General features: G+C 40.8%; 4 protein-coding genes across 11 annotated transcripts in view; 2 read left to right on the top strand and 2 right to left on the bottom strand.

Moving 5' to 3' along the window:
* LOC140453192 (protein NDRG4) overlaps positions 1 to 42,113 on the top strand; it is a 231,680-nt gene extending 189,567 nt beyond the window's left edge. For 6 of the 7 annotated variants that reach the window (XM_072547693.1, XM_072547696.1, XM_072547697.1 and 3 more), the window contains 8 exons: positions 8,073 to 8,176; positions 9,017 to 9,073; positions 11,987 to 12,038; positions 13,040 to 13,087; positions 20,227 to 20,262; positions 22,089 to 22,140; positions 36,905 to 36,943; positions 41,191 to 42,113. In XM_072547693.1, the coding sequence (XP_072403794.1) occupies positions 8,073 to 8,176; positions 9,017 to 9,073; positions 11,987 to 12,038; positions 13,040 to 13,087; positions 20,227 to 20,262; positions 22,089 to 22,140; positions 36,905 to 36,943; positions 41,191 to 41,357 (555 nt within the window). In that variant the 3' untranslated portion in view covers positions 41,358 to 42,113. The remainder of the gene's footprint in view (positions 1 to 8,072; positions 8,177 to 9,016; positions 9,074 to 11,986; positions 12,039 to 13,039; positions 13,088 to 20,226; positions 20,263 to 22,088; positions 22,141 to 36,904; positions 36,944 to 41,190) is intronic. The other variant, XM_072547692.1, reaches the window with a different exon arrangement.
* Positions 42,114 to 50,515: 8,402 nt separating this feature from the next.
* Positions 50,516 to 126,435, bottom strand: bbs2 (Bardet-Biedl syndrome 2). The gene is made up of 18 exons (XM_072547690.1): positions 126,084 to 126,435; positions 123,394 to 123,519; positions 95,829 to 96,056; positions 93,057 to 93,182; positions 89,855 to 89,917; positions 89,118 to 89,195; positions 86,907 to 87,011; positions 86,509 to 86,595; positions 82,099 to 82,234; positions 75,877 to 76,016; positions 75,304 to 75,448; positions 74,483 to 74,654; positions 72,790 to 72,919; positions 68,186 to 68,317; positions 59,790 to 59,924; positions 55,836 to 55,951; positions 53,332 to 53,480; positions 50,516 to 52,608 (listed from the first exon to the last, which is right to left on the bottom strand). Exons 2-18 carry the CDS (start codon positions 123,508 to 123,510, stop codon positions 52,502 to 52,504), a joined length of 2,166 nt encoding a protein of 721 aa, XP_072403791.1. The 5' UTR covers positions 123,511 to 123,519; positions 126,084 to 126,435; the 3' UTR covers positions 50,516 to 52,501.
* A 1,546-nt stretch (positions 126,436 to 127,981) lies between these two features.
* amfra (autocrine motility factor receptor a) lies at positions 127,982 to 197,904 on the bottom strand. 2 transcript variants are annotated; one of them, XM_072547688.1, is made up of 14 exons: positions 197,407 to 197,904; positions 174,927 to 175,019; positions 170,463 to 170,627; positions 169,038 to 169,190; positions 168,756 to 168,796; positions 165,425 to 165,557; positions 162,973 to 163,106; positions 161,520 to 161,630; positions 154,128 to 154,315; positions 151,240 to 151,343; positions 150,075 to 150,209; positions 149,900 to 149,983; positions 140,013 to 140,200; positions 127,982 to 130,261 (listed from the first exon to the last, which is right to left on the bottom strand). In XM_072547688.1, the coding sequence occupies exons 1-14, from the start codon at positions 197,743 to 197,745 to the stop codon at positions 130,108 to 130,110; spliced, it is 2,022 nt and encodes a 673-aa protein (XP_072403789.1). In that variant the 5' UTR covers positions 197,746 to 197,904; the 3' UTR covers positions 127,982 to 130,107. The 2 variants fall into 2 exon arrangements, with proteins under 2 accessions (XP_072403789.1, XP_072403790.1); XM_072547689.1 differs by lacking the exon at positions 149,900 to 149,983.
* Positions 197,905 to 201,322: 3,418 nt separating this feature from the next.
* nudt21 (nudix hydrolase 21) lies at positions 201,323 to 216,792 on the top strand. Its single transcript, XM_072547687.1, has 7 exons — positions 201,323 to 201,559; positions 208,719 to 208,919; positions 210,556 to 210,619; positions 211,209 to 211,298; positions 213,420 to 213,495; positions 215,614 to 215,728; positions 216,460 to 216,792. The coding sequence occupies exons 1-7, from the start codon at positions 201,447 to 201,449 to the stop codon at positions 216,479 to 216,481; spliced, it is 681 nt and encodes a 226-aa protein (XP_072403788.1). The 5' UTR covers positions 201,323 to 201,446; the 3' UTR covers positions 216,482 to 216,792.
* Positions 216,793 to 288,358: the final 71,566 nt, after the last annotated feature.

The raw sequence follows: 288,358 nt of genomic DNA, 5'->3' as shown, positions 1-288,358 counted from the left end.
CTCACTTGTCCACCATGTAAGATGAACATCAATGTTTTGACATCTAAATAAATCTGCAACCTGTTTTTGTTCTGTATGTCATCTGCCTGACTCTAACATGTCCCTGATGGCTTCACCTTGTTTTAACTTGAGAAACCGAACTAAAAGGCTTTTAGTGCAAAGTTGAAAAAAATTAAAAATTAGGTAAATCAAAGTCATGTTACACTGATTTTAAGCTCATATATTTTAAAATTCTGTACATTGTAAGGAAAAGACATTGAAGAAACAAGGGAAATTCAAAATTCAAGAAACCTTAGACACAGTTAACATCTGATGAAACTTGGTTTAATTCAGTTAGGTTGTGGGATGAGGCAGACCATGTCACATTGCATATTTGGAAGTTAGCAAGTACAAGAGAAAATTCACTGAAGCATTGACTGTTGAAAAAAAGTGTGAAAAAGAAAGACAAAATAGGTTGGAAAAAGTTGAATGTTTGGATGGCAGAAATATCAGAAGAGTTCCTGATCAAAACAGGAAGACTCAAAATTCTGAGGGACTACCATCAATAATTCCCTGTGGTATTGTCTACCCTCAACAGGCTAGCTCTATCTTTGCAGGGGATGAGAGAGAGAGATCGAACAAGATCCTCTAAGCATGGAACTAAAACAGAAATTGCTGAAAATATTAAGCAGGTCTGGCAGTATATGTAGAGAGAAAGCAGAGTTAACATTTTGGGTCCAGTGGCTCCTCTTCAGAACTGTTTGTAACTAGGCAAACCCTGGCCAACATCCCTGTCTCAGGTTTGCTACAGTGCTCCAACGAAGCTCAGTACAAGCTGGAAGAATAGCATCTTAGTTTCTGCTTGAACAGCCTGCCGCCTTCAGGACTCAATACAGAGTTCAATAATTTTAAGGCATGAGTATATTACCCCAAATCCCACATTCCAGGCCCCGTCATCAGACAGGCTACTACCACAACCAATCCATTTTCAGCCATTAATGGTCTCCCTTAGCAGCTATTGATTCTCCCAGGCTGACTTTTACATATTCCGTTATGTGCCCAATTGTTATTACCTCTCTGGTCTCCCATCTCCACCTATCGTTTACTTCTCCCTCCCACTCTCCATCTTCAGCATAAATACCAACTTTTGTTTAGTTACAATAGGTTCTGAAAAAGAGTCATTGGACCTAAGATGTTAACTCTGCTTTCTCTTTATAAATGCTGCCAGTCCTACTAAAAGTTTCCAGAAATTTCTGATTTCTAGCATCAGCAGTTCTTTGACCTTTCTCCAGATACAGAAGTTAGATTTAATTCCTGGACAGAATTTGACTTCACAGGAGGTTGAAATGTTTAGCATGAATGAGGACCTCAAGTTTGGAGTCCACTTTATAGATGAGCAAGATCAGAGTATTCAGTTTAAATTCAAGGGGATTAATAAAACACATTTAGAAATAATACAGTTGGGGGCCATCAAAGGCACAGTGTCAAAGATCAAAAAATGCTTAGGCATTGAAAACTGATGTTAAAAGAAGTATTTTCGTTACAATATCCAGATGTACATGGGCTTGAATGAAGAAAAGTGGGATAAAGGCTAGAATGAACTGAATCTGTCAGCAATAATCCTGAGTGATTGAGACAGAATTAGATCGTCATGAACATAGTTTTGCGAGGAGACTATATAATGAAACATGGGGAGACGATGACCTAGTGGTATTGTACTGTTAAACCAGAGACGAAGAGTGTGGTGCTGGTAAATCACAGCCGGTCAGGCAGCATCCAAGGAGCAGAAGACTCGACGATTCGAGCATAAGCTCTTCATCCTCCTGCTCCTTGGTTGCTGCCTGACTGGCTGTGCTTTTCTAGCGCCACATTCTTTGACTCTGAACTCCAGCATCTGCTGTCCTATCCTGTCCTATTAAACCAGAGACCCAGGTTATGTTCTGTTGACCCTGGTTTGAATGGCAGATAGTGGAATTTGAATTCAGTTTAAAAACCCGGAATTAAGAATCTAATGATGACAATAAAACCATTGCTGATTATCATAAAAACTCATATGGTTCATTAATATCCTTTAGGGAAGGAACTGCTATTCTTACCTGGTCTCACCTACAAGTGACTCCTAACTGCCCTCTGAGAAATTAGGGATGGATAGTAAATGCTGGCCAAGCTAATGATGCCCTCATCTCCTGAAAGAATAAAAGTAAATTGTTTAAAATAACATGGAATCATGTTCTGTCAGAGGCTTTGGAACTGGCAAAATGCTAATGGTTTGTCACTAAAGTGCTCTAGCAGAATTCACACAGAGAACAGCTGTATCAAAGATTGCATTGGAAATGATGGATTAACATTTTGATTTTCTAACTGATGGATAATTAGAAAGTTAACATTTCCCATCACTTTTAAACACAAGAACATTAGGACAGTTGGTAAAAGTGGAAAAGGACAAGACTGTTCAATTTTGTTGGGAATATGTTGAGCATAAGTCAATTTCAAAGGAAACGGGAAAACTGAATTTGGAGTAGGAGATTGTGAAATGAGGGCAATGTAAATTAACAGTTGCACATATCAAGATCAATAAAATCAAAGCTTTTGTAGAGGTGCAGGATTCTGCCTGAGCAGGTAGAGATAAACCTTTTTAATCAGAAGATCAAAAGAATGTAGCAATGAAAGTTCTTTATCAAGACCACTGACAGAAAAGTTACATGAATTTCAAAGATTAGCTTTCAGGGGTACAGCTTTTAACTGGGCCATTGTTTTGAAGAGGAAAGTATTTACAGTTGGTTGAAAAGACAGGTTTAGAAGCAGTGACTGCAGGAGATGGGATGACAGCACTTGAAACTAACATTTGGTAAATTTATATTTATCACTTCTCACAGCACATTCTACAGAGTTGGAATTCAAGATAAAATTGAACCGGAGACTAAGGTAGAAGGTAGATACAAACACAATGTTGTTTACAAGATATTATATCTTACCAGATGGGAAAAGCTAGGATACAATGTAATAATTCAGATGCAGAATAAGTGTTTTGTATAAGGGTTAGAGTATAGTGAGATAGCCAGAATATAGTGTAGTAACAATGATATTACATTTAACAAACATTGTGAAAATTAGAATACAGTATATCTTGGACAACAACACAACTCAGGGACATCACCATGTCTGCGCCAACTATGATGCCATTATAAACTAATCCCATCTGCTGCAAAGGGTCTGTATTCCTCTATTCCCTGCCTGTTCATGTGTCTGCCTAAATGCCTGTTAAATGTTGCTGCCTTATCTGCTTCTATCACCTCTACTGGTAGCACTTCCAGGCAGTGTTGCATTGTACATCTCCTTTAAATTTTCTCCCTCCTACATTAAAGCTATGCCCCTTCGTATTTGATATTTACAACCTGGAAAAAAGACTCCAACTGTGCACCTGTCCATACCTCTCATAATTTTATATTCTTCTATCAGGTCCCCCCTCAGCCTCCAACACTATGAAAACCATCCAAGTTTGTCCAACCTCTCCTTGCAGCCAATATACTCTAATCCAGGCAATATCCTGGCAAAACCTCCACATCCTTTCCCTAGTATGATGATCAGAACTGCATACAATACTCCAAAGATTTACATAGCTGCAACATGACTTGCCAACTTTATTTTCAGTGCCCCAATTGATGAAGGCAAGCATGCTGTATGCCTTGTTTATACCATATCTATTTCTGTTTCCACTTCAGAGAGCTATGAACACATAAGGTTCCTTTACTGTATATTTGACTTCCCAAAATGCAAGTTCTTACACTTGTCTGGATTGAAATCCCATCTGCCATTTCGCCACTCAACTTTTGAACTGATCCAAATTCTGCTGTATTCTTTGACAACTTTAATCACTATCTAAACTCCACCAATTTTATTATCATCTGCAAACTTACGAATCAAACTTTCTATATTTTCATCCAAATCATTTCTATACATTTACAAGCAACTGAGGTCCCATCACGGATCCTTACAGAACACCACTGGTCACTGACCTCCAGTCAGAAAAACAACTGCCCTCTGTCTTCCATGATGAAATTAATTTTGTATCAAACTTATCAACTCACCATGAATCCCATGTGACCTAATTTTCTGGACCAGCCTATCAAGTGGGATGCTGTCAAATGCTTTAGTAAAATGAATTTAGACAACATCCACTGCACTATCCTCATCAATTATATTAGTCACTTAGAGTCATAGAGATGTACAGCATGGAAACACCCTTTGGTCCAACCCATCCAAGCCGACCAGATATCCCAACCCAATCTAGTCACACCTGCCAGCACCTGGCCCATATCCCTCCAAACCCTTCCTATTCATATACCACTTAAATGCCTCTTAAATGTTGCAATTGTACCAGCCTCCACCACTTCCTCTGGCAGCTCATTACATACACGTACCACCCTCTGTGTGAAAACGTTGCCTCTTAGGTCTCTTTTATATCTTTCCCCTCTCACCCTAAACCTATGCCCCGTAGTTCTGGACTCCCCGACCCCAGGGCAAAGACTTTGCCTATTTACCCTATCCATGCCCCTCATAATTTTGTAAACCTCTATAAGGTCACCCCTCAGCCTCCAACACTCCAGGGAAAACAGCCCTAGCCTGTTCAGCCTCTCCCTTTAGCTCAAATCCTCCAACCCTGGCAACATCCTTGTAAATCTTTTCTGAACTCTTTCAAGTTTCACAACATCCTTCCCATAGGAAGGAGACCAGAATCGCACGCAATATTCCAACAGTGGCCTAACCAATGTCCTGTACAGCCGCAACATGACCTCCCAACTCCTGTACTCAGTACTCTGACCAATAAAAGAAAGCATGCCAAACGCCTTCTTCACTATCCTATCTACCTGCAACTCCACTTTCAAGGAGTTATGAACTTGCACTCCAAGGTGTCTTTGTTCAGCAACAGTCCCTAGGACCTTACCATTAAGTGTATAAGTCCTGCTAAGATTTGCTTTCCCAAAACGCATTTATCTGAATTAAACTCCATCTGCCACTTCTCAGCCCATTTGGCCCAACTGGTCAAGATCCTGTTGTAATCTGAGGTAACGCTCTTCGCTGTCCACTACACCTCCAATTTTGATGTCATCTGCAAACTTACTAACTGTACCTCTTATGTGCGCATCCAAATCATTTATGTAAATGACAAAAAGTAGAGGACCCAGCACTGCTCCTTGTGGCACTCCACTGGTCACAGGCCTCCAGTCTGAAAACCAATCCTCCCCCACCATCCTCTGTCTTCTACCTTTGAGCCAGTTCTGTATCCAAATGGCTAGTTCTCCCTGTATTCCATGAGATCTAACCTTGCTAATCAGTCTCCCATGGGGAACCTTGTCGAATGCCTTACTGAAGTCCACAAAACTCAACCACATTTGTGAGACAAGACCTCTCCTGCATGATGCCATGCAGATGATCCCTAATAAGCCCATTCCTTTCCAAAGACTCGCATAAGTACTCTCTCCAATAATTTCCCCATCTAGATGTAAGGTTCACTGGCCTATAATTCCTTAGATTATCCCTGTTGTTCTGCTTAAATAAAGGAACAAAATTGGCTTTTCACCAGTCTTCTGGGATCTCGCCTGTAGCTGAAGAGGATTCAATGGGCGGCACGGTGGCACAGTGGTTAGCACTGCTGCCTCACAGCGCCAGAGACCCGGGTTCAATTCCCGCCTCAGGCGACTCTCTGTGTGGTGTTTGCACATTCTCCCCGTGTCTGCGTGGGTTTCCTCCGGGTGCTCCGGTTTCCTCCCACACTCCAAAGATGTGCAGGTCAGGTGAATTGGACATGCTAAATTGCCCGTAGTGTTAGGTAAGGGGTAGATGTAAGGGTATGGGTGGGTTGCGCTTCGGCGGGGCTGTGTGGACTTGTTGGGCTGAAGGGCCTGTTTCCACACTGTAAGTAATCTAATCTAATCAATGATCTCTGTCAAGGCCCCAGCAGTCTCCTCCATTGCTTCCTTCAGTATCCTGGGATAGATCCCCTCAGAACCTGGGGACTAAATTACCTTAATGTTTTTGAAAACACTCAGCACCACTTCCTCCTTAATATCAATATGCCCTCGAATATCAGCATACCTCTCTCTAAACATACAATCATTCATGACCTTCACCTTGGTCAATGCCAATGCAAAGTACTCATTCAGGACCTTACCAACCTCTTCTGGCACCACATTCTCTCCTTTGTCATTGAGTGGATTTATCTTTGCCCAATCTATCCTCTATATTTTAATATGTCTCCTTTAATCTTACTTGCTAAGGACATTGCCCCTTTTAGCCCTCCTAATTCCTTGTTTAATTTATTTCCTGCTTTGTTTATGTTGTTCGAGGGACTTGTCTGATTTGGTTTAGGATTTGAGATGAATGAAACAGTCCAAGATATTGGCTTATTTGCTGTATCATCTTAAATAAAAAATAATTGTTTCCAAATCGTTTTTGTTCAAAATAATGTGTTGTTCATTAATAGGAAGCAAGCAAACAAGATATAAGCTTGCATTTAATGTAGCTTTTACAGAATTTCATAATTTGTAATATATGCGAAAGTGCTCCACAGCCAATGAATTGCTTTGAAGTTTGAGTGTAAGCAATAATAATATAAACAACCAAATATAATGTTTTAATGATTTTTGTTAAAGGATGTAAGGTATTGGCCAGGACACTGGGATATGATTTCGCTGCTCGTTGGATGCTGCCTGAACTGCTGTGCTCTTCCAGCACCACTAATCCAGTATTTAGTTTTCAGCATCTGCAGTCATTGTTTTTACCACTGGGATAATAACCCTCCCCTTGTTGAAATTGTGCAATTATTCTTCTATACCACCAGAGAGGACAGACACCCTTCGATTTAATGTCACATTTACCAGTACTGCTGTCAGCAGTCCCGTCGTTTGGGTGAGACTCTAAACTGAGGCCCTCAGTACTGCATCGGGTTATCTCCCTAGATGAGTTGCTCAATTCTCTGGATTGACACCTGAAACCACAATGTTCTGACTGTGTTGCTGGAGTGCTAAGCTGGCTGTTTAGTCTTTAACTGAGCAGAATTCAAGGGTTACACAAAAACAAAAATTGCTGGAAAAGCTCACAAGGTCTCTGGTTCTGAAGAAGGGTCACTCAACCCAAAACGTCAACCCTGATTTCTCTCCATGGATGCTGCCAGACCTGCTGAGCTTCTCCAGCAGTTTCTGAATTTGCTTTTGATTTACAGCAAGCGCAGTTCTTTTGGTTTTTATTCAGAATTCAAGACTTAAATGCTTTAGGCAGGACATTATTTAATTGGATTAAATATTCCTGATGTGGACACATACTCCAGTATTACACTCCGATTGTACCCCTGCTCCTTGACCCACTGCCACCACCTCAACTACCCACCCCAACTCTATAAAGCCTCAACAAGATTCTCCTATTCTTTCTACCACTAGAATATGTAACATTGGCTATGCATGTTTGAGTTCATCTAACTTCAGGTTTTACACAGTCTGCTTTAACAGATAAAAATTCAGAAAATGCCCACTTGAAGCCTTAGATGATAACTCTGCAAACAGTGAGCAACCTGTTTTTACAGGTGTGGCTCCTGATATGTGCTGCCTCCCTGCTCAAGATCACTAAAATCAGATGAAAGACATTTGCTTTGTGTAGTGCCATACTGTCTGCTAAATGGCTGCTATATTGTCTTATTAAGAAACAAACTCTGCACTTCAGAGTAACTCATTGTGAAGCACTTGAGGTATAATGAATTGCTGTAGAAATTTAAGTGCTTCTTTTTATTGAATTGGCTGATATGAGCTGCAGGGGCCAAATAAGGACTACAACAAGCCTGGAGGACCCAAGTCTGGGAGGGAGTTGAGGGAAGAAATATATGGTTAGGACACCTGATTGTAATTGCTGACAGGTTCTGTACTTTAGGAGGGCCCTCTTGTGGGAGATACCATGGTGGCTTGTGCTCATGCAGTCATATCCAGCATGGAATTGATGCCTTTGAGAGTAGAGGGAAGGAGATCTTTTTTCTGGAAAAAGCAGGAGATGGAAACGGTAGTCAGCAAAGTGGTGTGTAACAGTGTTTCTACCTCCTGTCTCAGGAGGAACTGATGAACAATACGGAGCTGGTGCAGAGCCTCCGACAGCAAATAGGAGCTAACGTCAACCAGAGTAATCTGCAGCTCTTCTGGAACATGTACAACAGGTAACACAATCACAGGCACTCGTCAGTGCAGGGAATCTTGTCTGTACAACTAATACTGTCATAAGCTTTTCACAATACAAGTAACAGTAAGTAACAGTAAAAGTAACAACTCCTCAGTACAGATAGACCTCAATAAGGACAACATTGTCATAGGTATCATTTGGTACAGACACCACTTCAACAGACAGAGTTAATTTAGGCAATGTTGGTATAAAGTTAGGGCTGAGTAATGAGAGCTGACACCACTTTGCCTTAAGCACTTCGGTGAAAGTGATAGTAAAAATCTAGTAGCTTTGGTCTCACTTTGGAAAAGCTGTTGGTTTGCGGGCATTTAGAGCCATTATGTTTCATCGTAAAAACAAGCTGCTCGGTTTTCAAAATTGCACTCTTTTGTCCAAATGTGAATCTTCTGAAATGACAATGTACGCAGAGGCCATTCAGCCCATTGTGCCAGGCCTTTGATTGAACCAGTTCACTCCAGTTCCCTATTTTGTTCTGATTTAACGTTGGAAATCGTTGTATGATGTGTAGACAAATACAACACTTGACTGCTTGGGTCGAGACTAACACTTCAAAGGTTTATGTGTTTAGTAGTTCCTGACACTGTTGAGCTTCACTCTCTGTTAGCTGAGATTATATGTAGAGGACAAGGTATCACCCAGATCCTGTGTCCTCAGAGAGAAGAATGCACAGGAAAAGTGAATGCAGTCCCCTCCACATCAGTCTGAGCCCTGATAAAATTCTGTGGTTCAAGGGCATCTATGTTCACTTGTTTCGTGAAATGAAAATGGAATCAAACTTGACTCCTGCTTAAAAACAATAAGTATTTCTTCTTGACAGTCGCAGGGATCTGGAAATGAATAGACCTGGAACTGTGGCCAATGCTAAGACTCTGCAGTAAGTATTCACCCTCAGTTTATCATCCTCTTCAATTCCCGAGCCTGTCTGCAGCCATTCCATCTATTGTCTGAAATTACAGAGCACCGAATCCATCCTTATCGTTCAACCCTGATTTATTTTAGCCCTGGTATGAATATCCCTATCACCGACTCCAGAATGAGGGAAAATAACCTTGTCACTGACTCTTCTAATGCAAAGGTAAAAATTGCTGTCATTGAACCTAATGTGACATCAAGAATTCCTGTCACTTAGCCCACTGTGAGGATTATTCTCATCATCGTGAGTTCAAATGTGAGTGGGAATATCTTGACACTAGCCCCAGTGTAAGGATGAGAAGTCCATCACTGACCTGAATGTGGGTGTGAATAACCCTGAGACTGGCTCCAGTGTGAGATGTGTTCCACTCTCAGCTCCCAATGTCAGTGGGAATATCACTGTCAGTGGCCCCAGTGTGAATACGAGAATTCTGGTCACTGGCCTCAGTGTGAGGATGGTTATTCCTGTCTTTGGCCTCAGTTTGAGGTGAGTAGTCCAGTCACTGAGTTGTGAGAGGAGTATTACTGTTACTGATATCAAGTTCTCTGAAGGGAAACATTGCTTTAATTTTAGGCTTTAATTTTGTTTTCTCCTCCCTGTTCTGTTAACACCTTTGCTTGGGTGAACTGAAATTTCTCGACACTGAACATGTGCACATTCTTTCCAAACTTGATCCCATTACCCCCAAGTCCCTACGTTTATCTGTTTTATTCTAGTCGCATCACCTTTTTTTTCCCTTTTTGGATACATTGCTCCATTACCACTGTTGTTGACCCAGACTTGAAACTTCCTTGGAAGTCCCTTTCCCAGCATTCTACATTGCCATCAGGGCACCATTACTGCCTACTGACCAGCAGCAATGAACTGTCCAATCCTCCTTGCTCACCAGTTTCTTCTGACATTCAGCACCCACTGGTGGCTAAGCTTGCCAGTCTCTTCTCTGTCCCCATACACTCCATCTACCTCTGTCCTTTTGTCCCTGCCAGGGAATAACAATCACTACCCGCTCCACATATTTCTCTAGAATCTTGATTTACTGGTAAATGTAGCTCATGCTCTCCCTGACTTGACAGTGAATCGTCCCCCTTAATGAGGCCTCCATGTTTGGTCATGTTTGACCTTTCTCACATGGTCTACACAAGCCAGCGACACTGCACTTATCATCAAGTCACATCTTGGTCTTTTTAGCTACTTGTCCAGTGTCTGTCTTTCTTTGATCACCACCTTGCTCCAACCTCATTGACTTTCTCTTAAAATCCACATCTTTAACAGCCCCACACAACACTCCACAGAACATCTCTTCCTCAGTGAGTTCAATTTATGGACTACTTTGTTACTGAAATTGAGAATATTCATTCCTATACTGTTTTCTCCTTTTCCCTTGCATTAGCCGTGTATCTATATTTTCTTTTAGAATTTCTCTTCCCTTCCCTGGTTTCCTCTCTTGAGTTTACTTCCGCATGAGATCCATCTTCTGGTTCATTTAGACCCTCCAGCACCCAATTCCTGCTGATCATCCAGCCTTTCTTAGCTGGTTGCCATTGTAAATGGTTTCCACTCCAAAGGTTTTCACTCCTTTCCCTTCAAAACTGTTGCCATTACTCCACATCAAAGAAAATCCCAATCTCTCCATTCTTGCTCCAAACCTGAACTCCTCCAGCACCTCTCTTTTATAGATTGACTTAGAGATTTCCCTCGCAAGGTTCCTTGTCTATTTTCAATCATGAACATAAGAAATAAGGGTGGCGGGGTGGCTCAATGGTTGGCTCACTGCTGTCTCACAACGCCAGGGACCCGGGTTCAATTTCAGCCTCGGGGTGACTGTGTGGAGTTCGCACATTCTCCCTGTGTCTGTGTGGGTTTCCCTCAGGTGCTCCAGTTTCCTCTTGCAATCCAAAGATGTGCAGGTTAAGGCGAAGTGGCCATGGGAATGGGTCTGGGTGGGTTACTCTTTAGGAGGTTGGTGCGGACTTGTTGGGCCAAAGGGCCTGTTTCCACACTCTAAGGGTTCTATAATTCCATAAGGCTTCTATAGATTCTATGCAATCAAATAGTCCAAAATTGAGTGTAAAATTGAAGATTTGGTGAGCTGTAACATGGCTGATTATTGGTACAACACTGAGCAGACTGATGGTGCAAAACTCAGCTTTAAGAAAGCAAGTAAATTCCTTCTGAAGCATTGTGGAACTCTTCTTACAAGGAGATCAGAGTTGGTAAGCTCTCAAAAACACATTTGTTCATAATGATATATGATCAGCCAATCACAGTGCATTGGTTATGGGCTGGGAATAGTGAGCCTTGTCAATGAATTATATATGGACTGCACGAAAGCTTTTAGGGAGTGAGTCTCTTATTTTTGTTTATCTTTATTTTTCATTTGGTGCAATTATTCTACACTAAAAGCCTGGATGCGAGTGTTTCCTTACATATCCAACTCTGTGTTGAAGAGTGTGGTGCTGGAAAAGTGCAGCTGGTCAGGCAGCATCCCAGGAGCAGAAAAATCGACGTTTCAAGCATAAGCCCTTCATCAGGATTCTCCTGTTCCTCGGTTGCTGCCTGACCGGCTGTGCTTTTCCAGCACCACACTCTTTGATTCTGATCTCCTAGTTGAAAATGTCCAACTCTGTAACAGTGTATATGACCCTCTTCTTTGTTCCCTCTGTCTGAGCTAGTTCACAGTCTCACTTTGTTTGCAATTTGCAGTAGGGAAAGCGTGCTGTGTGAGTGGGAGCCCTTACTTCATTACTGTGATTCCATTGAAATGTTCCCCTTTACCTTTCGATGAACAATGCCCTCAGACATGAGGTATTAAATGATGCCATGCTTTGAATTTGCAGGCACAAGAATGCAGGCTGATGGTCTGTTTCATTTTAGGTGTCCAGTGATGCTGGTTGTGGGGGACAATTCCCCAGCAGAGGAAGGTGTGGTGAGTATAAGCAGTGAATCTGCATCACATCCAGTGGCTGGGCAGGGTATTTTCTATACATTCATCTCCTTGAAGCAAGAGAAAGCATTGCTATTTGTAAGAAGCTTGCAACATTCAGAAACACTGCAATAACAAGGGAGTAGTCCTCATTTTTCTGCCATGGGTTAAATTTTCCCTCTAATTTTGTTTTCACTGTGCAAATCTTTGAGATCTGTATGCTGCATCAGCTTCTGAAACTAGAAGTCACGCATTGGCATGCTGAGTTGGTATGCGTGGCCACAGATCTTAGAAGGAATGTTGTTTGGATTCTATCTCTCTTTGTCTGCCCAGTAAAAATCTGATCAATGCTACTTATGTGCCTTTTTCGTAGCTTCATATATTGTGGGTTTTGCATGACATTGTTTTGCTAGGTTGATATGTCTTACTCTGATTGTCAATGCATTAGGTTATCCACTAGTGCCTTTAGATTTCCTACAAGTATTACCAAATTGGATTGAAGCTAGTATCTAGTATTCTAAATACCCTTAGTCCAACATGGATCAATAGCTGAGATCTCTCTGAGATGAAATAATAAGCATTTTATCAGCAAAGGAATGGCAAAATTTAGAGAAGGAAAGTGTCATAAGATGTTAGTCTAATACTTGCAACAACTGCATGCCACTTACACGTATTTAATTGACCCATAATCCAGAGAGCAATTGTAACACAATTGACAGTGAAGGAAGGAGTGTCCTGGTTGATGTGAATAGTGGCATGGTACATACACGATGACAGGCGTGGTACTTGTACAGTCGAAGTTCCTCCAAGAAACATTTCTGACAAAGCTGCAAATATGTCTTCGTTTGGAAACTGAAATACTGAGCAGAGGAAATCTTCATGAATATATGCACAATATTGGAGCACACATTCCCTCTTTTGGGAAATGGAATTAGTGCTCATAATCTGTTAGATATTTTATCATTCATCATGGTTTCATACTAATGCTGCTCTTTCAATCCCAGGTGGAATGTAACTCCAAGCTGGACCCAACTCAGACAACTTTCCTTAAGGTATAGAATGCCTGGACTAGCTGTAATCTTAAACAGTTAATTGCATATAAATGTTCCAGTTACCCTGGAGCTATTATAATGTGTCAGAGCAAGTTAATTAAAATAAACAAAATAATTGAGCAATTTCTTAACAATTAACTTATATTAGCCCAGATTGGTAGACATTTTTTTTAGAATTTAGAATTGGCTTTATTGTCACATGCACTGGAGTGCAGTGAGACGTTTGCAATGTTGCCACTCATGGCGTCATCTTAAGGCACAAGATACCTAGGTACAGATATTTAGGTATTTGATACAAAATTGAAAGAATAATAAATAAAAGTCCAGCATGAGAATAAAATGGGAAAAAAGGTACTCAAATTATAGTCCTTTGCACCTAAGTCCATGCCAGCACTTAGTCTCCAGATGACGCCAGGCCAAGTCTCCAGATCACGCTGGGCTTCAAAGCTCGAGGACTGGCCTTGCCTCTAGTCTGCAAGGGCCTCGCCTATCCATGGCAGCCTCCAGACTAGGACCCACCTCCCCATAGCAGCACCCTCTGGTCTGGGACCCACCTCCCTGCAGCGGCACCCTTCAGTCTGAGACCCACCTCCCCACAGCGGCGCCTTTGGTCCAGGACCCACCTCCCTGTAGCAACGCCCTCCGGTCCAGGATCCACCTCCCCACAGTGGCGCCCTTCAGTCTCAGCCTCACCTCCTTGCAGTGGCGCCCTCTAGTCCGGGACCTGCCTCCCCACAGCAGTGCCCTTTGGTCCCGGAGCTGCCTCCTCCATTCCCCTCTGAGTAAGTTTTAAATTAGAAGTTTGCAAAGAAAGGAGAGAAAGAAAAAAGATCGGGTAGAGCAGAGGAGCTCTGGCTAAAGCATAGGTGTTATTACTTGCTGATGTAAAGGTGCAGGACAATTTGGAAGGTGGGGCATGAATCTAATCTCACCTCATGACCTTTTTATTTCTTGGAGTCCATATTGATTTTTGGGTTGAATGTGGATATTAGTAAGGTAGCATTTACTGACTAATCTTTGATGTACCAAGCAATTGGACAAGGCAGGAAGAGGTGACCTGTGGCCTTTTCTTTTAGATATTTGTTACAACACAGCGGTAAACTCTTCTGTCAATTAAACCAAACACACAGAAAAGCTCACGTTACCTCGTAATCTGTTAAATATGAGTATCAGAGAACTACTCAAATTCCATTATTTAACAAAAAATATCAATTTTATTCTTTAACTCTAATGTGAACATTAAACAACAACTACTTACAACTCTAAGCCTCCTTTATCTTAAAGCTTTGTTATCTACCTCCCACTCTGTAACAATATACTGATCCAATAAAGCCCTTATTAAATTTACAGCGACTCAGTTTTCAAAACCAGACAGCAGCTGTCGTCTCCAGAGTCGATCTTGCTCTGTTTGTAGATCTCCCTGGGTCATCTTTGGTCTTCTGCTACAGATTTTTCATATGAAAAAAGTACCTTTGACAGCGAGTGTTTTCGGGGAATCTGTCTGACAATGGCAGGTGGTGCTCTTTCTGGCTAACTGTCCAAAATGCCTGCTTTTTATACCCGAAACTTTGGATCATCTCATTGGTTTGACGTTGTCAAGACAGTAACATTCAAATTCGATTGGGTTTTGGTATCTTGGGGCATAATTTAAATTGATTGATTGGCTAAGTTCGAACTGCTGTGAAAACAATTGCAGTATCTAGGTTACAGCCAAAGGTTACATCTTAAGGTTACATCATCAGTTCTCTAGTACACTCTGTGCCTGTTAGTCAGTCACATGACAGGTGCTTGTCAGCTTTCACTCTCCCTTAAAGGTATAGTACACACCTTTAACATCATTACACCCCCCCCCTTAGGAAAAAATGAACTATCACAATGAAAAGATAGCTTCATATTTTTTCTGTTTCTTAACCCCATTACCAAGAAAGACATAGAATAATAATCTCAGTCCATATTAACTTCTGCACTCATACATACATAGAAACATTGGTATCTGTTCAATATTAGCTATACTTTATCCATTAAATCCGCGATAATGCACCTGCTATCACATTCTTCCGACCCTCAAGATGTACGATTTGTAAATTAAAAGTCTGTACATAAAACTCCAATGAAATAGTCTCATATTCTTGTCTTTAAATCTTTCCAAGAATGTAAGAGGATTGTGATCTGTGTACACAACCATCTCTGACCTATTGTTCATGACATAAACACTAAAATATTGTAAGGCCAGTAACAAACTCAATAATTCCTTTTTGATCATATTTTCTCTGGTAGGTGTTGAGTTTCTTTGAAAAGTAACCAACTGGCAGTTCAATTCCATTACCTTCCTGTAGCAGTACAGCTCCAACTCATGTCGCTAGCATTGATTGCAAACTTGAAGGTTTCAAAACATTTGGTGTAGCTAAAATTAGTGAAATGGTTAATATTGCTTTTAAATGGTCGAATGACTCCTGGCATTGTTCAGTCCACTAAAATTTTGTGGTGTTCTTCAACAAATCTTTTAACGGTGCCACAACGCTGCTGAAGTTTGGAATAAACTTCCTTTAGAATCTGCTTAGACCCAAAAATCGGAGCCCCTTTTCCATCGAGGTTGGTTGTGGAAATTTCTCGATGGCCTTCATCTTTGCGTTCCTTGGAGTCAACCTTCTATGCCCCAAAGAACGCCATTTCTGCTTTCACAAATGCTGTTTTCTTTAAGTTTATTACTAGTTTTGCTTCTCTTAATCGTTCAAAGAGCTCTGCCAACTGTACTATGTGATCTTTCCAGGACTCACTAAAGTTCACTACATCATCCAGATACACTGCATGGTTTGTTAACCCAGCCACAACTCTGTTCATGAGTCTTTGAAATGTGGCGGGTGTGTTCTTTATTTCAAAGGCCATCACTCTGAATTGGTATAGCCCATTTGGGGTTACAAACACAAACATTTATTTTGCTTTCTCTGATAAAGTTACCTGCCAATAACCACACAGTAAGTCCAACTTTATGATTTAACTGGCTTGTCCAACTTTCTCTGTACAGTCCTCCAATCTGGATATTCGGTATGAGTCCAATTTTGTTAGGTGTTGACCACACAACATTGAGTCCCGTCAGGTTTGGGAATTAACACGATCGGCAATCTCCACTAGCTCTGACTCGGTTCAATGATATCTTCATTGAGGATCGCATCCACTTCCTTCTGGACCTGTCTGGCTTTGAAAGGATTAAGCCTGTCGATGTGTTATTTTATTGGAACAGCATTCCCTACGTCTACCTCACGCACAATAGCGTTAGTCCTTCGCATCTTACTCCTGCAGATGTCCTCATACTGTTGTAACAAATCTTTCAGCTGCATTCTTTGCTCCTGACTGGTCCTCATCCTCAATAACATTTCCTTCAACTCCTCCCATTTTATCCAAATCAAGGGAGTGGCCATTGGTACCTAGTGGGCCCCAGCTACGCACTGTGCCCCACCTTTTCTGCCGTTATATTGATGATTACATTGGTACAGTCTCCTGCACCCAGGCTGAACTGGAGCAGTTCATTGACTTCGCCCACAACTTCCACCCCACCGTCAAATTCACTTGGTCCATCTCGGATACCTCCCTCCCCTTTCTTGACTCACAATTTCCATCTCCTGACAGACATTTTTTACGAACCTACAGGCTCCCATAACTACCTGGACTATATCTCCCATCCAGTATCCTGCAAGAACTCCATCCTATTCTCCCAATTCCTCCGCCTCCACTGCATCTGCTCGGATAAGGAGATGGGCGGCACAGTGGTTCGCACTGCTGTCTCATAGCGCCAGAGTCTCGGGTTCAATTCCCGTCTCAGGCAACTATCTGTGTGGAGTTTGCACATTCTCCCTGTGTCTGCGTGGGTTTCCTCCGGGTGCTCCAGTTTCCTCCCATAGTTTTAAAATGTGCAAGTCAGGTGAATTGGCCATGCTAAATTGTCCATAGTGTTAGTTGAAGGAGTAAATGTAGGGGAATGGGTCTGGGTGGGTTGCTCTTTGGAGGGTCGGTGTGGACTTGTTGGGCCGAAGGGCCTGTTTCCACACTAAGTAATTAAAAAAAAATTCCACTCCCAAACTTCCCAACTTATTTTGAACAACGTGCTTTTCCTCCCCCTGTCATCCAGGCAGCCCTCCACTGCACTGACTCCATTCCCCACATTCCCTGCTCCACTGCTCTAACCACTTTCCCCCCCGCCCCCCCAACAACTCAATAAAAACAGAATCCCCAGTCCTCACCTACTAACCCACCAGTCTCCGCATCTAACGCATCATCCTTAAACACTTCCGCCAACTCCAACTAGACCCCACCACTAAGAACATCCTCCCCCAACCTACCCCCTCTGCCTTCCGCAAGGACCATTCCCTTCGACAGTCCCTTGTTTAGGCCACTCTCCCCATCAACGACCCTCCCTGCCCAAGTACCTTCCCCTGCAACCAGAAAAATGTAAAACCTGCCAGAACACCATCCCCTTCACCTCCATCCAGGGCCCCAAAGAGTCCTTCCAGGTGAGACAGAGGTTCACCTGCCTCTCTTCCAACCTAGTTTACTGCTACTGCATCAGGTGCTCCTAGTGTGGTCTTCTCTACATCGGGGAGACCGAACATAAACTTAGAGAACAGTTCACCGAGCACCGAACCACAGTGCAAATTGGAGGAACAGCACCTCATCTTGTGCCTAGGTAGCCTACAGCCTGGGGGACTCAACATTGCATTCACCAATTTCAAATAACGTCCCTTTCCAGCCCCTCCCCTTCCCTTCCCTTCCACTCCTGCAGGCCACCAACAAGGTGGTACCCTCCACCTGTCTTCACCTATCCCCACTTCACCATCCTGTCCCCACCACCTGCTTTATCTGCAGTTCCCCCTACATCCATCCCCAGTCCTGTAGAAAGGTTACACACGAAACATTGACTTCTCCACCTCCTGATGCTGCCTGGCCTGCTGTGTTCTTCCAACCTCCTGCCTGTCTTCTTGGCACCTGAGGCAGGTAATTTACTAACCTATCCCACTCCTCAAGGACGTCCTCATTGTTTAACGTATTTTGAGGCACATCAAATTCCATAACATCTGGATTTGATTCCTCACTCTGCGGGGCAGTAACTAACACCTGTTTCTCCAGTTCCCTGTCTTTATTATAATAAGGTTTCACCATATTCACATGATATACCTAATACAGTTTTTTTTCTATCCAACATCTTTTTACCAGCTAGTTTACCTGACTCAACTTTTTCCCAATTTGATAGGGACCACTAAACCTGGTTTTGAAGGGATCTTCTACTACTGGTCACAATACTAATATGTCATCCCCATGGGAAAATGCCCAAATTTCAGAGTTTTTATCTGCCACCTGCTTCATTCTATACTGTGCCCTTTTTAGATGCTGTTTAGCTAACTCACTCTCTGATTTAATTTCTGCCCAAGTGTGAGATCTCCGACTTCGGTGCTGTCAATTTCTCTTTAATTAATTTCAAAGGCCCTCTCATTTCTTGTCCAAATATTATTTCAAAGAGAGTAAACTGAGGAGGTTCGTTTGGGGCATCTCTAATGGCAAACAATACGAATGGGATACCTTTATCCCAATCCTTCGGGTAATCCTAACAGTGTGCTGTTAACAGAGTCTTCAGGGTCTGAGGCCAACTTTCTAAAGCTCCCTGGGATTCAGGATGATACGCATTTGATTTAAATTGCTGTATACCTAAGCTATCCATGACTTCCTTAAACAGCCTAGCAGTAAAAATAGACCCTTGGTCTCTGGGTAGCCCATAAAGCATGAAGAAAGCTACTAACTCCTCTACCACACTTTTTGCCTTAATACACCGTAATGGAATTGCCTCCAGAAATCCGGTAGACACAGCCATTATGGTTAGCAAGTATGGGTTCCCACTTTTAGTTTTCGAGAGGGGACCTACACAATCAATCATAACCTGTATGAAAAGTTCTTTGAAAGCAGGAATTGGCAACTAAGGTGTTGGTTTTATTACTGCCTGTGGCTTACCTACCATTTAGCATGTATGACACATATGGCAAAATATAATCATTTCCATATGCATTCCAGGCCAATTGAAATACTCTTGTACCTTAGCCTGAGTCTTTCGTACTCCTAGGTGACCTCCTACAGGTAGTTCATGTGTTACCTATAACACTTCCTGTGTATGCTACTGGCAACACAATTTGGCGCACATCGCCCATTTCTCCCCTGCACTAACCTGCCGTGGTCTTCATTTTCGTCTTGGGATTCTATCTTTAAGATAACCCTCGGGAATATTCTCTGACTCCTTTTCTGAGTATGCATTAACATATATATCTTTTCTTTTCTTTCTGTGGTAAGTCCATTAGTCTTTCAGGACTAAACCCTTCAGTCTGACCCTCATTAATTCCACTGAATCACACAATCATGAGTATTATTCATTTGACAGATCCAGGAAATGTATGCTTTGTTCACCCCAAGAGCTACACAATGATGAGCTTTCATTGCTTCAGCAGATCTAGGCAATTCTCGGCATCACTCATTAAACATGGCTAAATAATCATGTACATTCTCATGCTGAACATGGGATATTCATTTAATACGTTCACAGGCACAAGTTGACAGTTGACAAAGCTCAGTGCTGGGTCCCTTGCCCAATAAATTACCATTGGATAATTACCCAACAGATCTAAACTGCAATTATTCATTAACCCCATTATTCTCACAATCAACCCAGGCTGCCTAGGAAAACTCATTTAACCTTGAAATGGACCATTGATGCAATGGAGCTAAAGTGCCATGGGGCATATTGCTAAAGACCAACATATTCATGAAAGATCCATGCAAATCAGTCGAGATCCAGTGTTAGACTTACCCAACAAACCCAGGTAAATAAGATCAATAGATGAGCAACCTTGTTATGTGACAGAAAATGATGGATTATTTTTCTGGGTCTTGGTTACTCAAATGAAATAGGTGGAATATGTTGAAAGAATTCCTAGAGCATTAAATCATAGAGGTTTTGCCTAGAAGGTCAAGTCCATACCTGGAAGTTTGTGAGAGCTGTGGGCAATAATCAATAATGATCATTCAGCTATTAAAGAAATGTTACTGAAAAAAGCTGTAACTTCTCCCTCTTGTTGTGATGACTCATTTGTTTTATTTTTCAGATGGCTGATTCTGGTGGTCTGCCACAGATTACACAGGTGAGTAATAGACAAACTGTCTGGATTCTCATAAAGACAGGGCTGTCTTTATTCAACTATCCAGCTTGAGCAAGGTGGAAGCTTTTTACTCAGTCCAAAATACTATGGTCCAAGCTCCTAGAATTAAGAATTCCAGAAGCAAACCAAATTTCCACTGGAATTACAGTGGTGTAGGAGAAGTTAGGAGGAAATGTTTGGCCATAACTCAGAGCAGTTTGAATTTGCCTTTTTGCACAATTAAATCAAAGTCTGTTTGAACCTTTATTTCAATGATTCAGACAGGTAACAAATTTTGACAAATAGCATAATTTGTAAAATATCAGGGAATCTTTCCAAAATTCTGGCTAATATTCCTCATTCATCTGTAAGAAGCAGACCAATTGGTCATTCAGTTCATTGCTGATTATGCTGCTACGAATGTCAGTTGTGTTTTTCTGTAACAACACTCCCTGTTCTCCAATAGATTCATAGAGATGTACAGCACAGGAATAGACTGTTCGGTCCAACTTGTCCATGCCAACGATATATCCCAACTCAATCTAGTCCCACCTGCCACCACTTGGCCTATATCCCTTCTATTCATATAACCATCCAGATGCCTTTTAAATGCTGTAATTGTACTAGCCTCCACCACTTCCTCTGGCAGTCTCATTACATACACCCACCACCCACTGTGTGAAAAAGTTGCCTCTTAGGTCCCTTTTTATATTTTTCCCCTCTCACCCTCAGCCTATACCCTCTAGTTCTGGATTCTCCCACCTCAGGGAAAAGACCTTGACTGTTTATCTTATCTATGCCCCTCATGATTCTATAAACTGTATAAGGTCACCCCTCTGCCTCTAATGCTCCAGTGAAAACAGCCCAGCCTATTCAGCCTCTCCTTATGGCTCAAATTATGCAACCCTGGCAATATTCTTGTAAATTTTTACTGGACCCTTTCAAGTTTTACAGCATCCTTCCGTTAAGGAAGAAGACCAGAATTGTGCTCAACATTCCAAAACTGGCCTAACCAATGTTCTGTACAGCTGCAACATGACCTTCCAACTCCCATACTCAATGCTCTGACCAATAAAGGAAAGCATACCAAAAGCCACCTTCACTATCCTATCTACCTGTGACACTACTTTCAAGGAACTGTGAACCTGCATTCCTAGGCCTCTTTGTTCAGCAATATTTACCATTAAGTGTATAAGTCCTGCTCTGATTTGCTTTTCCAAAATGTAGTATCTCACATTTATCTAAATTAAACTTCATCTGCCACATCTCAGCCCATTGGCCTATCTGATCAAGATCCCATTGTACTCTGAGGTAACCTTCTTCGCTGTCTACTACACCTCCAATTTTGGTGTCACCTGCAAACTTAATAACTATGCCTCCTATGTTCACATCTAAATCATTTATACAAATGACAAAAAGCAGTGGACCCAGCAATAATTCTTGCGGCACACCACTGGTCACAGGCCTCCGGTCTGAAAAGCAAACCTCCACCCCCACCCTCTGTCTTCTAGCTTTGAACCAGTTCTGTATCCAAATGGCTAGTTCCCCCTCTGCTCCATGAGATCTAACCTTGTTAACCAGTCAACCATGAGGAACTTTGTCGAATGTCTTACTGAAGTCCATATAGATCGCATCCACCACTCTGCCCTCATCAGTCCTCTTCGTTATTTCTTCAAAAAACTCAACCAAGTTCATGAGACATGATTTCCCATGCACAATGTGTGAAACATTTTTAAGATGCCTTTGTGCAATTGAGTTTGTACTTTATTTATAATCTTGTGTAGAATGTCTGCAGTCTTAGTTTCAGTTTGTATCTTTTGTTCCAACAGCCTGGGAAACTGACAGAGGCATTCAAGTACTTTCTGCAGGGCATGGGCTACAGTAAGTATATTAAAAAAAAGGCACATAGCTAGGCTTTTTACCTGTGACTGGGTGTGAACTGTTATTCATCCTTTCTTCGGCTTTATTTAAAAAGAAAATATCTAAATTTAGACAGAGTACACAAGTCATACTGCATGAAATTTTTATATCTTGATGTTAACTCAAGTCAAACGGTGCTCACCAAGGGGGGTTACTCTCAGCCAGACTGTATTCAGCCAGGGGATTATTCTTAGCTAGACTATGTATACCTGGGGGTTATTCTCACAGCCAGACTGCATTCACTCAGGGATTACTGTCAGTGAGATTTTTGAGATTTACTAAAACCCCATGTTTTCATCATTGAGATCTTATGTGTTAAATTTTATTGGTGTGAAGGATGATTTGCAGGAATGAAAACAGTGGGAGAAAATGTAAGGGTGATAAATGGGGAGCAGGTGAACAGAATATCTCATCTACTAGTTTGTGATTATTCAAACCAGTTCATCACACAAAATGCAGACTCTGTGTTAACATGGTGTGCATTAGTATGCCTTTGGCTCTTTATTTTCTTTTGTGTCTATGGACTATTATGCTCACCTAAATGTAAACTTATCATAACTATCTGGTTATGTCAAATATCTGTATCTGAAAGGTGTGTTTCTACAGCTGAAGGATCAACCTTCTGACCAGCCTTCACACCTATCAATGGAATGTGTCTTAATCTCATAGTGACTGAGTAGAATTTTGTGTTGAAATACTTGAAACTTGTGATTTTCAAATTAACAGCAGAAGTCAAATTTAAGATGAAATGCTACATTTTAAAAGTATTATTTTGTCACATAAATTGTCCATGAGTATAAATTCATTCATGAGTCTGCACTAATAGCTCTTTAATATGTTAGCTTAAAAATCTGGTAAAGTATCATGACCATGGGTCAAGACAGGACATACTATGAACGCTCTTAACTATTAATTCCAAAATGTCATTTTTAAGATGCCTAATATATTAAAATGTAGTTGTGGATGTAAATTAAGTGTAAATCCAGAAAACGATTGATGTAATTAACACCTAAAATGTCAAAGAAGCTTCATACTGGACTGTGAGCTTTTGTGACTACAAAAATAATGAGGGACTGACAACCTTGTGCTCATCCGCAAACCAAATCCCTGCACATTACATATCAAACTGCGGACAGTTTGTGTTTTTCACTTTGAAAAATACGTAAGGACTATATATTTAAAAAGCCAGCGTCACCTCTAATGGAGTGGACTAGTTGAACTGAACAGTCTCATATGCACCAGCCTGGGTTGAGTGTTAGTCTTCTGTGAAGGTTATAGTAGAAGAACTATCTCATAGTTAGCCCTGTGTTGCAGATAAAGAACCTCTGCCACTCTTGACTTCTAGAAATCAGCTAGCTAGCAGCCAGATGAATAGAAAACCCTCTCTTATTGAGACAAACAGAAAGTCCCCTCTGTTGCAAATTAATTTAAAAGGAAATCAAATCCTGCCATTAGAACCTCAACTGGCCAAAAAGAAATCTCAATTTTGACTGTTTAGCTATCACTGTCAAAGCCACCAGTAACCTCCATTGCTACAGCTATAATGTTCAGTTATCAACTCTATACAAACAATTCAGACTGATCTGTATATTTGCTTTTTAAACTTTTACCTCTCTTTACACTTTTATTTATAATCTATGTATATGTTGCATTATTAATTTTTGTGTTTAGAAGTAATTCATTATTTGATAACTTGAGAAAGCCTGATTCAAATTTTAAAGCATTTGGTTTAGGAGAAACACAAAGGATTCTTTCCAAATTAATGTTGTGGCAACTGTCTGAGGGGTAGGTGAATAAGGAAGGGGAGCTAGTTCATCCATCCTCCACTGATAGTTTAATGGTTTGGGGTAACATATCTGGAACACATTGGAAAATCTTGGAGCCTGTTGCTGTGAATTGAATCCACAGACAAAACTAAAGAACTGGAGTGGGTGAACTGTCATTTTGAAACCAATTTTAAAGGAAAATTTGCATAAGGTTTTCTTGAGATTGTACTGCTCCAGCATAGAAATATCCACATTTGATGTTGACACCTTTCTAGCAGAATTAGGAGAAGTTATTTCTGAAGATAGTTAAAAACATTTAGAAAGGCACTTGAGATTAGAATTTTGCCCAAAAGGCAGAAAGCCTAAAATTTTAAAAGGGGTGACCGGTGGTTAACAGGTGCAAATTGATGACAATAATATGGATTTAGTTGTGAGATTGAGGCAGCAGAAATTAGATTTTCAAGAAAAAGAGAAGGCAAGAGAAGAAGACAGAGAGGAAAGAGCAAGGAGGGAAGATGTAGAGTGTCAGGAAATACTGCAGGAGTTTGAGCTAAGACAGCCCATGCTGAGGACCAGGACCTAACTGTGTCCCATGAAGGTACTATTGAGTTAGACTTAAGGTTTGCTCATTTAATTCCTAAGTTTGAGGAACAGAAGTAAATACTGTCTTGAAATGGGTGGCGCAACAGTTTAAGCGACCTGTCTAACATTGATCCTTGTAATTGCAGAATAAGCTTTTGGGAAAGAACACAAAGTTTATTCTTGCCTGTGGAAAGTACCATTAGTTACAGGGCACATTTTTTTTTAAAAAAGCTACCTTAATTGTGTATCGGTTAATGCTGGAGATGTGCTATCAAAAATTCTGGGGGATCCAAGATGGCGGCGACCCAGCAAGTCTGACTCTACAGTGCTCCTCCCAAGACTTGGGCAAAATGGGTCACCCACCCCCACCACACTCACCAAATCTTTTAAAATAGCTGTTTAATTTAATTAGTTGCTCAGTGTTGAATTTAAACAATTTAATCTTCAGCAAAAATGACTAAAGGGAAGGGAGCCCACAGCTCTCAGCAAGCCGGAACCCCTCCCCCACCCTCTCCAGCTGCAGCAGAGGCGTCCGCAGCTGCCCCGGGGGACTTACCTACAGTGGCAAGCCTCGTGGAAATGATCTCTAAACTCGATGCGAAGATCGATGCTTTCATTGAAGAATCCCGAAGTCGATGGGAATCACTCTCGGCCGCGCTGCAAAAGCACAACCGAGACGTTAAAGAAATCGAGCGCCGAGTCGGAGGGGCAGAGCTAAAGGCTGCGACCTCCGAAACTACAGCTCAATCAGCTGTGGATCGGGTCCGGACTCTCGAACAGCGAGTCCGGGGACCTTAGAGAATCTTATTGATGACCTCGATAATCGAGGTTGTCGAAAAAATATTCGTTTGCTGGGCCTTCCCGAACGGGAAGAGGAAGGCCAGCTTACAGCGTTTCTCGAGCAGTGGCTGCCACAGCTTTTAAATCTGGAGGCTGGATCAGGCCAGGTAAGGGTGGAATGGGCCTACCGGGTTGCAATACGCGGGCCCGGCTCGAACCAGCGCCCTCGCCCAGTCCTGTTCCAGCTGCAGAGCTATAGGGAGAGGCACATACTCCTAGAAGCCTCTAGAAATCTTGGAAAAGATTCCCAAGCCATGATCTATAAAGGATCCAAGGTCATGTTATTCCAGGACTTTTCCCTAGCTCTGGTCCGAAACAGGAAGGCATTCGATGAGGTAAAGAAGTGTTTAAGGGACTTAAATATTCAGTACTCCTTACGCTACCCAGCGACGCGACGCTATGCTACGCTTTAACCATGAAGGATCCGTGTATAACTTCGGATCGCCAGAAAAGGCTAAGGAATTTTTGGACACTCTTAGATAAATTGTAAGAGATAATGGATGTTGGTTTGCCTTCCCCCACTCCGGTTTATATCCCCCCCCCCCTTTTCTTTTTTCTTACCTTACTGTTTAATATTACCTTGGGGGGTAGGGAGAGGGATTTATTTATTTGTTCTCTATTTAACTATGTATGTATGTGTGTATGTGTATATATATATATAAGCCGGGGGGTTTAGTTAATGTTGGTGGGGGGAGGTGGTTACCTTATTTTATTTTACCTCTGTCTCTAGGAGCGGGGTTGTTTTTCCCTTGCTATTTTGTATTATTATATTTAATTATTATTTGCTGAGGTTGTAACTTTATAGTTATATATGTTTATACATGGTATTAACATAAGCAAATATATCCAGGTGTGGGGGGGGGGGGAAAGGGGTGGGGCTAGGGTGCTCACTGTTAACTCTAGCTTTGTATTATATCTGAATTCTCCTCATCCTATTGAGGAGCGCCTGGGTTAAGGGTTGGGAGAGGATACGATGGACCTTTTGGAAAGGAAGTGACACCCCCTGGGAACAAGGGGGAAAATCTCCATTTAATATTTTTTTTTATTATTTAGAAATAGTTTTTTTGTTGTACTGTTGTGAGTGTATTGGAGGGCCTTTATTTTTGTGAATTTTATATGCTCTATGCTCGGGATGTTTTGGATAGGGTTTCCCCTCCCAAGAGGTCTCAGATTTGCCCGGATGATTATGGTTGATCAGTCGGTTAAATGGTGCACCTGGAATGTCAGGGGGAGTAATTCACCAGTCAAAAGGAAGAAAATATTCTCAAATCTTAAGAAAGAAAGAGTTGATATAGCTCTCCTACAGGAGACACATCTGTTGGATAAAGAACACTTGAAATTACGACAGGGTGGATTTGATCAGGCCTTTTTTTCTTCTTTTAGCTCAAAAAGTAGGGGAGTTGTTATTCTTATTCGGAAGAATTTCCCTTTCAAAATCCTAAATCAGATAAAAGACGAATCTGGACGATATATTCTGATTAAAGCCCTTATAAATGGAGAAGAATATGGGATTTTAAATTTGTACTGCCCCCCTGGCACACCCCTTTAAATTTATAATGGAAGCCTTCTCAAAATTGATGGCTCTTGGTGCCCGTCATACAATTATAGGGGGAGACTTTAATTGTATTATGGATCTAGAAATAGATAGGATTCCCAAGAGTACTGCAGGAGTATCTCCCAGATCTAGACAATTGGTGGATCTGAACAAAGAATTAGGATTAGTAGATCTATGGAGATGCCTTCATCCACAGGGCAGAGATTTTTCTTTTTACGCCAATCCACATAAATGCCATACCAGAATTGATATGTTTTTTGCCCCCTCGATTTTTTAAAAATTAAATTCCATATCATCCTGTAAAATAGGTAGTATAGCAATTTCCGACCACGCTGCTGTATATATGGAAACTAAGGCGAGGAATAATGGGACATTCCCTCGGCATTGGCGTATGGACCCCTTCCTAATGAAAGACAGTAAATTTGTAAAGTACTTTTCTCAAGAATTTAAAACTTTTTTAGAAATTAATTCAGGTACGGCTAGCAACCCATCAATGATGTGGGACACCATCAAAGCTTACACGCGAGGTTTAATCATCTCCTACTCAGCGACCCAGAAAAAATTAAAGGGAGAACAACAGCGTCTGCTCGAAGCTTGCTTAAAAGCAGCTGAAACTGCATACACTGATAGACCTTCTATTATCAAATTGCAAAGGATTACGGCTTTTAGGACAGCTTTAAACACTACGCTTACTCAAACAGCTAAGAGGGAAATATTATTTGCAAAACAAAGGTTATATGAATTTGGCGACAAACCAGGTAGATACTTAACATTTCTTGCAAAGAAAAAAAAGGTCCCTCAAACTATCACGTCTATCAAGGAAAGTACGGGTATTTTGACTCATGATCATAAAAGGATTAATGCAATCTTTAGAAAATTTTATTCTGATTTATATAAATCGCAGGATTGTGAAGACAGGACTAGGAGGATGCAATCATTTTTTAAAAATTTGACCTTTCCGGGCTTAACTCCGCAACAGGTATCGGTCTTAAATGCTCCCCTAACAGTCCAAGAAATACTTGACGCAATCAAGCAACTTCAGTGTGGTAAGGCACCTGGCCCAGATGGTTTTCGAGCTGAATTCTATAAAGAATTTACAGAAATATTGGCTGGTCCACTTATGGACATGTAGAACGATGCATATAGTCAGGGCTGTCTCCCGCCTTCGCTGAAAGAGGCAAATACCTCCCTTATCCTTAAAAAAGGAAATGATTCAGAAGATTGTACATCATACAGACCAATATCCTTGCTAAATGTAGATTTTTAAATCCTTTCTAAAACGTTAGCATTGAGACTAGAAAGGGTACTGCCACATATCATAAAGGAGGATCAGACGGGGTTTATTAAGGGCCGTAGATCATCCAATAATATTAGAAGGGTTTTGAATATGATTCAAGCCTGCCATCAGGGAAAGATACCAGGAGTAGTAGTTTCATTAGATGCGGAAAAGGCATTTGATAGGGTTGAATGGTCATATTTGTTTTACACATTGGAAAGGTTTGGCGTTAGAAAGGTGTTTACCAAATGGGTCTCAACATTGTATAGTGATCCCAAAGCCGTTGTGGTTACCAATGGATTAGGTTTGGATAGTTTCAGTGTGGGTAGGGGCTGCCGTCAGGGATGTCCTCTCTCACCGTTGTTATTTACGCTAATAATTGAACCACTAGCAGAAGCTATACGGGCTGATCCTAATATAACGGCCCAGAGGATTGGTACAGGTAAACATAAAATTACCCTGTATGCAGATGGTGTTCTTCTATTCCTCAGTAATCCTCTGAAGTCTGTACCTCTCTTAACCAAAGTTATTAATACATTTAGCGCATTCTCAGGCTATAAAATTAATTTCTCAAAATCGGAGGCTATGCCAATGGGTGGCCTTGCTATGATACCCCACTTAGTGGACGGATCCCATTTTCCCTTTCGTTGGTCCCTGGAGGGTTTCTTATATTTAGGCATTTTTATTACCCCAGTATTTGGTCAGTTATACAAGGCTAACTTTGTGCATTTACTGGAAAGGATAAGGCAGGACCTCCAGTGATGGGGGAGACCTTCCAATTTCCTGGCTGGGTAGAATAGCACTAATTAAAATGAATGTCCTTCCCCGTCTCCTATGCCCTATGAGAATGCTTCCGGTGATGCTGCCGAGGCTGGCACTATGTAAATTATATGGCTGGCTGGGTTCCTTTATCTGGAATCATAGACGGCCCCTCATTAAGCTGAAGAAGCTACAGCTTCCACAGGCAAGGGGAGGATTGGACTTCCCAGATTTTAGGAAATATCAGTTAAGTTCCTTATTAAGTTACATAGCTAATTGATTGTGGATCAAACCAGACCCAACCTGGTTGGACGTCGAGGCTTCTCAAGTAAAATGCCCACTTATTAACCTTTTATTTTCAGACAAGAGGAAAATCATTACAGATTACTGTAAAAATACTATAATACTAAATACAAATAAAGCTTGGAATATAATGCGGCAAAATGAGGGCAACTCACATAAAACATCCCCCTATGCGCCGATAGTGGGAGCAAGGGGATTCCAACCGGGGTTTACAGACACCGCTTTTAAACTCTGGAGATCCAGGGGTATCTCATGTCTAGGGGACCTATTTAAAGATGGGGTCTTGATGTCTTTTGAACAGCTGTGTCAGAAATTCGGATTACCTCATGCAGACCTCTTTCGATACTTCCAAATTCAAGATTATATACAGAAGAAGACTACATTATTAGATAGTCTTTATAAATCAGATAGAGAATGTAATGTACTACGACCAATGGGGGTATCCTCCATCAGTACCATTTATCATTTACTACATGATGTAGTATTGGGAGATATGGACAATCTGCTTAAAACATGGGATCAGGAATTGGGATTAGAAATCTCTATAGAAACATGGAATGACATTTGGGAAAAAGCCAGAAGAATCACCATCTGTAACAGAACTCAGGCTATCCAGCTGAAGGTACTTCATAGGGCCCATATAGCACCGGATCGATTGGCAAAATTTAAGGCAGGAGCATCTCCAATGTGTCCCAAATGTAAAATAGAGGTGGGCACTCTTGTACATTGTCTATGGACCTGTCATAAGATCCGTAGATACTGGACTAAAGTAGCAAGTGCCCTGACAGAAATTTTAGGAATGGAAATTAAAGTGGACCCAGTATCTCTCCTTTTGGGCTTTTCGAATTTATCCTCCCTGGACATGTACGGGAAGAGACTATTTTCTATTCTCTCTTTCTGTGCAAGGAAAAATATTTTGGTAAACTGGGTGGCTGAGGGCCCCCCTGGACTTTCAAATTGGCACAGATTAATTATGGAATGTATTCCCCTTGACTTCCTTACAAATATGATGCACCAAAAGACCGAATTATTTTATAAAATATGGCAGCCCTTCTTGAATTATATGAATACAGATATTTCGGCTATCCTAACAAGGGCTTTTATTTAATTGAGATCACGAACCTGGCTGGTCCGGGGCCCCTTGGGAGAGGAATCCCGCATGAATACGGGTTTTGTTACATTTGATGTTAACACATTCCGAGCATGTATCTCACTATCCAATTTCTATGTTATCCGCTGTTTTCTTTTCTCTTTCTCTTATTTGAATAATGTAAAAGACTTAAATATACACTCTGGTTAGTTGTAGGTTAGATTATTAGTTAGTTGAGTTTTGTTTATTTTTCTCGGTATTTTTCTTTTGTTAAATTTTGGTTATTATATATTTAAGATTTAATTGTATATCAATGTTTGTACTTGAGAGTTTTGTTTATTTTTGTAAACTTGTAAAAATGTTAAATTTCTAATAAAAATATCTATATAAAAAAAATTCTGAATCCTTGGGAAATTACCAGACTAGACTGAAAGTACCTGAAAAGACCTGAGTGGCTTGCTTTTGACCAGTGGGTACAGGCACTTGAGTTGGAAGCCATTTACAAAATCTCCATGAAGTAATTCGCCTGAAAGGAGTTTAAAAACTTCATCTCTCTCCCAGTAAAATTACATCTTGAGAAACAAAAAGTGGTTGTGTTAAGGGTGACAGCCATGCTGGCGAATTATATTGATCTGATTCACAAATGTCTGTTCCGGAAGAAACTCTGTCCCTAGTCACATCCAACCAACTGGAAAGATAGACTTGGAGAGAGTGATAGGAAACCCATGGAAGAGAGGGAAATACTGGGAGATCTTCTCGGGACAGAAAGGGTGATGCTGAGATGAAAGGCGAGGCTAAGAAACCTGCATGTTTTAACAGCTGAATGGTAAGGTATGAGTGGGCTAATTGCTAGTGTCTCTGGGAAAACCAGTGACATTTATTGGGTCACTGTGCGGAGACTGATATTCAGCCAGAGCATAGCAGACCAGATTTTGGCTCTAATTGCAGTTGTGGATTCCGGTAAATACACTCCTGAGAATACTGATGAGGACAAACGAATTCCTGAAAGTTACCAGAATTTTGTATCCAAAGAAAGGGTTGCCACCTTTCCCCAGGGTGAAGTGAATAAGCCTATATTCATATTGAGGGAATAGAGGGTGAGCAAAACCCTACTGCTGGGAGAAGGAGTTCCCCACCAGAAGGCACAGTAAGTGAAAGGGATTGAAGGAGGGTGCATGCCCATCCCCTTTTACTGGGTACATCTGGAGTGTGACATTTTGTCAGAACCAATGACCATAGAAGTCATACCTAGTTTGTCTGTGGACTGGTTCGATCTGCTCCTTGGCAATGACCTGTTGGGATCAAATAGCATTCCCAGGGTCTCTGAGAAGCCTGTTGAAGTCATTGAGGTTGAACAGTTTCAGGAGAAAGTGCCTGGCATTTTCCCTGACTCTGACCACCTGGTTTATGGCTGAATCAGCTCAGCCTGTGGGCGCTGAGGTGGCACTGCAAACAAGAGTCTCTGATCTTGTTCTCTGAAATCTTTCTTAATTCTAGGCTAGTCTAGAAAATGCAACAAATAGAGTCATAGAGATGTACAGTACAGAAACAGACACTTCAGTCCAACTCGTCTATGCCGACCAGATATCCTAATCCCATTTGCCAGCACTTGGCCCATTTCCTTCTAAACCCTTCATATATACTCATCCAGATGCCCTTTAAATGTTGTAATTGTACCAGCATCTACCACTTCCTCTGGCAACTCATTCCATACACTCACCACCCGCGATGTGAAAACATTGCCCCTTAGGTCCCTTTTAAATTTTTCCCCTTTTACCCTAAACCTATGCCCTCTTGTTCTTGATTCCCCCACCCCAGGCTCTTTTCTATTTACTCTTTCCATGCCCCTGATTTTATAAACTGAGCTGAAAATGTGTTGTTGGAAAAGCGCAGCAGGTCAGGCAGCGTCCAAGGAACAGGAGAATCGACATTTCGGGCATCAGCCCTTCTTCAGGGCTGATGCCCAAAACGCCGATTCTCCTGTTCCTTGGATGCTGCCTGACCTGCTGCGCTTTTCCAGCAACACATTTTCAGCTCTGATCTCCAGCATCTGCAGTCCTGATTTTATAAGCCTCTATAAGGTCACCTTTGATGCTCCAAAGGAAACAGCCCAAGTCTATTCAACCTCTCCCTGTAACTCAAATCCTCCAACCCTGGCAACATGCTTGTAAATCTTTTCTTAAACCTTTTCAAGTTTCACAATATCCTTCCGATAGGAGGGAGACCAGGACTGCACACAATATTCTAAAAGTGGCCTAACCCAATATCCTGTCCAGCCACAACATGGCCTCCAAGCTCCTATACTCAGTACTCTGTCCAATAAAGGAAAGTATCACAAAAAGCTTCTTCACTATTCTATCTACCTGCGCTTCCACTTTCAAGGAACTATGAACCATCTCTCCAAGGTCTCTTCGTTCAGCAATACTCCCCAGGACCTTAATATTAAGTCTTGCTCTGATCTACCTTTCCAAAATGCAGCATCTCACATTTATTTAAATTAAACTCTATCTGCCACTCCTCAGCCCATTGGAAAAAATAATAATAAATAGAAGAAAAAATAATAAGTAGAACTTCCTTGCTGACCCAGCAAACTAACTCACTCTTAAAAGTACTCACTCGGACTGCTCACTCTGAAACACTCCCTAAATTCTATTGTATTAAAAATGAGGTTCTGGTGAAGAAATGGAGATTCTCCTTACTGCCCAGCAAATGAGGACCAGACACTGATGCACCAGATGGTGGTGCTGCAACAGGATCAGAGGGAATTATTGTAGTTAACTCATGAAAGTCTTAATGCTGGGCATGTTGGTATTTACAAAATACATGCCCATATCAGCCAGCATTTATACTGACCACAACTCCACCAGGTAATAGGTAGGGCTTTGCAGAATTTGCTCCACCTGTCTGGTTCCAGAGAGGGGGTGGGGTGGACTTGACATATGATCAAACCTGCACACAGGATTCCCATGCCTGCTTTTGGGGAACCATTCAGCAAGGTATTAGTAGTCTGCATGTTTGATAATGTAGCAGAATTTGAAAACCATTCTCATGAGCCTGGCGTGGCTCAAGATCATTTGAAAATTTCCCTGGGATTAAATGAAAACCAATATAAAGTCAGGGTCTTGGCTTTTCAGCAAGGGGGTGTTTTAGTGCTCCCACACAAGTTGAGCCCTTAAAGGCCTGGTTTAGTGGCTGTATAGTGTAGCAAAGAAGCTTGGATAAGTGAATTACTTGAGTGAGTCTCCAAAGATCAGGGGGAGAAAAGTAAAGGCTGTGTCACGTTACATGATAAAGCAATATACAGCCAAGAAGGGGAGAAGCAGTTACGGGTCCATCCAGTTGCTACCTACCTAGAGGATGTGCAGAGCAGTGGGGATGAATTGGAGGAAGTTCTTAACCATGAATCACAAAAAGCTAGAATTCAAGTACAGTGGGTAATTGGGGAAGGCAAATAGAATATTTGTCTTTATTTCAAAGAGAATGGAGCGTAGAACTAGAGAGCTTTTGCCAAAACAATACAAAACAGTATTCAGACCACAGCTGTAATACTGACGTTTTGAGCCATTTATTTAAAACAAAGACATACTGGCATGGGTGGCAGTCCAGAGAAGGTTCATTATGCTGATACCACATATGGTGGGGACTGTTATACATGGGGAACTTGAATAAGTTGGGGCTGTGCTCACTGAAGTTTAAAAGAATGAGAGGTGACCTTATCCAAATAGACAAGGTTCCTAAATGACTTGACAGGGTCAATATGGAAAGGTTATTTCCCCTTGTGGGAGTCAAGGGGCCATAATCTCAGAATAAGGGATGTAATTTATGAGAAGTAATTTCTTCTGAGGGTAGTGAATCTATGAAATTCTTTACTATAGAAGATGTAAAGGCTGGGGGTCATTAAGTTTTTTTTTCAAGGCTGAGATCGTTTTTTAATCATAAGAGAATTAAGGGTTATGGCGAAAAGGCAGGATTATCAGATCTCATCGAATACCAGAGCGGACTCAGTGGGGTGAATGGCCTCTTTCTGTGACAACTAGTGGTCTTGTTTGTGAGACAGATTACAAAATTTCAATTTATTTGAAATTTCTTCATTCGGTAAATTGTTGTTTTGGCTTATGGATCCCAAATTGATGTCATAAGAGCTTGCCATACTCCATAGAGGTTACTGATCTTTTAAGTAATTATGGTAAATCATAGAAGGTCATTCGGCTCACCATGCCTGTTTAGACCCACTTCCCTGCTAGGAATCTTAAAAGCAAATTTAAGATTCTTTCAAGTAATATGTTCTTAATAATTTGTTCAAAGCATCTTTTTTTGTAAAACTGGTTAATTTTTCAATTGTCTTTTTATTGTTCCATACAATGTGGGTATCACTGACAATGCCAACATTGACTGCCCATCCCTAATTGACCTTAAGAAGAAATTGTTGGTGAGCTGTCTTTGAGAACTACTATAATCCATGAGGTGTAGATACATCCACATTAGGAAGGGAATGCCAGGATTCTGACCCTATAATAAGGATGGAACAGTGCTGTAATTCCAAATCCGTGTATTGTCTGGCTTGGAAGGGAACTTGTAGCTGTTATGTTCCTGTGCATCTGATACCTTTGTTCATCAAGATGGTAGAGGCTTAGGTTTGGAAGGCGCTGTTGGAGAAATCTTGGGGAATGGCAGCAAATCTTTATAGATGGTACACACTGCTGCCACTGTGTTGCTAGTGGAGTGGGTGAATGTTTTAAGCTGGTGGATAGGGTGCCAATTGTGCAAACTATTTTGTCTTGGATGGGGTTGAGCTTCTCAACTATTGTTGGAACTATACTGTACTCATCCAGGGAAGTAGAAAATATCTCATCACACTTCTGAATTGTGCCTTGCAGTTGGTCTTTTGTGGAGTCAAGAAATTGGTTACTTGCTGCCAAATCGTAACTTTTGACATATTGTCGGTACATGTAGTATTTATATGGCAGGTCCAGTTATGTTTGTGGTCAATGATATTTCTAAGGTAATAGAGTTGATAGTAAGCGATTTTGGGAATGGTAATACCATTGAATGTCAAGGGGGAGATGGTTATATTCTCTTTTGTTTGTGATATTCATTGTAAGGCAGCATAATGTTACTTGCCACCTACAAGTTCAAACCTGGATGTTAAGAATGGTTTTGAACATTGTGCAATCATCAGCAAACTAATGATGAATGGAATGCCATTAATGCAGCTGAAGACTGTAGAGCATAGTGATGCCCTGGAATTATAATTGACTTCTCAACAATGATAATCATCTGCCTTTGTACAATCCAAACCAGGAAAAAGTTTTCTTCCTAATTCCCACTGACACCTGTATGTGTTCCTCCTTGCCATATATTGTGTTGTGCTCTGCCCGAAGAATATTAAATATCCATGTCATAAAGAGTGAAATTTAGCTCAATGATTTAAAGTAACTTGTCTTTTCAAACATTACACATATGTACCTTGAGCCATAAGAGAACTGTATCACATTTATTGTGAAAATGTAAATAAAGTGCATCAAAAATAACTTTTCACTGCATAGCTGGTAAGTCTGACTGGGTTGTGTATATGCGTGAACTCAAGATGTATATTCAACTCCTATTTCCTGGCACTAATGATACAAAATCCATAGGAGTCCTGTAATTAACTTTACATGTTGCCAGTAATACAGAATGCATACCCCTGGACACTTTTAAGCAAGCAGCAAAAAAAAGGTAAATTTTAGGAGGGAGTGACTGAAGGTTTAATTTTAATTTAAAAAAGCTAAGACTTTAAAGATAACAAATGAACAGCCTGCAGGATTAAAGAAAGGAGCATGGTTTAGGTAGCCAATGTAGGGAATGTGCAGGAAGCCAAAGGTCAGGAAATGTGCCGTGTTGAATCCTATACAAGTGATGGGCAATTCTAATTTACTGATACAGTTGTTTGTAAGATTTAAATAAAAGAGAAAATGGGACGATAAGGGTAAAAAGTCAAAATAATAGTCATGTTTAGTCAAGGAAAATAATTCTATATACTGACAAGTTTCTGTAAAACTGGGTGTGTTGTCCTGGAATTAGTGTCTGATTTGTTAAAAGTGTGAATGTTGCAGTGATATTGTAATTTCAGACTAATATAAGAAACCAGCCCTGATTTCAAAGACCTAGTACTTGAGATCCATGGGAATGTTGGCTGGGCATTTAAAAGTTCGTCAGGCCTGGTGGATCCTGCTACTTCAATAAATGCTGGTATTAATTGCCATATTGTCCTGAGTTTGTACAGGTAATTTGAATAGGCCAGCTTGGGTTATCCCCAGAGTAACTTGAGTGAAATGCAGAATACAATGAAGCACTGGTTAAGACTGATCACTGCAGTTTGCTACATTCTCTGGTTCAACTCAAAGCACCAGATGACTTGCAAAGCTTCAGTAAGACCAGGCATGCGATTTAGATGTCCCACTTGTATAATGCCTTATGTACTTGTACGTGTTCCTGAATGGATGTAAGTCTATGTTTATTCTTTGTGTAGATTGTAATGATCTGTGCTTCCTACCTCCTTATTTCATGCGCAGTTGCATATTTAGTGGATAGACGGATGAGTAGTGGAGCAGGTACCTGTTTCCTGTTTCTTCATGAACTACATTGCTTGCGCTAGAGCCTATCGTTCCCTTTCTCTTGTCACTGCATGAGCTGTGCTTCTCCATTTGTTATCTTCACTTATTGTCTCGCTGCTGCTTGTAATAGCTAGCGTACATCTTACTCAACATGTGTATCACTTTTTATTGGGCCCGAACTCAAACTAACTCATAGCTGTGTATTGTGAGTCATGAATACCTAAGCTTTTTAAGTTCCAAAGAACCTTTTCTTTAAATAGAATGAAGTGTTAGGCCTAGCTATGCATTCCATGCCTAATTGATCTTGCGGAAATAAGGAATAAATGAAATGGTCGTGCAGTGATTATATTGTGTAATTGTTATTAGATAGAAAGCATCATAAACACATTTAATAAGTAGTCTGTCTAATCGTAATGATGTAGCTGAGGCATCAGGGAACAAAATATTATCACCATTATAATTATTCTTTCCTCTTGTTTTGTTCAGTGCAACAGGATTATTTCCTCTGCAGTTTTCAGGTGGTGTTTGAATTTTTCTAAAATGACAGACACCAAATGTTATTTTTAAAACAATTTTTCCCTCTTTTTCCTGTGACAGTGTTGAGGTCTGAAAATCTCAAAGTCATGATGATTGTGGCATGAGCCAAATGGCAATTTCATCTCCTGTGTTATTCCTTTTAATAGGCAAAAAGTGACTATCGCTTCAACAATGTTAACTTTCTAATCATTCACCTTGCTGTTCTATTTACAAAAGGGAGACAAATCTGTAAGGGCAATAATACTGTTACTTAAGGATAGGTTAACATATCAGACAGAGACTCCAGGGCAAATCTGGTGTACCAACGTTTCAAACTGAAACTCTGATTTGTTGGAAAATTCCACTCTATTTTGCCATTTTTACTCCCAAGAGTTTATCATTTTGGCAAGAAGAAAAAGGGTATGAGAGAAGGCTAATTTAAAAAAATAAAATAGCAAGAGATTGTATAGATATTTTGAAGAGTGCTGAATGATGGTATTATAGAAATCGGATTTAGTGAATTATTAATAAAACAAAGATGAACTGACCTGAAATTTTGATTTGATTTGTTGTAGTCACATGTGCCTAAGTACAGTGAAAAGCTTTGTTTTGCATGCAGTGCAGGAAGATCATTGCAAACAAGGGCATATGGATCACAGAGGAGGTGCACAAAACCAGATCAACATTATTTGAAGTTAGAGAGGTCCATTTGGCAGTCTTATAACAACAATCTTCACTGTAGTGAAACACCCCAGACTTGGCTGTAAATCAGGAAATGGAGGGGAGGAACTTAATAAAATTACGATCACTAGGTAAGTGGTACTGAGCAAATTGTTAGTGCTGTAAACTGATAAGTCCACAAAGTACTGCAGACTTCACCCTAAGGACTTAGCAAGTTAGTTCGTATGTTAGTTTGAATGTTTAAAAATTCCTTGAGATTGGAAAATAGGGGGGAGATGGAAAGGAGGAAACTACAGGCCAGTTAGCTTGACATATGTTAGAAGTTATTAATAAAGACATTACAAACATGATACTTGGAAACTTTCAAAGTAATCAGGCAGAATCAACACTTTTGAAAACGAAAATATATTTGGTCAATTTATTGAAGTTCTTTGAGAGGAGTAACATTCTACAGATAATTAGAATCTGGTAAATCTTTTGTACTTAAAATTTCCACAAGATATTTGATAAGGTTACTGGAGAAAATAAGAGCATGTGGTGTAGGAGTATGGATAGAAGACTGGCTAGGAAACAATGTAGGTATAAACTGGTCATTTTAAGGTTAGAATGAGTGGCTTGCCACAGAGATATGAAGGATTGGTTGGTGTAGACAGAAAAGCAAGTTGTGAAGAGTAAGCGAGGCTACAAAGAGATATAGATATGCACAACTAATGGGAAAGATCTGGCAAATTAAGTATAATGTGAGAAAATGCAATATTTGGCATTTTGGCAAGAGTTTCAAAAAAAGCGTTATGTAAATTGCAAGAAACTGCAGAGCTTTAAGGTACAGTTGGATCTGGGTTTCCTCATGCATGAAACACAGAAAGTTTGTATACAGATACAGCAAGCAGGGAATAAAGCTAATAGAATGTTACTGTTTTATTTCAAGGAGAATGAAATGCAAAAGTAGAGTGGATATGCTTCAGTTATGAAGGGCATAGGTGAGGCCTCATCTGGAGTAATGTACATGGTATTGGTCTCCTTATTGAGGGAATAATGTAACTGTTTTAGAAGTAGTCCAGAGAAGGTTTGCTAGATTAATGATCTGAGTAGGCATGTTGTCTTTTGAGTAAAGGTTGGACAAGCTAGGTTTGCATTTGCTCCAGTTTAGAACAAGAAATCTTGACAGAGTGTGCAGAATAAATATTCCTTTTCATAGAAGATTGTAGAACTAGTGGTAATTGTTTAAAAATAAGGGGTCACCCATTTAAGACAAAGATGAGTTTTTTAAATTTGCAAGTATTCGTGGATCTTTGCTCCTGCCACTGAAGGGATCGAGAAGGTAAAGATCGATTCTTGACAAGCAAAGGGGTGCAGGGTTGTCATGAATGTCTTGGAATGTGAATGTTGGAGCAGGGTTGAGAGGCTGAATGGCACATTCCTACTCCTATGTTATAGGATCTCGATTAGTCTTACAATGACAGGAGGCGCTGCTGAAATTGGTTTTACAATGAGTATCTGACTGCATTGTTTAATGATGTAGTTATTCACGACATTTACAATTAAATTGTTATGCATAGTTATAGTTATATATTTAGTTATCTATTTTGTTAAACTGCAGGGTAATAACCTGTTAGATTGGCCCTGAGACATTAAGTATCTATGAAGCATAAATTAATGAGCACTGAGATAACATGATTCTACCATATATAGGCATGCCTATCACTACAAGCTATAGTTTGAACCATCTAGTTTGGGTTGTCCTCAGCTACTACAGTAAATGTGTACTTTAGCAACATGCCAGGATGATTCAAAAGCTTGTCAGACACCTTACAATATTCATTACATTAACAAACATTTTAAGATAAACATTATTACATTATCTCCAAGTTAAGTTGCAACAACTAGACAGAGACAGTCTTAACAGAATCATTGAAATTATATCTTTTCTGTTTCTACCAGTCTTCTGAGAATCGATCAACACGATCAGGCACAAGAATATCCTGAGACTAATCAGTGAACTCTACAGCTATTTTCTAAACAACAGAGAAGAGCGTTTTGCATTAAAAGTTCTAGTGCTGACATAGTACCCTGATAGCACAGTGGTAGAAGCATCACAGGTTCTATCACTGCAGTTCCTAATTGGTCAATGGAAAGTGCCAAGAAGTATAGCACATCCCCAGAGGCAAGGATCCAGGATGTTATAAAGTCATAGAGATATACAGCACGGAAACAGACCTTTGAGTCCAACTCAACCATGCTAAATTAATCTAGCCTCATTTCCCAGCCTCAGCCTATTCAGCCTCCCCCTATAGCTCAAACTCTCCAAACCTGGCAACTAAGAATTATGATCACTTGATCCAGTGTTCCCCTACTAGCCCTTCAGGCACTTGCTCTCACTTATTGCCCAAGAAAAGATCAAGTTTTGCTCTTTCTTTGTACTTCATGGTGACTTGATAACAAGAGGCAAAAACATGGCAGTAGGTTACCTCCTGTACACTCGCCATATGAAATGACAAAGAAACAAATTTTGGAGGTAGGGTAGGAAGGAAAGAGATTGTACTGCTTACAGGTAAGGTTTTCAGAGGTGCAGCAACAGTAACTCTGATTAGAAAATGAATGTTTTATGCAAATGTCAATGTGCTTGCTTAAAAAATGCACATTGCAATCCTGGAGTCTTGCTCTGCAAAGGTATGTGAGATACTGCTATGGTCCTGGGCTTGAGTCTGCACGTGAAGACTGTGAAACAGTATCATTATTCACTCGCATGACAGACCTGTGAAGCTCCATCAAAAACTGAATGCATGACATTTTCAAGTACTGCTGCAATGGCATGCCACAATTGTGTTTTGCCCTATACAAAGAGTAAAATGTGGTATGGGTGCCTGTAGAAAACATGACAATGGGTGCCTCCTAAGGCCCATTGAACAAACTCCTTCTGGCTGCCTTCATTGCCTGATGTTCAGCATAAGATTCCTGTGTACAATGTAGATGACTTGTTAACAATAAAATGAGTTTACATAACGTACTGGATTTACCAACTTACATGAATTGTCCCTCTCTTTCAGTGGCATCAGCCAGTATGACTCGGTTGGCTCGTTCTCGTACAGCCTCACTGACCAGTGCCAGCTCAGTAGACGGACACCGTCCAAGAATCTGTACTCAAACCAATAGTAGTGACAGTGTGGGCCAGGTAACTCAGAACATCTCACACACTATGGAGGTGTCTTGCTAAAAGGTGATGGAATATACAATGTGGCTGTACTCCCCCACATAGTTCTTGATATTACTCTTGGTATGGAAGCAGTTAAGATATAAAAGAGTAGAGATTGCTTCACTCCTTTGCAGTGTAGCAGTCTGTGATTTTCTAGTCTAACAATTAAAAGGCTGTCTACAGCATTTTTTCCTGCATGATTGCAATCATTGTGAGTTTTATTTTGATAGTTGCCTGAGCCTCTCCAACCTGTTAGCAGGTCTTCATGAGTCCTGCATTACTCCAGCCAATCATTGCCATGGTACATATTAGGGACTGTGCCAATGTAATAGTATTCAGTTATTTGTTTAACTTGTGCAATGGGAAAGCATCATAGTTTGAGCTGTTTAAATGTGGAGACATTTCCTAGTTAATTAACTATTCTAGATGTTCTTTACGCTTTCTGTACTACAGGGTGCAATAAGCTGCTCTATTCACTGCAGATGTAGTGAATCAGACTCCATTATTAAATGTTTTGTAGATACTTTTATTCTCTCTTTCCTTCAACTTCAGTTTGTAAAATTATAAAATGAAGAGGTCAAGGTTTGCTGTGAGTTTCGTGTTCTGATCTTTGTGATAATCGTAGTGCTGTTGAGGTACTTTTTTGCATACAATTTATCCTTTATTGTGGTTGCTGTTGATCTAATACTTAACCACGGCTGTAAAACCACTATCACTAATAATGTACTTAATTACAATGTTTAAGAAAGTAATAAAATCAACATGGAACAAAAATAATTTCTTTCTTGGCCTTCCTTTTGATGGCAAGGGGAAGAATTCAAAGGTGGCAAAGTAGAGTGTGAAGAAGGTTTTCTAAGATAACAAAGGGATCTTGATGAAATGATTCAATGGGCTGAAAAATGGCAGATGGAGTTCAATTTGGGTAAATGCAAGATACTGCATTTTGGTAGAACAAACAAGAATATAGCTTATGCAATTTATGGTAGGGCCTTGGGTAGATTAGATTACTTATAGTGTGGAAACAGGCCCTTCGGCCCAACAAGTCCACACCGCCCCGCCGAAGCGCAACCCACCCATACCCTTACATCTACCCCTTACCTAACACTACGGGTAATTTAGCATGGCCAATTCACCTGACCTGCACATCTTTGGACTGTGGGAGGAAACCGGAGCACCTGGAGGAAACCCACGCAGACACGGGGAGAACGTGCAAACTCCACACAGTCAGTCGCCTGAGGCGGGAATTGAACCCAGGTCTCTGGCGCTGTGAGGCAGCAGTGCTAACCACTGTGCCACCCTGCTGCCGTAAGTGTTGTAGAGCAGAAGGATCTAGGGGTGCAGGTACAAAATATTTTTATGTTTGTATCACACATAGATAGGGTGGTTAAAAAGGCATTTGGCACTCTTACCTTCATTCCTCAGTCCTTTTGAGCATAGGAATTGGTAAGTCATGTTCATGAGGCCTGTTCTGGTCGCCCAGTTATAGGAAGGATATTATTAAGCTGGAGAGGGTTGAGAAGAGATTTACCGGGATGTTGCCGGGTATGGAAAGTTTGAGTTATAGAGAGAGGCTGGATAGGCTGGGACTTTTTTCACTGGAGCGCAGGAGGTTGCGAGGTGATCTGATAGAAGTTTATAAAGTAATGAGGTATAGATAGAGTTAATAGTAGTTGTTTTTTCCCTAGGATGGGGGAATTTTTTAAAAAATAATATATTTTTATTTAGAAAAAATAGATTTTTAAATATTACAACAAATACAAAACAATGCAATTCAAAACAGTACAAAAAAGTACAAAACAAAACCCAAATAATAAAAAAAACCCCAACCCACCCTCCTATATGAATGTATAAAAATATATAGAGAAGTAGAAAATTAAAAAAACCTAAACTAACTATTTAACTAAATAAATAAATACCTAACGACAAACAAATAAATAGTAATAACTCAGCCCAGCCAAACAAAACACTCATACATTCACAGTTCCTCCTCCCTGGATAGTGGGACTCAAGAAACACAATCGTTATGGCTATATAAAAGCCCTTGTTAGTGTGGCAGATAAATCTGTGACCAGATATTTCAAAAACGGTTGCCATGTTTTGTAAAAATTCTCAGTTTTGTTGTGTACCATATTTGTGAGAAAATCCAGGAGAATATCCTCCATAACAATCTTCCGCCAACCCGACAGGCCTGGGGGGTTTTCGGATATCCAACCTAGCAAGATATTCTTCCTTGCACAGAACGTAAGAATATTTAAAAGCTTTTTCTTATGCGCGTCTGCAGAAAATACAATGAGTAAGCCCAAAAGGAGAGAAATAGGGTCCTTCTTCACCCCTACACCTAAAATCCTCTCCATTGTACCCACCAAAGCGCTCCAATAAGTTTGAAGCCTGTCACAAGACCAAAGACCATGGGTAAGAGTGCCTGTGCAGACCTTGCACTTGGGACATGCTGAAGATACCCCTGGTTTAAATTTTGACAAACGGTCTGGGGCTAAGTGGACCCTGTGGAGAAGCTTCAACTGTAAAGCATGGGTCCTATTGTAAATTGATGACTTTCTTGCATTCTCCCAAATATCCTCCCATGCCTCTGAAGAAACTTCAACTCCTAGCTCTCTTTCCCAAATCTTGCAGTCAATCAGACTCATCTGAGGTGGCACCCCCAGATTTATAGGGATCAGTCAAAAGTGTGGCCTTTTTTTGAATAAAATCCCTAACTTGAAAAAAAAACGAAAGAGGTCTCTATTAGGTAACTCTTACTTCCGTACTAACTGATCGAAGGACATCATTACATCTCCCTCAAATAAATCACCCCGGCAAGATATACCCCTAGATGCCCAATGTTTAAATCCTGAACCTATCATACCTGATTGAAAAACAGGATACCCACTAAAGGTGTAAACAAAGATGTTTTGCCAATATTACCTTCCCTCTGCCGAATTGCCCTCCATGCTTTAACAGTATTGATGACTATTGGGTTATGGCAATATTCCCTAACTGTCCTCAGTTTGTCCAAAAACAGCAAACTGGTAAGGGGGCACCTTGCCTGGGAGACTTCGATATCTACCCATATTGAAAGAGGGTCCCCACAAACCCAATCACTTACGTGGGTCAAAAGTGAGCTTAATTGGTAATTTTTAATGTCCGGAAGGTCTACTCCCCCCAATCTGTGAGGCATCTGCAGTTTGGCTAATTTAATGAGGGACCGTTTACGGTGCCAGATAAAGGAGCTGAACCAACTGTATGGTCTCCTGAGTGTTTGTTTATTGAAAATCAGGGGGAGCATCCGTATAGGGTATAGCAAACAAGGGAGAATATTCAGCTTAATAAGCGCTATCCAACCCAACCATGAGACTGGAAGTGCCTCCCATCTTTGGAGATCTTGTTTAATTTTTTTCAAATAATTGAGTAAAATTGGCTTTGAACAGACAATCCAGAACTTGGAATAATGAATATGCCCAAATACACAAAACCCCAGTGTGAGCACCTAAATGGAAATCTATAGTCACTCTCAAGAGCCAACTCTTTCGTAGGCATAGCCTCTGATTTAGCAAAATTAATCTTATACCCTGCAAAAGTGCCAGACGAGTGAATGCATTGTATCAGGCAAGGCACTAAAACTGCTGGATTTGTCAAGAAAATTAGAACATAATCTGCATACAGCGAGATCTTATGTAATTTTGACCCCACTTCTGGAGCTGATATATTGAGATCCCCACGAATAGCCTCTGCCAACAGTTCAATCACCAACGTAAAATGTAATGGTGAAAGGGGACAGCCCTGCCAGCTGCCCCTAGAAATATTAAAATTGCTTGATCGTACCCCGTTGGTAATGACCGCCGCGAGAGGTACACTGTAGAGAACCTTTACCCATCTTATGAAAACTTCGCCCAGACCCAAACCGGTCTAGAGTATAGAAAAAGTACGGCCACTCAACTCGGTCAAATGCCTTCTTTGCATCGAAAGAAATCACCTGTATTGACTGCTGTTGGCATGCCTCCTAACGTTATTGGAGGATTTGCGACCCTTTATGAATACAGGTTACCACAATTTCCAGCCTTAACGCGAGAGCCTTCGAGAGGATCTTAAAGTCCACATTTAAGAGCGAGACGGGCCTGTATGAAGCACAGTCTTCTGAATACTTCCCTTTTTTAAGGATAAGTGAAATATTGGCCTCTCTGAGATGGTGGGAGACAATCATGACTGTATGAATCATTAAGCATATTCAGCATTGGGCCTGACAGTATACTTATAAATTCCTTACAGCATTCACTGGGAAGTCCATCAGGACCGGGCACCTTTCCACTCTGAAGCTGCCTCACAGCTTCCTGCACTTGCTTTGATAGTGGGGCATTGAGAAAGGACTGTTTGGGAGTCACACCCAGGAGCTTCAGATCTCTAAAAAAGGATTCCATTTTGGCCTGCCCCTCCTCACAATTCTCAGACTGATATAACTTGGAGTAGAATCTCTGGAACGCCACATTAATCTTTTTAGAATCACATGTTGGGTTCCTAAACCTTTCCCTAATCGCTGTAATGGTTTGTGAGGCACTTCTCTTTCTGGCAAGGTATGCTGAGTATTTGCCTGGCTTGTCACCATGCTCGTATAAGCTTTGCTTTGTAAAAGCCAGCTCCTTCTTTGCCGTCTGCGTGAGCATGGAATTTAGTGCAAACCGAAGTGCCGTAATCCTCTGTAGTTTGACCAAGGGTCTGTCAAAATAGGCCTTCTCGGTTGCCTTCAACCGTGCTTCAAGGAGATGTTGCTGCTCACCCTTCTGCCGCTTCCTACTGGTGGGATATGAAATAACTAACCCCCTGGCATAAGCTTTGGCCGTTTCCCAGAGAACAGATGAGCTATCAACCAAGCCTATGTTGATGTCTAGGAATGCCCAAAATTCCCTACAGAAATACTCCACAACTTACTGTCCATGAGAATAAAGGGGTCCATTCGCCAGTACCTTGAATCCATTGTAACATCCTTAATCTTATCATGCTCCAGTGTACCTCATGGTTCAGAGATGGCAATATTACCAATCGTACAGGATGCCACCAGATCCAGGGTTACCACAGGGGTCAGAAAAACATCAATCCTCGTGTGACATCTATGCAGATTGGAGAAAAACGTGAAATCCTTACTTCCAGATGTCCACCAACCCTAATTCCCCACACAAACCCAATAACTGTTTAGTTTGTGCAGAGGGTATCGAAGGATCTTTAGGCAACCTGTCTACTGTAGGGTCCATGAGGCAGTTAAAATCTCCCCCTATAATGATGTGCCGAGACTTGAGACTTATCAGTTTAGAAAAAGCATCTACCAAGAATTTAAGAGGATGAGCTGGGGGACAATAAACATTTAAAATACCATATTCTTACCCATTTATCAAGGCTTTAAGAATTACAAACCTCCAGTATGTGTCTTTAACACATTCCAACAATTTAAAAAAGATTTTTCCTAACCAATATAGCCACTCCCCTACTTCTGGTATTAAATGATGAAAAATAAACTCGGTCAAAGCCATTCTGCTGTAATTTCAGACGCTCCTTGTCATCCAAATTGGTCTCCTGTAACAAAGCAATATCCAGCTTCTCCTTTCTAAGACTCAAGAGTACCTTCTTCCTCTTAATTGGTGAGTGACTTCCCTTGATATTCCAGGTATATCATTTAATCAAATCATTAGCCATAATCTTCTGCAATTACATTTAAATTCCAGAGAGGAGGAACCTGAACCACAAATTGCTGAGCCTTAGTATCGCATGGTCCACCAAATATTAAAACTACATAAACTAAAACCACTACATTTAACAAACATACAAAATTATTAAGAATAAAAAACACCAAAAACCAGAAAACAAACCAACAATAGCGTTGAGTAGGGGAACTCACCCCCTGCCCGGACGGGGCAACTACCTGTCCCAAACTGCCCATAAATAGGCATCTAACCATCTCAACCACCTTCACTTCTCCCAGTTAGAGCCGCATCGCAAGCACAAGCTAAAAAGAATAAACACCCCATAGAATATCAATATGAATAAAAAAAATTCTTTTATATAAAAAATGGGAATAAATACCCCACCCATCCTTTGGTATGTCCTAACTTAGAAATTTAAAATGTACATCTTAACCACCGCCAGACATAGTTTGAACCAAATTATTATCAATAGAGGGAAAAAAAGGGGAAAAAACAAAGCTCCAACCGGATTTCCTCCATTTCTTTTACAGAATGATAAACGCATACCCAAGCAACAATATTTATACATACTACAATTGTTTAAATTAGGTTAGTTTGTCCACAAAGTCTCTTGCCTTCTCCGATGTGTCAAAGAGATGCATGGATTCATCTAAGGTGATCTAAAGCACTGCCGGATATCTCAGGGAGTACTGAATCCCAAGCTCCCTCAGTCTTCTCTTGACACCATCATATGATTTTCGTTTCTGGATCACCACCACTGAAAAGTCCTGAAAAAACATGATCTTAGACCCCTCGTAAATTAGGGCCTTTGGATCCTTCCCCTGGAGTCTGGAAGCCTCCATGACTCTCTCCTTATCCTGGTAATGATGGAACCACACCAGGAAAGGACGAGGGTGTTGACCCAGACCCGACCTCCGTGCTGCGACCCGGTGAGCCCTCCTCTATCTTCAATCCTCTCATGCCAGTCTCCAAGTCAAGGAATGTCGGAAGCCAATCTTCAACAAATTCCGCAGGCCGCTCACCTTCCTTACCCTCAGGCAGACCGATGATCTGAATGTTTTTTCTCCTGCCCCTGTTTTCAAGATCATCCACTTGGTCACGCAAATTACGAACCTGCGTCTTCAGGGCTTGGATCTCTTCCTTGAATGAACTGGCATTAGCTTCCACCATTGTGACCCTGTGCTCTACCTCATCGTCCTTTTCTCCAGGTCTCCCAGCTGCTGCTCATGCTTCTGCAGCATGAGAGAGACTGGAGCCAGTTTCTCTTCAATCTGTTTTCCCAGCATCTCGCGAGATTTTGAGAGCTGGTTCACCAGGTCCTGGAGAGTAATCGGCTCCGAGGCTGCTGCAGGCTGAGCTGCAGACCCGGCCTCGGATGCTCCTCCTCCCTTTTTAGGCATTTCTGGACAGGTAAGTCAATTTTTAAATGTTTCTTGGGGCTCCACAATCTTTCCAATGCCCCAAGAAATCCTGATGACCTGGATAGGGTGGGTTAAAGGACCATCCTGCTCCTGCTGCAATGTGAAGCTCTGCAGTGTGATCTTCTCAGATCGCCGCCATCTTAGATTCCCCCCCGGATGAGGGATTTTAAGATTGGGGGCACATTTTTAAGGCGAGAGGACCGAGATTTCAAAAAAGACATGAGGCAAATTTTTACACAGAAGGTGGTTCACATGTGGAATGAACTTCTGAGGAAGTGGTGGATGTGAGTACAATTACAATGTTTAAAAGACAGTTGCCTAGATACATGAGTAAGCAGGTGGGAATAGTTTCGTTTATGATTATGTTCAGACAGAAGGGTCTGTTTCCATGCTGTATGACTAAGTTACTGGTTCAGGGTTCGTCACCATTTTTCTGCTGAAAGTTTTATATAATACCCTCCTCTAATGGTTTCACTCTCTCCTCCATACACACACAGTATTGACTACCCTAGGAACAATTCTGTAGAAAGACTACTTCCATGAAGTATCAGAAAGTGACCTACTAACATTGGCTAGAATTTGTGCTGAAGGCTAACACAAACTTTCCACTGTTTTGGGTGCTTGGATTCAACACTCTGCCTTACTGTTTTCCTAGCTCATATTAATGAATTGGGGATCGAATGGGAAATTTTCCTAGTTTATGCAAGTCACTTGATGGATCAAACTATAATACATTGCCATGCATGTCCTGTGTTCAATCAGAATGACTACTTATACTATCCTTCTTTGCAGTCTAATTTTCTGCAGAGTTACATATGCTATTTCCAAATCTATAGCTGGCACTCTGGTCTATCACTTCATCATTTCCTCAGCTAGGATAACAGTCATGGATAGGCTAAAATTTCTCAGTTGAACATTAATACGGAAGAAATCGTATTTACATTCATTAAAAAGTTTGTGCTTTATAACTGCCAGTCTCCTCACCTACAGTTTGCAAAGGCTGCATGTGCCCGTACAGAGAACACTTCCACTAGTCTGACCAAGACAACGTATTGCAGGTATGAAACCGTTACTTGCCCACCTTCAGCTAAACTTTATGGCTACTGCACTCATACTGCTGCTGCCAAAATCCTTTCTCCAAACTGTACCTTTACTCTAGATCATATTTTTCATATACCTTCTTCAATAATTTCTCAAGTTCATCCTCTGTAAGTCTGAAATTCTGTGCTGTTCCACACTAAGTTCCATTTCTGCGTGATTTAGTGATTTACATTGGTCCTAATCACTAAAACATTTCAAAATATTGCTCCCATTTACCTACTTGTTACATCCTGCTTTTTTGTGTCCCTTGCTAAGCTCTTTGATCATCACATTCTCTCTTCTCTGTTCTAATATTGATTGTAGAATTTACAGCACAAACCCTTATTTAAAATCCCTGTGCCTCTCTCTCTATGCAGTTAACTTTCGTCACAATACCTGTATATGCTTCTGATTGGTCATCCTCCTATTAATGTAATTTATACTTAGTCACTTCCCCAAAGCAGAAAACGAAGTGCAAAGTTGACTATCCAAATAACTTAATGTAGCATCCTCCCAACAAGCAGAGAAAGCTCTCAACTCACCTTGGCAGGATTTAAGAGTTCTGATGCAGTAAGTGTGCAACCCAGTCGAAGCTCAATTCTTCTTTAAGTTCATTAAAACTGGGCATTAGTCAATTTACTGAATATTAAATTTCTTTCTTCTCAACCCTCAGTACTTGACAGCCCCACCCCTCCTCTTATTCATCTCTCATCTCCCTTCCTCAATCCCCTCCAGGATTTTGGGCATAAGTCCTCCCCTGAAGGACTTATGCCCAAAACGTCAACTCTCCTACTCCTCGGATGCTCCCTGACCTGCTGTGCTTTTCCAGCGCCACACATTTTGGTTCTGACCTCTAGCAGCTACAATCCTCACTTTCTCCTCCTCAGTACTTGATTTTCTATTTACTCAGTTGATGAAAGACAGAACAATAGAAGGTCCAATTAATACACACAAATTTCAATTCAAATCACAGATGACAGCAAAGAGCCTATTACTTAAACATCATATAGTTTATTGCAATTTACTAAAAGGTAATATTTACAAATGTCAACAAAATTAAATACAAATTGCCTTACTTCAGGAATAAAAGAAAGATTTTCAATTATGACATCTTTCATAACCTCAGGTGGCAGTTTACACTTTACAGCCAAGGAATTACTTTGCTGAACTTCATAATGCAGAAAATATAAAAGCCAAATTTTGCTTAAAATGATTCAATAAAGTGCTATGAACAGATTACTTTTTTTGTAATGTTAGTGGAATGTCAGTCAGGACACCAGAGAGAACTTTTCAATTCACTGACATAATGTAAGAGATCGTTTATGTCCATGTCCTCTCACAGTACTACACTACCTGCCCTGAAATGTTTGCCTAGATTTTATGCTCTGGAATCAAGCCTCACTCCAAAGAACCACAGCTTTTTTGCCTCAGAAACAAGAATGCCATCAGCTGAACAATGACTGACAATATCTTGGAAAGAATTTAGTTGTAATTCTGACACAACTGATTAGATATTCAGAATGGCAGGTAGCAAGAATGGCTAAGGCCATTGTTTGGAGGTTAGAGTGTCTGGAATTGGACAGGGAATGGTGAGGATGTTGCAATATTTTGAGGTTGGTTAAAATGGTTGTATAGAATAAGTCTAGTTACAGAATATGATTGGATAGCAGATAATTAATATTGCAGTTAGGTGCAAGATACGAAGGATAGTTTGGAGTGGAATAGGGATAATAAAATAGGAAATAGGTGTGAAGAAGTGATTGCTATTGCAATATGGCAGTTTAGTTGGGATTACAGGATTGCAGATATGTGGGTAGTTATTGAATAATATAAAATATTTGATATAGATAAAATATATCGAAAACAAATCAAGCATATATAGGGTGAGAACAAAGGACACAAAAACGAGAGGTGCATATTGGGCAAGCAGAAGAGATTGCTAGTCGTACTGTATTATCAGTTTATTGTAGATGTTAATAACTTAGATGTGGTTTAGTTTCAGTCATTGGAATTCTCCACGCTAGAGCCACGCAAGCAGATGTGATGCTGCTTCAGTTACATTAGTGTTTACTTAAAAAAAATTATAGCCAGTTTGGGAACCTGTTCCCTGCTTATTATTTTGGAATAGCATGGTGTCATAACTATTCAAAGTTATGTTTACGAATTTAAAAACACACATCAAGTAAGAAGGTATATGATCAAACATTGCCATATATTGGTCTAGTTGCATTTGGATCACATGGCAATATTATCAGAATTGAAGACCTTTGCATGTTCTTTTGACATTGCATATACAAATGCACCATGTTCTGTAGCTGTTTGATTTCCAAACTGACAATTCAGTAGGATTGATTAGTAGTCTGTATACTGATTTTATTATTAATTTTAATACAAAATGTCAAAATAATTTATCTCTAGTGTCTGAACTTCTTTGTATTCACTTGTAGGCATTGGGGAATAGCCAGCATTTATTACCTCTGCCCAGATGCCCTTGAGAAGGTGATGGTCAGCTGATTTGTTGAACTGCTACAGTCCACGTACTGTAGTTTGAAAATTTATACAAAAATTAATTTAGTAGGTTAAGGGTGAAGGGAAGATAATGAGTATGAACTGAAGAGGCTACTTGGAGGGGTAGGAGGGATGCATGGAGGTAGTAGATGGGGGAACTGAGAGTGTGAACAGATGTTCGAAGTAAACCACATCTGTTTAATTTCTTAACATTTTGTGGCACATTTCAAATCCTATATGACCTTCTCTATAGCTTTAGTTTTCTGGTACTTTACTCATTTATACCATGATATCTAGAACATAAGATAGTTAAACTCGAGATAGACCAGCTTACCCAGCTGGATTTGGGTGCGATGGTTTGGAGTTGATACAGTCAACTTTGCATATATTTGCACTGCTTGTGTGCCTTGTTACTGTTTATGAACCAACTCTAGTTCTACTATTGCCTTGGTCACTACCTCTGAACTTCTCAAGACAAAGTGCTGCCAGCACGAATAATTTTGAAAAGAGCACTGACATTATTATTTTTGATTGCATCTCGACACGCAGAGATCACTTGGGTCTTGGGCTTCCCAACTGGAAGATAATAAAACAAAACATATTGGACAATGAAAGGTTTCAATGCACCAAGAACACTTTCTAATTAAATAGTAACTAGGTTCACTCTCCACAACCACTTTAACCAACTTCAAAATATTTTACCATTCTAACCATTCCCTGCCCAATTCTAGACATTCTAATTTCCAAACAAAGTACTAGTCAGCCAATAGCAAAAGCTTATACTCTATAATGTGCAAAAATATTCAATCTTATAAATCGGGTCTCTTGGTATTCTGAAGATGGTTCTGACAAACTGTTCCCTGCTAGCAACACATTTAGTAGTTGACCGAATCAGCTGTAGACTCAAAAAGACCAGAAATTCTTTGCGTTTTTCACCTTGAAATGAATAGTACTTTGTATTATACATTAAATAAAATTCGACAACAGGAAAAGGAATTTGGTCCATTCAAATTTTTTATTCTAACAGGTCTCAATTTATCAGGTTTTCAGAGTTTTCCTAACCCAAAACTCTGTTGAATCAGATTTACCCAGCTCCCATTGGAAACTTAAGATGGGGTCAGTGAGATGGATTTTTTTTGTTTTAATTTTCTGTGCACAACAGTCACAGAGAGTTAGATAAAGCAAAAAAAAGAGATAACAGTTCATACCACCAGGTATTTGCACCTTTTGATTCGTATTAGTTATTTTTCTAGTCATTCATGCTTACTATAAAAGTCACTTTATTACTCTTTAACTCACCTCGTAAGCGTCCTGCCCTCTGTATTGCCTGATTCACTGCTCGCAGACAAGTCAAAAGTTCAGTATGATTATTACAGCGAATCTTGTAACCATTTATCAAATCTCGATTTAAGTCAAAAAGTTCCATGTATCCTTTCTTCATACTTTTCCTAAACAAAGCAAGAGAAGAGTTCAGAAATGATAGAGAGCTTTAATTTGAATTCTTTAAAAGATGTGGGTCCTCAGCATAACATTTGTCTTGATATATCCAAAAGATATTAAACTACATATGGTATATGCATCCTTCAGATAAATAATGCTTCATAGCATTAAAAAAAGTTGCAATGGGCAGTGTCCTCCCCTTGTATCCTTGCCTTGTTGAATTGACGATTCATTGCACATCTTTAATTCATTCCCTCTCAGTCCTTCAAATCTGTGAACCCTCAGGACTTCCTCAAATGTTAGTCTTTTAAATCTCAGCCTAGTCACTTAAACATTGCTTCATGACTAATGCTGATATTTTTCTAAACTTTTCACCATCGATACTGCCTTGCGGTATGAGCCTTGCTCATTATTAAAAATAATAACCTCTTTTCTTGAAGGATAGAGCCAACAAGCAGGCAGGTCACACTGGATTTGCTAAATGAGTCAGATTTAACTAATAACCTGACAGTAATATAAAAATATCCAAAGATCATTACATAACCAAATTCTATGATAAATGGAAAGTAACACTATTATTAAAATCCTAGATTTTGGGGAGACTAATAATAGTAAGCTAGTCAAAACTGCTATTAGGTAAATCAACAGAGGAACACTGGGAAGTACAGGTGCGTCGTCCCCCCCCAAGTGGGTGAAACGTTCCAAGATCTACCGCAGATGCCCGAAACCACGGATAGTAGCGACCTTATCATTTAAGTGGAAAACTTAGCTCCCCAGCAGCCCCAGGGAATTATTTCTGGAATGTTCCGTGTAATATTTGGGGCCATGGTAAACCAAGGATAACTGAAACCATAGAAAGCGAATATGTGGATACAGGGGTTCTACAGTAATTCCAAAATAACAACTTAATACAGGATCAGTATATAACACTAAGTAATAATAGTTCAGTTTTCCAAATTAAACAACCATGGTCAAATTTAGAGAAATTTGAGCAGATTAAAGAGCCAACATGGATTTATAATAGGAAAATTATAGTGCACAAACCTAATCAATTTTTGAGGAAATAATTAAAGCAGTAAACATGGCAATATTTATGGGTGTAACTTCTAAGAACTAACAGATGGCATTCTGGAAGGTTATGTATAAGCGAAAGTTCAGCCCTAATTAAATTGATGGTAAAGATTTGATCTGGCTAGGGATAATGGACATCATCTTGAACAGGAAGAATGAGATTAGTAGTGACTCTACATGCAGTGGCTTGAACTATTCAATATTTATCAGTTAGATAACACAACAAAACAACCATATACAAAGTTGACCATGACACAAGGACTAACTGATCCAGATAAAATATAAAGATACAGAAGAATGAATTGAAAGAGTACACAAAGCTATGCCAGATGAATTTCAATAAAGTTACCTTGTGATCATCAATTTTGGATCAAGAAAAAATAGATTTGAGAATGTTTTAAAATGGTAAAATGTTAGGAACAATGGAGCTTCAAAAAGATTTAAAGACTCCACATACACACATCACTAAAAGGTTAAGTACTAAAAATAATTCAAGAATACTAATGGTTATTTTGACATTTGTGTTCACAAGGCCAGACTTTATAAAGAGAGACAAAAAGCAATGGATACTGTCTCAATTAATAATGCTAAAGCTGAGATCAATGAGTACAAGCTGACTGAGATTTATCACAGCAAGGGGAACTACGCCAGTAGGACAAGAGAAGGTTGGTCAGTCAGGCAACAGGAACTTGTGTGGACAAGTTAGCCCAATAGCAACATCTTTAACTTAGAAAATCACTGAAGCTTGATGGGCCAAATTAAACTTTCCTTTCTTGCAGGAGCTGTTTGTATGTTTCTTTTCATGCGCTCTTTTCAGGGTTACTGTACAGTAATCAGCAACATCAAACATGTTTGAATTTTCCCTTTGTCACAAGCCTAATGATATTGCAACCAAATGTAATATGCCCAATGTTGCCATCGTGGACACCAGATAATTTAAAACAGACGAGATTTGGACCAGGACCATGTGGCCAAGCACTAAAATGACTGGTATATTTACCCATTGAACTAAGGATGCTTCAGTAAAGTTATTTCAGACAGTAAATCTATAACTTACTTTCTCACCTCCAATCATTCACCTGCAGTTGGTGATACAGAGAATTTCAAACTAGCTCATATTTCTAGGCAAGAGACAGAATTACTTCAAGGTTTGAATACCATGATTTGCACCTAAAGATGTATCAGCATGTGGTCTTGTAATCTAGAGAAAAACTGTTCAGCTACGTTTGTTTATTTTTAACCCCCTGTATCTTATTAAATAATCATTTAGCACCATCATATCAGTTACTCACATGTCTCCCATTAGTCGTGCATCCTCTGCCCGGACCATCAAACTACGGACTAGGTTGGAATGATCGGCCATCTCAGCTGTGAGCTTTTGATGTACAGAATGGTAGTCATCCACCTGCCAGGATGGAATCGTACAAATCAGTACATTGTGCAAGCCAATTCTCCCACTGGTTGGTCAAAACAGTTGTATTTCAGAGACTAAAAGGTATTGAAGATTGAATCAAAATAATATTAATAATTGAGTCATTATTGTCTCTCCTAATCTGGCTTTTCCAACTCCCAGATGGGTAATAAAGAATACAAGGCAAACCCACATCATAGTCTTGAATATGGGAGTTTCTTTGTGCTTTGTATATATAAAAGGAAAATATATTCACAAGCAATTTCTGAACTGACAGCACCAGGGAGCCAGGTTCAATTCCACCCTTGGTGACTGTGTGGGATTTGGACAGTTTACCCCTGTCTTCATGGGTTTCTCCTCACAGTGGAAACCTGGGGTGCTCTGGTTTCCTCCCACAGTCCAAAGATATGCAAGTTAGGTGGAGTGGCCAAGCTAAATTGCCCATAGTATCCAGAGATGTGTAGGTTAAGTGGGTAAGCCATGGGAAGTGTTGAGCTACAGGGATAGGTTAAGTCTGGGTGGGATACTCTTCAGAGGGTCAATGTGAACTCATTGGGCTGAATGGCTTGCTTCCACACTGTAGGAATCATATTAACACCTCGGTTCTTACTACAGGTCAGGCATTAGGTGAGGATTAGCTGGGTTGAAGATATTTAGACTTTGTTCAATAAATAATATACTTTCATATGTAGCTTTCAGAGTGGGAGTAATTCATTATTAGGGAAACAAATCCTGGAAGCAAGTTCTGTTGCAAGGTCACATTGAAACTTTGAACCATATTTCCCTTATGAAGAGGAAGGACAGAACCTGTGAGAAATACTATTTCTGAAGAACATTTCAGCATTTACAGCTTCATTTCAACTTCTGTTTCCTTTTCCTTTCTGTTTCCACCCTGCAGGCACTCTGCCTCTATTCCTGATGAAGGGCTTTTGCCCGAAACGTCGATTTTCCTGCTCCTCGGATGCTGCCTGAACCGCTGTGCTTTTCCAGCACCACTCTAATCTAGAATCTGGTTTCCAGCATCTGCAGCCCTTGTTTTTATCTATGTAGCTGAGGTGGACTGGACAGGACTACTAACTAGTGGGAGGCTAGTGAGATCTCAATGGCACAAAGCAGACATGTTCCCTCCAAAAACAAGAATGGTACTACCAAATCTAGATCCCCATGGTTGCCTATGACAATGCAAGGAAAGACTAAACACAAAAAAAAAACTTATGACAGTCACAAAACCTCAACACTGCAGATGCCTAAAGGAGGTGTAAAAAGTATAGGGATCAAGTAAATAAAGGAATTAGGAAATCAAAGAAAGGCTATGAAAAAATATCAGAAAGGAAGATAAAGGAAAACCTAAAGATGTTTTACCAATATATAAAGAGTAAAAGAATAGTTAAGTAAAATAGTGGGACCTATCATGATGAAAAAGGGAACTCAATTGAAGATGCAGAGCATATTTTTGTCTCTGTATTGACAAAGGGAAAGGATGATTGTAGATATATTAATCCTAGAGGAACCATTTGAAACGTTGGACAAAATATCATAAAAAGCAAAGAAATGTTAGAGGACTAGGAATCCCTGAAAGTGGATAAGTCACCAGGCTGGATGGATTGTTCCCTAGGATGTTCCCTAGTTCATGCTCTTCTCTAGACACATGCAAGGTGGTGGAGGGCTGGAGGAATATAATTGTGTTTCTGTCGTTTAAAATGGTATAAAGGAAACACAAAACAATCATACGTTAGTTAGTCTTTCTTTGGTGGTGGGAAAATTGTGACAGTCAATCTTGAGAGCGCGGGTAAAATGTTACATAGGAAGGCATGGACTAGTCAGGGATACCATGCTTTGTTAAGGGAAGGTCATGCCTTACAAATTTGAATTCTTTGAGGAAATGACAAGGAGGATCAATGAGGATAGTGCAGTGGATGTTGTCTACATGGGTTTTAATAAGGTATTTGACAAGGTCCCAGATGGGAGATTGGTCTGAAAAAAAACACGTGGGATATAGGGTAATGTGTCGAATTGGATCCAAAGTTAGTTTAATAACTTAAGCTGCCTTTGCCGAATGGAAAGCTGTTTCAAGTGGCATTCCACAGGGATTGATGTTGGGACCTTGCTGACTGTTTTATACATTAATGATTTGGACTGGAATGTTGGAGGTGGGAACAATAAAGAAATTTGCAGATGACACAATTGGACATGTTGTGGATAGTATAGAGGATATAGATGAAATGGATGTGAATATATTGAGATGTGTAGATGAAGTGAGAGATCTTGACATGCAAGTCTACAAGTCCTAAAAGGTGACAGTACAGACAGATAAGGTTGTAAAGAAGTCATATGGAATGTTCTCTATCACTGGCAGAAGTACAGAATACAAAAGTAAGGAAATAATGATGAAACTGTGTAAGTCACTGGTGAGGCCACAACTGGAGTAGTGTGTGCAGTTCTAGTCATCACATTACAGGAAGGATGTATTTGCTCTGGGGAGAGCACAGCAAAGATTTACTAGAATGTGGCCAGGGCTGGAGAATTATAACTACGAGAAGAGATTAGAGGGGTTGGGATTCTTTCCCTTGGATTGGCAAAGGCTGAGGGGTGACATGATTGAAGTATACAAAATTGTGACGGGTAGACATAAAGTAGAAGGAGGAAACCACTTCCCTTAGCTTGAATCTAGATATTAGTATTTGAACTCTGAGCCAAGTTCCAAAAGGATTAGAGGGCAAGTCAGGAAAAGCATTTATTACACAAGAGGATGGTGAGTGTTTGAATTCACTACCTGAACTGGTAGAGGTGGCAGAGATCCTAAATTCTTTTAAAAAGTACCTGGATCTCCAACTTAACTGCTGTAAGATGCAGGGTTATGGGTAGTGTGCAGGAAGGTTGGATTGAAAAGGGCATCTGGGTGTCTTTGGGTCAGCATGGACAAAAAAGGCTGAAAGGCCTGCTTCTGTATTTATCATTTCTATAGTTCTAAAGTAGATGTAGAAATACATTTACAGCATTCTAGCCTGACACATATAATCTGTTTGTACTTGTTATTGAAACCAATAGGCTTTCACACAGACAAGTACAAGTGAGGAATGGAGAGCTATTTGTTCCAAAATTCAATCAATTACTCAATCTTTCAAATTTTTGTAGTGTGTTGATGAATGCAAGTTACATGCTTTAGTTCCGCCACAGTAACTAAACAACCTTCATTACAACAACATAAACAACTGGAATTATAGGCAGAGCTACCTATCAACTGCCAATCATAAACGGGCCATACTTCATAGTTGAAACAACATAATGTGGTTTAAAGCTAAGTATGAGTATTTCAATAAAGCTTTATCATATTAAATTTTACCTTATTTATATTTTAGCCTCAATTCAAATTATGGCCATTCCATCGACATGGATCATACATTTTATTTTAGAAAGGCCTCGAAGTAGCTTCAAAGGAAATCAATATTCATATAAGCAACAAGTGGTATGCCTCTGAAAGTTCCTCTTAAAAATAGTTTTGACCACCTATTTATTACATTTAACTTTTCTTTCTGGATAAATAAACAAGTGCTACTGTAACTGTAATTTTCAGAAACTGCCAGTTCATGTTTAGAAAAATCTGTCTCAAGTAACTGTTGTGAAAAGTGGAGGAATGTAACAACTGAATTAGGGGATTGACAGAGAAATAATTCAGCTGATCTGTTTGGTGCACTCTTAAAAACACTTCAGTTTAAATGAAAAAAAATTTCCTAGTGAAATATTAACAAAGTGATCCATGATGTCAAACGCTCCTGATGATGTTGGTTGGCATGTCTGTATGTGGAAGTTAGTGGATAAACATTGCACCTCCCTGAACAAATATTTGACGCAGCTCTTCAAAATAAGCTGGGAAGTCTGCTTCTGCCTGGAGATCTTCAATGGCCAAGAAAGATGCCATGGATTGGATAAGTTCACCAGCAAGGTCAATGTCCTCTGTTCTGATGGTGACCTGTTCATTGGAAACAAATGTCAAATCATCAAAAGCAGGCACCTTCCAAAATCAGGTAGGAAGGAATAAAGTCATGTTATTTCATGTAATCCCCCTTGCAATGACAGCACTCTCCAGTCCTCTGCTGGGAAGATCTGAAGCTTTGTCTCAGCAGCAGTAACAAAAAATTAACAAGAATTAATTCCAAATGTTCACTAAAAAGTTAAAGTGCAACAATAAGAAAGTTCACTCCTCCAAAAGAAAGTTGCACCCTCAACCTAACTATTATAATCTCCCTGGTGAGATGAACAACTACAAATGAATTCTACAAGAGGACAAATCCCACTACAAGAGGCCAAAGATACAAGGAGGATCTCGTGTTAATAATAAAAATTATAATGTTCAGCCTTGACTAAATGTATCAATCCCATCTTGAGGAGCGACCAGTATGAAACTGAACACTTTCATACAATATTCCTTCTTCACAATGTAGTTATTCTGTTTGCCTTCAAACTTGGTCTTATCTAAACATTGACCAGATTCTTACAAGTTAATTCATAAGACACTAATTAACCTTCAGAGGAGTTTATTTTACACAGAATACTATAGCATAGAAGGAGGCCATTTAGCTTATTGTGCTTGCTTTGTGAAAGAGCAATGCACTCAGTTTCATTACCTGGCTCTCTCCCTGGACTCCTGCAATTTACTTCCTTTAATTATTTGTCTTATTTCCTTTTGAAAGTTGTTATTGAATCTGTTTTCACATTATTTGTATTACAATTATCCCAGCTTTACTGCAAGAGAATTGACAATCCTCTTGTATGCTTTCTTTAATCCTCTCTGCTTCAATATGTACAAATTTACTCCTCTGTACAGCTAAATAAATCTCCAGGTCTGCGAGGGAGAGGAGAAAGTGTGGCAATGCAACAATTGTAGGAGGAATAGATAGTCACTTCTATGGTTGCAAACGAGACTCTAGGATGCTATGTTCCTTCCCTTGGGCTACAGTCAAGGATGTCTCAGAGCTGCAAAAGAACATTCTGGAAAGGAAGTGTGAACAATCAGGGGTTGCAGTACCAATGACTTAAATTTTAAAAAAGAGATGAGGTCCTAAAAGTAGAATGAGGAGTTAAGAAGTAGTTTGAAAGATAGGTCATCAAAGGTAATGATCAGATTCCTGAGACATTGGAAACAAAAACAAAGTTGCTGCAAAACCTCAGCAGGGCTGGCAGCATTTGAGAAGAGAAATCAAATGTTTCAAGTTCTTCCTCAGATCACCAGGCCTGAAACATTAATTTTGATTTCTCTTCACAGATGCCGCCAGACCTGCTTAGCTTTTCCAACAACTTCTGTTTTGTTTCTGACTTACAGCATCTGCAGTTCTTTTGGTTTTTATCTTGGGACATTGCAACTGGTTCTGGGCAAGGTACAGTACAAACCAGAAGCCAGTACAAACTGGACTGTCACACGTTTGTAGGACGGGAACTGAAATCCTAGGGCAAGTATTTGTTAATGTGGGTGCGGCAGGTTTAAGCTAAATTAGTGAAGGGATGTGGGAACCTAAGCAGGGTGACAATGCAAAGTGAAACAAGGACAACAATAAAATGGAAAATGGTAGACAGGTTAATCAAGAGTGTGAGGAAAATAGGGCCACAATACCAAAAGTTAGGATGATTAAAAATGCAAAAAGACAATTCTGCATCTTAACACAGAGAGCATTCAGAATAAGCAGATGAATTGACAGGGTAAATCCATGTAAATGGAGTGATCTTGTAGCCATTATAGAAGCATAGATACAAGATCAGATTTGGAAACTCATCATGCAGGAATATTTGACCTTTTCGAAAGAGAGGAGGGAAGGAAAAGGTGATGGGGTAACACTGTTGAGATGAAATTAGGATAACTGATAGAGATGATCTAGGCTTGGATGATGTTGGGTGGAGGTAAATTACAGCAAGGGAAGAAACCACTGATAGGTGTAATATATAGACCTTCAAACAGTAGCTACACTGTAGGAAAGGGTGTAAATCAACAGCTAATCAGGGCATGTAAGAAGAATACAACAATAGTTATAGGGAATTTTAATCTTCATGTTGATTGGAAGGGTAGATAGGACAACAAATTCACAGTGCATTAAGGATAGTTTCCTCGGGCAATAGGTCATGGAGTCAATCAGGGAAGATGCTATCTTGAATCTGGTAATGGGTAATGATGCAGTTTAATAAATGACCTGACAATAAAAGATATCCTAAGAAGTAGTGATCATAACATGGGGTGGCACGGTGGCTCAGTGGCTAGCACTGCTGCCTCACAGCGCCAGGGACTCTGGTTCGATTCCTGCCTCGGGCAACTGTGTGGATTTTGCACATTCTCCCCTTGTTTGTGTGGGTTTCTTCCGGGTGCTCCAGTTTCCTCCCACAATCCAAAGATGTGCAGATCAGGTGTACTGGCCATGTTAAATTAACCATAGTGTTAGGCGCATTAGTTAGGGGTAAATATAGGAAAGGGAGTGGGTCATGGGTGGGTTACTCTTCGGAGGGCCAGTGTGGACTTGTTGGGCCGAAAAGCCTGTTTCCACATTGTATGGAATCTAATCTAATCAATAATATGATAGAGTATAAAATGAGTAACTGAGTTTGAAACAAATATTAAATAAAGGGAATTACAATGAAATGAGGATAAGAGTTAGCTAAAGTGGACTGGACACATATCGGAATGACAGTAAGCAATCAGTGGCAGATAAGGAGGTAATTCCTGACTTTCAGCAAAAATATATCCCTCTCACAGAGGGATAAACCAACTATGGCTAACCAAGGAAGTTAAGAAGAGTATAAAGTTGAATGAAAAAACATCAGGAGGTAAAAGTCAGTGACAGCCCTAAAAATTGGGATAAATTCAGAAGCTACCAAAGGAAGACTAAAAGGATAGTAAAGTCATAAAATAAATTATGAAGGCAAATTAATGAGTAGTAACAATAAGAGTTTCTTTAAATACATAAAAATATATTTTTAAGAGGAAGAGAATAAAGTGAACATTAGCCCCTTAGAAAAGGAATCTGGAGAGATCGTTTTGGGGAACAGGGAAATAGCAGAGGAGTTTAAAAGTTATTTCGCACCAGTTTTTACAGTTGAAGATACTTCAAACATCCCATTAATTCTAAAGAACACGGGAGAAATTACATACCACCACCAGAGAAGTCGTATTCAAACAAACTAATGGATCTAAAGACAGAAAAGCTCCCTGGCCCTTATAACATGCATCCTAGGATCCTAAATTAAGCAGCTACAGATCTAGTAGATGCATTGATTGTAATTTTCTAAAAATACTTGGATTCTGGTAAGTACTAGAAAATTGGAAAACTGCCAACGTGATACCACGTTTCAAAAGGGAGGCACAGACTGGTTAGCCTAACATCTACTATTGATAAAAGTGTTGGAATCAATTATTAAGGAAGTACTGGCAACATATTTGGAAAAAATATAATCTAATCAAGCAGTGTCGGGAAAGGGAAATCATGTCTAATATTCAAGTTTTTTGAGGAAGTCTCATTCAGAATAGATAGAAGGGAACCAGCAAGTGTGGTGTATTTCGATTTCCAGAAGGCACTTGACAATGTCTTTAACGAAAGGTTAAGTCATAGGATAACACTCAATGGTATTGGGGGTAGTATATTAATGTGGATAGAGAATTAGCTAATGGACATAAAACAGTCAGAGGAGATATGGAGTCCTCTTCTAGGTTGGCAACATTAAACTGTTGGGGGGGTGGAAGAGGTACACAGGGGTCAGTGCTGGGACCACAACTATTTGCAATATATATCAATAACTTAGTGGAAAGAAGCAAATGTAACCATAGTCAAATTTGCAGACAACACAAAAAGGCAGGTTGTGGGTGAGATCCAACAGTTAAAAGATACTGGGAGGTTAAAAAAGTGAGTAAAAGTTGGCAGTGGAGTATAATGTGGGAAAATGTGATGTTCAGTTTGGAAGGGAGAACAAAAAAACAGAATACTATTTAAATGGAGAAAAACTGCAAAAAGCTGCAACACAAAGGGATTTGGATGTATTTGTGCTTGAATACAGAGAGCTAGTATACCTATGCAGCAGGTAATCAAAAAGGCTAATGGAATGTTGGCCCTTATTTCAAGGGGATTGGAGTACTGTAGGGAGGTCTTATCACAACTTTACCAGATGCTGGTGAGACTACATCTGGAGCAGTCTGAGCAATTTTTATCTTTTTCAGGAAAAATGTTATTTCATTGGAGGCTGTTCAGAGAAGATTTACAAGGATGATCCCCATATTGAGGGATTATCTTATGAGCAAAGGCTAAACAGGTTGGGATTCTACTCATTGGAGTTTCGAGTAAAGGGAGGTGGTCTCATTGAAACATAAGATTCATAAGGGGTTTGACAGAGTGAATGCTGTTAGGATATTCCCCTTCCAATGAGAGTCTAGGACTAGTGGGCATAGTCTTAGAATAACAAATCAAAAATTTAAACTGGATGGTCACCAGATTAAGCTCAGCAAAATTTGGTGAATTAACCTGCCACAGGGACTCAAAAGTAGTGCTAAAACTGAGCTTCAACATAGACAAGATAAATTTAGTTAAGTTCCTCAATCCTGACCTTTATTTTGAGGTGTTCATTTGCATGGACAGGGTCAGATGCATGTTCATTGTGATGCCCTATGAAGAAGCACAGCCGTCAAAACTAACAACCTGGTTCACACTTCGGCAAAGTCTCAGAAAGCATCAGACAATTGAAAATGTCTTCTAGAGAAGAAGGTGGGAGAAAAATGAGAGAGACCAGGAAAAGTTTTTTTTAAAAAGGCTTATGGTCCCTCTCAATCTGTCTTTCTTAAGCAAGTCGGTAAATTATGTAAACTTATCCTTGTAACTGAGCATGCTAAATGCTGGGATCATTCCTGCTGATTTTCCTAATGTAGCAATCTACATTTAATGGTGCATAAATTCACATGCAATGGTTCAAGTGTAGCTTCATTATTGGGTTTTACAATGTTAAGATAAGTTAATTCCTTTTGTTATCAAATAACATTACCTGTAGTCCATAACAACTAGGTTGCTGGTAGGCACAGTGATAAAAAAAATCTGACTTACAAAATGAATCTTGATTGTTTCTTGAAGAATATGAATATTTGAACTGCCAGTGCAAGAGAGTAAAATTGACAAATTACAGATATTTCAAAACCTAATGAATGCAGCAAATGCAGACAAATGGTGTCGCATTTGCCTTTGAAATTGATACCAATTCTTGACTGACTGTTGGACAGCATAGACTGGACAGCTTCAATCAATGTTCAATAATTACAGCTGGTTCACAGTGTAAAGATTGAGAAAAATCATTCAAGAGCTTCACAAGTGTCATAAAGAGAAAGGTTCCACATTATGGCATATAAATTCTCAACAGGATAATGGATTTTGTCTGTATCATGGTGTAAATGCTAGTTTTCTTACTGTCGATGATTATCCTTTTTCTCCCATTCTCATCCCACTAGTCATGTTGGAATAAACAGCTCCTTAATAACAGAAAATGTTTGCAAGCAGAATAAATTGACAGCCCACAATGGACCGATAAGCATATTATGAAGTATCAATGTGCTGAAAAACCCTTGGAAATAAAAATATTGCAAGAATAATTGGTAAAAGATTGCTTAGAGTTTGATTTGAAGTAAATCATTATCCTGAACATAATGTTGATAAGTGTGAGGCCGTTCACTTTGGGAGCAAAAACAGAAAGGTGTATTATTTTATGAATGACTATAAATTGAGAGGGGGGGCACAGGCAATGAGATCTGGATGTCTTTGTACACCAGTCACTGAAGGGAGGCATGCAGTTGCAGCAGGCAGTCAAAAACGCAAATGACGTTGACTTTCATATCAAGAGGATTTGGGTACAGCAGCAGTGATGTCTTGCTGCAATCATATTGTAATACCATGTGTACTTTTGGTCTCCCTTTTATGTCAGTGAATGTTCTTGCTGTAGACGGACTGAAGCAAAAGTTTACCAGTTTGAATCTGGGAATGCAGGATGGATGCACAAAGAGAGGTTGAATTGGTTAGGAGTACATTCACTAGCATTCAGAAGAACAAGGAGGAATCTCACAAAAAAGTATAAAATTCTAATAAGACTAGACAGGCTAGATTCAGGAAGAATGTTCCTGATGACAGGGAAGTCCAGGATCAGGGTGTCACGGTCTAAGGATATGGGTAAACCATTTAGAACTGCAATAAGGAGAAATTTCTTTTCAGAGAACAGTGAGGCTGTAAAATTCGCTACCACAGAAAGCAGCAAGGCCAAGACATTGGATGGTTTCAAGAAGTAGTTGGAAAAAGCACTTGGGGCTAAAGGGATCAAAGGATACGGAGAAAAAGCAAGAACAGGCTATCGAGTTGGATGATGAACCATGATCATAATAAATGGTGGAGTAGGCTTGAATGACCAAATGGTCTAACCCTGCTCCAGTTTTCAATGTTTCGATGAAACACTTATGATTTATAAGAGAATACTGACATTGATATTTACAGTTGAAACTCAACTACTCCTTTAAGCACATTTGATGATTTCTGCAAAAAAAAAGCTTTGAATTTAAATAACACTGATAGGATAAGAAAGATAGAGAACTTTTCCTATGGAGAGATTTTCTCTAAATCCTTTGAGGTCATGAGTAAATTCACAAGGGTTAACTTTTCCAAATAAAGAAAATTAAAAACTTGCATTAATGTGGTATCTTTCATAACCTTATGACATCTAATGGCACTTTACAATAAAGATTTTTTTTCTAATGTATACTTTCAAAATATAGTCCCTCTTGTAATGTAAAGAAATATGGCATGCAATCAGCAATAAAAAAATTAGCAGAGCACATGCTTTATGTCTTAATGACTACTAAGTGTTAACCATGCAAAGTCCCATGCATTTATTCAAACGCTCTGCAGAATGTTTTACATACTCACTGATACATCAGTCTAGATTATATGTTTAATACTTTAAGAGTAAACTATAAACCCACAAACTTCTAGTTACATGCTCCCCACAAACTGAGGGCTCCTCACATTTTGGAATAAACACACTTCTACTACACTCCGTCCTGAGTAACTGAAATAGCAGGTAGGTTTTGCCATTCCAAAACTCTTTGAATTGGGTAGTATTGAACTCCAGGCAGAAAACTGACACAGGATCATAGCATTGCCCACCCTCCTTATCTAATCAAAAGAATGCCATATTGGACAACACTAATGAAGAAAGCTGGACAACCTACAAAAATCTAGACCTCGAGAGTGTGGTGCTGGAAAAGCATAGCAGGTCAGGCAACATCCGAAGAGCAGGAGAATTCTCGGATGCTGCATTACCTACTGTGCTTTTCTAGCACCACACTCTCGACTCTGATCTCTAACATCTTCAGTCCTCACTTTCACCTAATAAGTTTAGACCTGTTGTGAGGAGTTATTTAAACATTTCATAGGATTTTGTTAATACATGCAGCAAAGAAATAGGTCATTTAACCCAATCAGTCCATGCTGGTGTGAAACCACAGTTCTAGGCTCCTCCATCCATTCTCACCTAAACATCACTGACAATCATAGCAAACAACAATCATGGGGAGGTTTTCCTGTATAAGGCCTATTTAGCAGTGAAGAAGAGTAGCATGTTATATTGATCAGAGAATCAAGGCTGGCTGAAAAGGGACCCTGAAAAGAGATTTCTTTTCCTGTCAATAGGAAATCTAATAACATCTCGGCAACAGTCGAGCTATGTGTACAGTTCTGGGGAATCAAAAGAGATAAATGCTATAAGCTGTTGAGACTCATCAAAACAGCACCAGAGGTGATAAATTACAATTAATTGAAGACAATTCAGATACTTGGGTGATCTTCAAATGGTGCAATGATTAGATAAAATAACATTCAATAATGGTTCTTATAATTCTTTAAAAACGTAACGGTATAAATAAGAGAAGATTACCTTCTCTGATAGATAAGCCAGTTAGGAAGATTGTTACTATAAAAAACTACACCAAGGAAATTAAGTCAGCATAATGTTTTGTCACAAGATACAAGTGAAGCAAACACCATTGCACCTTTTAAGAGACAAACAGACATTTGAAGTCGAGGAAGACATGAAACTGTGGAGGCAAAACAAAGCTGTGACACTAGTTTGGTTTACTCTAGCATGACAGTCCATAAACATGGTCACAGTGGCATTCTTCTCTGTTGTGAATTTCTACAGGTCTGTGGTATTGTTTGTCAAATAAATTTATCTTACCTCTCCACTTGCATTCATTTTAATCCTCAGCTGTCCACCATCTCTTAGAGATGTGAAACAGATATCCAATGGCATGCTGGGACATTCAATATCTTCAGGTACGAGAAAGTTCTGATTCATCCACATCACAACCTGTAAAGAGCATAGTAAATGAGACAGAGGGGTAAACATAACCAGACAGCTCTCAACATATTACAGAAGAAATACATGCTCAGTTCCTATAATCAGGTTCATTCAGATTAAAGAGGAAGTGTTAACTCAGCATCAACCAGCTCTCAACACACATCTAAAACCACTATAACAGACACCTATGTCTCATCATTCAGCCATCTGCTTAATTTTAATTCTGTCTCGAAGATTTGTTTTATTCATTCATAGGATATGGGTGTTGGTGGCTGGGCAAGCATTTATTGTCCACCCCTAGTTGCCCAGATTGCAATTTAAGGCCAACAACATTGCTGTGGATCTGGAATCACATGTCGACCAGACTGGATAAGGATGGCAAATTTTCTTTCCTAAAGTGATCTAGATAGGTTTATACAACAATTGACAGTGATTCCCACTGGGCTAGATTTTTTTTAAATCAAATTCAAACTTCATCAGCTACCATACTGAAATTCAAACTCATTCCATCAGAATTTTATTTTACATTAGATTACTTAGTGTGGAAACAGGCCCTTCGGCCCAACAGTCCACACTGACCCTCCGAAGAGCAACCCACCCAGATCCATTCCCCTACATTTACCCCTTCACCTAACACTACGGGCAATTTAGCGTGGCCAATTCACCTAGCCTGCACATTTTTGGACTGTGGGAGAAAACCAGAGCACCCGGAGGAAAGCCACGCAGACACGGGGAGAATGTGCAAACTCCACACAGAGGCGGGAATTGATCCCGGGTCTCTGGCAGTGTGAGGCAATAGTGATAAACACTGTGGGCTTTAGATTACTATTCCAGTGGCATTACCACTAAGCCACTGTCTCCCCAAATAAAACTAAAGTACCAGACAGATGCACTGGACTGAATTTAACAGGCACCCCAATAGCTGGTTTGCTGGCGACAGTGGGCATTAAATTCAGAGTGATAGTCCTGTTGCTTACCCAAATGCCACAAGGCGTCAGTATTTTAATTAAGTGGGCATGAAGGTGATACCAAGGTGCCAATGGAATTGTTTAAAGATACCCTGAAAGCTGACTTGAAGAACATTGGTTTTGAGTTCAGTGGCCAGGAAGAGTGTTGACCATGCTATACAAGATGGTGAGCCCATATGACCAAAGTACAGTTAGCTTTAAAGTAGGCAGATGATGAAAGCCAAAGATGGAAGAGTGAGAAGAAAGCTAAAAAAGTCATGCAACTACTCATCAACCACAAATTGATCAAAGGACTGATCAATAACTGACTTTTGATATAATTTTGGAATTTTTTAAAGAGCTGTTTCTCACTTAGTGTCTTATTTTCCCTTTTCCACTTCCTTGATTTTTCACTGCCTTCACTATTATTTTTGCAGCCTTTCTATCTTTCTGCTCTTGTTTCATGCTCTGACTCTGTAGCAAACATCCTTCTTCTTCCAAGATTGACTGTCATTGAGAGTAACGTGTTTCAAAGGATAAGGTTACATGAAATGGTGGCTACTACAGAGAGGTGACTATAATTAGCTAATTATTTCAGTACATTCTACCCATTAGATGTTATCTTTTCCTATTATTTAATAGCTATCTTATATTTAAATTTATTAACTAACATGGAAACATTTCTCCTAATAAACCTCAAAGATCTCTATCAGGTAATCCCTCTTCTTTAGTTAGCAAAAGCATTACAGTGTGTTCAGCCTTTCCTGATAAGTATATGCATTCAGCTTTGGCATTGTCTTCATGAATTTGTTTTCTATGTTCTCTTGGTCCTTTATATACATTTAAAAATATAGAAATAAGAATTGTGCACAATACTCATAGAATCCCTACAGTATGGAAGCAGACTATTTGGCCCATCAAGTCTACACCGACCCTCTGAAGAGCATCACACCCCTCCTACCCTATCCCTATAACCCTGCATTTCCCATGGCTAACCCAGCTATCCTGCACATCCCTGGACACTATGGGCAATTTAGCATGGCCAATCCACCTAACCCGCACATCTTTGGACTGTGGGAAGAAACTAGAGCACGCAGAGGAAACCCGCGTAGACACAGGAAGAATGTGCAAACTCCACAGATAGTTGTCCAAGGGTGGCATTGACTACTGTAAGAGTAGTACCACTAAAGTTAATTCTAACTTTCACATAACTTCTTGGCTTTTAAATTTTATCCTCAAGAAATGATTCTGAGTTTATTTTATAGCTCCAATAATCTGCACTGTCATCCCTAGATCCTTTAACTTCAAAACCTCATTTAGAAACCCATGAGGCAAAACCTTTTTTTTAAATTCACTCATGGGATGTAGGCACTATGCCCATCCCTAATTGCCCTTCAGAAGGAGTTTCCTTCTTGAACTGTTAAAGTCTATTTGCTGTAAGCAGATCCACAATGCTAGGAGGGAATGATTTCCAGGATTTTGACTCCCTGATGCTAAATGAATGGTGATATATTTCTAAGTCAGATTGATAAGTGCTTTGGAGAGGAAGTTGCAGATGGTGATTTTCCAGAGGATTTTCTGTCCTTGCCCTTCTAGATGCAAGCTGATGCAGATTTCGAAGGTGCTGTCTAAAGAAGCCTTGATGAATCTTTTGCATTTTGTAGATGGTATACACTACTGCTGGTGTTTGTTAATGGTGGAAGGAGTAAATATTTGTCGGTGATGGCATGAAGCAGGCTGCTCTACCTTGAAAGATGTCAAGTTTCTTGGGTGATGTTGAAATTACATTCATCCAGGCAAGTGGGAGTCATTCCATTACACTCCTAACTTGAGCCTTATAGAGGGCGGACAGGCTTTTGGAAGTCAGGAGTTAAGTTACTCACTGCAAGGTTCCTAGCATTTAACCTGCTCTTGTACCACAGTATTTATATGGCTAGTCTGGTCAGTTTTATGGTCAATGGTAGCCCCCAGGATGTTGATAGTGGGATTTTCAGAGACTATAATACCAATAAGGACAATGGTTAGATTTCTCTTGTTGGAGATTGTCATTGCGAAGCACTTGCTTGGTGTGAATGGTATTTGCCACTTTTCAACCCTAACCTGGATATTTTTCACATCTCGGAGGTGGACTGCTTCAATATCTGAGGAATCATTAATTCTTCTGAACATTACGTTATCAGTGAACATGTCATTTCTGACATTATGATAGAGGGAAGGTCATTGATAAAGCAGTTAAAGATGATTGGGCCTAGGACATTACCCTGAGGAACCCCTGCAGAGATGCCCTGGGTACGTCCGAGTGTGGCATGTGAAATTTGGAATGGCTGTGCTAGAGCTTAGACAGAACACTGGTTACTATTTTATTCTTACCAAAAGTCCCCAACTCTCATTTATCTACATTGAAGGTCATTTGCCAATTATGCACCCATTCATCCATTAAGTTTAATGTCTTCATGAATTTCAACATTTCTCAGTTTTGTGTCAGCCAGCTACTTTTAAATCTTACTTTCAGTTTTCATTTTATAGTCAGCTTGATATCCATTTTGTCATCTCTCCCTGACTCCACTTATCCTGATGGTAATCATTTGTCTACTTTGTGGTACTGCATTAAAGGTATTTTGAAAATCACAATTTCTTACATGTATCATACTCCCTACCTTCTTCACTGAAACAAAATAAAGCATGGCCTTTTCTAGAAATCACTTAGGATACCCTAAGGGTAGCAGCAGAAATGTGGGTAATATTAAGGTCTGCTGAATTTAACAGTGGGGCTGCATTTGCATTTTCTTCCTCGGTTTCTTGCCTGCCAACAGGCATCATCGAACATCTGGTTCACTGTAATGTGGGCAGGCCTACAATGGAAAACTGCAACCAAAGATGAGAAGATGAGGATGGGAGCAATCCATGAAGGTGAATGCAGTGGGCGGGTATGTGTGTGTGTGTGTGGGAGGGGATGTATGCATGGGAGGGGAATGTGTGTGTGGGGGGGGATGTGTGTGTTGGGTGAATGTGTATGTGGGGGTATGGGAGGAACGTGTGTGTGGAGACAGGTGTATGTGTGGGGTTAGGTGTGCATGGGTGTGTGTGTGTGTGTGTCAGGGGGGAGGTGTGTATGAGGTGTGCGCACGTGAAGTGTGCATGCATGCATGTGTTCATTACACTGTTTTAAAGTGAGGGCATGTCCTAATCACACTTTCAGCCTCTTCAGAGTCCCGACCAACTCGATCTTTGAATTGTGCTCTTCAACTTGAGTTTTCATTCATCACAAACCACTTGTCCATTCTGATGGATCCACAATTTATTTTTTGCAAGGATTTTAAATCTTGGCAATATTCAGTTGTTTTACTTGCTCCTATAGCATCCAAAATTATATGCTTGGCAAAACTTAATCATTATGCCCTAGGTTATTTTAATGCCTTTGAGCTTTACTTCTACCTTGTACTATACTCTGTGGCCTTTCATGTTGGTTTATTATTTTTGATTTAGAAACCAATTATGAGATGTAGCTAGTGATAAAGAAGCGCTCAAACTCACCCTCTGCACACGATCACTGACTGTGAAGGTGACATAACTCTGAGGTTCAGAAGCAGGCCCTGGAGTCTGTCGGGCATACATTGAGAATCGAGGTAGTTGCCTTGTCAGCTCGAACACGTGGAACTGCATGCTGAGTAAAAATATCACAATACATCCAATTTCATTTACAGAACTCCACATTTCTTCTGCTTCTATAGTTCAACAACATAATTTTACAGCCACACTTTCTTATTTGATTGACTAGGCTCTCTCAGAGCTGATTTTTACAGTACAAGTTCTCACAGGTTACTAACTAATGTCCTGTACTTTACAGACTTACAGAAAAATTGAAACTGTTACTACTTAAACATTACTGGCTGCCTTCCTTTAGGTGAGACAGTAATGCATCTACCTGCAGTGTCGGGTAGGTCTATAATAACAATTAAGGAAATTTGTTATAATTAAAGTAAACCCCTTTATATACATCTTAGAAACATACAATATTCATAATAAATGTGTGAATTACAATAACAGTCATGCTAATAAACATTATTGATATTCCACACAAAAACTCTCCAACAGCACAAATAAATATGTACTATAGGAGCAGGATTAGGTCGTTACCATGGTGATCCATCCTTTTGCTCTCAAATCATTACCCTCTCTCCTTTCCAGTTAATGACCTTACTCCAAGCCAAATAGCAAACTCCCTTTTAATAGGAACATAGAAGTTAAAAGTTCATTTGTTTTGATACAATTTTGAGCAGTGCCACAGACTAAAAAGGTAGACAGGCCTTGGTTTAATATTTTGTCCAAAAGACAGAATTTCTAACAATACAAAACTTCTTCAGTGTGTACTGAAATATCAATGTGGTACAGCTTTAAATTTATCCTTTCAACTCAGATTGAACTGAACCAAACTGACATATTTCCTCAATAAATATCTGCATATGTACGGTCCCAAGTTACAACAGATTTGTGTAGCCTCCCTCTCCAATAGTGGACAGTTATATTTGTGTCTTATGCCTCGCATTTTCCCTTGAAAACAGATTGGAGGAAAAGAATATACATATTATCGCTTTATAGTACAATGGAGAGTAAATATTTGCCTCCACAACGCACAACAACAAAGACTTGACAAACTACATTAGACAGGCTCATTGCATCCCATGCCATTCCATTGCTCTGTAATTTTCACATCTACGAATAGAGTTATACAGAGTTATAGAGATGTATAGCACGGAAACAGACCCTTCTGTCCAACTCATCCATGCCGACCAGATATCCTAGCCTAACCTAGTCCCATTCACCTGCCCTTGGTCCATATCCCTCTAAACCCTTCCTAATGGTGGCATCTATTGAAACAAAATCAGAAATTTCTGGAAAAACTCTGCAAATCTAGCAGCATCTGTGGAGACAAAGCAGAGTTGAAATTTCAGATCCAGTGACCCTTCTTCAGAACTGGGTTCCTGAAGAAGGGTCACTGGACCCGATACACAAACTCTGTTCTCTCTCCAAAGATGCTGCCAGTCTTGCTGAATTTTTCCAGCAATTTCTGATTTTATTTTTGATTTCTAGCATCCGCAGTTCTTTGGTTTTCGATCTCTAATAAGTTGGCTCTAAGCTGTATTGAAGTAAAAACATTTGTAATTTACAGATTATGCCATTTATGAAGGGCACAACCAGACCTAAATCCTACTGCCCCACTGCTCACCTGTTTCTGTAGCCCACATAAGCCTTGATGTGAAGATCCACTGGAATATCTTTGGGTGGAGTGATGGGGACAAAGATTTGTCCTGAGAGATTGTGTGCACTGGGATGAACCACATGAGACTCTCCATCAAATATACCCTCAGCAAAGATAAGCACAGCCCGAATGATGGTATCTATATAAAAACACATACTTTTATAATATGAGGGAGCAATTAGATCGAAAAAGGTCACTGTATTTAACTGGAAGGAGGTGAGAAAAATAGCCTGGTGGATATAAGGGCAGAAGTCAGGTTTTCTAAGTACAGGAGATGCTTCAGCACACCACCGCATGTTGTCCAAGGAGTTCATTAACTTTTGAATAAGTTACAGGAGTTCCGTTTGAAAAAATCACAAATATGCTTCAATAAACAGTGCAAAAAGGTAAAATCACACTGGCACTTTGCAATAATCAGTTTTTTTTCTAGTGTTGGAGTTGAGGAAAAGCTGTTTGCTAAGATACTGGCAAAACACCAATCCTCTTCCTTAAAATAGTGATATCAGAAATAATGCTTTCATTAGAATACAATTAACGTTCTCTGATTGCCACTGATCTTGCAAGTCAAAACTTTCAGATTCAACCAAACAGCAGATTCAAAAGTTATGATCATGTAAATATACAAAATGATGGATTAATGCAATATTAAATAGTCACAATTTAACTTTTAAAATTTAATAGAAGCCAAAAACGCATATACATTCAATGCAATGTCAAATAGGCACCCTCTTCATTGATATTTTCCTGCTGTCTGCAGCTTCAAGTGTCTCAAAGCAAGGCAGACTCACCATTGGATGTAGAAATGCTCAGCTCTACATGAGGACTTTGGTTGGCAGTGTCTACATTGACAGAAAGGCTTGTTTGCAGTTGTGTATTGGCTGGAATAATACCTATCTGTCCATCTCCTTCACCACCAAGGGCATTCAAGGCAACCTGACACAAATACAACATGTACACATTTGGTTAGCTATGTAACACATCCCTTGTTCATCAGCCACCTACTTAATGCTTTCTGTTTTGTCAGACATTTTGCCATGCCAAAGTATTGCTTCTTGTATGTGACCCTCAGAAGTAGTCCCTAGCAAAGCACAGGAGGACCTAAATTTCACTTTACACTGTTTCATCTAGCACATCTAATCAAAGTAAAGCATGAGTTAGACACATTGTACTTGGTAGAACAGGGATAAAAGGCAAGAAAGTCAGAGAAAGAAAACTTATTTGAGCAAACCAGTTGATTGACCATATTAAAAAAATGTGGTCAGTGTGTTGATTCTTATATTTCATAACAGTTTTGAGAATGTTTTCAGCTAATGATAACTGGTATCAGTATCAATAACTACATGGTTTAACATCCCAGCTACCTTTGAATTTTCCTCATAGTTACGCAGTTCGAGCAGCAAGTTCTGTTTCCGCTGGCTCAGCTCACGGATTAAGTCTTGTTCTGCATTTGTGTCCATCAAATTCCCTCTCATCTCCCGATCGGCAGGCAGATAACCTCGAACTATGGAGTGAAAGACAAGAAATTTAGACCAGCAATTTCTCATTTTCTTATGAACACCCAGATGAAGATTTCAGCCAAGTGGGTATTTCTTATAATTGACAGTGGACAATATAGGCTGAATTTTGACTGGGGGTGGCAACTAATAGTCCAGTAATTTTCTTGAACAGGGAAATCCATTATAATCTAAGAGGTGCCTGGCCACTCACCAGTGGGAGAAGAGGCCACTACTGGGACTATAGGTCCTCCCCAACACAAGCATATTGTAATGGGGTCCTGACAACATTAAATCCAGACTGGCATGACTTGAAAGGCTGAATAACCCATGCCAACTCCTATTTTCCATGCTTCTATGACACAAGAAGTGTGTGCAGATTGGGGTGCTGGGTGAACAGGGCAGGAAAGTGACAATTGCAGTAGAGAGCAGGAAGAATGCCTTTTTTGTATCAATTAGCTTCTCATGGTCAGGAAGGAGAGATCATATCCAGAATGAGGCACAACCCATGTTAGTGTGTAGTTTGGGACTTTGGAGGCAGCTCAAGAATTCAGTGCAGAGGGGAAGGGGTGCTTTTCACTTGATTTTTTGGCTCAGAGTTTGTTAGGTTTGTTTTAAAACAGGATAAATTGAAGTCCAGGATCAGGGGCCCAGCACAAAACAAAGTGACATAATTGGAAAACTGTATGTTCATTGATTGGTAATTTGCTAATTTAGCTGCTAATCTGATCATCTATAAATTACTTCAGATTGAAGGCAAATAGGAGAAATGTCTACAGATTACAAACTAAAAAACCAGTAGGAATTTTCTAAAAAACAAGTTAAGAATTAAGTACAAAGGAACCTCGATTATCCGAATGAGATAGGGGCACTATTTAATTCAGATAATTGATTATTCGGTTAATTGATTCAAAGCCTCTCTTCTGAGGCTCGGAGTTTTTGGAAGTTTCCCTTATCCTCGCTCCGCCTGCCTTGATCCCTTTCGCTGTCTCAGGGTTTGTTTCTGAGCAGACACACACTTGTGTGTAAGGGACCTGCAGCATTGCTGAAGCTTCCCACCACTTCCCCCCACCCCCCATCAGTTCAATTGGGTTGACACAGCGAGTGCTTCCTCAGACTGCTCCCCATTCAGAACATTAGGCAGGACCACACCGCGCGGGAGTCCCTGGCATCCGCTTCCCCCCACCCCCCATCTACCCACCTAACCCTGCCCAACCCCGCCCCCATCTGACCTCGCCAACCCCGCTCTCGTCTGCACCCCCAAACCCCACTCCCGTCTGACATCCCCAACCCTGTCCAACTCATCCATCCCTGCCCCCTGTCCGAACCCCCAACCCTGTTCACCATGACCCGTCTGCCCCCCAACCCTGTCCAACTTTGCCCCCACCCCTAAACACAGCTTCATCCCCATCTACCCCGACCCCTGTCTGACCATGTCCAAATCCCCAACTCTGTCCACCCTGCCCCCCTGTCCAACTCCACCCCGCCCCCCTGTCCAACTCCACCCAGCCTGCCTCCGCCCTCACCCACATTCCCCCTCCAAGCAGCAAGACTGCTGCTGCCTTTGAAGGGTGAGTCTCCAAATAGCGCACACACACACAACTTTTTACTCCACGTTTTGTCAAGTTCCACCTTGTCCTGTACAGGACAATGTCAGAGAGATTATCTGGGGAAGGGGCGGGGTCAGGGTAATACCTCTGTGTAGAACTCCAGGGAAAGTGTGGGGAGAGAGAGGGAGAGGGGACGGGCGGTCAGTCATTTGGAGATGGTCCCTGGACTCCCATCAATGTCCAGGGCTGTCTTCCGCAGCATTTCAGTAAGCAGAGTTCGTTTTTAATCATTGTAAACAAAAGGCGCGATCAGTGTTGGAAACACCTCTTTGATGTAATGTTTCTATAGGAGCCTCGAGATCTCACTCTGATAATCCGATATTCAGGTAATTGGTATTCCAATAATCGAGGTTCCTCTGTACATAAAATAGGGATGCAGGTCTAGGGTGATGTATCGTATCTATATGATTTGAGAGCTGGTGGAACCTATTGTGCTTCATAGTGATTACATCTGTGGCAAGTAGTGTTCACTTGAGGAACTCCAGCTCAGAGTGGAAGAGCTGGAGTCTGAGCTTCAAAAACTGCAACACATCAGGGCAAGGAAGAGTAACCTGGATGCTGTGAGTCAGGAGGCAGTTATACTGTCTGATTAATTACTTCAAATTCGGTCAGTGTTCAGGGACAGGAGGGTGTCATTATGAGCGAGGCTAGTAGAGGGATACAGGACACAGTACCGAACAAACCTCAACCCCTGAGCTTGTCTAATAGGTTTCAGATTGTTGCTCATTGTGTGGATGAGGGTGGGAGCTGTTAGTAGGATGTGCAAACTGACCATCGCACTCTGGTATAGAAAGCCATTCAAGAGCTGGGAGAAAAGAGAAATGTAGTTGTAATTAGGGGTTGTATAAACAGAGGAAAAGACACTGTTCTCTGTGGCCAGGATCAAGAGTCTCAAAAGCTGTGCCGAACGAATGGTGCCCAGGTTCAGGATATCTCACCTGGGCTACAGAGGAACTTGGAGCGGGAAGACAAAGATCCAGTTGTTGTAATCTACATAGGTACCAATGATATATGTAGAAAGTGATTCTGGTGAGAAAATATGAGCAGCTAGAGGCTAAATTAAAAAGAAATACCGAAAAGGTAATAATCGCCACATTACTGCATCAGCCACGAGCTAATTGGCACAGGATGAACAAGATTAAATATGTTGTTCAAAGATTTAGGAGAAATGGGTTTAAATTCAGAGGACATTGGAACCTATACTGAGGAAGGAGGGAGCTGTTCCGATAAAGGTGGTTTGCAGGGCGGGGGTGAGTGGAATCAGTTGCCTGCAAAGTTTTAAAATGGTTACTGATGTGGTAGATTGTTAGCAGAGAATAAAAAGAGACAAAATGTGTGCAGCTCATATCGCACCAAAAAAACCATAAGTCTTGGGAAATTCAATAATAGAACAAATCTAAAAGCTTTGTATCTGAGTGGCCAGAACACAAAGGGTAAGGTAGACAAACCAACTGTGCAAATTGAGTTAAATCAAAGCTCTTTAAAATTCATTTTTGGGATGCGGGCATTGCTGGCTGGCCTTGAAAAGGTGGCGATGAGCTACCTTCTTCAACTGCTGTAGTCCATCTCCTGTGAGTTGACCTACAATGCTGTTAGGGAGGGAATTCCAGGATTTTGACCCAGCGATAGTGAAGGAACATTAATATATTTCCAAGTTCAGAATGGCGTGTGGCTTGAAGAGGAACATGAAGTTGGTGGTGATCCAATGTATCTGCTCCGTTGTACTTCTAGGTGGAAGTGGTCATGGGTTTGGAAGGTGCTGTTTGTGGATCTTTGGTGGATTTCTGCAATGTATCTTGTAGATAGTGCACACTACTGCTACTGGGTGATGGTGGTGGATGGAGTGGATGTAGTGTCAATCAACTGGGCTACTTTGTCCTGGATGTGGCCAACCATCTTGAGTACTGTTGGAGCTACACCCATCTAAGTAAGTGGGGAGTATTCTATCACACTCCCAACTTGTGCCTTGTAGACAATCAACAGAGTATGGGGAGTCAGGAGGTGACTGCTCACTGCTGTATTCCTAGCCCCTAATATGTTCTTGGAGCCACTGTGCTTATGTGGTGAGTCCAGCGGAGTTTCTGGTCAATGGTAACTTTCAGGATGTTGATTGTAGAGGATTCAGTGATGGTGACATGACTGTGGCGGTGATTAGATTGTCACTTGTTGGAGAGAGTGATAGCCTGCATTTGTGTGGCATGAATGTTACTTGTTATTTATCGGCCCAAACCTGGATACTGTCCAGATCTTGTTGTATTTGAACATGGACTACTTCAATATCTGAGTCGTCGTGAATGATACTGAACATTGCGCAATCATTAGCGAATGTCCCTACTTCTGACTTTATAATGGAGAGAAGGTTACTGTTTAAACAGCCGAAGATGGTTGGGCCCAAGGCACTATTCTGAAGAACTCCAGTCACAAGGACTTTAAACTAATTGTGTAGGGAGTTGATACAATTCTTCAAGGAGAAAATGAGCAAGTTAGATTTAGCAGAGCTAGGAGATGTGATCTATCTAGATTGCTCAGAGGCGTTTGACAAGGTGCCACAATAGGAGGCTGCTCAATAAGGTAAAATCCCGTTAGGGGCAAGGTACTGGCATGAATAGAGGATTGGCAGAAGGCAGAGTGGGGATAAACAGTCCTTTTTCAGGATGGCAGCTAGTGACTGTGGTGGACTTCCACAGCAGTCAGTTTTGAGACCACATCCATTCATGTTGCATATTAACAATCTGGATATTGCAGTTAACACAAAGGTAGATGGAGGAACAGGCTGTGTTGAGGAGGCTCGAGAAGGACTTTGACAGGCTAGGAAAGTAGGTAAAGAAGTGGCAGAAAAAATACAATGTGGGAAAGTGTGGGGTTATACACTTTAGTAGAAAGTGTAAAGGCATAGACTATTTTTTAAACTGGGAAAGGTTTTGGAAATCTGAAGCACAAAGGGACCAGCAGTCCTAGTTCAAGATTCTCTTAAGATTAATAAGCAGGTTCAGTTGGCAGTTAGGAAGGCAAATGCAACGTAAGCATTCAATTGGAGAGGGCTAGAATACGAGAGCAAAGCCGTACTGCTGAGGCTGTACAAGGCTCAGGTCAGACAGTATTTAGAATACTGTGAGCAACTTTGGGCCCCATATCTAGGGAAAGATATGCTAGCCTTGGAGGCAGTCCAGAGAAGATTTACAAGAATGATCCTGTGGATCGACAGAGTATGGGGAGTCAGGAGGTGACTGCTCGCTGCTATATTCCTAGCCCCTGATATGCTCTTGGAGCCACTGTGTTTATGTGGTGAGTCCAGTTGAGTTTCTGGTCAATAATAACCCTCAGGATGTTGATTGTAAAGGATTCAGTGATGGTAACATGATTGAATTACAAGTGACAATGGTAACACGATTGAATTACAAGTGGCGGTGATTAGATTGTCACTTGTCGGAGACAGTGGGGTCTCTGGATCTGTATACAATGGAGTTTAAAAGGACATGTGGTGTATCACTTTGAAACTTACATAATATTGAGAGGCCTGGAGAGAGTGGATGTGAGGAACATGTTTCCACTAATAGGAGAGTAGGACTCAAGTGTACAGCCTCAGAGTGAAGGGGCAATCCTTTAGAACTGAGATGACAAGGAGTTTCTTCAATCAGAGGATGGCAAATCTGGAACTCTGCCAGAGAAGGCTGTGATGGCCAAATCATTGAGTCTACTTAAGACGGAGATAGATAAGTTCTTGATTAGTAAGGGAATTAAAGGTTATGGGGAGAACATAGGTAAATGGGGCTGAGAAACATATCAGCCATATTTGCGTGGTGGAGCAGATTCGCTAGATCAAATGGCCTAACTCTGCTCCTATATCTTGTGGTCTTGTCTTTTATGTAGGGCTTCGGAATAGGGGACAGAATCCTGCCAGACCATGAGGCCCAAAAAGTAATCTTCCCCTTCACACTGCCAACCTTTGCCCATCCAACAGACTGCCAGGCAGAACATTTAACGCCAAGTAAAATTTCACAGGAGGTGAAAGGCAGCTTTGCTTACAGAAGGATTAGGTTGGGATAGAAGTAACATTTTGGACATGGGGGTACCCAATTTTACTCCCACACCTTCAATCCTCTGCCATCCTATTCTTAAGAGCTGTAAGATTCTTACACGTCTATCAACAGGTTATTTGACCATACATTGCAGTGCATGTGGGGAGGTGGGGGAAGATGGGGTCATTACCATTATATGCTGATAATTCATACCATCAAAAGAACAACAGAAAGGAGGAATGCTACTTTCATCCTTTTCAACCTTAGTGCACTGTCTTACAGATACCATAATCAGTTGCGATGAACCAGTTCAATGCAGAGCACAGATCTCGTTCGTACTACTTGATCTGTATATCTTCTCAGGAACCTCATCAATTTCCCAACACACAATATAGTACAATGGGTTAATGGCGAATTTCTGATCAGAATTCACTCCAGTTAGCGAAAGATGCATAGTTTACCTTCCCCTTCAACTGAGCAGCAGATGAGCTGCGATTGTCCATCCATCCTGTAGTCTTCTTCCACAATTCCAGCAACAGAGGAGGTGAAGTTGTCCTTGAAGATGACCTCACCAGTACGATCACTGCGTGCATCAATCTGCCAGGTAATTCAAAGACAGTACATCAATCATGAACATCAATCTTAATGCCAACAATACAGATGATAAGAAGTATATTTTGCATTTCCGACTAAGTTCCCTCCTCTTTTCCAAGGTCTGATGTCAAAGAGAGAGCTATTGCTAATCCTCTGCCTTTTTATAGAAGACTGTTAACGAGTGCATGAGGGAACTTTAATCGCCCTGTCTAATTTTACCTCCCTGGAAGAAAGTGCATTCCTGAAAGGCAGAGATGTAATAAATGCAGAATGAGATCGAGTAGCTATTAATTATATTTATCTGATAAATTATCGCCAAGATTTATATTACACATGACCATCCAGTACACTGCCACTACAATACATGAGGTATGGAATTACTGATAACATTACTGGGGGAATGGGAAATTGTACAAAGTTAAAAGATGGTCTGACACTAAATACAGCTAATTGAAGAAAAGTCGATGGCAAATCAGTGGGACGTGAGATTCTGTCCCCACCCAGAGTGTGGTGGATGCCAGGAATTCAGTATCTATAATTTTTTTGGTGCCAGTGTGCTGTGCATATTTTTCATTTGGTTTCAGCATGTCAAAGCTTCAAGAGAATCAGAGGGCAGAGATGGCTGTATAAGCAGCCATTACTGAGGAGAAGATGCTTGGAAAGCTGTAAGTTCTGAAGGTGGATAAATGAGCCGGACCAGATGTACTGCACCCCAGAGTTCTGTAGGAGATAGCTGAGGAGATTGTAGAGGCATTGGTAGTGAGCTTTCAGGAATTACTGGAGTCAAGGATGATCCCAGAGGACTGGAAAATGGCTAACTGAACATCTATGTTTAAGAAAGGAGAAAGAGAGAGGAAAATTATAGGCTGGTTACTTTGACATCAATCATTGCTAGGATTTTACAGTCCATTATTAAGGATGAGGTTGTGGAGTGCTTGGAAGTGCACGGTAAGATAGGGATTCAGCATGGCTTTAACAAAGGGATGTCACACCTGACAAATATGTTAGAATTCTTTGAGGAGGTAATGAGCAAGTTAGACAAATAAGAACATAGTGGGTGTGATCTATTTGGATTTTCAGAAGGCCTTTGACAAGGTGCTGCACAAGATGCTGCTAAATATGATAAGAACCCATGGCGTTAGGGGCAAGGTACTGGCATGGATAGAGAACTGGCTGACTGGCAGAAGGTAGATAATGGGATAAAGGGGTCTCTTTCAGCAGCCAGTGACTAGTGGAGTTTCACAGGCATTTACAATCTGGATGGGGGATTTGAAGGTATTGTTACCAAGTCTGCAGATGACAAAAAGATAGGTGGAGGGACAAATAGTTTTGGGGAGAGATTAGGAGAGTGGGCAAAGAAGTGACAGATGGAATATAATGTGGGAAAGTGTGCAGTTACAGATTTTGGTAGAAGCACATGAATACAGGTGTAGACTATTTTCTAAATTGCGAAAGGCTTTGGAAATCTGAAGTAAATTGGACTTAGCAGGCCTAGTTCAAGATTCTCTTCAGGTTAACATGCAGTTAGGAAGGTAAATACAATGTAAGCATTCATTTCAAAAGGGCTAGAATACAACAGCAGGAGTGTGCTGCTGAGGCTATACGGACGGCAATTGGAATATTGTGAGCAGTATTGGGCCCCATATTCAAAGGATGGATATGCTGGCCTTGGAGGGGATCCAGAGGAGGTTTACAGGAACAATCCCAGAAATGAAAGGCTTGTCATATGAGAAGCAGGTGATGACTCTGGGATTGAAATCAATGCATATTTAGAAGGATGAAGCAGATGTCTCTTTGACACTTACCAAATATTGAGACGTCTGTATAGAGTGGATGCGGAAATGATGTTTCCACTAGTAGGAGATTTGCAAGGATGTTGCCAGAGTTGGAGGATTTGAGCTATAGGGAGAGGCTGAACAGGCTGGAGCTGTTTTCCCTGGAGCGTCAGAGGCTGAGGGGTGACCTCACAGAGGTTTACAAAATTATAAGGGGCATGAATAGGGTAAATAGACAAAGTCTTTTCCTTGGGGTTGGGGAGTCCAGAACTAGAGAGCATAGGTTTAGGGTGAGAGGGAAAAGATATAAAAGAGACCTAAGGAGCAAGCATTTCACACAGAGATTGGTACATGTATGGAATGAGCTGCAGAGGAAGTGGTGGAGGCTGGTGCAATTGCAACATTTAACAGGCATTTGAATGGGTATATGAATAGAAGGGGTTTGGAGGGATATGGGCTGGGTGCTGGCAGGTGGGACTAGATTAGGTTGGGATATCTGGTCGGCATGGATGGGTTGGACTGAAGGGTCTGTTTCCATGCTGTACATCTCTATGACTCTAGGGGAGACGAGGATCTGAGGGCCAAGGGACAACCCTTTAGAACTGAGACCCTCCAAATCAGAGTGGTGAATCTGTGAAACTTATTGCCACAGAAGGCAAATGAGGCTATGTCACTGAGTCCATGCAAGGCAGTGAAAGATTGGCTTTTGATTGGGAAGGAGATCACAGGCTAAGGGAAGACGGCAGGAGAATGGGACTGACAAGCATATCAGCCATGGTCGAATTGCAGAACAGATTCAATGGGCTGAAGGGTCTAATTCTGCTCCTATGTGTTATTTTATTATAATTTCTGGCCGCATCTCCAAGACCAGTTTCCTGCATTGGTGAACTCAATGTTCTCTTATGCCACAGACTGTGAAAAGCCTTGGAGCAGAAGACAGCTAAACAGTGGGTGCAGGATACCATATTTCTCACATTGCTTGTTTGGTTTCTGCATCTTAGCTACTCCGCCAATACTAGTAGCTTCAACTGACTTCATATTTTCTGCCAATTTTTAGTCGTCTGTCAATATTTTGACCGTTCGTTTTCAAGAAAGGTTTTTCTTGAAAGCTCTGATAGGCATTGAAGTTATGATTAGCTCCATTATCCATTCAGACAGCTTGGTTTCCAAAATAAATCGTAGCACCTGCTAATGAACTGATTGATTGATGTCTGTTGTCTGTTAAAGCCACTATCTCCAAATGGCAAACTCTGTAGTTTACCTGTGCACAAAGCTAATCCTCCTGCACATCCCACAGTATATCGGGATCATTCTGATCATCCTCAGACAGGTCCAAAATAGTGACTTTATGCAGTCTCTCATTTCCAATGGTTATCTTAGGTTTGACTTGTTTATTCAGTTCTGTGGCTGATAAAATTTGAAAGGCACAATTTTATCCTTTGTTTATAAAGCCTTAATTTGGATATGACATCAGTGATCTTTCCATTTATGCTGGACAGTTTGATAGTCATCTTCCTGATGTTCCCTTCCTTTTACATCATCCTTGACTTAGAGGGTTTGTAAGCTCTTCGAAGAGATATTTGGCAATGTTACTGCATTTTTTTTTAGTTCTCTTCATTATTTTTATATTGGTTGCAGTTCATGTTTTTGTCATACTCCCAGTGGCAGCATTTTCCCATTTCATGCTCTTTTTGTCTTACTGCGTAATGGCCCCCAAGAACTCTTTAAAAGATCTTTCCTGCCTAACTCAAAGCCAAAGCAACTCACTGTTCACCAATCTGGCAATCCCATATTTAGGTATACCCTGTTCTCCAAAATGGTCTGCAGTGTTCGGAGACTTTGTCTCCTAGATTTTCAAAGGACATAGAGATTGTGCTTTTGCTGTAGGCAACCTGGGTTGCAACAAAACTCATCTGTGTGTTCTCTTATCATTAAATACAGACCACAACGTGTCACATAAAGAGGGTAAAATATTCTGTAATTCAAGTAAGTCAGCAGTAACAATTATATTATAGTCAGACCAGGTTAGTGCCCTCAATCAATAGACCTTATGGCCCAGCGTCTGCCCAATTATATTAAACCAGACTGCATGTTACAGTCCAGCTGTGTCACATATGACCCTATACTATATCAGGCCATATGCTACTGTTTAATAATACCAAGACAATTTGAACCATAGGTCACATATTTTATCACATAGCCATTAATCATTATTCTGTTCTTCCAGAAAATGCGAGTCAATGCCAACAAATCCCATGTCACATAGCACTAAAGTTGGATGGGGATAAATAGCCAGAGTTAAAACTGTACATAATAAATGTCAAGTACCTGGTATTCAAGCATGGCATCAAGTTACACAGGTTATTCCAGGTTGTCTCTTGTAGTATTAAAACACAATATTATCTGAACATAACTTGACAAATTAAAATCACTTGCTAGCCATTCAACATTTACCACTATTTCTCACCCATTAATTGCGCCAGCTAAACATCAATGACTTACCTTTCCATTTGACCAGCCAGTGATTAACTCACAAACACCATCTGAGTTCAAGTCAAAAGCATGAATACTCATGGCATGATTTTTAGACTGTAAGAAATGAAATATGCAAAACAGGTCAGTTACAACTGCAATAGGCTGATGCATTTAAAAATCAAAATATCAAGATTGTAGGTATAACCAATAGTCACTTAAAGTTACTTTTCCATCCTCTATCATGAACAACAAATGATTATTAATTTTTGCACTGTTTCTGACACCTCTCTACATATGTCAAGGTGGAGGTTTCTGTTACAAGCTGTCATAAGACCACTAAGAAACAGGAACAGGAATATGTATGGCCAGTGCACTTGTTCACTTAGCAGAGGTCTGTGGGCAAACCTGCATTAATTTACATATACCTTAATTCTCCAGTAGCGAGTAGCCCGGTCATAAACTCCAACAGTGCCATTTGCCAGGGCATACCCAAACCGACTCCCATGCATATGGCAAAGTGCTGTGATAGTCTGAAAAAAGAAAACCCAAAAGATTTGTTGTACTTCAAAACAAAGTTGAAAATACTCATCGTTTAACGGGGTATTTGGGAGAGTTAAAAATTGAGCCACTTTAGATGATCAAGCCAAGGTTGCCGAATCAAGGCTTGATGGGAGATTAAAAACAGAATCATGAGAAAGTTAGTGTCAAATGCTCTGTTACTATTGATTTTCATTATCTAGCAGCACATTGCTTGCACTCTGGCTTTGCAACTTCTTACAGCAAAAACATTGTTCTTAATTCATTGTCAGGATTTGAACATAGCTGACAAGGCAGCATTAATTCCCCATTCCAACTGCTTTTGGTAAAGAAGTGATGAGCCACTACCTTGTCCAAGTGTTGTATATACACCCACAATATCAACAGAAAGGCAGTTCCAGGGGTTCGATAAACAAAGTTAAAGGAACAGTGAGATATTTCCAAGTTACAGTGATATGTAACTGGGAGGGACACTTGCCAATGGTGGCGCTCCTTTGGAGTTGCTGTTCTTGTCCTTCTGGGAGGTAGTATCAGCAGATTCAGAGGATGCTGACAAAGATGATGCCGTAGACAGCTGCCACATGTGTCAGAGACAATGAAAATTAATGCTTAAGGTGAGAAATAAGATGGTGATTAAGCAGATCCCTTTGCCTTGGATGGTTCAAACTTCTCGAGCATGGTTAAAGATATATGCCAGTGGACAGTATTTCATCATACTCCTAAACGGTGCTTAATAGATGATGGAGAGGTTACAGGGAGTCAGGTGGTGAGATACTCACCTTGGAATTCCCAGATTCTGTGCCACCCTTCAGGTGGGTCTTGCTTCCTGATAAGGTGGGACATAACAAGGATAATTATGGAGGAAATATGACTCTGAGTATGACTATGTCAGATTGAGCTGGAATCCTCTATCAGACAGGAGAATGTTAGTGAGGAGGATGTTGCTGAGTAAACTGGGCAGTGCCCTTATTCTTTCTACTAACTAGTCAATGCAAGGAGGTCATTCCTGTTTTATTCTCATTTGATTTTTCTGTAGCAGTTTGATAATAGTCAGTAGTGTCTTAGCCCATTTCAGAGGGCATTTAAGAGTTAACCACAATGCTGAAAGTGCATTATCAAACACTGGTCAGATTGGGTAAGGGCAGCACATTTCCACACCAAAGGACATTAGTGTCGAGGTGGGTTTTTATGACAATTTTCTAATCCCATGATCACCATACTGAGACTAGCCTTTTATTCCAATTTAATTAATTAGTTGAATTCAAATTTTTGCAACTGCCATAGTCAGATTTAAACTTGAGTATCCAGAGTCTCAGTGTGGGCCCATGGATCACTAATCCAGTAATCTGAGCAATACTACTGGGTGAAAACTGCAACTGATTTTTATATGAAAATAACAATAACCAATTTGTTGACAATGAATATGTTTAACACAACCAAGACTGGTATCTCAGGTGCACTCTTTAATGATGTAATAAGCAATACTGGACAACATTCACTGAGATCATCAAACTGTAATTGCTATTATTACTGCATCTGTGAATATCCTTCTGACGATTAGAACTACTGTTTTAAGGAGATGATGCACTGGTCTCTGTTTGGTCTCTGCTGTGCCTCTTAATAGTTATAACAATTTATGGAAGGGACATTTTAAATGAAGGAGTTCTTGACCTTCATAGAGTTTGTGACTGTGTAGCAGCAATCATGTATATCCAAGCAACAGTTGAATCATAAATTACCCTTGGCAGCTGTAGCAGCTTTTCAAAAACAATATTGACAGAAACTAACAATATTTCAATTGCCTGTCTTCTCACTACAGTTCATGGTACTGAAGGCTGACATTTCTCTTTTGCTTTTCAAGGTTCTTCCCTCCTCCAGACATAGGTCCAATACTTTGTTGGGCAAAACTGAGGACTGCAGATGCTGGAAATCAGAGTGCAGATTAGAGTGGTGCTGGAAAAGCACAGCATTCCTAATGAAGGGCTTTGGCCCGGAACGCCGATTTTCCTGCTCCTCGGATGCTGCCTGACCTGCTGTGCTTTTGTAGCACCACTCTAACCAATACTTTGTTGACACACCTCAAGTAGAATTCTCCTTACCTCTGTCTCTGATATTTCTGCCATTATTTCATCTTCTTTGAAGACCCTGATGTCAAAGTCCTCTGAACCAGCCAGAAGCTGTGAAAAGCATTAAGATGTATCAGTAGTAAAGCATCATATTCCTTCTAATGTACTGATTAGATTCCCTACAGTGTGGAAACAGGCCTGTCAGCCCAACAAGTCCACACCGACCCTCCGTAGAGTAACCCAACCAGACCCATTCTCCTACCCTATATTTACCCCTGACTAATGCATCTAACACTATGGGCAATTTAGCATGGCCAATTCACCTGGCCTACACATTTTTGGATTGGAAACCGGAGCACCCGGAGGAAACCCACACAGACACGGGGAGAATGTGCAAAGTCCACACAGACAGTCGCCCGAGGCAGGAATCGAATCCAGGTCCCTGGCGCTGTGAGGCAGCAGTGCTAACCACTGAATCATTGTGCTGCCCAATGTGTTGAGAAGTCTTTTCATTGGCCTGGAAAATTAGTTGACTGTCCTGGTTTCAGTTTATATGCCCTTACTGCTTTTATCACAAATGCTACTTAGCACTGAGGTAGTTAAAAGGTATGAATGAATAGACATGCATATCAATATAGCAAATATTATAATATCCAAACATCTCTACCACACAATGTCTAATCCACCAATAAGGTATCAAACGTCTGTAACTGATAAACTGCCTTTCCTATTATTCAGAATGGTTTTTTAATTAAATAGTTCAAACTTACCTCCTTCTTCCCATCCCCATCAAAATCACAGAGTGCCAGTGATCGGACATTGTCCCCAGTGACCTAAGTGAAAAACACAAGCATTTCCAACTTGAATTGTTTCAAGCATTTTTGATTTATAATGGAATTGATACTGAAGATATGTAGACACATTTTAAATTACTGTCTTCTCTATAGAAGGCTCAATTTTGATTTAAAAAGTATTATTCTTTTAGAGGAGTCTTCTTCAGTTGTTGCATCCCATGTAGTGCAGATACAACCAATGCTGTTAGTGATGGAATACCTGAACCCAGTGAAGGAATGGCATTATAGCTCTACATCAGGATGATAGTCGCAAATCAGGAAAATATTTTGCATATTTGGACATTAGGTTTGCATGAGCATTTGTGCATTAGCATCCTAGCACATCTGTATTCGTAGAACAACTTGGCTTTAACATAAGTTAGATGTCCCAACCCACTTCAGAGCAATGATCAGAAAAAATGAAAAAATAATAAAAACAAAAAGAGTTGTTAGTAAGGGTGAATAAGAACTTGGTCAATTAAGTGAATTTTAAAGTGGGTGTTAGAAATGTTGACGAAGACAGAAGGATACAGAATGTGGAGTTTAGATGGTTGATGACACGATTGTCAGTGGTGGGATGAAGTGAGAAAACTGCAAAAAAAGTCACCTTCGGTACAGATTGTACGTCTGGAGGAAGTTATGGGGCAGGGAGGATCTACACCTGAAAAGCTTATAAAAATAAAGAATGGGAATTTTTAATTCAAGGATTTTAATATTAGGAGACAATGGAGACCAATGATGCCATGGGACACATGAAGAGGGGCTACTGTATGATAGGATAATAGCACTGTAAGTGATGTCATCAACCAGCCATTGATTCTGGAGCGGTTGAAGAGGATGAGGAAAGGGAGTGTATCACTGTCACAATAATGTACTTTTTAATCTTGATTGGGATGGTTTTGATTGTGGCATTGATTAGAATGATTTAAACATAGAGCTGTATGAAATAGTGGCACAGACACTGGAGGTAAAATATATTGACAAATGTTGGAGAGGAAAGGGAGTTTGAGGATAAGGTAGCAGACAGAAGAACGGGTGAATAGTGGCTTTTGTGAGGAACTGGGACATTACGTATGTTTCAAAGAGATGGACTATACCTGACAGGTGACTGTTTACAATTTCAGCTTGTATGGGGAATGGAATGGGAGAGTGGTTACCAGTTAATGGGACTGGGTTGGAAAGAGCACAGATGGGAATCTAAACACTATTAATTCAGAGAGGGGATGAGGACAAATAATAGAAGATAATAATAACATAAAAATAATAATAAGAGATATGGGTCAATACAAGGGCAGAAGGTGGGAAAGAGATGGTTTGGTGTACAATGAAAAGGGTGTGGCGAGGACTGAGAAGCAGCGGTATCTAAATGGATGATCTCAATATTTGTGTCAAAGAAGTCTATACATGGGTAATTGCTGTTAGAGTCAAGAGTGCAAAGGGTATGGGTAGAAATTGTGTAGTCCAATAAAGCAGTAGTGGGGTTTTCTATGCTTTACAGAAGGACCATGGCAGTTTCAACTGAAGACAGTGAGATCTGACCTCGCTGCGTGACATGGTCCCATCAAGGTCTGCGGTTGGTCAGACAATATTTCTGCAATAGACCAGTAAAGAATCAACTTTATAAAAACATCCCTATGACAAGGGATTTCAAAGTATTCTAATTTGAAACAAATATCAGAGCTTCTGTAATGATTTCACTTCACAGTCATAAACATTGAAGGTTCTCAAACTGATCACTAGGGCAAATAGTTTACTGGTTTTCAGTCACTGGCACTTAAGTGAGATTTATTTCATTGAAGCCTATTCTACTCATGCAGAAAGTAAGATTGCATATCTTATGCGCAGAATGGTTCAGAATTTGTCATTACTCCATTTGTCACATTGTGCAAGATCACTTGCTCAACCGTTCTTCAATAGTGGGCAGTCAACTGACAGACACCATTAAAAAGACTCACTTGTGACTTTTTAAAGCAGATTGTACACAACATATTCACACCAAATTGAGACAAATTTCAACTGCCCCCATGAAAGAATGCTTAGAATCAGACATGAGATTGGGATAGCATTGTCAATCAAATTACAGTTATTGCCTTTATTTAAAAAGTACGTCTATCTGTCAGATAATTTACAGATTAAGTTGTTGAACTAAACACAATGACAGGAATTTTGTTGTGAAGGCATGTTATCTTCTTAAAGTGAAATAAGTTATAAATGCTTTGGGAGCTGGTCTCCCACATTCCCAGTAAATATGGACAAATAACATAAAGGGGCCAATCACTTCTCACTGTTTTTACCTTGGTAACTCCAGCTACAAGGAATGGCAGTGCATCTCTGGTGCCTAGTATTATTATGGGCAGTGGAGAGGGAAATATTACACTTTACATTAGCAACCTTTCCTACCTTCCAAATCCATCAAAGGTTCACCTGCACTTCCACAAATATCATTTATTGCAGCTGTAGCTCCTGATGTGGTCTCCTTTACATTGGGGAGACTGGACGCCTTCTCGTAGAGTGCTTCAGGGAACATCTCCGTGATACCCGCACCAATCAACCCCACCGCCCCGTGGCCGAATATTTCAACTCCCCCTCCCACTCTGCCGAGGACATGTAGGTCCTGGGCCTCCTCCATCACCACTCCCTCACCACCCGACGCCTAGAGGAAGAATGCCTCATCTTCTGCCTCAGAACCCTTCAACCCCAGGGCATTAATTAAGGACTTCACAAGTTTCCTCATTTCCCCTCCCCCCACTTTGCCCCAGTTCCAAACTTCCAGCTCAGCACCATTCTCATGACCTGTTCCACCTGTCAGTCTTCCTTCCCACCTATCCGCTCCACCCTCCTCTCTGACCCATCACCTTTACCCCTTCCTCCATCCACCTATTGCACTCCCAGCTACCTTCTCACCAGTTCCACCCCCTCCCATTTATCTCTCCATCCCCGAGGCTTCCAGCCTCATTCCTGATGAATGATTCCTGCCCGAAACATTGATTTTCCTGCTTCTTGGATGCTGCCTGACCTGCTGTGCATTTCCAGCACCACTCTAATCTCCAGCATCTGCAGTCTCACTTTCGCCGAACCTTTCCTACCTGCCTCCTAACAAAATTCTAGAATTTGATCATGGCACAGTTGTGTTCCATACCGTCCAGAAAAGGTCATTTCCATCCTGATCAAAACCCTGCAGTGTGCAATTCCCTCCGATAATTGCCAGTGGAGTGGGAATCTCTCCAAGCTGTCCCAGCACTATGGCATTAGCTCCATCTGCCACCTTCAAAAGAGAGACGGTGAGTCAGAGTTTCTGAACATGTTGCTTTAATAAGTTAGTTAACTGAATGCAGGTTATTAAAATTCTCTATCAGGGAATCCTTCACAACTTTACATCAGGAAAAAAAAATTAAAAACATATTTTGAAGTAGTATCTCGAACTGGCAGTTCCTAAATCATATAAATAATAACAGCCACTTACAGACATCAGTGTAGAGCTATCTCATTCCCTCTAAAGTACTGAGCACCGATTAGCCATCAAAACTAATTTTTAATTCAACAATTGCACCTCAGCTGTAAAAACTTGAAAATATTTCAGAGAAAGTCTTTTTTTTATTAAGTTGTCTCCAATCAGCTATCTATATTTAGAGCACATAGCACAATAGTTGAAGGGCATTTTAAATTTAATATAAAAGCAAAAGTCTGAATATATTTATGTAAGAATACACAGGATGCACAGAACTGAAACAAGTCATTGGCTCAACCAATCTATGCTAGTGACACACTCCATCTGAGCCTCTTTCCAGCTTTCCTTGTCTAAATGTATCATTGTTACCCTCCATTCCCTTCACTTTTATATGCTAGTCTAGCTTCCCCTTAAATGTATTTACATAATTCACTCCAACCACTTCCTGTGGTAGCAAGTTCCAGATTCTCAACATAATAAGTGGCATCTTTTGGGCTTCCCTTTGAATTTCTTGGTGACTATTCTATACTAATGTCTCTAGTTATGTTCACTCCCATTTACGTAAAACAGTCTCTCTCTATTTACTCTATCTAATCATTTCAAATTATAAATAGCTTTATTAGGTCATCCCTTGGCCTTCTTTTCTCAAGAAACCAGAACTTATTAGACCAATGGACCATAGCTCTACATTGTGAAAATTCAAAGTGGTTTAATGGGTTAGCACACTTGTTTCACACAGTTCAGTGGAAATAGCAAGGCTGTGAATGGAGATTGTCAGCAGGCTATAGGATGACAGTTAATTTGGAAATGCATGGTGCAAAGTTCAGCCAAATGATTTAAACATAATATACTGACAATAATAGAACAAGAAACAGTTTTTAAAAAAATGCAGAGCTAAATAACAAACACAAGATCGTGACTGGTAGAGTCATAATGGCAAAAATCATAGTGGTTATCATAGTTTATGTAAGAACTTGCAATCTGATTGATCATTTTGAGTTAGGACTAACATTCACTTGTTTGTACAAAAACAAGAAATGGATCTGTGTCGGGGTTATCATTTCCTTAGAGGCATGGTAAATTTCTAACCTGAAGGAGATCTAAACTGGGAATAAAACAGGTTATGTAATATGTAGAGATAAATACCTTAAGAATGCTAGCAGATATACAAACGGTCTAGAAATTGAGGACCCAACAAACATGTTTCCTTGAGTTGCCAAATGGGCAGACAGACCAGAGCAAAGATGCAAATTTGCAAATAGTGAAGACTGGAGGACATGCAGCTAATGTTGCAGATGTATAGGTTAAAGTGAAAAGACATATAGATACAGTGGGTTCAGCATAGTTCTCAGAATTCCGATTAAAATGATGAATATTCGAGTTTTGCCCTCAAAATTTTTGTAATGGCAATGGAGAAACGGTAATGGTAAAGTCCATGACTAACCTTACAGTTAACTTTGTTGTGTGCTTTACCCACAGTTGAATGTTCGAACCAACCATATAATTACAAAATACTAGTGCATTCATGGTGAGATCTATGCTGGAAATTGGATGGCTTGCCAAAGTGCTAAAACGAATTCAGACCCTTGTGGTCATGTGGTCACACCTTAGAGTTGCATTCCGCTTTATACCTCAAGCAGTGATGAAACAGAGGCAGATAAAGAACTCAGTTCTTCATCAGATTTCTTCCTAAATGATCAAAGAACAATAGAGAGATTGGAGAAGTTGAATTCAAAAAGGTGGTCACTGGGGCCAAGGAAAAAGAGATCTGAAAAGAAAAAGTATCAGGTATCCAGCACACAACATGGTAGCATTCTTACAAATGGCTCTGCTACTTTAAACAAATTCAAGAAAACATTAAATTATGGGGGGAAAATAGCACAACAAAATTGCCGATTGAGAAAGAAATTAATGATTTTCATGGTAAGGCTTCAATCTGTCTCAAATGATCAGGAACAGTGGCTGGATTAGGCAAAAGGAATCGAAACATTCACTTTTGACCAAACAATAACACAGCACCGTAGGTAAAAACAATGACTGCAGATGCTGAAAATCAAATACTGGATTAGTGGTGCTGGAAGAGCACAGCAGTTCAGGCAGCATCCAACGAGCAGCGAAATCAACGTTTCGGGCAAAAGCCCTTCATCAGGAATAAAGGCAATGAGCCTGAAGCATGGAGAGAGCTTATCTCTCCATGCTTCAGGCTCATTGCCTTTATTCCTGATGAAGGGCTTTTGCCCGAAACGTCGATTTCGCTGCTCGTTGGATGCTGCCTGAATTGCTGTGCTCTTCCAGCACCACTAATCCAATAACACAGCACCATCTAGTGGCAAAATTGTGTTCAATATAATCAAACCAAATTTCTCACCAAAGAAAAAGGAACTTTAAATCAGATTTGTGCTTTATTTCTTAAATCTGTAGAATACATTCCCTGAGGGATAACATGATTAGTTAGAACCTTACCTCCTTGTAGAAGACATCAGAGTTGTTATATACATCATAAGCCAGCAGGTTAGTCTGTGTGCCAACAAGCAGCATGTCATGGCCAAGTCCAGGATTTAGTACTCCCGCAGTCAGACAGCTAACACTCTGGTTTATGTTCAGAAGGGATGTATCGGAATCCAAACCACCTTGCAATAAGTTGTTGGAGACAAAGCGCTGGGTGCGTGTATGGGGGTTGTGGATAAAAACCTAAATCAAGCATATTAATAGTTACCATTCTCAGTGAACCAGTAACTATACTACTATTTAGAATAAAGAAATTAAGCTCTCCTAAAATTTAAGATATTTCTAAGATTTTTCCAATGTTACAGAAGAAAGCAGCTGAATCATCTTAAATGTCAAAAATATTTGGATCACTATATGCTGTTTCAAGTTAGATTAAATATGAAAAGTGTCAAATATTATTCATACTTATTCTTTAAACCAACTCCACAATTGATCGTAGGCAATCTACATCGCAAACATCTTAGATGTGATCAAAGCCAGTTACCATTAGGATCAAAGTCATAATTCAATTATGACTAATTTTCAATATTTGCAATAAAAACTGATAAAGGGTTTTACATGAAATGTCATGGTCAACAACGTGAAAATAAATATATCACCAAAGGCAACTGTGTCAAGGACTGCTGATTTATTGTTGCTAAAAGCAAAATCATGAAACAGTTTTTGGGGAAGCCGGAGCAATCGATTTGAAAAAGAAAAATGAAAGTTTCCAATAAATATTGAAACAATGATTTCATAAGGAATATTGGGCAAAGGCAGGTTCATGGAATCGAGTCACAGATTAGTCATGATCTCAGCAAATAGCTTAAGAGGATTAAAATAATTTTATAATTAAATAATTTTTAAAATCACTGGCTGTGATATTTTTATTTATTCATACCTCGTAACTAACCCAGTGAAAGATACCACATGTTGTTGAGTATATTTGCATAACAGGCTCAGTAAGATGCAATCTTAAAAGCATAAATGTATGCCAACATCGTATGAGATGACTTAAAATGTCATTGAAAAGTTAAGATCTAGTATTAGTTTTGTGTCTTCATCCCGCCTTTTCTTCATTCACATGGGTATCTACAAAACACTTTAATGCTAGACAGCAGGAACTCTTGCTTAACTAGCATAATTAGTTATTCATTACGGCTAAGCATCTCAACCAGCAACATAATCCAATTGGACGGGAAGCTGTTCCTACATCAGCAGCAAGAGGATGCCCTTGCATTATATGTGAATTCAGCTTATTAAAATATGCTAATGGCTAATTCTTAGCACTTAGATCATGATCTGCCAGGAATGCATGGAATTAGGTACAGAGGAGTTATCATGCTGCCTGTCAGGTTGATGTATTTCATTATACGGGTGGAGAATAACTGGGACCAGACAAGCCTCATTTGGCAGTCAGAATTTTGAATTCCAACTGCATGTCCTTTTTTGAGAAGAGGGCTGTAATGGAATAAAGCATTCGACATAAGTGCCACAAATATAGTTTAACCTGGCCTATAAATACAGTCTGTGTGGGATGTAACCATGTGGTTAACATAAAACAGAATCAAAAAACTACGATTACCATAGAAAAGGTTAATGAATACACCAAACATGGATCGGGTTAATTAGGGGCAAAAGAATTACAGACTTTTGTGGAGGCAGTGTATATTGCAGAGATAATGAACAAATATTTTGCATGTGCCAATACTGATGTTGCTGTAAACGAGAAGGCACATTCAAAAGGATTAAGAGGAACTATGGCAGCACAGATACAAAATTGGATAAGTGAAAGGAAGCAGTAGTGATATATAGCTGATTTTCAGATTGGAGAGAGATATTTACAGTAGCATTTAGAGTCATTGAGTCATAGAGATGTACAGCATGGAAACAGACCCTTCGGTCCAACCTGTCCACGCCGACCAGATATCCCAACCCAATCTAGTCCCACCTGCCAGCACCTGGCCCATATCCCTCCAAACCCTTCCTATTCATATACCCATCCAAATGCCTCTTAAATGTTGCAATTGTACCAGCCTCCACCACATCCTCTGGCAGCTCATTCCATACACGTACCACCCTCTGCATGAAAAACTTGCCCCTTAGGTCTCTTTTATATCTTTCCCCTCTCGTCCTAAACTTATGCCTTCTAGTTCTGGACTCCCCAGTCCCAGGGAAAAGACTTTGCCTATTTATCCTATTCATGCCCCTCATAATTTTGTAAACCTCTCTAAGGGCACCCCTCAGCCGCTGTTGTTAACATAAAGACAGCTGGATTTGGATTAACAGGGCATAATCATAAAATGTGTGGACAATATAAAGTTCAGAAATACAGCAAACAGTGAAGAAGCTAGTAATGGCTTTCAGGAGAAAATAGTAAGATTGATATGTCAATAGTCCGACGAGGGGAGCGGCCATATTGGACCTGTTACTGGGGAATGAGCCAGGACTGGTGGCAGAAATTGTGGTAGGGGATTTCTTTGGGAACAGTAATCACAATTTTGTAAGTTTTAGAATACTTGTAGATAAAGAAGAGAGTGGTCCTAAGGGAAGAGTACTAGGCCAAGGCCAATTATATCAAAATTAGGAAGGAGCTGGGAAATGTGGATTGGACACAGCTATTTGAAGGGAAGTCCACATTTGAGATGTGGGAGGCTTTCAAAGACAAATTAAATATAGTGTAGGACAGGCATGTCCTGTTGAAGGCAAAGGATAGGAAGGGCAAGATTTGTGAACCGTGGATGACAAGAGAAATTGTACGACTAGCCAAGAGGAAAAGGGAAGCATACATAAGGTCTAGGCAGCTAAGAACAGAACAGGCCCTGGAAGAATATCAGAAGAGTAGGACAAGTCTTAAATGAGGAATTGAGCGGGCTAAAAGGGGTCATGAAATAGCTTTAGTGAGTAGAATTAAGGAGAATCCTAAAGCATTGTATTCTTATATAAGAAGCAAGTGGGTAACTAGAGAAAGGATTGGTCCACTAAAGGATAATGAAGGAAGGCTGTGTGTCAAACCTGACGGAATGGGTGAGATCTGAATGATTACTTTGCATCGGTGTTCACTGAGGAGAGGAACATGATGAATGTTGAGATTACAGATAGAAGTTTGCTTAGTCTGGATCACGTTGACAGAAGTAAGGAAGATGTGTTGGGCAGGCTAGAGGTTAAGGTGGACAAATTCCCAGGACCGGATGGGATCTATCCCAGGTTGCTGAGGGAGGCGAGAAAGGAAATAGGTGAGGCCCTGACAGATCTCTTTGTGGCATCCTTAAATACAGGTGAGGTGCCGGAGGACTGGAAGGTGGCTCATGTTGTCCCCCTGTACAAGAAGGGTAGTAGGGATATTCTGGGTAACGACAGACCAGTGAGCCTGACATCGGTGGTGGGAAAGTTGCTGCAGAAGGTACTGAGGGATAGGATCTATTTATATTTAGAAATGAATGGGCTTATCAGTAATAGCAGCATGGTTTTGTGCAGGGGAGATCATGCCTTATCAACTTAATAGAGTTCTTCAAGGAAGTGACCAAGTTGATAGATGAAGGAAGGGCTGTTGATATCTTATACATGGACTTTAGTAAGGAATTTGATAAGATTCCCCATGGTAGACTAATGGATAAAGTGAAGTCATATGGTGTGCAAAGTGTTTTAGCTAGGTGGAAAAAGAACTGGTTGAGCTACAAGAAAGAGAGAGTAGTAGTTGAAGGGAGTTTCTCGAAATTCTGAAAGGTGACCAGTGGTGTTCCACAGGGGTCAGTGTTGGGGCCACTGTTGTTTGTACTATGCATAAATGATCTGGAAGAGGGCACTGTTGGTATGATCGGCAAGTTTGCAGATGACACGGAGATTGGTGGAGTAGCAGAAAGCATAAGGGGCTGTCAGAGAATACAGGAGGATATAGATAGACTGGAGAGTTGGGCGGAAAAGTGGCAGATGGATTTCAATCCAGACAAATGTGAGGTGATGCATTTAGGCAAGACTAATTCTAAAGCGAATTACACAATGAACGGAAGAGCCTTGGGAAAAGTTGATGGGCAGAGAGATCTGGGAGTGCAGGTCCATTGTACCCTGAAGGTTGCTACACAGATGGATAGTGGTCAAGAAGGCATATAGTATGCTTGCCTTCATTGGACGGGATATTGAGTATAAGAGCTGGCAAATCATGTTAAAATTGTACAAGACATTGATTCGGCCATTTAGAATACAGTGTACAGTTCTGGTTGCCACATTACCAAAAGGATGTGGACACTTTGGAGAGGGTGCAGAGAAGGCTTACGAGGATGTTGCCTGGTAGGGAAGGTGCTAGCTATGAAGAAAGGTCAAGTAGGTTAGGATTATTTTCATTAGAAAAAAGGAGATTGAGGGGGGACCTGATTGAGATTTATAAAATCATGAAGGATATAGACAGGGTGGATTAGAGACAAGCTTTTTCCCAGGGTGAAGTATTCAATAACAAGAGGTCACACTTTCAAGGTGAGAAGTAGAAAATTTAAGGGGGATACACATGTCAAGTACTTCACACAGAGGGTGGTGGGCATTTGGAATACATTGCCAGCAGAGATGACTGAAGTAGGCATGGTAGATTCATTTAAGATGCGTCTGGATAAATGCATGAGTAGGTGGGAGGTAGAGGGATACAGATGCTTAGGAATTGACCGACAGGTTTAGACAGTACATTTGGATTGGCTCAGGCTTGAAGGGCCGAAGGGCCTGTTCCTGGGCTGTAAGTTTTCTTTGTTCTTTGGTAAAATGGACAAACACATGACAGATGAAATTTAATGTACAGAATACATTTTATTAGTAATACTAGGGGTCAGTATATAATCTTAATGGAATATTACGAAAGGCAGTGCATATCAGGCAGGACTTATACACTTAATGGTAAGGTCTGGAGAGAGTTGCTGAACAAAGAGATCATGCAGTGCAGGTTCATAGTTCCTTGAAAGCGGAGTCGCAGGTGGATAGGTTAGTGAAGATGCCGTTTGGCATCCTTGCTGTTATTGGTCAGTGCACTGAGTATAGGAGTTGGGAGGTCATGTTGTGGCTATACAGGACATTGGTTAGCCTATTATTGTAATATTGTGTGCAATTCGCATCTCCCATCTCCCTGCAGCATATGAGATAGACAATGTTAGCCAAGTCACATGTGTACCTGCTGTGTACACAGTGGGTAGTGTCCCCATGGGTAATAGTGGCATCCATGTTGACCACTATACACTGCAGGCAAGGATGCCCTGAGGCATGGTACATAGGTGAGACTAAGCAGACGCTATGACAACAGATGAATCGACAACAAATGAATGGACTCTGCATAACAATAAACAGACAGGGGTGTTCCCTCCCAGTTGGGGGGTACTTCAGCGGTCAAGGACATTTGGCCTTGGATCTTCGGATGACCGTCCTCCAAGGCAGACTTGAGGATGGGCAACAATGCAAAGTGGACGAGCAGAGGCTGACAGCCAGGTTCGGTACTCATGAGGATCGCCTCAACTGGAATCTTAGATTCACGTCACGATACAGGTGACCCCACTACATTATACATTCTCTCTCTCACACACACACATTCACTCACACTCACGCAGACTCAATATCATAACACACACTCACTCTCATAACACATGCACGCACACGCCACATTCACGCACAAACCCACTTACAGGTTTATACTCCATCACACCCACACACAAACTTTACCAAACTTTCACTCACATTCTCTCTCTCATGCATGTGCGCACATACATACACACGTCTATGGGGTGAATTTGTGTTTGCTGATACATTCTATTTTGTTAAAAAAAATGTACAATCTACAGGCAGTCAATGCAGGCAGTAATACATGTAATATTTTGTAAATACTACTTTGGAAATAGAACTAGTCTGACTCAAGACTGGGATACAGACAGACTCTGACCTCACACCTTTAATGCATTGTCTGAGCTGAGACGTTACCTTTTGTTATCAAACCTTAAGTTATCTCAAGCAAATGACTAAAAATAAATTCTGGGAATTACATATTAATGAACCAAAACCTACAACCCATTTTAAAAGATGAAAGACTTCACAATCCAGGTTTGTTCAATATATCATTTCAGTTTCACGACTCTGTAATCTTTTGCTATAAATTCTGTGTCTTATGATCTTATACTCCAAAACCACTTGATGAACGAGCAGCACTCCAAAAGCTACTGCTTCCAAATAAACCTGTTGGATTATAACCTAGTTTTAGAGGTGAAGTGTGTTTAGTTCAATGCAAGAAGTGTCATGAATAAGAATGATGAGCATGGATGTTGTGGCCATTATGGAGACTTGGAAATCGCAGGGACTGGAATGGTTGTTGGATATTCTGGGGTTTAGATGTTTCATGTTTCATGTTTCAAAAGGAATGGGGGGGCGGTAAAAGAGTTGAGGGAGTGGCATTTTTAATCAGGGATAGTATAACAGCTGCAGAAAGGGAGTTCGTTGAGGAGGGTTTGCCTGCTGAGTCATTATGGGTGGAAGTCAGAAACAGGAAAGGAGCAGTCACTTGAGAGTTTTCTATAGACCCCCCTAACAGCAACAGAGAAAGATACGCAGGAGCAAATTGGGAGGCAGATTTTGGAAAGGTGCAGAAATAACAGGGTTGTTGTCGTAAGTGACTTCAACTTCCCTAATATTGATTGGAATCTCCTTAGTACAAATAGTTTGGATGGAATGTGTCCAGGAAGGATTCCTGACTCAATATGTAGATAGGCTGACTGGAAGGGAGGCCATATTGGATTTGGTGCTTGGCAACAAACCAGGTCAGGTGTTAGATCTCTCGGTGGGACAGCATTTTGGTGATAGTGATCACAACTCCCTGACCTTTACTGTAGTCATGGAGAGGGATAGGAGCAGACAGTATGAGAAAGTATTTAACTGGGGGGAGGGAGGAATTAGGCAGAAACTGTGGAGCATAAATTAGAAGCAGATATTCTCAGGGAAATGCATGGTAGAAATCTGGAGGTTGTTTAGGGAGCTCTTGCTGCGAGTGCTGGATAGTTTTGCCCAACTGAGGCAAGTAAGTGATGGTAGGGTAAAGGAACCTTGGATGACAAGAGATGTGGAACATCTAGTCAAGAGGTAAAAGGATCAGACAGGGCTCTGGAGGGTTACAAAGTAGCCAGGAAGGAACTAAAGAATGGACTTAGGACAGCTAGAAGGGGGCATTAAAAAGCCTTGGTGGGTAGGATTAAGGAAAACCTCAATGCATTCTACACTGATGTGAGGAACAAGAGTATGGCTAGAATGAGGGTAGGGCCAATTACGGATAGTGGAGGGAATTTGTGCCTGACAGAGGAGGTAGGGGAGGTCCTTAATGAATATTTTGCTTCAGTACTCACGAGAAGGACCTTGTCGTTAGTGAGGACAACATAAAACAGGCTAATACGCTTGAATAGGATGATGCCAAAAAGAAGGATGTGTTGGAAATTTTGAAAAACATGACAATAGGTAATTATTGGATAGGTCTCTGAGATTTATGATTATTTGAAAAAGCGTAGGGGTAGGAGTGGGGGCAGACGACGGGCATTGTTGGACGAGGTTGGGGAGCAGACGGGGGCCAAGCAGTGTTGGACAGGGTTGGGGACAGGAGGGGGCGGTTTTGGACAGGGTTGGGGGTCAGCGGTGTTGGACAGGGTTGGGGGGTAGACAGGGGGCAGTGTTGGATGGTGTTGGGGGATGGGTGAGGCAGATGGTGTGGCGATGTTGGACAGGGTTGGGTGGGGAGGTGGACAGGGTTGGGGCGGGCGGGGGAACGGAGGGAGGTAGTGTTGATTGGGGTTGATGGGTGGGCGGGGGTGTAGGGGCTCATGCACAGTGTGCTGCTGCCTAGTCTCCTGAACAGGGAGCAGAATTAACAGAAAACTCTAAGCCCCAGAGGAAAGGCATTGACTCGATTAACCAAATAATCAACTATCCGAATGAAATAGTGCCCCCCCCCCCCCCCCATCTCGTTCGGATAATCGAGGTTCCTCTGTACAGGGTTAAAGGCAGTGCGGAGGAACAGAGGGATCTTGGGGCCCATATCCATAGATGTCTTGAAGTTCCCACCCAAGCTGATAGATTTGTTAAAAAGGCACAGGATGTGTTGGCTTTCATTAGCAGGGGGATTGAGTTTAAGAGCCACAAGGTTGTGCTGCAGCTCTATAAAGCCCTGGTTAAAGCATATTTGGAATACTATGTTCAGTTCTGGTTGCCTCTTTATAGAAAGGATGTGGAGGCTTTAGAGAGGGTGCGGAAGAGATTGACCAAAATGCTGCCTGGACTGGAGGGCATGTCTTAAAAAGAAAGGTTGAGGGAGCTAGGGCTTCTCTCATTGGAGCGAAGAAGGAGAAGTGACTTGATAAAGGTGTACAACATGATAAGGCATAGATAGAGTGGTAGCTAGAGACCTTTTTCCCCATAGGTTAAATGGCTATCACAAGGGTGCATAATTTTAAAGTGACTAAAGGAAGGTTATGGGGAGATGTCAGAGGTAGGTTCTTTATACAGAGAGTGGTGGGTGTGTGGAATGCACTGCCAGCAGTGGTAGCAAAGTGAGATACATTACGGACATTTAGGTGATGGGCACTGGATGATAGTAAAATGTAGGATATGTAGGTTAGTTTGATCTTAGAGTAGGATAAAAGGTGGGCACAACATCGAGGACAGAAGAGCCTGTACTGTTCTATGTCCTGATGACATTTAAAAAGCATCTGGACAGGCATATGAATAGGAAGGGTTTAGAGGGATATGGGCCAAATGCTGGCAAATGGGACTAGATTTATTTAGGATATCCAGTAGGCATGGACAGGTTGGACCGAAGGGTCTGTTTCTGTGCTGTATATTTCTATGACTGTGTGTGTGTTGGAACAGAGACACCAGGAACGGAAGATTTACAGACTTTTAAAGATAGCATGACAAATTGTGATTTCTGTTTAAAAAAAGCATTGGGGATCCTTGGCTATATTAATAATGAAATGAAGTGCAAAAGTAAGTGGTTATGCCAAACTTTCAAAGAACATTGGTTATGCTACAGCTGAGTATTGCTCTCATTTTATTAGAAAGGACATCAAGGCCCAAGAAAGTGTGCAGAAGAGATTTACATGGTACCTTGACAGCAACTTGCAATCATTTATAGGTAATGCTTCTCAAACCTTTCTCTCCCACTGTGACTCTATCACAAGGCTTGAAAATTGTTGGGACTCCTCAGTGAGAACTGGGTGGGGTGGGAGGTGGTAGGCTGAAGGCGGATCAGCCCTCTCTGCCCAGAACTTGCAACACACTTGGTCTCCTGACACTCATTTTAAGAAACCCTGATGCAGAGACTGAGAACACTGAGGCAGAGAGGTTAAGAGGTGATTTGAAAGTTCAAAATCTTGAATGGTTTTGATCAAGAAGGAAGAACTGTTTCTAGTGGCAAGATGATTGATAACCAAAAGGCAATGATTTAGTATGAATGACAAGATAATCAAAGGAGCATGAAGAAATTTATTCTTTTTTTAAAGTTTCGAGCTGAAATGCACTGCCTGAAAGTGTGCTAGAAGCTGATTCAGAAATAACATTTAAAAAAAACCAGGAAGGACGAAAAAACATTAAATGTTATTGACAAACTTGGGTCTTGTAATTTGACATTCACATTTTCCACTCTTGCATCCATAAAGGTCACAAGCTTTAATGATGGTCCTTCTGATTTGTGGATTTTCTGTTCTGAGTGATCATCTCCTACACAATGAGCTTCTTGCTGAACTGTGAACTTTAACTACTTTGTCTGGTGTGCATGTTGGATCTGCTGAGAAAGAACTTTGTAACTTGGCAAAGTTTAGTTAGTACTTTCACTAACTCTGGCATAGTCCAAGAAGGGAACCATACCAAATGTTCCCTTTTCTAATTAAAAACCGATAGAACCACAGATGCTGTTACGTCATAAATAAGAACAGAAGTTGCTGAAAAAGCTCAGCAGATCTGGCAGCATCAGTGAAGAGAAATCAAAGTTAACACTTTGGATCCAGTGAGGAAGGGTCACTAGACCCAAAATCTTTGATTTCACTTTACAGGTGCTACCAGATCTGCTGTGTTTTTCCAGTAACTTCTGTTTTTGTTCCTTTTTCTAATTGCTGAAGCACATTTGCATTTTCCCAGGATATTATATAACCTGTTTACAATCAAAGTATTGTGTGTGTTGCCCAATAAATCTAGCAAGTAACAAGCACCAAGGACTCTAACAGCATAAATTTCATTAATACTATGTGTTCACAAGGTGGTAAGTGCCTTAAAACAATTAACAAGGCACCTCTTTTCCCACAATATTCTTTCCAAGACAGGGCTTTTCTCTTCTCTATTGGCAGGAGTTGGACACGTTTAAAAACAGAACAAAAGTCACTAAATGATGTAATCTTTTAATCCTGATGTCAAGAGAAGTATCAAGAATATGGAAGCAAGAATGGAAATACAGTTGTCAAATTACAAACTACAATTCATCGTAAGTATTTTCCTTTCCATTAATTTTTTTAAATTCACTCAGTCTCTTGCCCCTCTCACTCATACAACACATCCATATAGCATTTCGAATGGAATAATTATTTAATCCTAGGCTTTTCTGTGTATTTGTTATTAAGGTTTGACAGTTGGAAATTGTGTTCTGAATATTGGAAACAAACAAATAAACAGCAAGAAATTGACGCACTCAGCTTTAAATATCCATAATTAACAAACAGATTTTTTAACCAATCATGGTTCAGTGTCTGTGCTGGTAATTATATGGAACCAGCAAGTGCTTGAGACTGACTCCCTCGCTGACAACTGCAGCTCCCCTTTTTGCAACCACAGCTTTTTACTTAATTCTCTTCTTACGCAGTATCCTCTCCCAGCTACTGTGTTTTAAAAGGCTTTGAGAGCAACTGCTTTTCACTCAACAGACCCCACCCCCACCATACCAAGAGCTATAACTCCCTAAGCATTGTTACCATCTAATACAGTTATCTTTTGAAAGATAACATTAGTAGCAGAGGATGATTGGATCAAGGTATAAAGTTTCAGGGTATGATTACTCAAGTCCTGCTTTGTGAAAATAAACCTCATGACCACTGGAAGACCAGAGTTATAACATGGACCTGAGTTACTTCTATACCTAAGAAGCAGCAATTGGAGCCCAATGCTGTGAACATGGATGGAGTTTTGAACATATTGTTAACTTTCATGAATAAAATGTATCAGGAAAAAATTATTTATTGGATGCTTAAGAGGCAAGATCAGATTTTTACAAATATTTAAAAAATAAGTATAGTATTTTAAAGATGCAATAGAATGGAATTCTTCAGAAGGTGGCAAGATTGCTGGAATTTTGTTTGGAATTCCCCAATCAGTGATGGCATATAAGTTATTGGACTGTATTAAAGTTTTAAGCACGGATAGACTTTTACCATTGACAGGAGTTAAAATTGCAGATAAACTTGCATGACTAGAACAAATGTCAGAAGTGTTAAAGAAAATTCCCAGAGCATTCCTTTTCAGCAGCATTCATAGCACAAAGGGGAAGTTGACAATATGACAGAAAATGGAGGCTACAGCTCTGAGATGTTGATGAGATCATCTAGATACAAGCTGCAGGAGAAAGTACAAAAACAGAACTGTAACTATTGAAACTGAGCACAGAAATGCTTTTGATAATTTAGAGAATCAAACAGAATTCGAGATTTACAATTAACAAATGAATGTACTCCAGAAATATTAAATGTTTAGTCAATCGGTGTTTCAGGTACATTTCAATAAATCCCTATACCATGAACTGTCCCAAATAGTATAAGAAAGTATTCAAAAATAAACATGAAATGGAGGAAGATAGAGATACAATTCAAAGAGTGGGCATTGTGTTGGTCACAAGAAATTTCAACTCATTGATGATGTATTGTTGGCAGTGTCTTTCAATTGTGCAATATTTTGCAGTGGATTCACATCTACTGTATGGTAAGTAGACTGGCCAAATGTTAGACTCTGATTAATAAGGATCAGAATAAAGTTAATCAACTTGAATGTTCCACCAGTTTCAGATTTGGGGATGATAAAATACTAAAATCTTTGAAAAGTCTGGTGATTCCTTCCAAAATAGCCAGACTTAACTGTTTTATTAGCAAAGATTTAGTGTCCAATGGAATACTTTTGTTACTAATACAGCATCGATGAAGATAGCACAGATGATACTTAAAGTGGAAATCAAAGCTATTGTACTTAAAAACCTGTATATTTTAATTTTTAAAATTGGGATACTATTATGTTCTTTTGCTTTAAAATAACTGCTTGATAAAAGAAATTAGAGAAGAGTTATTAACATCCCGGAGTGGAAATTTAGAGGATGAAGTCAATTGTGTGAAAATTAGATCAGCAATTTTCTCAACTGCTTTCTGAAAAATTAAAATGTTTAGAAAAGGATGCAGTATTAGGGGATGGGAGTACAATAAGGTCATGAAAGAGATAAGTGATAGGCGTGAGATTTGTAAAAACAAAAATCGAAGCATACCATCACATTAGCAAGAGATTTTTATGAGGTAGTAGCCCATGGGATAAAGAAAAACGCACTTTCATTTTACATTTGTCAGTTTGGCAACCAGATTTAGTCAGTCAACAATAATGCATACTAAAGATAAGAGAATAACTGTGGATAAAGCAATGAAAAAGCGGATCACTGGCAAAATTACTCACTGATAATGGGGAGATTGATTATGATGAATTCAGAGATGTATTTGCAAATATGAATATAATCATTATGAATACAGCACCAGAAAGCCCTTTAAGGAATGGGGCTTGTGAAAGGCAGTAATAGACAAATTGGTGCATAACGTTTTGGCAATTTAGCCAAATTGAAAATTATCTGCAATAGCATGGGCTGTGCATACTCAGAAGACATAATCCATATCAGTTGGCTTTTGAGAGGAATCCTAAAGTTCCATCAGTAATAAATGATCAAATCCCAGCTTTGGAAGGGACTACAATTAGTCCTACATTTTCAGAACATCTGCTTAACACTACATACAGACAGAAAGGCTTTCATTAAAGCCAAAGTGGCAGAAAGAATTTGACACGCCTTACAAAGTAAGGTCATTGGAAATGCATTTCAAGGTGGGGGTGCGAGGGAAGAAGCTTGAGAGGCCCCACGAAGGTTATTGGTAAAGACACAAAGATAATTCTTTAGCACAGGAATCAGATTGATCGTTGGATGCTGCCTGAACTGCTGTGCTCTTCCAGCACCACTAATCCAGTATCAGATTGATTGAGTCCACTCTTCAAGATTGATTGGTTTGGATAATAAATTTGCAGATTCTGAAGGAGTTTATAGAATATAGTGAGAAACCGGGTCCTTTTCATGGCCAAATGTGTCACAGCTATGAGAATCAAACTGCTATAATTATCAGTTTGTGTAACAATGGACAGATCAGTTTGAGGCCATTAATCCCAAAGGACAACTGCCAAAAGTGGGTACCAAAGTCAAGTTTAACCAGATGGGGCTAATAATTTGAGAAATTTCACTACAATAAGAGCAGAGAAGGCCACAAGAAAATTTAAAAGATGGATGAACATACAAGACGAGAGGCAGGAGATTACACCCATAGATTGGGAACATGAAGTGCAAAGATGGAAGGTAAGGAAACACAGTATAAGCTCAAACAGTAGGTCTGAGAGCAAACATGTTGCTTGAAAGTGATCATGAATCGTTTAAGAAAAAAAGATGGAGATATACAGCACGGAAACAAACCCTTTGGTCCAACTCGTCCATGCCAATCAGATATCCCAACCCAATCTAGTCACACCTGCCAGCACCCAGCCCATATCCCTCCAAACCCTTCCTAGTCATATACCCATCCAGGTGCCTTATAAATGTTGCAACTATACTAGCCTCCACCACTTTCTCTGGGAGCTCATTCCATACACGTACCACGCTCTGCGTGAAAAGGTTGTCCCTTAGGTCTCTTTTATTATATCTTTCCCCTCTCACCTTAACCCTATGTCCTCTGGTTCTGGACTCCCCTATCCCAGGGAGAAGACTTTGTTTGTTTATTCTATCCATGCCCCTCATGATCTTATAAACTATAAGGTCACCCCTCAGCTTCCAACACTCTAGGGAAACCAGCCTCAGCCTACTCAAACTCTCCCCAGAGCTAAAATCCTCCAATTCTGGCAACATCCCTGTACATTTTTTTCTGAACCCTTTCAAGTTTCATAACATCCTTCCAATAGGAAGGAGACCAGAGTTTCATGTAATATTCCAAAGTGGCCTAACCAATGTCCTGTACAGCCACAACATGACCTCCCAACTCCTGTACTCAATACTCTGACCAATAAAGGAAAGCATACCAAATGCCTTCTTCACTATCCTATCTACCTGCGACTCTATTTTCAAGGAGAGATGAACATGCGCTCCAAGATCTCTTTGTTCAGCAACACTCCCTAGGACCTTACCATTAAGTGTATAAGTCCTGCCAAGATTTGCTTTCCCAAAATGCAGCACCTTGCATTTATCTAAATTAAACTTCATCTGCCACTTCTTAGCCCATTGGCCCTTCTGATCAAGATCCTGTTGTAATCTGAGGTAACCTTCTTCGCTGTCCACTACATCTCCAATTTTGGTGTCATCTCCAAACTTACTAACTGTACCTCTTATGCTCACATCCAAATTATTTAAATAAATGATGAAAAGTAGTGTACATAGCACCCATCCTTGTGGCACTCCACTGGTCACAGGCCTTCAGTCTGAAAAGCAACCCTCCACCGCCACCTTCTTCTACCTTTGAACCAGTTCTGTATTCAAATGGCTAGTTCTCCCTGTGTTCCACGAGATCTAACTTTACTAACCAGTCTCCCATGGGGAACCTTGTCAAACACCTTACTGAAGTCCATATAGATCACATCTCCTGCTCTGCCCTCATCAATCTTCTTTGTTACTTCTTCAAAAAACTCAATCAAGATTGTGAGACATGATTTCCCACACAGAAAACCATGTTGACTATCCCCAATCAGTCCTTGCCTTTCCAAATACATGTACATCCTGCCCCTCAGGATTCTCTCCAACAACTTGCCCACCACCGACGAAGGGCTCACCAGTCTATCGTTCCCTGGCTTGGCCTTACCACCTTTCTTAAACAGTGGCACCACTTAAACCAACCTCCAGTCTTCCAGCACTTCACCTGTGACCATCGCTGATACAAATACCTCAGTAAGGGGCCCAACAATCACTTCCCTAGCTTCCCACAGAGTTCTAGCAGTACACCTGATCAGGTCCTGGGGATTTATCCACCTGTTTCAAGACATCCAGCACATTTTGAGAGATGTAACCATCTATTTCGCTACATTCTATATCTTCCATATCCTTTTCCACAGTAAACACTGATGCAAAGCCTGAATCCTGTGATTACATAAAGTGAAAACTGTAAATGTTTGGGATCTGAAATTAAAAATATGCTGATGTGTACGCTTCATCATACTCTGAGAGAAAGCAAATTGAGCTTTTTTGTTCATATACCCTTGACCCAACTGGACTATTATTGATCAATGTGTATTCATTACCTATTAAATTTCAGGATTGTTTGTTCAGCATTCTTCCATCTTACTCTCAAAATAGACTGATCCAGTTAAATCATGGTCATGGCTCTTAAAAACAAGATGTTTTGTTAATGCAAATTCTGCAGCAGCAATTAATAAATGGAAAATAGATCATAAAAGCTGCATATTTGAACACTTTCTCTTAACAATGATCTATGAAGTGTCAATTTTTTAAGGCAGTGAGATATAGAAGCTCTTTCCATTTCTATAGTTCAAAATTACTGATGCAGAATAACTGTAGGGGAAAGAACTATTGTATAACAAACTAAATCATTAATGCATGGCTTTTAATAATTCTGATTTGACAGGTGTACAGGTATGTGTTAATACTTCTGTAGATGAGTTGGATATGCCTGCTATTAAAAATCTTAAACATTGGAAATAAAAACATCGAGGGCTAAAGGGCCTGTTCTGCACTGTATTGTAAAATACTCGTTTAGTATCTCCCCCATCTCCTGCGGCTCCACACAAAGGCCACCTTGCTGATCTTTGAAGGCCCCTATTCTCTCCCTAGTTACCTTTTTGTCCTTAATGTATTTGTAAAAACCCTTTGGATTCTCCTTAACTCTATTTGCCAAAGCTATCTCATGACCCCTTTTTGCCCTCCTGATTTCCCTCTTAAGTATACTTCTTCTGCCTTTATACACTTCTAAAGATTCACTCAATCTGTCCTGTCTATACCTGACATATGTTTCCTTCTACTTCTTCACCAAACCCTCAATTTCATTGGTCATCCGGCATTCCCTACACCTACCAGCCTTTCCTTTCACCCTAACAGGAATATACTGTATCTGGACTCTTGTTATCTCATTTCTGCAGGCTTCCCATTTTCTAGTCGTCCCTTTACCTGTAATCATCTGCCCCCAATCAACTTTTGAAACTTCTTGTCTAATACTGTCAATTTAGCTTTACTCCAATTTAGAACTTCGACTTTTGGATCTGATCTATCCTTTTCCATCACTATTTTAATACTAATAGAATTATGGTTGCTGACCCCAAAGTGTTTCCCCACTGACACCTCAGTCACCTGCCCTGCCTTATTTCCCAAGAGTAGGTCAAGTTTTGCATCTTCTCTAGTAGGTACATGCATATACTAAATCAGAAAATTTTCTTGCACATGCTCTCCATCTAAACCCTGAACACACTGGGGAGAATATGCATAGGGTATAAGTAGGCAGGGAAACAATTAAGTTTTAACTTTTCTGAAACAATTGGTTCAGCTGAGCATGACTCAGATCAGATAAGAACTTACAGTTAACAATGGGGTGCTAGAGGCAAAGGTAATGGGTTAACAAGGTTGAAAAGCAGTCATTATGTACTGTCATTTAACAATATTGGAAGCATTCAGTGTGTGAGGTCAGCTTAACAAGGTGAAAAGTATTCATTATGTGAAGCCAGTTATTCATTGTGTGACAGTAAAGGGCTTGGCCTCTGCTATTCGCTGATTGTAACGGTCACCCAATCTATATGTATGTTGCCTTATCTGGATGCTCCTCCCTGTGAAATGACTGTATAGTTCATTGAGAAACCGCTGTTCCAGAGGAGACAGTGAACTCATGTCTCTGTGCACATGGGCTCTAATTCCCTCCAGAACCCAGAATAAAGATGAAGAAGGTAAAACTCCTCTGTGTCTCTGTTTTCCTTCGACTTGGGGGAGGGGGGGGGGGGGGGGGAAACGGGATGACAATATTGGCACAGTCGGCAGGATCCAAATAGATAGTTCCGATCGGACGGTGTTAACGGTTGCCTAGAACATCAGTGTCTTGAGACAGGCAGGCCCGCAAGTTAAGATTTTAAACCTTGATCCCTCTTGATATTTCTGTGTGCTAGAGACAGTCCCCTCACTCAATCGCTCTGTATTCTATGGATTCCTTGAACGGTAATTAGTTCAGTTGAGAGACAGTTTTGCAAGCGCGATGGCAGGCAGAGGTTAGAGTCCTCTGCGCTGCTTTAGTGGAGGTGTGACTGGGGTTCAAGTCCTCTGCGCAGTACTGGGGTTAGAGTCCCCTGGCGTGGATTGGTTTGGTTGAGGTTCGAGTCTTCTGAGCAGTTCTGGGGTTAGAGTCCCTGGGTGGTTGTAATTGAGCTTTGAGTTCTCTGTGTGGTACTGGGGTTCGAGTCTACTGGTTTGGTTGATTTGAGGTTCAAGTCCTCCATACTGTGCTGAGGTTCGAGCTCTCTGTGCTTAAGTGAACTTTGAGCTCTCTGTGTTCAAGTGGGATTCAGGTTTTCTGGGTTCAAGTGGGATTCAAGCCATGAGGAGTAAAGTGAGAAAGGGGTTAAAGTTCCCTAGTAGCAAAATTTGAGACTCTGTGAGTCTTTGTTCTGGGGGAACAGAATGGCTTGGATTGCAGCACCATGTGGTCTGCTGCGAGAGCTTTCTCTTTTTATAAATGTGGTTTCAGTGAGAGGATGCAAAAAAAAATGAAGGCAAGAAAATACTGAAATTAAGGTGTACTAATACTTGGGTTGAAAGAGGAAAGCTTCAATGTAGATTGTGCTTCATATTTAAAAATTTTGGTTTGTTAAAATACTGGTTCAGAAAATCATTTTAAGTAACTGTTTTGCCTTGTTTGAATCAGGATCTCAATTCAATGTGTTTTGTGGGCTATGTAATGGGGACGGATTTTGTTTTTACATTGAAACTGTACAACATTATGTCCTTTTTAAAATTATCAAACTTGTAACCTTAAAGCAAGTTGATTGAGTGCCTTGAACCCCTGATTTGTTTGAAATTCTATAATGCCTGTTTAAAAAAAAACATTTGGGTCAGTAGTCATGCTTAAGCCAGATGAGAGTATTGTATTACAATATCTTTGCTGCTGTGTTTTTAATGCAGAGTGTTCACAAACGAGCGCATTTTTAGTTTGATGCTTTAAGATTTTTTAGAGAATATTAGAACTGGAGGCTGAGCTGTTTCAGTTCTGTTAAGACTTCATTGGCCCCCTTCATATTGCAAATTCAAAGAATGTTGATCTCTACCAAAGTTGCCACCATAATTCCAACTGTTTTATTTGGGAAGATTCATTTGGAGAACATATTTTAGATATTCAGCATTTGTTTCCCATGAATATTTGAGATTTAAATCTGAACTGAAACTGCCTCTTCAATTGCTAAAGCACAGGAAACATTTTATTGTTTGTTTTCTTGCTGTTCCAGGCTTTTGAAATACTTTTCCTGACAGCTTTTACATTAGCCAAGTATCAATTTGTTAAAGGAAAATAATTTTTGAATACCCGAGGGTTTGATTTTAGGAAAACTGATTGTTGCTTATAATTGACTGAACTGTTTAGGCAGTACAATTTGGAAGTTTATGGATTGTATAAAACTTGATAATGTTATAAATAGTGAACAGAGAAACAGACTTCAAGAATTTAAAGAATGTTGAAATAGGCAGGCACAACTTAGTGTAGTTAAATGTGTGACTATCTTCATACTGATAAATACCTCGGCAAGGAAGGAATGAGAGAGGAAATGAAAAGATACTTTCAGCAGCTAACATCTTCTCTTCGGACCACTGCCCACCCCTCCACAGCCTGATCCAACGGATTCATTCAGCTCCCCAGTCGTGACCATAAAAAGTGAAGAAGCTAACAACAGTCTGTATGCTTTTTGTCAGTAGCCTTCCTATGGACATTAAACCACGTGAGCTTTACCATGTCTTCGATCGTTTAAGGGATATGATGGTTCACTGACCAAGCTAACATCACAACAGCCAGTTTGCTTTGTTACATTTAAACAACTGAACGGGAGCAGAAGCAGCAAAGAATGTTGCGTTCATCTAGCCTGCTGCTGCACTGCACGCTCAGGCACGCTGGTATCCTCCATCTGAAGCACCTCTGGGAGGATGGAAATCTTGTCAGTTTGGTGAAGCATTTAACTGCCCTCATCCAAGAAATCAGATTTTTTCCGTGGAGTGATGCACAAAGTCAGACTGAATTTTGTTTTCAGGTTGAACTTTACTGAAGGAGACTTTGGAGAACAGACTCGTTTCCACTTGACTTGGACGGGATGGAGCAGTCACTAAGGACTGTGGATTTAAGAAATTTACCAATGGTATTTTGCCACATGGGAAGATTCTTCAAACTCTAATTACTGTAATGGACTAGTAAGTTTTGTTGTTACAATCACTGTATGCTGTGTGTCAATAACTTGTTTAAATACTGGCTGTCAGGGTCTTATGAAAGCTGGTAGTGCTGGTTATCATGAAATGAGAATATGTATAGGGTATAAGAAGGCAGCGAAAGAGTTAAGTTCTGAGTTTTGGGAAACAAGAGGTTCAGTTGAGCATGACTCAGATCAGATAAGAAATTACAGTTAACAATGGGGTGCTGGAGGCAAGGGTAATGGGTTAACAAGGTGGAAAAGCATTCATCATGTAGAGCCACTTAACAATATTGGATGTATTCAGTATGTGAGGTCAGTTTAACAAGGTGAAAAGTATTCATTATGTGAAGCCAGTTATTGTATGACAGTAAAGGGCTTGGTCTCTGCTAATGATACTCGCTGATTGTAATGGTCACCCAATCAACATGTATGTTGCCTTATCTGTAAAATGACTATATAGTTCATTGACAAACTGCTGTTCGAGAGAAGACCGTGAACTCATGTCTCTGCGCACATGGCGATCATTCTCTCCCTCCAGGGCCCAGAATAAAGATGAAGTAGGTAAAACTCCTCTGTGTCTCCAGGCGTTTTGCTTCGAATGGCGGGGGTGGGGGAGGCAACACTGGCAGTCCCAAAGTTAAAATCCCCTACCATAGCCATCCTTTCATTCTTACAGAGAACTGAGATTTCCTTATAAATTTGTTTCTCAATTTCGCACTGACTATTAGGGTTTTAATAATACAATCCAAGTAAGTTGATCTTCCTTTTCTTATTTCTCAGTTCCACCCAAATCACTTTCCTGGATATATTTCTGGAAATACCCTCCCTCAGTAGAGCTGTAATGTTATCCATTAACAAAAATACCACTCTCCCATCTATCTTGCCTGCCTTTCTGTCCTTCCTATAGCATTTGTATCCTGCAACATTAAGCTGCCAGTCCTGTCCATCCCTGAGCCATGTTTCCGTAATTGCTATGATATCCCAGTCCCATGTTCCTAACCATGCCCTGAGTTCATCTGCCTTCCCTGTTAGGCCTCTTGCATGGACATAAGTAGAGTCGTAGAGATGTACAGCATGGAAACAGCTTCAGTCCAACCTGCCCATGCTCTCCAGTTATCCCAACTTAATCTAGTCCCACCTGTCAGCACCCGGCCCATTTCCCTTCCTATTCATATACCCATCCAAATTCCTCTTAAATGTTGCAATTGTACCAGCCTCCACCATTTCCTCTGGCAGCTCATTCCAGACCCGTACCACCCTCTGTGTGAAAAGGTTGCCCCTTAGGTGTCTTTTATATATTTCCCCTCTCACCCTAAATCTATGCCCTCTAGTTCTGGACTCCCTGACCCCAGGGAAAAGAATTTGCCTGTTTACCCTATCCATGCCCCTCATAATTTTGTAAACCTCTATAAGGTCACCCCTCAGCCTCCGACGCTCCAGGGAAAACAGCCCCAGCCTGTTCAGCCTCTCCCTATAGCTCAAATCCTCCAACTCATCCCTACCTTGTTCTCTGCTTTGTCCCTGCCTGCCTGGTTGTTTGACTTGCTTCTTTTCTTCACTGTACCTGTCTCAGATTGATCTCTTTCCTCACTGTCTCTCTGGGTTCCACTTGCGCCCCCCCCAACTCCCCCACTTTGCGAGTTTAAATCCTCCCAAGCAGCTCTAGCAAATCTCCCTGCCAGAGTATTAGTCCCCTTCCAATTCAAGTGCAATCCATCCTTCTTGTGCAGGTCATTTCTACCCCAGAAGAGATTCCAATGATCCAAAAATGTGAATTTCTCCCATACAGCATCTCCTCAGCCATGCATTCATCTGCTCTAACCTCCTATTCCTACTAGCTTGTAGCATCATGAGTAATCCAGATATTACTACTCTTGAGGACCTCCTTTTTAAATTCCTGCCTAACTCTATATTTTCCCTTCAGAATCTGATCCTTTTCCCTTCCTATGTTGTTGGTTCCAAAGTGTACACTGACCTCCTGCTGGACTCTCTCCCCCTTGAGAACATTCTGCACCCTCTCTGAGACATCCTTGATCCTGGCAACAGGGAGGCAACACAACATTCTGATTTTTTGCTGCTGGCCATTGAAATGACTCAGACTAGAGAGTCCCCTAACACAACTGATCTCTTGGAACCCGATGAACTCCTCATTGCATTAGAGCCAGTCTTGTTACCAGAAACTTTGTGTTAATTAGGAGAAAGTGAGGACTGCAGATGCTGGAGATCAGAGCTTAAAAATGTGTTGCTGGAAAAGCGCAGCAGGTCAGGCAGCATCCAAGAAGAAAGAGAATCGACGTTTTGGGCATAAGCCTGAAGAAGGCTCATTGCCTCTAACTGTCGATCCAATCGATCCATTTGATCTGATAGGATTCACAACCAACAGCATTGATTGCAGATATAATCCTCAGTAACACGTAAACTCTCCCTAAACTCCCACATCCGACAAGAAGAGCATATCACTCTACTAAGGGCCATTTTTGCTTCTTCAACTCTACAGACTCAGAAAATAGCATTGTCTTATTCCTCTACAATACACTGCTCCAGGCTAACTTAATACTTATGGCTTATATTTTTAAGCTTAATCAAGAGACATATCTCAATAAACATAAATCAAGAAAGATCCCACTCTACTCACTACTGCAGGTTTACAGCAAGGTCACACTTACAATATTCACGTAACTGTTTCTGTGCTGTGACCTCTTCCAAACAGGTTCCTTCAAGATCAGTTGTGAATTTCACTGTTTGCTAATTTTCCTAGGCGCACTCCGATGTCCAGTGATACATGAATTCAACAGCAAAGACAGTAACTGCGCAGGTTCACTGCTGTGTCAGTTAGCAGTGTAGGTTTCGTTCTCCCTGTCTCTCTCTCCTGCATTAACCTGGCCATGTGCTGCATATGTCTGTTCCTCTCCCTTTTAAAAGTGCCATTGTTTTGACTTTTCTTTCTCCAAAGTTCCAAAACAATGCAATAGCATGTAAAACAGTAATTGCTGCTCCTGGAATTTGAGGAAATCACCCAACAGCTAAAATACCTCAAAAATGGAGGAGCCTGTTACAGCCAGATGTTTGTGATATTTGCCAGTCATCAAACTGACCATTTGCTGGTGACTGGACAGAGTCTGAATGCACAGCTTATTTGTATAAAACAAGAATAAAAAGAACCATTGCCTCATGGCACAGTTCGCTAGCTTGGGAACATTTAATAAGCGGGGGCAGATCAAATACTAACAGCCCAGAAAAGGGATAGAAGGCAAGATACTAAGTGTAGTTTAACGAGAAGAAAAAATATGGTTTAAACCAGGAATACCACCAGCAGCAGAAGCCTGTTGGAGAGGAAATTCTTAGTAGCCATGAACAAAGTATAAGTTAATAAAAGATGCCAAACAGCAAAAACTACAAAGCTGGAGAGAATTTAGGGGTGTAAATAAAATGCAAGAAAGGAGACAACCAGCACTATCATCAAAATGGACATGTACTCAAAAGGTGTCCCCAGTACTACCTAAGGCAAGTGGCACAAGGTTTTGAAGTGGGGTATCAAGATGTTTGAACTGCTATTTTTTGGTTTTGTTAGCATCAAATGCTTAGGTGTTTGGATCAACTGATCTTAAAGCTGTATTTCTACAGGAGGATCAGCTTAAGAGAGGAGTGTTTTGTCCTTCAAAACTGCTAAATACACTTAGGACACTATGGATCTTATATAGTTGTGTACATGGCCTAAGTGATGCCTCTAGGTTTGATACTTCAGTAAGGGCTGTCTTGGAAACATAGAAATAGGTACATGAAAAGGCCATTTGGCACTCTGAACCTGCTCTGCCATTCCATATGATCACACTGGTCATCCCACTCAGCACCCTGTTCCTGCTTTCTCCCCATTCTCTTTAATCCCTTCAGCTGTAAGTTCTTTGAAGAAGTGACCAGGAAGGTTGATGAGGGCAGGGCAGGAAATGTACTCTGAATTTCAGAAAGGCCTTTGATAAAATTCCACATGATAGGCTGCTCTGGAAGGTTAGATCACATAGAATCCAGGGGGAACTAGCAAATTGGATACCCAGTTGGCTTGTTGGCAGGAAGCAGAGGGTAATAGTGGAAGGACGCTTGTCAGACTGGAGTACCTCAGAGATCGGTGCTCAGCCCGTTGCTGTTTGTTATCTATATCAATTATTCGGATGAGAAAGTACAAGGCATGATTAGTAAGTTTGCAGATGACACTAAAATAGGTTGCATCGTGGAAAGTGAGGAAGGTTATCAGAAATTGCAGCAGGACCTTGATCAGCTGGAAATGGGCCAAGAGATGGCAAATAGACTTTAATATAGATAAGTGTCGAATCTTGCATTTTGGAAAGTCAAATCAAGGCAGGAGTTTCATGGTAAATGGTTGGGCCTTAAGGAGTGTAGTGGAACAGAGGGACCTTGAAGTTCAGGTGCACAGTTCTCCGAAAGTGGAGTCACAGGTAGATAGAGCAGTAAAGGAGGATTTTGGCACACTGGCCTTCATCAGTCAGGACACTGAGTGTCGAAGTTGGGAAGTTATGTTGCAGTTCCACAGGACGTTGGTGAGCCCACATTTGGAATATTTTGTTCAGTTTTGGTCACCTTGCTAGAGCAAGGATGTTGCTAAAGTGAAAAGACTACTGAGGAAATTTACAAAGATGTTGCCAGGACTCAATGGTCTGAGTTATAGGGACAAGTTGGACAATCTAGGACTTTTTCCTTTAGAGCAGAGTAGACTGAGGGGGGATCTTGTATAGAAGTGTATAAGATCATGAGAGCCATGGATCAGGTGAGTGCAGTCAGTCTCTTTCCCAAGGTTGGGGAATCGAGGACTAGAAGGCATCAGTTTAAGATTAGAGGGGATAGAATAAAAAAACCTGAGGGGTAGCTTTTTTACACAAGGATGGTATGCAAATAAAATTGTGATATTAAAGAGTTAGCTTGCTTGGCAGACCTGCAAGAAATTGAATGCCCCGGAGATAGCATGGGACGCTTCTGACTTACAGAGAACATGGTCATTTTCTTGCCATTCAAAAGCCTAGTTACATTTTCATCCCTTATTCAGAAATCAATAAGAAAATTACAGTTGGAATGCAAATCATACCAGATCTGGCCATTAAGGGATGATTTGCACGACATTGTTTCTGGAAATGATGTGGTCACTACATTGTGTCTTGAGTGGCATGTGACTGAGAGAGAGTGACTGGGGGTTGTCTTGTGAGCATTACTGACTGTGATGTAAAGATTTTGTTTAAAGGAAGGACCGTTCCCTTTGTTCAAGGAGAGCTTCCCTGGACATGCTTCGCAACCATGACTGACTTCTCCAAAGTTTGTACTGTACAATGTTTAATAAAATTTTGTTTGTTCACAGAAGTTGGGGTGTTGCAGTTGCATCAAGTGTGTAAGGACCTCAGGAAAAAGAACTTAACAAAATCAGCTGCCAGCAGAAGTGGTTGAGGCAGGTACATAAACAACATTTAAAAAGCATTTGGACAAATATATGGACAGGAAAGACTTAGAAGCCAAGTGCAGAGAAATGGTGTTAGTGTGGATGGTAATTTTGGTCTACATGGACCAATTTGGGCCAAAGTACCTGTCTCTGTGTTGTAGGACTCTATGACTCTATGAACAATATTTCTGTGGGAGACAATATCACAAACTCACCACTCTGGGTGAAGAAATCTTTCCTCATTTCAGTCCTAAATGACCTACTCTATATCCTTAGATTGTGACTCCTGGTTCTGGGGTCCCCAGTCATCGGGAACATCCTTCTTGTGTTTACCCCATCTAGTCTTGTTAGAACTCTACAGGTTTCTTTGAGATTCCCCCTAATTCTTCTCAAGTCCAGTAAATATAGTCAAAACCAATTCAGTCTCTCTTCATACAACAGTCCTGCCATCCCATGAATCAGTTTGGTAAACCTTTGTTGCATTCCCTCCATAGCCAGAACATCCTTTCTCAGGGAAAAAGACCAAAACTGCATACAATACTCCCGGTGTGGTCTCACCTAGGGACTGTGCAAGTGCAGCAACACATTCCTGCTCCTATATTCAAAACCTCTTATTATGTAGGCGAACATACCATTTGCATTCTTTAACAATTGTTTCACGGCCTCCTATTAAAATTGGGTTTTCTTCAGAAAAAAGCAGACCATGACACCACAAAGGCAACTTTCAAGTATCTATGATATATTAGATGATTCTTTTGTGGCATGACAGCAGTGAATTTGAAAATGTTGTCATAAATGGACTTCTAACAGAATTCAAATTAAAAGTCTGGCTTCTTGAACTTTAAAATATGTTGACTAGGAAATCATATAGAATGGATCAAGTGTTACTTTATTTCAGCAAAATTATTTGGAAAATGTTAGCCCCATTGATTAAGGTAGTGCTTCATAAAAAGATATAGCATCGTCCAAATTTGAAATAGAGCAATTGCAAAGTCTAACTGGAAACTGAATTAGCTGGAAACCCAAATGAAAGTAGATGCCAGTTCTTAAGTATGAACTGAGTGCAACTGTGAAAAATTTCAAGAAAACAAGGGATTAAAAATATTAAAAATGGGGTAACATATTTTGAAATTTCTATCATTGTGAAATGCCAGGAACATGAAACCCCGAGTGCAGGAAGGCATTATTTTTTCGTGTGGAAAAGAAAGATAAATACTGCCCTCCAGCTTGGGAAGCTAAAAAGATCAGAAAATTTGATGAATTGGTGTAGGCCCAAGGGGCTTCTTCTAGGCTGTATGATTCAGAGTACCTTAGTGGCGAAAACCTTTGATCTTGGTGATATGGCATTTTCTTAGTGAAAATATTGGAAGAAATTCTAAAAAGGGGTTAACAGCAATATCTATTATATGCTTCATCAATAATTACTGACTTTGGGACAATGCACACACACACTATGAAAAGCGTGAAAGATAAAAGTCTGAGTTTCAGTATAGATGGAGAATGGAGATATCTTAAAATTCAAATGGATGGATGGCAGTTATCTGTGTTCTGAAATGAATGCCTGAGACCTGATGGAGTGAGGGAACATGTGAATATATTAGAGTTAATTGGCGGTATAAATACAGGGAGCAAGTAGGAATGAGTTTTATGCAGTGCAGCTTACTGAAATAAAACTCTCACATAAAAGTGTGAACTTTAATTCTGTTAAAATTTTTGGAATATAACACTGGTTACTGCTTCTTGCTCAGTGTCCACACCCACCCCACAACAACCTCCATTCGCCCCATAACAGAATCTCCAACCTCTGCATTTCTCTACCACTCCCATTGTGCAAACCCACCTACCCCTCCTCATTAATAACTATGCCTTTAGCTTTATGCCTTTAACACCATACTGTAAAAATCTCTTTCAACTCCTTTCCTTCCCTTGTCCTCTTCAAGGCCTTAAATCTGAATTCTTTAAATGGTTATTCTCCAAGTATCTCATTCATTGACCCGTTATTTATGATTTTCTTAATGCATCTGTGACCCACTTTTGAGAATTCTATGTTAAAGATTCTATATGGATGCAAAATTGATAGTAACATCTCCTCATTTGACGTCATTGTTGATAGTTATAGGCCCTCATTTAATGCTCATGCCAATAGTTATGGTCTCTTGCTTCAGTTACCATTTTCCCACAATGGTCTGGCAGTTTGACATACTGCATTACATTGCTAAACTGGACAAAAGAATCCAGGGTGTGTGCCTCAAAGAAGCCATCACTGTTAGCCAGTGCCCTTATAGGTAATTGCACCTCTTTATTCAATACCTTAATTCAAAGTTACAACCCAAATTCAATTATAGTTGATTCTAATAAACTCAGTACCCCAACTCCTGATTACACTAGCAACACATTGTATGACAGTACCTTGCCAGCCTGGGTAGCAGCAGTTAAACAAGGGTGTGTGCCATCGTATTTCCCCACAGTCACCATTCGGGGGTTAATTCTATGGTTTAGCTTGAGGGTGAAAACTGGGACAAGCATGGCTGCCACCTGCAGATACAGAAGTGAATAAAACAATGATTATCACATGGAGCAGAAAATTTAAATCAAGGGGGGAAAAAATATGCAATTAGGATGTCAGGAAACAAAAGATGGATTGATTTGTCAGGAAACAGCAAGAACATTACTTAAACGCATCAGAAACACAGGTACAAGTCTGGGTCTATTGATCTCATTTGTAGGTTGCATGACCAAAACTAACTTTACACTTCATAGAGTCATACAGAAGTCCAACATGTCCATACCGACAAGATATCCTAAATTAATCTAGTCCCATTGCCAGCAATTGGCCCATATCCCTCCGAACCCTTCCTATTCATAAACTCATCCAGATGCCTTTGAAATGTTGTTATTGTATCAGCCTACACCACTTACTCTGACAGCTCATCCCATATGTGCACCACCTTTGCATGAAAAAGTTGCTACTTAGGTCCTTTTTAAATCTCTCCCATCTCGCCCTAAACCTATACCCTCTAGTTCTAGAGTTCCCCAATCCAGAGAAAAGACCATATCTATCTACCGTATTCATGCCTCTCCAGATTTTATAAACATCTGTAAGGTCACCTCTTGGCATCCAATGTTCCAGGGAAAACAGCCCCAACTTATTCAGCCTCTCCCTATAGCTCAAACTCTCCAACCTTGGCAACATCCTTGTAACTCTTTTCGGAACCCTTTCAAGTTTCACAACATCCTTCCGATAGGAGGGAGACCAGAATTGCACTGAATATTCCAAAAGTGGCCGAACCAATATCCTGTACACCTGCAACACGACCTCCCAATTCCTATACTCAATATCCTGACCAATAAACGAAAGCATACTAAACACCTTCTTCACTATCCTATCTACCTAAGACTCCACTTTTGAGGAATTATGAACCTGTATTCCAAGGTCTCTTTATTTAGCAAAACTCCCCAGGATCTTACCATTAAGTGTAGAAGTCCTGCTCTGAATTGCCTTTCCAAAATGCAGCACCTCACATTTATTTAAAGGGGTAGCATGGAGGCTCAGTGGTTAGCACTGCTGCCTCACAGTAGCAGGGACCAGAGTTTGACTCCAGCCTCCAGCGACTGTCTATGTGGAGTTTGCACGTTCTCCCTGTGTCTGCGTGGGTTTCCTCTGGGTGCTCCGGTTTCGCCCCACAATCCAAAGATGTGCAGGTTAGGTGAATTGGCTGTGCTAAATTGCCCATAGTATTTAGGGATGTGTAGGTTGGGTGCATTAGTCAGGGGCAAATGTAGAGCAATTGGGTAGAGGAATGGGTCTTGGTGGGTTACTGTTCGGAGAGTCATTGTGGACTTGTTGGGCTGAATGGCCTGTTTTCCATACTGGGATTCTATGATTATCTATGATCGTTTCCATTGCCATTCCTTAGTCCACTGGCCCATCTGATCAAGATTCCGTTGTACTCTGAAGTAACCTTCTTTGCTGTCCACTATACCTCCAATTTTGGTGTCGTCTGCAAACTTACTAACTATACTTCCCAAGTTCACATCCAAATCTTTTATGTAAATGATGAAAAGCAGTGTACCAGCACTGATCCTTGTGGCACACCACTGGTCACAGGCCTCCGGTCTGAAAAACACTCCACTACCACCCTCTGTCTTCTACCTGCGAGCCAGTTCTCCCTGTATTCCATTGATCTAACTTTCCTAACCTTGCTCATAGTTATTCAGTAATTCATTAGAGTCTAGAGCACGGAAACGGACTATTTGATTCAACTCGGCCATACCAACTAGATATCCTAAATTAATCTAGTCTTGTTTGCCAGCATTTGGCCCATATCCCTCTAAACCCTTCCTATTCGTATACCCATCCAGATGCCTTTTAAATATTGCAATTGTACCCGCCTCCACCACTTCCTCTGGCAGCTCAATCCATACACACATCACCCTGTGTGTGAAAATATTGCCCCTTAAAAGTTGTCCCTTTCAAATCTTGCCCCCTCACCCTAAACCTATGCCTGCAATAGATTCTTTCTATATTATCTTTCTCTCACCACTAGTTATATGAAAATATGGTTGAGTGGTTGTGCTGCAGAGATGTAATAGAAAGGAGGATTTATAGATAAAGGTGATATGAATAATAGTGAAATCACTGTATAAAAGACACTTCTTTTTATTAACATATCATGAATAATATCGAATTATGAGTACAGGGAGGATTTTACTTAGGTTCAGGTTTTCTGCTGTTGGCCATCCTGGGAAACAGAATTTTCACGAATGCAAATCCAATTTGTGGCATTGTTCCTCTTGAACAAGCTTAACTGTTTATTTCCTTACATTTGGGGACAGCTTCAGGTTCGTAATTCTGATATCCCCCCCCCCCCCACTTCTTTTTTCAGGAGTATAACCCTTAGTCTGAGTGCTGTCCTCCATCGTAACAGCATTCAGTTCGAGTAAACCATGGCTGATCCTGCCCCAGAGATGCGTGCGGGGTTTTCCGCAGATTATCCCAGCAAAGATTATCCCCTCTAACTGGATTAGTTCGAGTCCCACCCTGAAAAGGCCAGCAGTCGGAGTTTGAGGATATAGCCTCGCACCCAATCCCGTTTTACCTAGATTCGGGCTATATGTGTCTCTCAGTTACGGTCTCCCTGATCCGGTCCTGTCCCGCTCTTTAATGTCGGCCTCGTTGTCCCTCGGCCTGGATCGATCCCCCTTTTCCTCTTCTCCGCTGCCCTCCTCCGCACTCTAGTCCCCGGGGATTTATCTTCGCCTCGCCCGGGGTCCCACTTGTCGATTCCTCGGCCCAGTTTGCTCTCTCTGTCTTATCTGTTCTCGGCCCGGATTTCTCCCCCGCGGCGTCTTTCCGTTGCTACCCAATGACATCTATCGGAGGTCACGGGGTTAACACAGAAGGGGGTGGGGCTTCTGTTGCCATACCAACCACCACATACAGACCCTGTATAATGTACAATACATTCTCCTGCTGTGGGGTCACGGTAGTACTCCCAACTCCAGGTTGAGTTTTGAACGCGTACTTTTCGTCATGTGCTCGTTATACGTTAATTATTAAAAAAATGTACGCCGCAACTCCTCTCTCCCTCTTCTGCCAGTTAGTAATGCATCATGAGATCTTCTACAGAATGAGTGTGAATGTTCCAATTTCCACACAGGGTATATTTCAAATCTACATAGGAATGCAGTGACCTTCTCTACTGTAACATTTAGACGCCGTGGGTTAAATTACCTTAATGCTATACTTCAGGAATTTTAAATCGGTTCATTGCCCTTGAATTTAGCGTTTTAAGTCAACCAGAAAATAAAGTATGACATGATTCTCTCAATTTTAACGGATTTGGATAAATGATCAATCCTACCACAGCAAAGACCGATGTCGCTCCTCTCAACTGATCTGGACCAGCGCAATTTACTTCTATTCGACGACCTTAGCACGTTTTAACACAAACTTCTCAAATCACCCAATTTAAAATTCCACCACATGTTCATACAACTGAAACTACAGAATGTCACTGGAGTGAAGGCCACTGCATTCTTACATAGGTCTTCTTCAGAATGTGAACATGCCAGTTTCTATATAAGACAGATCTAAAAGGTGTGTTGAACCAAATTAGATGTTTTAGATGCCATTGCAGTATTGAGATTCCACATCTTTAGGAGATGACAAGGAGGAAATAGGGCACATTATAGTTTTTTTTTTCTGTTCTGCCAAGCATCACTATAGGTACAAAGTGAGTAATATTGATATAGGGACACACAGACACACCCCCCAAACCAAACCATAACCTCTGCTAGATGAAGGCATTGCCTCAGTATTTACCTGAATCAGTGACAAACATCTAACAGTCACTTGAACAAAGTGACTATTTAAGTGACTGTTAGATGTCTGTTTAGTATAATTAAGCACCAGAAAGCTATTTAATGACAGGTAACACCATAACCAAGTCCAAGACTGCACACAAAATCTTCTTATCCAAATGCAGCCTGCTAAACAATTATGAAAAGCAAGCAGTGACATATTTTTCCTTCCTTATGAGATTTAGCATACAGTTATAACAGCTGCAGGAATGAGACAATTTAATATGGAATTAAAAAGATGACTCAGCATTTTGTATAAACAGAAACATTTCCATGTATCCAAAATAGCTGATGCATTCCATTACATAGCATTAACACTCTTGCTTTTGACTTAGTACCAGCACAGGCAAATTATGCAGATCAGGAGTAGATAATTGAAGACCCTCAAGTCTGCTCCAAACATTGCAGAACTATGTACATTATGGTTTCCAGGTCTATACTATGAACTTACTAGTGGAAAATCCTATTCCTGACATTAAACAGTATTAATACAAGTGCCATTTAAATTGTAAATCATGGAGAATTCTTTACAGAAAAGGACCAGACACAAAGGAATAAGGTCAAGAACACATGATCAATTAAACATTCAGTAAACAAATCCTCTCAATAAAGCCGCTTAAAGAAGGTTTACAACTTTCACTTTGGACAAACCAGAAAATGAACTTTATTTAAATAATTCCAGAAAAACAAAAATAGGGTAATAGCTCTTTATATGTAAAACAAACTGTATATTGGAAACTATTTCAGGAAAAGCATCACAAGGCTTTTTGCAAAGTGTTACACTTTCACCCATCCCTGAGAGATTTCAGTACAATATGAAAGGCTCTAAGAGATTGCTGTTTTACAAGTGCACAATAAAGTGTTCCTATTACAATTTACATCAGGTTTGAGTTCAGTTAAAAAAAGGTCAAAAATAATTATAAACACTTAATCACATTGCTCTGACATTTGAAGGACCCCCCCCCCCTTTACCACAGAATTACAAAGCTATTGTAAAGCCTGTATCAGCATCAAGCAGTTACCATCCCTGCCTACCTAGTTAAGTGCAGAATCTGAAAAACATGTCAGAATATAGTTCATGTATTCATAAAAATGAGTGATTAAATTGACTTCCAATTCCATATCATTTAGGTTGCTGAACTAACTTTCTAAAAATTGGCTACGGTTAATCCAGAGAAAGGAAGGTACAATGTTAAATGTTTGAAATAAGTAAAAGCAAGATTTTTGGATAAAGCTATACCTCAACTTATTGTAACTCCAGCAGTCATTATTGTGGCAAAACATCCAAAAACGCATTATTCAATCAAGGCAGAGACCAGCAAATACTCTCAAGTCATCCAAATGTCTACATGCTGACATATTTGGTAGAATTTAAAGGACAGTAGCCTGTTATGAAATAAAATTGGTGTAAATCAAAGTGTGCTCAAAATATATTGGACAGAGAATGAGGGAGTAAAAACAAATGCAAATTCTGTAATTTGCATGTCTGATTATAAAGATTAAGCTGAATGCAAGAGCAAACGTGCAATACTTTATTTAAAATTAAATGCTCAAGTCACCAAGTTGTTACATGATCAGTACCACAGACCCTATATAAAACACCATACAGCTGGATCAAACAAATCCAACCACCTGCAAATATTCAGAACTTAAAAGGACATTTCTGGCAAATCACAGTCAACGTTCCAAGAATTAATACACCTAGAGTGGACAGGATGCCAGGTTTTATGTTTTCATATGCTACTTTAATATTAGATAGTGTAATTTTCATGATAAATGAGAATGGCTATGGCTGTAGAGGGAGTGACATGTTTTTGAAGGTAGCAAGTTCTGGGAAACAGGTTGAAGTTGCTTAAAGCTATTTAAAAATATGCGCTTGGTACTTTCATGAAGATATTGAAATGACATGATGTTACCATGCATCACACTGTCCCAACCAATCACACTTCATTTCTAACTAATCAACTGAGTTATAACTCAGAAGATATCAAAAGCAAATCAATCCATGGCCATGGCACATGTCAGAAACAGCTGGCTTCTGACATAATACTTTCATAAACTTTAGGGTGCATCAATTAAAGAAATAACAGATTTGCAGTTAAAATAACATGTGATCATTTGAAACAAGAACTAGAAAATCAGAAACCGAACTAAAACTTTGTGCCAAAATGGCATGGAAGCTTGTGTAGAAGACAGGCAATTATTGCATATGACCTGCAATAAGGAGAGGGTGCAGGGTGTGCTGTAGGTTTAAAGTGTTCTATGCCTCCTGTATATTGGGAAACGACAAAGAAATTAAATTAGTTGCCAAATATCGCAGCACACAACATGTCACTTTTCAGCACAGTTGCTGATGGGCCCCAGGGAGCAATGCTGTAGTGCCCAATAAGTTGTTTGAACCAAACAGCCTTCCAAAATTCACCACAGGCAACCTTGCAGACTGCATAAATTCTGCAGTTGAAGAGTTTGAAAGTAGCCTCCAGACACGTGCAGCTACTAAGATTTATTTTTGCAAGTAAAAAGCTGTTTATTGTTTTCACAAAGGCTGTATGTAAAAAAATAACCATTCATGCCATTTCCCACCCCCAATACTGTTGTGATCCAGCTCCATTAGTGCAGCCACATTACGAGATATACAACTCTCCAGCTCAATGGCATGATTTGCAGAGTGGTTTGTGATGCTACTCCCTTTGCTGCTGCAAAAACAGAGCCAGACATGTCGGTCAGAGAGTGTAAGCTCCCAGTGTCACATCATCAGAACTAAGAGTCCTGTCGTTGCTGGAGACGTCTTTCTGCTGCAGCTGCCAAGGTTCGACGCCGCAAAGTAAGAGAGTCCATATTGACAGGTGGCTCAGTGGACATGCTTACATTTGATAAATTGTTTCCTTCATGCTGGCTCCTATTTACGTACCGCCTGTGAGAAGATAAATTTGCAGGTCATTATAATAAGCAACAATTTCAGCCATCTCTCTCCTCCCAAGGATCCCTTTATACCAGTAGATTTTTTTCAAAAATGTAGTTGGTCTGAGTCCTGAACTTGATATGGTCGTGAACATGATCAGGTGTGCAGAGTGGATGACTGTGCATAGTCAGCAAGTAAGGAAGCACTCCACTGAGTCATCAAGTCAAAACACTAACATTTATCTAACTCACTTGCACAGCATCTGAACACGGATTTTTTTTATTTTAAAATTTTAATAGTTGTATGTACTAACAAGTTCAAGATCAGATCATGATGAAATCAAGGCAGTCTTATTAGTACTTATATGCAATTGTGTTTTCTTTCAATGCCATAAGCAAATTGATGCTGTTAAGTAAACTGTGCCCTCTCTCCACCCTCCCCCATACTTCACAAATTATTAATATTTTACATACTGCATGCTAACAAGCTGCGTGATGCGGCCTACTTTAAAGATATCTTTAAGGAAATCATTCTTCTCCAGTAGAATCTTTCTTTGGCAACACCAGTGAATATTATGCAGGTTAACAACAACAATCAAAATCTGCCCATTGCATGAAAATTAATTGACACATCTTACACTTCAAAAGCACTTTTCAGTCAAAACTGTTTGAAAAGTCCTGAAATCAGTTAAGGTGACATATAAATGAAAATTCTCGCTTCCTGACTTTGAATTAATTATTTGATATCTTTATCGTTAATGCTATGCAATTGTCTCATTGGAGTCTATACTAAGCTATTCAAGACACGAAAACCTAGCACTTTTCAGTCTTCAGCCCTGGTATTTCCTTTGCAGTATGATTTTTTTGCTATCATGGTGAAACCTTGGGACAATTTACTATGCTAATAGACAAAAGTTCATGAATTACTTTTGGTCATTACTCTTTAACATGTTATCCATGAATGTCACAGGGACTAAGCGAAGAACAGATTTTTCCTTAGCAGCCCAGAACATCAGCCTTTTGGACTTGCTTTCCTTACTCGCTGGCGAAATAACTGATTTTCAGCACTTTCAGTGAACAAAAGCCTTGTACCTCATTTTGAGAAGATTTGTATCTCATGGTACTCTTCATTACAAAAGTAATAAAATGCTGAATATGAAACAGTCAAGAAATTTGCTTATTGCAGAAGACCAGAACAGAGTATAGACAGTCTTAAATCATAGTGCATGTGCCTTCGAGCTGCTGAGTGTAACAATTAAAGTTCAATGCTTTTCAAAAAACAAAATTGCTCATTTATGATACGTCTATCTGTAAGATTAGGTATCTTTTCGTAGAGTTGCTTAGTGTTCAAACGGAGCATTACAAGAACGAGGCAGCACAGTGGCTCAGTGGTTAGCACTGCTACCCCTCAGCGCCAGGGACCTGGCCTCAATTCCTGCCTCAGGCAACTGCGTGTGTGAAACTTGCACATTCTCTCAGTGTCTGCGTTGGTTTCCTCTAGGTGGTCCAGATCTCCTCCTCCTCCTCCTCCTCCTCCTCCTCTCTCTCTCTCCCCACCCCCCCCTCCCCCCCCACCAATCCAAAGATATGCAGGTCAGGTGAATTGGCCATGATAAATTGCTCATAGGGTTTTAAATATAGGGTGGGTTACTCTTTGGACGATCAGTGTGTACTTGTTGGGCCTAAGGGCTTGTTTCCATACTGTAGGGAATCTAACCTAAATGAGAATTTCGCAAGGCTTAATTTTTGACTAAAGATTGGCTCCTCTTCCAAACCATTCTTCCTCGCTACTATCTGCAGGAATTTAAGGGGCTCTATGCCATATATTTAAGTAATGCCTCGAAAACAGCCTTTAACAAAACAGGGACAAGTGGCGATCATTTAGCCTCTCAAACTTGTTCCATCGTTCAATGTACTAATCTATGACTTAATGACACATGCCCACCCTCAATGCTTTTGAATGAGCAAAAATCCATTTATCTCAGACTTAAATTTAACACTAGATTCAGCATCCACTGGGACAGTATTATAACTATGAGAGAAAAATTCTGACAGCCAGAAGTAATCGTCACTTGGACAGACATGGTTTAAATCAAGGATAGTCAGCATTCTTTTATCGGGGGAGATCATGTCTAACAAATTTCATAGAATTTTCTTTTGAAGAGGTGACTCGATGTACAGATAAGAATAGTGCAGTGCTATACTCTACATGGACTTCAGTCAGACTGCTCACAACCAGTCTGTCATGCGAGCTGTTAAGAAGCTAACAGCCCATGGGATGGAGGGCAATTGGGCAAATTGAATTCAAAATTGGCTTGATGGCAGAAAGCAGAGAGCGATTGATGATAATTTTTATGATTGGATGCATTTAGCCAGTGCGTATCAGTGTTCAGGGCTGGGTGACTTGCTGTTTGTAGTGTACATTAATAAAAGTATGAAAGCAAAAAATATAATCAGTAAGCTTGCAGATGACAAATTTGAGGTATGGCAAATAGCAAGAAAAGTCTTAGACTACAATATGATATGATATTTTATGAGCTGGTCATAAAATGGCTGAAGAGCAGCAAATACAATTCAATCCTGAAAAGTGAGGCATGTTATCTTTTGGGAGGAGGACTAACAAGGCAAATGAGTACATGTCAAATGCTAGGACACCAGGAAGAATAGAGACCTTGGGTGTGATCCATAAATCTTTGAAGGATAAAGGTGGTTAAGGTGGCATGTGGGACAGAGTTACACAGCCTGGAAACAAGCCCTTCAGCCAAAACCATCCAAGTCAACCAGGTTTCCTGAACTGAACTAGTCCCATTTGCCTGCATTTGGACCACATCGCTCTAGAAACGTTTCCTACCCATGTACCTGCCCAAATGTCTAAAATGTTGTATCTGCCTCTACCACTTCCTCTGGCAGCTGATTCTATATATGTACCATCCTGTGTTTAAAAAAAGTTGCCTCCAGGTTCCTTTAAAATCTTACCCCTCACTTCTTCAACCTTTGCCCAGGAGATTTGGACTCCCCTATCCTGGGGAAAAATACCTTGGTTATTCGCCTCAACAATGCCTTCTTTACAAACCCTAAGGTCACCGCTCTGCTTCCTATGCTTTGGGGAAAAAAATATCAGCCTGTCCAATCTCCTCTTATAACTCAAATCTTCTACTCCTAGCAACGTTCTTGTAAATCCTTTATGCACCTTTTCCAGTTTATTAATATCCTTCCTTTTATGGGGCAATCAGAATTGTGTGCAGTATCCAAATATGGCCTTACCAATGTCTTATACAGCTGTAACTTTATGCCTCAACTCCTGTACATAATGTTCTGACCAATGAAGGCAAGCATGCCAAATGTGTTCTCTACCAATTTTGCTACCTGTGAAGCCACTTTCAAGGAACTATGCACCTGCACCCCCTAGGTCTCTGTTTGACAACAATCCCCAGGGTCCTACCATTAACTGCACAATTCCTGCCCTAGTTTGTCTTACCAAAATGCAATACCTCTCATGTTACTGAATTAAACTCCTTCTGCTACTCCTCAGCCCACTAGTCCAGTTGATCCCATTATACTCTTAGAAAACCTTGCACTGTCTCAGAAGCCACCATTTTTGATGTCATCAAAACCTATGAACCATGCTTATCCAAATCTTTTATACAAATGACAAAATTACAGTGGACCCAGTGCTGATCCTTGCAGCACACTGCTGGTAACAGGTCACCAGTCTGAAAAACAACTCTATCACAATCCTTTATCTCCTACCATACAGCAAATTGTGCATCCAATTGGCTAGATTTTCCTAGATTCCATGTAATTAGCCTTACTAACCAGTCTACTACACGGTCCCCTGTTGAAGGCCTCGCTACAGTCCATGTAGATAACATGCCCTCATCTATCTTCTTGGTCATCTCTTCATAAAAATACTCTGTCAGCATGGCTTTGTGCGTGGGAAATCATATCTCTCAAATTTGACTCTCTAATCAGTCCTTACTTTTCCAAATTCATATAGATCCTCTCTCAGAATTCCAACAACTCATCCACCAGATGTTGGGCTCACTTGTCTGTAGTCCCCTAGCTTTTTCTTGCAGTCTTTCTTAAACAATGGCACAACATTAACCATCCTCCAGTTTTCTGGCAACTCATCTGGGCTGTCAACGATACAAACATCTCCGCTAAGGGCCCCACAACGTCTTCCCTACCTTCCAACAATGTCTTGATTATGTCCCAGGGATTTATCTATCTTTGTTTCAAGAATTCAAACACCTCTTGTAATATGGACTCTTTTCAAAACATTACTATTTACTTAATGGTAAGGTCCTGGGGTGTGTTGCTGAACAAAGAAACCTTGAAGTGCAGGTTCGTAGATCCTTGAAATTAGAGTTGCCGAGAGATAGGTTAGTGAAAGCAGTGTTTGGTAGACATTTCTTTATTGGTCAGAATATTGACTAGAGGAGTTGGGAGGTCATGTTGCAGCTGTGCAGGACATAGATTAGGCCCCTTTTGGAATAGTGTGTGCAATTCTGGTCTCCCTCTTATGGGAAGGATATAGTGAAACTAGAAAGGGTTCAGAAAAGATTTACAAGGATGTTGCCACGGTTGGAGGATTTGAGCTATAGTAAGAGGCTGAATAGGCTGGGGCTGTTTTCCTGGGAGTGTTGGAAGTTGAGGCGTGACCTTATATAGGAGGTTTATAATATCATGAGGGGCACAGGTAGAATAAATAAGACAAGGTATTTTCCCTGAGGTGTGGGAGTCCCAAACTGCAAAGCATGGGTTAGGGTGAGGAGGGGAAAAATGTAAAAGGGACCTAAGGGACAACCTTTTCAAGCAATGAAGAAGTGAAGGAGGCTGATACAAGTACAACATTTAAAAGGCATCTGGATGCGTATATGAGTAGAAAGGGTTTAAGAGGGCTATGGGCCAAATGCTGGCAAATGGGACTATATTAGTTTTAGATACCTGTTCGGCGTGAATGAGTTGGACCAAAAGGTCTGTTTCCATGCTGTACATCTCTATGACTCCCTGCAAATTCCCTAGCTTCCACATATTTCTCCACAGTAAACATAGACAAGAGAACATAGACAAGGGGCCCGATTCTCTCCCCAATCACTCTTTTGCCTTAATTTGCTTTTAGCATCTCTAGATTATCCTTAACCTTATATGCCAAAGTTATCTCATGTCTCCTTTTGCCATCCTGATTACCCTCTGAAAGTAAACTCCAAATTCTCTTGATCCTCTTGATGCCAACAGCATATACCTGATAATATGCTCCTTTTTTGACCAGAGCCTCAATATTTCTGGTCATCTGGTGCTCCTTACTCCTGCCAGACTTACCCTTCACATTAAGAGGAATAATGCTAGTTCTAAATTATTTCTATGCTTTTGAAAGCTTCCCATTTGCCAGATGCCCCTCTACCTTTGAATAGCTTCCAATCAACTCTTGAAAGTTCCTATGTAATCTTATCAAAATTGGCCCTGCCCAAATTTAGAGCTTTAACTTGCAGACAAAGCCTATCCTTTTCCATTAACTATTTTAAAACTAATAGAATGATGACCACTGGTCCCAAAGTGCTCCCCCACTAACACCTCAGTCACTTGATCTGCTTTATTTCCCAAGAGGAGGTCAAGTTTTGCCCCTTCTCTAGTTGTGCCATCTACATATTGACCGAAAATATTCTTAAACAAATTCCTCCCCACCCAAGACCTGAATATGATGGCAGTCAGAGTCTATGCTTGAAAAGTTAAAATCCCCAATTACAACTCCATTATACTTATAGCTACTGTATCTGCAATCTCACTACACATTTCTGACTTAGTAATGGAGGGCCTATAGCACAATCCCAAAGTTACCACCCCTATTTCTCAGTTCTACCCATATAATGATACTGGATCATTCCTCAGGAATACCCTCTCTAATCACTGTTTTGATGTTTTCCTGAATCAAAAACAGCACTCCCCGTCCTCTCTTGCCTCCCTTTCTATTCTTCCTATAACTTCTGCAGAATGGAACATTGAGCTACCAATATTGTCCATCCTTCAGCCATGTTTCTGCAATAGCTATGATATCCCAGTCTCATGTACCCATTCATGACTCAAGTTCACCTGTCTTATTTGTCAGGCCCCTTGTATTCAAATAAATGCAATTTAATTCTTCAGAATTATTTCATTCTCTTCTGTGCTCTTCCTGCCTTGTCTATTTACCTTGCTCTTTCTAACTTCTGCATGAGTATCAACCTTCCCTTTTGTCTCACCACTGTTCAGGTTCACACCCTACTTCTAAACTAGTTTAAACCCTCTCAAGTAGCTGTTGAAAATCTCCAGTTCGGGTGCAATCCATAACTCTTTTACAGGTCACCTCAGCCCTAGAAGAGATTCCAACGATCCAAAAAATCTGAATTCCTGCTCCAGTTCCTCAGCCATGCATTCACTTGCCCTATCTGCTTAATCCTACTCTTACTAACACATGGCACCAGAAGCAATCCAGAAATTGCCTACTTTATTGATACTAGTCTTTATTTATAAAGGCATTGAATACAACAGCAAGTGTGTTGATGGACTGCACATGTTAGTTAGGCCACAATTGAAATACCGTGTGCAGTTCAGCTCCTCACTACAGAAAAAAACGTGATTATGCTCCAGAGGATGCAGAAGAAATTCACTACCATGTTGCTAGGTCTGGAATGCTTCAGCCACAAAGCAATGCTGAAAAGGTAGGCATTGTTTTCTACAGCTAAGGCAGCTGAGGGGAGATCTGACTTAGGTTATAACAGGAATAACTAAGGTACAGATAGAGAAATCTTTTCACTTTGCAGAAAGGTCAAAAACCAGGCGGCATAGTTTTAACATGAGCAGCAAGAGGGCCAGAGGGGATTTGAGCAAAAGGTGATGAACATCTGGAACTTACTGCCTAAAAGAGTGGTAGAGGCAGAAAGCCTCAAGACATTTAAGAACTATTTAGAAGAGCACATGAAATACAACAGCATACAAAGCTATGGGCCAAGTGCTGTAAAAGGAGACTAAAAGAGATGGATAAATGGATGTAGGTTTGCTCACTGAGCCGCAAGGTTAGTTTTCAGATGTTTCATCACCATATTGGGTAACATCTTCAGTGAGGCTCCAGATGAAGCACTGGTGGTGTCACCTGCTTTCCATTTATATGTTTTGGTTTCCTTGGGTTGATGATGGCATTTTCTGTGGTGACAATTTCCTATGGTGATGTCATTTCCTGTTCTTTTTCTCAGGGGGTGGTAAATGGGATCCAAGTCAAATGTGTTTGTTGATAGAGTTCGGGTTGGAATACCCAGTCGAAGTGGTGTCCTTCTTCATCTGTATGTAAGGATACTACTGAGAGTGGGTCATATCTTTTTGTGACTAGTTGATGTTAATGATCCTGGTGGCTATGTTTCTGCTTGCTTATCATGTGAACATCAACTAGTCACAAAAAGACATGAGCCACTTTCACTAGTATCCTTACATACAGATGAGGAAGGACACTGCTTCGACTGGGAGAATATATCCATCTGAGGACAAGTCAAACAGAGACATGCATGAGAATTCCTAAAAGCATGGCATTCCAACCAGAACTCTATCAACAAACACATTGATTTGGATCTCATTTACCACTGCCTAAGAAAAAGAACAGGAAACGATAACATCATAGAAAATGGCGTCACCACCCAAGGAAACTCAAACATATAAATAGAAAGCAGGCTACACCACCAGTGCTTTATCTGGAGGCTGCACTACCAGTACAGCATCCAGAGGCTCACTGAAAGGGTTACCTAGTATGGTGACGAAAAGTCCAAAAATGAACCTTCCAGCTCAGCAAGCAAAACTACATCCATAACCTGAACCTGAGCTAAAATCTTCTCAAAACTCGCTAAGATAGATAAATGACTGATGAGGACATGATGGGTTCAAGGGTCTTTCTGCATTTAAATACCTCTGACTATCTGCAAAATAGTTTCAATCTTTGCAGGGGTCACCTATCTTTACTCCCGAAAAAGCCTTGATGGCTATATTTCATAGTCCTATGTTCCAACCCCAAACAAGAACTGTTTTCCAGCTGAACTGATATATCTTAAAAATGCCTTAAAATGTCATCTCTCCACAAACTTTCACCCTCAGAACCTGGGTATCAGTCTAGTAATCTCTGAATTGCAGTATAGGTTTAAGAACATCCTTCCAAAGGTATCTCTGCCCACATTATTCTCAATTGTCAACAACCCTACATACTTTTGTCCAAATTGGCTTTCCACAGTTATCCAGCTGGAAGTCAGACTGATCCACCTCAACTCTATTGTACAGATGCTACCATAGCCAGAGAATCAATATCAATGTTATCTCTTCCTGGCCCTGTACAATTTCCCCTAAAGATCTCTATCTGGCCTCCCTTCTATTTTTTGTTTCCATGACAATGTTTGGTTATCATCCAAAGTCAAAGTGAAAGCAAATAAAGCTCATCACCCCTCTAAACTTGTTGTCAGCTGCAAAATTAAAATTCTGAAGAACGTAAAAAAGGTCACTGGACCCAAGATGTTAACTTTGATTTCACAGATGCTGCCAGACCTGCTTAGTTTTTCCAGCAATTTGTTTTTGTTGCTGATTTATAGCAACTGCTGTTCTTTCCGGTTTTTTTTAATCCATTTGTTTTATTTCAAGCTCGTGTATACCATCCCTACAGCTTATCTTATTTTTCGCTCAAGACACTTAAACCCTTACCCCTTTGACCAAAGCTTTGGATGGCTGACCCAATACTTTGTTACATGGTTGGGCCCATACTTAATTTTATAATGATCATGTGAAGCACAAGGGAATAATGCATTATATTAAGTACACCTTATAAATATGATGCTGATTATGTCTCAAAGTGAACATAGGACTCCATAACTTGCATTCTAGTACTTTTGATCAAAAGATTAGCATTTTATAATTTTTTTTATTATTTCCAGTATCTGTCCATGATATTTTTATTACGTGCATACATCTCTTTGGACCTTACATTTTACAGTATTAAAGTATGCTCATTTTTGTTATGATTCCAAGTGGATAACCTGACATTGAGCTCTATTGAAATCCATGTATCACATTTTTGCCCATTAACTTAACCTATAAATATGTTTTCATAATTTTGTGTTATCTGTAGTATGTCCAAAACCATAAAGATTGATGTGGCATTATAAACAAATTGAATGAGACTATCTACTCAATCATACGAGTAATTAATAAACCTGGCTACTTGCTAATTAGAGCCCTGCAGGAGATCACTACTCATATCCTGCCAAGTACAGCCCATCATTTTTAAGTTGACTCCTGTCAATCACGATTTCTTAACCAAGTCAATAACCTGCCTTTAATTCCATTAGCTTCAAGTTTAACTAAATCTCTTACAAGGGATTTAGTTAAATACCTTCTGGAGGTTCATACAGGTAACTTCCACAGACATTCCACTTTTCAATGATTTTTCTCACTTGTTCAAAAATTCAAACTAGTTTGTCAGACTCTTTACAAATCCATGCTGGTTATCAAATCAGAGAAAAATTTATTTGTATTTAGTCATGCTATCTCGCTTTCTTTTAAAAAAAAGAGATGCAACAATAATATGAATTAGAAGCTAAACTTTAAGAGATGAAGTAATATCAAGAGTTTCATATCCAAGTTAACAGATTAACATTTTCTATTTAGTTTCTAAAATTGCTTGACAATCTTATAATGCCCATAATAACTGATCAGTCAGGGACTAACCACAAATTTTCCCCAATTTAGTCATACCATACCTCCGAGCTTGAAGCAGTAGCTCCTCTTTGCGCTGTGTTAACATTCGTTGCCTCTCATCTGCTGACTTTGAGAAGCGACTGCCCCGTGCCTCGAACTCCTCATTTGGAACATCATTTTGTGCAAACTCAGGGTCAGCTCCAAATGTTTCCTCCATACCTTGGCTGAATTCAAGGGCTGGATGATCAGTCTGAGGAAATGGAGATGACATTGTCACAAGTCAAGTAAGTGGGCATTTAAGCAAATTCTTAGTAAAACATTTTACAGAAAATGCAACAAGTGAATACACATTTTGTTGAAAAACTCAAATCTGCAGAAGTCATTAACATACAAACTGCAGTCAACTTTCACTTCATTTGAATGCATTGTCCAGACTTTGTCTTGAACAACATGGCAACTTCGCAAATTTGGATCAGCTGTTACATTACATCGTAGAAGGATTCTCTCTGTCAGTAAAGACTGAACATGACATAGGCAAGTCAAAATTGAGAGGAACAAGTTAATAAACAGACCAGAAATGAGTCCATCTAATTCTGTTATTGGTTTTGTTAGCCTTTAAAACAGGGAAGCATTTTGAACTGAGATTTGAACTAATCACAAATTTAATAAGATAATGTAATTTAATGAGCCAGTGCATCATTGCTCCTAATTAGCTATATGGATATAAAATCAAAATTGTAAGACGTACAAAATGAAAATATCTACTTTAATTTTACTAATTTAAAAATTTCTGTTGAATGGGGAAATTAGCTGGTGCTAAACAGTAAATTATAAGATTTCACTCAGTCCATTAATCATTATATGCAAGAGGCATTTTGCTGATAATTCAATAACATTTACACTAATCAAATCAGCTCCAAGTATACCACTCACTTGAAAGGAAATTAGCAAGATTTCTGATGTAGGTGAAAGTATAATGAAGTAATATTGTAAAATTATCTGTTAGTCATTTTGCCATGTTTAAAGATGTCTTGCTATGTGGGGATGCAATCAGGTCACAAAAAGTTACAAAATATGACTGTCACAGAAACAGGCCCATGAGTTTCATTCCAGTATTTCTGCTCCACAAAAGTCTCCTCACATCTTTCTTCATCTAAACCAATTAATATTCTATTAATTTCACCATCTTAATTTGGTTCCCCAAACATGTATTTTTACTATGCATCACAATTACTCCTTAAAAGTAGACAGTTCCACATTCTGAATAAAAATAGCTAGAGTTACATATTGGATTTATTAGCTACTATTTCATATTTACAGCCCTGGTTCGACCTTGCCCAAGTGTGGAAATATTTTCTCTGAAATTTAATGTATCAATCTTCTCATTACCTTCAAAAGAACTGCCATATTACAAGAACTCTTTTCTAGAATGATGCCCTAGACTGTTCAAATCTTTCTTGATAGGTATAATCTCTCAGTTCTTACATTGTTTAATAAATACTGTCTGCAAGTTCTGCAGTACTTTACTACCCTCTTGATATAGAGACAAACTGTCTGAAGTATTCCCACAAGTATTGTCTGGGCAAGGTTATATGCAGGTCTAAAAGAACTTCGACTTTTCAAATCTTTCCGACTAGAAATGAACCTAAATGCTTTGCTTTTCTAAAAAACACCCTGATTATCTTGTGTACTGTTACTTTAATGATGTGCAAGGAGAATGCAATCCCATTCTTTGCACCAAAATACAGTACCTCACATTATATACAGAAGCCCTGTATAATAAATTTCATTTATGGCATTTGGGCAGCACCAATTGGGTCAACATTTATTGCCCACCCCTAGTTATCATTGAGAATATAGAAATGAGTAGACTTTTCAACCCACGGCAGATAATTTAATGCTATTTGATATGCTGTTGCAATTGTTCTGGAAATTTGGAGAGAAAAATAAAGTCAAAACAACAGCATTTTTAAAACGGAAAAAGACAAAAGGCATCGATCACATTGTTTGTAAGGGAGAGAGAAAGAAAGAAATCTACACTGCTAACTGACAGCAGTTACTGCCTTCACTGGTTGATTCATATCTCTGGACATCGGAATGTGCTTTGCTAAACTAAACCAGTGAAATTCGCAACTGATTTTGGAGGAATCTGTCTAGGGCAGCTTACAACACAGAAACAGATAAGTGAACAGTTTTAAGCATAGTTTAAGTATAGTCTAAGTATAGCCTTGCTGTAAATCTACTATAGTGAGGACAGTGGGTTCTTTCTTGATTATATGTTTTTACTGGGATCTGTCTCGATTAAAGTTTACAAATATAAGCCATAAGTATTAAGTTAGCCTACAGCAATGTTTTGTAAAGCAAAAAGACTGTGCTATTTTCTGGGCCTATAGATTGGAAGGAGCAAAATGGCTTTTAGTAGAGTGATGTGCTCTTCTTGTCGGACGTGGAAGTTTCGAGAGAGTTTATGGGTTACTGAGGATTATTTCTGCAATAAATGCCATTGGCTGCGAATCCTGTCAGATCAGTGGGATTGGTTGGAGCGACAGTTAGAGACAGTAAGGAATTTACAAGAGCTAGGTGGTGTGATGGATGGCAGTTATAGGAAGGAAGAAAAGCAGCAGAAAAGTAGATGGGTTAACTCCAAGAAAGATAGAGAGGTAGGCAGGCAGTGCAGAAATATTCTGTGGTTATCCTCATTTAAAACAATTATGCTGTTTTGGAAATTGGAAAATGTATGGGGCGGTGGATTCTTAGGGGAATGTAGCACTAATAGACAAGTTTCTGGTATCAAGACGAGCTCTAATGTTACGAAAGGTACGTCAGGTTCCAAGCGACCGATTGTGTTAGGTGGCTCTCTAATTAGAGGCACAGACAGATGTTTCTGCGATCAGCAGCAAAAACCCAGATTGGTGCGTTTCCTCCCTGGTGCCAGGATCAAGGATGCCTTAGAGAGGGTGCACAATGTCATCAAAAGGGGAGAGGGGCCAGCAAGAGGTCATTGTACACATTGGTACCAACTACATAGGAAGGGAAAAGAATGAGATTCTGAAGGGAGAATATAGGAAATTGGGTAGGAATTTAAAAAGGACGTCCTCGAGGGTAGTAGTATCTGGATTACTCCTGGTGCTACGAGTTAGTGAGGATAGGAATAGAGGATAGAGCAAATGAATATGTGGCTGAGGAGCTGGAGGATGGAAGAAGGATTCATATTTTTGGATCATTGGACTCTCTTCTGGGGTAGAAGTGACCTGTACAAGAATGTCGGATTGCACCTGAATTTGAAGGGCACTAATATACTGGCAGGGAGACTTGCTAGAGCTGCTCAGGAGGACTTAAACTAGTAAGGAGGCAGGGTGGGACTCAGGGAGATAGTGAGGAAAGAGATCAATCTGAGACTGGTACAGTTGAGAAAGAAGTGAGTCAAACAGTCAGGGCAGGCAGGGACAAAAGCAGGAAACAAGGTAGGACTGATAAATTAAACTGCATTTATTTCAATGCAAGGGGCCTAACAGCAAAGACAGATGAACGCAGGGCATGGTTAGGAACATGGGACTGGGGTATCATAGCAATTACAGAAACGTGGCTCAGGGATGGACAGGACTGGCAGCTTGTTCCAGGATACAAATGCAATAGGAAGGATTGAAAGGGAGGCAAGAGAGAAGGGGGAGTGGTGTTTTTGAGAAAGGAAAGCATTACAGCTGTACAGAAGGAGGATATTCCAGGAAATACACCCAGGGATGTTATTTGGGTGGAACGGAGAAGAAAGGGATGATCACCTTACTGGGATTGTATTATAGACCCCCTAATAGTCAGCGGGAAATTGAGAAACAAACTTGTAAGGAGATTTCAGTTATCTGCAAGAAGAACAGGTTGGTTATAGTAGGGGATTTTAAGTTCCCAAACATTAACACTATGGCAGTTCCAGTTTAAGGTTTAGATGGAGAGGAATTTGTTAAGTTGTTTTCAAGACAACTTTCTGAGCCAAAATATAGATATACCTACTAGAGAAGGTGCAAAACTTGACCTACTCTTGGGGAAAAAAGGCAGGGCAGGTGACGGAGGTCTCTGTGGGGAAACATTTTGGGGTCAGCGACCATAACTCTAAGTTTTAAAATAGTGGTGGAAAAGGATAGACCAGATCTACCAGATGAAGTTCTAAATTGTATAAAAGCTAATTTTGACAGTATAAGGCAAGAACTTTCAAAAGCTGACTGGGGGCAGATGTTTACAGGTAAAGGGATGGTTGGAAAATGGGAACCCTTCAAAAATGAGAATGAGAGCCCAGAGTCAGTATATTCCTGTTAGGGTGAAAGGAAAGACTGATAGGTGTAGGGATTGCTGCATGACTAGAGAAATTGAGGGTTTGGTTAAGAAAAAGAAGGAAACATTTTTCAGGTATATACAGGATAGATCAAGTGAATCCTTAGAAGAATATAAAGGCAACAGGAGTAGAGGCAAATCAGGAGGCCAAAAAAGGGACAGGAGATAGTTTTGGCAAAGAGGGTTAAGGAGAATCCAAAGGGTTTTTACAAACACACTAAGGCCAAAAGGGTAACTAGGGAGTGATAAGGGCCCCTCAAAGATCAGCAAGGCAGCCTTGTGTGGAGCCGCAACAGATGGGGGAAGACATTAAATGAGTATTTTGCATCAGTGTTTATTGTGGAGAAGGACAAGAAAGATATACAATGTGGGAAAATAGATGGTGACATCTTGAAAAATGTCCATATTACAGAGGAGGAAGTGCTAGATGTCTTGAAATGCATAAAGATGGATAAGTTCCCCAGAGAAGCTAGGGAAGAGATTGCTGGGCCCTGTGCTGAGCTATTTGTACCAACGATAGTCATAGGTGAGGTGCCAGAAGACTGGAGGTTGGCTAATGTGGTACCATCGTTTAAGAAAGGTGGTAAGGACAAACTAGGGAACTATGGACCAGTGAGCCGGATGTCAGTGGCAAGCAAGTTGTTGGAGAGAATCCAGAGGGACAGGATTTACACGTATTTGAAAAGATAAGGACTGATTAGAGATAATCAACATGGCTTTGTGTGTGGGAAATCATGCCTCAAACTTGACTGAGTTTTTTGAAAAGTAATAGAGGACTAATGAGGGCAGAGCAGTGGACGTGATCCAAATGAACTTCAGCAAGGCATTCAACAAGTTTCCCCATGGGATACTGGTTAACAAGGTTAGATCGTGGAATACGGGGAGAACTCGCCATTTGGGTACAGAACTGGCGCAAACGTAGAAGACAGGGTGGTGGTGGAGGGTTGTGTCCACTACTTTTCGTAATTTATATAAACAACTTGGATATGAATACAGGAGGTATAGTTAGTAAGTTTGCAGATGACACCATAATTGGAAGTGTAGTGGACAGGGAAGAAGGTAACCTCAGTAAAATGGGATCTTGTTCAGTTGGGCCAATAGGCTGAGGACTGACAGATAGAGTTTAATTTAAATAAATGTGAGGCGCTGTGTTTTGGGAAAGCAAACCTTAGCAGGACTTATACACTTAAATGGTAAGGTCCTAGGGAAGTTTGCTGAACAAAAAAAACCTTGGAGTGCAGGTTCATAGCTCTTTGAAAGTAGTCACAGGCAGCATTTGGTACACTTGCCTTATTGGTCAGAGCATTGAGTATAAGAGTTGGAAGGTCATATTGCAGCTGTACAGGACATTGGTTCGGCCACTTTTGGAACATTGCATGCAATTCTGGTCTCCTTCGGATCGGAAGGATGTTGTGAAACTTGAAAGGGTTCAGAAAGCTTTACAAGGATATTGCCAAGGTTGGAGGATTTGAGCTCTAGGGAAAGGGTGAATAGGCTGGGGTTGTTTTCCCTGAAACTTCAGAGGCTGAGGGGTGACCATACAGAGGTTTATAAAATCATGAGGGGCATGGATAGGATAAATGGACAAAGTCTTTTCCCTGGGGTGGGGATTCCAGAGCTAGAGGGCATAGGTTTCGGGTGAGAGGGAAAGATATAAAAAGGGACCTAAGGGTTAACTTTTTCACACAGAGGGTGATGCATGTACGGAATGAGCTGCCAGAGGAAGTGGAGGAGACTGGTACAATTGCAACATTTAAAAGGCATTTGGATGGGTATATGTATAAGAAGGGTTTAAGAGGGATATGGGCCAAATGCTGGTAAATGGAACTAAATTAGGATGGGATATCTAGTCAGCATAGATGAGTTGGACCTAAGGGCCTGTTTCCGTACTGTACATCTGACTCCACCTTTCAGGTATACATCCTTCATCCTCATCTTATTTTGGTACTTTAATCATTCCCAATTTTAACATCTTTGCTCCTGGTGGCCATGCCTTTAGTATCCTAAGCTCTAGGCTCAAGAGTTACCACTTTAAAACTCTTCTCATTTCTTCGGAACAAGAGTAGCCAATCAAGTCTAGTCCCAACATTTAATTGAATCATGGCTGATCAAATATTTCAATATCTTATTGCATTACTCCATTGGTGTTTTGAAACCTGTCTTTACTGTAAACATGGGAGAAAGTGAGGATTGCAGATGCTGGAGATCAGAGCTGAAAAATGTGTTACTGGAAAAGCGCAGCAGGTCAGGCAGCATCCAAGGAGGAGAACCAACGTTTCGGGCATAAGCCCTTCTTCAGGAGAGGAAGTCAACATAGTCAAGAACTGAGCTATCACAATCCTCTGGCTCGAGGATGTCAAAAATTACATTAAAAATTCAGTCCTAAATGGCAACCCTCTTCTATTTAAATTATGCTGCCTGGTTCTAGTTGCCCCACCAAGGGAAAACATCTATCCTTTCAATCTCAGTATTTTGAAGGTTTCATTGAGATCAGTTCTCATTCTTCGAACCTAGAGAATAAAGACAGATTTTGCCCAAACACACCGTACGACAGACCTGTAATATTCCAGGTTCATTTGAAGACAACTTTATTGCAAAAGAATTTGAGAACAAGACTAATAAAGGCTAACATTCCATTAGCTGTCCTAATTGCTTTCTGCAATTGCATTTAAATCTTTACTGATAAGATTCTTTACTGACAGGTCCTTTGTACATCAACACCTTCCAACCTTGTATTTAAGAAATATTCTGCACTTCTGCTCCTCTGACCAATATGGATAACCTCTCATTTCTCCACATCACATTCCATCTGCCAAGATCTTGCTCATTCATTAAACCTGTCCAAATCCTCCTGAATCCATTAATATTCTTCTATGTTTTTGCTTAGTGTAGCATCATCCACAAATTTGGAAATATTACATTTGGTCCTCAAAATCCAATTCATTGATACGTACTGCGAACAGCTGGGGCCCCCAATTTCTGGTATTTGTGATTTCCCCCTACTAGCCCCAGCCTGTCAACTCAAGAATGGTCCTTTTTTTTATAAACTCAGTTTTATGTCTGTTAGTCCATTCTTAATCTGTGACAGTACATTACCCCCATCCCCACATGCCATCAACCTCCTTTGGGGGACCTTATCAAAAGCATTCTGAAAATTCATATACATCCATCAACTCTATCAATATTGTTAGTAACATCCTCAAAAAAAAAACTCCCAACGTCTATCAAACACTCTCTCATTTGCAAATCCATGCTGATTACTCCCAGATTATCCACCCAAGTGTCCATCAAATACTTCCTTTATAATAGATTTCCTCTTTTAAGATGCTGCTTCAAACTGCTTTTGGCCATTAGTCCAGTATTGTCCGATTTGTAGACTGATGCCAAAAATTTTGACCTTTCTCACTCCTGTAATCATATTTTAGTACAACATACTTTGTCTGAACTGGCATCTTATGAACTGGTGCTCTTGATAAATTGGTAAAGTTATATCCCTCAAATACCACAAAATTTATTATATTATTCTATCCAATGATTTTAGTTCTTTTAATTTACCTCAATGTAAATATACTTCTTGTTCAATCAAATAGTCACACGAAATATAAAGTTGATTTAATTGAGTCAATTTCTCCTCAAATGCCATGTCCAAGTAGCCGGTTGAGGGTACAAATGAGAAGTTCTCTGCTTTATGTATTATTTAAAGCAACATTGCATTAAGTAATTTTTGCTGTAAATAAAGCATAAGACATGTGTTTACCTCCTGTATTAAGTTTCTATTACTGTGTGTTTTTACATTTTTTTTATGTGGACCTCTTGATTATCTTGAGCATTTGATCAATCAGCATGTTCCTGGTCCCCTAAGGATTGGATAATGAGGTTTTCTAACTTTAGAAAAGCTGCAATCAAATACAATTTGCTGCTGTTATTAATAAAAACATGATCTGACAGGCATATCCGAGTCATCAATCACAGCAGAAAGAGTTCAAAACTGGACTAATTTGCGCCTCAAAGGAGAGTGAGCATAAAAAAATGCAGTGGAAGACCATATGGGCTCACTGAGTTTGTATATACAAGTCATGCAAGGTTACAACTTAAAAATAATTAAAATTTTTTGGCACTTAAATTGTGCAATTTTAATTAAAAAGGTGGAAAACAAAATTAAATTGAAATTATTTAATAACCAATTTTAAAAAACATTCATCCGAACAGCATCGTCTGACTGAGTCTTCAATTTCCATGAACTAAAGTAGCATACTTTGAAAAAGAAAACTAGAACAATGAATAATTGTTCATTTAACATACACTTCAGGTCTGTTGTAAGGTCTTACATCATCAACAAGCAAAAAATAAAGTTCCAGCAGATGTTCCATCAAAACTTTGAAACAGCAAATACGAAAAAGGTAAAATATGAGCTAATTATTTTTTAAACTTGTAATCACAGTTTGGATTAAACAAGCCACAAGGTTATCTATAATGCCTGATCGCAAGAAAGCCTAATTTCAACAACGTCTGTGGTGTTACGAAATTTTCATAAACCTGTTCAAATTTTGTACTTTTGGTTCCACTTTGTCTTCAAGCACGTTGCTACCTATTACAAGTAACTGTGGGTTGGTATACCATTATACAGAGCTGTTAAAAGCTGACGATTTGGTTTTCCATATAGGTAGAGCGTCATGTAGGCTGACATTAGTCGATGAAAATGTCTCATACATTGCAAATGTCAATTTTAATACCTTTTGTCACATTAAACTCTGATGAATTACATTAGTTCAGATAATGCTCACGCAACACAATTAGGCAAAAGTAGAAAGAAGAATGAGATAAATAATTCAGATTTCTTGTGAATGTACAACTAGATTTCCCTCTCTGATGGAGAACTAAACAGACCAGCTGACAGAGAGAAATGCATGAAGTAAAGATACAACTCAAACACATTAGATGCTGCTTCATAAGGGGGGCTTAGGGGCTAATAGGCTGCTCAGACTTGGCAATTCAATGTAAAACACTGCAGACCCTGAATGGTTAAGATAAGTTCAGCTGTACATCAAAGCTGCCTGACCACAGCAACTTGCAATTAAAACAAAGTACGCCAGTTTATTTTTTCCCCAAGTTTTTCTTCAGTGTTATAAACATTAAGGGCTTCACAACATAATGCTGCCAAAGCTAAAAACTGTAAAAGACAAAAAGACAGTGTGAAGTAACATGGAACTTAGTTTTTAAAGGCCGGTAGATTGCAGGAGACAAACATTGTCTGGAAGCTTTGGCTTCCATGTGACTATCACTTTTGATGCAAATGTGGGATTTACAAGAACTAATTTCATAACTATTATGGAACTATTAGGAAATGGTCAAGAAGGATCAGTCTCAGAAAAGAATGCATTACAGAGTCTCAATTTCAGCACAATGTGAGAAGAGAACGGAGGAACATAGTATGAGATAACATTTGAAATTCTGAAAAAAAAACACTAATCACGAGAGTACCAATAAAAAAGTGATCAAGGCCTCACCAATTAACAACCACTTTTACTATGTCCAGTTTCGCAAGGGTTGCTGAAAGAGGTGTCTCCTACAGACAGCAATGTTCCAAGTCTTGGATAACCAAACTATATCACCGAATATAATTTACCTGCTCTTCACTGTTTGAATCACCTGGATGGTCATCATTCTCTTCCACGGCAGGACCATTCAATGTTGGTCTACTTTCTTGTCGCTGTTGAAATGCATTAAAGGGGGCAGGGAGATGAATAATGGATAACAAATGTACTTAAATAATACAAATTGCAAACAAAAAGAACACTAACCTGTTGGGGGAAGGGGACCTGAATTCTTCCTTCCAGTATGTTATCAGTGGTGATTTCTATGGAACGCGTTAGCTGTAGGTCCTGGAGGACCAGATGATATGGAACCTGGGGAAACATCTCTTGGATCTGATGAGCCTGTCGGTAGTTATGGTACAATAATTACATCGAGAAATGCTCCCATAACTGTACATCAACCTTTCATCCACTGAATCTATTAACTCAAAGTAATACATAAGGAAGATAATAGTTGAGTGGCACTTTTCTATTTAAAAAATTGTAGCATGAACTTTCAATTCATAATGCAGCAGGAATTTCGAGAATTAATGAAGCCTGTGGGAAAGGAATCAAATCACAAGGAATTCAATAAAGACAGATCAAAATAGGTCATATTTGACAATTTTAGGACCAATTAATCTCTATCCCATCTCACCAGTCCTATTCAGGAAACATACCACCATGCAGTGCTCAACAGAATACCACAGCAAGACAGTCACCAAGCTGACACATTTGGTTCCATTATTTAAAAACTCTCCAAATAAACACAGACTTCACTGCCCCAACTTAGGGGTTCAGCATAAAATATATGATCCAAGATTGGCTCATTCAGTAGCTCTATAGTTTAGATGGAGCAAATGGTTGACTGGAAAACACCATTATGCACACCAACATCTTGTGTTAATAATTTGGAAATAGGTCAATTAAGCATACCTCATGTCTCACAATATCTTTAACAATCATACCCTGCAACAAGATTATAACCCCATTGATTATATTTGATGTAGAAGTGGAAAAGACAGGAAAAAACAAACCACAATGGCAATCAAGGTAGAACACCCCAACCAGCTAAGATTGGTAACAGCAAAGGGCAGATCACCTGCTCCCAGGACTTTTCCATGTTGTCGTGTCACCAGCTTAGCTCAAGTTTAAAGTTGTTTCATGCCGAGATGAAGATGGTACACTTCCCCAGAATGGGATCAGAAACTCACATTGGGCCAGAATAGCAACAAACCCATTGCTTACATCTCTATTGTATGCAAGCTATGCCTACAGCTATCTGCTGTATGTTACTACAACTTTTTGTGATTCCAGAATCATTACTGATTTGTTTGAGGAAATAAGTGTAATTTTACATTGAATGTATTAAGTATTCTCCAGTTTGACTTACCATAGCATTCAACTGAGAATTGTTCACCTGCGCAATGCCAAGAATATTCGTTGTGTGCATTACTTCCACTGAGAAACTAGGCAGCCAACTGGCAATCCTAGATCCTGTAACATATCAAATGCAAACATCAGGGAATCAAATTCATGATAATGCAACAAACAATGTTAGAAGGAATCACAGGCCAATGTGTTTTATGGATGTCAGTTTGCTCGCTGAGCTGGAAGGCTCATTTCCAGATGTTTCGTCACCCTACTAGGTAACATCTTCAGTGGGCCTCAGGTGAAGCCCCGTTTTATTTGAATTTCCAAAAGGCATTAAATAATGTCTTAAAGGCTTAAGACAAAGCTCATAATTTTGAGTGATAAGATTATTACAGAGAGAGGGGATTAGCGAATGAATAGGAAACAATCAGGTTAAATGGATAATTTTCATGATGGCAAACTGTAACTAGGTGTGCCACAGCGATCAGGGCTGGCATTTTAATTACTTATATTTTTTATTAATGTCCTGGATAAAGGGACAGTTGCATCAGCATTATATTTGACAAAACAGGGGGAAAGCAAACTGTGAGGATACAAGGAGTCGGCAAAGGAACGTAAATTGAAAAAGTGAACTCATTCACTTTGGCATCAAAAAATGAAAAGCAGTATATTATTTTAAATGGAGAAAGACTGCACAACAGCAGAACACCTAGATCTTAGCACAGTAGTACATGGATCCCAAAGCTAGAATATAGGTAAAGCAAATATTTGGGAAGGCAGAATGAACATAAAAGTAGGCAAAGTCTTGCAACAAACTTGACAAGGCATTGGTGAGGCTGCATCTAGAATACCATGCACCATTTTGGTCTCCTTAATTAAGAAGGGATGTATTTGTATGGGAAGCAGTTCAGAAGGTTCACTAGACTGATTTCCAGTATAAAGAGATTATCTGATTATCTTGTGAAGAAAGGTTATTAAGTTTGGCCCAGAATCATTTGGAGTTGAAAAAATTGACAGGTTCTCTTATTGAAGCAAGCTTCGGAGGGTAGTAGACAAAATAGATGATAATGACCCATCTTCTCTTGTTGGGGAAATCTAGAAATGTAAGGTACAGCTGAGAAGGAATTTCCCATTTAAAGCCAAGATAAGGGGTTAATTCTTCTCAGTAGTTAACCTTTGACATTCTGTGACAGAGCAAGGAAAACTGGGTCAATAATATATTTGAGGATGAATTGACAAATGAGTTCATAAGTAAGGTTTTTGATCATCAAGACAGTTAACAGTAGTGGGGCACAGGCAGGAAAGAGACTTTAAGGCCACAAATCAGAAGACCCAAAGGCAGCACAGACTTAAAGAGACATAGTCATTCAGTCCATTATGATCATATTCACTTTTATGCAGATAATGCCTGTTAATTTTGCTTGCATCACACAGGAGATAAACAGGAACTAACTTCAGGTTATTGCGATACAAGATTCAAGTTGGAGAATACTGAATAATTAACAGCATTTCTTTCCAAAGCTAGCATCTTTCATTCCAGCAAAAGTGATAGTGATTTTATTTTGGTCATGGGGTGGGAGATTCCCTAGCATGACCAGCAGTTATTGTCCACTCTGACTGCTTGCAGAATGGTACCAATGGCATCATCTTGAACTGTTACACTACACATAGTGTATGAGTAAAGTTGTTAGGGAGGGAGTTTCAAGATTTTGACCCAGACAGTGAAAGAATGGTTCCAAATCAGGATGCTGTATAACTTGCACTTTTGTTCTTTTGGATGGTAGAGGGTGGAAGGTGTAAATAAAAAAGCCTGTGAATTGTTGCATCCCATTTTTGTTTACTGTGTAAAATGCTAATACTGTAATTAATTGGCCGAATGAGTAAATGCTTCAGGATGGTAGATGGGACAGTGATCCAGAGGCACATTTAGTCTTGGATAGTATCAGTCGTCTTGAATACTTTGGGAGCTGTATTAGTTCAAGCAAGTCAAGAGAATTCCATTGCACTTGTATCTTATGTTTTCTAGACGGGGGGTGGAAGAAGAAAAGTGGTGCCTGTCAGAGACGAGGTGCTTGCCACAGAATTCAAAGCCTCCAACCCACCCATACCAGCACAGTATATATAAGGCAGTCTAGTTCAGTTTCTGAATATGTATAGAGGAACTTCTATTATCTGGCATTTGATTTTCCGAATACAATATCAGGTTATCCAGCCAGATCGTAATGCCCTGATGGGAGGCTAAGCTAACTGGCATTTCATTATCCAGAATTTGATTAACCAAACAAAATAATCCTGCCAGTGTCCTTCAGATAATCGAGGTTCCTCTGTTAAGAATATCAAAGATGCTCAAGGAAACATAATTCACTGCACTTATGAACTCAGCTGACGTAGCTATTCTTACAACTGTTATTGCTGGTAGCTGACCATGTTAAGTCAGTGTACCAGCCCTGCATTATTGACAACAATTTTTCCAAACACTTGACCCAATCACATTTTACCTTAAATAATCCCCTGCATAATTCAGACACGGCCCCACTCCTTGCCAAGATTCTACCAACTCGATATTACTTGGCAATTCCAGAAAAATAAACATAAGCAGACTCATCGACAACAACTTCTATTTTTCTTCATACGTGGAATTTCCAACACCTCACTAAGTCTTGAAATCCTGTTCCAGTTCATTCTCTCCAAGTTGGTTAATACCTCATGCACCAACGATTTAATCCCAAAGATATACCACACTTCTTTTAAAATTAATTTTCTATCGTTATTACTTTGAGAATGAAACATTGCACCAATCTCCTAAATTATGATGCGTAAACTGACAACTTTGAAGCTGTTTGAGATTAAATAAAAGATTGCATTTCAAAGGTTTTGTAGGTGCTTATTAAATGTGAGCACACTTACCATCAAAATGGAAGAAATGGTTGTGATGGTTAAGATGTGGCCTTCCCTCAACACCTGGCACAGGTCCAATATTCTCAAGGTTGTCTCGCTGTCGAGGGGCTCCGGCATGATTGTCTTCATTAATGTTGAGTGACATTCTGCACGTGGGACAAGAAGTGTCTTGCTCCAGCCAGGAACGCAGACAGGAGCTAATGATGCAACCAAAGATGAAGAAAGCCAGTTGGTACTTAAAAACTCTACAAAGGATATAATACTACTAACCAAGTGTGGAAGTTAGTGAGTTGACTCATTGTTGATACCAAAGTTTAAAAGATGGAACACAGTGATAAATTCATTTAAGATGTGTGTTACATTAAATGTACAATGTTGAATGGTCTTGTGTACTTTATATAAATGGAAATAGGTTTTTATTTTGCAACAGCAAAAGAGTAGCATCTGTCTTATTCAGGTTCATTCCTCTAGCCCTTTTACAAAACTGACATCCATCTGTGTTTCAATCCTCTACCATAGTCTCCTGTTCCACTGCTCTGAAATTACAAAGCTTAATACTCTTGGAACTACTTTTTCCTCAAGCAGCCAAGGTTTATGACCTTAAACTAATTTCTTAATCTAATGTAGTTAATTTAATCTATTATCATAACACACAATAGAGTCACAGAATCATCCAGCAGAGAAACAGTCCCTTCAATCCAACCAGTCCATGCCAAACATAATCCCAAACTAAAATTGTTCCACCTGCCTGTCCCTGGATCAAATCCCTCCAAACTTTTCCTACGTATCTATCTATCCAAATGACTTTTAAACAGTGTAAATTGTACCCACATCCACCACTTCAAGAAATTCATTCAACACAGGAACCACGGACTGTGTAAAAAATTTGCCACTTTTTCTAAAATCTTGCTTACCTTAAAAATGTGCTCATTAGTCTCGAAATACCACATTCGAGGGAAAGATAACTACCATTAACTCTATCTATACCTCTCATTATTTTATAAAACTTCTATCAGATCACCTCTCAATCTCCTACGCTCCAGTGAAAAAAGTCCCAGCCTCTCTCTCTAACTCAAACCTTCATACCCAGCAACATCCTGGTAAATCCCTTCTAAACTCTCTCCAGCTTGATAATGTCCGTACTACATCTGGGTGACCAGAACTGGACACAGTATTCCAGAAGGGATGTCACCAATGTCCTGTACAGCCTCAGCATGATTTCCCAACTCTCATATTTAAAAAGGACTGAGCAGTGAAGGCAAGTGTGCCAAACACCTTTTTACACACCCTGTCTATGTGTGAAATAGATAAGCAGGAGGCTGGAAGAACACAGCAAGCCAGGCAGCATCAGGTGGTGGAGAAACCAACATTTTGGGTCTAACCTTTCTTCAGGAATAGAGGTGGGGGTAGGAGGAGTTGCAGGTAAAGGCTGGGGGAGGGGGGATTTGGGTGGGAAGAGCAGCAGCATAGGTGGGTATGACGTGATTGGTCGATGGGAGCAACAAATCCGGTTGGTAGCTAGAAGGAAGGCTTAGTTGGTGGAATGGAAGGGACGAGGCAAGGCTGGAAAGGGAGTCGGGGGATATTTGAAATTTGGGCAGCCGTGTGGTCTGATTCACTGCAACTTTGGACAAGGTGGAGGATGGACATGTCAGAGGGAGTGGGAAGGGGAATTGAAATGGATGATGATTAGGTCCTTACAAAAATTGTTGGTGAAGTCACTGAACTACTCCAGTTCAGCCTGGGTGCAGAATGCAGCACTGCTGCAGTCATTAATGTAGTGGCAGAAGAGTTGGCGAACAGAACATGTGTACGTACTGAAGAGGGATGGTTCAGAGTTACTGACAAAGAGGCAGGTGTAGCTAGGACCCATGGCCACCCCCTAGATTTGGAGGAAACAGAAACAATTGAAGAAAAAGTTATCAAGGGCGAGGCCTAATTCAGCAAGGAGGGGCGGGTATTGGTGGAGGGGGTAAAAAACTGAAGGCTTGCAGGCAGTCATTGTGGATTATGGACTTGCATAAGGACTGCACATTCATAGTAAAGATGAAGTACTGGGGGCCAGGGAACTTGAAGTTTCTGAAGAGGTAGAGGTCATGGTTTGCGTCCTGGATGTGGATGGGAAGTGCCTGGACCAACGGGAAGAACAGAGTCAAGGGAGGAAGAAACGTGTTTGATGGAGCAAGAGCATGCAGAGATGATGAGTTGGCCGGGGTAGTTGGGCTTGTGGATCTTGGGAAGCAGGTAGAACCGGGCAGTGCAGGGCTGGGGGACCATGAGGCAGTGGAAGCGATGAGATCATGGACTGTGTGGGTAACAGGGTCCTATTAGCCATGGTGGAACGTAGTCAAGAGGGAGGTAGGATGTACTATTGGAGAACTGGCATTCAGCCTCTGCAACATACAAGCTTGTACTCCAGACTACCACAGTTACGCCTTTGTCAGCAGGTTTGATGGTGAATAAATCACTGCACATTTGGAGGTGGTGAGGTTGGAGTGGATGAAGGAATTGGACAAAGCGAGGCAGTTGATGCAATGGCAATCAGCAATAGAGGGGTCCAGAGCTGGTAAAAGGATATGAGGGACATTCAAGAGGAAGAGCAATGTTAGAGGCAGGAGAAGGGGTCCTCAGAGTCGTTGGGAGTCTTTATTGGGAGGAGGCAAGGAGGTGGAGGTGGAGGTGGCAGAAGAGCTTGACATCATGGCAGGCATGGAACTGGTTGAAGGTGGGGAAGGAGATGGAGAGGCATGAACATAAGCCCTTTACAGAGGAAAGACTATTCAGTCTCAGAGTTCAAGGTCAATGGGGATGGTGATTATGTGGCAGAGCTCAAGGGTGGGGGTTTGGTGGGGCTGTCTTGAGGATGCTAAAAAGGAGAGGGGGTGAAAGGGTGATGGGTGAGGGTGGACAATGATGTGGTGGTGGGTTGGGGAGAGTAGTTATGGAGGGGGAAGAATGGGGTGGGTGGCAGGATCGTAGGGGAGATGATGCAAGAGGAGGGGGGGCTATGATGTATTGTGGGGGTGGACAGATAAGGGAGTGAGGTATGCTGGTTCACTGCAGGGAGGCAGCAGGACCCAGGAGTGACACTGGGAATAGCACTTGTGTTTTGATTGGAGAGTGAGTGGAGTCATGAATAGAGGCAGAAGTTGCAGGAAAGTCGAGGCAGGTCCCAGTCCTTTTGTTGGCGGAATCCAGGGCAGTGTTTGAGAAGTTGTCCAGAGCAGAGACGGAGGTTGAAGGGAGTTTCTGTGTTTCTGGTCGATGATTCTGGAGGCCGAGCTGTTGGACTGGAACCAAAACCAAACTTCAAAGAATTATGTACTTACACCCCTAGGTCCCTCTGACCTACAACACTACCCAAGGCCCTACAATAGCTGTATAAGCCTTACCCTTGTTTGTTACATCAAATTGCAATACCTCACATTTATCCAGATTGAATGCATCTGCTATTTTTCAGCTTGTTGATCCATTTGATCAAGAGCCCTCTCTCATCTGAGAAAGCCTTCTTCACGGGCTACAAAGCCATCAATTTTGGTGTCATCCGCAAACTTACTAACAATGCCTTCTATATTCTCATCCAAATCATTTATATAAATGACATCAAAAGAGGACCAATCCTTGTGGAACACCACTGGCCACCAGTCTGAAAAACAACCCTCCAGTATTACTGTCTCCTGCCATTAAGCCAATTATGCATCCAATTGGCAAGCTCACCCTGAATTGCATGTGGCCTTACTTTACTAATTAGTCTACCAGGCAGAACCTTGTCAAAGACTTTACTAAAGTCCATGTCAAAAACCTCTAAAATCCAAGTAAACAACGTCTACTGCACTGCCAGCCTTTTTGGTAACTTCCTCAAAAACTCAATGTTTGAGAGACAATTTTCCTTGCACAAAACCATGCTGACTACCCCTAATCAAGTTTTGCCTCTCCAAATGCCCATAAATCCTTTCTTTCATAATCACCTCCAAAAATCTATCCACAACTAAAGTCACAGGTCCTTAGTTCCCCATTTCCTCCTTACAACCCTTCTTAAACGAAGGTACAACATTCGCTACCCTCCAGTCATCAGGCACCCCACCTGCAGTTATAGATTATGCAAATATTTCTGTAAGGGGTCTCACAATTTCCTTCATGTTCCACAATTTCCTGGGATACATAAAGTGCCGGAGGTTTAACTCCTCTAACAACTCCCGAACTTCCTCTTCTGTAATGTGAACTGTTTTTAAAACATTAAAGTTTATTTCTCTGCATTCGAGACTATTTCTTTCTCCACAGTAAAAACTGACATGAAATATTCATTTAGTATCTCTCCCATCTCCTGGCGTTCAACAAAGATGACTTATTTGATCTTTAAGAGGCCTTACCCTCTCTCTAGTTACTCTCTTGCTCTTAATTTATTTGTAGAATCTCTTTGGGTTATCCTCAATCTTATCTGCTAATGGTATTGCGTATCCCCTCTTTGCTATCCTGATTTCTTTCTTAAGAATGTCCCTTCATATTGATGAAGAGATTCAATTGAACCAAGTTATCTATATGTAAAATAAGATCCTCTTATTTGTGACTAGAACCTCAATATCCAGATTCGTCCATTATTCCTTAATCTTATCAGCCTTACCCTTCACCTCTTAATAAAAAAGTAATGCCTCTGAACTATCACACTCGTGAATGCCTGCGAACTGTCTACTCCAATCAATTTCTGAAAGTTTTTGTCTCATACCATTAAACTTTGCCTTTCTCAATTAAAACTTTAATGTTTATAGAAGGTTTATGTTTATTTTCCATAACCATGTTATAACTGATAGAATTATCATTACTAGACGCAAAGTGCTCCTTCACTTTACTTTTTCAGACACCTGTCCTGTGGTATTACTCAAAAGGTGGTCTAGTTTTGCTCCTTCTCCTCGTAGGAGCATCCACATACCAGTAAAGAAATTTTTCTTGAACACATTTGACAAATTCTTCACCAACCAGGCCTTTAACAGTACAGTAGGCCCAGTCAGTGTTTGGAAAATTAAAAGTCCCCCATTGTTGTAACCTTATTATGCTTACATATATCTGAGATCTCCCTACATACATGTTTCTCAATTTCCCTCTTACTATTGGTCAAGGGGCTATAAGCACAATCCCATCAGTGATCTTTCCTTTCCTATTTCTAACTTCTACCCATATACTTTCACTGGATGATTTTTCACCAACAATCTCCCTAGCTACAGCAGATAGCTATGCCTTAAAATCAAAAACACTACCTCCCACCCCTTATTCGAGTTTGGCATTGGGCTTAACCCAGAAATTACTACATTTAAAGATTTTGTTTTTCAATCTTCTATCTAACTTCTTAAATTCACTGTACTGCTTTAATCTTTTCTCTAAAAAGTTTCATTCCTACCAATATGTACAATAATTTCTGGCTTCTCAATCTCACCCTTAACAATACGTTTGAAATGTTTAGAGAAGTTCTTAGCCCTGGCACCAGAAAAGTAACAAACATCCCAAAATTATGCTAACTGTCATAGAATCTCCTATCTATGCCCCTGATAGGACAGTTCCTTACAACAATAATTCTATTAAATCTTGTCAAACGCTGTCTAACATAAGAAACATTCCAAGTATCCAATAACTGACTGCCCTTTCCTTATCCTTAGAGAAACCATCACCATCTGCACTTCCAAAAACTGAACATCTATTTGATAGAGGAATCGCCACCGGAGAACTTGAACTTTGTTGTGGTTCTGTTCGCCGAACTGGGAATTTGTCTTGCAAACGTTTCGTCCCCTGTCTAGGTGACATCCTCAGTGCTTAGGAGCCTCCTGTGAAGCGCTTCTGTGCTGTTTATTCCGGCATTTATAGTGGCCTGTCTCTGCCGCTTCCGGTTGTCAGTTCGAGCTGTCCGCTGTAGCGGCCGGTATATTGGGTCCAGGTCGATGTGTTTGTTGATAGAGTCTGTGGATGAGTGCCATGCCTCTAGGAATTCCCTGGCTGTTCTCTGTTTGGCTTGCCCTATAATGCTTAACACATCGACCTGGACCCAACATACCGGCCACTACAGCGGACAGCTCAAACTGACAACTGGAAGCGGCAGAGACAGGCCACTATAAATGCCGGAGGAAACAGCACAGAAGCGCTTCACAGGAGGCTCCCAAGCACTGAGGATATCACCTCGACAGGGACAAGACGTTTGCAAGACAAATTCCCAGCTCGGCGAACAAAACCACAACAACGAGCACCCGAGCTACAAATCTTCTCCCAAACTTTGAACTTGAACTTTCTTACCTTTCCAGACAGCCATCCATCTGACTGATTCTGCTGTGTAATCCAGTTTTCTAAATCTACTAGCTACCTCATTCTGTACCTCATATGGCCTTAATAACATTAAGCCTGAAGAAGGAACTTTCAACAACACCACATTTAAAAGGCATTTGGATGGGTATATGAATAGGAAGGGTTTGGAGGGATATGGGCCGGGTGCTGGCAGGTGGGACTAGATTGGGTTGGGATATCTGGTCAGCATGGAAGGGGTTGGACCGAAGGGTCTGTTTCCATGCTGTACATCTCTATGACTCTGTGACCACATACATAAAATAAACTTTCATTATCTCCAGAAAATAATGTTAAAATGGAAAATATTAACAATGTATAAAACATGTAAAACTTAAAAATCAAACACTTAGCCGATGAACTGAATTTTAAAAGACTCATCAATAAATTCCTCAAAGAGGAAACCTTTTCTAGAGCTGAACATGTGTAGGCTTCTGAAACGAGCAGTTTGCATATATACATGATCTAAACTATTCTCCAAAGTTGCATGTTTGTGCTGCAAATCCCAGCCAGGTATGAGAATGAATTACCTAGTTGTGAAACCCAAATCAAGCTCATAAACCGAATGTATCAATAATCATGAGGCCAAAATCACTTTACCACCTTGTAACCGGTCTGAAATTTATTGTAAAATATACAAACAAAATTCTCTCCTTTGAATATGATTCCAGTCAGATTATTGTGCCAAAGTAAAAAAAAATTGCTAAATTTAGGATGATTTCAATTATTGGGCAGCTTACAGTGTCAATCAGCAACAATTAAAATGAACACAGATAAACAGTGTATCCCCTGCAAGGTTGGTCAGAGCTTCCATACTGAAGGATACTGAAGACTGATGATGCGAGAGGTTGAGGAAACACAATGAGCACAGGGCAAGCAGCAGCAAAAAAGGCCTATTTCTTGGGTTAACTGCATGTGGATTAGAGATGGGGAAAGGGAGGGCCACACAAGCAAGGGAAATATATCTGCATCAAATGGATGAAAAATGAATTATTGAACAAAGAAAAATTTACTTTCCAACACATTCTCACATTTGCCTAGCCCAATCTATTGACAATTGTAAAACAGTGGATAACATACTTGTGAAAGAGATGTCCACATGGGAGTTTGCGTGCAGACTGCATAGAGTCCCAGCAGATTGCACAATCATCATTGTTAGAAGCCAACTCTTCAGGAGTGGCAGCTGCAAATCTGTTAAAAGAAGAGTTAATCCACAGAATTAGGACTAAAAATCCTAGTTGGTCTAACAGCAGAATGTCCCACAGCACTTGTCACATTGATTTTTAAAATGTTCAATTAACTGGAAAAATTTTCTACATTAAAAATAGTAATCATGTCAGCTCCTCTGCCATATAGATTCAAATCGCCTAAAGCCCTACAAACATGCAATAAAAGTCATTACTGTTCAGAAAGTTTATTAGGTTAGTCAACAAGTTTACTCAGATTAACCTAAAATTAGTATACTGTATCATTATAACAATATAAATGCAATCCTCTCTTGGATCTCAAAGTTGAGAATCTGCTTTCAAAGTCAGAATCATGGTAAAGCATAGATAAAATGCAAACTAAAATACAATACATGGCCCAAATACAGACTTCAGTACACAAACTAAAAAACAAAGTTATTTGAGTTTGTGTCAAATAATCATTAGATGCTTAATTAATTGAACTTATTACACTTTCTCACCAATTGCAATAAACATCAGAAACTGTGCTGCAGACAGTGGAATCAGTCAGACACAACATATTTAAGACAACTGTGGATACTGTATTTTACAAAAGATAATACTGTGGGGGTAAAAGTGCATCACACCTTCCCTACCACACATGGGAACTGATGCTCCCTTCCCAGCTATGCACATAGACTATTAGCCATCTTCCCAACCATGTGTCTCACACTAAAGAAATGAAACAGCTTAGATTACAAATATCATTGCCACGTATTTTGTTTCCTTTTGATTTTGTACATCTACAACATTTTGAAATGAATTCTCAGTCATTTTAAGGAGAAATTAATTTTCTTGCTTCTGTCATGCCCAATTACATGCTGGTAAAAATAAGCAATGTACTAATTCATTCCCACTGAATCCAAACTGCAGTCAAATATGTAACAAAAGTAAAACCTGAATTGATGATGTCAGCCTGCCATAGAAATTCATTATTTCTATGCCCTAGAAAGAAAATGGCAGATACATGGGTACAGTATCATTCCTAAGTTCTGCAAACCACATATCGTTTTGACCACTCCTTAGCCAAAGTGGCAATCAAGGGCTATTGCCTTAAGATTAGTAATAGTCAGGTGCAGGTTGCAGAATTTATGGTAACCATGTCTGCAAACATACAGGTAAAGAAACTTAAACAGATGTCAAATATTTGCAGGTAAAATGTTAGCATGTACCATATAATCACCAATATGCCAGTGGTTTGTTTGTTAGTTAGTGAAATTAACACATTCTAAATCAATTTGTTAATGATTTCCCTTGCTATTAATTTTAGCACTCGAAACAAGATGTATTCCATTCGTAATATTCACCTTGCCTCCATATTGCCCACCACACGCAAGTAGTTCTTGTGACGCTTTAGCCTGCGCTGCATTTCATGGAAAAGATATCGAAGTTGCATGAATATTACCAGGCTCGCCATTGACAACCATATATTTCCAAACAGCTGGGAGGAGAAAAGGTAACATTACAAAATGTCATCCTGACAGTCCAAGCTTACACACAAGATATTGCAAATAACTTTTATCTGCAAACCAAAAGAAATGGAAATGCTGATTTGACCCACAGCATTTCAAATAAAATTAAAACAGTTTAATGTTTCTCTGATACACCAAGGAATCTGACAGTCAGCAAATTCTCATCTACTAATTTGAAAAACACATTTAGGACTACTGTGGAATCAGAAATCAACTGATAATCACATGGAGTCTTACAAAATAGTCACACTCAGCAGATCTATAACTTATTTAATGGAAATCCATTTTCAATTGACGCAATAATATTTACAATAGATTATTAACACTCACAGAAGTCCTATTGCCTCCTCTTTAATACTTTTGTATTCATGCAATTCAGCAGGGACAAGTTCAAACATGTCATGCAAAGGCTACACTTCTCCACCAAGACAATTAGCTATGTACAGTGGTCTTCAACGTATAAAGTCATAGAGACGTACACCACGGAAACAGACCCTTCGGTGCAACTCGTCCACGCCAACCACATAGCCCATTCTAATCGAGTCCCACTTGGCAGCACCTGGCCCATATCCCTCCAAACCCTTCCGATTCATATACCCATCCTTTTAAATGTTCTAATTGTACTGGTCTCCACCACCTCCTCAGGCAGCTCATTCCATACACTTACCACACTCTGCGTGAAAAGGTTGCCCCTTAGGTCTCTCTTATATCTTCCCCCTCTCACCCTAAACCTATGCCCTTGTTGTGGACTCCCCCACTCCAGGGAAAAGACTTAGTCTATTTATCCTACCCATGTCCCTCCTGATTTTATAAACCTCTGAGGTCACCCCTCAGCCTCTGACACATACCCAACCCCTCCCTCCGAGGGAAAACAACCCCAGCCTATTCAACCTCTTCCTATAGCTAAAATCCTCCAACTGTGGCAACATCCTTGTAAATCTTTTCTGAACCCTTTCAAGTTTCACAACATCTTTCCGAAAGGAAGGAGACCAGAATTGCACGCAATATTCCAACAGTGGCCTAACCAATGTCCTGTACAGCCACAACATGACCTCCCAACTCCTGTACTCAATACTCTGACCAATAAAGGAAAGCATACCAATCGCCTTCTTCACTATCCTATCTATCTGCGACTCCACTTTCAAGGAGCTATGAACCTGCACTCCCTTGGACCTTACCATTAAGTGGATTAGTCCTGCTAAGATTTGCTTTCCCAAATTGCAGCGCCTTGCATTTATCTAAATTAAACTCCATCTGCCACTTCCCATTGGCCCATCTGGTCAAGATCCTGTTGTAATCGGAGGTAACCCTTACACTATCCACTACACCTCCAATTTTGGTGCCATCAGCAAACTTACTAACTATACCTCTTATGCTCACATCTAAATCACTTATATAAAAATAAAAGTGGTGGACTCAGCACCAATCCTCCAGTCTGAAAAACAACCCTCCACCACCACCTTCGGTCCCCTACCTTTAAGCCAGTTCTGTATCCAAATGGCTAGTTCTCCCTGTATTCCATGAGACCTAACCTTACTAATCAGTCTCCTATGGGGAACCTTGTCGAATGCCTTACTGAAGTCCATAAAGATCACGTCTACTGCCTTTCACTCATCAATCCTCTTTATTACTTCTTCAAAATATGATTTCCCAAGCATAAAACCACGTTGACTACCCCTAATCTGTCTTAACATCATGACTAACCATTCATGCGACTATAGGCCCTCTTTTCAAACAACTGTAAATAGCATCAACTTGCAGGCAAATACTCTTCCTGAATGTGTGTTCTCCTGGATGTCCAACATGAGTCCTGACTACCAAAATTTCTTGATACCTGGACTAAGGGTGACATTTGGGAGACATGCTATACATCATTTTCAATCACCAGGCTACGTGGGTATTTTCTTTTACTCATGTCATTAAATTCTTGAGTAGTGATTTGAAATCCAACCACAGCCTCACAAATAGTACATCAAAGGAGAAAGAATCAAGTTTGAATCAAGTACCTAAACTCAACCAGCATAACGTGTGGTGCAAATGCAATTTCCATTGTCTTGACCAGTGTGCAATTCAAATTGTGTAACTTTAAAGAAATGGATAACTGCAGTCAGCTTATACGTTCAACAATTCAATTCTTGCTAATAATTATATAGAATTGCAAGATATTGCAAGATAGTAACTTTGTTGCAACAGATTTAAGATAATAGACATTCCATTACTGTGTTCACTGAAAAGCTAAGTCTGCATAACCATCTCTGGAGATCAAGCAAAGCTACATACTACTTACCAACATGTGGATGTGATGCATCAGGTCCACTGACAGCAGGTTCAACTCCATGACAAAATCAGTGTAATAAACATAAGTGCCTTTATTTTCCCAGGTTCCCTCATGATTCAGATCCCAGAGATGGATAGAGTACCTAGAACAAAATATAGCACAGTTAAACAGAACACAAAAGGAAAGATTCTGGTCAAAGTATTCCGCACAGTCATTTCTGAGACTTTTTAAATTCATTCATGGGACATAGCTAGTACATAGGCAAAACCAACTTAACTGCACAGCCATAACTGTCCTCAATGAGGTCTCAGGAGCAAACTGAGTCCCTAGTTAGGTTATTTAAGTAGGCACCAAGAGTTGTTTATATCATGTAGACAAATGAATCAGATGTGCTTTTATAAAAATTGCTTAGCTTCATAAACTTATATTAGCTTCTCATTGCAGATCAATTTACGAATAATTTAAAATCCCCAAATTCGCAGAGTGGGATTTATGCTGTCGGCAGTTTTTAAGTTTATTTCACTGGACTGCAAGTTGTACCATATGGAAAACAAACAGCATTAGAAACGGGAAGGGTTAAAGCACAAAAACCACTGGCGATCTGTTGCAAGGGGTCTGTGGAATGCTACACTAGTCAAAAGGTCACTGTGGCAGGATGGGACAGGAATAGTGAACCAATTAGAGTATGGTTGAGGCTGAAAGGTCAATATGGCATGTTGAGATAACACTGTTAGTAAAGTCAGCCTCGCCTGCTAAATATCATCATAGCAGGTTGGGACAGTTTGTGACAATAAATATTTGGTACATGACATTAAATATTTAATTAACAGCTCGTAGAGTCAGCCTGTTTGAGACCCTTAACAGTAAACTATCTAATCGTGACATTAGAATAACATTAAGTAGAATGTAGGAAAAACCATAGTGGCAGAACCAGAGAGATAACGGGAACTAACATCATTGATTTATTGTATAGCTGGAGCGAGGTCATTTTTGATTAACACAATTGGACATGCTGATAAGCTAACAAAAACATAAACAGCCACAGTCCGTGAGGTTCGGGGCATTCAAGAATCTGCTTTGAGTGTCATGGTTTTTGTTTGAAGTAAAGGACCTACACCTTGAGAAACTCTCTGCATTTCTGGTGATTCTCTACATTTTCTCCACCACAACGATAAACACACTTCAAAATGCTTCTGCAATTTATAAACTTACCAGTTTCACATGCAAAAGGTACTTAACACCAAATCTCCTCACAGGGAACCTGAAAGTTTCATATGAACATAGAAACCGTCAAGCATGCTCTGCCTTTGTGATCTTGCCTGATCTTAGCCTCAACTCCACTTTCCTGCCCACTCCCCATAATTCTGCAAACCATTATTAACCAAAAATTAAAATCTTCTGCATAGTTCCTGCATTTAACACACACTGGGATAGAGAATTCCACAAACTGACAATCCTTTGAGAGAAGTAATTTCTCATATGCTTTAAATATGCTACCCCATATGCTAAAGCTATGGCCTCTCTGTCCACATTCCCTACAAGAGGAAACATCTTGTCTACTTTGTCAATTCCCTTCAGTGTCTTGTATACTTCAATTAGATCTCCTCTCCATCTAATGAACGTGGTTGATGAACAGTTTAGGCATAATCTCTCTTCATAAAATAAACCCATCCACTGAAACCCCTCTGAACTGCCTCCTATGTAATTACATCTCTCCTCAAAAGAAGGGGACCCAAATCGTATGCAATTCTCCAGATGTGGTTTCAGTAGTACCTTGTCCAGTTACAGAAATATTTCTTTACTGTTATACTTCATTCCTTTAGAAATAAATGCCAGAATTTCATCTTCCCTCCTTATTACTTGCTGCACCTGCATGAGTCTTCTGCGATGCAAGCACCAGAGGTCACTCAGATCTCTCCGTACCGAAGCACATCTGAATGTTCCCTCCATTTAGATAATAGTTGCCTTTCTACTCTTCTGACCAACTTACCCATGTTCAATTCCATCAATCAAATCTTATGCTTAGTGATAAATTCAAACACTCAAACAAAGTACATTCACGGTACATGTACAGCACTGAAATACTGATCTAACAAGGTGTCTCTTCTTGAATCACTACAGAACATGCCCTCAATAGAGTTTCCCCTCGCAAACTATTCCACAGGCCTCAGCTTGGCATACCTAAATGCAATTGGACAACATTCAGCAATCAGGAGGAGAAACCCCCGGTAATTGGAGGTTAAGTGGACAACGAAGGAGATTACCTCAGATTACAATGGGATCTTGGTCAGATGGGCCAATGGGCTGAGGAGGGGCAGATGGAGTTTAAGTTAGATAAACGCGAGGTGCTGCATTTTGGGAAAGCAAATCTTAGCAAGACTTATTCACTTAATGGTAAGGTCCTAAGGAGTGTTGCTGAACAAACAGACCTTGGCATGCAGGTTCATAGCTCCTTTGGGAGTTGGGAGGTCATGTTGCAGGTGTACATGACATTGGTTAGGCCACTGTTGGAATATTGCATGCAATTCTGGTCTCCTTCCCATTGGAAAGATGTTGTGAAACTTGAAAGGGTTCAGAATGGATTTCAAGGATGTTGCCAGGGCTGGAGGATTTTAGCTATAGGGAGAGGTTGAATAGGCTGGGGCTGTTTTCCCTGAAGTGTCAGAGGCAGAGGGTTGACCTTAGAGGTTTATAAGGTCATGAGGGGCATGGCTAGGATAAATGGACAAAATCTTTTCCCTGGGGTGGGGAAGTTCAGAACTAGAGGATATTGGTTTAGGGCGAGGGGGGAACGATATAAAAGATACCCAAGGAGCAAATTTTTCACGCAGAGGGTGGTGAGTGTATGGAATGAGCTGCCAAAGGAAGTGGTGGAGGCTAGCACAATTGCAATATTTAAAAAGGCATCTGGATGGGTATATGAATAGGAAGGGTTTGGAGGGATATGGGCCGGGTGCTGGAGGGTGGGACTAGATTAGCTTGGAATACTGGTCCACGTGGACAAGTTGAACTAAGGGTGTATTTCTGTGCTGTACACCTCTATGACTATGACTAATTACCTCTTAAGGTTTGGGGCACAAAAGCCAACGAGTTTCCAAAATCCCACATAGAACAAGCAAATTTAGAAGAGAACGAGGAACTAAACTATGAATTTTCTGGCTCCATATCCCATTTACACACTATCCTCACCACAGATCAAAATAAACAAAATCACCAAGCAAGAAGAGCATTCCAACGTTGCATAAAGCACCCAATGAATGTTCGACAGTTTAGCCACATGGCAAGCAATCCACATTCTTGCTTTGATTCAAGATACTTTCCAAATAAGTTTATTACCTACCTAAGAATAACGTGCGCCGTCCGGACAGTCACAACCAGGCACTAGAACAGACAGTGAGAGTTATTACAACACATTATAGAAGTAAATTGAAGTCAGACAAAAAAGGGAAAAGCTATAGCAGACTAATATAGAATAGAAATTACTACTTATGCATTGTAGCTCTTTTTGTGACCAGAAAAATCAGGTGAAACGAGACCAGTGGGGAATAAAAATGACCAAAGAAATAAACATTCTCTGTTTCCACACTAAGCAGTCACCACACAGAACAAATTATTTGCTTACCTCAGCTGCCATAAAGGACAATGTATGCATTCCATGCGAATATCCAACCAGTGCACAAACTACAGCCAGAGTGCAACAGGACAGCAACATGGAAACCAGAAGAGCCAATACACGTACGTGGCTACTCATTGGAGTAGTTGGAGAAAAAGACAGCTGGATCAGAGGAGAGAGTATTGCAATGTGATAACTAAATGAGAAAACTACCAAAGTTATCTGTGTAGAAAAAAAAAAGTGTAGCAGCATCTGGAAGATGTTAATCTACGAGGTATCAATAAATTCTACAGTCCTCTCCACAAAGACCAAACAAAATCGACTGAAGGGATTGGGGGAGCAATTCAAATATCAATGCTCCACTGGGGCTATTTGGAGACTGCATACCACCTACTTCATCCATAAACCCCAACATTAGCTTAACTTTGTGCTTGGCAGCCTCGAGTTTAAAATACCAAGTTAGTCTATCCCAAACTACTTTTGTCAGTTCTCAGAGGGCAAATAATGGGACTGCAAAGAAAAAAAGTAACTTGTGAGTAAAACTCAGTGCAAACCAATCAAGTCTTATTATTTTTACTTGAAAGTTTTAGATTTCAAAATTTCAGTATTTTTGGCACACTTCATATTTTAACATTGAGCAACTTTCCAATATAACTCTGCTTGACAATTAAATGAATTTTCAACAACCATATCAGCTAATTTCCAGAATTTAAATACTTAACTTTTAACTACCCAAAAGTTAGCTGAGAATATTTATTGAGTAAATGCACATACACAATGGAACTTTGCATTAGAGTTGGTCAATCCACATGAAACAAATTTCTTGTATTTATCTTTGATAGTACCTAAGTGATGCTGAGCAGTAGCGCCAGTGCAGAAACCTGCATCCAATAGCATCATACACAGGAAGGCATCAGTCTCTATCAGAAACTGACAACTCAGTCTGTATAGTGATTTAAATTAGATTAGTTTACTTGGAGTATTGCTTTTGGCAGAGGATTTGTGCCTATCATTTTAATTTAAGTTCCCTTTCACATATTTTAAAATTAAGGAACTCTGGCTTTATGCTATAGAATGCTCAAGGTCTTTAGATAGAACCTTCCAAACCAAGGCCACTTCCATCGAGAAGGACAAGGGCAGCAGACACATGGGAACACCAGCAGCAGCGTGGTCCCCTGCGAGCCACTCAACATTCTGACTTGGAAATGTACTGTTCCAAATATACTGTCACTGGGTCAAATTCCTCAAGTTCTCTCCCTAAAGGCACCATGGGTCTAACCAGAGCAGTTCAAGAAGGACGATCACCACCACTTTCTCAATGGCAACCAGGAATGGGCAATAAATACTAGCCAGTGACACCTACAGCCCACAATGGAATTTTAAAAAATTGCTGCAATGTTCAAATTGCTTTGCCAGCTTCAAACGCAAACTCACATATTCAAAGCGATCTTTGCATAGCTGGACCATGAGATGAAGGAAGACAAGAACAGCAAACCAAAGGCACCACATCACCACTTCTTCAACGGTCTGAACATTCAGCACACCGAATATGAAGATGAACTTGTAGAAGATGAAGTTCCAAAACTTATCCTTCAGGTGCTGGGAGGGGTGGAGTAGAGAAATACAGAGACACTGACATTTTCTTTTTTAAAATGATCAATTGATACAAACATTAAAAGCAGCATACACATGGAAAATATAACTGCTCCTGGGTCCAATTAAAATTTGTGAAATACCCATTATATCAGAACCTGGCAGAAAGCAGCATTGAATTTGTTTTCTCTGCGTAACTGCACGGTGGATACAAACAGTTCATGGTGGCTCATAGCAACAGGGACCCGGGTTCAATTCCAACCTCTGGTGACTGTCTTTGTGGAGTTTGCACATTCTCCCATTGTCTGCATGGGTTTCCTCCCACAATCCAAAGATCCGCAGGTTAGGTGAATTGGCCATGCTCAATTGCCCTATAGTCTTCAGGGATGTGTAGATTAGGTGCATCAGTCAGGGGTAAATACAGGATAATAGGGTAGGAGAATGGGTTTGGGTGGGTTACTCTTCAGAGGGTCAGTGAAAGAATTTGTATAGGGTATAAGCAGGCCAGGAAAGAGTTGAGTTCGGAGTTTTGTGAAACAAGGAGTTCAGCTGAGCATGACTCATCAGATAAAAACTTAGTTAACAATAGGGTGCTGGAGGTAAGGGTAAGGGGTTTTGGTTTAAGATTCCAGCATCCGCAGTAATTTGCTTTTATTAAGGGTACGGGTTTAACAAGGTGGAAAAGCGGTCATTATGTACAGTCATTTAACAATAACGTGAGGTCAGTTTAACAAAGTGAAAAGTATTCTTTATGTGAAGCCAGTTATTCATTGTATGAAAGTAAAGGGATTTGGTATCTGCTATTGATACTCGCTGATTGGGTGACTGTTAAAATCAATGTGTGTTGCCTTATCTGGATGCTCCTCCCTGTAAAATGACTATAATGGTACACATGTAACCTACTTACCCTCAAAACAAAAACCTCTCCACACCTACAGTCAACGGAGTGAATTTTTATCTTTACTCAGAGAGCCTTTATTAAACCTACCTCACGACACATTGCCAAAGCCAAAAACAGTATGATCCCAGCTTGGATCCACAACATATTATTCCAACGAACTGTTCACACTATGAACAATCTTGTGTGGCAAATTTTGGCAATTTGATTTTCCCTCATCCACATGAAAATTAAAGTCACCTATGATCAATGCATTGCCATTTTACTATCGAACATTCTGCAGAACAGCTACTGTTATTGCCTCTCTACACCCCTAACCACACATCCAAAATGGGTCAGCAAACCACTGCTCTCACCTCAATTATCCCCAGCCACTCCTCCATGACAGCCCCAAACCTTCCTTTCCCCACAGCCCAAAAATATCCCTCCTCCTCCAAAATCAGCAATGACAACCCACCTCCTCCTTGCCCTGTCCTGCCCTCATTCTACAATATCCTCTTTCTCATCCTGTCACAACACCCCATACTTCAACCAAATTAAAATAGGTTGGAAAATGAGTGGCAATGTTGTAAGAAACTTACAATTGAACATAGATAGGGTAGAAAAAAGGGCAAGATGGATTTGGCAGATGGAGTTTGATATGAATAATCGCACAGTTATCAATTTTGGTCAGAAAAACGAAGGCAAATCATCTAAACAAAGAGAAACTTAAAAATGCTTCATAGACAGGGATCTAGTAGACGTTGTGCATAAGTTTCAGAAAACGAGTGTGCAGGTACAGCAGGTAATAAAGAGGGAAAATTGATTTTTGGCATATATTACTAAAGCAATAGGGTATATGGGAAGGCAACGGCCTAGTGGTATTATCAATACGCTAATAATTCAAAATTCATCTAATTTGCTGGGGAACTGGTTCACATCCTGTTATAGCAGATAGTGGAATTGAAATCAATAAAACGTTTGTTGATCAGGGATGAATGATGACCATGAAGTTCGTTTTCATTTCTGGAAAAATCCCATCTGGTTCACTAAAATCCTTTACCTGGTCTGGCCTACCTATGGCTGCAGATCCACAGCAACGTGGTTGCCTCTTAACAGCGCTCTTGACAATTAAGGATGAGCAACGACTGCTGGCCCTAGCCAGAAAGCAACATATCCCGTGAGTGAATTAAGAATCTAAGAAACAAAGTGATACTTAAATTTTACGAGGTATTACTGAAACCACATTGGAGTTTTGCATAGTTTAAGTCTTGCAGTTGAACTGGAGGCGGTTGCAAAAGGAGATTCATTAGATTGATTCCAGAGATGGAGAGGTTTGTTTTATAAGAGATTGAGCAGTTTAGGCTTCTACTCTGAGGTTAGTAGATGGAGACATGATCTAACTGAGGGATACAAGATGCTAAAACAAATTCAAAAAGTAGACATATAAAAGGATATTTCCTCTTGTGGGCCAAACTAGGACAAGAGGCCACAGTTTTAGGGGGAGGAATAGCAGATTTAAAACAATAAATTATTTCTCTCAAAAGATCTTGGATTTGTAGAATTCACTACCCCACAGTGCAGCAGATTTTTTTTTAAAATGTACTCGTGGGACGTGGACATTGTTGGCTGGCTAGCATTATTGCCCATCCCTAACTTCCCCTTGAGAAGGTGGTAGTGAGCTGCCTTCTTGAACTTGCAATCCACTTGCTGCAGGATGACCTATATTGCCCTTGGGGATTGCCATGAATTTGATCCAGCAATAGTAAAAGAACAGCATCATATTTCCAAGTCAGGATGCTAAGTGGCTGTGCTCCATATATCTACTGGCCCTTCTGGATGGAAGTGGTTGTGGATTTGGAGGGTGCTTTCTAAGAATCTGCAGTGTGTCTTGTAGATAGTACATACTGCTGCTACTTAGCATAGGTGATAGAGGGAATGCACATAATGCTTTGTCCTGGATGGTGTGAACCTTCTTGAGTGTCACTGCAGCTGCACTCATCCAGGCAAGTGAGGATTATTCCATCACATTCCTGACTTGTGCCTTATTAATCATGGACAGGCTTTGAGGAGGCAGAGGTGAGTTACTTGCAGCAGTATTCCAAGCCTCTGACTTGCTCTCGCAGCCACCGTGTTTATGCAGCAAGTCCAGTTAAGTTGCCGCCCAATTGTAACCCCCCCAGGATGTTGATATTGGATTGGAACATTAAGTGACAGGAACCATTGTATGTCAAGGGGTGGTGATTAGATTGTCTCTTATTAGAGATGGTCACTGCCTGGCATTTGTGTGGTATGACTGTTACATGCTACTTGTCAGCCCAAGCTCACATATGAAGTAAATTTAGGGAAAAGATAGACAGATTTTTAATTAGAATTGGGTTGAAGATTTATGAGTGGGCAAGAAAGTGGGAAGGTGAGATCAGCCACGATTATGCTAAATGACACAGCAGGATGGAGGGTTGAATTGCATACTCCTGCACCTAGTTCTTAGGAACATGGAATGAAAAGTTTGGTTCTCTGCACTAACCTGAGGAGATCGGAGGTATAAAATGGCAAAGTTTTGCTGCAACTGTACAGGCATTAGTAAGATCGCCCCTCGAGTATTACATACAATTTCGGTCCCCTTGAGGACAGATGTCATAACACTGCATCCAGTTCGAATGAGTTTTACAAGATTTATTCCAGAGGTGAGGGGGGGTTTGTCCTAAGAGAGATCGAGTAGCTTAGCTCTTTACTCTCTAGAGTTTAAAAGAATGAGAGGAGATTTAATTAAGGTGTAAGATGCCAAAGAGGGCTGACAAAATAGGCACAAAGCAGATATTTCCCCATTGTGAAGCCATCACAGATTTAGGTTAAGGGGTGGCACAATTAAAACAGAGATTACTTCATTCAAAAAGGTCATAAATCTCGCAATTAACTCCCCCAGAGTGTAACGAACATTGACACTGAATAAACTTGAGATAGGTTTTTAAATTAGTAATGGGTTTAAAGGTTATGGGGAGCAGGCTGGAAAGTGGAGTTGAGACAACGATGAGATCATAGTATATTATGAGATCATGATTATATTAAATGGCAGAGCAAGCTCAAGAACTGAACTGCCCATTTCTGCTCCAAGCTCTTATGTTCAACTTTTGCCTCTGCCTTCCCTCCCAGCCCTTAATCCTTCTTTCTCTCTGACCCAATCCCCTTCTTCTTCCATCTCGACGACTCTGCCTCAGCACCTGCCTTCATTCCATTCCTCCCCCTTCACCAGCCCCCTACCTCTGACCCAAACTCATCCTCTTCCACCCAATCTGAACTCATCCCCACATACTCTGCCTCCAGTTGTGTCTTAGCCATCCCTCCACCACCCCATCCTCAGACATCCTCCACCCCACCTCATCTTCTCAGTTGCCACTGCACACACACCTCTTTAAAGTGACACTTACCTGCCTCTCACTGACCCGCAGTGTTCCGAAGACCATGTACTGGATCATCTTGCCAATCAACATAAGAAAACAGCAGGCAGTGTTTACCAGCACCTGGAAAATTAAACAAATAGGTTATTGAGTAAATGGCTTCATTAATTAATCCTCCAGACAGTCAAGGTGAACCATTTTACAATAAATTGAGAAATAAAACTGACATTGATAAGCGGTTATGTTTGCAGTGTAAAATAATGAATTTCACTCCAATATTACAACATAACCTTGAAACCCTGAAGTGATATAGGAAAGAGCCAAGAAACTGAGCTTGTAGGATCAGAAGTTATGTAAGTGAATGAAAAACTCAAGATCTTCACATCTCAATCCCAAAGAGTGTAAATAGCAAAAAGATGTCAAAATTAAAATATCATTTCAACTTCAGAGAGACAAGGGCACATAAGCTCAAACTAACCATTACAATCAAATTTAAAATTTACATTAAAAGTACCATCGCAAACTAGAGTAATCAACATTTGCAATGGGCTTCTAAGTTTGTTTTGAAACATTTCTGCTTCCAGAATCTTAGAGTTTAGGATTTGAGATATTATGTTGCAATTGTACAAGACATTGGTGGGGCCTCCTCGGGAGTACTGAGCCCAGTTCTGGTCACCTTGCCATAAGAAGGATACCATTAAGCTGGAGAGGGTTCAGAAGAGATTTACCAGAACATTGCCAGGAATGGAAGGTTTGAATCACAAAGAGAAGCTGAATAAACTGGGACGTTTCTCACTGGAGCATAGGAAATTGAGGAAGTGACCTAATACAGTTTATAAAATCATGTGGATATAGTTAAAGGTGAACGGCAGGTGTATTTTCCCTCTGCTGGGGAATTTCAAGTTTGGAGGGGATATTTTCAAGGTGAGAGAAGAAAAATTTACAAAAAGACACGAGAAGCAATTTGTTTTGTTTAACACAGGGAGTGGTTAGTGTGTGGAATGAACTTCCAGAAATAGTGGTGGATGTGGTTACAGTTACAAAGTTTAAAAGACATCGTAAGTACATGAATAAGAATGTACAGAGGGATATCAGCCAAGTGTCCGTTTCCACGCTGCAAGACTGACTCTGAGTACAGTCGGTTCTGGTAAGACATGCTAGTTCTGCTCTCATGCGATTGCACATTAAGAAAGTCACGCAATAGCCATGCCGTTTAAACTAATTGGGCCAGAATCGCATCAGAGCCAATACAGGTAAGGAAAGTTTGCATTCTACAAGCAGTCTAAGTTCTTCAATCATATTAAAGCCAATTCACATTGAAAAAACACATTACAGCAGAACCAACTGTGCTGAAGATTTCTCAGGGAAGCCAAGTTAATCTCAAGACTTCGCCCAGTTTCCCAGATATCAAATAGTACTCCCTTTGGAATACTAAGCAATGCAATGATGGAGTCATCTCTTTCAACCATTCTTGCTCGTTCTGTGCCAAGACTTGGCACGGAACAAAAAGCATGAGGTGTTGGGAGCACTGAAGCAATATCCAGTAAACCATTCGAATTAGTTTGCTACCCTAGCTCTAACTAAAAGCGATTCTACTTTACATAATCAGATGTCTCAAAAAAACTGTCCAACCAACTACCTTTGAACGTAGAAAATGCAAGATCCAATTTACCCGCAAAACTCCCTCAAACAGCAATATTCAATGTCTGGATAATCTGTTTTTCATTAAGTTGATCATAAGATAAATTTTCACCAAGATAATAGGGTGACTTTCCCTGCTTGTGTCTGAAATGGAATTCTTGTAAATCCATTCAAACTGATAGGTAGGACCTCCAGATGTTTGTTATGTACATTAATGACTTTGATGCAAATTATGTTACAATTATTAAGTCTGCAGATGACAAAATTTGTGCTGTCGATGAGAAGGATGGTCTCAGGATGCAGTCCAATATTGATCAGCTAGTAAATGGAGTATAGCAGTGGCAGATGGAATTTGATCCTGCTAAGAGTGAAATGATACATTTTGGAAGACCTAATAAGGGAAGGACTTGGATAATGAATGATATGTCCCTTGGCAGTACAGAGGAAAGAAAAGGACCTTAGTTCACAAGTACCTAGATTCCTGAAGGTGTCAGCACAGGTAGACAGGATAGTGAAGAAGGCATATGAGATTCTTGCTTACATGAGAATCGTGGAGCAGGGATGTTTTGTTGCAATATTTTGAAGCGTTGATTAGATAGAATACAGTATGCATTTCTGGTCACCAACACTATCAAAAGGATGTGATTGGACTGGACAAAGTAGGTTGGGTTAGTTTCTCAGTGCAGAGGCAGCTGAAAGGGGATCTGATTGAATATACAAGAATTACAGGGGATAGATAAAGTAGATCATGAGAATCCTTTCCCCACGGCAGTTGTATCTAAGGCATAGGTTGGAGAGACTGAGGCTGGACAGGCCACTCAAAATAATGAGCATATATAGGAGTTAGAAAAGATGGACAATGGTGGGAGCATGCTTGGAAATGGGAACCAGGTGACTGCTAATCAACATGCTGCAGAATCCAGTCAGGCTGCAGCTACAAACAGACAGTTTACAAACAAATCTGGTATCTGCAGAACCGACAATACACACCCAAATTTGGGGTTGAATTGGAGAATGGAATGTTGTCCCTGGGACAATCTGAAACATTGAGGCATGCACTATTCAAGGAGGCACTTCACATCCTTATTTGGAGCAGAGTACGTGCACCCAGCACCTCCAGTCATTATCACTTCAGAATCACCCTGCCATCAACCTGGTTCGGTCTGATCAATCAGGATGATTGAACCTGATAGTCAAAATCTTCCCGAAAGGGTGGAAAGACTCTAATTTAAGAATCACCATAAAACCACGTTCAGGACAGCAGCTCAAGAATAACCACAGAAAGAGAAGACACCTCTGAAACATCGGAAGACATCCCCATGTGGAGCCCAGCCAAGTTCTTGTGTGGTGGTATATCTTATCCAAAGTTAGAGCACCAGACAGATTTGTACTGTTTATCATTATTAGAACAATAAATACACTATGAATTATTGTGTCAAATAAACAAATATTGTTGTTTTACTATTAGGAGTCAACTCCATTCTTTCGCAGGATAAGAATTCAAATGCATTGTGTGGCAGGTGCAACAAGACTAAATTGAAATTGCTGGAAAAGCTCAGCAGGTCTGGCAGCATGTGAGAAGAGAAATCAGAGTTGAATGTTACACAGAACTTTGGGCATATGTTTAACGTGAGGAGTATATGGTTTAGTGGAGATCAGAGGAAAATATTTTTCACCAAAAAAGTGCGGTAAAAATATGGACGCTTCTGCTCAAGAGGGTGGGGGAGGCAGGTACTGCCAACATTTAAAAAGCATTTGGATGAGCACGTAAAATGTCAGGACACAGTAGGCTATGAACCAACAGCAGGTCAATGAGATCAGTACAATTGGTGTTTATTGGTCAACATAGACACAGTGGACCGAAGAGCCTGTTCCTCTGCCTAATGACCATCAGAATCTCATCACAAACCACAGCATTCCTAAAACTGCATTCTCTGTTCAAATCTTGGAGCAGACTGGAAACCAGCACCTTGTGAGTCAAAGCAAAGTATGCTCACCATTAAGCTATGGCTTAAAACTGTTAACAATAATCAGAAATCAAGGAAACAAAATTAATATTGTAAGACTCAGTCCTGAACTAATCTGACGACCTTCACACTGATTCTAGCCAAGTTATTACAGCATTACCAAGATAATTAAAATTAATTTCACTCTGAACATGGGGATAGCGCAAAGGGCAAACTGGGAAGAGAAGTAGAAATTGGACAGAAGAGAAAAACTAGGAAAAGAAATACTGAAGAGTAACATCCAACTTTTCCATTCAGCAAAAATATAGTTCTAAATAGAATCTTACAATTTCAAAATCACAAGCAGTGCTGGGTTTTGGAATATTGTAATTTCTGAAAGATTGTGAAAAAGCCCACAAGAAATTCAGTAAGTGTAGAAACATTTTCCACGATAGTGAAATCCCTAGAGCAGAGTTAAGTGTGTCTGAAGTTTGCTGATTTAGTATTGCAGGCTTATTCAATCCCAACCTTTGTCCTCAAGGATCTGGTGCAGTGGTGTTCTTCGGAATGCTCAATCATTAAGAATCCAAGTTTTTTTTGTAATTTCTCACAAGGGCACAGTCCAAACACCAAATAAAGTGAAAACACATGTAAAAAAAAACAAACCAGAGTGCAAGGGCTAAGCCCTGCCACAAAATCAACATTACAATTTTCTCAAAGTAAAAGGAGAAAATTGTAACACTCAGGCTGCAATCAGCCAGTGAAACAACAGATCCGTAATGAGAACTAGGTTACATCTGTAGCACATTGACAGTTTAAATCAGCCAGTTTAGAAGTCAGTCCTCGATAAAAAGGAATACGAGCTAACAAACTGGCTATATGGTTCAGTCAGTTTAGGAATCAGGTCCCTCCAAAAACAAACAGAAACCAACAGCAGCAGTACACACTGCATGTGGACAGGCAGCTCAGAGTTAATCCCCTCCCTGACAAAATGGAAAAGGATCCAAGTTTTTTTTTTCGCGAACAAGGTCTCCAACACCTCTGTTTTTTTCTTCTTTTCTTTTTACCCCCACACTACCGCCTAACTGCGGTAATGCTTATTTTTTCCACAGCACCCATGTTGTGCGCACGCAAGTGTGAGGATCCAAGTTATATTTCATGAATAATTCGCCATATTGCTAAGTAGTCTAATTATTCATGGAATTGGTAATCAGATTCAAATGTTGGTTAAATGGTCTATCAATTTGTAAGCGACTTGCAATACTGCTCTTTATTCTGTTGCATCATCCGTGTATTGCATCATAAACAAATGCATCAACTGATAACCAGAAGCTCGTGGCAGAACATGAACTGAAACACAAGTGTGAACAAGACACTAAAATTGGTTTGTTTTATGGATATCAATCCTTCAGTGCATTCATGGTTAAAAGCATTTTTGGTTACGTTTCACTTTCAACCCATTTTAAAACCAGCTAAGAACACAAATCCAGAATTTAAACATCTAACCTATTTGCATAATGATTCTATATTTTGTGGTTTCCCAGCAGGTGTCACAAGGGTGTTTGTCCTACTTACACGAAGCAGCTTCCTCTCTCAATTAGCCAGAAATTTAAATCTGACTTTTTTCCAAAATTCCTACCAATGATGTTTTGATCCAGTTACTAGGAAATTGCAAAGCAGCAAGCCTTGCTTCTCTTGCCTATCCAACTCCCTCAGAATGGGAGGGGACAATGGACAGTTGACCCAACTGCACAGCAAAATTTGGAAATTCACATGATGGGGAATTTCACTTCAATTTTATTTTTAGTTGCTGTATTACAAGTAAAAGAAAATGAAAAACAATGAAGTTCTTGACTATACCTGCAAATTTAACTATTAAAAGAATAGAACAACTTTGAATTCTGTGCAATTATTGCAGCCAGTGTCGCATTCATTAGCTTTGTAACTGGTTGAGACTTAAAACAAGTCAACAACATGCTTGGAATTGTTCTGTTGACTCCAATTGCAGCACTTGTGCAAAAGCTTCCCATCTTCTTAAGGTAACCCACTGTACACAGTTGCCAGAAACAAAATTTGCACTGGAAGGTCATGGAGCATAAATTAATTATTATACTGCTGCATCCATACATGCCTTTTTGAGACAAAAAAAACCTCGTCAAAAACCTTGCTAAATTCCATGTTGACCTCAACAGCTGAACCGCATTCAGTTGTTAATTTCTCAAGAAAATTCCATCAACTATCTTCCTTCAAGAAATAGGTCCTGACTGCCCTGGATTAGATGTTAACAAGGTTAGATCACATGGAACAGGGAGAACTAGCCATTTGGATACAGAACTGGCTCAAAGGTAGAAAACAGAGGATGGTGGTGGAGGGTTGCTTTTCAGACTGGAGGCCTGTGACCAGTGGAGTACCACAAGGATCAGTACTGGGTCCACTGCCTGTCATCATTTATATAAATGATTTGGACGTGAGCATAAGAGGTATAATTAGTAAGTTGGCAGACGACACCAAAATTGGAGGTGTAGTGGACAGCGAAAGTTACCTCAGATTACAATGTGATCTTGATCAGATGGGCCAATGGGCGGAGAAGTGGCAGATGGGAGTTTAATTTAGATAGACGTGAGGTGCTGCACTTTGGTAAGGCAGATTAGGGAAGGATTTATACACTTAATGTCATGGACATGGGGAGTGTTGCTGAACAAAGAAACTTTGGAGTGCAGGTTCATAGCTCTTTGAAAGTAGAGTCGCAGGAAGATAGGATAGTGAAGGCGGCGATTGGAATGCTTTCCTTTATTGGTTGGAGCATCAAGTATAGGAGTTGGGAGGTCATGTTGCAGCTGTACAGGACATTGGTTAGGCCATTGTTGGAATATTGCATGCAATTCTGGTCTCCTTCCTATCGGAAAAATGTTGTGAAACCTAAAAAGGATTCAGAAAAGATTTACAAGAATGTTGCCAAAGTTGGAGAATTTGAACTATCGGGAAAGGTTGAATAGGCTGGGGCTATCTTTCCTGGAGCGTCAGAGGCTGAGGGGTGACCTTATAGAGTTTTATAAAATCATGAGGGGCATGGATAGGGTCAATAGACAGTCCTTCCCCTGGGGTGGGGGAGTCCAGAACTAGAGGGCATAGGTTTAGGGTGAGGGGAAAGATATAAAAGAGATCTAAGGGGCAGTTTTTTCACGCAGAGGGTGGTATGTATATGGAATCAGCTGCCAGAGGAAGTGGTAGAGGTTAGTACAATTGCAACATTTAAAAGGCATCTGGATGGGTACATGAATAGGAAGGGTTTGGAGGGATATGGGCTGGGTGCTGGCAGGTGAAACTAGATTGGGTTGGCATATCTGGTCGGCATGGACGAGTTGGACCGAACAGTCTGTTTCCGTGCTGTACATCTCTATGACTCTAAATAGACAAGGTCATTTTCTTGGGTTGGGTAATGAGTCTAGAACGAGAGGGCATACATTTAGGGTGGGAAGATTTAAAAGGAACCTAAGCAACCTTTTCACACAAAGGGTGATGCTTGTATGGAAGTAGCTGCCAGAGGAAGTGGTGGAGGCGGGTAAAATTACAACATTTAAAAGGCATCTGGATGGCTTTATGAATAGGAAAGGTTTCGAGGGATATGGGCCAAGTACTGGCAAATGGGACTAGATTAATTTAGGATATCTGGTTGTCATGGACGAGTTGGACCAAAGGGTCTGTTTCTGCGCTGTACATCTCTATGACTCTTTGAAATTCACTGGCAAGACAAAAAAAACAAAATCGTGTAGTTAGTAGTGAGGGAAACTTATAGCCTGCCACAAGACATTTACCTTGTCTCAGAATTCAATCCAATAATTTGCCCACTATTGAAGTTAGACTGACTGGCCTGAGTGTATTTGGTCTATTCCTTGCTCACTTTTTAAACAAATGCACAACATTCCCATTCTGCATACCCTAGCACCACACTTGCCTCCAGTGAGGATGATAAAGTTATGGTCAAAGAATTCGCTATTCTCACCCCTGCCTCATTACAGTCTGAAGTAAATTTCATTAAGTCCTGATGAAATGCCCATGTTTAAGGATGCTCACTTGTCTCCCCATTTATCATAGCAAAAGTTTCATCCTCAATAATGCTAGGATCATTCCTTCTTTTGAGAAGATAGGTACAAAGTATTCAATAAGAATCACACCTATATCTACCAGCTGTCCGTAGAGGTAAATAATAGTAACCCAAAGATAATCTCAGTCAAAACGCTCCTGGGTAGCGGCCTGCCCTCCCTAGAATATTCTTATCAGCTGCACAGGCCTCAGAGGCCTGCGTACGACAGCAACTTCCAGAACCAGAAGTCAATACAGTATCAAAGTGCCTATGCAGATCATTGTGCATGGAATATCAAGTAGCCATGCACCTTAGAGGGAACATTGGCAGTAGCAACCATGATTGAATTGCACTGCCTCTTAAAGGAGGGAAATGTTGGTCCAAGACTACTACTATGAATTAAGGAAGGGCAATTGAGGGCATGCGAGTAGTGCTCGTGAACGTGGACTGGCAATTTAGGTTAAATTATAGGTCGGAGATGCAGTGGCAAGCATTTGGTGAGATATTCCAAAAAAACACAATATAGTTATGGTTCAACAATTGTACAAGGTCGGACGGATTGCAACTAAATTGGAAGGGGACTAATATACTGGCAGGGAAATTTGTTAGAACTGCTTGGGAGGATTTAAACTAGTAAGGTGGGGGGGTGGGACTCAGGGAGAGAGTGAGGAAATAGATCGATCTGAGACAGGTACAGCTGAGAACAGAAGTGAGTCAAACAGGCAGGGACAAGGTAGGACTAATAAATTAAACGGCATTTATTTCAATGTAAGGGGCCTAACCGGGAAGGCAGATGAACTCAGGGCATGGTTAGGAACATGGGACTGGAATATCATAGCAATTACAGAAACATGGCTCAGGGATGGGCAGGACTGGCAGCTTAATGTTCCAGGATACAAATGCTACAGGAAGGATAGAAAGGGAGGCAAGAGAGGAAGGGGGAGTGACATTTTTGATAAGGGATAGCATTACAGCTGTGCTGAAGGAGGATATTCCTGGAAATACATCCAGGGAAGTTATTTGGGTGGAACTGAGAAATAAGAAAGGGATGATCACCTTATTGGGATTGTATTATAGATCCCCTAATAGTCAGAGGGAAATTGAGAAAGAAACTTGTAAGGAGATCTCAGCTAGCTGCAAGAATAATAGAGTAGTTACAGTAGAGGATTGTAACTTTCCAAACATCAACTAGGACTGTCATAGTGTTAAAGGTTTAGATGGAGAGGAATTTCATAAGTGTGTACAAGACAATTTTCTGATTCAGTATGTGGATGTAACCACAAGAGAAGGTGCAAAACCTGACCTACTCTTGGGAAATAAGGCAGGGCAGGTGACTGAGGTGTCAGTAGGGGAACACTTTGGGGCCAGCAACGATAACTCTATTCGTTTTAAAATAGTGATGGAAAAGGATAGACCAGATCTAAAAGTTGGTAAGGTCCTAGGGACTGTTGCTGAACAAAGAGACCTTGGAGTGCAGGTTCATAGCTCCTTGAAAGTGGAGTCACAGGTAGATAAGATAGTGAAGGCGGCGATTGGTACACTTTCCTTTATTGGTCAGAGTATTGAGTACAGGAGTTAGGAGGTCATGTTGCGGCTGTATAGGACATTGGTTGGGTCACTGTTGGAATATTGCGTGCAATTCTGCAACAGGGCTGGTGCCGGGGCCTCAACTCTTTATAATTTATATAAATATTTAAATGAAGGAGTCAAAGGAATGGCAGTTAAATTTGCCTGCGACACAAAGATAGACATGGAAGTTAGTCATGAAGAGGACATAAGGAGCCTGAAAGGGATTTCGGTAGGTTGCAAAAATAGGCAAGCATGGAGGACAATATGGGGAAAGTACGAAATTGTCTGTTTTGGCAGAAAGAATAAGACATATTTTCTAAATAGTGAAAGATTGCAGTGCTCTGACATGGACAAATCTGCATGAATCACTAAAGGTTAGTAAGCTAACACAGCCAGTAGTCAGGAAAACTAATAGAATGCAACATTTTGAGAGGAATTGAATGCAAGAGTCAGAACACTGTGCTTCAGTTTTGTTCAACACTGGCAGAACCTCATGTTGAGTACTGTGCACAGTACTGGTCATCACTACACTGAAAAATGTTAATGTATTGAAAGCAGTTCAGAGAAAGTTTACAAGACTAATGCTTGGAATAAGCAGGTTACCATGAGGAAAGGCTGGACAAACTAGGCTTGCATCCTCTAGAGTTTAAGAGGAAGAGGTGACTTAATTGAAGCATATGACCCTGAAAGGATTTGACCCAGTGGATGCTAAAAGCATGTTTCCTCATGGGAGAATCTAGAGCTCAGTTCTTTATTTGACAATATACTATTCGTGTGCTCGACTGTGAAAACCAATGCAAAGTATTCATTCAACTCCTGTGTTAATTTCCTGGTCCCCCATTTGCTTCCCCCCCCCCTTCTTCTCAAAGGGGCTTATGTTCATTTTGTTTTTGCTCTTTTTAATAGGCTAGATAGGATAGACCTGTATCCTCTGGAGTTTAGAGGAGTCAGACCTAATTGAAACATTCAAATCCTGATAGGATTTGACCAGGTGGGTGTTCAAAGGACTGTTCCTCTTGTAGGAGAATCTAAAACTAGAGAGTTTAGAAATATTGTTGCCCATTTAAGACAGAGATGACGATTTTGTTTCTCTTGTAGCATGGAGTATGTTGGAATTTCTTTCCTCAAAAGTCAGCGGATGCAGAATCTTTAAATAATTTTAAGGGAGGTGTAGATAGATCCTCAATTACAAATGTAATCAGATCTAAGTTCGGCAGTCCTGCCACATCCAGAACGGTGGTCGACATTTAAACAACTGATTGGAGAAGGCTTCAGAAATATCACCATCCCCAATGACTGAAGAGCCCAGCACATCAGCATAAAAGATTAGGCTGAAGCTTTCACAGCAACGTTCAGCTAGAAATGCCAAGTGAATGTTCCTTTTCAGCACCCTCCAACAAGCCCCAGCATTTCAGATCAGTCTTCAGCCAATTTGATTCACTCCATGTGATATCAAGAAATAACTGGAGACACTGGACACTGCAAAAGCTATGGGCCCTGACAACATTCCAGCAATACTACTGGGACTTGCGTCTTCCTTAACTAAGCTGATCCAATACAGTTACAAGAGTGGCATCTGCTTGACAGTATGGAATATATGGTATGTCCAGGTATGTCCTATACATAAAAAGCAGAATACATCTAACTCAGCCAATTATCACCTCATCTGTCTATTCTCAATCATCAGTAAAGTGACAGGGGATGTTGTTGTAGCCCATGACTAAAGTTGACAAGATGGTCACTTGGGGATTTTATAGCTAATACAAAATGGCCGACAGGGTTTGACCGTTATCTCCAGAAGTTCACAGACTCAGCCTCCACATACTACATATATGCTGGTTAAGATGAGATTCTCTGTCGGAAGAAACATTAGGCAAGTTAATGAGGTTTCTGAAACAGACAGTTCTAAACATGTAAGCATTCTAATAAGGGGCGTTTGTGAAAGGCCTAGTTTAGCTACAGTCCCAAGTTTGTTATTTTATAAAAAGGAGAAGTCTGATCCTAGGGCATTCTGAATTGTTCAGGCAATTGTAGAATTAGAAAGGCAAAAAACAAAGTGTGTAAACGTCAGTTGCATTCCTTATAGGCAATAAAGACACCCAATGCATTATTAGGGAAGATAAAGTAATAAACATGATCTTCGAAAAACTATTGGCACAGGAGGAGGGCAGAGAAAGGTTATAAAATGAGGGGTCACAATTAGAAAGAGATAAATAATTGAAACTTAAGTGCACGTGGTTCAGCCAAAAAAATCCTCATACACAAAGATCAAGGGAAGAGTTAAAAGTCACAACACCAGGTTATAGTCCAACAGGTTTATTTGGAAGTATTAGCTTTCAGAGTGCTGCCCCTTCATCCGATATCATCAAGATTGGGATACAGGCAGAATCTAACTCACACCTTTAATACATTGCCTGAGCTGAGAGGTCACTTTTCTTTAAAAATAAAACCTAAAGTTATCTCGATAATGTGACTTGAAAGAAGTTCTGGAATTTACATATTAATGAAGCAAAACGTGCAACCAAGATGAAAGGCTTGTTCAATATATCACTTTGGATTTCGCCAGTGCCACTCAGCTGCTGACCTCACTACAGCCTTGGGTTCAAACATGGATAAAAGAGCGGAATTCAAAAGGTGAGGTGAAAGTAACAGCACTTGACAGATAGTGGTATCAAGGAGCCCTAGCAAAATTGGAATCAATTGATCTTGGGGGCAAACTCTCCACTGATTGGAGTCAAACGTGGCACATACAAAGATTGTTGTGGTTCTTGGTGGTCAGTCATCTCAGCTCCAGGACATCTCTGCAGGAGTTCTTCAGGGTAGTGTCCCAGGCCCAATCATTTTCAGCTGTTTCAATGACCTTCCTTCCATCATAAGGTTAGAGGTGGGGGTGTTTGCTGGTAATTGCACAATGCTCAGTACCATTCATGATTCCTCAGATATTTAAGCAGTCCATGTTCAAATGCAACAAGATCGAGACAATATCCAGGCTTTGGCTGACAAAGGGCAAGTAACGTGTGACACAGAAATGCCAGGCTATGAACATCACAATAAAAGACAATCTGATCACTGCCCATTAATATTCAATGGTGTTACAATCACCGAATCCCCCACCATCAACATGTTGGGGTCTTATCATTGATAAGGAACTCAACTGGACTCACCACAAACAGGATCAAATACAGCAGGCCAAAGGCTACGAATACTGCGGCGAGAAAGTCACCTCCTGACTCCCAAAGCCTTTCCACCACCTACAAGACACTAATCAAGAGTGTGATGGAATACTCCCCACTTACCTGGATGATTGTAGATCTAACAACACAAGACGCTTGACACCATCCGGACAAAGCAGTCCACTTGATTTGCACTACATCCAAGCATCCACTGCCTCGATCACCAAGACTATTGCTACTGCTGCTACTACTACTTACAAGATGCACTACAGAAATTCACTAAAGATCCTCAGACAGCATCTTCCAAATCCATGACTATCTACAAGGGAATGCCACTACCTTCAAGTTCTCCTCCAAGTCACTCACCATCCTGACTTGGAAATACATCACCGTTCCTTCACTGTCACTGGGCCAAAATCCTCCCTGACAGCATTGAGAATGAACCTACAGCAGATGGACTGCCGAGGTTCGAGATGGCAGCTCACCACCACCTTCTTAAGTATTGATACTGAAGTTTCTACGTATCAGATAATCCACTTCATGCTAAATTTTAAAGCAGTTTGTTGAACACCACTGCACAACTCTACGACTCTAATTGCAGCATTGTACAGCAAAGCCACCCCTTAGCAGGCTAATCCACCAGGTTAATCCTTTGCCAAGAGTTAAACAGCAAATAACAGTGGACAGAATGATTGCAACTGGGAAGAAAGTATCTTCAGCTCACACAACAACAAACACTTTCATCACATCTAAGCACAAATGAACTCAGCACACCTGCTCTATCCTGACAGAAATAAACATCTCTGTATATGTAAAGGATACATTAGGGACTGAAATGTTATGTAAAATAAAGTAGTCATCCGACAGCATAAATAACGCAGTGCATGGTTCAAATGTTGCATGCCCAAGTGCCACATCAGTTTATATTGTGTATAATATTCCCTGCTGACATTCAATGAATGCAACTCAGATTCTTTTTGTTCTAAGATGATGTTTTTATATCCTTGTCTTCCAATGGTGCCAAGTATTGCTGGATATATTTCCATAGACTCTAGGCACCCATTGGCTTGCAACTTTTTATTTAAGCATCTGCTACTAAAGAGTACACAATAATCAAAGAATGGGAGGCCTGCCTAGTTTTCTCGTTCTCAATTCAAGGACAATTATACTGACCATGAATGGCAATCGCAATAAGCTGGAAAGTAAACTGAGGACCTTCCAAATCTACATACCTATGTATATAACTACACTCACTGCTCAAATGTCAACTGAGGGTCACTGAAACATACAGCTGTTCACAAAAAAATCTTAGACTGTATTAAGTGCCTCCAGAACAAACCACAAATAGAGTGAAAGCATAAGGAAATAATAGTCATGGTTCCAATCTCACAGCCTAAACACATTCAAAGTAAACAAAACAATAGAAAACTCATAATAGAAAATATCAAAAAAGGACAGTTAGTTGAACTGAAGTGTTAGTAAAACTACTACAGACATGCACCACAAACATGGTAGTGATAATAACAGAGTCAAAACACTGAAATTGAATTGCTGAGTGGAGGTGGGTAGACAGGCAGGTGTTTGGTGTGTCTGTGTGTGTAGGAAGAGGTGGTACAGAAGACAGATGGATGGACGTTTACTGAACTTTCAGATTTCCAGTATCTAAAGTAACCCATTCTTGGGGTACGACTGATTTCAATCTTGTCCATTTGGAAACACAGAACTGGAGAACTGCAAATGTTACACCAATGTTTCAAAATGTGGGTTAAGGTCGGTAAAATTAGTCAGCTTAACAACAGCAGCAATCGTCTAAAAACAGTAATCTACCACAAAATTAAACAGTCACTTGAGCAAATCTGGATCAATAAACAGAAGCCACTATAGATTTGTTACGGGCAAATTGCTTGCAACTATGTTTAAAGTAACAGAAGATTGATAAAGTTAATGCTTTTGATGTGATGTATAGGGACTTCCAAATGCACTTGATAACACCTCACAACAGCGAAAAGTTCTCTAGTGGAATAAAGGAAACAGTAACAAGATGGATAAAAAAATTCACAGACTGATAGAGAGGCAATGAATGCTTTTCAGACTGGCAAGAGGTCTGTAGTGAAGTTCCCAGATTGTTACCTGCTATGTGGAATAGTCTAATGCTGTGCATATTTGAGGGGGTGGGGGGTTATCTCTGGCCAACACTTTTATGATCATCTTACTCGATTTCAGGATTGAAAGACCCAATCCAATGTTCTAAGAATGTGGGATCATATCCCATCAACTGGTGGAACTTACATTCAATTGATGAACCTGGAATTAGAAGCCAGTATTAGTAACGGTGATGGTCATGAAATTGCAGGGCATAACTTGCCTATTTACTCATAAACTCAACCTTTGGGGTAGAAGTGTTGAACCTCAAAAGAAAATAGATAAATTGGTGGTTTTGGGAAGACTTCCAGTGCGTACAAGTGTAAAGTGATTTGTTTTGATAGGAAGGACATGGAGAGACAACACACAAAAAAAATGAGTGCAAAGCTTAAGTAAGCAGAACAAAATATGCTCCCTGATTTTACCACAACATTCTGGAGCGTATCATTCACAGAAACAGAATTTGATTGACCTTATAAATATTGTGGCTACTAGAACAGGACAGAGGGTAGGAACTAAGAGGTGACTGACTCATTCCCTGACTCTCCAGAACTTGTCAATCTAGCCACCATCTGTAAGTCACAAGTCAGGGTGTGATTAAATGCTCTTCACTTGACTGGTGCCCTAGTCTAAACCATTTTCAGTTGCTTTATTTATAATCATCTCTTCGTCATAAGTGCAGAGGTAATGACATTCACTGATGATTGCACAATGTTCAATAACATTTATACTCCACAGAAACTAAAGCAGTAAGACCTGGACAACATGGAAACCTAGACTGATTAGTGACAAATAACATTTGCACCACACAAGAGCCAACGAGAGAATCCAACCAACACCCTCTTGATATTCAGTAGCATTAGCAGTACTGAAATTCCCACTGTCAACATCCTGTGGATTGCCAATGACCAGAAACTGAACAAGGTATGTAAATACTTAGATAAAGGGATGTGAATTTTGCGGCAGATAACATACCTCCTGTTTCCCTAAAGCTTGTCTGCCAACTAAAAGGCACGAGGTTATGATGGAACACGCTCCACTTACCTGACTAAGTGCAACTCCAACAACACGAGAAGCTTGACTCCATTCAGCTGAAAGTAGCCTGCTTGATTGAAAGTAGCCTGCTTGACTGAAACCATCCACAAGCTTCTATTTTCACTCTGCACGACCACCACATTAGCAGGAGTATGTTATTTACAAATGCAATGCAGCAACTCACACTAGCTCTTTTCACAGTACCTTTCAAACCCATGACTTTTACCACTGAGGAGGACCAAGGCAGCAGAGGCATACGGATACCACCACCTCCAGATTCCCACCTAAGCCATGCACTAGCATTCCAGTTCCTCATTATCAGTGTCATAGAGTCAGAGTCAGACAGTGCTATATGCTACATGACACTGTGACAGTTAGTCAAAATACTAGAATTTCACTTCCTCTCAGAATCAATTGGAGTATTGAGTCCACTTCTGGTGATACAGGCATTACAAATAAAATGTGAGAGAAAATGATTGCACGGATAAGGTATTTCAGTTATTCAGATAGATGGAAAGGTTGGGACTGTACTCTTTGAAGATTGAGAGAGGATTTCATGGAGATATTCAAAATCCTGAGAGGTCTGGACTGTGCATATATGAAAAAAATCTCACTGATGGAAGATCAGAGAATGATATTTCAGGCAATTAGAGTCAGAGTCATACAGTACAGAAAGAGACCTTTCAGTCTAACTCATCCATACTTAAAGTTTCCCAAACTAAACTAGTCCCACTTGCCTGTGTTTGGCCAATATCACTCTAAACCTTTCCTATTCATGTACCGATCCAAATGTCTTTTAAATATTGTGACTATACCTACATCTACTATTTCCTCTGGCAGTTCTTTCCACAAAAAAAAATTGGGTCCCTCTTAAATTTTTCTTCGCTCACCTTAAAAATATGCCCCCGAGTTTTGAACAACCCCACCCTAGGGAAAGACATTGGTAATTCATCTTATCTACGTCCCTTATGATTTGACAAACCTTTGTAACGTCACCCTCATCCTCGTGTTCTTCAGTGAAAGTTCCAGCCTTTCAAGCCTCTCTCTAATGCAAACCTTCGAATCCTGGCTACATCCTGGGCCTATCTTTTTTGGATTCTTGCCAACTTAATAATATCCTTCCCATCGCAGGGCAACGAAAACTATGCATAGTACTCCAAATGGGACCTCACCAACATCTGGTACAACCACAACATGACAATGCAACTTCTATACTTAATGGTTTGAACTATGACAGCAAATCCCCTAAACATTTTAACTGCCTTGCCTAACTGTGATGCAACTGTCAAAGAACTATGCGCATGAACTCCTCCATCTCTTCTGTTCAATGTCACTACCCAGGGCCTACCATTAACTGTATGAGTCCTGCCCTTGTTTGTTTATCCAAATTAAACTCCATGTGCCATTCCACAGCCCACTGGCCCAAATGATCTAGATATCTTTGTAATCTTACAATGTTTCAATGTCAACTGGACCACCAATTTGATGTCATCTACAAATTTACTAATCATGCCCATTAAATTGTCATCCAAAATCATTTTTATAAATTAGCAAAATATTTAAGGTAATTGGCAAAAGCAGCATAAGACATGAGGAAAATGTTTGCATGTTTGCAGTTAGTCTCAAATCCATTGCCTGAGAGCAGGGTGAAGGCTCTAACCTCCTTTCACCTGGAGCTATCCCCATCCCCCAACTCAAATTCTCTATGAATCCACTATATTACACAACTGTGCTGCCCCTTCTCTCACCTCAACACAGCCAGAAGCCCTGCTTTCAGCAACCTAGACCCTATTTTCAACTATTCTCTTCCCCACCTTCCCTCTTCTTGAATACCTGAGAACAACGTCCAAGTTCTTTGTTTGCTAAAGTGGCAACTCTTGTTGATTGGACTATTGATTTGATGTTGAAGTGTTAATCAATAAGTTGGGGAGAAGTGGGGGGAAAAAAAAGAGAAAACAGAGAAATGGAAGTAAGCAAAGCATTCACATAGCTTGGAGGACTCAGCTTGGGTTCAAACCAAACTGAACCTTCGTATCAGACTCTGCAATTCAATACTTGAACTACAGCATTTAAGGGCACTGTTATTGAATAACTTGTTTAGTTCATTAATAGAAACTGGAAGGACGGATCCATTACTCAAGATTAGCATTCTTCCCATTCTTATATATAATGCCGCAAGTCAATAGAGTGTTGTGTAAGGTAGTTCTGTTTGAGTTAATAGCAGTTTCCCCAAGTGTTTATGGATTGACTATTCAGTCTGAATAGAAGAAAGGTCACGAGAGGTAAAATGTTAACATTGCTTTCTCTCCAAGGTTGATGCCAGACCTGCTGAGTTTCTCCATCAATTTGTTTTTGTTTCAGATTTCCAGCATGGGCAGTTCTTTGTTTTATATAAAACTAGCGCCAGTGTCTCACAACCATTATAGTATTGTAACATTCAAAGCCAGAGCTACAGTTCATTTGGATTTGAATCATGAAAACTACTGACTTTGAGGTACTGCTGTCACTTATTTGCAATATTTTTTCATTATACCAAACCATGTGAACAGCTTGGAGACTGATTAGCAAGGTTAGATCTCATGGAATACAGAGAGAACTAGCCATATGGATACAGAACTGGCTCAAAAGTAGAAGACAGAGGGTGGTAGTGGAGGGTTGTTTTTCAGACTGGAGGCCTGTGACAAGTGGAGTGCCACAAGGATCGGTGCTGGGCCCTCTACTTTTTGTCATTTACATAAATGATTTGGATGCGAGCATACGAGGTACAGTTAGTAAGTTTGCAGATGACACCAAAATTGGAGGTGTAGTGGACAGCGAAGAGGGTTACCTCAGATTATAACAGGATCTAGACCAGATGGGCCAATGGACTAAGAAGTGGCAGATGGAGTTTAATTCAGATAAATGTGAGGTACTGCATTTTGGGAAAGCAAATCTTAGCAAGACTTATACACTTAATGGTAAGGTCCTAGGGAGTGTTGCTGAACAAAGAGACCTTGGAGTGCAGGTTCATAGCTCCTTGAAAGTGGAGTCGCAGGTAAATAGGACAGTGAAGGCGGCATTTGGTATGCTTTCCTTTATTGGTCAGAGTATTGAGTACAGGAGTTGGGAGTTCATGTTGCGTCTGTACAGGACATTGGTTAGGCCACTGTTGGAATATTGCATGCAATTCTGGTCTCCTTCCTATTGGAAGGACGTTGTGAAACTTGAAAGGGTTCAGAAAAGACTTACAAGGATGTTGCCAGGGTTGGAAGATTTTAGCTGAGCTACAGGGAGAGGCTGAACAGGCGGGGGCTGTTTTTGCTGGAGTGTCGGGGGTGGAGGATGACCTTATAGAGGTTTACAAAATTATGAGGGGCATGGATAGGACAAATAGACAAAGTCTTTTCCCTGGGGTCAGGGAATCTAGAACCAGAGGGCATAGGTTTAGTTGGGGGGGGGGGGGGCGGAAGCAACTTTTTCACGCAGAGGGTGGTATGTGTATGGAATGAGCTGCCAGAGGATGTGGTGGAGGCTGATACAATTGCAACATTTAAGAGGCATTTGGATGGGTATATGAATAGGAAGGGTTTGGAGGAATATGGGCTGGGTGCTGGCAGGTGGGACTAGTTTGGGTGGGATATCTGGTCGGCATGGACGAGTTGGACCGAAGAGATGTACAGCATGGAATCAGACCCTATGACTCTATGACTCTAAATCGTAATTCTACCAGATATTGGAGAACAGATGATCATAGGCATTTACAGTGGGATACTTGGATTTCTTTACTTACAGAGTTCATTATTTGGCAGATATTGGAGCACTAAAAACTATTTGTAATTAGTTTCAAAAATTCGTTAGGCCAACCTTATTTGTTACTAAGTTGAAAACTACCAATCATTCAAGAATTCTTCTCCACACATCAGCTACTTTTACAGGATATTACTCGTAGTACAGTGCTCAGTTTAGCACAGTTGTACTCTGGCTATATAAAACCCGGAGAACCTGAACTGCCTATTCATTTTCCTAGAATAGCTTACCAACGTGGAAGAGCAAAGAGTAAGCACACCAATTAGCCCATATGTAACAGTCTATACAATCACTGACTCTATCCATTCCTGAAGAAGGGCTTGTGCCCGAAACATTGATTCTCCTGCTCCTTGGATGCTGCCTGACCTGCTGTGCTTTTCCAGCAACACATTTTTCAGCTCTGATCTCCAGCATCTGCAGTCCTAATCTATCCTATTTACTAAAGCTCTGAAGCTTCTGAATAGATGTTCCCTAAATGTCAATGGCAATTTATCTTTCTTAAATATTTAAAACTTTTGTCCACATATTGTTTGAACGAATTCATACTAATCCACAAACCCTTCAATTCTGCCCACTGAAGTTTTAATCTACAGAAGTTGGCTCTATCCACCTACCATCTCTCTGAAAGAACTATACAGTCAAATTCCACTTGTTTTTTAAATTATTTCACCACTAAGATTTGGATATTTGAACCTATATCGATGCCTTGCTAATGTTTAGCATCGTGTTTGATTCCCTTATCCTCCCATCAAAAACACCCCACATCTATTTATTTTTAATTCACTATACATGGACATCACTGGCCAGGCCAGCATTTATTGCCTATACATAATTTGTGCAGAGGGTAGTGGAGAGTCAACCACATTACTGTGAATCTGGAGTGATAGGCAGGCCAGACCAACCAAGGATGGCAGATTTCCTCCCCTAACATACATTAATGAACCAGATGGGTTTTTCCAACAATGGTTTCATGGTCATCATTAGATTCTTAATCCCAGACTTTTATCTGCCATGATAAGATTTGAATCTGGGTCCCCAGAACATTACCAGAGTTTCTGGATTAATCGTCCAGTGATAATACCACTCGGCCATTGTCCTCCTGATCTAATTCAGGAACTTAGTCACATCTTCCTTCTAGTCAAAGCTCACCAAACTTCCCAATTTTTCTAAAACTTTTGAAAATTTTCCAAATGCATCCAGATGTATCTTGAAGACTGCAAAAGAACACCAACCTGAAAGGCATTTGTTTTCCGATACTGCTAGGCCAAAGTGTCACAGGTCCCTTTTAAATAGTTGGAGGAACCTATGTAACTTAAATTTTCAGCCTACCATGTGAAAGGCCTTTGAAATTCCACAAGATCTCCTCATTGAAAGAGGAATTGAGTTTCTGAAAATCACAGCTTTAAGTGAAATCACTTGAAGTTAAGCATAGTGTCTTGTGGAAATCAATTTTAAAACCAGAGTTAGACTCCTGAGGGCAATGTGTGCTTGGAAAAGTAAAAGTAGAAATATAGTGCGTTATAAAGTTGACAACTTTACGCACACCAACTTCACAACAAGTGCAAGAAGCATCTAGCAAAAGAGAACAAGGAAAGGTTCTGTGACAAAAGCAGGTTTTTTTACTTGCAGATAAGTCTTTAAAGAAATCTACAAGTTCCTTAAAAATTGTACCTATATGCAATATATCAAAGTTTTTTTTCAAAAACTTAAGCCAAGTAGCTCCTCCACTAATCTAAAAATAAATGAAAACCAAAAGTCGCCTTCAGTACCTCAAATGGGAGGGGGACGGGTCATTAATGATGCTATGATGAGGGACACAGTAACTTGAGACACAAACAAGAAGAAAGCAATGTTCAATAAGAAATAAGGCCTGAGGAGAGAAAACAAGAAAAATTTTATGTTGCTTTCAAATTAAGTGAGGAAAATTAAAATGAACAGTCTCTACGCAATATATATTCTATTAATTCAAGAGAATTTCAAAGTGTGACTGGACAGCCCTTGAAAAACTCAAAACTCTGGCGCCTCACAGTGCCAGAGACCCGGGTTCAATTCCCGCCTCAGGCGACTGACTGTGTGGAGTTTGCACATTCTCCCCGTGTCTGCGTGGGTTTCCTCCAGATGCTCCGGTTTCCTCCCACAGTCCAAAGATGTGCAGGTCAGGTGAATTGGCCATGCTACATTACCCATAGTGTTAGGTAAGGGGTAAATGTAGGGGTATGGGTGGATTGCACTTCGGTGGGTCGGTGTGGACTTGTTGGGCCGAAGGGCCTGTTTCCACACTGTAAGTAATCTAATTTAAATTGTTAGGAACTTTCTCCATACATTATATATTCTGGCAAGGGGTGACAAGAGTTCACCTTAGTGCTTGCTAATATACAACCCGATTCCTGCAATTCAGCACTCTCAGTCCAAGTCAGACAAATAATCTTTGCAGAAGGGTAAAGTTGGCATCTATATTTTGAAAAACTGAATATTAACCAATCTTTTGTCCATACAAACAAGTTGGACTCAAGAATTTCTGCTCATAATCTAGGCTCTAGACATCTTTACCATGTTCTGACCTACTTTTGATACAACACTTGTATTTCTAAACTTAGATATCCAAACTTTGCTCAATAAATAGTTCACACCATGATTAGTCTATACAAAGACTGAATAACTTGCTCAAGTTCTCATCAAAAATCTTTAAAACAGGTCCTTTTATTGGTTTAAGTTTTGCTTATATCTTCAAATTTGAAACTTGGTGAGCAATTAATAAACCCATACAAATATTCATCCACTAGACAGTGGAATAATAAGTCTGTATTGAATGATAATTTGAATTCTTTACATTCACTGTCAGCATAAAATTCAAACATTCTAAAAATACTGTTCCAGGAGAAAGTGAGGACTGCAGATGCTGGAGACCAGAGTTGAAAAATGTGGTGCTGGAAAAACACAGCTTATGCTCCATCATCGATTACCGTGTTCAAAAAAACTCCCTTCATGAACTGTTTTCTATACGTTTTAAGTATTTTAAATCACATCTACAAGTTTCTTTACCGGTTTTAAAAGACAAAACAAACTCTCTTCCTTCGAAAGGGGAAACAAAACAGTTCCCTCCCTTAAAAACAGAGGTGAAGCAATACACTTACCCAAACGCACCAGCTGTCTGACACCAGGTACCAGGCCATCTCTACCGCCAGTCCGTGGCCATCGGCCCACTCCGGTCGGCTCGCTGATCCCATCGCGTCTTCACTTTGATCCGGCATCTCGTTTTGGACGGCGTTTTCCCCGCGCTCAACCATTCCGGTTGGCCGATCGTCGCTGGGGGTAGGAGCGCCGGGGTCGGTGACCTGCACGGTGGCGGGGCCCTGCGGCAGCCTGAGGTTGGAGTAGGCGCTAAAGAGGCTGACGGCCAACAGCGCTGCGCTCAGGGCCGTGTAGGTCCGCAAACTAGGCCAGGGGAAGCGCTCGAGGAAAAGCAGCGGCATGGCGAGGCTGAGGACCGGGTTGCCGTTACCCCCAATGACCGGACGGGCGGTGGCCCTAAAATTCCCGTTAACGCTCAAGCACGTAGAGACAGCCCCGTTCTCAATCGAGGCAACGATATCGGTAACGTCATCAGACAAAATGGGCAGGGCGAGCTGTCCGGAAACAATCCCGGAAGTGACGGCTTAGAGAACCTCCTGAACTGGTGGAGGACTGCGCTGACATGGGAATAGTCTCCATGGTTACCGAGTCAGGTAATCATGTCTGGAGTCATTGGAGGAGTTAAAATTCACACAACACCAGGTTATCGTCCAACAGATTTAACTGGAAGCACAAGCTTTCGGTGCGTTGCTCCTTCCTCAGGTGTCCACAGCCACCTGATGAGGGAGCGTCGCTTCGAAAGCTAGTGCTTCCAATTGAACCTGTTGGACTATAATCTGATGTTGTGTGATTTTTAATTTTGTACACCCCAGTCCAACATCGGCCTCTCCAACTCATCATTGGAGGAGTGTATTCACAAAGGTACATAATGATGCTCTGGACATTAATTACTAAGCTTGGAGTTCAGAATTCACTCATAATAATCTAAAGTAGTTGTTGAAAGTTTAATTAATCATTGCTGGTGGCATCATCCCTGGCTTGGCCTGTCTGCTGCTGAGACCTTCATCCATTCCTCGTAATCCATTTTTTCACTGTCATAAACACTTTCCAATTCTCTCAACTATCGGTTCTTTGTAAACTTGAACTAATCCATGCTAGCCGACCTTGAGGCTTCCTTTCGACTTGGAAACTCACTTTCTATGTCTATCATTTCCCAATTCCCCACTCCTCAATGGCCTTAGGCCTCTGTTATCATTCAGGCCCAGGCTCGAATATCTCTCATTAAGTGTTGCAATGACTAACTGTTGTCCTCACAATATATTAATCAAATAATTCCCTTCAATCCAAAACAATGGAACTACAATTATATAAGACTTTGTTTAATCAATGAAAGGTCATGCAGCAGCATAGAAAGTAAAGGAAAAATGGACAGGAAATAGAAAAGAACAGAGACAAAGGAATTATTGAGTTACAGAAAAATTAAGTAAGAGCAGCCAAAAAGGAATCAGGCAAACTGAGCGATGGACAAGTAGATGTTCACAATTGGTACTCGGGTAAAAAGGAAATCCTGCTTTCACAAATGTTGCTGCCATGCTGTTTATTTCCATGGACACAGGCAAAAATATAGATTATCTGGGTTAGTCCTGCATTACAGTATCTCTGTATAAACAGTGCTGAATGCTTGGGAAAAGGTGCTACAATGTCTCCAATGTTCACTGAATATGGCAGTAGTCATAAACAAGGTTTGATGATCTGAGAAAATATGCCAAGATAAAACAGTAGATGAGCAAAGTATGATAGTCGCAATGTGTTTGATTACAACATATTACATATTTAATACTGCTTATTGAAAGCACACAAAACTTATAGCTCTTCCAATTACTAAGATACATGGTCAATAACAAAGGACATAACTTTCAGCTACAACTGACAATATGAAATTGTGTCATAATTACATTTTAAAAGGTATGCACATAATTAATCCAATAAATCATGTGGAAAATACTTGTGCTCAAGACAATATAAAATAAACAATGGGGTACTTGGGTATTACTGTCTTTGCTTCTGCCACATGTCAAAATTGTCTTTTTTCTATCAGAATTTAATCACTGTAGGTTAGCATATCCACAAAGAGTGAATGCTGAAATTTACTGTTTTTGAATGCATTTGAAGAATTAAAATTCAAAATTGTTTGAATTATCACATCTAAAGAAAGGTGAAATCAGATGAAATCAAGCTCAGGGTTAGGACCAACATGTTCCTGTAAACCTCTATTCAATCACTCACAAAGACATACAAGCAATATCAACTCATCATTTATGACCACAAACATACCAGTCATGCAGCCAGCACTATAAATTATGATCATCTTATGCTTATGTAGCTAGTCTGCAGGAAGAGCTCAGAGATCTTGAAACGAGCACTGCACACTAGTCTACATTACTCATTCTGATGTTTGACATGTTTCAAACGTCAACCTATAAACCCATTATGAAGTGGGGGAACATAATTACTGAGCTTCAATAGAAGCACAGCGTGAGTCACTTGAGATGAATGAGGTGGTGCAGCTCATATCTTTCCTTGGTTGGAAAAATAGAAATTCATACTTCAAGGTGTCTAATTATAAAGGGACATGGAAATCTGCATACGGTCCTGTTATGAAATTATTTGAGATTGTCCAAAAGATCCTGCAAGATCTAACAAGAATCATGAAGGAATCAATATGTCATAGTTAGGTTGTGCAGAAAGGCTACAATTCACCATGCAGTGTGTGGCAACTCCAAAACATGGACTGACCAGTCACTTTAATGCTAGTCATCTGTGTGACTTGTTCGATAATCTGCTTTCCTGAAAGTGAAACCTGAATATGACGAAAAAGCACCTTTCACTTTCAAAGGATATTCCAGATGCTGCAAAAGTAACAAATTAGTTTCAGAATATCAGTTACAGGTTGTTATGTAGACAAATACAATAGTGACTGTGCTGTGCTCATTAGCTGCATACTAAATGTTAACCATGATGAGTGAAAAATCTCCGGATATTCTTTCCACTGGTTCCGTAGAATATATGAAGTCTGTTTAAACAAGTTTAGGGGATGGAGTTTGGGGAGCACAATAAATTCAAAGGCTTCAGTCCACTTAGGTTTAACAGAAGACAACTGTAGTTCAAGATAACGATTAATGACGTGCAGGACATCAAGCGACAAGAGAAGTACATCCCATGAAAGGAGATGAAAGAGTCATTGGAACAAAATATATTATTGGGGCAGTCTGAAGCTCATGGATAAGCCATAGATGTGAATCTTTTGCTTACGGTCTGCTAGAAAAGCATGGTTCCATTCAAGAACACGCAGTGGACAACATAGATCTTGAGGAGTTACATTAGCACTCACTGCACTTTAGTGCTATTAATAGACATTATAAGTTAATACAGTCATTAAATACAATCTCTATAGACAAACAGAATTTTCACACAAGGTACTATAAACGGCAAGCAATGAAGACAAATGACTAAATGTTGTGGTTGTTTGGCTGAGCACCCATTAAAAAAAATTTGGAACATTTATTGTATATAAGCACAGCGCAATGTCCTTTGATATGTAACCATGAGGCCGGTTTTTTTAAAGCTTCACTTGAAATAGGCTGTGGTTTAAAGTTTAATCTGCATGATGTCACGGGGATTATGCAGTCTGCCTACCGTGACTGCATTATTCACGAGAGGTCATTCCAGAATAAACGGTTGCAGATTCTTCTGAATATGCCAAACCCACACTGAACAAAGCCTGTTTTTCGAATGATAAGCTACTAAAATGAGACCTGACAACAACTCCACCCTCTCTTCCCCAACTATTGCATTAAAAACTGTTGCTTCCAAACATCATACTGCCTCTCAGTCAGCAACAAGTCAGGCTTTACCCTGGATTGGTCGTACACCAAGTCACGAGGTACAGCCCCGAGAGCTTTTCTTTGACCCGGAAGTATTCCTCTGAGCTGAAACATCGACCTCGGGTTAAAGCGCGAAGGCGGCCTTGTTAAAGTGTTGTGCGTGTGTGAGAGAGCCTGCTGCTGGCGCTGCGAACCGTGCCTTTCATCACCTTGTTACGATGTCTGTGGTTCCGCCGAGCCGCTCGCAGGCGGGCTGGCCCCGCGGAGTCTCCCAATATGGGAATAAGTACCTGCAGGCGAAGCCGCTCACCCTGGAGAGGACCATTAACCTGTGAGTAGCCAGCAGAGCCGATGCACTAGAATTTGTGTGCCCCTCTATTGACCAAGAGGCGAAAGGACTGCAGATGCTGGCGATTAGAGTCGAGAGTGTGGGTGTTGGAAAAGCGCAGTAGGTCAGGCAGCATCCGAGGAGTAGGAGAGCCAACGTTTCGGGCCTTATTCCTGATGAAGGGCTTATGCCCGAAACGTTGATTCTCCTGCTTTTTGGATGTTGCCTGACCTGTTGTGCTCTCCCAGTGCCACGCTTTCGACTTTCTTGACCAAGAGTCAAGTGGTCTTGATAACAATATGTTAATGTAAAAAGTTGCAGATAGATTCAGTGTTCAACACTGTGTGGATCTAGATGTAGATTTGCTTGTTGAGCTGGAAGGCTTGCTCTCAGACATTTCTTCACCATACTAGGTAACATCAATCAGTGAGCTTCCTGATGAAGCACTGGTGACATGGTCTGCTTTCTATTTCATCTGGAAGCTCACTGATGTTACCTAGTATGATTATGAAATGTCTGAAAACAAACCTTCCAGCTCAAGAAGCAAACCTACATTCAGAACCACAACCTGAGCTACAAATGTTTGCAAAATTTGCCAACTGTGTGGATCTGAATAATAACTTTGCCCTCAGTCATAATTATTGTTATAATGTATGGAGGTTGGTCCAGGGTGTTTGTCACAAGTACTTGCTGTTTTGAGTTTTTTTTTGTGCCCCAGAGTTCACACACAGATCTAATATTGAGATTTTGTTCACTTTAAATAATAGTCTGTCTGACATAAACTGGTTTCTGCAGTTGACTGATCTTGTGAATTATTTGTTGGTATCTAGTTGTGTCTTCAGCCTGTAGTACTTTGAGAGTTACTGAATGGGCATAGTTTGTTGGACTTCAGTAAATTTACTTAGGTAGTAATTAAACTAATTGAAATGACTCCAGCAATGCAAGGTAATGTGTTTTGGAGGATTGTTTCAAATTTATCTGTGAATTTTTCATGCAATTTTAGAATTCTTGATTGAAAACAAATGATTTTAAATGCAGGTCAGGCAGTAGATATGATGAAAGACAAATTCTTGGTCAAGGTAATAAATTCCCTAGGCTCCAATTTACTAATTATTTGGCAGCCTTAACTTGTGTGCCTTCATTTTCTAATGTAATATATGTATATTTTCCAAGTTACTTGCTCTGGTGAAGCTGATTTGCTGCTTATAATGTAAAGTGGTAAGGTGTGTTCTTGTATTTTCTGGTCAAACAACTGTAAGCAGAATATTTCTGGATGCCTTGGTACATAGGTTGCCTGGATATGGCATTTAAAATTGTTCAAACTTAGGTGCTCAGTAGACAATAAATGAGAATATGTGCAAACTAAGTCATTGACACTTAAGACATTAAGCTGTTACTGTGAAACTATACTCCAAAGTTGGGAATTTGCAAGTTAGTCAGCACTGTCAATTTGAAGTTTCAGATGTGTAACCTTTGTGTTTTTTAGGTATTGCTAGCAATGCCAAGATTGAGCCACTGCCTTGAACATCTTTTTTAGTTTTTTTTTGGCAGTGCTATTTGGATGAAAGTTTCTGTTTGTGCATGCAGTGGCAGAGAAGAAACTGTGTTAATTTGAAGTCAGGATGGTGAGATTTTGCAGAGGTAATTTTCTTCTGGCCTCTTTCTCCTAAGTCGTAGCGATCATTTGATCCTGAACATATGAAGGGTCTGTTTCCATGCTGTACATCCCCTTGACTCGAAAGTCAAAGGAACCTTGGAACAGTAGCAATGCATCCTTTGTCATCAATGGAGGGGGCCAAGTAAGTGATCTGTAGGAGGCTGGAAGAACACAGCAAGCTAAGCAGCATCAGGGGTTGGAGAAGTCAACATTTAGGCTTTAATCCTCCTTCAGGACTAGGGATGGGGATACAGGGTGGTGAGGTGGGGATAGGTGAACACAGATGGTGTGTATTACCTGGTTGCTCTGAGAGGATTGAATCTGGTTGGTGGCTGGAGGGAAGGGTCAAGCAGAGGAACGCAAGGGAGCAGAAAGAGGGTGTCCATGGGCACTTGGATGGGCCCCAGCTACGCCTGCCTCGTTGGCCTGTCAAAAAGTCACTCTTCAGTATCTACACAGGCACTGTGCCCCTAATTCTTCTGCCATTACATCAATGAGCTGGAGCAGTTCAACGACTTTCTCTTTTTCCCACCCCCCCCCCCCCCCCCCCCCCCCAACAATTTCCACCCCACCCTCAAATTCACACGATCCATCTCGGGCATCACCCTCCCCTTTCTTGATCTCTCCATTTCTATCTCTAGCGACAATCTCCAAATGACATTTTAATATAAACCCACCATCTCTAACTATCTGGGCTACACCTCCCATGCAGTGTCCTGCAAGAACTCCATCCCATTCTTCGAATTCCTCAACCACATTTGCTCGGACTGTCGTATTGTTTCCCTATCCCCATATCCGTCAACACAAACATGCAGAAACTGTGTTTTACCTCCTTCATCTTTACTCTGGTCGCTGGAGGGAGAGAAAAATTGTCCATGTGCACACAGACATGGGTTTGCAGTCTTCTCTGGAACAGCAGTTTCTCAATGAAATATTTAGTAATTTTACAGGGAGGAGCATCCAGATAAAGCAATGATGAGGGGACTGTTACAATACAATCAGTTAACATCAACAGTAAAGATAAAGCCATCTTTAGAATGAATGTTCTTAACCTTGTTAACTGGCTTTAAATAACGAATGCTTTTTCACCTCGTTAGCTGACTACACTTGCCTCCAGCACATCATTCTTCACTGCAAGTTCTTATTTGATCCAAGTCATGCTAGCTAAGCCTTTATCTCGTGCAATCCAAAACTTAATTCTTTCTCTACTTGCTCAACCTTTTACACTTTGTCAGGATGAGGGGACATTACACTGTCAAGCATCCCAGATGTCTGCCTATTTTGAACAATGTGCTTTTCCCCTCTGTCATCCAGACAGTCCTCCACTGCACCACCTCCATTCCACTGCTCAAACATTTTCTCCCCCCCCCCCCCCCACCACATCAAATGTAATAGACAGTCTCCCTTGTCCTCACCTACCACCCCACCTGTCTCCACATCCAACGCATCATCCTTAACTTTTGCCAACTCCAATTAGACCCCATCACGAAGAAAATCTTCCCCTCCCTACCCATCTCTGCTTTCCACAAGGACCATTCCCTTTGCCAATCCTTAGTTTGCACCACTCCTCCAACATTCCCCTCCCCCCCCCCCCCCCACCCCCCAACCCCTAGGTACCTTCCCCTGCAACTGGAAGAGATGCAAAACCTAGTGGCACACCATCCCCCTCACCTTCACCCAGGGCCCCAAACAGTCCTTCTGGGTGAGACAGAGGTTCACCTGCCTCTGCTCCAATCTAGTTCACTGTATCCTGTGCTCCTGCTGCGGTCTTCTGTACCGGGGTGACCAAACGTAAACTAAGGGAGTTTACTGAGTACCCAGGGGCCAACCTGATCTTCCATTTTAATTCCTCTTCCCACTCCCTTTCTGACATGACCATCCTTAGTTTCTTCCTTTGCCACAATGGATCAAATCACAAACTGGAGAACAACACCTTATTATCTGCCTGGCAGCCTACAGCCCAGAGGAGTTAACCATTGAGTTCTCCAATTTCAAATAACCTTCCTTCCCATTACTCGACTCCCTTCCCAGCCCCTTCCCTCTCCCTTCCATCCTCTCCTTGACCCTTCTCTCTAGCCATCGACCGGATTCATTCCTACCATCAACCAACCAAGTAGTGTCCTCTGTGTTCACCTATCCCTACCTCGCCAGCCTGCACCCCCATCTCCTTTACCTGCAAGTCCCTTACACCCATCAACAGCTGTAAAGAAGGGTTGCACCTGAAACGTTGACTTCTCCACATCTTGATTCTTTCAGCCTCCTGCTTGTCTACCTTGGATTCTTGCATGTGCAGTTTTTTTGTCTAAGTGATTTGTGACATCTGAGATGATGGCTTGTTTTTTTTGCATATTAAAGGTTTGTTCATTCCAGGCAAGTGGAACATATTCTATTAAACTCTAACATGTAAATAACGAACAAGAAGCCTCAGACCTGCTCTTATTGTTGCTGTATTTATGTGGCTACTGTCTTAAGCTTTTGATCAATAGCACACTAACTAGAAATACATGCACTCCCAGTTATTTAATATCGTTCCCAAATGCTTATTCATTTGCAGCTGTTGAAATTGTGTCCATGAATGATGTTGCAAACAATCAACAAGTTTACTTATCACTAGCTGAATTTCTATGGGAATTCTTGATCTCATTCCATAACCCCTAGACTGAATAGCCATCACTACGAATAATAACAAAATATTGCCACCTTAATGGCAAATATTACCTCTCCTTGCAGTTGTCTACATGATTGCAGCTCAACAATATCCTGTTGATAGTGATGTGATAACATTCTTCCTTCCAATGACTTTGACCTTTGGGGCACTGATGTAAGCCCCTGTTTAAATGTATTGTAGTTTTGCATAATGAGGTCCAGAAGTCCTATTCAATCATGAAGGTGCTTTTGAAATGCCAATTTCTACAACTGGATATTGACGGGAGTCTATACTTGGAGATATTTGAAACGATAAGAGTAGAGGAAGAGGCTATGTAATGTAGCTGCTATTATATTTGTCCTACCCAAATGTGAGATTATTCACTTTGATTGGAATGAGTGAAAGCTGCCTTTCTGTAAGGGAAGAAAACCTCCAGCATGCTGTGGTGTGAGTGATCTTGTATATGAATTTCAGCATGTCTATAGAATCGGTAATAAAGAAAGCAAATGGAATTTGGTATTATTAAAGTAATAGATTACAGAAAGGAAGTGTTGCTACAACTGCTCAAGAAATTGAGACCTCCTCTGGAATATTGGATAGTCTTGCTTCCCTTACTTGGAGGTACATGTTTGCATTGGAAGCAGTTCAGAGCAGATTCATTTGATGGATTCTAGAGATGGGGGGGGGGGGGTTTCTCTAATGAAAAGAGATTGAACTGTTTGGGTGTAAGCATGGTAGAGTTTAGAATGAGAGGGGACTTGACTGAGATATAAGATACTAAAGGGAATTGGCAAAGTAGATGTAAAACAAATTTTCCCTCTTGTGGAGCCATCTAGAGTGAGGCCATAGCATTGAGTAAGGAGTGGTAGATTTAAAAACAGGAGGAGGGGATTCCTTCTGTAAAAGGTTGAGTCTGTGGAATTTACTATCCCCTGGGTGCAGTGAACACCAGGTCACTGAATAAACTTGGAGGTAGACAGATTTTTAATTAGTAACCGATTTGAAGGGTTATGTGGAACAGGTAAGAAATTGGAATTGAGGTAGTATTGAGATCAGCCATGTCATATTGAATGCAAGAGCTGACTTCGGGGGCTGAATTGATTACTCCTGCTCCCAGTTGCATACCTTTTTGGGATTATCTAGACATTCTGATTGGTTGTTTTAGCCCCCATGGTAATAACTGAGTATTGATGAAAGCAGACTGCAAGTCAAAGATTCTGACTTGCATGTGGAATGCCAGCAACAGACTGGAGAAGAGGATAGGAGATACTGAGGACTGCAGATGCAGGAGTCAGTCGATCAAGTGGTGCTGGGACAGCCACAATAGCTGAAGCAGCATCTGGAATAACCCTTCAGGACTGTGGAGGGGGAAGGGGACTGAGATAAATGTGGTGGTGGGGGGGAGGCTCGGGGGGGAAAAAGTAGATGAGTGAAGGTAGCCTAAACAAGACAAGATCACTGCAAACTGTCGGAAGAACACCTTACCTCTGTCTCTGGAGCCTACAACCATACTGCTGCAACATTGAATCACCAGTTTCCAAATCTTTTTTTTTTCCCCCCTACCCATCCCAGATCCAACCCTCTAACCTGACAACACCCTCTTGACCTGTCCATCTTCCTTCCCTCTGACCTATCACAATCACCTCCCACCTATCATTATCCCACTTACCTTTCCCCAGCCACAACCCCTCCCCATTATTCCTAAGCCCCCAGTCCGTATAAAGGGTTATGCCTGAAATGCTGCCTCTCATTGCTCAGATGCTGTCTGATCTTTGCTTTTTTCAGGGCCACATTTTATTGGCCTTGAGAAAAGGGACACTGACTTCTGCAACATGAGAAGACTATACTTTTTCTTCCTTGCCATCAACTGGCCTGGAGATGATAAAAGAATTGTCAATCTTGGTTATCAGACTAGGCCATTGGACTCTATTCCGGGTTTGGCCTTGAGAATACAACAGAGATGAGCAATTTCCATGAATTTGTTTTCAGTTTAAAAAGATGTAACATATGTATGTATACACAATCATTTTGCCACAAGACACTTGTGCTAATGAGGTGGCTCCTACATACTGAGTCTGACGTTAAATTTGTTTTCAATCTAATTTCTCTTAGATTCTGGATTATTTAATGTGTTAAATCTAAGAGTCCCATCTAATAGTGGGAGCTCAATACTGTTGTCAATTCTGAAGTTTTATGTACTTGATTTGCCATCAAATATCTGAATCTGTTCTGCTTTGAGTGAAGTAATTCAGATCCTGGTGCTGAATTTCCATTACGTAAATAGTAACATTGGTAAGGAGTTGGCATTCATTCTGTTTTGCAAATAGCCCTCCTTGGGGATAATCTAAGCTAGCTGAATGTGGTTTTTTTTCTTCACTTGTAGGATGTGGGCATCATTGGCTGACCAACATCCATTGCCTGGCCCTAGTTGCCCTTGAGAAAGTGGTGATGAGCTACAACCCATGTTCTGTAGGTAGACTTCATAGTGATTGATGGAACCAAGTGGCTAGCTAGGCCATTTTAGAGGGCAGTTGAATCAACCACATTTCTGTTGGGCTTGAGTCATGTATGGGACAGACCAGCTGAGGGTGACAAATGTCCTTGAAGGACATTAGTGAGCCAGTTTATCCACCAACTAGGAGTGGTTTCATGGTCTTCATTTAAATTATTAATTCCAGATACTTATTACATTCAGATTACAATTTCTGCTGTGGTGGGCTTCAAACCTGTGCTGGATCTAGGTTCATTCCTCTTTGAAACATGGTGTTAGTACAGTTATTTCTTGACTTTGTCACCAAGTGAATCATAATTGCATTTTCATTGTAATATAACTATCATAGGGAAATCTTTCTGTACAGGTATCCACTGACTAACTACACCTTTGGTACCAAAGAACCTTTGTATGAGAAGGATTGCTCTGTGGCAGCCAGATTTCAACGCATGCGGGAGGAGTTTGAGAAGATTGGTATGAGGCGCACTGTAGAAGGTGTTCTGATTGTGCATGAGCACAGACTTCCACATGTATTACTATTACAACTGGGGACAACCTTTTTCAAACTGTAAGTGTTGGCAATAATTAGCAATTTTTTAAAAATGAAAACTCAGTTTGCTTGTGAATGATCAAACCTGTTGTGGTTCTGTTCACCGAGCTGGGAATTTGTGTTGCAGACGTTTCATCCCCTGTCTAGGTGTTATCCTCCGTGCTTAGGAGCCTCCGTGAAGCGCTTCTGTGATGTTTCCTCTGGCTGAGGATGTCACCTAGACAGGGGTGAAACGTCTGCAACACAAATTCCCAGCTCGGCGAACAGAACCACAACGAGCACCCGAACTACAAATCTTCTCCCGAACTTTAAATGATCAAACCCTTGGGTAAACTTCATAAATATGTACTTGCTGCAACTAGTTGGTTGGTATGTTGCATTCTTGTCCTTTGTCAGTGATCTTGCCATAGGTCAAATACTGACTTTAAAAGTTTTTCAAATGGTTTGTTTACATTTTTCATTAATTTCAGAAAGTCATGTAATTACTATTCATAGGATCTCAATATGGTAGTGTTTACCAGAGCCATAGGAGATGTTAGGACAGGTAACTAAAGATTTGGTCAGAGAGAACCAGCTTAGAGGAGCCACTTAAACTATGGTCGACTATTAAACTTTTTAGGAATGAACTTCAAACTGGAGGCCTGGACTATCAGGCGCAGCTAGTAATGGTGGGCTAAGCTAGTCTGTGGGGATTTGTACAGGGATCCAGAGTTCAAGGCAGGTTTCAGATAGAGGTGAAACAAAAAGCTACTTCTGCAAATAAGAATTTAAATTGGCACCCAGTACATCACCAAATTAATGTTAGTGTAAGCAATACCAAGTGTTTCTAATAATCTATTTGGTGCTCAAAATTGAGGGTATCGGAGGCAGCTACTTTCTTTCCAACTTGAAAATTTTAATAAAAACAGAGCAGGTCAGTTCCTTAGAGTTTTTTATTGAACCCTTCATTAAATGGGTTAATGCCAGAAACTGTAATATCCCCTCATGGATGCTGACTAGACCTGCTGAATATGATGGGTTACACTCATTATATTCTACATGGTGCAGAGTGTTTCCAAGTGGTATAGGTGGAATTTAACTGTTCCACTTGAGGGATTTTTTGCATTACATGCAATCAAGGGTTGTGAGAACCAATTTTTAACCTGTTGACTAATTTTTAAAATCAACATTCCTAACGGAATCTAATCAGCTAGCCATTTTCTGGCAGGATAATTTTTAACCAGAATGTACATCTCCCAGTTTGAGAGAGAATACACTACTTAATCCAAGATTGAAAAGGGGCATTGATCTGCCTCACTTGAGCAGATTTTTTTTCCAGCTTTCATTTGAGGAAAACATTCCCAGTTGAGGGACATGTCTTAGCTTGATCATGTGCTTTGGATATCTCCTTTAAATATTAGGGAGGAAATAACATGGTCCTTTTTCTTGAATGTTTTCTATTTGCCTTTAACCTACTTGGAGAAATTATGCAAACTAACACCGGTGAAAGAAACTTAATATGTAGTTGTGCGGGTTGTTCTGCATTCTCAGATTATAAACATAACCTAATGGTAAGAATGTTAGGTTTTAAAAAAAGTAGTTTATCAACCTCCCAGTTTTTGATGTTTGCTTAAATTATAATAGTGTTTCTTTGCACTTTGTTTTGTGGTTTTAGACCTGGTGGAGAACTGAATCCTGGAGAAGATGAGGTGGAGGGTCTGAAGCGTCTAATGACAGAGGTATAGAACCCATGCTTTCTTGGATGTATTCCATTGTTTAGTGGTGTGTGTACTGAAGTATCATCTGACTAATGCCTGACTAGGTTTTCTCTCAGGTACTGAACTTCAGTCAGAAGATTAGACAAAGCAGTACTGTTCAGGCTTATTTATTGTTTATTTACTTATTGGACTACAGATTGACTAAGTTACAGACTTAGATTTTGTACATTTTGTGGAAAACTGCTGTCTGCTTGAGAACATTGTGTAACAAAGGTTTGTTCCCAACCTAATGTATGCTGACCATTGAAAATGGAGCCCTCTTCATTTTATTGCCCATAAGTGTGGGAATAATAAAATGTAAGCTGAAGTTCCAAAAAAGATTTCTAGAACAAATTATAACTTTTTTTTTCTTTTGAAGCCAGTCTGTATTGATTGTATTAACTCTAACTGTTGCAAATGTTTTTCTGGGAGAGAAAATGCCAGATATTTTTTGTGAAAACATTCTGAAACCACCTCTTGAGTGACCTAAAGAAGGAAACTGTAATCTGATCCAAGGAAAAACTAATCTGAGGTTGGGGAGAGGGTGTAAAAATGCTGTATATTTCAACAGATCTTGGGCCGTCAAGATGGTGTCCAGCAAGACTGGGTAATCGATGACTGTATTGGCAACTGGTGGAGACCCAATTTTGAGCCCCCCCAGGTGAGTCCAGAATTATCTTGAGACAATACTAAATGCTGTATAATTGGCTTTAAATCATTACAGGGCATTCTCATTCAGATGTGGCATGAAGCATTGAGTATATCAGCTTGTGCTATTTCCTGGCTTCTTGAAGATATTGAAAACAAGTTTGTTTCCTCTTTTGTTTTTGGAATTTTCTGATCTGACTTGACTTTAACTGATTATGTATGGCTGGAAACAGTAGACATTCTTCTACAGAAAATACAAGTTAACTGAAATGGTTGAGTTCCTGGTGTTCTGCTTAATATTAAGAATCAGACTCCCTCAGTTTTTAAAAGTTATCTTTGCTTTTACATAACTTCCCATTTACTTGCACATCTGTTTCCCAGCAGCTGAGGGAATTGGATCAGTATGTTGCGGAGGCATAAACAACTGGCAAACTTCCAACAGTGTTTTTTTAATGATTTAAAGACCTTTTAAGTTGCTTGCATTTTTTATTGTGGATTAATACTTGATCTTGCCTTCCCTGATTGTGCTCTTGTCACTATTTTCCATGCTACCCACCAACAACCTTTTCCCAACTCCAAAAGGAAAAAGCATAATTATCCCAAACTTTTCCTGGGTGGTTGCCTTCGTTCATATTATTTATTTACCTGCTTCTGACTTTGAAGAGTTTCTACTGCAATTTTTTGCCAGGTCCACTTTGATCCAGTGCCTCTATAATGCAAGTTTTATATCTGTACCCTAACCTCTGTCACTATAGACAGCAGGGCAACTAATTGTTTTTCTTTGGTGTCATTTTCACCTGCAGCACTTTATCACCCATGGGGTCATAGATGTACAGCATGGAACCCTTCCTATTCATCTATCAATCCAGATGCCCTTTCACTGTTGCTATTGTACTAGCCTTTACCATTTCCTTTGGCAGCCCATTGCATGTGTGTAGCACCCTCTGCATGATAAAGTTGTCCCTTGGGTCTCTTATCTTTCCCCTCTTTCCCCCTAAACCTATGCCCTCCAGTTCTGGACTCTCTCACCCTAGGGAAAATACCTTGTCTATTTACCCTATCCATGCCCCTCAGGATTTTATAGACTTCTATAAGATCACCCCTCAGCCTCCAATGCTCCAGGGAAAATGCCCCTAGCCTCTCCCAGTAGCTCAAATCCTCCAACCCTGGCAACATCCTTGTAAATCTTTCTGAACCCTTTTCAAGTTTCACAACATCTTTCCAATTGACAGGAGACCAGTATTGCACGCAATATTCCCACAGTGGCCTAAGCAATGACCTGCATAACTGCAGCATAACCTCCCAACTCCTGTACTCATACACTTTGCTTTCCTTTATTGGGGAAAAAATACTAAATGCTGCCTTCACTATCCTACCGACCTGCAATTCTACTTTCAAGGAGCTATGAACCTGCACTCCAAGGTCTCAACATGTTCAGTTTTCTGTTGTATCCCTGCACATTCTCTTGGCACACTTTTTTGAGTTTGCAGTGATTTGGTGTGGAGCTGTTTTAGATAATTACTTATCCCCTTTTTCCCCCCCTGTGAATTCTTGGAACCAAAGACAGCTTCCTCCCTGTCGCTACCCTCTGAGGTATTTGGCAAAGAGCAGAAATCTTCAGAGTTCCTTGTGCAGACTTCTTAAATTACCTTTTTCTGGTCTCTGTTCTGATAATAGATTTTCTACATCCTTAATGTAGGAAACAACATTTTAAGTTGAAAAATAAATGGGGTGCTGTTTATCCATATGATGATAACATACCTGGTGATAAAATCTTTAATATGACAGTGATTTCACCATAAGTGTTGACCAGAATTAAATTCTTAAGGGCAGTTCTGCAATTTCTGCCTTTACAAAAAAGTACCATTTTGCAATAAAACACATTGAGGGTTTTGATACAAACCAGACTGAGGAAGACCTTTTTAGTAGTCCAGTCTTGAGCTGAGAGGCTTTGACATTGTGTAATTATGATCTTATCAACTAGTAGTAGAAAATTAGTTCACTTCCTTTGTGATTAATGGATCATGTAGCTCAGCAGTACTGAATTATCTGTGAACCTTTTTATCTAATGAGAAATATTTAACATCACCTGCAAATGTACTGTCTTTTAACATTGTTTTTCCATTTTCTGCAGTATCCCTACATTCCAGCTCACATCACCAAACCCAAAGAGCACAAGAAACTCTTCTTAGTGCAACTTCAAGAGAAAGGTAAATCATGAGGCAATGTGTGATATGCTGAGGCATGATTGAATTCACATGCAGTCTGGTAGCTTAAGGGTGTACTTCTAATGAAAATATTAGCGTGAGCTCCAAATGATCAATGGAGTAACATTCATCCGCCTCCAAGCACTTGAAGTGAATTAATAGTTTCTCTTGCGCTTCCTGCTGCAATTCGTACACTAGGGTGTCTGCTGAACAGCTGAGATAAATGCCTTTTAATTTCACTGGATGAAAAGGAATATTGGTTGTGATGCTAAGTCCTCGGGTCAAATAATCTTTAATCTTTGACCAAACCCCTGAGTGTCTGATCACACTTGTAAAATGGTATTTTTGACGTAGTGCTGTCTCAGTATTACAATAAATTCAGTATCTGTTATATTTGCAGATTGTTGTGGTTCTGTTTGCCGAGCTGGGAATTTGTATTATAGACATTTCGTCCCCTGTCGAGATGACATCCTCAGTGCTTGGGAGTCTCCTGTGAAGCGCTTCTGTGATCTTTCCTCCGGCATTTGGAGTGGTTTGATTCTGCCGCTTCCAGTTGTCAGTTCCAGCTGTCCGTTGCAGTGGCCGGTATATTGGGTCCAGATCGATGTGCTTATTGATTGGCACTCATCCACAGATTCAATCAATAAGCACATCGATCTGGACCCAATATACCGGCCACTGCAACGGACAGCTGGAACTGACAACTGGAAGCGACAGATTCAAACCACTACAAATGCCGGAGGAAAGATCACAGAAGCGCTTCACAGGAGACTCCCAAGCACTGAGGATGTCATCTCGAAAGGGGACGAAATGTCTGTAATACAAATTCCCAGCTCGGCAAACAGAACCACAACAACGAGCACCCAAGCTACAAATCTTCTCTCAAACTTTTGAATATTTGCAGATTATTTGGAACCTTTTTTATTTGAACTTCAGCTTCTGACTAAAGCACAACTGCCAGGGAGCTTTGGCTGGTCGTCAATGTAAACAAAGTCTACTCTCAGGATCCATCTTCCATTCCACCACAAAATGGCATCAAACCAATAAATCATGATACTTTTCTGAAACTTGGTCTCTCTTAACTCCTTTAGTCCTGGTAATGTTTTCCAGCTGCCCTGCCCCCCTTTCTAAGTAGTCATCACTTGACGCCTGTGACTACATGCAGACTGATCTGTGGAACATCACAGCCAAAGCAAATTCTCCTCTTGCCTCTCTATCTCTAAAAGGTTTCTATGCTGTGAATGATAGAAGTAACTGGGGTTCCATCTGTTTCTTATCCCAGGAATGCTATCTTGGCTAGGATCAAATGGCTAAACATCAAGTAAATGAGATGTGGCTAGTTTATTCATTTTTGTGGCTGTCTGACGTATGGCTGCTTTGAGGTTTGGAACACTTGGATATCTAGTTTCCAAGGCAAAACTATGATTTACCTGTAGAAAACTTTCAGTAAGGGATACACTTGAGAGATTGCATAAGTGAGAACTTTAACAGACCAACCTGGTAACTTAGGTTACAACTTGCTTTCTTATCCCAAATGGTAGAGGCAATGCTTTTTATAGTTTTCACTTTTGGCAGACCAACACACTTTGAGCAACTGAAAAGCTACGGAGTGAGAGTTAATTTTGGGCTTTGGTCCAGTTATTTGTAAACTTTAAATCTCATTGAAAGAAACTAGCATGACTTAAGAGGTGAATCGGAAGGGTGAATTAAATTTTAAATTGTGCACAGAAAATCCAATTTTATTTGGCTAAGAGACTAAGGAAAGGAACTTTATTCTTGCATGGAGTAAATTCAAAAATTGTGCATGCTAATCTAAATCTTTCAGGCTGGATTGGTTGATATACTGTTGCACTATTTTCCCATGAGAATTTAATATGTGACCTTTTCAAGCAGAGCTTGAGTTTCCAGCAGTGAGGTTTATTGCAAAACTACAGCAAGGTTGAGGGTTATCTTTCTGTCTGGCCAAATTGTCTTGGTCATACAGAATGCATGTTAACTGGCTTTCCTGCAAGTTTTGGGCTGCTGTCTTTACTATTTTTACTATATGCAGTTGCTAGCATATTTGATACTTGTGACACATCTCTTGGTTCCGGTAGTCCTTAATAATGTGTTTGATTACAGCCCTGTTTGCGGTACCGAAGAATTACAAATTGGTTGCTGCACCCTTATTTGAGCTTTATGACAATGCTCCAGGTTATGGACCCATAATCTCCAGTCTTCCTCAGCTTTTGAGCAGGTACGAGGAATACAATTCCTGAACATGTTACTGGTTTTTTTTTGTTTTGAGATTACAGATTGCTTAAAGCTATAGTTGAGTGCATATTGGAAAAGGGGCTGAGGCAGATTTTGGATTGGGAAAGTCTGAAGCAACTTACCATAGAAATGTCTTAACTGATATTAGTCATCAATTTTGTCTAAATTGACTTGTACATTTTAACAGCAAAAGTTGTGCAAGGGCTTATGGGAAAGTTTGGAGGGAGGCTTATCTGGAACATTGTAAGCATTGCACTCTAGTTTCTCTGATAACTTAAGTTGTAAAAAGGGAAATTTTTCTTAGGCAAATTGAAAATATTTTTAAAACTCTGTAACAAACAAGTGCTGGAGAAACTCAGCAGGTCTGATAATATCTGTGGAGACAACAGTAGCGTTAAATGTCAAGACTTAGACTTCCAGCATTCTGTGCTTGTTTCCAGTTTCAAATTTCCAGAATGAGTATTTTGCCACCTTAACTTTTTGTCAAGAGTTTAAAACTGCTGCTATAAACAGTTTAACTGACTCTCGTTTCTATTTAAAGTCCAGTTGGCTTTTTTTTTTTTGGAGCTTGCAATTCGATAACCTCCGATATGAAATCCGTTTGAAAAACATTTGAGTTATCATTTAAGATCTTTAACTTTTTCATACTTTAGGAAGAAAATTACTGTGTGCAATTTTAATGTAATTAAAATTGTTTTTAATTTTGTATTCTAGGTTTAATTTTATTTATAACTGAAGTTTAAGAACATGCCAAACATGAGATCATGATGGCCTGTAGGTCAAGTTTCCCTGAACATCTTCAACTGTGAATTCCATCAGCTGCTGACAGTTCAAGTCCATGCCAGTTGCATCTTTGCAGCATCAGATTGCCCAAATCTGGCTGATGTTTTGTTCAGTTCTACGATAATTGAAGACAAAGCTAACTAGCACGTTCTTTTTTTTTAAGAAAATTTCTGCTCTTGTGTAACTGTTTGCATTTTCTACTTTATTAAATGGAGAAGGATACATGATGTGGTTTTAATTGATTAAATTTCATGGTTTTTTGTATTTTGTCCTGTTCTTTTTGTAAATGGATGTAGTATGCAACCTAAGGATTAATAACTCCATGGATTCTGTTTGGTTTCTATGGTAGGAACACTTTTTCATCACCAACCTTTTTTTTTTGGACCAGTAACTTTCAAGGTCCGCTTTAGCCTTGTAGATGTGTTATCTGATTTATTATCAGTTCTAAGGCTCTTACTCCGTTTTAAACTTTTTTGGTTGGGATATTAATGCTTGCCTGTTTTACAAACATTAACTGCTGCTTCATACAGCCTTATTCAAGTGTGCAAGTGATCTGATTGTGTTTATGGGACTTTGCCGGTCGCTGCAGTATCTGGGTATAATTGTAAAATATTTGTTCTGAGCATTAAAATTTATTTACAACCAGTACCACAGTAAAGGTTAAATAGACTAATCAAGCCACATGCTGATAAAGACAAAAATTTTTGACAAAGGAAATTTTATTTACAAATGGGGAAGATGAACAGAGTAAGCAATTAATTTGCCTAGGTTGTGCAAATCATGGTCCTGAAAGCTTATGAACCACCTACAGATTTAGGGTTTCATTTGCTACTGCATCACCTGAAGATGTGTAGTTCTTTCTATATTTTGCACAATCTGTGCAATAAATTAGTTGAAATCCTTCTAAACAAGAGAGGTTAACTCTGTATTTATTACTTATCTCTAATTGCCTTTGCTAATAGTGAGCTACCTTTTTGAACTCGTGCAGTTTTTTTTTAGGTACAGTAAGAGATGGTTCTAGGACATTGACCCCACAACAGTGAAGGAATAGTAATTGTTCCAGTCAGGATATTGGAGGGTAACTTTGTAGATGGCATTCCCAGGCATCTGCCCTTCTCCCAAATGGTAGATATTGCAGTTGTGAAATATACTCCAAGAGAAACTGGTGAGTTGCCACAGTGCATCTTGCAATTGGTGCACACTGCTACCATGACATTGGTGCCAATCAAGTGGGCTGCTTTGTCTTGGATGGTGTCAAACTTACTGTTGGAGCTGGACTCCTCAATGCAAGCAGAATAACATTGACTGGGACTGCCATCATGGTAAGGGCTTGGATGGTGAGGAATTTGTTAAATGTGTTCTTGAAAATTTTCTTGATCAATATGTAGATGTACCTAATTAGGAGCAAAACTTGACCTCTTGGGGAAATAAGGCAGGGCAAGTGACTGAAGTGTTGATGGGGAAGCACTTTGGGATAGTGATAACTACTCTAGTAGTTTTAAAATAATCATGGATAGGCTTTGTGTGAAAGTTGAAGTTCTAAATTGGAGTAAGGCCAATTTTGAAGATACAAGACTCCACTTTCAAAAGTTGGTTGGGGTAGTCTGTTGCAGGTAAAGGGATGACTGGCAAATGAAAGGCTTTCAAAGATGAGCTCATGAGAACAGTCCTGAAGAAGGGTCACTTGACCTGAAACATTAACTCTGATCTTCTGTGCACAGATGCTGTCAGACCAGCTGAGCTTTTCCAGCACTTTCTATTTTTCATTGTGTTAATGAGAATTCAGAGGCATAATGTTCCTCTTAGTGAAGGGTAAGGTGGATAAGAGTAGGGAACAGTGGCTGAATTAAGATAAAGGTTCTGGAATCTTGAATATAATGCAGAGACATTAAGAGGGAAATCCAAAGGTAAAAAGGAGTGAGATGCCTGGGGCAGATAAGGTTAATGATGATGATCCAAAGAGGTTTCTCAATACAGAGAACAACTAAAGAGAATAGAGTCCTTTTTTTAAATATCACTCAGGTAATCTATGTAGATTCACAGAAGATGGGTAAGAAACTAAACAAATATTTCCTGTCAGTATTTACTGAAGAAAGCTGGGAAATTCTGGGGAAGCTGTCCACATTATAGAGGTGCAGGAAGTCATTTGGAGTGGTGGGGGAGTGGATCTCCAGGACATTGTGGAAAGTTTTATGAAAGAAAGTTCCAGGCCCTGTCAGATTTCATTTCAATAGGTAGGGGTGAGGTGCTTGAGAATTAGTGGTAGTTAACCTTGTGCTTTTTATTTAAAGAGGGACTGCAAGGAAAAGCCTGGGAGTCTGATGTTGGAGGGGATTTTGAGAGAAAGTCTGCATGCATTTGGAGAGGCAAGGGCTCCATCTGTGTGGCTTAGTGCATGCAATATTATGTCTCACTGACTTGAGTGTTTTGATGACATAACCACAAAGATTGAATACTTTAGACATTGTCTACATGGACTTTAGTAAAACCTTTTTGACAAGGTTCTGCAGGGTACACTGATTACTAAAATTAGATCACCTGGGATTCAGACCTTGTCAATTGGATACAAAATGGCTTGATGGTAGATGTGGTGAAGGGTTGTTTTTCAGACTGGAGGCCTGTGACCAGCAGTATTCCAGAGGGATCTGTGCTGGATAATTTTTTTTTTAAAGAATCCCTCCATTGGTAACAGGCCATGAGGCCCAATGGGTCCCGATTGACCCATCTCTGTAACCCTGCATTTCCTATGGCTAATTCATCTAGTCTGTCCATCCCTGAACATCGGAGGGAATTGAGCATAGTCAACCCATCTAACTTGCACATCTTTTGGACTGTGGGGAGAAACAGGAGTACCCACGCAGACATGGGGAGAACATGCACACTCCACGCAGTTACCAAAGAGGGCAATTGAACCTGGAACCCTGGTGCTGTGAGGCACCACTGCTAACCACTCTGCCGAGTGTTGTGTAAATAATTTGGCTGGAAGTTTAGGAGGCGTGGATGTAAGTTTGCAGATGTCATCAAAATTTTAATGGTGTAAGTGGATAGTGAAGGTTATCCAAGATTGGCCAAATTGATCAATATTTCTTTGTCATGGGCTGAGTGGTAGATGGAATTTACTATGGATAAATGAGAGCATTACATGTTGGTAGACTGGTTAAGGGTAGCATATTCACAGTTCATGGCTGGGCCCTGGGTATTGTAAAACAGACTTAGGAGTTCAGGGATATAATTTGGAGGTTGTCACCTGTAGACTAGATTGTTAACATGTTTAGTATGTTTGCTTTTTTAATTGTTCACTCCACGGAGTATAGGAGTTGGGATGTCATATTGAGGTTCTGCAAGAGTTTTGTCAGGCTTTTGGAGTACTGTGTACAGTTCTGATCCTTCTACTGTAGGAAGGATATTAAATTGGAGAGGGTTCAGGAAAGGTTAATACAGATATTGTTAGGCCTGGAGGGTGAGCGTTTATAGGGAGAGGTTGAATAGGCTAGGACTTTTTTTCTGGAGGGTGAGGGATGACATTAGAGGTTTGAAGCAATGGATTTGTTTGTCAAACTGGTGTTTTTCTGCAAACGTTTTGTTGCCTAGCTAGGTGATATAGTCAGTGTGCCTTTTGATAGGGTGTTGGTGGTCTGCCATGCTTCAATTTATTGGTATTTCTGATTCTGTATCTGAGTGGTCTGTATGTGCAGTCTTGCAAGTTCCTGTTGGAGTGCAAGCTTTCAAGTGTTGGAAATAAGAGTGCTGGTCAATCTCACAGACAGCAAAGGACACCTATTCAATTGGGGTGATGTAACCATCCTAACACAGGCAAAACAGACTTTGTTAAAGGATTCCTTGAAGCCTGGCACTCCAACTGGAATTCTGTCAATAGGCATGTTGTATATGGGGTCCAGTTCAAACCACTCATACAGAACTGGAAGTACCAACAAATTGCAATATCAATACCAATGGGACAGGCCACCAAGACCTTATCAAAGATGCACTGATGAAGTCGCCCAGCAACCTGACCAAACGTTTGCAGGAAAACACCAGCTCAGCGAGCAAATCCACAACCCAAGTAACAAATCTTCTCAAGAGTTAGAGGTTTATCAAATCATAGGGGGCATAGTAAGGTATTTCCTGCTAGGATGGGGGAGTTCAAAACTAGAGGGCAGATTTTAAACCTGAGAGAAGAATGGTTCATTTAAAAGGGGCCAGAAGTCAACTTTTTTTTTCAGGGTGCTTTTAATGTGCAATGAACTGCTAGAGGCAGTGGTGGATACAGGTACAGCCAACATTTAAAAGCCAATTTAACAGATGTAGAATAGGACCGGTTTGGAGGAATATGGGCTAAATGCAGACAAGTGGCACCTGGTTTAGTTTGGGAAATCTGATTGGTAAGAACAAGTTGGACTGAAGAGTCTGTTTCCAAGCTGTTTGACTGACATTCCTGACAGACTTGGTTTGAGTTGCTTGTTGTGGGGTTCCTAGTTGCTAGCCTATTATTTAGCTATGTTTCTGATTGACCAGAAAAGGAGCTAGACTATATTAGCACCCAGGATGTTGATAGGCAATTCAGTGATTGTAATGCTATTGAATACCACAGGGTAAGTTTAAAGTTTTTATTATTGAGAAATTATTTGACTAGTATTACAGTCTAAATCTTGATGTGATCTGGCTCTTCTGTATGAGAATGAGGTATGTCAGTTGAGTCATTACACAATTCACAATGATCATGTCCTACTGTACAATATCAAGGTCATTGAAGCAACTGCAGGTGATTATAGGGTAGTGTCCTAGGCACAGAGCTGGGGTTGGTGTGTCATAGTAGTAGTGTATCTACCTTTTTTGAGCCAGAAGACATTGATTCAAGTCTCATCTACCTCAGAAGTATGAAATCACCTCTGTGAATAAATTGCGATGAGTTCTTCAGAGAAGATATTTTCAGTTCTGACATGATTAACCTCCAATGACAAACAATCATCCTTTTGTGCTAAGAATGACTCCAACCAGTGTAAGGTACCTTAGTCCATTTTAATTTGGACCGAGCCTGTAATTTAGTCTGAAACCAAGTGGCTGTACCACACCCAAACTGAGCTCAACAATAAACTATTGCTGATTGGTAATGCTTTTGTGCTGCTACTATCCCTTCTGATGGAAGTTGATAATAGGGTAATTGGGTTTGTCCTTTTTTTTGAGAGATTAGGTCATACCTTGGCAATTTTACACATGGCACATCCAGTTTTCTAGCTTTTCTGAAACAACCTGGCTAGGGGCACTACTAGGTCTGGGAAATGCTGGCTATTGCAGAAGTAGGTGTATTGTTTTTTTTTACTGGGTTAACTGCACTAAACGGTCTACTGCAATTACTCAGCAAAATGCTTTGATTTATAAAGTTGGCTTGTGCTAGGAGATCTATGATGTGTCAAGACAAGTGATGAGTATGAAGACCGTCATTAACAAAAGTGCTTGGAGTTGGGGAGGTGAAAATGAACTTGTTTGAGCCAAGTGCTTTATTTCAAACATGGTCCCTGAACACTCTGGTTATTGCTGGTGTCTGGCTGTTGAGTAGCCCAACATAATTTATTTTAACTCTATATTCTTTGTTTGCAGTTTTCTCCTCTATCCACCCCCAAATGATCTGTTGAAGTCGTGGCAGCAAATATTATCCGGTTATATGACTTAGCGATGGGACTTGTTTGTTTTTTCCTCTGTCCTATTTGAATTCCTAGAAGTCCCTCTCATGTCAGTTGTACTAAGAATTTAATTGATTTTAACTATTCTTCACTGCAAAACATATTGGGCCTAGACAATGTGCACGTTTGTGTGCGTGAGAGTGTGTGATGCAGCACTCCCTTATCAAAACCAGATCTCATATTGACCCTGTTAGACCTCTAGGTTTTGACCCGAACACAATTGTGTTTCTCTGGGTAAAGCAAAAAACAAGTTGCTACCTGTAGTCTCTAGTATACTTTAATGAGTTTCCCTCTACTGGGTCTCTGCATGTTGGGTTTGCCTGTCCTCTGAAACATGACTATTTTAAAATAGGATCAGTTAATGAAGTTTGTAAATGTTGCTGATGAAGGACACAATGCATCTTGTAAATCTAGTACTGTAAATTATTGCTGAACATTATTTTAAACATAACATTGGTCTTATTTAGTTCAATTGGTTGCCACTCTTTTGGACTTCAAGACTGCCTTACAGAGCTATGAGATCTTGAGCCTTGCCTGGTACTTTATTGAAGTAGTAGCTTGCAATAGTTCTTAAAGTCATCCAAATGTGTGCAATGTCAACCATAATCTGGAGCAAATTGTGAATGTTGTGCCTAGGGGAGAAGAAAACTTGCTGTACAAACTCTCCTTGATGCAGTAGAGTTGATATTGAACTATATAGTAGGCTCCTGATTGAGGTGGTGTAATGAGATCACACAATTGACAAGAGTAAGGAAAAAAATCACCAGTATCAAATGGACATGTGAACAGATCTTTGACATTGTACCAGAGAGCTGTATTTGAGAATGTACAATATACAGATGTAAATAAAGGAGTGTTACCATACATAAGCATTTGAAGTTAATGAGCAAGCAGTTTCATCTACAGATGTGCCAATGTCCAGCCTGTGATCCTGCAATCCAGTATCTTTATCTGTAGGTAGCTGTACTGACTTTCAGCATGTTCTGCCAGTTTACTGCCCCAATATTGAAAGTGATATTTAACTTTGCTGTCACTACTCAACATCCACATACAATGCTTGTGATGTTCCAGCCTGTTGTCTTTCCAGTAGCCGCAGTAAAGTGTATGAGTGATGTGTTTTTAATGTATAATCAAATATCCGACACCTGTACCTTTCAAATAGTTCACATCTTCAGACTTTATTTGGGTTCTCAGCTTGTCTCTTTGTTTTCCACTTTTACTTCTGAGTATACTGTATGGTTGTTCTGCTGTTCAGGTTTTGCCGCTTTCTTAAAATTAGCAAGCTGTAATACTGCATAAGATACAGTGTTATCTTCATCTCTTTGTTCAGTCTGTGAGAGTAATATTTAAGATCACCTGTTAGTCCATTACCTCATTGCTTGAGGCAATTTAGGTTAATAATAGCTACCTTCCCCTATACATGTACCTACACCATCTGAACAGCAGCAGTTTCAAGGGCCATTGTGTATGGGGATTAAATGCTGGCCAGCCTGTGACACCCACATCCCATGAATAATTTAAAAATATAGTCAAATTGAAGCAGAGGGCAAAGTCAATGGGGAGTCTCTTCCTCAGAGCGATTAAGTTTAACCCCCTCCCATGCTTCATCAGTGAAGGTCTGCAAGTTAATTTCATTAACATGCCCATCCAATTTCCTTCTGACATCACTGATCATCTCCGTTTCTTCGACACTGGTGCACATTAACTTCTGGATGATTACCAAAAGTTACAAAAACAAACAGAGCATGCCTTTTAATCTCTTTCCCAAAACCTTACATAATAGTCGCTGTAGCATGTACTAGCGCGAATAGCTTTTTTTTCCTTGTCTGGTTTAGCTAAACCTCTCACATTCTTGACACCTCTATTACATCACCAATTTCCTTTACGAAATGGAGAACTACTCTACTCTTCCAACTTAGTCTCATAGATAAAATCTCCCATCCCTAGAACTATCTTAGTACATCTCTTCTGTATCCTCTCAAGGACCCACACAGTCTTCCTCAAATGTGGCAAGGAAGTAGGTCCTGCCTTTACTACCTTTCCTCTAGTCCAAACCCCCCTCCCCCTATTAATTTCTCAACCCCCTTCCCTTCCCCAAACCTGATGAAGGGTCATGCCCAAAACGTCGGTTCTCTTGCTCCTCCGACGCTGTCTGACCTGCTGTGCTTTTTCCAGCGGCACACTTTATCGACTCTCAACCTCCGCAAGAAAGGCTTCAAATTCCATGCTGTATTCATTAATCTGACAGAAAGGCTAGCCCACTGTTACCCCAATCAGAAATGTATGTTACACTAAAAAAAAGTTATCTTAACCTTATAAATAATGATATCGTTTGTGTTTAACACTGTAAATCATTGGTTAGCACTCAGTTGAATCGTGGTGCTGTATATTGGCCATTCCATTTTGAAGGAGGATGTAACATCCGGGAAAGGATACAGAAGAGATTTTCTGCAATGGTGTTGTGGATGAGAGACTACCATTACGTTGTGGATTCCAGAATATGTGTGATTGATATCCTTGGGACAGAGAACGATAAGGGGCGATCTCAGAGTCGCAAAAGGTACGGGAAGTCAATGTAAAGAGTGAGGAATTGAGCTGATCGGATAGGTATTTTCAAAGGTCCTCACAGGGTATTTGAGTCCTATGATTCTGTGACATTTAATTGAGTTGCACGACTGCCTCACATCCTCAGGAGTTGTCTGTGTGGAGTTTGCACATTCTTGGTATGCCTGCGTGGGTTTCCTCCCACAATCTAAAAACGTGCGGGTTAGGTGAATTGACCATGCTAAATTGCCGTAGTGTTCAGGGATGTGTAGGTTAGGTAGAATAGTTAGGGGTAAATGTAGAGTAGGAGGGGAAATGGATCTGGGTGGGTTACCCTTCGGAGGGTTTGTGTGGACTTGTTGGGCCGAAGGGCCTGTTTCCACACTGTAGGGATTCTATGATTCTAATTAATGTTCCTAATGATTGGAGTCATTCTTAACCGCTCTTTTCGGAACATTGTCACCCTACCTGCATTCCATTTTGATTCACTTCCGCCGAAATGCCTAAAGGAAAGAAAAGGAGCCCACCTTGAATAATTTATTGAGCGTACTCGCGAAACCGGCAACCTAGCATGGTCAAGAAGTCCAACTCACAAAATGCTGTGAGTTTTCTAAAAGCTGCAGTGAGGCTATACGCAACGGATCAGACTTTGTTTCTGTGGGGTGGTGTCAAACAGGTGGTAAGTCCACAGTACTTTTTGCATCGCAATGCTACTTTGGAAATACAACCTGAATAGCAGTCCAGATTTTATCATTTCAAAATTAATATATTTCAAGGTCTGGACTATTATTTTTAGAACGAGATTTCGTGCAGAAATCGACGGAAGATTTTGAATGAGAAGGTGAAATCCTCGCATTTAAAACCGTATACTCGGTTTATATTGTCCAACTGTACTGCTGATCATGTAGCGGGCTTGAGATAGCAACTTCGTTATTTAAAATGCTCGTTATTCCTCTACAATTAATCACTGTTCATCTGCGCTTTGTCTTTTTATGACGCTAAAACATTTAAAAAAAGACATTGGGTCTTAGAAACTGACAGTATTCGGAGAAATAATTAAGATTCTTACCAGCTGATGCCTTTAACTTGAGTCTTGTCAAAACGAATATCAAAAGTAAAATTGCCAACACGCCGAATGTCCATCCAAACGCTAGAGAGTGAGTGGCAACTTTATCTGCAGAATCGATATTTGAATAAGAAACTGCAGAGCATAGCGAGATTTATATGCAGAGAATCGTGGATCAGACACAGGAGGGGGAGATGCAAAGGAGTATCCCAGGACGATCATGTCCAATAAACATGATCCCTTTTCTGTAGGTAGTATGTCTTCAAGGATTACAACGTGTTTCAAATGACAAATCAGCTACAGGCCTGTAATGCAATTTATGGAGGGAACAGTTCCAGAAAGACACAAGAGACTTCTCTCTGTACTGTTTGTCAAAAGTAAAAGGTCTTACTTTTCCAACTTACCGTGCTTCCCTTCAGCGGCCTTCCACAGTGAATGTCGCATTTGTAAAATCCCTAAAGCATTGCAAAATGTCCCAGCGCTCTCCACGGCACGTTATCGAACACAGCCCAGACAAAAAAAGTGATATGAGAACAGGTAGAGACAGATTTCGGGAGCGTGTGAAAGCAGAGAGAATCAGATACGCGAAGGTCTTGGGGCGGGAAATCTGGAGTTCATTATGCAGAGATACCAGATGGATACATTTACATATTTTAAATGTGTAAACAGAGGATCTAAAAGTAACTGTCCGAGAACTGATCTTGTTTTAACAAAACAAAGAACTGCGGGTGCTGGAAATCTGAAACAAAAACTGAAATTACTGGCGAAATTCAGCACGTCTGGCAGCCGGGAAGAAAGCAGAGTAACGTTTCCAGTCCAGTGGCTCTCCGACAGAATTGTTATCAATTAGGAACACGTGGCATTTATGCTGAAGTCGAAATTGGGGGAGGGGGTGATGAGTGGATACGTGGAGTTGGAGTCCAGAGAGAGATATGAAAGAGGTAAGTCAACAGGTAGATTATGGAGAACAGGCTAGGACAGAAGAAAAGCTGAAAAATGATAAGACCAGGAAAGAATGAATGAGCTGCGCTGAAAGCGATCCATGTAATGCGATATTAAGCCCAAGAGTAGGTGAAAACGGGTGACTGCACTAAAAACAACCCACACCATAACGTACCATGGATACCTGCATAGGCTCCAGTTACACCTCTGTTGAGATACGTGGAACATTCCTTGTTCCAATCCTATTGCGATCGCCACCCACAACTCTTTCCTCAGTATATTGATGACATCATCAGTGCGGTTTCCCTTTCCCATTCTGAACTGGAAACAATTATCAATTTCTGGGGATAGGTTGGCCGCTGGTATCCATCACACATCCATCAACTCCCACCTTTATCTTATCGCATACTCTGCTTCCTGACAGGACTCCATCCCGTTCTCCCAGATTCTCCATCTCCACTGTATTTGTTTTGATGGTGCGACCTTCGGCTGGGGTCTCAGAAATATCCACCTTTCTCCTCAAGGAGGATTCCCGCCACTGTAGTCGCCTTTAGCTGTGTTCAACCCATCTTTCGCACTTTGGCCCTCACACTTTCCCCTCCCTCGCACAGCAATGACAAGGATTCCTGGGTGCTCACCTATCAGCCCAGCAGCATTCACATCCAAAGGATCATTAGCCACCATTTCCACCACCTCCAGTAATGCCACCATCAGGCATATGTTCCATCTCAGCCTTCCGCTTGGACCATTGCCTCCAGGACACCCCAGTCCATTCCTTCCCATGCAATGGGAAAACACGTGACACCTGCACCTTCGCTTCCTCCCTCCTCACTAATCAAAGCTCCAGAATCAAAGCTTCCATGTTCTATGTATTCCATGATTCTAGGTGAAGCAGCAATTTATCTGCACTTCACTAACCATGGTCTATTGCATTCACTGCTGACAATGCAGTCTCTTCAACATTGGGGAAACGAAATGCAGACTGGGTGACCACCTTGCAGAATACCTAAATTATGACTGCAAACATGACCCAGAGTTGGCTGTCACTTCAAAACAGGCTTGCTGTAATGTTCTAGTGAGCCTCGGAACAAGCTTGAGGAACAATATTTAGTTTTCTGCTTGTGGACCCTGCAGCCTTCAGAATTCAACATGGGGTTAAAGAACTTTATAGCCCCTTTCATCCTTTCATGTTTTTACCCACCCCACACCCAGTCCTGTCATGACATGGGTTGCTTTCATTTGCATTTCGTATTATCTCCTGCTCTCAGCTTCCATTATCAATTAGTTAATCTTTATAGAGTCAAAGTGTCATACAGCACAGAAATAGATCCTTTAGTCCAACTCATACGTGCCGACCAGGGTTCCCAAACTAACTATTTACTTGTCTTTGGCCCATATCCTTCTAAACCTTTCCTATTCATTTACCTGTCCCAATGTCATTCAGATGTTGTAATTGGAGCTGCATCTATCACTACCTCTGGCAGTTCATCTCACTTCAACCAGATTCTGTGTGAAAATGTTGCACCTATTACCTTAAAATATGCCTTCTAGTTTTAAATTCTCCTACCTCAAGAAATCAAGCTTTGCTATTCACCTTATCTATGCCTGCCATGATTTTATAAACCTTTATAAGGTCACCACTCAACCACATATGCTCCAGTGAAAAACCTCCCAGCCTATCCAGCTTCTCCCTATAACTTAAACCCTCCAGTCCAGGTAATATCCACATAAATCTTTTAAACATAATCTCCAATTTAATAGTATCCTTTCAATAGCAGGGTGACCTGAACTGTGCACAGTACTCCAAAAGTGGCTTCACTAACTTCCTGTACAGCCACAACATGATGTCTCAACTCCTTTACCCAATTGTTTGAGCAATGAAGACAACTGTGCCAAATGCCTACTTTACCATCCAGTATATGTTTGATGCAACTTTCAAAAAAATATATACCTTAAACCTTAGTTTTCTGTTTGACAACAATCCCAATGCCCCACCATTAACTGTATAAATCCTGTCCTTGTTCATCTTACCAAAACACAGCACTTCACATTGATCCAAATTAAACTTCACCTGCCACTCCTTGACACACTGGTCCAGTTGACCGAAATCCCTTTATAATCTTAGATAAAGTTTTTTCACTGTGCTATAGTAACAATTTTGGTGCCATTCGCAAACTTACCATACCTCCTGAATTCGCATCAAAATCGTTCGTATAAATGACAAGCAACAGTGGGTCCAGCGATTCCAATGGAACACCACTGGTTACAGACCTCCAGTCTGAAAACAACCCTCTAAACCCACCATCTGTCTCCTCCCATCAAGACAGTTTTGCATCCAATTGGCAAGCTATCCCTGATTCCCAATGTGATCTAACTTTACTAAACAATCTTCCAGTCAAAACCTTGTCAGAGGTTTTACTAAAGCCCATTTGACAACATCTACCCTTCTGTCCTCCATCTATCTTCTTGGTCACGTCCTCAATAAACTCAGTCACGTTTGTGAGATGCAAATTCCCACACACAAATGCTGGTGACTATCTCTAAAGAGTCTTTGCCTTTCGAAATCCATGCAAATCCTGTCTATCACAACTGGCTCTAACAATTTACAAGTAGAACATCGAACATTACAGCGCAGTGTCGCATCACCGACCTGTGAAACCAATCTGAAGCCCATTTAACCTACACTATTCCATTCTCGTCCATATGTCAACCAATGACCATTTAAATGTCCTTATTGAACTCAAAGGTCTACAATTCCCAGTCTTCTCATTTCAGCCTTTCTTAAGTAAAGGCTCAATAATATCTACCCAACAGTCCTCCGGCACCTCACCAGTGGTATTAGATGTTAGAAATATCTCTGCTACGGGCCTACAATTTCTTTTCTAACGTTCCACAACGTCTTTTTAGGTGTAACTTCAGTTTTTTTCGACAAGAATTTGATAAAGAATTATCTTTTATCTTTCAAATCTCTTCATGGGTATATTCTCCACCTTTCACTGAAATCTATTTTGAATATTTTGTTTTTTTTACATTTATGCTGCTTTGGAGTCAATACAGTCCATATTCACCCTCGCCCTCTCGTTTGGACAGCTGTTCAGCTAGATGTCTACTCTCTAAACTCAAGTTGGAACACTTGTCTCAGAGCGGCAAATGTTTCCAGTCTCACCTGGATTGATGGTGTAGTTGACACTGGCGGGTACAGGAAGGGAAACATGGGACACCAGACAGGTATAAACCACTCCGCTCCTGACGGGATGCGCTTCTTCCAAAGAGCTGGAAACCTCATAAAGCCCATCTGCTGTCTTCTTCACGGTTTGTATACTGGTCAGATTTTCGACACCATCTCTTCGCCAGGTGATACCGATGGGCTCCGGGTAACAGGCAGCGGTTTTACACACGAGTTTCAGGGAATCAGCGGAAATCCCTTCAACTTGAATGAGCTTCAGTGGCAACGGCGACACTTAAAGGAGAAAATAAAAATTTAATGGAATATCTCCTCATTTGACTACATCCGTGATGCTGTTACATTCATAGCGTGACAATACTTATGCTCTTTATCGTTTAATTTTAAACATTGAAGTGTTCTATCCCCACAACAAAATATCAGGAATATGTGAAACTATAAGCAAAGAGTTTGAATCTCCCAGGACTGGTAACACGAAGGAAGACAGTCAGAATGTTCGGAAAGAGATCCTGGAATGGGATTGGGGTTAGCAGCAGTCGGACCTCTGTGCAAATCATTCGAAGACAGTACACCGCAGTGTGCTGCTGAATCCTTTCTCCCCTCAGTGCAGTAGGGAAGGTTTGCGGTACTAAACATTTTGTCTCGCAAATTTCCTTTAAGCATATCCTGAAGAAGATTCAAATCAAATTTTGAACGTTAACTGTATATCTCTCCACAAATGCTGCCACATCCACTGCGATTCTTGTTATTGGTTTCCTCCTTTACACCTCATCCCTGCACCTTATAATTATTTTTTAGGTAGGGATAGCCATGACAGCCCCGGAGTCTCCTGCAGTGCACTCCAGATCCTTAGAAAACTTTGCTGTACGACATTGCTGACTGTTTTGGAAATTATCCTAAATTTGTATCCTCTGGTGTTCTCCACCAATGGGAACAGCTTATCAGGTGTATACCGTCCTTCGCCTTGTTAATTACTGATCAGTGTGAAGTTCATAACATCCGCACAGATGCAGAATCCAAGACGGAAAATTCTATTCTGAGCGCATGTCTTATGTAATTCCAGAGTTTTTGTACTTCCCTACATTCATTGAGTCTGCTGATCTCTGTGTTCTCCTGCTTTTCTCAGCGTTCTTTTTTTTTACCTTTAACAGACGTGAATCAGTGTCCGCACAATCTATAGGCGTCATATAACCTGAGATATGGGGCCTTGTTAAATTTGCGTTGTTTGTGTGATTATTGAGGAACAATTTCGATGTTTTCTATACATGCATAATTTCCGAAATTTTTGAAATACAAAATAATATAAATTTGCACGTTTTATGGCCTGCACTAAGTGCATAGCCAAGACTCAGAATTGTATTATTCTTTAACCCTGGATCTGCGTTAGTTAAGGGCGGCGAAAGATAGGACCCAGGAATGGTAGAATTGTTCCCATTGTCGCACATCAACATGGTTACTTCGGAGAGAAGGGACAATGCCTCCTTAACTCATTGATTCATTCCAAACCAAAATTTAAACTTCTATTCTATGTCGATATCTTCGTTTGAGAGGAATTATAAGCGGACAAAAATAACTGTTTGGAGATACAACCGTTTCTAGTATCAGGAGAGCAAGCGAGTGAAATTGGTCTTAGACTAAAGTACTCAAATAGCGAGAGTTAGCCGGTTGCTGTTTAACACGAACTCAATGGCAAAGAAACATTAATCAATTTAAAAGCAATTCCAAGAATCTTCACTTAGCGATAAAAAAAATTGCACGTATCTAATAAAACTGAAAAGCAGCCTATCCCGATACAAGGATCCTTACCGTAAACAGTCAGCTGTGTGCCACCTCCATTTTCAATCGACCTTCGCCGGTGCTTTACCTCACAGAAATACACTCCGGCGTCAGCTAGACTGGCGTTTAGGATCTTAAAAGAACTTGTTCCTTTGTTTGTATTGATTCGCTTTCTGCTGTCTGGCTCCAGAAACGATTCCTCACCCCGTCTCCGCCAATAAACATCAGGAGTTTCTTCAAAGATCGGAAACATGCAGAACATGGAAACATTCCCACCTCTGGTGACGCTCAACAACTTAGGGAACTGTTTCACTTTTCTCAAAGTTACTTCAGCCGCTATCAGAAAAGAAAGAGTCACGATAATATTTGCAAACGAACACGAAGTAAGATGAGGCTTTTCAGCCTCTTAAACCTGCTCGGCTAGGTTCTGTTCTGAATGCAGCTTCGACTCCGCTTTCCCAAGCATCCCTAACAACCTTTCAACTCGTTGCTTGATGAGAATACGACAGACATAGGGAAAATGGACTTCGCGAAGTAAAATGCAAGAACTGTTGAAATCTCTCGCAATCAAAGTGGAGCAGCACAGTATTTAATTGTACAACGCAGAGCTATTGCACTATCCTCTAAAAAGAATGCAAAAGATTTGGCGTAGGAGCATGTCGTAATTAAACGTACCTGTCCAAATTATGCCAAGGAGAGTCATATACGGTACTATAACTGCCACCAACATATTTCAGATTTTTAAAAACGTCGTTGGCTTGTTGTTGTAGATGTGGATAGTGTACTGAATGGTTTGGTAGGAAAATTTTATCAAACCGATTACCATGATCTAAGATGTCACATGACAAGTGTTGCGTCCCAGATGTCTAGGAACTGGGAGGTTCCCTGCTCACTACAGGTTGAGCAGATTCTATCTGATGGCAAAGTCTTGCTGACGCTACCAGCTTTTCAATAATTTATCAACAACAATGTTCGTACCTTGGCTCAGTCTGAAAATAATGGTTCAGGTCGGAGGCATGGCCATGTCTCCAGTATCCCACCTAAAGTATTCGCCTCCATGCAGGGCAGTGAGAGTGAGAAAATCTTTAGCCTGGGGCCTGCAAGTCCATTACAATCTGAAGCAGACATCACTGGAATAACAATTAAAATTAATAATCCTGCTCAATTCCCTTTCTCCCGTCCAGGACTGTCGATGGGAATATTAGTTTTACTCCCGACAAATGTGAAATTCCAGACCACTGTTCACTTGGTTCGCAGTTGCAGCTATTAATCTAACAGCCTGAAAGGCAGCAAGTAATATTCACGGGCTGTTTTTGGGCATTTCCAAATGAAACTGCGCGGAGAAGCGGAGTAAAGAGACCACCATTTTGCTGAGAGCAATTAAAAGAAAGGATAACAATGGAAGTGGGAATAAGAACTGAAATTGCTGGAGAAACTGAAGGTCTGACAGCATCTGTGGGAAGAGAGTAGAGCTGACGTTTGGAGTCTGGCTTCATCAGAATCCGAACACGGGGAAGTGGGACAATGATTATGCACTGTGTTCAGTTTCTTGTAGTTTCCAAATCTGTTCCGCCTTCTATTGGTTTGTCACCGCACTGGTAACAACGGACAGGACTAGTTGTACCCCGTTTCTTCTCAGTAGCCTCTAGTGCTTTTGTAAATCGCGTTAACACTTTGTCATTTAATTTGTGACTCTTCTTTAGTTTGCCTTATAAAACTGTTGTGAACGCTGACCTCCAGCATCAATTCACCACATCCTTCTCGATTCTAACGAGAAAAACCTTAGCTTCCCAGTCTCTCCACGAGGTTAAATTCCACAACCTCGTTTACATTCTGGCAAACATCTTCTGCGGTGTTTCCATTGTCGTGAAACCCTCTCTAATAGATGGTAGACAGTTTGCACATAACGCTTCAGCTGAAACCTAAATAGTTCTTAACAAATGCTTCGTGCAACTTTCTTGCTTTATGCGCCATCGCTCTATTAATGATGCTAAGAATCCTTTATATTTGTCCTGCTACCTTAAAAAAATGTACATGCACCCCAGGTCTTACAGTCATACAGTATGGAAACAGACCCTTTGGTCTAACCAGTCCATGCCAACCATAACCTCAAATCAAAGTAGTCCCACCCGCCTGTTCTTGGCCCATATGCTCCAAATATTTCGTATCCATGTACTTATCCAAATGTCTTTTAAATACAGTGTTGTAACTGTACCTACATCCACCACTTCCTCTGGAAGTTCATTCCACACAACAACTACTCCCTGTTTAATAAAAAAAGCCTTTCAGGTCGTTTAATAAATGTTCTCCTTAAGTTTAAAAAATGATCCCTAGTCTTGAAATCCCCCACCCCAATGAAAAGACACCTGCATTCACCTTAACTGTACCCCTCTATTTAATCAATCTCCAACACTCCAGTGCAAAAAGGTCCCAGACTCTCCAGCCTATGCTTGTGACTCAAGCCCCTCCATTCTTGAAATTATCCTGGTAAATCTCTGCTCAATCCTCTCCAATTTAACAATACCCTTTGTATAACAGGGAGACCAGACTGGACAGTGTATTCCAGATGAGGCCACACAAACGCTCTGTACGACCTTAACATGAAGTCCCAACTCGCATACAGTATTGAAAGTTTAGATCAGAGAGGTGCTGGAAAAGCACAGCAGGTCAGGCAGCATCCGAGGAGCAGGAAAATTGATATTTCAGGCAAGAGCCCTTCATCAGGAATAGAGGCAGGAAGCCTCCAAGGTGGAGACATAAATGGGGCGGGGGGTGTGGAGCTGGGGAGAAGGTACCAAAGAGTACAATAGGTGAATGGGGGTGAGGATGGAGGGGGTAGGTCAGAGAGGAGGGTGGGAGAAGGTAGCAAAGAGTACAATAGGTGAATTTGCATGGGGATGGAGGTGATAGGTCAGAGGGGAGGATGGACAGGTGGGAAGGGAGATTGGCAGGTAGGACAGGTCATGAGGACAGTGCTGAGCTGGAAGGTTGGAACTGAGGTAAAGTGGAGGGAGGGGAAATGAGGAAACTGGTGAAGTCCACATTGATGCTCTAGGGTTGAAGTGTTCCAAGGTGGAAGATAAGGCGTTCGTCCTTCAGGTGTCGGGTGGTGAGGGAACAGCGGTGGAGGAGGCCCAGGACCTGCATGTCCTTGGCAGAGTGGAGGGGGAGTTGAAGTGTTGGGCCAGGGGTGCTGGGGTTGATTGCTGTGGATGTCCCGGAGATGTTCCCCGAAGTGCTCTGCGAGGAGGCATCCAGTCTCCCCAGTGTAGAAGAGACCACATCAGGAGCAACGGATACAATAAATGAGATTGATGGATGTGCAACTGAAACTCTGAAGGATGTGGAAGGCTCCTTTGGGGCCTTGGATGGTGGTGAGGGAGGCAGTGTGGGTGCAGGTTTTGCAATTCCTGCGGTGGCAGGGGAGAGTGGCAGGAAGGTAGGGTGGTTTGTTGGGGTGTGTGGACCTGACCAGGTAGTCACAGAGGGAACGGTCTTTGTGGAAAATGGAAAGGGGTGGGGAGGGAAATATATCCCTGCTGGTGGGGTCCGTTTGGAGGTGGCGGAAATGTTGGCAGATGATATGGTTAATGCGAAGGTTGGTAGGGTGGAAAGTGAGGAGGGGAGTTCTGTCCTTGTTACGGTTGGAGGGGAGGGTCTGAGGGCGGAGGTGCGGGATGTGGGTGAGATGCATTGGAGGGCATCTTCAACCATGTGAGAAGGGAAATTGCGATCTCTAAAGAAGGAGGCCATCTGGTGTGTTCTGTGGTGGAACTGGTCCTCCAGGGAGTAGATACGGCGGAGGCAGAGGAATTGGGAATATGGGATGGCATTTTTGCAGGAGGTAGGGTGGGAAAAGGTGTAATCCAGGAAGCTGTGGGAGTCAGTGCATTTGTGAAAAAAGTCAGTGTCAGGTCGGTAGTCATTAATGGAGATGGAGAGGGCCAGGAAGGGAAGGGAGCTGTTAGAGATGGTCCAGGTGAAGTTAAGGTCGGGTGGAATGACCTGTCCAACTTGCCAATCTCCCTTCCCACCTATCCACTCCACCCTCCCCTCTGACCTATCACCTCCATTCCCACCCCCATTCATCTATTGTACTCTTTGCTACCTTCCCCCACCTTCCTGTCTGACCTATCACCTCCAACCCCACCCCCATTCACCTGTTGCACTCTTTGCTACCTTCTCCCCTGCCTACCCCACCCTACCCCCCCAGCCACCCAATTATCTCTCCACCCTGGAGGCTTCCTGCCTCTATTCCTGGTGAAGAACCTTTGCCCGAAACGTCGATTTTCCTGCTCCTCGGATGGTGCCTGACCTGCACCACTCTGATCTAAACTCTGGTTTCCAGATTCGGCAGTCCTCACTTTTGCCTACATTACTTAAAGTTGTGAGCAATGTCGGATATTTTTATCCCCGAACCAATATCAGCCAGCATTATTTTCTATATCTCTGGTTGTATTTTATAATTTAAAAATGATGATCTGATTGAAGTTTTTAAAGGTATTAGAAGGAAAAGACAGGGTAGGTAAAGATAAACTATTTCCACTGATTGCGGAATAATTGGGGGACAGAGTCTGAGAATTAGAGCTAGACTATTCAGGAGAGATGTTAGGAAGCACTTTTACACACAAAGGGTGAAGTGAGGTTTGGAACTCACTCCACAAATAGCAGCGGATCCTAAACCAGTTGTTAATTTTCAATCCGCAATAGATACATTTTTGTGAAGCGGAAGTATTAAGATGGCCCAGTGGTTAGCACAGTAGCCTCACAGCGCCAGGGATATGTCATTGTTATCTTCGATCTTCTTGCAATACTAAAACGTGAGTAATTCCATTATTTCAACACAGTCAACAAAAAAGAAGCAGGAGAAATTGAATTTGAGCAATTTACGTTCCATAAGCCTATCCCTTATCTTCAGCAGAGAGCTGAAAGGTGTAATTTACAATGCAATGAAGCGAAACTTGCACAACAATAATCTGCTCAAAACCAAAATCAATTTGAGCAGGTCTAGCAACATGGAGAAAGCGGAGCTGACATTTCGGGTTCAGAACATCAACTTTGCTTTCTCTCCACAGATGTTGTCAGACTTGTTGAGTGTTTTCCCCAGCAATTTTTGTTTTTGTTTCTGATTTCCAAAATTCCCAGTTATTTGTGTTTTTCTTGAATCTGCTCATTGTGATGTTTCAGTTGTGAGACTTCGCTGCTAGGAACATGAGAATATTGGCGGCACAATTAAAGTGTTTCATTTGTTGTAAAGCGGATTGGAATCTCAAGAGGTCATGAAATAAGCCACATAAATACATTTTTTGGTCTGCAGGGTCACTGGATGCGAAACGGTAACTCTGTTTTCTCGCCATAAATGGATTTTTGGTTTCCATTTACTAGTTGTCCAATGTTATTTCCAGTCTACAATAAGGACTTCTCTCAGTCCAATTGTATAATTTACTGTGTTGGATGGCTTTACGCACAATGAGAACTTGCTGGATGTTTCAGAGGAAAGCAAAGGCGTGATCGATGCACAGAATGGCGTCTCTCCGTAATTTATAGAGATTGCCGCCTCTCTCACGCTCCCCTAAATAAGACATTCTAAGACAAAGAGCTGCACATTTCTAAAGTTAGTTATGTACAGCGTCCAAATATAGGCGATGTCAACACGATTGGTTCGGATTTCATTTATTTTTCAGAGTTAGCGCACTGGGACATTGCTAAACATACAACTCCAGAACGTGTTTTAAAGAAGCTTGTTTGGTAGTTGCGAGACTTGATACAGTATACATTTTTAAAATTACACTCTTTTCAACTAAAACGAAAAAAAAAGCAAGGACTGCTAAAATTGCACGTCCTAAGACGGGCTCAACCACAAGCGTTTCCATTCGCTTCAACTGTAAGGAACCTTTATTTAAAAATAAATATGTTGTGGGGGTTGTGGCTGTGATGAACTCTCGGCCGAAACATAAATCGAAAATAGGTGCCTGGGTGGTCAGCAATCTCCATTAACGTAGAATGCGTCACAAGTAAGATTAACCTTTATGAAGGGAACAAGTGGAAACGGAGGCACTCCCACACATAAGCAGAACCACAGAGACACGAGCGTTCGGCAAGTCACATCAATATGGCGCCTGCAACGTAGGAAAATATCAAGGTGATTGGCAGGGAACATTATAGATTGAACAATTTTTCGGTGAAAACACCTTCGTCAGAGAGGCAGGTTTGAAAAGAGGAGACAAAAACAGACTTGATTCGGCATGAACGTCTTAAGATTAGGACCTATGTAGTTCAGGAAATGGTGAAATGCAAGAAACTGGACTTGGACACGAGATAAGAATTGGAGCAGAGGCAGTGTCCTGGATTGGAGGGATTTAAAATATTAAAGAGAATTTCAAAAGTAAGACGTATTAAGGCAGTATGGCTCAACGAATATGGAACAACGAATGAATTGTTCTTGAGATGAGTTATATGTAGATACACTTTAGCATAGATGCACTTTAGCATGCCCAAAAAAACCATATCAAAATATAGACGCATATTGAAAACCGGCGCGCAAGTTCACACACATTTACAGATAAAAGGACTTAGATATATAACGATGGGAGTTAGGGTGTTCCGAAGCACTTGAAAGTCAATCAAGTAAAACCATTGTTATATTGCAAGATTTCACAGGCACACGCAGACTCACGTGCGCAGGCACGCGATATCGTCATTGTGGGCAGTCCCGCGGAATCAAGGACAACGGCAGTCAGGTTTGATGTGATCTCAGATGACTGAGAAGCCCTATTCTAGATGTAGATCGGTTTTCCGCAATGGGGGCTACGGTGTTGCAAACAGAAATGGAATTCTCAGCACTTGATTATCTTCCTTCTCCTTCCTCTGCCACAACCACTTCTCCTCGCAACTTCTCCAGATGACTTGGTGCTATGCACATATTCACACACGTTCATGAAAAGGGGGCAATGGTGAGGTGTAAAATGGGCATGGAGCAGACTCTGCATTTCCTGTCTCATACAACTTCGCTGTTTTCCCAACACTCTTCCGTTTATTTCACGCCAGGGCCTTCTGCAACATTTTGGTAATTCCGGTTGCAACCCCAGCACAGCGGACTAACTAAATTGACAAATTATTTTATCGGTAATGGCAACACTGGGTTCTCTTCATTGGAAAGATTGTTACCTTCTACCTTTGCAACATTACCTGTATTCATCCCACCTCAATCCATTAAATTCCATTATTAGCGCTTGGAAATTAATGGAATCAATAAACTGAAAAAAAAAGAAAAAAACGACTGTTGACAAAGTTACACAACCAAACATGTTACATTTTAACCGTTTTCACCAAATGCAGTCCTTGCAGCACGGCCATCCTCCAATTCACAGAAAATGTATTCTTTCAAAACTTTGCTGCCCGTTGGCTATCCTACACCAACTCTTGCTCACCAGCTCCCAATCCTCGTTTACCTGCAAATGTTTCTTATGGCTATTGGCTCAAATTTAAAATTCTGATTTTCTCTTGGCCTTGTTATTCCCTACCTCAGTACCAGTTCAGTCAATGATTCCACCCGCGATTCTCCTATCTGTGGAATATTGTATACTGCCAGTCCTTTGCCATCATTGCCTAGATTTTATGCTCCAAAAGTCAATCCAAAGTCTCTGCTACACCATCTTCCTTTTCACGCAGAATTCTTATTTAATCCACCACAAGAATTGATCTTTCACTCCTCTCTTCCTCTGCACTTTTTGACAGGGTGTGATTTTGTTTACTCCTCAGGAGACACTGCTGCGTGTTTGAGTTTCAAACGCTTTTTATAAACGTAAGTTGCATAAGATCACTTTCTTAATTTTCCAGTTCTGATGAAGCCCAATGACTGAACCATTGATTTACTTTTTCTTGGTAAATGTTAGTCAGCCCAGTGTATGATCAGGTCATAATCATAGAGTCATAGAGATGCACAGCACGGAAGGAGACCCTTCGGTCCTACTTGTCCATGCTGACCAGATATCCCAACCCAATCTAGTCCCACCTGCCAGCACCCGGCCCATATCCCTCCTAACCCTTCCTATTCTTATACTCATCCAGGGGCCTTTTAAATGTTGCAACTGGACCAGCCGTCACCACTTCCACTGGCAGCTCAGTTCATACACGTACCACCCTTAGTTCTCTTTTATATCTTTCCCCTCTCACCCTAAACCTATGCCCTCTAGTTCTGGACTCACCCACTCCAGGGAAGAGATTTTGTCTATTTATCCTATCCATGCCCCTCATGATTTTACATACCTCTATAAGGTCACCCCTCAGGTTCCGACAATCCAGGGAAAACAGCCCCAACCTACTCAACCTCTCCCCAGAGCTCAAAACCTCCAACCCTGTCAACATCCTTGTAAATCTTTTCTGAACCCTTTCAAGTTTCACGAAGGAGACCAGAATTGCTTTGTTTTCAACAACTGACGGTCACATCCAACTTCCAGCACAAGGCGAGACTATTCAGCCCATCTGATATATTCTGGCATTTTTGTTCCTTCCTACTAGCCATGTCTAATCCAATTTGCATATCATTTTATTTATTTGTGTTTCGTTTGCATATTAAACTGTCTTTTCGATTTCACTCTGTGTATTTATGTCCGTGTGTTCTAGTTTTGCATTCTATTTCAAGTGGAATCATTTTCTCTGGAATGATCCACCCTGTCATACCTCCTCAAAATACCAATTAGATTGCTCTGGTCAGCCGTAGGTTTTCATTCTTCTTTAAATTGGTTTGAGTGCCAGGCGGCAGGTCTCACTCCTGTCTAAGGACAAGGTTGGCGATTGTCTCACTTCCAGACTAGAGCAGCAGTACCTATGTTGGCATTCCAGTGTAGCATTGAACAAGTCCTGCTGTCGGAAGCACTGCTTTTCGGATGCGATGTTAAACCAAGTCGACATCCACCCTCTTGTGGTAACTTAAGGGATCCAATGCCACTACTTTGAAGTAGAGCGAAGCAATTAACCCTACTGTCTTCAATCTTTATCATTTAATCAGCATCTATCTCTCTTGGCAGAGCAGCTCACTCTCTCGGCGGAGCAGGTAACAGCTGTCTGGTGATGTTTATTTTAAGTCGCGGTATAGTCCAGTTATTGTTTTTTTTAACGGTTAAAATTTAAAGTTTTTTTTAAGCGCCTAGCGGACCTGGAAGCTGGTGTTGCGCTAGCTTACCTGGGAAGGTTTTTTTTCTCTATAAAAGCGTGCAGCTCCAAGCCTTCGCCTCACTCTCTCGGTGGAGCAGGTAACGGCTGTCTGATGGTGTTTATTTTAAGTCGCGGTATAGTCCAGTTATTGTTTTTTTTAACAGTTAAAATTTAAAGTTTTTTTTAAGCGCCTAGCGGACCTGGAAGCTGGTGTTGCGCTAGCTTACCTGGGAAGGTTTTTTTTCTCTATAAAAGCGTGCAGCTCCAAGCCTTCGCCTCACTCTCTCGGTGGAGCAGGTAACGGCTGTCTGATGGTGTTTATTTTAAGTCGCGGTATAGTCCAGTTATTGTTTTTTTTAACGGTTAAAATTTAACGTTTTTTTTAAGCGCCTAGCGGACCCAGAAGCTGGTGTCGCGCTAGCTTACCTGGGAAGGTTTCTTTTCTCTATAAAAGCGTGCAGGCGAGGAACCCGAGGCACTACAGGGGTAGAGCCTCCCACCCGCCCTCCTCCTCTAACCTAATAATAAGACCCATTGTGGTAAGCAGGTAAGTGCTGCATTTTGCTTGTTTGTTTCTTTAGATCCAGTTTTCTTTTTAAAGTTTACCTTTCAGAGGGATGGCAGCGAAGGTAGTGCAATATTCCTCTTGCAAGATGTTTGAGGTGAGGGAAGCCCTGCTGATTACACTTGCGGGTAGTGCACCCATCTCCAGCTCCTCCAAGGCCATGTTAGGGAACTGGAGCTGGAGTTGGATGAACTACGGATCATTCGGGAGGCAGAGGTGGTCATAGATTAGAGCTTTAGGGAAGTAGTTACTCCAAAAGTTATAGACAGATGGGTGACAGTGAGGGGGACTGGGAAGAAGCAGCCAGTGCAGGCACCCACTGCAGTCGTTCCCCTCAATAACAAGTATACCATTTTGGATACTTGTGGGGGCGACGACTTACCAGGGGTAAGCAATGAGGTTCAGGCCTCTGGCACTGAGCCTGTCCCCGTTGCTCAGAAGGGAAGGACGGAGAAAGGTAGAGCGATAGTTATTGGGGACTCAATAGGTCGGGGCACAGATAGGCGGTTTTGCGGGGGCGACAGAGACTCACGTTTGGTATGTTGCCTCCCAGGTGCAAGGGTACGTGATGTCTCTGATCGTGTTTTCTGGGTCCTTAAGGGGGAGGGGGAGCAGCCCCAGTTCGTGGTCCACGTTGGCACCAACGACATAGGTAGGAAGAGGAGTGAGTATGTTAGGCAGGCTTTCAGGGAGCTAGGTTGGAAGCTCAGAGCTAGAATGAACAGAGTTGTTGTCTCTGGTCTGTTACCCATGCCACGTGATACAGAGTTGAGGAATAGGGAGAGAGAACAGTTAAATGCGTGGCTACAGGGATGGTGCAGGAGGGAGGGATTCTGGTTTCTGGACAACTGAGGTTCTTTCTGGGGAAGGTGGGACCTCTATAAACAGGATGGTCTCCACCTGAACCTGAGGGGCACCAGCATACTTGGGGGGAGGTTTGCTAGTGCTTTTTGGGAGGGTTTAAACTAACTCTGCAGGGGCATGGGAACCTGGACTGTAGCTTTAGGGTACAGGATCTTGAGTGTAGGGAGGTTAGGAACAAAGCATCGATCTCGAAGGAGGATGCTGGTAAACAGGATGGTGGCTTGAAGTGTGTATACTTCAATGCCAGAAGTATAAGAAATAAGGTAGGTGAACTTGCAGCGTGGGTTGGTACCTGGGACTTCGATGTTGTGGCCATTACAGAGACGTGGATAGAACAGGGACAGGATTGGCTGTTGCAGGTTCCAGGGTTTAAATGTTTTAGTAGGGTCAGAGGTGGGTAAAAGAGGGAGAGGTGTGGCATTGTTTGTCAAGGATAGTATTACAGTGGTGGAGAGGACGATGGAGGAAGACTTGCCATCTGAGGTAGTTTGGGCTGAGGTTAGAAATAGGAAAGGTGAGGTCACCCTGTTAGGAGTTTTCTACTGGCCTCCTAATAGTCCGAGAGACGTAGAGGAAGGTATTGCAAGGATGATTCAGGAGAAGAGTGAAAGTAGTAGGGTGGTTGTTATGGGGGACTTTAACTTCCCAGATATTGACTGGGAAAGCTATAGCTCGAGTTCGTTAGATGGGTCGGTGTTTGTCCAATGTGTGCAGGAGGGTTTCCTGACACAATATGTAGACAGGCCAACAAGAGGTGAGGCCATACTGAATTTGGTTCTGGGTAATGAACCAGGCCAGGTGTTAGACTTGGAGGTAGGTGAGCACTTCTGGGACAGTGACCACAACTCGGTGACTTTTACTCTAGTGATGGAGAGGGATAAGTGTGCACAGCAGGGCAGGAGTCATAGCTGGGGGCAGGGAAATTATGATGCAGTGAGGCATGACTTAGGATGTGTGGATTGGAAAAATAGGCTTCAAGGGAAGGACACAAATGATATGTGGGGCTTGTTCAAGGAGCAGCTATTGGGTGTCCTTGATAAGTATGTACCAGTCAGGCAGGGAGGAAAGGGTCTTGTGAGGGAGCCGTGGTTTAATAAGGAATTGGAATCCCTTGTAAAAGGGAAGAAGGCGGCCTATGTAAAGATAAGGCATGAAGGTTCAGTTGGGGCGATTGAGAGTTATAAGGTAGCCAGGAAGGATCTAAAAAAAGAGCTAAGAGCAGTGAGAAGGGGACATGAAAAGTCCTTGGTTGGTAGGATTAGGGAAAACCCTAAGACTATAGGTATGTCAGGAATAAAAGGATGACTAGGGTAGTTATCGGTCCAGTCAAGGATAGTAGTGGGAAGTTGTGCGTGGAGGCAGAGGAGATTGGAAAGACACTAAATCAATACTTTTCATCAGTATTCACTCAGGAACAGGACATTGTTGCTGATGTGAATATTGAATCACAAGTGATTAGAGTGGATGGCTTTGAGGCATGTAGGGAAGAGGTCCGGGGAATACTGGAAACGGTGAAAATAGATAAGTCCCCTGGGCCTGATGGCATTTATCCTAGGATCCTCTGGGAAGCTAGGGAGGAGATAGCGGAGCCATTGGCCTTGATTTTTATGTCGTCATTGTCTACAGGAATAGTGCCAGAAGACTGGAGGATAGCAAATGTGGTCCCCTTGTTCAAGAAGGGGAGTAGGGACAGCCCTAGTAACTATAGGCCAGTGAGTCTCACTTCTGTTGTGGGCAAAGTCTTAGAGAGAATTGTAAGGGATAAGATTTATGAACATCTGGAAAGGAATAATGGGATCAAGGATAGTCAGCATGGTTTTGTGAAGGGCAGGTCGTGCCTCACAAACCTTATTGAGTTCTTCAAGAAGGTTACCAAGGAAGTGGACGAGGGTAAAGCAGTAGATGTGGTGTATATGGATTTTAGCAAGGTGTTCGATAAGGTACCCCATGGTAGGCTACTGCAAAAATTACGGAGGTATGGCATTGAGGGTGCATTAGAGGTTTGGATTAGGAATTGGCTGGCTGGAAGGAGACAGAGTTTAGTAGTTGATGGTAAAGGTTCATCTTGGAGTGCAGTTACTAGCGGTGTTCCACAAGGATCTGTTTTGGGACCATTGCTGTTTGTCATTTTTATAAATGACCTGGAGGAGGGGCTTGATGGCTGGGAGAGCAAGTTTGCAGATGATATGAAAGTCGGTGGAGTGGTGGACAGCGAAGAAGGATGTGGCAGGTTACAGCGGGATATAGATAAGTTGCAGAGCTGGGCAGAAAGGTGGCAAATGGAGTTCAATGTAGCTAAGTGTGAAGTCATTCACTTTGGTAGGAGTAATAAGAAGATGGATTACTAGGCTAATGGTAGGCTACTTGGTAGTGTCGATGAGCAGAGGGATCTTGGTGTCCATGTACACAGATCTCTGAAAGTTGCCACCCAGGTAAATAGTGCTGTGAAGAAGGCATATGGCGTACTGGGCTTTATTGGTAGAGGAATTGAGTTCCGGAGTCCTGAGGTCATGTTGCAGTTGTATAAGACTCTGGTGCGGCCTTATCTGGAGTATTGTGTACAGTTCTGGTCACCATACTATAGGAAGAATGTGGAGGCACTGGAACAGGTGCAGAGGAGGTTTACCAGGATGTTGCCTAGCATGGTAGGAAGATCATATGAGGAAAGGCTGAGGCACTTGGGGCTGTTCTCAATGGACAAAAGAAGGTTTAGGGGAGATTTGATAGAGGTGTACAAGATGATTAGGGGTTTAGATAGGGTTGACAGTGAGAACCTTTTTCCGCGTATGGAGTCAGCTGTTACTAGGAGACACAGCTTTAAATTAAGGGGAGGTTGGTGTAGGACAGATGTTAAGGTTAGATTCTTTACTCAGCGGGTTGTGAGTTCATGGAATGCCCTGCCAGTATCAGTGGTGGACTCTCCCTCTTTATGGTCATTCAAGCGGGCATTGGATAAACATATGGAGGTTATTTGGCTAGTGTAGGTTAGGTAGGCTTCAGTCGGCGCAACATCGAGGGCCGAAGGGCCTGTACTGCGCTGTATTTTTCTATCTTCTATGTTCTATGTTCTATCTGAGACACACACACACACACGCACACAAGCGCGCGCACACACACGTAAACATACAGGAGCAACCGTTTACCTGGTCATCATCGCATTGTTAATTTGGGAAGTGTGCAGTGCACGCGAATTGGCTGTGGTGTCTCGCACATCACAAGTGCGACTAAACTTAAAAAGTTGGCTGTGGCCACGTTGGGAAGTCCAGTGCATGTTAAAGGCGAGATATGAATATGTTTTTCTGTAACGAAATCAAGACAGCTGACATCTTTCTGTCAACTGATACATTTTAAAATTTCCTTTGGATTTTATTTGTCATGAAATATTGTGCGGCCTCTTTATTTCGACAAAGTTGGAAATCCTTCAAATGACTTCGTTGAATGTTAAAGCCATTAGAGGTCGCTATTTCCTTGCGCGATAGCGTTGATCTGCAGATGGAACCAGTGGAAATGTACGCCATCTCTCGCCATTAGTTTCAAGTTGTAAATTGTGGTTAACTGTTTTAAAAGTCAATAAATGAAGTTGACTTGGAATCTGAAGAGTGAAAATTGGTGGCTGTATGTCTCGCCTCTGAAAAATGATAAGCGCTGGAAAGTAATTTTAACTTTTAACTTGTCTCTGAAGCGCGCTTTTTACTAGAACCACAATTCCAGTTTTCCCGTTGCCCTTAAGCTTTCGGGGCACATTGCGATCTTCATGGTAAAACCTTACTGTTCTGCACAGGAGAATTGACAATCAGTCAATCTGGTCGATCTCCAGATGAATAGGTTAAAATATGAAGGAGAATGACACTGTTTTAGCAACAAAAAAAGCCCTAAAGAACTGTGGATGCTGGAAATCGGACAGAAGAACAGAAATTGTTGGAAAAACTCAGCAGGTGTAGCAGCGTCTGTGGAGAATAAGTGAGTTAAGGTTTCGGATCCGGTGATCCTTCCTCAGAACTGAAATTATTTTATGTTTGAAACGTAAATTATTATTATAGAAGATTAAGTGAAATAAAATTTAGCCCGATTTGTAAAGATATGTTGGAAACGACAGTAACGAATGATGCTTGAACTTGAATTTCGCAGGATGTTTTGATATGTATAACTATGACTGTGTACACCAGTCTGCAAAAGGAACAATCTGCAGGTTATGCAACTTCAAAATGAAAGGCAATAGTAAATGTGTACAACGTGAGTTTGAAGATATCAACGTGGGATTAATTGTGATAATAAAGACACCTAATCAGGCATTTGTACAATTTTTGCAACGGCAATCCGAAAGCATCGAGCCCTAAATCCAATGTTAAATACAAGCCTAAACAGATTTACATTAATTCTATTAATCTAACCCTTAATTCTAAAACATCGTGTTAACCCCACCCTTAAAACTAAACCTTGTGGTTTAATTGGCATACACGGCAGGTTATCGTGTCAGGTATGTTGATAGCATCTTTTTACAAAATTGGACGAGGTCAGTAGTCATTGACAGATGGCCAACCTCATCTTGGCAACTATTTTGCAAAGTGATATTGGTTGAGAATTGTGAAACCGTAGCATTATAGGATGTCCCATATGATTATTTTTAGACATGACATTTGGTAAAAGCCTTGTCACTGAAAGGATCGGATGATTCTGAATGCCTATTTACCAAAACCTTCTGCCATTAGGGTTTCTCCCCTGTCACGTGTTGGTCTCTTATAGAGTCATAGAATCACACATATGTACAGCACGGAAACATACCCTTCAGTCCAACTCGTTCCTACCGACATTCTAAATTAATCTAGTCTCATTTAAATGAGAGAATAATATCCCTAGAATATGGAAACAGGCCCTTCAGCCCAACAAGTTCACACCAACCCTCTGAAGAGTGACCAACCCAGACGCATTCCCCTACCCTATTACTCTACATTTACCCCTGACTAGTGCACCGAACCTACACATCGCTGAGAACTATGGGCAATTTAGCATGGCCAATTCACCTAACGTGCACATCTTTGGATTGTGGAAGGAAACCCATGCAGACATGGGGAGAATGTGCAAACGCCACACGGACAGTCGCTCGAGGCTTGAATCGAACCAGGGTTCCAGGCATTGTGAGGCAGAAGTGCTAACCACAGAGTCACTGTGTCGCTGCAATTTGCTAGCACTTGGTCAATATCCCTCTAAACCCTTCCTATCAAGGCACCCATTCAGACGCCTTTTAAACATTGTAATTATATCAATCTTCATCATTTCCTGTGGCAGTTCATTCCATACGTGCACCACCCTCTGCATATAAAAGATGTTCCTTAGGTCCCTTTAAAATTATCCCCTCTCATCCTAAACCTATGCCCTCTAGTTCTTTTAACCACTCCAGGTAAAAGACCTTGTCTATTTACCCTATCCATGCTCCTCATCATTTTACGAACATCTATAAGGTCACCCCTCAGCCTCCAACACTCATGGGAAAACAGCCCCAGCATATTCAGCCTCTCCCTGTAGTTTAAACACTCAAACCCTAGCAACAACCTTGTAAATCCTTTCTGAACACTTCCAAGTTCTACAACATTCTTCCTATTAGAGGGAGACCAGAATTGCACACAATATTCCAGAAGTGGCCGAACCAATGTCCTGTACAGCTGCAACATGACCTCCCAGCTCCTATACTGAATGCTCTGACCAATAAAGGGAAGCATACAAAACACCTGCCTGTCTATCCTATTTATCTGCGACTCCAATTTTAAGGAACTATGAATCTGCACTCCAAGGTCTCTTTGTTCAGCATAGGGCATTTTGTCAACTAATTAATGAAGCGTAATTATAATATGACGCCATTATAATGCGACCATGAGAACATTGCAAGGGGAACAAGACAGATTTTAATCTTTTTGTCCAGAGAACGTCAAAACTGCCGACAGATTGGAGGAATACCACATAATGGTGAAACAGTCTGTGTATGATTTGTCAAATGTATAAAAGGCCAAATTGTGAGCAGCAATTGAAAATACCAGTTGATAGAAATGCAAGTAAATCGTTATTTCAATAGCAGTCAGTCTTAGAATCTTAGAATCCCTACAGTGTGGAAACAGGCCGATTGGCCTAACAAGTCCACACTGACCCTCTAAAGAGTATCGCACCCAAATCCATGACTCTATATTTACCCCTGACCAATACACCTAAACTACACATGCTTGAATGGTATGGTCAATTTAGTATGGCCAATTCACCTAGCCTGCACTTCTTTGGATTGTGGAATGAAACCGGAGCACCTGGAATAAGCCCATACATACATGAGGAGAAAGTGCAACCTCCACACAGACAGTCGCCCAAGGTTGGAATCTAATCTGGTTCCCTGGCGCTGTGAAGCAGCAGTCATTAGTGTATATGCACATGTTACTTAAATAGTATTAAAATGTATTTTGTGAAATTTATAGTTACAACGGAAAAAATGCAATTTCATCTGGACTTGAGCTATTGAGTTTCATGGTCCTGAAATGTAATAAACCACAAGCATTTTTATTTTATTGTGTCTACTATCTGTGTCCAACATCCTTCTCTTGATAATTACTTAGCACAATGGAGGAAATGAGTTGTGTTCCCTCTTAAAAGAAATGTGAAAATTAAATGCTTTGCATTAGTCATGGGGTATGGGCATCACTGGCTAAGGTTATATTTATTATCCATCCCAAATCACCCTTGCAGGTTGTGGTGAGCTGACTTTTGATTGCTTCAGTCCTTTGTGTGTAAGTACCCCCATACTATTGTTCAGAGGACATTCAAGGATGTTAATTCAGGAAGAAATGAGGGAACAATGAGGATGTAATGCAGGCTGGTGTGCAGTTTGGAGAGGAGCTTGCAGGTTGTCCAGCATCTGCTGTTCTTGTCCTTCCAGATGGTCAAGGTCATGGGATTAAAAGTTGCTGTTGGAGGTGTCTTGGAGAGTTGCTATAGTGCAACTTGCAGATAGTTCACATTGTTGTCCCTGTACATCAAATGTGGAGGAATTGAATGTAGAAAGGATTGGATTGGATGCCTTTCACATAGGCTGCTTCACCTTGGATGGTGTTGAGCTTCTTGGCTGATAGATATGCACTCATACAGGCAAATGGAGACTATTTCATGATGCTCCTGACTTATGCCTTATAGATGATGAAAAGGCATTCACATGTCACGTAGCAAATTACTGGCTGCATAAATCTTTGCCTTTCAATTGTTCTTGCAATGCCAGTATTTATTTAGAGTGTTGATAAATGTTTTATAATGAGATTCATTTCAGTCATGTAAGAGCAGAGGCACCAGTCTCGAATAAGCATACAGAGAATCTTACACAGTAAACTGGAGAGTTGTGTTAGAGAACTTATGTACAGATATATCATTAAACAATGAAGGTGAAAATTACCACTTCACCATCCCTTCTTACCATGCACGAGTAATGTTACATATCATTTCAATAGTTAGCCACAATAAATGAAACAGTGATAGATATCAATTGTATGGTATATGACTGGATATCCTCGGCTTCCATCCATAAATAATTCACTACTTCTGTTTTTCTAGATTCTCAACATCTTTTGTTCATTGCCAGCTTTATACCTGCATCTACTGTGCATTTGTCCAGAGATATAGGTGGTGATTTGTGTTTTGGAATTAGCAAGTTTCCGTGGCAGAAGCCATATTGTCATCTTGGCTTCCCTGTTTAGTCTGTGAAAGTAATGTTTAATATCAATTGTTAGTGCATTGTCACTCACTACTTAAGATTATCATGGTTGAAAATAAAGGCTGTTAGCAAATTTCCTTTCAATTCCCAATTTGCCTCATGACCTCTATCACACAGAAGGACAAGAGAAAAAGATACCTTGGAATGTCACCATCTCCATACTGACTTGGAATTATACCACTGCCCCTTCACAGTCGTTGATCAATGTAATCAAACCCTTTTCCTAACAGTATTATAGGTGTGTCAACACCACATGGAGTGCAAAGGTTTCAGACGACAACCCACTGTTACCTTCTCAAGATCAATTAGATGGGCAAGAAGTGTTGATCTAGTCAGTGCTCCCCACATGTAATGAATGCATATGAATGGGAGATAGAACAATGTTGAGACACTAAAAACAGCATATGGCCTATCAAGTCTAAAGGCTTTTTGTGAGGTAAGTCCTACTCCTTTATTTGATCACTGTAGCCCTACTCTGTAGCCCCTTTCTTCAAGTGCTCATCCAATTCCCTTTTGAAACAATTGATTGTCTCTGCTTCCACTACCCTAATGGGCTACATATTCCAGGCCAATATCACTCAAGTTTCCTTGGATTTCCTCTGCATGTATTTTCCAATATCTCAAATGTATTTTCCCAAGATCTTGTGCTGTCAATTAGTGGGACAGGTTTTGCCTTGTCTCCCTTATCTAAAGCTACTATAATCTTGAACACCTCTATGATGTCATACCCTTAATCTCCTTTTATCAAGACTAATAATCTCATTTTTTCCAAGCTGATCATGCATCTACTATTTCTGATCTCGAATACTTATGTAGTGTATCTCATGTGCACCCCCTCAGGACCTACTTTTCCTCAACTGTGATGACAAGATTCAGTATTCTAATTGTGACCTAACCAAATCTATAAAGGTACAACATTACTTCCCTACTTAAGTATTCAATGCCTCAATTGATGAATTTCAAGAAAACAGAAAGAAGATTTTCCAACTTATTTTGTCTGCCACATTCAAAGATTAATCCATAAGCACCATCTGCACCCCTCTGTTCTTGCACACTCTTCAGAACGGTGCCAATAATACTATGTTGTTTCTCTTCATGCATTCTCAAAAATTAATCATCTTAATTTTATTCAATTACATTTACCACTTGGTAGCCTATATCCTGTCAGAATCCATTAATAACATCATCTGTTACCATTCCAAGTTTGGCGTCATCATCAAATTCACAAATTTGATTCTGTATTCCAACATTCAAATCATATATATACAAGAACAAAAATATACTTCATTTACCGATTTACTTTATTGGTTTGGTTTCTGTCAGTGTTTCGATCTTTTCCCAATGAATACTGTGTTTGTGTACTGTTGAATTTAGATATGAAAAGTGTTTGTCTGCAATTATAACCTATTCAAGGAAGCAGCTTAATGTTTAAATGAAAATAGCAGACAGAAGAATTTCACATGGGCCTGTTAATTTCTTTATTTAACTGCAGCTGGTCCATACTGCTCATAGAATCTTTCATTCCTAATGGAATATGTCTGCATTTCAGAATTTAAATGTGTAGCATTGCTTTTCACAATCTTTCCTTTTGAGATTTCTTCCCAGTTCGAGTTAGACAGTACTGTCTTTGCATCTTGGTAATTGTCTTTTATTTAAGTTTCAGACACACGTTTTGGACCCAAGAGTTTAGTTTTCAAACTGAATGTGAAAATCCTTTATATTATGGTCACTTTCCCTAATGATTCGTTTATTGCAATGTCATCAAACAACTTATCTCATTCAACATTACCAGTGCTAAATTCATCTGCTCCCTAAATTATTGTATTTAGAAACTGTTATGAATATATCCTATTCTTGGAAGAGCAGAGTCTGATTAGAACAAGTCAACATGGATTTAGTAAAGGGAGGTCATGCCTGACAAACCTGTTGGAATTTTTTGAAGAGGTAACAAGTAGGTTAGACCAGGGAAACCCAGTGGATGTGGTCTATCTGGACTTTCAAAAGGCCTTTGATAAGGTGCCACACGGGAGGCTGCTGAGCAAGGTGAGGGCCCATGGTGTTCGAGGTGAGCTGCTGGGATGGATTGAGGATTGGCTATCTAACAGAAGGCAGAGAGTTGGGATAAAAGGTTCTTTTTCAGAATGGCAGCCGGTGACGAGCGGTGTCCCGCAGGGTTCGGTGCTGGGGCCACAGCTGTTCGCATTATATATTAATGATTTGGATGAGGGAAATGGGGGCATTCTAGCAAAGTTTGCCGATGATACGAAGTTAGGTGGACAGGCAGGTAGTACTGAGGAAGTGGGGAGGCTACAGAAGGATCTAGACAGGTTGGGAGAGTGGTCCAGGAAATGGCTGATGGAATTTAACGTGAGCAAGTGCGAGGTCTTGCACTTTGGCAAAAAGAATAAAAGCATGGACTACTTTCTAAATGGTGAGAAACTTAATAAAGCCAAAGCACAAAGGGATCTGGGAGTGCTAGTCGAGGATTCTCTAAAGGTAAACATGCAGGTTGAGTCTGTGATTAAGAAAGCGAATACAATGTTGTCTCTTATCTCAAGAGGGTTGGAATATAAAAGCAGAGATGTACTACTAAGACTTTATAAAGCTCTGGTTAGGCCCCATTTGGAGTACTGTGTCCAGTTTTGGTCCCCACACCTCAGGAAGGACATACTGGCACTGGAATGTGTCCAGCGGAGATTCACACGGATGATCCCTGGAATGACAGGTCTAGCATATGAGGAACGGCTGAGGATACTGGGATTGTATTCGTTGGAGTTTAGAAGATTAAGGGGAGATCTAATAGAGACGTACAAAATAATACATGGCTTTGAAAAGGTGGATGCTAGAAAATTGTTTCTGTTAGGCTAGGAGACTAGGACCCGTGGACACAGCCTTAGAATTAGAGGGGGTCATTTCAGAACGGAAATGCGGAGACATTTCTTCAGCCAGAGAGTGGTGGGCCTGTGGAATTCATTGCCACGGAGTGCAGTGGAAGCCGGGACGCTAAATGTCTTCAAGGCCGAGATTGATAGGTTCTTGTTGTCTAGAGGAATTAAGGGCTACGGGGAGAACGCTGGCAAGTGGAGCTGAAATGCGCATCAGCCATGATTGAATGGCGGAGTGGACTCAATGGGCCGAATGGCCTTACTTCCACTCCTATGTCTTATGGTCTATAAACTGCTTCTCAAGTCAAATAGCCCCTCATTCTTTACAACCACAGAGAAGAAAGTCTGAATTTACTCAGCCCCTCATTATTGAACATCCACCTCGTCCAGGGGACAAACTTACTTAAGGTTTGCAGTATAGTGTCCACAATGAATGCATCATTCCCTTAGAAATAAACAAATAAATATGGATGGTGGAAATCTGAAACATAAATAGAAATTGCTGGAGAAACTCAGCAGGTCAGGCAGCATCTGTGGAGAGAAAGCAAAGTTAGCATTTTCGAAGCTCAGGAAAGCGGCCTTTGTGTTGAACTGCAGGAGATGGGGGAGATATTAATTAACCTGTTGTATCAATATTTACTGTGGAAAAGGACATGGAAGGTATAGAAAGCAGGGAAATAGCTGGTGACATCTTGAAAAATATCCATATTACAGAGGAGGAAGTGCTGGATGTCTTGACATGCACAAAAGTGGATAAACCCCCAGGACCTGATCAGGTGTACCCTAGAACTCTGTGGGAATCTAGGGGAATGATTGCTGTGTCTCTTACTGAGATATTTGTATCATTGAAAATCACAGGTGAGGTACTGGAAGACTGGAGGTTGGCTAATGTGGTGCCACAGTTTAAGAAAGATGGTAAGGACAAGCCAGGCAACTATAGACCAGTGAGCCTGATGTTGGTAATGGGCAATATGTTGGAGGGAATCCTGAGGGACAGGATGTACATGTATTTGGAAAGGCAAGGACTGATTAGGGATAGGCAACATGGTTCGTGTATGGGAAATCATGTCTCACAGACTTGATTGAGTTTTTTGAAGAAACATCTCTATGACTATGACTCTAAGTTACAAAGAGGATTGATGACGGCAGAGCAGTAGACATGATCTATATGGAACTCAGTAAGGCGTTCGACAAGCTTCCCCATGGGAGACTTGTTAGCATGTTTGGATCTCATGGAATACAGGGAGAACTAGCCATTTGGATACAGAACTGGCTCAAAGGCAAAAGACATAGGGTGGTCGTGGACGGTTGTTTTTCATACTGGAAGCCTGTGACCAGTCAAGAGCTACAAGGGTCTGTGCTGGGTCCACTACATTTATTCACTTAGATAAATGATTTGGATGTGAGCATAAGTGGTATCGTTAGTAAGTTTGCAGATAACACCAAAATTGGAGGTGTAGTGGACAGCAAATATAGTTACCTCAGATTATAACGGGATCTTGATCAGAAGGGCCAATGGGCTAAGAAGTGTCAGATGGAGTTTAATTTAGATAAATGCAAGATGCTGAATTTTGGGAAAGCAAAGCTTATCAGGACTTATATACTTACTGGTAGATTCCTAGGGAGTGTTGCTGAGCAAAGAGACCTTGGAGTGTAGGTTCACATCTCCTTGAAAGTGGAGTTGCAGACAGATAGGAAAGTGAAGAAGGCATTTGGTATGCTTTCCTTTGTTGGTCAGAGTATTGAGTACAGGGGTTGGGTGGTCATGTTGTGGCTGTACAGGACATTGGTTAGGCCAACATGCAATTCTGGTCTCCTTCCTATGGGAAGGTTGTTGTGAAACTTGAAATGAATCAGAAATGATTTACATGGATGTTGCCAGGGTTGGCGGATTTGCGCTATACAGAGAGGTTGAATAGGCTGGGGCTGATTTCCCTGCAGCGTCAGAGGCTGAGAGTTTTCCTTATAGAGGTTTATAAAATCATGGGGGGCATGGGTCAGATAAATGGACTAAGTATTTTCCCTGGTGTAGGCGAGTCCAGAACTAGAAGGCATAGGTTCAGGATGAGAGGGAAAAGATGTAAAAGAGAGCTAAGGGGCAACTTTTTCACACAGAGGGTGGTATGTATATGGAGCGAGCTGCCAGAGGAAGTGGTGGAGCCTAGTGGCATTGCGACATTTAAAAATCATCTGGATGGGTATATAAATAGGAAAGGTTTAGAGCGACATGGACTGGGTGCTGGCAGGTGGGACTAGACTGAGTTGGGTTATCTGGTCGACATGGACAAGTTAGACCAAAGTATCTATTGCCGTGCTGTACGTCTCTGCAACTCTATGACTCTAAGTCGACATTTCAAATGTAACCTGAAGAACGTTTACATCCGAAATGTCGACTCCTCCACCTCCTGATGCTGTGTGGCGTCAGTTACGAATTCTGTCTACTTCAGCAGAACAGGCCTTAATCTGACCTTTCGCATCATCAGAATTTGTAGATATATTACTCTATGTCTCTTGATCTAAATGATTTAAATAGATCACAAAAGTGCAGAAATAACAGTGTGCCGATTTGAAAACGTTCAGTTTGTCCTCACTCTTTGCTTCATATCTTCTAAGCTATTCTCTATAGATGTTAATGTATTACCCTGAACTCTATCAGTTCTTGTTTTTCTCTTGAACTTATTGAATGCCTCTTGGAAGTCTCTGCACACAGTATTTGTAAGTTTCCTGTTTTCTACCTTGCAACATAAAGTTCCAAATTCGCTAAAATACTTGCCAAACATGTTTTCTCTTTTGACAAGCCATGTCATACTACACATTTCTAACTGCATTTTTAATACTCTTTTAATAATATGTTGCAGAACTTTGTTAAGGAATAATGTCAGGTGAACATTAATGTCAGGGAACCTGAAGTTCCCTGTTTTCCCTTTCTTTTTCCTTGAAAGTGAAGTTATATTTTCCAGCTCTCAATCTGATGTGAATACTTTTGGAAATAAGGAATTTTGTTTGACCATTGTTCACATAGATATCTTCATTTCCTGTGAAAATGTCTGTTGTCTCTGTTTGTGGATGCAGATATTTACTTTGGCATGTCTCTTTTTTTGTATACTTAATAATGGTCTTACAATCAAATTTTATATTTTTATAGTTTTTTTTCCCCATTTTACCAATTTTTGATGCATTCTTGTTAGTTCGTGAGGCACCTCCAATTCCCAGTCTTAACCCCATTCTCTGGAAAATATAAATCTCATTTTAAAATCTAATACCATATTTAACTTCTTGAGTGAGCCATGGATGATGTTCCTGGCTGAGTTTTTATTATTTAACTAACTGAATTTTACTCTGCATCTTGAATTGTGTCTTTAAATCCTTCCCACTGTGCAGTTAATTATCAGCATAACGAAGTTATATAATCAACCAATTTTCACTGCATTTTGATATAATTGATATTGTTTAAATTTATGATTCATGTTCATGATTAAAACTTTGAAACCAAACATGGAATTCAATGGTTTTGTGATCATTATTTCCTGGCAGACCTTACTAATGAATAAAACATTATAATATTAATTAATAATAATTTTGATAGCTAGGTACAATAGTTATCTATGATAACTTCATTCAGAGGCAGCTGTAAAATGCATTGCTTCATGAAGTGATCACAAAAAACTCTGCAAACTTCTCTACCAGATTGTCCTTTAAAAAGTTTAATTGACACTCCCGCTGTGAAGGCTAAATTTACCCAGGACAAATAAATTTCCTTTGTGTCAAGCTGCAAAGGTTTAGTCCAATGTTTGGTCCACAATATACTTTCTGTCATGTGTCCTAAAAACATGCTCCTGCTATCATTTTCTGACTCCTGATATTTCCATTTACCACGGGGTGTGATTCTCTTTGTGATTTTCTTTCCAATATTGCTGCAACAGGTTCGATTCTAGCCTTGGGTGACTGTCTTTGTGGAGTTTGCACATTCTCCCCATATCTGCATGGGTTTCCTCTGGGCTCTGGTTTCCTTCCACAGTCCAAAGATGTGTGGGTCAGGTGGATTGGCCATTCTAAATTGCCCATAATATTTGGAGAATTGGTCAGACGGAAATGGGTCTGGGTGGGTTACTCTTTGGAGGGTCGGTGTGGACTGGTTGGGCCGATTAGGGAATCTAATCTAAACAAAAGCCTTATTATGAGAGCCACCTTCCACTTTTACAATGCTGAATTCCTCTTGAAATGTGTGTACCCTGGAATATTTATTCCCCAACCTTGGTCACCTTGTAGTCATATCTCAACAGTAGCGTTCCAATCAATTTACAATACCTATATCTGTGTAATTAACACACTTATTTTCTTGAAGATGCTTCATGCATTTAGAAGAAAAGAGCCTTTAATTTCACTACTTTATTTCTTAATCTTGGATTGACTTTATTCACAGATGTAGAACTGAAGCTAAACTCACAGTCCCATCCTGTTTTTTTTTTAACTGCATAACTGCATTGTTCTATTGTCTTCATGTCTTATTCATCTCTTTGGATTGCTCAATCTCGGTTCACCATAACTGTCTCTCTCTACAACTTTAGTACCTGACGACAGCTCTCGTTATAGCAATTGTCCCACTGAGTTTAAGTAGTGCCCACATAAATGAAATGGCTTCCTGTTTCGCAAATGATCAGAACCCTTTTGTCCAACAGCATTGCTTGAACCATATGTCAAAGTCTCTAATCTGCTGTATGCTATGTCAACTGGTAACAGGCCAGAGATTATTACCTGATAATTTGTGCACTTTTAATTTGGGCATTTACTTTTAAAACTCGGCAGAGCATTATTCCTTGCATTGGTTTGTATGACAACTAGATCATCCCATCTCACTACAGGTTCCTTCAAGGTCATGGGGAGATGACCTTAACCATGGAACAAGGCATGTCACACAACATTTCAAGTTACCAGTGATGATGCTCATAATTTGGCGGGTTGTGCTATGCAAGTGTTTCAATTTAGCAACTAAGCACCTGGGAATTTCCTATTTGTTAAGCTGTTTGAATTATAAAGCTTAGAATGAGAAGTCTCTTCTTTAATTTACCTACCTGAAAGCAGGTCCTAGTTAATTACCAGTGACAGAAAAGTGCTTTTCTGGCAGGGCAAGGAAGTAGATATTGAGTTTACTTCATTCAGAATCCGTACACAATAAGAATGTAACTGCCATAAGAGAGTGCAGAAGAGATTTGCTAGAATGGTGTCAGGAATGGGGAACTTCAGTTATCCTGGGTAGACTAGACAATTTATGATTGGGTTGCGCAGGGCAGAGAAAAACAAAGGGATGATTGCTTAAAGTTTTTTTTACAATTAAGAGAGATTTCAATAAAGCAAAAATGATTTCAATCGTTGATCTGTCAGCATGTAGAGGATAAATTTACAATTACTGATAGAATAACTATGGGATTACAAAGATTTATTTTGTGGATACCTCTACAGTACTTTTGAATATCTGGTAGAAGCAGAGTCAGTAAAACTTAAAAAAAGAAGAAAAGATTACATAAAATGCAAAAATATAGAGCTAGGGACAAAGAGTGAGGAGCTGGGCTGATTGATCAGTTATTTTCTAAGTCCTACGCAACAGTAACAGTCTTCCTTAGTCTATGATTCAATAAATGTTCTCAGCTGATTGCAATACTTCTTGCTGTTCCTTCATAACTGTTCTTCTATGAAGAAAGATTATGCCCTTACCAGCTGTTGAGTTTCATCCACTTACACAGAATGTTTCCTAACACCTAAAGGAAAGAAATGAAATCTATACTGAATTAAAATATAAAAACACAATTATAGCAATGAATAAATGAATATATTGGAGCTGATTCAGAGGAGGCTTACTTGATTGACACTTGGAATTAACTGGTTGTCTCATGAGGATAAGTTCAAGAGACTCGGTTTCTTTCCACTGGAGTTTGGAACAATGAGGGGTGATCTGATTGCAGTGATCAGTTCCTGAACCACTTGACAAGATGGACATAGAAAGAATATTTTCTTTTGTGGATGAATCCAGAACAATGGGATGCAGTTTACCAATTAGAGATTGTCCTTTAGAGATAGAGATGTGGAAGGTTTCTTTTATCTCAGAAAATTGTGCCAGTTTGGAACTCTCTGCTCCAGAAGGAGATCGTTGAATGTTTTAAAGGCAGTAGTACTTGCATTCCTGTTAGATTAGGGAAATGAATGGTTACTGGGGGGTAGTTGGGAATGTGGAATACCAACACGAACTGATCAGTGATAACCTTATTGAGCGATGGTGTGTCTGGAGCAGCTGATTGGTCTACTTGTGCTTTTAACTCATATATACTGTATGCTTGTGGGAATAATGTATTGAGTGCACAAGCAGCAATAGTGATCTGCATTACAAAGATCTAGAGCTCAGCGTGGAGTACAGCGTCTTCCCAAATCCTGCCTTGTGCTAATCACAACAGAGTAGACCCTTCCTCTTGTGGGAGAGTGAATTGACAGTTTAGTTTGCATTGCAAAATTACTTTGGACATAACAATTGGGAGTAAAGTGAACCAGATTGGCATAGTGATTGGAACCAGGTTGATATTATTGACTGTGTGATCTTTGATTGGGGTTGTAACCCTGGCTGACCAATATAAACAGGGGATTCTGGATGTCCCTGGAGAAGGAACACTTCATGTCTACCAGTAACCTAAAGGTTTTTATGATGAGGTGGGCACCATAGTGTGTGGAGTGTTTTATTCCCCCCTCTGATTCTATTTTGATTTCATCTCTACCCTTCCTTTCACTTTTTCAATCATGTAGGAATTGCTCCTAAGGAGTGCTGGCTACTCGGGTGCTTTTTCTTCCTGGTGGTGGAATATGAATAATGTTTTCTGAACTCGTTGTTTCTTCACTGTGTCCTACACCTACACGCACACAACATGGGTGCTGGGGAGAAATAAGCACTACTGCTGTTTGGTGGTAGTATGGAGGATTGAGAAAAGAAAATATAAACAAGGGACTCAGGATCTCCTCACTTCATGAACTGACTCTGGCCTGGATGGCAACAGCCAGTGTACCGTACACATGTAAATAAAGGGCGACTTCGTGACAGTATACCAGCCTCTGTGTCGTTATTTCAGTTAGCTATTCTGATATCACTTTCAAATGAGTACACTGGCACTGCGACTTTTAGAACTGGGTTGGAGTTGGAGTAATTTGTTTACAAAATTGAGGAAATAGTTTGAATGAGGAGGTGAAATAAATCCGGTTTATATTGTCATGTTGAATTGCCAAACTGCTTGTGACATCAACTTCATTCTTTAAAGATGTAGAAAGGTGTTCACTATTCCTCTATAGTTATTCACTATTCATCTGCTCTTTATGTCTTCTCACAAGTAAAATTGGCTCTTGGAAGATAAAAAATATTCAGCAAAATAACAAAATAGAAGTTCATAGAATATGAACATCTGGTATATGAATGCTGGTATACTGTCACCAAAATTCATTGGGAGTTGGAAACTAAAAATATTCAGCAAAATAACAAACATTCTTACCAGCTGATGCCTTTAACTCAATTCTTGTTAAAATGATTATCAATAGTAAAATTGCCAGAATGCCACCTGCCCATCTAGAGATCAGCAGGTAATTGAGATCTCTACCTATAGGATTAAGAACATTTGAATGAGAAACTGCAGATTACAGCATGATTTAGTCACAGAGAATCATGATTCAGACACAGGAAGGTGATCTGCAAAATAGTATCACAGGACGATCACATCCAATAAATGTCAATTGAGACTGATCCTTTTTATTTCAATGGGTAGTATGTGTAAAACGATTATAAGGTGTATCACATGACATATCAGTCACAGTACCACAACACAACTTATGGAGGGAACAGTTCCATAGAGACTCAGGAATCTTCACTCTGAATCATTTCGAAAGAGAAAAACCAGTTACACATTATTGATCTCATCGTGTTATGCCAGCACCAGCGGGAAAGCATAATCAGATTTAACACTTCCTGTAACTTTTGTCAATTAATACATGCATTTTGCTTTCATTTAACTTGTTTAACATGACAAAGCATCCAATGCTCTCTAGAGGACTGTTATCAAGCAGTCCAGCCACATAAGGCACATTAGAACATATGGATCAGAAACAGAAACTCCTGGAGCAAATCAGCTGGTCCAGCAGCATCTGTGGAGAGAGAAACTGATTAAATAATTTGAGTCTAGGGGCCCTTATTTAGAACTGATAGCAGCTGTGAAAAAGTGGTATGAATGCTGAAGACAAATATTGGGGTATGGGGAGTGGAGATGGAGAAAGGAGTGAGCAAAAAGGCAGAGATGGAGCCAAAAGAGAGAGAACAACATTCGGACAATAAAAAAGGATGGATGACAACATGCCAGGAAAATAAAAAGCTGACATTGGTGAGCATAACTAGATGAAAATTGGTTTACTGTGCTGAAAGCAGCTCATGTAATTGCCAGGACCTGCGGTCTGAGTGTCAGTAAAGGACATGAAAGCAGTATTCAGGCACTAAAATTATTGAGCTCGTCATTGAGTTCTGAAGGCTGCAATATCCCCAAGTGGAAAATGAAATGCTGCTCTTCCAGCCTGCACCGAGACTTGATGCATCACTGCAGCAGGTCTGAGACAGGAATGTTAGCCTGTGAACATAATGGTATGCTGAAGTGGCAGCAACTGGAAACTCATTTTTAAGGACATTATGAAAATTCGTTTGCAAAGCTGTTGCCTGGTCTACATTCTGTCTCACCAGTGTATAGGAGACAACATTGTGAGCTGTGAATATAATATATAGGTAATCACTGCTTCACTTGAAAGCTGTGCCTGGATTAGAATGTGAGGAGGAAAAAAGTAAATGGGCTGGGAATCTGGTAATCACCTCCACACAACCGTGAATCTCATACTCTACCACAATATAGAACCTACTTCTACCTTTTTCCCAAAATCTAGCAACAGGAATGGCAGGGCAGAGCCACTGTTCCTGCCACACAGACCTAATCTCTTCATACCTTGATTCAACATTTTCTCCCATTCTCAGCTCGGTTCCCATTAATATCCATGATTTATGTGAAACTTTGCATCTGTTTAGAGTTTCCGGTTTGTGGGCAGCAACTGTCTCATCTTCATTTTGGACATACAATGCGTTTATACATCCACCTTCTGTCATGGTGGTTTTATGGTTTCCCACTTGAACTGTCCCTATTCACCAACCCTCCTCTATCTGGCCAAGGTTGTCCTCACTTTGAAGAACTTCTCCTTTTCCTCCTCTCACCTTCTTCAGATCAAAGGTTCGGCTATAGATACCTGCATGGTCTTCAGTTCTGTCTGTCTCCTTGTAGGGTACATGGAACTTCCCTTGTCCTTATCTCATTCAGGTCCTGCCCCCACAACTCTTTCCTTGTTTCATCGCTAATTCATCAGTGCTTCTTCTGACTCTCATCAAAAACTGGAAAAATTGATCAACTTCTGTTTCAATTTCTATCCTGCTCCTACCTTCTCCTAGTTCATCTCTGACTCCTCCCTTCCCTTCCTTGATTTTCTGTTTCTTTTTCTGGATGTATATCTGGCCACCAATTTTCATTACAAACCCACCAACTTCCACAGTTACATGGGCTATCAATCCTCACACTGCAAATCCTGTAAAGACTCCTTTCCATTCCAAGTTGTCCATTTGCATCACATTTGTTCTGATGATGCTGGGGTCGGGGGGGGGGGTCACAGAAATGTCCACTTTTTTTCTCGTCCAAGGATTCTCTGCTACATGTTTAAGAGGGCCTTCAGCCATTTCTGATCCATCTCCCATTCTTCTGCCCTCACTCATCTTCATCCACAATACCGATAAGGTCCTCTTTATCCACTTCCAGCTCACCTCCAGCAAAGTCACCATTTCTGACACCTCCCGTGGGATTCCACCACCAGACACACATGCTTTTCCCCTCCTTTGCCACCAATGTGCCACCCTTGTCCACTCATCCTCCACTCCCAACTCACCCTTACACTCTCACGTCACCTTGCCATGCAGAAGGTGCAACACTATCCCGTTTACTTTCTTCATCCTCAATATCTAATTTCTCAGATGCACCTTTCAGGTAGAGCACTGATTTACCTGCACTTTGCTCAATCTAGTCTCCTGTATTCATTGCTCATAATGTACTCACCTCTACATTGGGTAGACAAAACACAGACTGGCTTGCAGAACACTTGTGTTCTGTCTGCAAAAATGCCCCCTGAGCTTCCAACTGCTTGCCGCATCAACAGATTACCATGGTCCCAGCCAACATCTCTGTCTCGGGCCTGCTGCAGTACTCCAGTGAAGCTCAGTGCAAGCTAGAAGAACAGCACCTCATTTTCCACGTGGGGATCATGTAGTCTTCAGCACTCAATGTCCAGTTCAATAATTTTATGACCTGAACATTTATTCCATGAATTTTACCCTCCCCCACACCCCAAGGCCAGACATGACATGAGCTGCTTTCAACATAGCCAACTGAATTTCATCTACTTATGGTCCCCATCATCAACTTTTCTTCCTCCACGGCCTGTTATCATCCATCCCTTTGCCTGCCAAACTGTCATTGTCTCTGGGTTCTCTCCCTACCTCCCACACCAAACATGTCTTCAGCAAAAATACCACCGTTTCTTAGCTGCCATCAATTCTGAAAAATGGTCACTGAACTCAAAATATTAACTCTGCTTTCTCTCCAGAGATGCTGGCAGGCTTTCTGATTTTCTCCAGCATTTTCTTTTTTTTCCAACATCCACAGTTCTTTGTTTTGTCTGGATGGCAGGTTATAACTGTTGGAGTGCCATAAGTTTTGGTCCTTGGACCCCAACTATTTACAATCTACATTAACGACTTGGAAAGAGAGGTAGAAGGCCCTATAGGCAAATTTGCGGAAGACACAAAAATAGGCAGGATGGTAAATTTCAATGATGAAATAAGAACCTTACAAATGAATATAGATAGGTAAGGAGAGTGGGCCAATATGTGGCAGATAAATGGCTAAGTGGCTGATTGTGAGGTCATGCATTTGGCTCAGAAAAATGGGAAAACGATCTATTATTTTAATGGGTAAAGACTTTGTGGTGCTCTGGTGCAGATCGATTTAGGAGTACTCATTCATGAGTCAGAGAAAACTGGCATGAGGTACAGTAAATACTAAAGAAAGCAAATGGAATGTTGGCTTTTATAGCTTCAAGAAAATAATATAAAGGTCGGGAAGTATTGTTGCAACAATACAAGGTATTGTTGAGACTGCGCCTGGAGTGTTGTGCACAGTTTTGGACCTCTTACTTGAGGAAAGATGTAATGGCATTGGAGAAAGTTCAGAGGAGGTTCATGGATTGATCCCAGAGATGAGAGGTTTGTCATATGAAGAGAGATTGGACAGTTTAGGCCTATACTCACTGGAATTTCGCAGAATGAGGGGAGATCAAATTGGGATATTCAAGATGATAAAAGACTTAGATAAAATAGACGTGGAGCAAATAGAGTCATAGAGATGTACAGCTCAGAAACAGATTCTTTGGTCCAAATCATCCATGTTGACCAGATATCCCAACTCAATCTGTTCCCACCTGCCAGCAGCTGGCCCATATCCCTCCAAATCCTTCCTATTCATATATTTATCCAGATGCCTTTTGCATGTTGCAATCGTACTAGCCTCCACCACTTCCTCTGGCAGCTCATTCCGTACACATACCATGCTCTGCATGAAAACGCTTCCCCTTAGGTCCCTTTTATATCTTTTCCCTCTCACCCTAATTTCATTTTACTTGGTAAGAATTTGAGGAATATTTTGATTCTTTTCCCATTTATTATACTTTGGGAGTTAATACAGGCTGCATCTACACCTTTCCCCTTGTTTGGACAGCTGTTCAACTGCCTGTCTACTCTTTAAACCCAGATTGGAGCACTGGCCCATTTCATTGTTGCCAATGTTTCCAGTCTTACCTGGATTGACGGTGGAGTTGACACTGGCGGGTACAGGAAGGGAAACATGTGACACCAGACAGGTATAAACCACTTCACTCCTGACGGGATGCGCTTCTTCCAAAGAGCTGGAAACCTCATAAAGCCCATCTGCTGTCTTCTTCATGGTTTGTATACTGGTCAGATTTTCGACACCATCTCTTCGCCAGGTGATACCGATAGGCTCCGGGTAACAGGCAGCGGTTTTACACACGAGTTTCAGGGAATCGGCGGAAATCCCTTCAACTTGAATGAGCTTCAGTGGCAATGGCGACACTTAAAGGAGAAAATAAAAATTTAATGGGATATCTCCTCATTTGACCACATCCGTGATGCTGTTACATTCATAGCGTGACAATACTTATGCTCTTTTATCGTTTAATTTTAAACATTGAAGTGTTCTATCCCCACAACAAAATAGCAGGAATATGTGAAACGATAAGCAAAGAGCTTGAATCTCCCAGGACTGGTAACACGAAGGAAGGCAGTCAGAATGTTCGGAAAGAGATCCTGGAACGGGATTGGGGTTAGCAGCAGTCGGACCTCTGTGCAAATCTTTCGAAGACAATACACCTCAGTGTGCTGCTGAATCCTTTCTCCCCTCAGTGCAGTAGGGAAGGTTTGCGGTACTAAACATTTTGTCTCGCACGTTCCTTAAAACATTTCCTAAAGAAGAGTCAAACCAAACTAGAAACGCTAACTCCATCTCTCTCCACAAATGCTGCCGGATCCACAGCAATTCTCTTCGCTTGTTTCCTCTTTTTTAGCACATCCCTGCAGCTTTTAAATGTTTTTTCCCTGATAGGTATATAGTTCCCTTTTGTCTGCTAAGATTGCACCAAGGTGTTCGGTAGTGCCCTCCAGATCCTTACAAAACTGCTGTTAATAATTTTCTGACTGTTGTACGTGACTGTTTTGCAAATTATCTTAAATCTACGTCCTCTGTTTGTTCTTCACCAGTGGGAACAGCTTATCTGGTGTATACTGTCCTTAGCCTTGTTAATTACTGATCAGTGTGTAGTTCATAACATCCGCACAGATGCAGAATCCAGGATGGAAAATTCTAATTCTGAGTGCATGTCTTATATAATTCCAGCATGTTTGTACTCCCTCAGATCATTATGTCTGCTGGACTCTGTATTTGCCTGCTTTTATCAGCTTTATTTTTGACCTTTAACAGACGTGAATCAGTGTCAGTACAACCTGTAGGTATCATATAACCTGAGATATGGGGCCTTGTTAAGTTTGCATTATTTGTGAGATTACTGAGGAACAATTTGATGTTTTCTTTACGTGCATACTTTTCTGAAAATTGCAAAACATTAAATACCATAAAATATGGTCATTATCAATTTGCAAGTTTCGTTACATTTTATGGTCAACAGAACTGCATTAAGTGCACAGCCCAGACTCAGGATTGCGTCATTCTTTAACCCTGGATCTGCGTTAGTTAAGAGTGGCAAATATCCGCTCCAGGAGATGTTAGAATTGTTCCCACAGTCACATGTCAGCATGGTCACTTTGGAGAGAAGGGGTCTTGTCTTCGAGTCATAGAGATGGACAGCATGGAAACAGGCTCTTCGGTCCAACTCATCCTGAGGAGCAGATATCCCAACCAGTCCCACCTGCCAGATTTCAGCCCATATCCCTTGAAACCCTTCCTATTCATATATCCATCCAGATGCTTTTAAATGTTATAATAGTGCAAGCCTCCACCACTTCCTCTGGCATCTCATTCCATGCACATACCACCCTTTGCGTGAAAAAGTTACCCGTAGGCCTCTTTTATAACTTTCCTCTCTCACCCTAAACCTATGCTCTCCAGTTCCACACCAAGGAAGAGACTTTGTCTATTTATCTGATCCATGCCCCTCATGATTTTTATAGACCTCTATAAGGTCACCCCTCAGCCTCCATCGCTCCAGGGAAAACAGCAGCAGCCTATTCAACCTTTCCCCATAGCTCAAATACTCGAACCCTGGCAACATCCTTGTAAATATTTTATGAATCATTTCAAGTTTCACAACATCCTTCTGATAGGAAGGAGGAGAGAATTGCATGAATATTCCAAAAATGGCCTAACCAATCTCCTCTACAGCGGCAACATGACCTCCCAACTCCTGTACTCAATACTCTGACTGATAAAGGGAAGCATACCAAACGCCTTCTTCACTATCTTATCAACCTCGACTCCACTTTTAAGGTGCTATGAACCTGCACTCCAAGGTCTCTTTGTTCAGCAACACTCCCTAGGACCTTACCGTTAAGTGTATAAGGCCTGCAAAGACTTGCTTTTCCAGAATGCAGCACCTGCATTTATCTAAATTAAACGCCATTTGCCACTTCTCAGCCCATTGGCCCATCTGATCAAGATCCTGTTGTAATCTGAGGGAACCTTCTTTGTTGTCCAGTACACCTCCAATTTCGGTGTTATCTGAAAACTTACTAACTATACCTCTTTTGCTCACATCTAAGTCATTTATCTAAATGACAAAAAGTAGTGGACCAAGCACCGTTACTTGTGGCACTTCACTGATCACAGGTCTCCAGCGAGAAAAACGACCCTCCACCACCACCCTTGGCTTCTATCTTTGAGCCAGTTCTGTTTCCAAATGGCTAATTCTCCCTGTATTCCATCAGATCTAACGTTGCTAACTGGTCTCCCATGGGGAACCTTGTTGAACGCCTTACTGAAATCCATATAGATCATGTTCACTGCTCTGCCCTCATCAATCCTCTTTGTTACTTCAAAAAACTCAATCAGGTTTGTTAGACATGATTTCCCATGCACAACGCTATGTTGACTTCCCGAATCAGTCCTTGCCTTTCCAAATATATGTGTATCCTGTCCCTCAGGATTCCCTCCAACAATTTGTCCACCACTGACGTCAGGCTCACTGGTCGAAAGTTCCCTGGCTTGTCCTGACCACCCTTTTTAAACAGTGACACCACGTCAGCCAACCTCCAGTCTTCTGGCATTTCACCTGTGACTATCGATGATACAGATATCTCAGCAAGGGGCTGAACAATCCCTTCCCTAACTTCCCACAGAGTTCTAAGGTACCCTTGATTAGGTCCTGGGCATTTATCCACTTTTATGTGTTTCAAAGCACCCAGTACTTCCTCCCCTGTAAAATGGACATTTTTCAAGACATCACCATCTATTTACCTACATTCCATACCTTCCATGTCCCTTTCCACAGTAAGTACTGATGCAAAATACTCGTATAGTATCTCCCCCACCTCCTGTGGTTCCACACAAAGACCGCCTTGTTAATCTTTGAGGGGCCCTATTTTCTCCCTAGTTACCCTTTTCTCCTTAATTTATTTGTAAAAACCTTTTGGATTCTCCTTAATTCAACTTGCCAAAGCTATCTCATGTCCCCTTTTTGCCTTCCTGATTTTCCTCTTAAGTATACTCCTACTGTCTTTCTAAACCTCATTGATTCATTCCAAACCAAAATGTAAACTTGTATTTCGGTATCATGTTTTGATAAGAATTGCAACTGGACAAACATAAAGCTCTTTGGAGATACAACCGTTTCTCGTATCAGGAGAGCAAGCGAGTGAAATTGGTCTTAGACTAAAGTACTCAAATAGCGAGAGTTAGCCGGTTGCTGTTTAACACGAATTCAATGGCAAAGAAACATTAATCAATTTAAAAGCAATTCCAAGAATCTTCACTCAGCGATAAAAAAAATTGCACGTATCTAATAAAACTGAAAAGCAGCCTATCCCGATACAAGGATCCTTACCGTAAACAGTCAGCTGTGTGCCACCTCCATTTTCAATCGACCTTCGCCGGTGCTTTACCTCACAGAAATACACTCCGGCGTCAGCTAGACTGGCGTTTAGGATCTGAAAAGAACTTGTTCCCTTGTTTGTAGTGATTCGCTTTCTGCTGTCTGGCTCCAGAAACGATTCCTCACCCCGTCTCCGCCAATAAACATCAGGAGTTTCTTCAAAGATCGGAAACATGCAGAACATGGAAACATTCCCACCTCTGGAGACGCTCAACAACTTAGGGAACTGTTTCATTTTTCTCAAAGTTACTTCAGCCGCTATCAGAAAAGAAAGAAAAGCCACGATAATACACTGTATTTGATAAGAACATATACCACACGGAGCAAGATTAGGCCGTTCAGCCTCTTAAGCCTGTTCGGCTGTTCAATAATTCTGTTCTGACTGTAGTTCAAATCCGCTTTCCCGCGTATCCCTGACAACCTTTCAACCCGTTGCTCGGTAAGAATAGGATAGATACAGGTCAAAGAAAACTCTTAGCGAAGGAAAATGCAAGAACTATTGAAAATGTTAGCGATCGAAGTGGAGCAGAACAGTGTTTGATTGTACAATGTCGAGCCATTGCCGTATATAATAAAATAGGGCATAACGGATTTGGTGTAGCACCATTTAACAACTGAACGTACCTGACCCAATGATGCCAAGTAGAGTTATGTACTGTACTGTAACCCTGAGCAACATACTTCAGATTTTTATAAAAAAGTTCATTTGTTTGTTTTTGTAGATGAGGATGGTGTACCGAATGGTTTGGTTGGAAAACTTTCTCAAGCATATGACCATGACCAGAGATATCAAATGACGAGTGTTGAGTCCCGGAAGTCTGAGGACTTCCGCCGACTGAGCGGTTTCTACCTGAAGGCAAAGTCTCCTCATCCAAGTACAGACATTACCCGCTTTTCAATAATTTATTAACAACCGCCTTGGCTCAGTCTGAAAATAATGGTTCAGGTCGGAGGCATGGCCATGTCTCCAGTATCCCACCAAAAGTATTCACCTCCATGCAGGGCAGTGAGAGTGAGAAAATCCATTACGACCTGAAGCAGAAATCACTGGACTAGCAATTAGGATTAATAACCCTGCTTATTTATGCAGGGTTGTCCAGGACAATATTACTTTTACTCACGACAGATGTGAAATTCTAGACCCCTGTTCACATGGTTCACAGTTACAGCTATTAACCTTACAGCCTGAAAAGCAGGAAGTAATATTCACTGGGCTGTTTGATGACATTTCCAGATGGAAGTAAGAGGAGATGCGAAATATTGAGACTATCGTTTTTCTAAGAGCAATTAAAAGAAAGGGTAACAACGGAAGTCGGAACAAGAACAGAAACTGCTGGAGAAACTCAAGACCTGGCAGCATCTTGTGACGGTGTGATGGTGGGTTTTGTGAAACTTGAAAGGATTCAGAAAAAAAAATTACAAGGATGTTGCCAGGTTTGGAGGATTTGAGCTATAGAGAGAGGTTGCATATGTTGGGGTTGTTTTCCCTGGAGCGTCAGAGGCTGAAGGGTGACCTTATAGAGGTTTGTAAAACCATGAGGGGCATGAATAGGAGAAATAGACAAAGTCTTCTCCCTGGTGTGGGAGAGTTCAGAACTATAGGGCATGTGTTTGGGTGAGAGGGGAAAGATATAAAAGGGACCTAAAGGGCAACCTTTTCACACAGAGGTTGATGCGTGTATGGAATGAGCTGACACAGGAATTGGTGGAGGCTGGTACAATTACAATATACAATATTTAAAAGGCATCTGGATGGCCATATAAATAGGAAGCGTTTGGAGGGATATGGGCCAACTGCTGGTAAATGGGACTAGATTAGGTTCGGGTATCTGGTCGGCATGGACCGGTTGGGCCGAAGGGTCTGTTTCCGTGCTGTACGTCTCTATGGTTCTATGACTCTTATCTGTGGGAAGAGAGCAGAGTTACCATTTCGAGTCCGGAGACCCTTCATCAGAAACCCAACAAATGGAAGTGGGTCTTTGATTATTCACAGTGTTCAGTTTCTTGCAGCTTCCAAATCTGTTCAGTTTTTTTTTAAACCTGGAGATGCAAATCATTCAGGAGTTCTGTTCGTCACCGCCGTCCATCTGAAGGATGCACACTTGGAAAGTTGGTAACAACAGGACAGGACTAGTTTGTACCCCGCTTCTTCTCAGTCGTCTCTAGATCTTTTGTCAATCGCCTTTACTCTTTGTTATTTTGTTTCCGACCCTTCTATAACTGGGAACAGTTTTCTTTAATTTGCCTTTTGAAAATGTTGTGAACTCTGAACCTCAATTCGCCTCACCCCTCTCGACTCTAACGGAGAAAATCTCCTGTTTCTCCACATAGTTAAATCCTGTGACCTCGTTTCATTGTGGTACGTAGCTTCTGCGGTGTTTCCATTTTCGTGAAACCCTCCCTAAAGTGTCGTCGGAGGTTTGAACATAACACTCCAGCTGAGACCTAAATAGTTCTTAACAAATGTTTCGTGCAACTTATTTACTTTATGCACCATCGCTCTATTCACAATGCTTAGAATCTGCTTTGCCTCTTCATTTACCCTGCAACCCTCAAATATTCCACATGCACCCCGGGCCTTTCATTGAATTCTCTTACTTTCTACCAACAGTAAAATGTGAGTAATTCCATTAGTTAAGATTTTCCCCGCAGTTTCGTGTTCAGGTAGGTTAATTAAGACTGTATCTCCTTCGAATAAATGCAGAAGCCGTGGTATTCTAATTAACGACACAGTGCTGCATGTCAAATTATTAAACTGCGCTCAGGCCTGCTCTTGGATCTGAACATGAACTCAGATTTAGAGTTTTGCGAAGTGTATGATAATGTGATGAATTTGAGACGATTGTATTCTGAGTAAGCGACTTCTGTCGTGACAGTTTGATCATGAAGGATGACTGTCTAACTCAAATTGCCCCCACCTCACTCCTCAATGAACCCCAGCGACTGGCCAGCTGCGCGCCATATATACAATTCAATTATCCTCGCTCGGGGTTTTCATGAACACAAATCGTAAGAAGCTCATGGCATTTACCCATGGAACAGTGCCTCTATTCCACAGCGCAGGGCTGTGAGTATCTCGGTTGTTTCGAGTGTACCTTGCCACAGCCACTGCAAACAATTAGGGGTCCTGGCAACCTCCTCACATTGGGACGAATGACGTGTGTCCTAGAACATGGGAAGGCCTCAGCCAAACTGTTTCAACACACCATCAGTGGCATGTACCCAAATATTTGAAAGGTTTCCCACTTAAATATCCTGTCCACAAAAGAAAAGCAGGAGGAATCAAATCTGGGCAATTAACGTTTCGTCAGCCTATTCTTAGACAGAGAGCTGAAAGGTGGTGTCCACAGTGCTATCAGGCGAAATTTGCACAATCATCTGCTCACTGTTCAATGTGAGTTCTATCAAACCTCGTGTTCCTCAGTGCACATTACAGCTTTGGTGCAAGCATTATCAAAGAGGTGAGATGAACTTGATATCAAGGTAGCCTTTGTCCATGTATGGCCCGAAGGAAACCTAGGAAACATGGTCAATGGAAATCAGACGCTGTGGAGTGGGTGTAGCGGTAGAAATAGCTCTTCACTGATTGGATTTATAGGGAAGATCGTTGCGTTTTTTTTTTGGTGAATCATTTCAGAACCCAGGACGCTGCTGCAAGATGACAGTAGGGCAGTGTTCTGGCCCAATCATTTCAGTTGTTTTTTAGTGATTTTCTCTCCAGCATGAAGTTAATAGTGTACGCGTTCACTAATGATTGCACAATCTTCATTACTAGTTCGCCAGAAACTGAGAGGACATGTCCAGATGCAGCAAAGCCAAAACAACATTCAGTCTTGGGCAGATTAGTAGCTAGTAATATTCACACCACAGAAGTGCCATCTGGTTCACTGACGTCCTTTAGAGAAGGAAATCTGCTTTCCTTTTCTGGTCGTGCCTCTACGTGACTCCAGATCCACAGCAAGGTGGTTGATTTTTTTAACTGCCCTTTCGAATGGGCATTATTTGGTTGTTTGCTTTGCTGATTATCGACAGGTTACGTGGTTAACGATGGGATAGTTTTCATTCCGAATTTGTATCAGTCACAGTTTCGCTGCAGGTTTAACCTTCAATTGAGGGACAGTGATAAAGTATGAAAAACAGTTTTGATTTTTTACACCGATCTTATTGTTTTCTTGTGTAAAACCAACATTGTAGAGGCAGATCTTTTCGCATAGTGAATTTTTTTGTTCCCCTAGAGCGTCCTCGCATCTTTGTTCATCTAAACCTTTCATTCTAACCTTTGTTCAGCTTCCAATTATACGGATCGAAACTGCTTGGCCCAGTCACTTCCCTTAAGCTTCATTTCTCCCACAACTGGGGAAACGAGGGTGGGGGAAAGAGAGCAATACAAATTTGACGGAAGGAGAGTCGGTGGCGGCCAATGATATGTCGTGAGGTTTTATTTTCGCCAGAAGACTTTAGTGCTTCTTCCAGATTATTAGGCGACTGCGTGAATTAGATTAGCTTCTATTTTATGTAATATTTGCCTTGTGTTGTACAAAGTCATGAAATTACACGAAAATATCATAGAATCCTTGCAGTGTGGAGGCGGGCCATTTGGCCCATCGAGTCCACAAGGACACTCCGAAGAACAGCGAACCAGATCCGCCTACCCTTAGCCCTCCATCTCCGAAGCTAATCCTTCTAGCCTAGACATCCCTGGATTGTTAAGAGATAAGACACCACGAATCTCTGCTTTCTCAGGTTGAGGATTTGGTCAACATTTTCAAGCAAAATAAACTTTCAGATTTCTTGGACTTTGCCTCAGTGCTAATTGTGTTTCCTTGCATTCAGTTTATTAATTGCCCGCCCTCTCTCCCGGCGTTATAACAGTCTCCGCACATCAAAAACCGCCACTAGAGCATTTCGCACTAGCAAAACAGCCATGTGTGCTTTCTCTTTTTGTGAGTGGAGCATATTGTGCGCACAAGTTAGTCCATATTTGCCTGTTCAAATCAGTGTAATAGTTTTAGGACTTGCATTAACGAAATAATGAGGTGCTATATATGAATATTAGTTAGTCAATCTTTCAGCAAAGCGGCGTATGTGAAAACCTGCAAACATGACGGCAGTTGCAATGTCGGAAGCATTCCCAGATCTCCAGGAGTTGGATGTACATTACGGTCGTATTATTATAACAGGTCTGTGGCAGCGTGATAACGGACTATGCTTTTAAAGTGCTATTTTGCGGGGAATGTTATTCCCAGTTCCCTAGCATGCCTTGGGGTTGAGAGTGGCTTGGTTCAACTCAACATTGAAGGTATAATCATTGCTGGGTCTTGAGATCATATTGATCTGACATCACTATACACCATTTCTAGAGCTGTGGAAGCTAGGCATGATTCGCTGTGATATTGATGACTCCAACTGCGTGCTTCCCTTCACAGGAAGTACCTACATGCATAAACAGGGGAAATAGGTTCCTCGTAGCATGTTCCAGCATGTAGTTGGCCTGGTCACCCCTGAGTTCATCCTTCCACGGACGAAAACCAAACTGTTAATTACAAATCAGAACCAGGAATTGTTGAAAAAGAAAACTCAGTAGGTCTGGCAACATCTGTGGAGAGGAAGCGGAGTTAACATTTTGGATCCAGTGACACTTGATCAGAACGTCAACTCTGCTATCTGTCCACTGATGCAGCCAGAGCTGCTGAGTTACTTTCCAGCGATTTCTGTTTTTGTTTTTGATTTCCAGCAACCCTGGTTCTTTGTGTTTTTCTTGTGTCTGCTCATTGTGGTGTTTCTGTTATGGGACTTTGCTGCAAGTAACATGACTGTGTTGTTTCCAAGAATACTGCGAGCACAACTAAAGTGCTTTATTAGTTGTAAAGTGGATTGGAATCTCACGAGGCCATGAAATGAGCCATATGAGTACTTTTTCTGTGTTCTGAAGGGACACTGGACTCGAAACAGTAACTCTGCTTTCTCAACACAAATACATTTTATAGAACATAGAACAGTGCAGCACAACACAGGTTGTGCCGATCTTTTACCCGACTCTAACATCAAATTAACCATTATGTCTCAATTAACTAATTCACCAGTATTCATTTCCAGTCTAAAACAAGAACATCTCTCAATTCTAATATATAATCTAATGTGTCGGATAACTTTATGCACAATGAGAACTTGCCGGATGATACAGCTAAACATAATGGAGGGATCGATGTACAGAATGATGTATCTCCGTGACTTATACAGATTACCATCTCTCTCACGCTCCCATCAATAGGACGTTCTCGGTCAAAGAACTGCATGTATCTAAAGTTAGTTACCTGTATAGTTCGAATTTAAGCGATGTCAAGACGATTGCTTCGGATTTCATTTATTTTTCAAAGTTAGCGCACTGGGACATTGCTAATGATAAAGCTTGCAGAACGCATTTAGATGAGCTTGTTTAGCAGTTGCGATATTTGAAATACATGTTTAAAAATGCATTTTTATTTCAACTAAACGAGAAATGCAAGTATTGCTAAACTTGCGTTCCCTTGCAGCCTTAACCTCGAACCACAAGTGTTTCATTTCTCTTCAACTCGAAGAAACCTTTATTTAAAAATAAATAAATTATAAATTTGAGCAGAGACAATTGCGTAACCGAAGCATAAATCCAAAATAGATGCCTGGGTGGTCAGAACTGTCCATCAATATAGAATGCATTACAAATAAAAATAACATGTATAAAGGGAACAAATGGAAACGGAGGCACTCTCACACATAAGGAGAAACACACAGACAAGCGTATTTAAATAGCGCCTGCAACGTAGAAAAATACCATGGCGAATTGCAGAGAACATTATGGACTGAGCAAATTGACTTATTGGTGAAAACAGCTTGGTCAAAGAGGCAGGTTTTAAACGAAGAGACAAAAACAGAGCTTCCAGAGATTAGGGCCCGAGTCTTTCACGACACAGCCGCTAACGGCGGAATGGAGAAAATTGGACTTGCGCGGGAGATCAGAATTAGATCAGAGAGAATGTCCTGGATTGGAGAGATTTAAAATATTCAAGCGGATTTCAAACCAAAGACGTTGCAGAATCAAAAGATACAGCGGCCTAACTAAATTGACAACTTACTTTCTCTGTGATGGCGACCCTGGGTCCTCTTCATTGGGAAGATTGTTTCCTTCTACCTCTGCAACGTTACTTGTATTCATCCCACCTCAACCATCTAAATTCCAATATTAGCGAATAGAAGCTAATGGAATCAATAATCTGAAAACAAATGGTGAAACAAACTGTTGACAAACTTACACAACCAAACAAGCCACATTTTGACCATTTTTACCAAATGCACTCCTTGCAACACTAACAACCTCCAATTTGCAGAAAATATATTCCTTGTAAAACTCTGCTGCCCATCGGCTGTCCTACACCAAGTCGTGCTCACCCACCTCCCCAATTCACGTTGACCTACAATTGTTTCCTACACACTATTGCTCAAATTCCCCTACCTCAGTATCCCTCAAACAATTCTACTCCCCCCATTCTCCTATCTGTGGAATACTGCATACATCCAGTCCTTTGCCACCATTGCCTAGATTGCATGTTCCAAAATATTCTTCCTACGTTTCCACTACTCCATTCTTCTTTTTCAATTAGAATTTATTGAAACCACCTCAAGAATCAAATCATTCATTTCTCTCTTTCTATCCTCATTTCTTTGACAGGGTGTGGATTTGTTTATTCCGCAGGAGACACTGCTGCATTTTTGTGTTTCAAACCCTTTATATTGACGTAACTTTCGTTTAAGATTACTTTGTTGCTTTTCCAGGTCTGATGAAGTCCTATGACTGAACCGTTTATTATTTTTTTTCTTGGCAAATGTTAGTCAGCCCATTGTGTGATCAGGTCATGTTTTGTTTTCCATGAATGACAATCCCATGCAACCTCCAGCACAGGCCCAGACTACTCAGCCCATCTGATATTTTCTTGCATTTTTGCTCCTCCCTACCATTGATGTCTAATCCAATTTGCATATCCATTAATTTATTTCTGTTTCATATGCATATTAAACTCACTATTCGATTTTGTTATGCCTATTATTGCGTATGCCCTCTAGTTTTGTACTCTATCACAAGTGGAAACATTTTTTCTGGAAGGATCCACCCTGTCAGATCAGCTCATAATAGCAATGAACTCGGTCAGGTCACTCGCAGTTTTTCATAATTAATGTGTTAAAACAGGCCATTTGGTCCAACAAGTCCACACTGACCCTCTGAACGGTATCCCATCCAGACCCATTCCCCTATCCTATCATGCTACATATCCCCTGACTAATGCAACTAACCTACACCATCCCTGAACACCATGGGCAATTTCAAATGGCAAATTCAACTGACCTGCACACCTTTGGAAGCTGGGAGGAAACTGGAGCACCCAACCGAAACCCACGCAAATACGAGGAGAATGTGCAAACTCCATACAACCGAGGCTGGAATCCAACCCGGGTCACTGGTGCTGTGAGGCAACAGTGCTAACCGCTGAGTCACTGTGCCGCTCAAAATTATTCCTTAAATTGATTTGAATGCCAGCTGTTGATCACATGGTTGCAACCTCACTCCTATGGAAGAAGTTTGGCCAGCATCCAACTTCAAGACTAGGGCACCAGTCATCTCGACTGACATTCCTGTGCAGGAATGAGCAAATGCTGCTGTCGGAGGCACTGCTTTTCTGCTGCAATGTTAAGTCCCAATGTAAAGGATCCAATGCCACTACTTTGAAGCTGAATTAAGGAGTTAAACCGAGTGTCCTTAACCTCTATAAAAATGAAAGAATTGCAGACATTGTAAATCAGAAACAAAAACAGAGGTTGCTGGTGAAGCTCAGCAGGTCAGCAGGATCTGTGAAGTGAAATCAAAATTAACCTTTCAGGTTCAGTAACTCGAGGTTCTGAGGAAGAGTCACCAGACCATAGACGTTGACTTTGATTTTTCTTCACATTCCTGATGAATGGCTGACTCTCCTGCTCCTCGGATGCTGCCTCACCTGCTCTGCTTTTCCTTACGTTTTTGTGTCCTCAATTTTTACCATTCACTCACCAACATACACACACGAGCAACATTTATCTGGTCATTATCAGGTAATGTGGAGGTGCCGATGTTGTGCTGGGATGGACAAAGTCAGATGTCACGCGATTTCATGTTAGAGTGAGGACTGCAGATGCTGAAGATCAGAGTTGAGAGCATGCCGCTGGAAATGCACAGCGGGCCAGGCAGCATCCGAGGAGCAGGAGAATCGATGTTTCGGGCATAAACCCTTCATCAGGAATGAGCCATTCATTCCTTCAGGCTTATGCCTGAAACTCGATTCTCCTTGCTCCTCCGATGCTGCTTCGCCTGCTATGCATTTCCAGCGCCACGCTCTCGACACCAGGTTAGAGTCCAACACGTTTGTTGCTTTCCGAGCGATGCGCCTTCGTCACTTAATCTGAAATGGAGCAGCACTCCAAAAGCTTGTTATTTCAAATAGCCTGTTGGACTAGAAGCTGGTGTAGTCTGACCTCTGACATTATCACACTGCTAATTTGGGAAGTTTGCAGTGTGCGAATTGGCTGTTGTGCTTCCTACATCACAATTGTGACCACACCTAGTTACTGTAACCGCTTTGGGAAGTCCAATGAGGGCGAAAAGTGTGATGTGATTTCATTTCTGTGAGAAAGCATCACACTGATATCTGGGCAGTTGGTACTTTACTGTCAATCACCTCGAAAACTGTAGTTTCGACTGAAAATCCTGTGGCCTCTTTATTTCCACAAAACTTGGATAGCCTTCAAATGTCTTTGCTAAATGCTAAGGCAGACTGAGTAGAGGAGGGCGCTATTTCCTTGCGAAATCATGTTGGTCTGCCGATGTAAAAGGCCAATCTATAATCGGCATTCCGCGACCATTTCAGAAGCTTTCCCCAGCCTCCGGAACTGCTCGGCCGCCATCAGCCGTGCTAGCCATCATCACCGCCGTGAACAATGAGGTCATTTCCGTCCGCACTGCCCAACAGCCCGCAGCCACGGCTGATCATGCTGCCTCCGTGAACACTGCCAGACAGTAGCCGCCAAGACCAATACAAGGCCTAACCGGAACAAAACTTCACCCCGTTTGTTACCGCCGCTGCAGGCACTTCCGCCCCCTTTAACATCACTCTCCCCACATGTACCGCCACTTCCTCCCCCTTCGAGGCCATTCCCGCTGCCAATTCGGCCCCCAATGACATCAGCAATCTCGTGCGTTTCGCCACTTCCGCCCCCATTGTTACTGCCGCCGCAGCCACTTCCACCCCAACGTCATCATCTACCACGCGTTCCGCCACTTCCGCCCCCCCCCCCCCCCCGCTGCCAGCGTTGCAACCACTTCCACCCCCACTGAGGCCACTCAGCAGAACACCGCCTACATGCTCCCCCAAGATCCCAGTCACCACCTTGACCACCCCAAAGCCTGTGGTGAGCGTCACTTCCGTAAATGATGTCACCACCTCACTTCCTCCACCCACAGTGCCAGCTCCAGCCCTATACATGGTCTGAGCTCCCAGCCCTGCCCTGTGTTCACCATCCCACCCACTGATTACAAATGATCAGTCCTCAGCAAAGGCCTTACTTTCATTCCCGTCCGCTCCTGGAATTACGAATTCAACACGCATTGTGACATTGAATTCTTCCTCCGCTCCCTCCACCTCTGAGCTTACTTTTTCCATCAAGACTCCCGTCCACTTTCTGAGGACCCCTTTGCCACCTCCAACACACCCCGTCCACCTGGACACCCCATGCCAGTCTGTTACCCACCCTTAACCTTTTTATTTCCAACTGCCATGAGGACATTGACCACCTCAACCTGCCCAACTCCCTCGCCCACTCCAATCTCTTACCCTCACAATGCATAGCCCTCCACTCCCTCTGCTCCAACCCCAATCTCACCATCAAACCAGCAGACAAGGGGGTGCGTAGTGGTAGTTTGGCACACTGACCTTCACACCGGTGAACCCAGTTGCCAGCTTGAAGACACCTCCTCCTACCGCCCCCTCAACTACAAGCTCACCTGCCATCAGCAAACCATCATCTCCCAGACTGTGCACAACCTCATCAACTTCGTGGATCTGCCACCCATAGCTTCCAACCTCATAGTTCTGGAACCCCACACTGCTCAGTTCTACCTCCTACCCAACATCCACAAGCCTAACTACTCCGGCCAACCCATCGTCTCAGCTTTTCCTGCATCACTGAATTCATCTCCACATACCTTGATACTGTCTTATCCCCCCCGGTCCAAGAACTCCCCACAGACATTCGGGACACCACCCACACCATCCACCTCCTCCAAAACATTTGTTTTCCTGGCCCCCAATGCCTCATCTTCACCATGGGTATCCAGTCCCTGTACACCTCCATCCTTCATGACCAGGACCTCCAAGCCCTCCATTTCTTCTTCTCCCGATGTCCCATCAGTACCCTTCAACTGACAGTCTGATTCGTTTGCCTGAAGTGGTCCTCACACTCAAAAATGTTTCCTTCAAATCCTCCCACTTCCTCTAGACGAAAAAGTTAGCCATAGGCACCCATATGGACCTCAGCTATGCCTGTCTTTTAGTTGGCTACGTGGAACAGTCTATCTTTTGCAGGTACATCAGCATCACTCACCACCTTTTCTTCTGCTACATTGATGACTGCATCGACGCCACCTTGTGTTTCCATGAGGAGGTTGAACAGTTCATCAACTTCACCAACACATTCCATCCTGATCTTAAATTCACCTGGACCATCTCAGATACTTCCCTCCACTTCCTGGACCTCTCCTTCTCCATCAACGATGACCGACTCCACACTGATATTTTCTACAAACTGACTGACTCCCACAGCTACCTGGATTACATCTCCTCCCACCCTGCTTCCTGTAAAAAATACTATCCCTTATTCCCAATTCCTCCGCCTCCACTGCATCTGCTCCCAGCAGGACTAGTTCCACTACATATCACACCAGTTGGCCTCCTTCTTTAAAGACCACAATTTCCCCTCCAACATGGTTGATGATGCCCTCCAGCACATCTCAGCCAATTCCTGCACCTCTGCCCTCAAACCCCACCCCTCTAACTGCAACAAGGACAGAACCCCAGAGGTCCTTACCTTCCACCCTACCAAACTCTGCATCGCTTCATCCTCCACCATTTCTGCCAACTACAAACTGACCCCAACACCAGAGATATATTTCCCTCCCCACCCCTATCCACTTTTCCTAAAGATCATTCCCTCCGCGTCTACTTTGTCAGGTCCAGGCCGCCCCAACAACCCACCCTCCCCTCTCAGCACCTTCACCTGCCACCGGATGAATTGCAAAACCTGCGCCCACACCTCCCCCCTCACCTCTGTCCGAAACCCCAAAGGAGCCTTCCACATCCATCAAAGTCTTACCTGCACATCCACACATGTCACTTATTGTATCGGTTGCTCCTTATACAGACTCCTCTCCATTTGGGAGACAGGCCGCTTCCTCGCAGAGTGCTTCAGAGAATATCTCTGCAACATCCACATCAACGAAGCTCGCAGCCCCGTGGCTGTAGACTTCAACTCCCCCTCCCACTCCTCCAAGGACATACCTCCATCACCACTCTCTTGCCACCCGACTCATCTTCTGCCTTGGGACCCTTCAACCCCATGGCAACAATGTGGATTTCAGCAGTTTCCTCATTTCCCTCCGCCCACCTTAAGTTCCAACCTTCCAGCTCAGCATTGCCCTCACGACCTGTCCATCTACCTACCCACTTATCCACTCCACCCTCCCCTCTGACCTGTCACCATTGCCCCCACTTCCATCCACCTATTGCGCTCTGAGCTACCTTCCCCCCAGCTCCACCCCCTCCCATTTATCTCTCCACCCCTGACGCTGCCAGCCTCATTCCTGATGAAGGACCTTTGGACGAAGCATCGATTCTCCTGCTCCTTGGATGTGCCTGACCTACCGTGCTTTTCCAGCACCACACTCTCAACCCTAATCTCCAGCATCTGCAGTCCTTACTTTGACCTTGATGTAAAAGGTATGCTATCTGTTGCCTCATTCATTACTTTATAAGTCATTACTTTCAAGCTGTAAATTGTGGTTTGTTTGTTCATGCAACTACGCTGATTTATTGCAAAACAATAGTCCGTTGTGGTCAGAAGCATGTATCTAACGTGTAAAAGAGGTGATGTGGAGGTGTTGGTGGTGGACTAGAGTGGACAAAGTTCAAAATCATACAACCAGTTACCTGACGAAGGAGCCACATTCTGAAAGCTTGTAATTTCAAATAAAACTGTTGGACTATAACCTGGTGTTGTGTGATTTTTAACTTTAATAGATGAATACATTGGAATTTTGTTTAAAAATGCCAACTAAATGAAGTTGACTTGAAGTCTGAAGAGTAACATGAGACAATTGAGCTATATGTCCCTCTGCTGTAGAATGATAAGTGCTGAGAAACAATTTTGAATTTCAACTTGCCTCAAAGGTGCAATGTTTGATAGGATCCCAGTCCAAGTTCCACCTTTTGCATTGTCCTTGTGCTTTCAGGGCATTTGGGGGATCTTTCTGTTTTGCGCAGGAAAATTGGTGAAGTGGGTGGATGGCACAGCATCTGTGGAGAAAAGGCATGTTTCGGGTCTTGTGACCCTTCTTCAGAACTGAAATTATTTTGCTTTTGAAATGCTGAATATTATTATAGAAGATTGAGTGAAAATATATTTAGCTTGAATTGTAAAGATATCCTGGAAAATAAAATAACTGAATGATGTTTGGACTTGAATTCTTTAGGATGTTTTGATATGTACACTGTGAATATGTACATCAGTTTGCAAAAAAGAAAAATATACAGACTATGTAACTTCAAAATGAAAAGCAATATAAATGTGTACAACTTGGCCTTGAAGGTATCAATTCAGATTTTATTTTGATAATAAAGGCACCGAATCAGGTAGATGTAGTAATTGCAAGAGTAAAGTGGCTTTGATCACTGATGTTAGAGAAAAATTCTGTGAATATAAGGGAAATCATAATTATGCACAAATTCCAAAACCGTATTTCAACATTTAAAGCTGACTTACAAGAGCATCCGATATCAAATATCTGAGAAGCAGCAGTTTTGACAGGGACCTATGATGTCACAGACATACATTTACTTGTGGGGAAGTGAGCACGTGGAAATCCACAAAGACATTAGAGGGATAGAAATTGCTGGGATTGAAAAGGCATTAGTTGCAGGAAGCTAACAGAACAATGCCAAACTAAAGGAAGAGAAAGAACAGAGTGAATGATAAACAATAAGAGTGATACCACAAAAATTAGATAAGTATATTGGTTGTTCGGAAATATCTGTAAATTATGTTATAAAGCACCAGGAACAGGTGAAAGTTAGAAGCAATCAAATAAAGGAATATTATTAAGCCCATTGTAGGCCTGCAAGCCCAGAGGGAGTAAAGTTAAAATAAGGGAAGCATGCTTAAGACTAAGACAAAGTATAGCAGGTACATGGTGGAAAGGAACAATTACCATAAAAAAAGTTTAATTAATCTTCCAGAGGATATTATGTGAAGCTAGCAACATAGCTTAGGAAAAGCAGTTGAATTAATCCAGAATACTAAGGGTGCACATGAACAGACAGTTTAGCAGAACAAACAGAGGAAAAAAAACGGTTAAAATAAACAGTCATGTACCAGAGATACAAAGAATCATACAAGACAGTGAAAGGATAACCTTTCCATATGTTAGGCGCTTAGTTAATGGCTCCTTTCCCATGACAGGAAGGCCAAAAGTCACATTAAAGTATTAAACCATTTTACTAGAGTAATCAACAGGTAGGATTTTCCAATATGTAACAGTTAAGTGTCCTATTAAAAGAAGTTTAAAGACAGAATCGATGGCCATCTGTTTACTTCCCATCCTTCCTGCCATGTGCCCTGATGCTAATTTACTTTGCAAGTATCATAGATGGAATTGAACCACGCTTAGATGAATAAATCACATATATTATAAGTAAACAGTATATTCAAGTAATTTGCATAGGCATGAAGCTTCCAAGTTTCTCCGTCTGGTTCTGCAGATTGTGGTGTATAAGAGAATCCTCCCAATTCAGCAGGAGAGATCAATCCCATGTGTTACACAATCTGCAGTGTACCGGAAAGGTTGGATGCTGCTGGAAATCTGGATGAAGGCATCTGCAGAAAGTGCCACTGGTTTGATCAGCTTGAGCGCCATGTTTTGGAGTTAGAGTTCCAAAAGTGCATCTGCGAGACTGAGAGTTACGTGGGTAATACATTTTAGACATGGTCACTCCGCAGCTTAAAAACATGTGGACAGGGAGGGAATGGGTGATCATCAGGCAGAAGAAGGGTGGTAGATGAGGAAAGCCCCAGTGTGCATCTCAATCAGGAATGATTTTCTGTGTTGGCAAAAGGTGAGTGTGCAACCAGAGCCCAGCTGCAGAAGGAAGGGAGAGAGAGAGAGAATAATGATAGCAGGAGATTCAAAAGTGAGAACGTACATACAGGCAATTCTGCAACCACTAACATGACTCCAAACTAGTGTATTGTCTCTCTGGGGCCAGGGTCAAGAATGTCACTTGAACAGCAACAGGACCTCCATATTTATGGGCATCTTACCAATGTGGTAGATGGGTGTTTACACTAATTTGGCAGAGGGGCAGGATATGGAGTGGAGGTATAGTAGGGGGATGCCCAAAACAAGTGTAGAAGAATAATTGAGTTGGTCAAGAAGGAAGTGCAAATATAATCAAGTAAATAGATATTGAAAAGAGGAAAGGTTGGATGACATTTATTTTAATGCAATAAGTTTTGTGAGTAAGTTAGATTTGTAGAAGGTGTTAGAAGGTGTGAATTAAAGTATGAGAGTGTGATATCATTGCTAAGATAGAGACATGATCGAAGGAAGATCGGGCTGGCTACTCAATATTCCAGGGTAGAAAATCTTTAAGCAAAGTAGAAGAAGGGGCTATAATAGGAGAGGTGGTATCGCCATGTTGATCAAAGAATCAGTTACTGCAGTAAAGAGAGATGTTGTCTTAGAACGTTCCTCACATGTACCCATATAATTAAAGAAAAAAATGGGTATCTCTGTCCATGGGTATACTACTGCCAGTCAGGCAAGGAGGGATAGAAAGATATATCAATAAATCTCAGAGAACTGTAAAAATATTTGGGAAGCACCAGTAGGAGATTTTGCCTTCCTCAATATTAATTGGGGTAGATAATACATGGAAGGCTCAGACCAGATGGAATTCTTAAAATGTGTCTATTAGGGCTTTTTAAGTGAACACACAGCAGTGTAATCATGGGACGGGGTGATGGTTTAGTGGCTGCTGGTAGCATCTTTCACTTAGTTTTCAGAAACAAAGCTGGATAGATGTGGCCATGGTAAGTGTGGCAGTGGAACAGCATTTCTGTGGTAGTAACCACAGTTCAGTAAGACTTAAATAAAATATGGATAAGTACAGAGATGGATTGGAAATAAAGGTTCTGAATTGCAGGAACAACAATTTTATTAACTAAGATATTTCTGAAGAAATTAACATTGAGAGGAAAAAATGTGAAGTTTTAGCAAGCTTGAAAGTCGATTAACTCCGAGACCCAGATGTATCTAAAGTTAGTGTGGGAGGCAAGGGATGAGATTTCAGGGGCTCTGAAGTTAATATTCAAATCTTCTCTACCAGAAGAAGTATGTCAATGGATTAGAAGATGGCTTTATTCAAGAGGGGTGATGGGATAAACCAGGAAACAACAGGTCAACGAGTCTAACACGTGGCTGGGGAAGTCTTGTAAAAAATTCTGAATAACAGAATGAATCTTCACTTATGTAGGCAAGAATTAATTAAGGGTAGAAAACGTGGCTTTGCTTGCATGAGACAATGTTTAACATATGTGATTGAATTTTTCAAGGATGTGACTAAGTTTGTAGATGAGCATAGTGCGGATGACGTGGTCTACATGCACTTCAGCAAGGTGTTTAACAAGACCTCACATGGAAGACTAGTCGAGAAGCTAAGGGTCCATGGTATCCAGGGCAATAATAATAATTAAAGATAAAGATAATAACATAAGTTAGGAATGATAGTCAGAACAGACAATGACTTAGAATGAAGAAAGAAATAGGTGGAAATGTCAAAAATACAAGGACGATTCGAGATTGAATGAATGAATGGATTTCATGGGAAGATTCTTCTGAATTTCAGGACTTAGTGGCTACTTTGACAAAGTTCTGGAAGAAAAGTAATAAATTGAAGTGGACAACAATGCCTCAGAGCATTTGACAACTTAAAAGCTGTGTTGATGATGACACACTTTTAACTGATCCTAATTATGTTAAGCCATGTCATGCCAGTTAAATCATTATGGATTCCATTTTACTTTCTAATCATTTTAAATATGCATCAATAGAAATGTTTGAAGGTGAGAAAGTGTCTGAACCTGTTTTTGGCTCTGAAACATTTTGGAATCTTGGAAGCTACATATCCAACCACACTGATTATTATTGATATGAATCATAAGTATTTAGCTGATTATGGTTAAACTTTTTAATACAGAACCCGATCATCTATTAGAAATTTGAGTTCTTTAGAAAAGCAATAATTTAGCTTAGTTTGTGTCCTTCTAAGGTGTCAGAGCTGCAAATAAGTGCTAAAGTGTTTTGAATTTTATGCGTTCTTAAAGTTCAGTTAGAAAACGTCAATGAAGCAACTAGCGGCTGTCCTTCTCATGCATCTGGTACAAGTCACCAAAAAGAAATGCTTTGGACTTCACAAGTTAAGACGGAAATATAGATATTAGAATTAGAATAATACTTTGCTTGCATTGACTGTCTGCAAAGGATATTGCTGGGAACAGGGTTGAAACGTTTCTTTAGCTAGTTATCTAAACATCTTTATATGTTGGTTATCTCACATTTTCAGAGGCTACCACCATGATGAAACTTCGAAAATAAATTGTACAGTATTGCTGTTAGCTGCTATCACAACATTGGCCAATCAAGTGCCCCGAATCCAACACTAACTGCAAGCCGAAACAGGCTTACATTTAAAGCCATTAACCTAATCCTTAACCCGAATATATTGTGCTAACTCTACTGTTAAAACTAAAACACGTGGCATGATTGCTGCCATAGGCAGCAGAATAAGGTGTCAAGTGTCTCAATGTCGTCATTACACAAGTTGTACGTGCTTAATAGCCATTAACAGAGCATCAACTTTTTCTCAGTATCTACTTAGAAATATTTGTAGAGATCAGTGCAACCAAAGCATAATAGGACTTGGCAGACGATTACCTTCAGACATGACATTTCACAAATGCATTGTCACTGAAATGATCAGGTGAGTCTGAATCTACCACAGGGGGATCTGTCCTCCCATGTGGGTCAGTTGTAGACAAATTAATGAGATTAATTCTGATGTTGACTTGACAACACCATAACAGGCAGCCATGAGGGCATTGCAAAGGGAACGAGATGGAATTTAAGCTTTTAGCCTAGAAAACAACGAACTGCAGACAAAATGGAGAAATTTGAAAGACTGGTTAAGCAATCTTTGATTGGATTCCCAAATGTAGAAAGGCCACATGTGAGTAGAAATACAGGTAAATCTTTATTTCAGTAGCAGCCAGTCATAAGTTTACATGTGAAATATATCAATAGGCATTTTGAGAACATTCTAGTTACAAAGGAAAAAATGCAATTTGATCTGGACATGAGAATTGAATTGAACTGACTTGTGGAAATCATGGTCCTGAAGAGTAATGAAATACAAACACATTTTGGTGTTTTATGCCTTCTTTTGGTGTAGGGCATGGTTCACTAGAGATCTATTTTGGTCAATGCAGGAAATTAGTTGAATTTCTTCTTAACAAGAGATTTGAGAATGAATTACTAATACTTTATTCATGGGATGTGGACATCACTGGCTAAATTTGTATTTATTTCCATCCTAAATCTTGCAAATTGTAATGAACTTACCCTTGAATATTGCAGTCCTTTATGTTTAAATTCTCCCATACTATTGTTCAGAGGAAATTCAAGGGTTTTGGTACAGGAACAAGTAAGGGGACAATGAGAAATGCAATGCAGGATAGTATGTAGCTTGGAAGGGAACTTACAGGTGGACCAGCATCTATTGCCCTTCCCTTCCAGATGGTTAAGATCATGGGATTGGAAATTGCTGTTGGAGGTGCCTTGGAGAATTGTTATAGTGCAACTTGCAGATAGTGCACATTTTTGAACCTGTATGTGAAATGTGGAGGAATTGAATGTAGAAGGTGCTAGGTTGGATGCAAGTCACATAGGATGCCTTACTTTGGATGGTGTTAAGCTGTGTTACTGGCAGATCTGCACCTATCCAGGCAAATGGAGAGTATTTCATGATGCTCCTGACTTAGGCCTCGTAGATGGTAGAAAGACATTGGCATGTCAATTGGCAAATTACTCGCTGCAAGATTCCTTGCCTTTCAACTGTTCACTGTTATGAAGATGTAGGTGTACTGTAATTTTAAGAGAGTTAAAAGCTATCAGAACTACTTGGAACAGCACCAAGTGTTCTGAATAAGGTAACAGTGTAACACTTGGTCGAAGTTTCCGCTTTTTAACCCCAGATGGTGATATAAGCTTA

The sequence above is a fragment of the Chiloscyllium punctatum genome, chromosome 26 (assembly GCF_047496795.1).
Source record: "Chiloscyllium punctatum isolate Juve2018m chromosome 26, sChiPun1.3, whole genome shotgun sequence".
Classification (NCBI taxonomy): Eukaryota; Metazoa; Chordata; class Chondrichthyes; order Orectolobiformes; family Hemiscylliidae; genus Chiloscyllium; species Chiloscyllium punctatum.
The sequence above is the reverse complement of the archived record's forward strand: the minus strand, read 5'-3'. Positions and strand labels throughout refer to the sequence as shown.

Excerpts from the sequence above, each read along its gene's own strand:
- bbs2 (XM_072547690.1), bottom strand. The coding sequence starts at position 123,510 with ATGCTTGTCCCAGTTTTCACCCTCAAGCTAAACCATAGAATTAACCCC. Across the intron at positions 93,183-95,828 it reads CTGATGTCTTCTACAAGGAG|GTGGCAGATGGAGCTAATGC; the intron begins GTAAGGTTCTAA and ends TCTCTTTTGAAG. Across the intron at positions 82,235-86,508 it reads CTGGCTGGTCAAATGGAAAG|ATTGATGCACGCAGTGATCG; the intron begins GTAAGTCATTGA and ends ATTACCTGGCAG.
- nudt21 (XM_072547687.1), top strand. The coding sequence starts at position 201,447 with ATGTCTGTGGTTCCGCCGAGCCGCTCGCAGGCGGGCTGGCCCCGCGGA. Across the intron at positions 210,620-211,208 it reads TGAAGCGTCTAATGACAGAG|ATCTTGGGCCGTCAAGATGG; the intron begins GTATAGAACCCA and ends ATATTTCAACAG. Across the intron at positions 215,729-216,459 it reads CTTCCTCAGCTTTTGAGCAG|GTTTAATTTTATTTATAACT; the intron begins GTACGAGGAATA and ends TTTGTATTCTAG.
- amfra (XM_072547688.1), bottom strand. The coding sequence starts at position 197,745 with ATGCCGCTGCTTTTCCTCGAGCGCTTCCCCTGGCCTAGTTTGCGGACC. Across the intron at positions 175,020-197,406 it reads CAGACAGCTGGTGCGTTTGG|GTGCTGGTAAACACTGCCTG; the intron begins GTAAGTGTATTG and ends TTAATTTTCCAG. Across the intron at positions 149,984-150,074 it reads AGGTCCCCTTCCCCCAACAG|CGACAAGAAAGTAGACCAAC; the intron begins GTTAGTGTTCTT and ends GCATTTCAACAG.